This window comes from Drosophila erecta, unplaced genomic scaffold (assembly GCF_003286155.1).
Source record: "Drosophila erecta strain 14021-0224.00,06,07 unplaced genomic scaffold, DereRS2 tig00000000-arrow-pilon, whole genome shotgun sequence".
Lineage (NCBI taxonomy): Eukaryota > Metazoa > Arthropoda > Insecta > Diptera > Drosophilidae > Drosophila > Drosophila erecta.
Genome location: NW_020825194.1, coordinates 19,216,906 through 19,498,992, shown reverse-complemented (window position 1 = coordinate 19,498,992; position 282,087 = coordinate 19,216,906). Strand labels below are relative to the sequence as shown.

General features: G+C 44.1%; 25 protein-coding genes across 46 annotated transcripts; 14 read left to right on the top strand and 11 right to left on the bottom strand.

The window, feature by feature from the left end:
* Positions 1-18,304: 18,304 nt before the first annotated feature.
* LOC6552474 (dynein light chain roadblock-type 1) lies at positions 18,305-19,013 on the top strand. Its single transcript, XM_001979796.3, has one exon. The coding sequence runs from the start codon at positions 18,450-18,452 to the stop codon at positions 18,753-18,755; it is 306 nt and encodes a 101-aa protein (XP_001979832.1). The 5' UTR covers positions 18,305-18,449; the 3' UTR covers positions 18,756-19,013.
* A 16,991-nt stretch (positions 19,014-36,004) lies between these two features.
* On the top strand, positions 36,005-112,974 carry LOC6552475 (homeotic protein ultrabithorax). Of its 3 annotated transcripts, none has more exons than XM_001979797.3 (4): positions 36,005-37,761; positions 45,129-45,179; positions 59,874-59,924; positions 111,946-112,974. In XM_001979797.3, the coding sequence occupies exons 1-4, from the start codon at positions 37,020-37,022 to the stop codon at positions 112,245-112,247; spliced, it is 1,146 nt and encodes a 381-aa protein (XP_001979833.1). In that variant the 5' UTR covers positions 36,005-37,019; the 3' UTR covers positions 112,248-112,974. The 3 variants fall into 3 exon arrangements, with proteins under 3 accessions (XP_001979833.1, XP_015009759.1, XP_015009758.1); XM_015154273.2 differs by having other exon boundaries at positions 36,005-37,788; XM_015154272.2 differs by lacking the exon at positions 45,129-45,179 and having other exon boundaries at positions 36,006-37,761.
* A 2,412-nt stretch (positions 112,975-115,386) lies between these two features.
* Positions 115,387-118,800, top strand: LOC6552486 (modular serine protease). Of its 3 annotated transcripts, XM_001979799.3 has the most exons (6): positions 115,387-115,629; positions 116,296-116,599; positions 116,710-117,194; positions 117,262-117,565; positions 117,618-117,839; positions 117,907-118,800. In XM_001979799.3, the coding sequence occupies exons 1-6, from the start codon at positions 115,563-115,565 to the stop codon at positions 118,412-118,414; spliced, it is 1,890 nt and encodes a 629-aa protein (XP_001979835.1). In that variant the 5' UTR covers positions 115,387-115,562; the 3' UTR covers positions 118,415-118,800. The 3 variants fall into 3 exon arrangements, with proteins under 3 accessions (XP_001979835.1, XP_026833290.1, XP_026833286.1); XM_026977489.1 differs by lacking the exons at positions 117,618-117,839; positions 117,907-118,800 and having other exon boundaries at positions 116,710-117,190; positions 117,262-117,418; XM_026977485.1 differs by lacking the exons at positions 115,387-115,629; positions 116,296-116,599 and having other exon boundaries at positions 116,931-117,190.
* Positions 118,801-118,836: 36 nt separating this feature from the next.
* On the top strand, positions 118,837-119,945 carry LOC6552487. Its single transcript, XM_001979800.3, has one exon. The coding sequence runs from the start codon at positions 118,889-118,891 to the stop codon at positions 119,789-119,791; it is 903 nt and encodes a 300-aa protein (XP_001979836.1). The 5' UTR covers positions 118,837-118,888; the 3' UTR covers positions 119,792-119,945.
* A 63-nt stretch (positions 119,946-120,008) lies between these two features.
* LOC6552488 (methyltransferase-like protein 4) lies at positions 120,009-121,240 on the top strand. Its single transcript, XM_001979801.3, has one exon. The coding sequence runs from the start codon at positions 120,080-120,082 to the stop codon at positions 121,157-121,159; it is 1,080 nt and encodes a 359-aa protein (XP_001979837.1). The 5' UTR covers positions 120,009-120,079; the 3' UTR covers positions 121,160-121,240.
* LOC6552489 (T-complex protein 1 subunit gamma) lies at positions 121,238-123,669 on the bottom strand. The gene is made up of 5 exons (XM_001979802.3): positions 123,516-123,669; positions 123,328-123,421; positions 123,208-123,269; positions 122,623-123,122; positions 121,238-122,522 (listed from the first exon to the last, which is right to left on the bottom strand). Exons 2-5 carry the CDS (start codon positions 123,359-123,361, stop codon positions 121,484-121,486), a joined length of 1,635 nt encoding a protein of 544 aa, XP_001979838.1. The 5' UTR covers positions 123,362-123,421; positions 123,516-123,669; the 3' UTR covers positions 121,238-121,483.
* A 3,455-nt stretch (positions 123,670-127,124) lies between these two features.
* Positions 127,125-129,074, top strand: LOC6552490 (G-patch domain and KOW motifs-containing protein). Its single transcript, XM_001979803.3, has 3 exons — positions 127,125-127,371; positions 127,421-128,142; positions 128,204-129,074. Exons 1-3 carry the CDS (start codon positions 127,235-127,237, stop codon positions 128,977-128,979), a joined length of 1,635 nt encoding a protein of 544 aa, XP_001979839.1. The 5' UTR covers positions 127,125-127,234; the 3' UTR covers positions 128,980-129,074.
* LOC6552491 (ARL-6-interacting protein 1 homolog) lies at positions 128,980-130,607 on the bottom strand. The gene is made up of 3 exons (XM_001979804.3): positions 130,300-130,607; positions 129,827-130,192; positions 128,980-129,627 (listed from the first exon to the last, which is right to left on the bottom strand). The coding sequence occupies exons 1-3, from the start codon at positions 130,321-130,323 to the stop codon at positions 129,424-129,426; spliced, it is 594 nt and encodes a 197-aa protein (XP_001979840.1). The 5' UTR covers positions 130,324-130,607; the 3' UTR covers positions 128,980-129,423.
* A 1,011-nt stretch (positions 130,608-131,618) lies between these two features.
* Positions 131,619-134,215, bottom strand: LOC6552492 (protein no-on-transient A). The gene has a single exon (XM_001979805.3). It carries the CDS (start codon positions 134,093-134,095, stop codon positions 132,068-132,070), a length of 2,028 nt encoding a protein of 675 aa, XP_001979841.1. The 5' UTR covers positions 134,096-134,215; the 3' UTR covers positions 131,619-132,067.
* Positions 134,216-134,795: 580 nt separating this feature from the next.
* On the bottom strand, positions 134,796-149,331 carry LOC6552493 (fasciclin-1). 10 transcript variants are annotated; one of them, XM_026976301.1, is made up of 17 exons: positions 149,191-149,331; positions 148,307-148,548; positions 142,763-142,895; positions 142,515-142,681; positions 142,214-142,444; positions 141,976-142,144; positions 141,750-141,910; positions 140,211-140,219; positions 139,456-139,464; positions 138,867-139,021; positions 138,711-138,801; positions 138,426-138,646; positions 138,204-138,366; positions 137,999-138,146; positions 137,765-137,800; positions 137,463-137,588; positions 134,796-135,929 (listed from the first exon to the last, which is right to left on the bottom strand). In XM_026976301.1, the coding sequence occupies exons 2-17, from the start codon at positions 148,409-148,411 to the stop codon at positions 135,925-135,927; spliced, it is 1,929 nt and encodes a 642-aa protein (XP_026832102.1). In that variant the 5' UTR covers positions 148,412-148,548; positions 149,191-149,331; the 3' UTR covers positions 134,796-135,924. The 10 variants fall into 10 exon arrangements, with proteins under 10 accessions (XP_026832102.1, XP_026832098.1, XP_015010237.1 ...); XM_026976297.1 differs by having other exon boundaries at positions 134,796-137,588; XM_015154751.2 differs by lacking the exon at positions 137,765-137,800 and having other exon boundaries at positions 134,796-137,588.
* Positions 149,332-149,586: 255 nt separating this feature from the next.
* LOC6552494 (coiled-coil domain-containing protein 63) lies at positions 149,587-152,280 on the top strand. The gene is made up of 5 exons (XM_001979807.3): positions 149,587-149,941; positions 149,999-150,294; positions 151,033-151,541; positions 151,605-151,779; positions 151,842-152,280. The coding sequence occupies exons 1-5, from the start codon at positions 149,717-149,719 to the stop codon at positions 152,056-152,058; spliced, it is 1,422 nt and encodes a 473-aa protein (XP_001979843.1). The 5' UTR covers positions 149,587-149,716; the 3' UTR covers positions 152,059-152,280.
* On the bottom strand, positions 152,227-154,142 carry LOC6552530 (fatty acyl-CoA reductase wat). The gene is made up of 5 exons (XM_001979808.2): positions 153,992-154,142; positions 153,821-153,933; positions 153,251-153,761; positions 152,470-153,181; positions 152,227-152,406 (listed from the first exon to the last, which is right to left on the bottom strand). Exons 1-5 carry the CDS (start codon positions 154,065-154,067, stop codon positions 152,319-152,321), a joined length of 1,500 nt encoding a protein of 499 aa, XP_001979844.1. The 5' UTR covers positions 154,068-154,142; the 3' UTR covers positions 152,227-152,318.
* A 3,241-nt stretch (positions 154,143-157,383) lies between these two features.
* On the bottom strand, positions 157,384-159,573 carry LOC6552532 (fatty acyl-CoA reductase wat). Its single transcript, XM_001979810.3, has 5 exons — positions 159,457-159,573; positions 159,286-159,398; positions 158,718-159,228; positions 157,951-158,662; positions 157,384-157,893 (listed from the first exon to the last, which is right to left on the bottom strand). The coding sequence occupies exons 1-5, from the start codon at positions 159,530-159,532 to the stop codon at positions 157,806-157,808; spliced, it is 1,500 nt and encodes a 499-aa protein (XP_001979846.1). The 5' UTR covers positions 159,533-159,573; the 3' UTR covers positions 157,384-157,805.
* A 653-nt stretch (positions 159,574-160,226) lies between these two features.
* LOC6552533 (fatty acyl-CoA reductase wat) lies at positions 160,227-162,077 on the bottom strand. The gene is made up of 4 exons (XM_001979811.3): positions 161,784-162,077; positions 161,218-161,728; positions 160,441-161,152; positions 160,227-160,382 (listed from the first exon to the last, which is right to left on the bottom strand). The coding sequence occupies exons 1-4, from the start codon at positions 161,970-161,972 to the stop codon at positions 160,295-160,297; spliced, it is 1,500 nt and encodes a 499-aa protein (XP_001979847.1). The 5' UTR covers positions 161,973-162,077; the 3' UTR covers positions 160,227-160,294.
* A 1,091-nt stretch (positions 162,078-163,168) lies between these two features.
* Positions 163,169-164,177, top strand: LOC6552534 (ATP synthase mitochondrial F1 complex assembly factor 1). Its single transcript, XM_001979812.3, has 2 exons — positions 163,169-163,473; positions 163,530-164,177. Exons 1-2 carry the CDS (start codon positions 163,214-163,216, stop codon positions 164,119-164,121), a joined length of 852 nt encoding a protein of 283 aa, XP_001979848.2. The 5' UTR covers positions 163,169-163,213; the 3' UTR covers positions 164,122-164,177.
* Positions 164,178-164,224: 47 nt separating this feature from the next.
* LOC6552535 (synaptic vesicle glycoprotein 2A) lies at positions 164,225-166,167 on the top strand. Its single transcript, XM_001979813.3, has 6 exons — positions 164,225-164,262; positions 164,317-164,641; positions 164,704-165,240; positions 165,299-165,443; positions 165,517-165,922; positions 165,988-166,167. Exons 1-6 carry the CDS (start codon positions 164,229-164,231, stop codon positions 166,020-166,022), a joined length of 1,482 nt encoding a protein of 493 aa, XP_001979849.2. The 5' UTR covers positions 164,225-164,228; the 3' UTR covers positions 166,023-166,167.
* Positions 166,168-166,268: 101 nt separating this feature from the next.
* Positions 166,269-168,128, bottom strand: LOC6552536 (neuropeptide F). Its single transcript, XM_001979814.3, has 3 exons — positions 167,698-168,128; positions 166,536-166,815; positions 166,269-166,483 (listed from the first exon to the last, which is right to left on the bottom strand). Exons 2-3 carry the CDS (start codon positions 166,809-166,811, stop codon positions 166,451-166,453), a joined length of 309 nt encoding a protein of 102 aa, XP_001979850.1. The 5' UTR covers positions 166,812-166,815; positions 167,698-168,128; the 3' UTR covers positions 166,269-166,450.
* A 4,423-nt stretch (positions 168,129-172,551) lies between these two features.
* Positions 172,552-180,348, top strand: LOC6552537 (lysosome membrane protein 2). The gene is made up of 7 exons (XM_001979815.3): positions 172,552-173,121; positions 177,683-177,774; positions 178,328-178,840; positions 178,896-179,056; positions 179,123-179,403; positions 179,468-179,586; positions 179,646-180,348. Exons 1-7 carry the CDS (start codon positions 173,085-173,087, stop codon positions 180,108-180,110), a joined length of 1,668 nt encoding a protein of 555 aa, XP_001979851.1. The 5' UTR covers positions 172,552-173,084; the 3' UTR covers positions 180,111-180,348.
* On the bottom strand, positions 180,281-182,996 carry LOC6552654 (transmembrane protease serine 9). Its single transcript, XM_001979817.3, has 4 exons — positions 182,115-182,996; positions 181,436-181,622; positions 180,682-181,374; positions 180,281-180,616 (listed from the first exon to the last, which is right to left on the bottom strand). The coding sequence occupies exons 1-4, from the start codon at positions 182,275-182,277 to the stop codon at positions 180,361-180,363; spliced, it is 1,299 nt and encodes a 432-aa protein (XP_001979853.1). The 5' UTR covers positions 182,278-182,996; the 3' UTR covers positions 180,281-180,360.
* Positions 182,997-193,523: 10,527 nt separating this feature from the next.
* LOC6552656 (calexcitin-2) lies at positions 193,524-202,847 on the top strand. Its single transcript, XM_001979819.3, has 5 exons — positions 193,524-193,621; positions 198,136-198,288; positions 199,958-200,010; positions 200,286-200,405; positions 201,980-202,847. Exons 2-5 carry the CDS (start codon positions 198,231-198,233, stop codon positions 202,301-202,303), a joined length of 555 nt encoding a protein of 184 aa, XP_001979855.1. The 5' UTR covers positions 193,524-193,621; positions 198,136-198,230; the 3' UTR covers positions 202,304-202,847.
* Positions 202,848-203,582: 735 nt separating this feature from the next.
* Positions 203,583-204,219, top strand: LOC6552657 (putative peptidyl-tRNA hydrolase PTRHD1). Its single transcript, XM_001979820.3, has 2 exons — positions 203,583-203,844; positions 203,909-204,219. Exons 1-2 carry the CDS (start codon positions 203,659-203,661, stop codon positions 204,080-204,082), a joined length of 360 nt encoding a protein of 119 aa, XP_001979856.1. The 5' UTR covers positions 203,583-203,658; the 3' UTR covers positions 204,083-204,219.
* Positions 204,220-204,352: 133 nt separating this feature from the next.
* LOC6552658 lies at positions 204,353-205,989 on the bottom strand. Its single transcript, XM_001979821.3, has one exon. The coding sequence runs from the start codon at positions 205,872-205,874 to the stop codon at positions 204,366-204,368; it is 1,509 nt and encodes a 502-aa protein (XP_001979857.1). The 5' UTR covers positions 205,875-205,989; the 3' UTR covers positions 204,353-204,365.
* Positions 205,983-276,253, bottom strand: LOC6552660 (collagen alpha chain CG42342). Of its 9 annotated transcripts, none has more exons than XM_015154735.2 (18): positions 276,052-276,253; positions 263,943-265,240; positions 227,492-227,571; positions 226,826-226,933; positions 226,637-226,705; positions 225,870-225,923; positions 225,572-225,742; positions 225,074-225,179; positions 221,128-221,225; positions 212,070-212,432; positions 211,908-211,976; positions 211,745-211,840; positions 211,633-211,677; positions 211,510-211,572; positions 208,401-208,427; positions 208,259-208,312; positions 207,758-207,955; positions 205,983-207,213 (listed from the first exon to the last, which is right to left on the bottom strand). In XM_015154735.2, exons 2-18 carry the CDS (start codon positions 264,730-264,732, stop codon positions 207,046-207,048), a joined length of 2,559 nt encoding a protein of 852 aa, XP_015010221.1. In that variant the 5' UTR covers positions 264,733-265,240; positions 276,052-276,253; the 3' UTR covers positions 205,983-207,045. The 9 variants fall into 9 exon arrangements, with proteins under 9 accessions (XP_015010221.1, XP_026831851.1, XP_026831853.1 ...); XM_026976050.1 differs by having other exon boundaries at positions 205,983-206,454; positions 276,063-276,253; XM_026976052.1 differs by lacking the exon at positions 207,758-207,955 and having other exon boundaries at positions 205,983-206,454; positions 276,063-276,253.
* Positions 276,254-278,019: 1,766 nt separating this feature from the next.
* On the top strand, positions 278,020-279,706 carry LOC6552618 (caspase-3). The gene is made up of 3 exons (XM_001979828.3): positions 278,020-278,394; positions 278,906-279,238; positions 279,312-279,706. Exons 1-3 carry the CDS (start codon positions 278,064-278,066, stop codon positions 279,572-279,574), a joined length of 927 nt encoding a protein of 308 aa, XP_001979864.1. The 5' UTR covers positions 278,020-278,063; the 3' UTR covers positions 279,575-279,706.
* A 103-nt stretch (positions 279,707-279,809) lies between these two features.
* Positions 279,810-280,949, top strand: LOC6552619 (putative gustatory receptor 89a). The gene is made up of 2 exons (XM_001979829.1): positions 279,810-280,718; positions 280,773-280,949. Exons 1-2 carry the CDS (start codon positions 279,810-279,812, stop codon positions 280,947-280,949), a joined length of 1,086 nt encoding a protein of 361 aa, XP_001979865.1.
* The last annotated feature ends 1,138 nt before the right edge of the window (positions 280,950-282,087 follow it).

The following is a 282,087-nucleotide window of genomic DNA, read 5'->3' as shown; positions in this document are numbered from 1 at the left end:
ACCATTCGCAGAACGTGTTGCAAATATTTGATCGTTTGATGCTCAAGATGAAGTGCAGGGATCTCATGGATAAATCGCTGGCTAAGTATCAGCCGCACTTTTCCCAATCAAAAACTTGATCTACTTTAACATATATTTCTTATTGATGAATCGTAATGATAGGATATCATTCGGCTTAGAACTCACCCTTAAGAAAACTAATGAATATTACTCGTACATAAGGTCAGTTTTACTACTCATAGAGCCGTTGGAAAATGGTCACAACGGATTTCGCTTTTCTTCAACTTAAAACAAGTTGAGGCGTATACTTTGGTGAATGGAAATAAATAAATGCATGAGTTAATCGATATTTGCTTTTGTTTCTGGCCAAAGTATTTCCTTATGTAAACGGATTTCATTTATTGGGAACGTTTGTGTTGCCCCGAGGAGCGGAGAAACTTTTGTTGCCAATGTTGTGGCGGGCCTGTTAGTGGCGACATTGTTGTTGTTGGCGGTATTGTTGGAGCTGTTCCTTAGCCACCACCACCCCCCTGGGGTTTATTCATGACGCATAAATCTTGGCGGCAACACTTTATGCGAACTCACAACCACACCAGCGGAAAAGTCGGCAACCACACGCCATGTACTCCTCGTAAATTTCGTGAGTAACTTTTTTACGAAATTAAATCTTGTAACAACAACAGCCTACAACAGCATGTATACATATATTTTTATTTATATGTAGGTATATTTTTTTCGTATTCATGTAATGGAGTTGGTTGCGCCGCTTGGCCATCACACGGAGAAAAAATGCGAAGTAAATTAATGACGTAAACGTCAAATAGTTCTGATGTTCATAGTTTTGCGGGAAAATTTTACACACCGATCTCTTGTGAAGGCCGCTACTATCCATGCTTTCGCAAGGAGGCTCCATTTCGATTTTAGAATCTTTGGAGTGGCTCAGCAATTTTTCCCTGTGGATCTAAGGCCAGAGATTTTGGCCAAAACTGAAGCTGGCCAAACGGGGCTTCAAGGTGGGCGTAGTGGCTGTTGTGGTTGCTGGTGGTGCTCCGGGTGCTCTGGGTGCTGTCTGTGGTGCGTCCGTCGGTGGGTGGGGCGCTGTCGTGGGCCAATGCGTGTTTATTGCCCTGCAGCCGGGGGCCAGAGATTTACAGGCCAGGCAGCCGGGCCGCATAAATCTGTCCACTCAGTTGTCCTGCTGCCGGCCAGAATGGAAATGGAAAGGAGTGGAACTTGGAGCTGTGGAATTGTGGGCGGACTGCCGGGGATACGAGGCTGCCTAGGAGGATCATGTTACCGGGGATGGATGGGGTGCGGGATTCGGGATTGGGGATTTGAGATGGGAGGTCACGCTGCAGAGGAGCCCAATGGATGCGGTCAGCTAATTGTTAATGCACTCGCCATTACGGCCGACCACTGGGCGAAAAGCAGCACGTGAATGTAAAATGCATTTTAATTACCCGCCATATATTTCACTTTGAGCATTTCAATGCAAATTGCCCGACAATGCAGCGCAGAGCGGGGAGGAGTCGTATTAAATGTAATTATTTGGCACAAATTGCGTGTTTAGGATTAATTATGATACGAATAGGCTAATAACGCGGCCCGAAGTGCAAAAAACACATTTTCAAATTATGCGCCGTCGCTTTAAATGAGCTTTGATTGGCGGCCATCGGATAGGATATCGCATTAAAGTTAATACCACGCACCTAAATAATGCAGTCACCATATGTGAAAATGGGTGTGCGTGTTGGGAATTTAATGCAAGCCGCCTTGTTTTATTAGATTTAAAGTGCTGCCGACATGAAATGGTTTTGTGCTCTTTAAAGTTGCGTTTATTAACCAATTTAGGAAAAATGTATTATATTTTCCGGCAGCCCTGTGTGCTAACTACAAATAACTATTCACAAGCTCTATTCCTTTATTCAATCTGTATCTAGATAGAACCAAAGACTTAATTAACTTCACTGAAGTTAAGGTCCTAATTCTCTTAGCCAGTTCTGCCGAATTTGTAGTCAATGAATTTGCCGTAGTCAAAAGCTAGCCGTTCTCCCCTTTCCATTAAACATGACACTACATAAAACAAATTTAATTACGCAAATGTTTTCATGTCCGTGTAAATACTCGTGTTCGTGCAACGCCTGTTCGGAATGGCAGACATCCCGAATTTCGCAGGACGACATGGGGGAGGTTACTGAAATCTGTGGAGGGTCTAAATGCAGCTGAGTTTGAGCCAAGTTAAGGGGGGTCTAAATGAATTGAATAAAAAACCTTGGCGAGTGCTCAAGGTGAGTTAGGATATTTCCCTTAAAAGCAAATTAGCAGGTTGCCTCTGTAAGCAGAGGTCTAACAAAATATGAAACAATCATAATTTCTGACATGGCTAATAAAAAACTGCGGCCAAGGCCAGGTCAGGTTCCTCATTGAAAACACACAAGTGCAGCTGCTAATGAGCGATGTTTTACCGCACTATCTATTCCTGTCTCTTTTAGCCCTCATAAAGGTGAGCGAAGGCACCTTTTTTAATGGCCGACGGCTGTTATGACCTTGGTGCTAATTTTTAAGCGGAAAAGCAAAAAAGGCAGCACACATTTTTTATGGCGCATTCCCGTTGCGTGGCGAACCGTTTCGGATTTGGTTTTTTACCAACAGCCTTTGGAAATTTATGATTTATGACGCTGGCCGTGTCCAAATCCGTCCAAATGCCCGCATCCGTGACCCTTTTGCATGCGGTCCAGGATCCGTGCATGTTTTAGGATCTTCAGGGATCGGCGGCTGGTGTTTTGTAAACACTCAGTATGAGTTCCAGTTCCCGGGTGCTTGGACGTTGCGGATCGGCTTAAAAAACGCATCGGAAGCGAGAATATTCTGTTGGCAATTCGAAATGAGTTAAAATGTGTGCAAAATATGATACAAAATATATGCCATAAATGGCACATGGGCTGCTGTCCGTGGAAAAGTGTTAAGTGTAGTGTGTCCTACGGATCGATAGGTCCATGTGTTGAAGATGTGCTCGCCATCTATGAGAAACCGAAAAATAGAGGGGTTAATGATAATCCTCAAGCTGAATTGAATAACAGATTGTAGGGTAAGATTTCTACACATGTTTTATAACAACATGCTACTATGGTCTCTCGTTATATTCTTTGCCTTAAAAATAAGTATAGTATAGCACTTATTCTTTAATATATTTTCTAAAGCATATATTTATGTATCTTCTAATTTTATTTTAAACCGTTAAATTAACCCAGAAACGCCATTTTACTATTTAAAAACCATTTAAACTACATTTCGTGGCATCCATCTTCCAATTAATTGAATTCGAAGGAAGCTGACAAGCCTCCTTAACACAAAAACAAAGGGGGAATTCAAGAGGGACTAAGACACGGCGGAGATAAATCACAGACGAAAACCGCAGACATGCCTGGGCATCAGGCATCCCATCAGGGTAACATTTCTCGCGTCCCTATCTCTCCCCAGATTTTTCTCAGCGTTTTGAGTAATTCCGCGGAATAGGCGACGAAGCATCCGCACGGCCCCAACTCAAGAAAAACAAAAACACTGAAGAATAAACCCGCTCCAGGTACAAAAACAACGAGATCGGGCTGCGACAAATCTTGAGAGAGCAATAAACAACATGGTTGACAATCTTAAATCTTGCGACTTGCAGGCCATCCCACACAGATACAGATGCAGATACAGACAGATACGGACACAACCGCACAGATACGAATGCGAATGAATGTCGCAGCCATTATGAAACCTCTTGTTTTTGTGTTGCCTCCTTTGTGTTGTTTTTCTTGGCTCGCTTCTTTTCCAAACGACCAACACTATCGCAATCCCAATGCCAGTTTTCAGATTCAGACCCAGTAAATGTTGCGGTCATTGCTATGCCGGAATGCAACAACAGCAGCACCGCCAACGGAGCAGGGTTCAGGCCGATCCAAAGGCTTGGCCTGTTCTGGCCCGATACGGCCATGGCTAGGTAGAAAACGACGAGGCACTCCTGCTCCCAATTCAACATACCATGGGTCACATAAGAAGAGTCTTGAATCCATGTCCAATGAAAATATTGGGTTAAGCTTTCGATTGCTTCTTAGCTATTACATTGATGAGAATGTCACTGCACAATTTCCCACTAGCTGGTAATGGGAATCTGATAGTCGGGAAACTCGACAATATTTATAATTGAATTTCCATTTATTTTAGTTCAGTACCGTTTTTAACCACTTATCGCTTGTTAACTTCCACTGTGAAAGCATTGACTTGGACCAAGTCAGCAGTTGGCCTTTTGGCTTCGCGTTGAGTCTTTCTGGCCGCTTGGCCTGTTTGTTGTTTGTCTCCTTTATGGCTTCTTCTCGTACCCTTTATCGCTATCTCCGATTGCAGTCGGATTTTTCCATGCTTTTTATATAATTTTTACTTTGGGGTCACATTTTCATGCTTTGCAGGTAAGAGGAGCAGGCGAAAAGCCTTTTCTTTGGTGTTGGTCGTTGTCGTAGCAGATTCCTTTGCGGATATCAAGTGTCTACCAAACAACCAACTTGAAGCTAAAGCGCTCAACGAGACTTTGACTTGTAAAATAACCACTTAATATTTGAGCCCGTAAATCATTGAAGAACTGGTTAACGACATTTTAAACACCCGGAAAGTCAGGGCCCGACATAAAGATTCAATGAACAGCCAAGACATAAAAACCACAGACAACAAGCTCGAACAGAAGCGTTTGGCATTTGATGTTTATTTAATTTGCCGCAATTCATAACAATTTCGTTTACGACATTTTTACTACTCGACAAATGCCGTAAACAAAACAAAGCGTCGATTTGCTCGAAGCCCTCCTCTCCATTTGGCCCCTGGCAAACGCTCAGGTTTTATGGCTTAGTGTCCGTGGACTTGAATCAGCTCTTCGGCAATTAAACGCCATCATCATGGAGTTGATTCGAAGGCGAAAGTGCAGTCAGCACCCCAGCGATTTACGGCCGTTTTATAGATCGTAAAAGCCGCTCTAACAGCCGGCCAGATGATTTTACGACGTGTTGAAATGCCACCAGGACGAGATGTTCTACGACACCGCTTTTTGGGCCGGACTGGATCGCATCGGATGTGGTTCAAGTGCAGCGTCGTAAAAACTTCCTCCGTACTCCCGTGACTACTTGAAAGAGCCGTAAAAGGGCTATAAACAAAAGTGGCGCCGCAGGAGACACCGCAGGTTGGCCAGACTTACGTGTCGTTATCCGGGCGGATTGTGTGAGCGATTCGATTCTGATTTGATAAGGATAATTATGTCTGATGGCTATAAAAAGAGGAGCACGCCAAGAAGGCGGAAGGAGCATATGCCCAGTAATTGGTCTATTAAAGACACGAGGTCCATAGAAGATTAACGAAGAGTGATTTAAGTTCATAAATCGGATTAATTTAATGTAAAGGCGAAGCCAAACTCATTCCTTCTGATAGTAAGCTAACTTTATGTCTGTCAGCTTAAGTTAATGAATAAATGATTTACTTATTTATTATGTTTATTATTACAGAAAAGAGAACAGAAAACAGGCATTAAAAATAAACATATAAACATATTTCATATTGCTTTTCTGCTGCTGGTCTTTCAACAGAAGCATGAGCACTCATATGGTCGCGGATCCTTATCAGGAAACCGAAAAAATAACGAGTGCACTTGCGGCTAATTGAAGTCGGCTAAAGACAACAAAGGGCCACATTGCCCGCACTGTATAGCTTATCCATATCGTGCGTGGTATCCATTATTAAGCCAGCTGAAGACGTGTTGATGCACTGGGCCAGGAACCAGACACTCCAGCCATTTCAGACGGTTCGGACAATGCAAAGCCAAAGACAGAGGCCCACGGACAATGAACAGCGAACAATTGAGCTAATGACGTGACTATGGACACTCGATGCTCTGGTCGGTCATTTGGCAACCGAAAAAGAGCAGCCCCATTCCGATTTGGATGACCATTCCCAACCTGCCCGTCCCACAAAAGTGCCCGTCTGGCCGTGGTTCATTGTTATCATTCGAATGGCAACGAATGGCAACGGCCAAACTTATGCGTCGAAAGTGTTGTTAAATTACGCCAAATTGCTTAATTTCAATAATGAAACGAACCGATGGGTCGGTAACCACTCAATGAAATTATAAATTTTCGGCCCAAATGATATGCAAAGAGCACAGAAAGGGCGGAATGATCCGTGATCGTGATGTCTCCTCCTTGAGCTTCTTATTCCGAATACGATTTCAAGTGTATTTGCCCGCTTCCAGCACAGAGAGCAAAATATATTTATATTTCGAGACTATTCATGTGCAGTTTCGAGTTTATAAGATAAAAGCCATTTCTAAGCTGTTGAATTATCTTCTATACAACTCGCTTATCATAACTTTTTGCACTTCTGTTAATAATTAAATTTTTTTCTGTGCATATTTACTGGATCCCGTCCAGACGGCGGCTCGACTCTTCCAATTTAATGGGCCCATTGAATCGGTCGTTAATGTTGCTTTTTATTTGGCCTTTTATTCGGTCCACTGTGTTTGTGGCTTTATTTCCCTCTGTTTTAGTATCTTTTTGTTCGCTTATTGTTGCTGCAGACTTACTCAATTGTGTTATTGTTTATTTATGCAAGCTTAAGTAATGCGCTGCAATTCCAATTTCAAAAGATAATTTCAAATTTACTGTCAAATAATTTATTAGACGAATGCCTCTCCACTGGGGAGCTACTTTGACTGGAGCTTTATTGGCTTCTTTGTTTGTTTTTTCGGCTGTTTGTGTTCCTCGCCAACAAAAACACTTCCACATTTTTGTGTGTTTTGGAAAAGATAAAAGCAAAGCCGCAACGAAAAGTTTTTATAAAGTTTTTCGTATTATTTATGGGTTGGCTGTCGTGGGCGTATACGTAATATTTTATAATTCCCGAGTTGGAGGGCAGAAACTAGTTGAACCGAATGACTTGTGATTTGACACGACAGACAGTTTAGATGGCCCATTGATACCACTTTAATGCGTCGATTGTCCACTTAATCAGTCGCAATCTATTAAAGCTTGAATAGTAAATACAAGAATGGGCGGTGTTTAATTGCACTTACTTTAGATTGCTGAGATTTTAGTGAATAAAACTGATTAAGCTGATTAATATATGACAGACTCTTTTTAACTATTGCATAAAAAAAAACCTTAGCCATTCGTTAGGCTAGAGCTTTCATCACCATTCCAATACCTATAAATCGAATCAATCAACTCACCGAGTTTCCCTATTTCCCACTTCTTTTCAGCCAATATAAGTCCCTAGTTTATCATTACAAATTATGGCCACTTTCGGCCGACGCCATCATAGTCGTTTTACTAAGTGCAGAATCGGCGGCTCACGTCCTCCCGCGTACTGGTGTCTACTGTGTCCAGTATAGATATAGTAGTTCCTGCCAGAGATCGAGAGACATTGCCCCGACGGAGGCGTTCAACCCAGAGCGCTCCATGGCATGGAAATTGCGAGTGGACTGGTGACGTTTGTTGGCACTTTATCATGGCCGTGCATCATAATTTAGGCAGCCGTTCCACCCACACTGCCTCCGCCAACAAAGAGGCATACATACTGACAGAGGTTGCGAATAATAAAATTCGTTGACATTCGGTGTGCGCTGACTAAGCAGCCAAAAGGCCGAGAACGTGTGCAAACCTGGCCAAGATGGGCAAGAGCGATAGCCACAAAACGCTGACCACGCCCACCCATTGGACCTGGCCCTCCAGCTCAGGGCCATTTCCTGCGACAACTTTTTGTGCTTAAACACTCATATTAAGTATTAAGTACGAGCATATAATGGTTCTGTTTTCATTTTGCGACCCAAAAAATGTGAGCACAGTGCTCTGGCCCCATTGATTAAGTGGATCGATTGGCCAGCCAACCTGGCTATCAGCTCTTGGCCCAAAACACTGAAATTAGTTGGCATTTTAACACGAACACCTGACACTCCAGTCCGGCCAAAAGCAGCAGCTTCCTCTCGTGATGTGGTGGGGCTCTAGTTTCTCTTTAGTCAAATGGATTATATTACAATCGGAGGGGTGCGGAGGTCGGGGCGGCAGTACGTGGTCCACCATTATCGATGGGGCCTGACGCAGCAGCAGCCGAACAAAATCACACTTTTAGAAAAATTTAATGTGGCTTGTGACTTTTATTTAATTTTATTCTATGTTAATTCAATGTCTTGATATATTTTAAAAATAATTTGTATCGTGTATTCGTTGTGTTGCATTGGGTTGTGTTTCAGTGGCATGCTTTGTAGAAAAACCTGTACAGCTTAGTTTTCCCCAAGTGTACCAATGGGTTATTGATCGATAATTCCATTTAAGCAAATGTTCGCGCTGAGCACCAGAATCTGCCAAATTATATGTGTGTGGCCACTGCACCGAGTATGAATTAAAAAAATGCCCAAGTTTCTTCAAAATCAACTCATTTTACCGAAACACTGCTAATAACAGAGTCACCCGAGGGATCGGGATCTGGGAATCCGGGAATCCCGGAGTCAAGGGGGTCCCTCACTGCCGAGTGCGTTTGTCGCTGGTGGATGTCGGTGCCGCCAACTCATCAGAACCCAGCCCATCTTCATCTACATCCCATCCGCTTCCCATGCGGATCCCCAGCATCATCCGCATGCACATGCACATCCAGAAGATGTATTTTCACTTAAACGTTTTACTCGACGAATAATGGCTTTAATGACTTTAATGGCGTTCGGATAATTTGGCCGCCGGGCAGCTGCCCGGACTTCATCTCCATCTCCATTTGGGTCCGAACTGCTCCTTCGTAATTGACGAAAGTAGATGGCCGCCGGTGAGAGCCACATGCACATCCTGGATGCCAATGCGAAATGTATATAATTTGTAATTGTTGTTCCTCTTTAAAATGCACTCGACGGTGGACCAAATAATTGCAATGAGCAGTTGCAAAGTGATCCAAAATGAAATGAATGCAATTAAATCGAGGTTTCTCCATGCGTTTATAAAAATTATAAGTAATGCTGATGTGTGCGGACTTTCTCGAGAAATATAAAGGTGTACATTTTAAGTCAAGAAAGCGACTTGATAGCACTTTTTTGTCTATATAAATAATGTAATAAATTTAATAAATATTTCTTGTCAAAATACGTAAACTCTGGAGTCCCGCTAGTCAGAATCTTTTCTTTGTTGTGGCCATTTTCACAACTTGTGCATCGTAATATAACAAATTCGTTATGTTTCATCTATGTAATTAAATGAAAGTCTTTTTTTGCAACACAGTGTCGTTCTAACAAAGTTAAAAAGGAATTGTCGAAACTGAAGCTTTTCTCATCTTCTCTATTATACCAACGACGTTCGATTTTTCCAATAGATAGCATCGGTACACGTCATTCACCCGCCGCGATTGACCTTGAGCGAACAAAAAAAATCCATTGAAGCGGACAGACGCTCTTCAGCGTAAATGGCAATTCGTAAAAAAGACATAAAGAATACAGGTATGGCCAAAAAATACAAGCAATGTCGTCACACGGCTATACAAATCAAAAGGTGCAGCATAAAAAGTGGCATTGGAAAAACAGATAATTAAGGAAAGGAGAAAGAGGGGCAAGTGGAAAACGGGATGTCTGACCTGAGAAAAGGAGGGGGTGGAAATGCTGCTGCCGAATGACAAGTCGCACATTTTCAAAGAAATTACCAACGAAAAAATGGGAATAGACAAGAAAGAAAGCATTGGAAAAGTCACATAAATTTACCGGGACACATCCATAAGCGGACCAGAATGGAGGAGTATCTGGAGAAGCGAACAGCTGCCGGGGTAAAATGGGATTGCGATTGGAGAAGCGTTGATGGAGGGCCGGGAAATGAAAGGAAAAATATACAAAATTAGTCAAACCGGGCGAGTCAATTAAATCAAATGGGATGCCAGGCAAACGGAATATATTGGATCGCTTCTAGCGGAGCTGCTACTTAAAAACGCATTTGCCCGAGGGAAAATATTTTCTTAATATTTGTTTACAAAAAGATTCTGAAATGTCGCCTTGCAGAATTTACAGGCGGCATTCCCCATGCGACTTTTAAATTAAAATTCCGAATGCATCCAGCGTCCAAAAATGCTTTTATTATTTTAATTACCCATTTCGGACTTCGAGGGTCCCGCAGCACTCAATATTAATTTCATAAAAATAGCTTTGCCGCCATTCCTTCTGCTGCTTCTGTTCATTATTGTCTCTGTGCCAGAACGTGTCTTTTGTTTGTTTTCCCCGCCAGCTGGGTCCCAACACCCATACCACAAAAAACCTTAGTACTTTTTTCACAAAAAGAACACCAAAGCAAAATAAAGCGCCAAACATTCAGAGGATAGATACGCATTTGTTCGACGTTCGATAAACATTTATTGGGCAATCCAATCACGGAACTCACGTCCCCAAACCGTGACTGTTTCGTTAAAATGATTTTTCTTTATCTGACTTATTTCTCTCGTTTCGGTGTTATGCTGCCCGCTTGTCGAACTCCACAAGAATTATGTTTGCCTTATGAAAACGTAATAAATATACCATTTTTGTATGCGAAAGGTATAGCCATACCCTCGCAATGAAATCGAAACTGAATCGCATAATTTATAGTGTTTTCAATATGCCGATATGTTTTTATAAGCAATTTGTGGCAGTTATTTTCGTGAATAACATGATTGAAGTTTGAAATCAAAATTATTAATAAGCTGATAAGAGTTACTTGAATTTTGCTTTTAAAACATGCGTATCTGGACAACTCGGGCCTGCTTATCAGAAAGTCCCAAATTAAATAAAGAAAAAAATTTAAATTTTAAACAAGTTTTGTATATAGTACAAAAGACGTACAATTTATTTTTAATACTACAATATACAGTAATGTACACATTTTTAGATTAGATATAATTTAAAACTAAAATTTACATAAATATACAACTGAAATATATTATTCAAATAAAATGTGATTCATAAGTATATTCGAATTTAAATTAATAAATAGATTAAAATAAATTATATAATTAATAGATTAAATAGAATGCGGTTAACAGAACTGGCTTTAAAAGCATATGCCTCCTAGATAAACCAGACTTTTTATTTTTAACAAAGAATGTTGAATAAAAAAAACAAGCCTTGATTTGAAAATTGTCCCTAAATTAATATTTAAAACTAGACGTAAATGACCATCTCCTAATCAATTTTATGAGTGGGTTGTGGGTTCACAGTTAGCTCAACAGAACAACAATATACAGACGGTGATAAGGACCATAATCTTCTGTTCCCGGGGCAATTTGTCACCGCAAGGCACTGGGCCACTAAAAATCACTTAAGGCGAAATAAAAATATTTTTTACGGCCCTTTTATAGTTGTTGCAACAATCTAATAACAATCCAAATAATTATCCAAACAAGCGACGGCAAATGTCAAAGCAGGAACCCTAGGAAATACAAAACACGAATACAAGCCCGAAAAAGAAGAAGATGCGGCGGAAGAACGCACTCAAAATCCGAAAATGAGCCATAAAACCCCAGTGCGAAATGCTACTGCTCTCTAGGCCACGCCCCCTTCACACGGAAGCCATAACGGCAGAACCAAAGTGCCGATAACTCAAAAAGAGAGAGGGCTATTCGAAGTCTTAAGCGCGTAAGAGCGAGATACAGATAGGACTGCGCGCACCATAATGGCTGCGCCGTAAAGCGAGAGCGGTCAGAGCGAGATGGCTATCCGGTTCTCTCCCTCTCTCCGCGGTCGCGGCGCAGTCGCTGCCTCTGCTGCTTCGTCGCCATAACTGTCGTTCGTAATGGCCGTTTTAAGTGCGACTGAGATGGCCTCATAATCGGCTCAATTGTTTGACGCTCTCGTTTGCCTTGCTCTGTGTTCTCTCTGGCTGTTTGTGTTTGTCCATGTTTGCTTATTAATTAGTATTGATTTAATTGCCCAGTGAACATTTGGCAGCCTGCAAAACCCTCTAGGAAAAGGAAAAGCTCTCACTGGGGACTCTCTCTAACTCGAATTTTTTTGCAAGAGCGAGAGAACAGCGAAAAAAGAGCGCGCGCATCTTTCCATACCGCACGGCTGTTAGAAGGGGACATAAAATGTGCCAGGCAGTTAAAATGTAGATTTAAGTAAGTGGAAACGAGATCGTTACGTTGGCGCATAAAAATAAAAATCATTGTGCTCGGGCACTGATTGAAAAAAAAAACACGAGAGAAGAAGCGGAAAACGAAAGAGAGCGCCAAGGCAAAGGCAACAGGCGAACTCCACTCAAAGGGAAAGCCAACGGAAAAGCGAGTGGGAAAACGAGAGCAGCAAACATGTTGCGAGTGCTTTTCCATATCAATCAGGCATCACCTTAAACTTGTTTTCTTCAGCTCCTCTCCCTCATTCTCTCTCTCAAAATTCATCGCTTCTTGTTGCTCGCTGCTTTTTAAGATTCTTTTCATTTTCGTTTTATGGTTTTTATGGTTTTTATGCGGGTCTTTATGACTTTTATGGGGTTTAGTGCGTGCCAAAAACAAGGAAAAAATACCGAGCCCCCACAACAGCAACAACTTTTAATTGAATAATGCCGGCATCGGTCGTTTGTTGTTTCTGTGGCTTAAAGGCGTCGGTAATTAGCCAGAGATAAACATTTAATTGGCAAATTCAAAATTGAAATTGCCGACTTGCCCATTTTTAAATTTCCATCGGCCATATGCATTCTAATTGGGTCAAAGAACTCGAATTATGATTGGATTCCTTCTTTGCGCCTCGATACGGGGCTGGCACCTTTTAGGGCTTACTTGCCGATGCTGTTTAAAATGTATAATTCAAAATAATTATTCTCCTTTAGTTATGTTTAATTTTTCAATAAAAAAAGTGTGCTATAAGTAGTGTTTTTACGTTATATTTTCGTTGCATTACATTTCCTTTAAACTAAGCTAAGTCAAACTAAGCTAAAATAAATACATCGAACGAAGGAACCTCGATGAAAAAGCCGCTTACATATTACCCCAATTATTGTTTTGAAGAGCCCGATTTAAATTATGCACTTGCTAGTTTTGCCGTCGCGGAAAGGGAAAATTATTAATTATAAAAAAGAAACTTAATAATATAAATAAGAGGGACCGCAACCTGTCGCATAGACTCACAACTCTGGCGGTAATTGGCAAACTGGAGGCACTGGCCGTACTTAATTGCAGTTTTTAATATCCTGACCCTCTTTGCTGGATTTTTTCAAGGGGCATGGGAGGGAGCGGTTGGGAAGTGAGTGTAAACACGACATGAAATGTTGCACGGCCACTTGGCCACCTCGGATTGGCTCGAATGGAGGCACGGACCCCCCGTAGCAAGCTACTCCTTTTGCTTTACCCTGCAAAGGACTGAATTTATGACTCTGGGAGAGGGCTTGTGTAATTGCCACGCAATACTGCATCCGCATCCGCACACAATTTTCAATTTACAAAAATTAAAAATAAAAAAGAAAATATGAGACGTACGGCGGAGCGAAAACAAACAAGGTGCCGAGGTGTCCCTTTGGCACGACACGTCCTTTCGACCGGACACATGTGGATCGCCGGCGTGGAATGTCCTTTTAATGGACTCTGCACTCTCACACTGCCTTGCATCCTTTCGCCGCGTGTGCCGCGCTGTTTGATTGCCGTGAATAGCTAGCTGCAGGATCCGATCCTTTCCTTTCTCTTCCTCGCCGTCCTTTGTTCCATCAACGCAGATGCCATATTTTTCGCGTAGTCCTGCGGGGCAATTATGGCATCGTAAAAGCACTCGCACAACGGTTGACCAGCTGGAGGACCTCTTACGGTCCAACTGAAAGAAATTTGAGCGTAGTTTTTTCTGAGAATCAATCCTAGGATCAAACTATGTTTCCATTTTATTTCGATTTGTAATATCCTGTAATGGGTACACTTATATACACTTCAGTTGCCTTACTCACATCAATATTTCTTTTTTTAATTGTTGTTTACAGAATTCATTTAAAACCGTTATATATTACCACATTAACTACGATCTACGATATTGCCCTAAAAGTAAGCATCCTAACATGCCACATAAAAGTCGCAAGAAGTTTTCTTGAAAAGAAGGAGAAGGGCTTAATGCTGCCTGCAAAGTGACACGGATGATGCATGGTACAGTTAGGCCAAGAGGTCGAGAGTGGTTCTGTAGGACCAAGTGTCACTGGTGTCACTGGTGCCCCCGGAAACCCCCGGAAGCCCCAAGTGGCGTCCATTGGTCCACAGATGCGAGGCGCGGCGTCAAATGTGACGCTGAATTTATTACGGGGGGCTATATTTATGCGCTTATCGCGTTGCCAGTGCTGGCCTTAGCACGTTGTCAAGTGTTTATCTTGGCCTCGGACCCGAGGGCCGAGAGCCGAGACCCAGCCCCAATCCCCAATCCCCAGTGTGGACCCGTATCCCCAAAGTCGGAGCCCCAAACCAGATTCCCGACCAGACCGAAATGAAATACCAAAAAGCTTAAAATTGAATTTATGACTGCACCTAAATCATGCGTCGAAAAAACAACACAAGTTACGAATATATGCGAGTGTTTTGGGCGCGAGAGTTGCTTGTTTTTGAATGAGCCTGTCGCATGATTTAGGGCCACCGACTCGCTGTCGAAAAATTTAAATAATAAATATTCCATAGTTACACACGCGCACAAAGCCAGCAAATGGTGGCTCAAACCCAATTTCGATTCGGATACAGATTCAGAAGAAGCGACCAATTCGTAAAATATTCAAAGCGGGCGCGACTAAATCAAAACGTTGTCGAAATAAAACGTTTGAAAATTGAATTTGGTTCGGGCGAAATTGAAAAGCATTTGTAACGGAAATGAAAATCGTTTGAGGGTGGAAACGAACAAAACTCAATTCACTCTGACTCTGAATTTAAATTAAGAAATTTATCTTTTCAATGGACTTTGTCTGTGTGTGTGTGTGTGCGCCTTTGTTGGTGGCACAAAGTAATTTTTTCCAGCATCTCCCACCTTTTTGGGATCATAAAATTAAATGAATTCAATTCCTTTGTTTTGGCAAGCGTTTTCGCCTCGACTTCTAAGATTGCTGAAACTTGATATTCAATACGCTGTTCGTTTTTTATTAAATTCTAAATTTATTTGCGCTGAAAACGAGTCTCATGAAGTTATTAAAATTAGTCGGGCAGATATATTAAATCGCGCCGTTTTGCACCTCTTCTAACAATTTGTACTCGAGTGGAGGACAACAATTTCGAGCGGTTTGAAATGGCTTTTATGGCCGACTTCATGGCTAATAAAAATTTGCATTGTTCGGCCAGGGAGTATTTTTTCGATTCTGTTGGTCGAAACCAGATCGGTTGTGGCCATGTCTGCCGCTTTCATAAATTAGCGAGCCAACTGCCGCGGGAATCAGCATACGAAATTGCGCTTCTTAAAGATAAATACCTTAAATTGGTTGTTATTTAGAAGTCCATAACATAAATTCGAAAAGCAAATAATGCCATTTATCAGTGGGATTACGAATTTGGGGCTGCAATAAGTTCACAGTTTTATTGTTCTCTGCACATCTCAAATGAATCGATTCGACCATTTGTCGTCAAACATTTCGCAATCATGTGTTAATGGGTAATCCCTTGTTTAATATTAACTTTGTGAGTGGTTTGCTGTTTTTATAATACATAAATATAAATGAATCTTGAATAGCAGTAGTTTCTGTTAAAACATAATGAATGTTTTCTGAACCACACATAAATATACTTATGGAATGTGACTTTGGTTCACTTAGATTAAGTTCATTAAGCTACTCCCGAGCCCATTTAACACTTTCCATTTTATTTTCAATTACAGAGCACTCACACAGCAAGTTAATTGTCCTGCCGCCCAATTACCACTCCAGGATACCAACTAATACACAACTCAGAGGACAGTTCTCCATTTTGGGCTGGTTTAAAATTCAGAACGCGTTGAGGTGAGTCCACATGTACCATGTATTATATGTGTGTTGTACATTATTTATGGGGGCTTCGGAGTCCGTAATCAAAACTGGGCTTCAGATGCTGGTGATATGCGAGCCGAGGAATTGTGTCAGTGGGCCTGTGAAGGAAAGGGTGGCCGAAGGATACATTTGGGCCAGTCGGACACAAGGCAAGCCCTCGGCCAATTTGTGCCATGTGTGTGCGACGTGTCCCTTTCGCCGCTCGAGTGGCACAAATGAAAGGGGCCAAAGCAGAGGGCAAAAAACCAGATACCCAGATACACCAGATACACCGTTCCAGAACTGACCGAACTGACCGAACTGACCGCCGGCCAATGACCGGACTCTAAAAAGGCCTGAGTTCCAGCTCGAGCAGCTCATTTGCATTTTCGGGAGCGAGGGCAGAGAAAGTGCTTTCAAATTGTCCCCGTATGTCCTGTATTTGGGTCCTTGTGAGTTTTTTGTTGATTTCGGCTTGGCAGTTGGTTTGCTGGTTTTTCTAATTAACGAAGGAATTTTCCATTTCGTAAGTTTCATTCTCTTTGGGTGTTATTTATCGTTTTTGGTACCGCCCGACCTTTTGACCTCATCGCGATTCGCGGCTGTTGGGAGAGTATCGTCCATTGGTGGATGAATTATGCCCAAACAGCGATAGTCATCTAATGAAATGACTTATGGCGCCGGCATTGCGCCAGTATCTGGCTTTCGGATAGGCGTTTGCCGCCTAATCCCGCCCAGGGGCCAAAACCCACAGCCCAAATCGGCCCCACAGATAGTGAAATAGTCCGACTTGGGCTCAGGGGATTTATGAGCATGCATTTTGCATGGTTTGAAATGGCACCAGGCCCAACTTGGACACAATTCATTTTCCGGGCCACAAATCTCTCGTTTTGCATTTGGCGGCCATTAATCATGACTAAGGGGGAGTGGATTTGGGGAAAAACTGTTTTCAATATTTAATTCTTTGCAAGCATATGGGGAAAAGCTCACAGCTTAGACAATTATGATAAATGCATCGTATATGGCCAATGCTTGTGACAATAGTCTATGTACTGTAACCATACATTTTTTAAAGCATCAACTTCACTGCTGAAATAATTGAGATATGTCAGAACAAGTCACAATCGCGAGTTGTAAGCCTGGCGAATAAATAAGACAGCCCACTGTACTTTGAGGTTGACCCGTTAAATGCAAAGGCTTCTCCTGGACGGCGAGAAACGGCCAGATTCGGTTTGCGTTGAACGGCATCCGGATTTATGCACATTTTATTGACCAGCTCAGAGGGAAAAGAGCGGACCAGAGTTGAGAGTTGTTTGCTGGGCCAACAGCATGTCCAAAAGTGTTTTATGGCCGTTGTGGGCGCTCGAGTGGCCATTTTGGGTCGATCCGGGGATGTGGGGATATGGAGATGTACCCGGCCACCCACATGCACTCTCTGGACTTGTCCGACAAGCACTTCTTCCCGAGGAGATGGGCAGACTGGGGCCCTGAATGCAGATGAGCGTGGCCCTGATGAGTGTTGTAGTAACTACTAAACACCCGCCAGAACTCAGTATTGCAGCACTGTTAGCACTGATTTATGGCCGTCGAATAGGGCTTTAAGTGGGCTTTAGGCTAAGCCAGCAATTGGAATTAGTTTAAGTAGTCGGCGGCGAGTCAACGACCTGCGACAGAGCGGTTCAAAGTCAAAAAGTCAATTATACGGATACCTAAAAATACAACGGCGGGTGGAGAGGAAATCTCGTTAAAAGCCAATAACAGACGCCATTAAATGTGCATGAAAATTAAATGAAAACGGCTCGATGATGAGGTTGCCTGCGGGAGGAGGAACTCGTGGAAGCCACGCGACCACTTGAACTTGGGCGGGTATACGAGTATCAGTATTTGTGTGCAGTAATTCGAACTGACCTCGTCGAGTGTTCCGATCCAATTGGAGGGCAAGTTCAATGGCATTGGGGATTCCAGGAGTGGGGATCGAGGGCGGCAGCGAGATAAGAGAACTCCGATAAGTTTAATTTATTCGACCCCACTGCCATCTGTTGCGATACAGCCAACACTTATTTAATCAACGCGATAGGAATAGGCTCGTTCTGTAATTATAAATCCGATCTAAAGTCATCGAACATGGAGGCTTAATTCAAAAGGAGGTAAATAAAAATTGGCGGGTTATTTTCTCTTTTATACGGGACCTAATTGATGTGCTCATAAACTGTAATGGAAATGAAAATTAGGAAGCCAGCATGAATTCTGTATTATTCAAAATGCAAGTATACGTATCAAAAGCTCAGTGAGTGCTGGAAAGTCAAGAGCCCATTTGTTACAAAATGTAGAACGATGATAGTTTAAAAGAGTGCTGAGCCTTGAAAGTCAAGCCAAACGTCTGGATTTGAACCTATCGCCTCAAAAACATTCATTACTGTCCTACAAATTCAACAGAGAAGTCAGCCCACTCCCAGTCGCAAAGCACGGAACACTTATTAGTTTACTTTTGAAATAATGAATCGGATTCTGGAGAAGGTGATTCACCAGAATGGAACGATCGTGGATCGCATTCTATCGGAACATACTATAGGGTATGTGGTGTCCGATAACATGGCCAATGCGGTGGCCGAAACGTCCTTCGATAACACAAGTGCCCAGGCGATCCTGAAGCACTTAAATGGACTCCTGGTGAGCACCTGCCAAAGTGTCGTCCGGGACATTGACCCGTCCAACAAACTCTGCTTCATGCGCCTGGCCACTCGCAAGTTCGAGTATCTGGTGGCCCCCGAGGAGTACTTCACCATTACAGTGGTACAATAGGCCAAACTCTAGTCCTACTGAAGATTCATTTGATTCGAACGGTTCCGCAAGAAATGCAAAGCTATTGCTGCAAAACTTAAAATTAAACTAAAACTTTTGGGAACAATTTCCTACAAGTGGGTCAAGTTTTAGGAAATTGTTTCCTTAAATCTGAAGGTATTTCCAAACAAACTCGATTCTTCCAGTAATATAATGTTATGAGGACAGCATAAAAATATCAGCCAAAACAAAAATATAAGAGCTTAGCAAATAAACATATACCTGGAGCTTTTTTAATTCAATAGAAGGAAATTTCCTTGAAATGAATATTAATATATTGAAAATTCACTTTTAGTTTGAAAACGGGGTGGCCAAGATCTGGAACCCTTTCAAATGCAAAGCAAACACAGGAAGAATGCTTAAATCAACAGGGCTGCCCGAAAATCCTTTATAATGCCCCAGCGACGTTCCGATCCTGATTATTTATGATATGGCTTCATCGGGCCGGGAATCTATCTGTGAGAATGCGGCATCTAATGCGATAATTCAAGAGATTTACTTCTGTCAACATGACCATTTTGTCCGCTGGATTGGGTTTGCAGGGTGGAATTCAATGGCCTTTGACCTTTTTCCTTTGCGACCATCCTCGACCATCTTGCATGCACAATGGAGGCTGCCTGCTATTTTAATTTAAAATGGCAGGACTCGTAACTCATTTTTACGACGCACCCTCCGGGCAGATGAATGTGTGTGCGAGTGTATATATATCTTGTCCTATTTTTACGGATCCCTTGCAGGGGTTGCAACAATAACTTATCTGCCCTTTTTTACCCGGCTTTCAACCCGAGTCCATAATCACCACGAGACGCTCCTGGGGTGCTTTGTGCCCCGCCAGCTATCTTTAAGCAGTTTCCATTGTCTGGCGTCGTTTTGTGGTGCTGGGTAAATATATATAATATGAAATTGTACAAATTTGTACTGGAACCTGATTCAACTATGGCTCGGGGCACAATGGACCAACTTCGATGGTGGCAAGGTTGAGCCATGCTTTCCCCCAGAATTGCGCACTTCATTTGAGGCTGCGTGAAATGAAATTACTCCACGGTCCATTCCCGGTGACGACTTTATTCGTGCGAAATTATCAATGCCCGGGCCAATTTGAAACACTTTGAATTAAATTCGAATAAAACGTTTTCCTAGCCAACGTGAAGAGGATGTCCATGGCCAACTCCTCATACATCACATTTTATGAACTCGTCAAGCGGCTACCGTTCCCATATCCCGGTGTTCACCGTACGGGTGTGCCAACACGCTCTATGAATTCAATTAAGTTGTGCCGCAAACCTGAAAGTGAAGTTGCAACACGACGAAGGCAACGAGTGTGATGGATACTCGAGCGCAACATCTGCCAAATACTATTGAATAATTTGAATTGACGGCATTTATTTGTTTTATTGATCACATAACTACCAAGTTGATATCACCGTAAGGTCGTGAGTTAGTTAGATTGAATATTAAACGACAATATTAAAAAGTAAAAAAATATTAAATCACCTTTATTTCTTTGCATTTGTAAAACATTCCAATATGTAATGTTCTCTTTGATAAATTGGTTCAAAATTGAACGTTAGCTGTCATGACAAACTTAATTCATTAAAAATCATGTCAGCTTATTTGTTGTTAATGTGCTGCACTATTTACAATTACCATTCAAAGAAAATACATTATAACAAATTTAACAGCTTTCATTAACGTAGAAATTAAAAAATATCTTTTATGAAAATTTGAAAGCCAAAACTCTTTTATGTTAAGTAAAGAAATATTTAGTAAAAATTAATTGAAAATTTGGTGGCATTTCTTACATTTTGCGCCGACGGGATATAAAAAAAATGGTGAGAGGAACCTGAAGAATCGTGGAGAATGAGTGCCTCGAAATACTCACTCAAACGAAGAGGCCAAGCCCATTTTCTTGCTGGTGGTGGTGATGAAATGCTGAATTTTTTCTGGCTCGTTCAACCACCGCGCCACATTTCCAGTTTCGACTTGCTCCGGCGCAGACGTCGCTTGAAGGGCGGATGAGCGATTTCTGACAAAAAGACCAAGAACCAAACTAAAGCAGAGGCTAGCAGACAGAAAAAAATTAAAATATTTCCAAATTATATCAGTGAAAAGATTTAAAATCAGAAAGAATCGGAGGAATATTTAGCTACACAGCTACAAGAAATAACTTCGTTTGAATGCTAACGGAAAATAGGTCGGAGATGCAGGTTTCTTACGTCAGATGGCGGCACTGAGTCGCATGCGCCATCTATGCATTCGGTTTCCATAGTTTGAGAGTCAGCTTACCCGTCCAGTTTTAGAGCCACTGTTACTCCTTTGAAGTTGTTCTATGTTACGTAACATAAATATGTTATATAAAATGTTAAGATTTAAAAAGTTGATAAGAAAATTGCCTTGTTAGATTGTTTTTGTCCTTTTTTGATCACGAAAAAACAAAACTTTTCCGCCGGATGATTTGGTGGAAATTGCCTCAACATAATCTAGAAAATAATAATCGATACAAAACGAGTGCCCATTTGTATAAGTTGGCTTAGTCTATTCTTATTAAACTAATATAAATTTGAATTCAATTGTTTTTAAATTACACCGTAGGACATCTTTTACAGCAGGTCAATATTACTTTCGTAATAATTCTTCACCCTTTAAACAAGTCCATAAATAATGTTTTCCATTATTTATTTTATAATAATATATTTTGCAGCCAATTTACCTTGAATTTCCTAAAGAATACAAGCCCAAGCACTTTCCTTCCAACAAACAATATTTAATTTTAAAAGCAAATTGTTCACTTTCAAATTAGACATTCCAGTGTTTTCTTGAAATTGCCTCTTTGACCATTTTCCGCTCCGGCTTACGATCGACGGGCAACTTGTTTAGGGGTCAACGGAGCATATTGCCAATCAAAGACTTCAATTCAATTTCCCCGACTTGCCAGAGACGATAATGGCAATGGGGCATAAAGCCAAGTGCGGGTGTTGCAGTGCAAACGATTCCATTCAAAATCGGGGCAATCAAAGCATCAAGATGTCAGTAAATGCGGTTAAGACAACAAAATCACTTTGAGCATCGTTAGGGCCACGATTCCAGCTCAAAACTGGTGGAGCACTGGACACGCCGAGGGGGGAAAACATGAAAATCATCTTTCAACGCGATGCGCTTTCGACATTCGCAGCACCCAGCCATTGCCATCCGCTAAAACGGCTAAAGCAGAACACCAATCGCAATCAGGGGAGGTGGGCGGAGGGGTCTGCAAACTGGAGTTGTTGGCTTCGAGTTGCACATGTGATGGCCAGAAAAATAAGGAAAAATAAAGAAAGATCCAAGCCATAACAGAGACAGCCAGCAAGTGCAGAGAAAGGAACACAAGGAGGCAGCGGCTGCTTTTCATTTGGCTGCCGGCAATGTCCATCCAGCCGGGCACCAACTGGTTTCCTTGGAGCATATCTTCCCATCTCCTGCACCCATCATTTGAAACTCGACCCATCATCAGGGCTCCCAGAATCGGCAAAGTGAAGTGAAAATCCAATAAAAACTGATTTTTTAAAGAATTTGACCCTAATGCCAATTAAACTAAACTATTTAATCTTTGCCACTCAAGTTCCAACTGTAAGGTAAACTTAAACATTTTCTAAGCCTCACGTATGTTCTTTTTATTAATAAATTACCCCTTTATAAACGCAAGAATGGAGGGGTAGAGTATAAGATTCATTAGGTTTTTCCTTTGAAAGATTACTATAATAATCCTTAAACTATTTTAAAATATATCACGCTATATCATTAACTTCAGTTTTTGAAACCAACTTAAACAGTAAGCACCGAATATCGAAAGAAGAAGCAAAAACAATATAAGTAAATGTTTAAAATGTATCTGCCACATTCCCTATTCAGGAAAAATCTACGAAGCGCCTTTGTTTTGCGCCTCTCACTCCCCATCATGCCACCGAGCACCACCCACTCCACCCTGACCCCTTCACCACCTTCGCTCACCCGAAATCATGCTCCCTATATCCGTGGACTCGACTTCATCTAAGCTGATGCAACACCGATACTGGAACGGTTCCATCGCTCCTCGGTCGACAGTTGCCGTCTCTTTCTCTGCTCTGTGCTCGTGTTGCTGTCCCTGTCTCCGTCTCATTGTTCGTCCCGGTTCAGTTTGGTTTGGTTCCGTAAATTACACTTTTGATTTTTAGTGGCCGTAAAATAATCGTAAATGTCGTGGTTATTGCGACCGAAAGTGCCCATTTTGAGTGCTCCCCTTCCAGCGCCGCCCCTCTAACTGATATTTTCGCTCAGTGCAGCTTGTCGATGTCGGCTGGGACGTGCTGCCACTGCACAAACAGCACGAATGCCCCTCAGTGCAGCCAAGTCTTTAGAGCCGGCTGAAGCCAGATCGGAATCGTTTTCAACTCATCTAAATCTGTTTTATATTTGTGAAAGTTTTGATCAAAGTGCAAATAAAAATATGTAATTTAAAGAAGTTCCAATTAAGTAAAAACGACAGTTTTTTCACTCGACTACTTCTGAATTTCTACAATCTTAGCAATGCTAAATATAATACTATAGGGGAATAAAAAGCTAAGAAAATACATTACATTAGTATTTATGACACGTTTTAATTTATTTTTCTATTTTAGCTCTGATATAATAATAACATTTCTTAAATGCCTATGTACAAAGTTCGACATTTCGCCGACACACCTTTTAGTTCCTTAAACAATCCAGATCTGGCGAGGTAGCCAACTTGGCAGCACAGATACCCTCCGTGTCTCTCCCCTCCTCCCCCTTCGCCGACGTTCTGACCAACTCGCTAAGCAAGCTGCACTTGTTGTTTTTAATAAGTTTCTGGTTGTTGGCTAGTTGTTGTTGTGGCTCTGGCTGGCTTTCTTCCTTTGATGTTTCGATTAAGTTCGGAGTTCGCGTTGCCGAACTGGTTGGTTAGGTCCCCGCCCGTCCTCCCACCCCCTCCTGGGATAAAACCCCCCACCCCACCCCCTCAGAGGGAGCATTTTGGCTTAAGTTTATGGCCATTTCGTTCGTTTCACTGTCTCTGCTTTTTGGCGCTGCCGCTCGTTGGCTTCATTTTCTTGAGCATTTCACCCATTTGCCATTTACCTTTGCTTATTTGGGCTTGTGCTGGAAATTTTCTCACATCGCCGCTCTGACGCAACTGGTTGCCGATTGGCCCGCTCCACTTCCCTCCGCTCCCTCCCTTCCGACCAACTCCCTATCACCTATCCACCCACCGCTCGCAAATTTCGAATTTGATTTTATGGTTATGATTTCAATTGTTTTCGCAACGTAAACACTAGAGATTTCCAAAGCAGACCATGTCGAGTTGTTGGTTAAATAATTTTCAATTTTTATTGCCCTCCACTATAGAGGTTTTGCATTTAGCGCAAACTGTTCGAGTGACTCAGACCAAGGGGCTCTGAAATAAGAAACCGCATTTGGGATACCTGCACTCAAAGGAACAATCTAAATCAATCTAACATGCCGAACATTTTATGTAGCTAAAATGCTGTTCATTAATAGATGGTAGAAACAAGCAATATCTAATCAAAGATACCCTTTTCGTTACATATTAATCATTACCTCAATTGATGAGCATAAGTTAATAAAACTGCATGGAATTCAATTATTGCCTCTCACAGTTATTAGCCAGCTTATTAGCATTCACAGACAGTTTGCCACAAACAAGTCACATTAGAACGCCCAATTTCGCGCGAACAATTATGGCCTGGCACCGGCGAAGGTGATCCTAATAATGGTTCCAATATGCTTCGGTAATCGTTTTGAGGCCAGACTCTCCCAGGACTCGAAGGCCTTCCCGAAACTAAAAACAAGCTATGGAATGAGGAAGAAACCCAAAGTCGAAACCAAATCAATTCATAAATCATAAAAATGTGTCATAAAAAATATTGCTGCCATAAATGGGAATGGAAATGGTAATGGTAATGCTGCCTTTCAACATGTCCTCGACAGCGTAAAAAATGCACGGCGAACGATACTTTTTGACTGACCTTAGGAGATTTGTTTTGACTCGCTGCTATCGCATCGCCGCCGAGCCTAAAAAGGACACCCAGGTATTGTCTATTCGATTATAGCCGGCTAGCAATAAATCATAAAAATATGCCTCAGTCGCCCAGATCGGGAATGAGGCAAGGGCCTCGTTACACGGTGGATTCGTAAATCCCCTGTAAAATTGGTGGTGCCCCTCAGTAGGTACTACGTGTATATGTACCGTGTTCGGCCGATCGCGCCCTCGAGCATCTGATAACAAAACCACCGGCATGGCCAAATGCCCAGGCGAACAAAAGGGCCAACAACTTTCTCTTTTGCGCCAGCCGATTCGGGCCGCATTCATCCTTGCCAAATATGAGAATTTTGATTTATTTCCCAAAAACATATTCCAGCAGTGGCCGTGTTTGTTTTGCTGTCAGTAGAGGCGCCTGGAACTATTTCCCTGTATCTGCATTGCCTTCCTCGAGTGTCTTATTGTGTTGTGATTCTGCAATTCTTTGTATTTAAATGTAAGAAATTAACTTCACTTGCTTAATCCATTTTCTTTTACATTGAAGCGCATTATCACCTCCCATTGGACCGAGATGACTTCATTTTCGTGCCGTACTCCATATGCCATGTGCCCATGCCGGTGCTGTACTCGTGGTTCCAGCCGCTCCTCTTAAGTTGCTGCCATGATTTACTACAAGCAGATGATTTAATATAACCGCATATCTGGATATAGAAACACGCACACACCCGGCCAGAGTGCACTTCAGATGCATTCGACTGTGCTCGACTGCATTCGACTGCATTCGACTGCACTGGAAACAGGAACCCGTTGAACTGGCCACAAACGGAGGCGACACCCCACACGTGTTGCCAGTGAAGCGTCCCTTTTGGAGGAAAAGCGGGACGACTGTTGAAGGTCCTCCATCTTGAAAACCGACGCCTCTAAGCAGCGGCTCCGCAAGACGCTAATTCAATTGGATATTTAAACAAAACGGCATTTGTAAATAACTTAATATTCTAAGCTATTGTAGCTGAAGGGGAATTAGATGGTGGATGGGTGATGAGTTTTAAATATTCCCATTATTTATTCCAATTTAATTGTGATGTAAAAAAATATTCCTAAGACTTATAAAAATTTTACCCTAGTTTCCATTTTCGAAGCATGCATAATAAAGTTTTAAATACAAATTGATCAAAATATTACTACTACAACCAATGAACTTCTGGCAGTGCGTAAATCAAGGCCGAGGGCTCATCAAGATGCTGGCCAAATCCGACGTCAAAACAAATCGTTAAAAGGCCATAAAAGCCGTAGCCATATGCAATCACTGAGCCCCGGCGAAGGCAAATGCATTCGAATAAAATTTTAGCGCCATTTCCTCGGGCATCATCAGCGTGATGAGGAGCAGCTCATCACATCACATCAAACTAACGGCGGCAGCTTCCGAGGCACCTCGTAAAAGTAATGATGTCTATGGGCCATCAGCATTTGTATCTAGACGAAGGGGATATCACAATAATTATGGCATACGTCACGGAACTTGGGTTTTATGGCTTTTATATTGATTGTCATCGTGTCACACAAACAGATCGTAAAAAGGTCGTAAAGTCCGCAGACTCAAACTCGAAACTCACTCACGCCGAAACTCGAATGAAGGCACTCAGGATCACAAAGGACAATCGAACCAACTGGGATTCTGGGCCGAGGATGAGAATGAGGATGTTCGGATCGCTTTGAGTGAGTTCCAGGAGACTATTTATACCATCGGATTTCAGCCACTCAAGTGGCGGTGGCGTCAAGTCGTAAAAAGAACATAAAACTTCGGCCTGTGTTTTGGTATTAACCGCAATTTGTTTATATAGTTGTTAAAATGCCATTCTATCTTGTTCCGCTCTGTTCTGCTTAGCATTTAATTGCCGACTGCCGGTTTTTCTTTTTACGAGCCAATAAAATCTATTTTACGACAATTTAAATGGTTTCATTCTCAATTTGGTGGTACAGCACAGGTACGAGGGCCAAAAGCAGCAACAGGTTCTATTGCTTTTTTATTAGCCAGCCCTAAGAGTCACTAATCCTAGACATATGTCAGTCACAAGCGATTGCTTGTGGGTGCTTCCAAATAGTTCAGATAGTCTAGTCTACTTCAAAGATCTACATGCTCAGCAAAGATTAACACGCTAATCCGATTAATATCTGTCTATATAATTAAAATGGTAAATATGAAAGATAAATATAGATAGCATTCGTACAATGCTCAAACTCGCAATTCACCGATATCTATGAAACAAATGCCCAATTCATTCCGTTTATATTTTCCATTCAAATACATTTTAGACACGATGTCCGATCCATCCCCAGCACGATTCCGGCCATAATTCTTCCGGGTTGATGACCGTATTCCCACCTCCAAAACAAGCGGCTCAGGCGCCGCGGGAAAAATTTGTTTGCGACTTGATGACTTAATCCACCGCAAAGTGGCTCAGTGGTGCCTGGTATGGGCTCATTACGGGTCAGAAATCAATTGTGGTCCGAAATCGCTGTGAAGCAACTGCTTATGCAAAGCATGCCATCCAAACAGAGCAAAACAATGGAGAGCAAGAGACCAGGCCAACGAAACTCCTCGGACACAATGAAGACATTCGGTGCGGCGCAATACTACCTACTAATCCTGGCAATGAACCCTTGACTTCTGGCCGCAATTCATCAAACAATTGGCCGACCATTTGCATGCGGCTGTTGGCAGCTCTTCATTTTCGAACTCCCTTTCCCGTATCTGCATCCTAATCCGGAGGACTGAGGATTGCGGATTGAGGGCGACTAATTGAGCACTTTTGTTTGAGTACGGTGCCGCGCGGTTTTCGCCTACTTGTTAGCTGCTGGCCAACATTTTCCGCTCGTTCTCTCTGCACTGCGGAAAGGAAATTGTTTTTAAATTAATTAGTTTTATCCTAAAAATATACGAATTGATTTCATACTACAAACATTTGACGTAACATTTGTGCAGCACAAAGAGTTTGAACTCCAAAGGTTCCATGGAAAGTAGTGAAACGTAAACATAGGGTTTGACCAGCTATTTTGTTCACGCTGATATAACTGCTAGCTTAGAAGCTTGTTCGAGGTAAGTAAACTATTTTCTTCAGTGCACCATTATTAACTGGGGCGGTGTAAGCCCGAGCAAAATCCTTTTTCACTTTCCACGGCCTGCGAAAACGTGCAAAGTGGGTGTAAACGGATCGAAATGATGATTGTTTATTGTAATTTTTATGACTGCTTTGCACACAAACACGCCAAGGCGCCGATGATTGCACTCCAGGGGTAGGAAGGCCAAAAGCCGGCAGCCTTTGGCCGGAACTAGTGGGCCACATCCAGCGACTGGCCAACTTTAAGGGTGTGGGTGGAGCGGGGGCACCAGACCCAGCCTTGTCCTGTGGATAGACCAGCGAACGGAGTCTTCAGCGACGACAACTTGAACACTTGGAAACTTTCTAATTAAGCCATTTGCCAGATAGTTATTGATGGTGGAAAGTAATGTGAGTGGGCGGACCAATGGCAGTAATATGAGCATCAAAATTACAATTGCAATTCCGGCCACTTCCAATATTGTGTTTCAATACGAACCAATTTGGGTTTTAGGTTATATTCTAACATAATTATTTATAGCTGCAGGTAGATAAATGTAAGGTTAATCTGGGAAAATTAAATTATATACTTGTATGAACCGATACTTTGCTACATTTTTCAAACATAAAATAGTTGTGAGTGGCATAAAGTTACCAAAAGCCAATAAAGTGCATGGTCTGATCCCATATATTCTTCATCCATACACATTATATTTATTTGAACGACCGGAGCTAATGGCCCTTAATATCACGTCTTCGAGATCTGATTAAATATTTTGCATGCTCAAAGTTGGCGAATCAATGGCTGCTTATCAATTTCAATCAATTTCGCCAGAGATAATTTACTTCTTAGACACACATTACGAATCCATCAGGCCGATCTGCCAATCAAGACCATGTGCTACGAGTTTCTATCGTGAGTGTGGCCATAACATGTACTCGGATGGCCAGATAGGTGGTACTCCACCTGGCCGCAGCATCGGATGGTAATGGATATCGGGTTCCGGCTGCGGGGTGCCATACAACTAATACGCAACTATTACCTGGGACTGGTTTGCTTAATGGCCAGAATCGCTGCGGCCGTTTTTCCCGGCCCACCGATGGGGGAATAAATTAAGCCAGCGTTTATGGAATGGCGCTGGGGGCGGTTATGATGCATTTTTAATTGACGTTCATTTGAAGAAACGCGAAGAGCGCTTCGATTCAATTATGCGCTGCTGCCTCGCCGCTCAACGAGCGGTTGCAAGTCGTCAGTTGGCAGTTGGCTGTTGCCGGTTGCAGCTCCGTCTCCAGCTATGTATGTACGTCTCTGATTGTATAGACCATAAAAGGCGCTCGCAACGGTTTTGGGCCCAATTGCCACTTTGTGTGCAAATTTGAATTGTGGAAATGCTGCGCATAAAAATGGAAAATCGCGCGCCTCGCAATTGCTGAGCCATCCCAGATACACGCAGAAAAATACGTTCTTCGTTCTTGCAAACAAAACGCGATTTATACTTTCAATTTAGTAACCATTCCTTGCCAGCCATCTACCGATATTGTTTTTATTTTTAAGCTAAGGAATTATAGAAAATGGTTGTACTCAAACCGATGTTATTAAATGTTTAGCACTTATCTGAAGTGAATCCTTGTGTTGCAAATACATTTATTTTAGTTTCAGTCTCTTAAACCCCTTTTTTTTGGTGTTTGTCCTGGCATTCGTATCTCGCGAATGCAATCTGCAAACATTTTAAGCGTTGCAGCTCGTCAAGCAATGGCAATGGCAGCCACTCCCCCACCCACACACGCCTCAATTACCACCGCCACCGCCGACGTTGGTGGCACTTACTAACGAATATGCACGCCCAATTGTTGCACATTGTGGCTGAGGCTGCCCCTGCAACTGCAACTGCCCCTTGGGTGGGTGTGCACTGGGTCGCGATTGACAGCCGGCGGTGGATCGTCAGTCGGTGGCACGTCAACTTATTCATTAATTCATCAAATCGAAGGAGCCCGCTTTGGAATCCCCTCACGATTTATTCGTACTAACGCAATCGCTTTGGCAGTCGTCGATAGTCTTAATTGGCTTCGTTTCGATTCGATTCGATTGTATAAAATAATCGTTAGGAAACGTGTTCTGCTTAATTGGAAAATTTGTATGTCTTGTCCGTAGGCCGGGCTTTTTGCGTTTATTGATTTTCCAGGGGACTCAAGCTGGAAAATTCATCGAGTTGGCTGTCCAGGTCGCTAGTCGTCCTATAAATTCAACTAACGGTGGAACGACATTCAAATGAGCCTTAATGTTGCCTAAATGACATTAGCTGCAAGGATATCTTAGTATTACAGTATTTCAGCTGAAAATATGTAGGGCAAAACAGATTCTCCTGGAGGGAAACATTTGCTATCACTATAATTAACAGAAAATCCCTTCAAAAAATATAAATATATATAAAAAAATGCAAAATTGAGTCACTATATATCATAATATAACATTTTACATAAATTAAAATTGAACGCTTCTTTCTGATTATTCGGTGTAAGTTCACGCTGTTAGCCGAAATTCAAATTCCTATTGATTTCGCTAACTTAAATTTAGTTTTGTGTTCGATTTTCGCCTTGCACTGTTTAATTTTAAGCGGGCTTAAATAGAATGAATGCTTGTGCCCACAATGAATGGGTACTAAATATTCAACTTTGTGCACCGCACTACTCCCTCCAATCGATTCACCTGAATTTGACGACACTCGCACACAAATAGGCCTTAAGTTTAAATCCGCAAATATTTATAATTCCGTATTAAATTCATAATGCAGAATGTTTAATGCATAAATACATAATAAAATTTTACGACTTTTACCTTATCTTGTCAGGCAAAAACAGTAATAAACTTTCATTTTAAAATGAAAGAGGAAAATTTTTCCGTTGCTTCTGCAGCGGCCGGCTCAATTTTACGAGTATTTTATTTGTGCACGTTGCATTTGCCGTTGCAATTTCTGCTGCTGGTGCAGTAGCAGTAGCAGTTGCAGCTTGCAACTGGCAACTGGCAACTGGCAACACACGTGCAAAAGGGCAGGCGCCACATGCAAGCGCCAAACAATTTGTCATTTTTTGCCATTCGAGTGGGAGTCGGAGGCGATGATCAATGCTTTGAATTATGATGAGGATTTATGCTTGACACTGTCGCAATGTGGCAGATAGTGCCGGACAGTCGGACAGCCGGACAGCAGATGGATGAATGGATGAATGGGTGGATGGATGGACAAGCATTTACGGCCCTTTCCCGGTTTGGTTCGCTTTGGTTCGCTTCGGTTCGGTCCGCCGGCGCTAGTTTTATGGCCACCATTTCCCCTCCAAAGGCCGACGAGGCGTCGTCTATGGAATGAAACGAGCTCCTGGGGCAGGGGCAGGGGCAGGGGGAACCAGCGTGCAACACCCGCCGCCCTCCTATGATTTATTAAGTGTTAATAAAGAACTTAAATCCGTTGGATTGCATTTCGCATTCGGAGCTCTGTTTGTGCTCTTATTCGCATCTCTGTTTGCCATGGCCCTTGCTTTCGGGTCAACTACCACTCCCCAATCCAAACCGAAAACGCGCCCAAAAAACCCGCTGCATGGCCCTCAGGATTTCCTTATCAATGCGTTCCATATTCGCGGCGCGCCGATTTCATTTTGCGCTCCCGCCAATTTCGCAATAAAATTTCGCCAGCCTGCAAATTAAAATTGCAATGTAATTGGTTAATCCATGCGTACATTATGACCATTGTAGCCGGGGCCATTCAAATTTGCAGAGGAAGTGCGCCCGGTAGTTTCATTTCAGTTCGCTCCTTGGTCCGTTTCGTCCACTCATTGTTTCTGGCTCATTTTTTTGTGGATTACATTTTTCATTAAATTTCTGGGAAAAGCGTCGGTGTGGGGGTCGCTCTGCACGGGTGGTTCTTATTGTTATGGGGGCGGGGCTTTATTTCAATTGGCTTTAGTTTGGCTTATTTTAAAAATAAGACTTGGCATAGAGATTTACACAACATTTTAGGACCCAAATAAATATTTTTATTTTTTATATATTTTTAGAGAATTGCACTAGTAACATTTAGAGGCATGCCATTTCAATATCCTATTAAGTTAAGTTGAGTTATGGAGCTTAGCACTTCAGCCTTCGGACATTTCTTAATTTTTTTTATTTCTACAACATCATACATCAGAATAATTACAAAAAAATTTAAAAAAAAATATATTTCTAAATTTGAATGCAGATTATAAGAGAATTTCGCCAGAAACATTTAGAGGTATGCCACTTCAAAATCCGATTAAGATAAGTTGAGTTATGGAGTTTAGAATTTCAGCCCTGGGACATTTCTTAATTTTTTTGAATTTCTAACATCATAACATAAAAGAAAAATGTATCTCTAAATTTAGTAGATTTTTAGTATCTAGTCTAGTATCTATCTTTTACTCTAGGAGTAACTGGTATACATTTTTGAATATATGCCGATACATATTGTATTGATTTTACTTTAAATACTTAGTGTATTTTACGAAAACTTTTTAAAATATATGTATAAGAAAACATACCACTTAAGTGAAACCTTGGATTCCGATTTCTAATTAGTGGCACCAGTCAGTAGCAACATACGAAATTTGAATACCAAATGCATCAAACTCTGCCATTTGTTGGCCCATTAACTTGTCTACACCATCGTGGTTCGCGATCATTTGGCTGCGGTCTCATCAAAGACTGAAATTCGACAGCGAAGCGTATTGACTTTGAAAATTCGGAACGATTGGGGTGATAAATTTGGAGGGCGTTGAGATAGGCCCCTTCAAAGTACCACCCAAATTCACACAGAGAAAAGTAGAAACAATTAGGTTATTAAAACAATATATGTGACATTTACATTTCAGGCAGCTGGAAGCTGTTTTTTGCGAGTTTGTCCAATAACTGCTTTAGTACTACGTAGTCTACCAAAAACTAATCTTAGTCTAGGTCAAACCTTCATGTAGCGACGACCTTTTCCAAGTATTTTTCCCAGTGCACCATCTAACAGGTGCCGAGCCCCATCGAACAGAAAAACACCGAAAGACAGAGCCGAAATCCTTATAGAAAATACGTAAACAAATCGGAGAGTGCAGGCAGTATTTTGTTGAACATTTCTGTGTAAATAAACCTCGGGCCACGAAAACTTTGATCTCGCATGGAGGAGGGCAACTAGTATACTCTGGTACTGGCCGTTTGATGTTTCTGGACTGGCGTCAGCGCCGGCGCTTCCAGCTGCCAAATTGCTGCTTTATTAGCTGCGTAAGTGGCGCCCCCCGAGCCAGCTTTCCTGCTTGCCACCTGGGGCAAACGTATCTGTTTTGGACTATGATTAGATTGGGTGCGCCCATCCCACGAATACGGATGGCATCGCTCGATTTGAGCGATTGCGGCCAATAAAACAGCGGGTGAGGAGGCAAACGAGGTGCCAAGGTGGCAATTAAACTGCTTGTCTAATTGCCCTGCACCAGTTCTCAACAGCGAATGGCGAAGGAGATGGAGGCCATCAATCAAGGCGTTGGTGTGAAGGAGGAGCCAGGTTTTGACCACGGATTCGGCCGCCTCGGGGCTAATTGGCCACATTTAGCGTTGTCCATATCCACTGGGCAACTAGGCAACTGGGCAACCTCAGGCTACTTGGACAGGTGGGTGTGAGCTTTGCATTTAATCCCCCTCTTCGCGAAACGGAAGCTCTCGTAAATTGCTGCAACAAGCTACCGATGACAGTGAAGCGGGGGCGCTGGTAGTGGCCATATGAAAATGAGATCGCTTTGTATGCAAATGCCTGGGAATCGAATTGCGAATCGGGAATCGCACAATCTCATTGCGACTTTATGCCAAGACAATCGAGGCCTCCCTTTTTGGTCTTAGTGGAGAGTGGGCGTGGTGGGGGATTCCATTGTTAAATGATGTTTACACATCCAGAAGAGTGAAATAAAGAATGTTACTACATTCTAACTAAAAGGTTCCTTTAACTTTGTACAAAAATAAAATGGTTTTTAAGTGCATTCAATGCTCTTAGTCTTCTATTTGTCTCGTAAAACACTAATTTTCTATCTGTATTCAGAATTAGAATTCATTAATCAATAATCGACCAGCAACTGCAAACACTCCTCTTATTTCAGCCAACTTGGGAATGCAGAACGGAGAGCAAAACAATCATCGATGTCGAACAAAAACAAAACTGCGGGCTCCAACTTTCTGCACGCGGAGGAGCTCCTGCAGGAGGCAAGTAGAAGGAAAGGAGCAGGAGCCACAGAGGGGAGCTGTCGCTGCCCCATTGCATACCCCATAACGTAGCAAGTTTGAATATACTCGTACCCGTAAGATTCCCGAGTATATTAGGTAGCAAAATTTTTACGAGCTCATTATGGCTCATTTCGGCGATTGTTGTGATCCTTTTATGCGCCTTCGAATGGCTTCAAATGGTTATGAGGCTATTTCTCTGTCATCCCCGCGAGTCCTTTGCACTCGTGTCCTTCCCCTGGGTCCCAAGTGCGGATAGCGAGTTTCTGGGTCCTGGATTCCCGACTCACGATATTTAGTTTGCAGTTGCGACTGCGATTTTTACTTTACTTTTGCTTTGCTGTGGCTCTTCTCGCCTTTTGGCTTCGTTTTCCTTGGGTTTTCGGTCGCATATTTGGAAAATGTCGCCGCGTCTCCGAATGCTGTTCAAGTGTTTGTTGGTGTGTGTGGATGTGGTGGTGTGTATCTGTGTTCTGTGCAAGTTTTTGTATCTTTCGCTTGTTGTTGATTTTTAAGACTTGGCACCGAAAATTCGGGCGGCGGAAAATGGCGCGGACGGGGGTTGGAAAAGTAGAAAAGTAAATTTCTTCTTATAATAAGTTTATTTTGCAAACACTTGTGGCAAGCAACTTTGTTTGTTCGCCGTCGGTTTCTGGCTTAATCTACGAGCCGTTTGTGCGAATGTGGAAACTTTGACAAATATTTGCGAAACTTTCGCGAATGGCGCGGCGTTCTCGGTCTGCAAGACCCCGATCTATTTGCATTATGCATATGAATTTATTAGCATCAATTCCCACCATATTTACATTGACATTAATATCCCATTGAAAGTATTGGCGAGCGGATTGAACATTTGGATTCGAATGCGAATTTGAATTTGAATAGGAAAAGGAAAACCGCAGCACACAAATTTTCCGGACCCCTGCCTTGAATTACCGTACAATACCGAGTGGGGTTGACTTATCATCAATAATCTTTTAATAAATAGAAGAAATAATATCTTCATTCATATGGAGTTGAATCAGGAATTAAAGGCCTCCTAAAGCCTTAAAGCACCAAGTCCGTGTTTATATAATTTAGTTCTTTAAATTTATCTCTTTTTATTTGTACGGAAGTGCATGGCTTAAATATTTACTGTGAGAAAAGTAAAGTGTTCGCTTAAAGAGTGTTATTATCAATTACCTATTTTTGCCTTCCAGCGGAGAAGCAACTATTACCAGTGGTATTTTTAGTCTATTCTTATACCTTTTTTCTGTTACAAATAATTTGTATAAAAAATCTATACCAAATAAAAAATGTTTAGAGCTTGTCTTTTTGCGCTACACTCAAAAATAAACATTGGTGAGGTGTGCATAACTACCACCAAAAAAGTGAACAATTACAAAATGCCTTCTTCAAACTGAAAGGAAACAGATAAAAATAATTTTCGAGAGCCATATCTGTACTGTAGTCATAAGTGCGCTGAAAGCGACCAAAACAAACAGGATGCGCATCGTTTGGCGTGCAACTGCCAACTGGCAACTGGCAACTGGCGGGCAGGCCGTCAAGTTGGCCCGTAGGAAAATCAGCCCTCCTCCATGATGAATTTCCCTTTCCCGCCCCGCAGCGAGCGCATTTTCCTTGCTCGCGAATGATGAACGAGAGGCGCCCACCCCGGGAAAATCCAAAAGCGAGAGAGAGAGAGAGTGAGAGCGAGCGAGCGCAATGAATGTGCTCAAACAAGTTCGAAGACTGAAAATGAACTCGACCGAAATGAGCGCTTCGCTGGCTCTCATTTTCAGTCTTCGAACTTGTTTGAGTGCGTTCATTTCCACTCGTAGACTTTGTGAATCGAATCGGCGGCAGAGCAAAGTCAAAACACTGGCAACTGCGATTTGGTGGCACATTCGTTCGATGGCAACGGTTTGGATAACAGGCGCGCGCTTTGTTTTATTATCCACATTATCAGCGGCATTATTGTTATTATTGGCCCACAGCGCTTTACCGCTCGCCCACGCGTCCGCCCGTGAATGCCGCGCGGAAAAGTCGCTTTCCACAAGATTGGCGTCCAGATTCGAGGAAATCCAAATCCGTCAGCAGACGCATTCGCGCCCGTTCGGTCAGCACTAAGCACCAAGGCTAATAATCGTTCAAATCGTTAAAACCATAAAAATAATAATAATAATTGCAATAACAATAAACATAGTAATAATCGTAACGCTTAGGAGCCTTTGATAGTGCCAAGGCAAGCGCAAACCAAGTATTCAAATTCGAATTCAATTAACAGCAAAGTGCAATTGGCTAAAACCGAAACCAAAACGCAACAACGTATACGAAAACACTTGTGAAATCGTACAAACAATTGTGGAAAAATATTTAAGATTGTTAAGATAATAAACATTAGTGCTTAAATAAAGCTAAAACGCCACGTGGAGAGTGCAATAAACAGATAAACTTTTAAAATAAATATTTACCAAACAGAAAAATATTTTATAAATATTAAATAATTGAAAACAAATTGGTTACTTCAAAATAACAAAATTCAAATTGGTGCTAAAACAAAGGAGAAAAATTTTCATGAATATTATACAATTAAAAAGACATATTTAATTCTTAAAACCAAAACCTAATCAACAAAGACTTGGAGTGAAAATATAAAAAAAAATCTTTAAAAATTTGTTGAAATCCAAAGAAGGTGAAGGAGCATCGCAGAAAGCTGAGCAAGCAAATCCGCCAACGAAATCCGCCAATAGTCGCAGATCCCTGGAAACCAACTCGTGTGAAATCGGTCAAGCCCCCAACGACTTTTAGCCCGTCTCAGACGGAGCTCCGCCAAGATTCTCACCGCCAGCAGCGCAATGAACTCCTACTTTGAGCAGGCCTCCGGCTTTTATGGCCATCCGCACCAGGCCACCGGAATGGCGATGGGCAGCGGTGGCCACCACGATCAGACGGCCAGTGCAGCGGCGGCAGCGTACCGCGGATTCCCCCTCTCGCTGGGCATGAGTCCCTATGCCAACCACCATCTGCAGCGCACCACCCAGGACTCGCCCTACGATGCCAGCATCACGGCCGCCTGCAACAAGATATACGGCGATGGAGCCGGAGCCTACAAGCAGGACTGCCTGAACATCAAGGCGGATGCGGTGAATGGCTACAAGGACATTTGGAACACGGGCGGCTCGAATGGCGGCGGTGGTGGCGGCGGAGGCGGTGGTGGTGGCGGAGCGGGCGGAACAGGTGGAGCCGGCAACGCCAATGGCGGCAATGCGGCCAATGCAAATGGACAGAACAATCCCGCGGGCGGCATGCCCGTCAGACCCTCCGCCTGCACCCCAGATTCCCGAGTGGGCGGCTATTTGGACACGTCGGGCGGCAGTCCCGTTAGCCATCGCGGCGGCAGTGCCGGCGGTAATGTGAGTGTCAGCGGCGGCAACGGCAACGCCGGGGGCGTACAAAGCGGCGTAGGCGTGGCCGGCGCGGGCACAGCCTGGAATGCCAACTGCACCATCTCGGGCGCCGCTGCCGCCCAAACGGCGGCCGCCAGCAGTTTACACCAGGCCAGCAATCACACATTCTACCCCTGGATGGCTATCGCAGGTGAGTGTCCTGAAGATCCGACCAAAAGTGAGTGTCCACTGCAGCACAAGTCCACTGAAAGTCCCCCGAAATCCCATCCCTTCCACACTCATCCAAATCATCCGTAGTGCCAAAGCTCTGTTGTTTTCCCAGTTGTTATCAGGCTCAACAGATTGCAGCTATGGCAACAAAAGTCATCCTGTGACTAATTGCCGTCTCTGCTCCGATTAACAGACAAGTCAACATGTAAGGCAAAACAATGAGGAGCTCGAATCGATTATAGGAAAAACAGATAACAACTTGTGATGTAAGTCATGTGAAAGCAGCCAGAACAGACCTTTTTATGGGAGGTACTTGGGAAAACTGAACTGCCTATTGATACGTTAAAAACGCTTAAACTAAGTATATTCAAATTGGGTAAAGGGAGTAGAGAACTTGATAAAACATCATGTTCTTGGGAAAAAAAAAAAGAAATAGGACATGCACATTAGATTTATTATGTGTTAACAAGGTTTTAGCAGCGAACAACACAAATTAAAATTTATTTGGCAGGAACTCTTAATAAATTTTATTCCTCATTATTGATTGCTGCTACCTTTTTAATAAACCAAAATGAGCTCTTCAAAATTCCTTCTGGCTGCTTCAAAATTATTTTCCATTCATTCTATTTAAAGCCACCCATTTGGGTAGCCAATCCGACCATAGTTTATACGCTGGCCGCCAATTTCAGCCAGTTAATCACTCCAAGATCACAGCCATAAACAAGAGCCATGGGTAGCTATAAAAAAAAAGAAGAAACCAGCTCAGACCCTCCGATTTCACCTGCTCCGCTCCGCGACACCTTGCAGCGCTACGTCTGCCTCATAATTTCCAACACTTTGTTTACTAATTTTTGTCACCTTTGCTTTTAATGATGCTCGGCGGTAATTGTTGCAGCGCTGGCAGCCCAAGTGAGCTGCAATTTGTGCAACAAGAGAGCGGCAACGAGCAGCGTGAGTTATGGCATGCGGCTGAAAGAGCTGCAAAATAGCAACGGAGAAGGCAAGAAATAGCAAAAGGCAGCAAAGGCAGCCACAGGAGTCGAGGAGGCGAGAAAGGGCAAGAATCCTTTCAGGACACACACTGCGCGCAGAAGTCGCGCTTATTACGGTTAACTACGCCATTATGTAATTACGTTCAGCGCCTCGCCGCCCGACTTTTCCACGGGTTTAAGCCACCAGCCGAGCGAGGCGAACGGCTTGCGTCTGGGCCGAGATTGCCGTTTGGGCCAAGAACAAAGCCAAGAGTAGGTCAGCCGAAGGAGGTCTAGGTGCTCGAAGATCGAGCACAAACTGCGCTCCAGTTGGCACTGAAAAATAGGGAAAATATTTATTTTCATTTTCAAATTAAGTACATTTTTAACTTAATCGCCTCTTTCTCAAGACTTCTTTGGCAGTGATTAAATATTCAATTTTTGCACTCTTTTAAATAAATTTGATTATTTAAAAAAAATTATTTAAAAGAGTGCAAAAATTGATTATTTAATCACTTAGTTTTTTTTTTTTGCTGTGTAGAACGGGGAGCTTGTAAAAGTGCCCTTCAAAAATCAATCAAATTTCACTTATAGCCAACGCGCAGAGCTGGTTAAAAAACAATTAAAGTTGAACTAAATTCGAGAGCCTTGCGACAGGTTTTCCCCTCCGATCGATCCGTTCTGCAAGATGATCAGGGTAATGAAATTTATGCGCAGTGCTGCCCAGTCCGAAGTGTCGGTGATGAATTGGCCAGGCCAAGACCAAAAAAACCATTGCCGAAAACCCTTCATACAGGGTGTCCCGTATAACACTTCCCGTTTGTCAGACAACTTCTGTGAGATACAACATCTTAAGTGGAATGAATATTCCCTCTAAGAAATTCAAATGCATTCTTACCTGAAGAAGGTCGAACGAGTTTACCTGAACCTTCCATCTTAATTTGTTTCTTATAAGAAAACGAGACGAGCTAGCAGTTACGATATTCGACTGAATGAATTCAATATGTATATATTTTGCATTACCTCTAATTCGCCGCAACTAAATCCGCTTGATTGCCATTTGTCAACTGTTATCGCCGATTTGATTTACTCCAAACATATAATGCGAATATAATTTAATTTTAAGCGACTAGCTCTGAGCGAACTGATTAAATCTGACGATCGCAACGGAAAATCAAGTCATAAATAAATCGGCGCACACTTCCAGCGATCATCGATCATTTGCCGCTGATCCGAGGCCCAAATGCAAACCAAATTCAATTTTATCGTATCTAAACATGGCTTCACATTTGAAAAACCCACATCACAGTTTTCTGGCCTTTGGAGTCGCAGTTGGCGTTGCTATGTTGTTCTTGGGCCGCTGTTTGTTGTATGTGCGAACACGGCGAGCGGCGGGCGGAGGGCATTAAATCATTGTCCTGAAGGCTTTTAAGTCATTATCGATAAATTTCAACATAAATTCGTAAATTTGCTTTATTTGCCCGGCCCGGTGTGTGAGGTTCACGTCGGCGAAGTGGTTTATGGCCGAGTTCTGCGGCAGTCCGAAATTTGTCGGTCGCCTAATTTCGACCGTGGCCAAAATGGAAGAAATTATAAATCAAACTACGATGTTTTGCAGGAAAAATCAGCCGTATTAAACAGCTGTACATAACAAATGTACCTGCTATTTTACTGTGCTATTTTGAGCTTAAACAGAGGACACACAAAGTTTAAGATTGTAGATTGCAGAAAATGAATGGCTTAATTCTGCATTTATGTTTCTGAAGAAATAAATCAATATCCGGAAATATCAATATCTCTTCGGCATAATTTGCTTATAATATAATATGATGCTAATTTATTAAACCTTAAATATGGAGAATTCAATACTGGTCCCACTTTTTCCCAGTGTAAAAGCAGTTCAAACTGAGAGATGGATTTTGTTGCGGCGTGTTACTTTTTTTTGTCCCACAATGACCTTGAGAATGGCTGGGCAGTTGGGCAATTGACACGTTTCGGGGCAATCATAATTCATATTTGCCGCAGTTACCGAGGAAAGAACTCTCACGCTGTGACGTAATTATCAGGATGCCTTGCATCCGGGCATATGCACTTGCATATGTCTCTACCTGCAATTGTAGGGAACACGTAGAGCCGAGGAGGGCACGTCACATCCCTCCAAGGCTAATGGGCTGTGGGCTGCGGGCTGTGGGAGACACCGAAATTGTGCAGTTCAAATGTCGGGCAACAGTTGCCGTTGCAACGTGCAATTAATTGCCAGGGAAGTGCGTCGATGATGCCGCTGATTATGTAAATGGCGAAGTGCAAGCGAACGCACACAGGAAAACCTTTCAACGCGCGCTTTTAATCATTTTTTTCGCGGGGCGCAGAATGCAAAATTCAGCAAGATCAGAAACAAATCAAAGCGCCTGTGAGCATCGCAATTTCTGTGGCGGATGCTAGGGATGCAGATGCATGCCCCTTGCCAGTCTCCCTCCTCCTTCTCGGGCATCGCGCGATTCTCCTTTTTTCGGGGATTGGTTTTCGGGTTCTGGGGCAGCTTCTTGCATTTTTTAATGTATTTTTAAATAAGGAATTTAATAAGCACCTTGGCGGTCCTCGGTCCTCAAGTCGTTGGACTCGCACTGCGACTGGCGGTCGAGGAGACCAAAGTTGCAAGACGTCGACGTCGCCGTCGCCAACGACGACAACACAAAGTGGCCCAGACACATGGCCCAACAACAGCAGCAGCAACAACAACAGCAACATTGTGGAGCTGCAGGGCGAGGAGCAATTTTGGCCTTTTCTCGTATTTTTCGAGCTGCAATGGGCCAATGCTAAGATTTTTGATTCAAAAAATTTAAATCATAGGCATAAACAAAAACCCTACACGAATATATATTATTAAATTATATATGTTATTTTCTAAAACATTTAATTAATTGGAATGAACATGTTGACAGCAAAAACAAGTAATGTACATTTTAGCAGCACAATTTACGGCGCTAAGTTGTTACAATTATTACAATCCAAAGTATCAATTCAAAATCATTCGCCCTCCCCCAAATGACCCCATTAAAATGATTAGGTGCTGTATTTTTCAAATAATTTCGTGATCGCGATCAATAACTATTATACATGTAGAACCGATGGCAGATAAGCCATAATTGTTAGCATATATGTACAGTGGGTTTCTTCCCTATTGTGACATTGGCGGTTTTTCGCTATCGATCATCATCTTTGACACACAAATGCCATGTGTACAAGCCGTTATTATTATTATTATTATTATTATTCATATTCGTGGGCCCACTGTGCGGCCGTCTTCCCGTGGCAGTTGCAAAATCATGTTTTAAGGTGTTTTTGATACCTAATAAAAACAACAACACGGCCCGGCCGAAAGCACATGCAAAGGGGTGAAAGAGAGACGGACTGAGCGCAGCCATGCCAGGAGGGACAAGGGTCGTGAATATGGGGATATGTGTACATACGTACGGGGGAGTATGGGAACGAGTAGCAGACGTTAGTGACCGAGGCAGAAGACCCCCTCCATTAACCCTTTGGTGGCTACGTCACAGCCATATCGCCACTTGGAAGACGCCAACATTGCTGCTCGCTGCTCGCCGCTCGACGCTCGGCGTGTTTATTATAAAACAACAAATCATTCATTATAACCACTTGTGTGTCTGTATGGGAAAGTGGCGTAAACATGAAAAGAAACAAATACACACGGGCACAAAACGCTCCATGTTGTTTCTGATAATATGCATATTTGCGTATTATTTTGATTTTAATAATGATTTATTTATTATTAATAATTCATTGGTGGTGGCCTCTTGCCGGGATTTCGTATATTGGGATCGCACGCCTGATTGCGATCTGATCCCCACGATCCAACGACTCCAAGCCCAAGCTCTCCGAGTGCAAAAGTCGACTGCCCACCAGTCGCCCAGTCTCCCAGACTCCCAATCTCCATCTCGTTTGAATATCGCCTGTCTTCGAGTTGTGTAACAGAAGTTGGGCTACCAGCAAACAAACACGCCGCATCGTAGGAAACGCATATTATAATGAGCTTCAATTAAGATAGAAATCTCCAAGACTAAAAAGACAAAGATTAATGGGTTCACAATTGTCCAGTCGAGTGGCTTCAGGTGGCTCGGCCAATAGAACCGCACCGAAAATACGAGTATGTAACTTTATAAATTAAGAATCAAAATTCTACTCATAAGAAAGCCTTATTTCGGTTCTCTATTATATTATAAAAACATTATTTAAGCCCTTAAAGCTATTGGTAAAACGAACTTTATTTTCCGGTGTAGGCACATGTTCCAAAGCCACATGTTCACAAGCTTGCAGATCATTCAACATATATACGAATATTTTATATGAATAAAGAAGTTAATCAGAGGCATACAACGCTTGAACAAGAAAACGCCCGTGTTTTCCAAACTAGATTCCACTACCCACTTTCTGGTTGAAAATGAGGGCATCTCGGATTCGTTGATACCTTTTCTCAAGAGCCTGTTTGGCCCGCTCTTCATGATTTACGAGATTTGCCTTGGCCAAAAATGTGGGTAACTGTTATAGCAGCATGGAATATATTTTTTCGTTGTTGGGTCATCGATTGGTCCGAAGCATTCTCCAAACATTTGCCCTTACACTATAATTTATAGAATTTTATTTTGATTTATCTGAACTAGAGCTTTGGTCAGAACTTTCGGCTCCTCCTGCTGAGTCCTTCGCCTCCTCGTTTGGAACCACATTAATGTCAATTTAATGCTTCCTTAATGACTTCTTCTGGCTGCAACTTCTCGAACTTGTTGTTCCCGGCCAGTTGTTATCAGTTTGCTGGTCAAACTGGGAAAGTGTTTATGCTAAATAGCTAACGAGTTTTCCACTCGAAAGTGAATCGCTCGGATGTTCAAGTTGCATTCGGTTGAGTTTGATGGTCTGCTCAAAGTTCTCCATGCCACATGCTCTTGGCGTCTATTTATTTGGGTCGGCAATTAAGATTTATATCAGCCCATTTGATGGGCAATAAAAGGCCAAAGACGCCGCAAGCTGCAGCCTGAAAATGAGAGCATTTTCCCGGAGATCTCTCTCTCTCTCATTTATGCGACTGGCGACTAATCCTCCACAAATACGAAGCGTGCGCCGCCTTAAAGAGTCATAAAAATAAAAAAGGTGTGAAAATTTTCAAGGGGGCAAGAGCTGAGTTTTTAGGGGGCAAGACCGCAAACTAAATGTTTAATTTTTACAAGTCGCGTCGCATGTAAACAGCACTCAGCATCCCCCCTTTTGCCAGCCATTTGTTTGAATTTGTCTAAAGTGGCTGGCCTTTTCCTCTTTTTCTCCTGCACAATTCTCATTTTCATTTACAGAAAGAGTGGAAAAAATAAAAAAAGACAGAGAGGAAAACGAGGCGTTTGTCAAATTTAAAACCCTTTGCCCCTCATAGTTTTTGGCCGTTTCTTGTTCTTTTTTAATTTAATATTTTCTTTGTTGTTTCTTTGCGTCTGGATGGCCACATAGTAGCAGTATCTGTGTGCGGCACTCGGCTGTCTCTGTGTCTGTTAGCTGGAAATTACGTTTACTCAGGCGCCAGGCGCGCATATTTAAATACACACGTGTTTTATCGCTGCCATTAAATCATATTTTTATACTTTTACCTTTTCCACGGCAAGCTGCCGCCGCCCCCTCACCGCCCCCGTACGCCCTCTTTTCGAGGCGTTGGCATTTCGGATTGTTTACATTTTGCACTTTCATGGCATAAACAAAGCTGAGGCGACGCTAAATATCGTGAAAAAGGCGAGACATCCAGCAAACTACGATAGAAACAGGCGATAATGCCGCGATTGATAGCCTAGTTCAAACTTTGAAAGACTCTCGTAGTGCCAGACGAGGTATCATCATGAGCATATGAAGTGCACTTTGAGTGGCTTAGACACAACACCCTTCTTGAATGGGATTATCTATTGCTCTGAACTGATTATTAAATGGGTTATTCTAGGAAATGCAGTTCTAGTTTATACCTAGGGGAATGACTTGTTGATTGTTTTTAATACAAGTAATTGAATTCTTATGCATTATATATGGTTATTTAATACAACTTTGTGTGCCTCCAGTTGAATCCAGTTATCAGTTATCTTTCTGTACCTTTTCATATTTCTCTAGTCAGTAGCCATTATTCCACCGAGAACAACAAAGCTTTGGTTGGCAAACCTTAACCGGCTCCGCAACACGTGCGGCTGCTTAACCCTACAATACCCCAGATCCCCACGTACCCCCATATAGTCCAAACACCATCCATCTGCATCTCGAGATCTCTTGAGAGCAAACAATTTTGATTCCACATTTTTTAAACGTTTTCTTCTCTCCGCTTTGCTTGCATTTTCAGGTAAGATAAGATCTGATTTAACACAATACGGCGGCATATCAACAGACATGGGTAAGAAAATTTCCACTTTTATTTCGTTACATTATTCGCTCTTAAGTTTTCCGAAATCTAGAGTATAGAGTATGGAGTATGGAGTGTAGAGTATCGAGCAGGTCCACTAACAAACCGTAGAAAACTAATCCCATTATGGTGTTGGTGGCTAAAATACTGTAGTATTCGTCTTTAAGGTGGGCAACATTCATGAATCAAAGGGGCGGGGCTGTGGGTGGACCTGGAAAACCTGGGGGCCGCGTGTGGAAATGATTGATTCACTGTCCCATGATTAGGCTCCAGCCGAGGCAACTCGCCATGTTCGAGCTGCTTGCTCCGCTGGCAATTAATATTAAACATGGCAATTCAATTGGCCAACAAACGCGGCCAACACGCACGCCGGATGGGCAGGGGGAGAAGCAATCCAGATCTTGGCCCGGTTGAACGCCTTGTTCGAGCGGCTCCCTTTTCCCTATCGTACCTCGTGCTATCAGCTCTCGTTCCCGCAGACGATCGAGTAGTCGAATTGCGTGTTTTCCCTGCATACCCTGCACTTTGAGTGTTAACTTCGTTAATTAACAGCTTTCTAGATAAAATTTGTATGTACTTAAAATATTTTTTCGGTTTAATTAGGCATTGTGTGAGATTGCTGGACCATTCAAATGATTATATCAATTTTGAATAACTTATTTTAAATAAACTTAACTCCTAATTAAACCTTCTTAAACAGAACAGAAGGTAATTAAATAAGGCCGGACGACTGCGGTATAATTAATTGCAAATAATGTATACAGCCATTAAAGTTATTTGCATAGCTTTCCAGCGTGACTGAAAAGTATTGCAAATTGAATGTTTCGGAATATTTGCACCCCTTTTATTTCAGTGTATCGCAAATTCGTCTATATCTGATCCTCTTAAGATATTCGCTGCCGAACGCGAACATCAAAGCCCCAGAGCCACTGAAGGCGTTTATTTCAGCCTGTTGTTTGGGACCTTTTGATGCGAGGTTATCAATCAGTCTTGTCTCGCGCAGCTACTTCTTAAAATCCAATTACACACGTGAACAAGGGAAAAGCAGGGGACTTGGGGATGGATGACTCCCTCTGATCAGAGGCTCTTGCGTTTTTGGTTTTTTTGCGGGCAGGCCGCTCAAATTACATACATTGTGGCCGGGGCATTGGGGCGAAAAATTGCCGGGCCATCAGTAAAGCTGAGCCACCCAGATTGCTGCTCAGCCAGCTACTTCGCTCCCACTTATTATTTATATTCAATTGATAATCTCGTGCAAATCGGTAGCTAAATGTTGGCACAGGCGCAACAAGTGGGCAGCTACTTGGGCATCTGCGATCAACTATCCCAGATTCGAGAGCCACCAACAGTGCACGGCGAGAAAAGTGTAATGTTAAGCATGGTGTTTGGTCCAAGTCATTAGTATAAATATAAAATGGATTGCTTATAGCAAGATAACTCTGTTGTATATTTTCCATACTAAAAGATATTATTTGATTTGCAATTACGATCAGCTAAAGCAGCCGAATTCGATTTCCACTTTTCTCCGTGTGGCATCACTTTTGACACTCGCGGATAAGCACCGATAAGCCCCACAGCTTCTGGCCGTGGATTATGGCCAGCACTTAAGAGGCACCTTTTGGTGGAGGGGTCTTTGGACCCAACAGGGGAACCACTCTCTTCCGGCTTCTCTGACATTGAAAGCCGCGATTTGGGTCCGCGCGGGACCGCAAGAGATAATTAAATAGCGGCCTTAATAGAATTAAATGCCGTGTTTGCATTTCAAAATCCGCAACGTGCCAAAATGCAATGGCCAACGGGCTGACGCCCCCAACTCTAAAATGCATGTGCGTCCACCTGGCTGGCCGGGAAAAAATGTCAATTTGGACAAGTTTTGATAATTGCAGGTCCCCCTAGTTACTCCACATGTTTGTGTGTGTGTTGCTACTGTGCGGCGCGTTGCAGGTTGCATGTGGCCATGTGGCCATGTTGCATGTAGCATGTTGCAGTTAATAATTATTGAAATGTGCGGCCCGCCAGGAGTCGTGCCATGCTCCTTGCGCTTCCTGCGCGGCTTCCTCCATCTGAATGTCCGTATAGCTGTCCGTTTGTCCATTTGTCCGTCAGTGGCTGCATGCTTCGTTACCTTTTAGCCTGGCCAAAAGGCTAACAATGCTTGCATTTTCCCACCTTTTTCACATAACTTTTTGTTCGCCTCCCCGGCTTTGTTTTGTTTTCTGCGTGGTTGTTTTTTGTTTTTTGTCTGTTTTTCGCCTTGTGTGTTTGCTGGTGGCAGGGTAAACAAGTCGGCCACTTGGCCAACTCGTTACTTCCCGCTAAAACCCTCCCCTCACATGTCGATTGGCGATGTCGAAGTTGTTACCACTTTGGACGCGCGGTTCGGCCTCCGTCGGCCGGCACCCCTGTAATAAATTCATATTCAAATTGTTAATTGAATATTATTTGTTAAATTTGCAAGCATTAAATGTAAATGTCAGTGGCGGATGTCCGACGCAGAGGGCGTGGCACGTTGGGGGCGAACGAGAGCTCCTTCATTTTTTATTCGTTTGTATAATATGGGAATCACCAGAGCCGGTGATCGCTTTTAATTGAAAATTTCGACTTGTGGAAATTAAGCTCAAACCAAATCGATCTGGCGTATAGGTAGGTTAATGATAGGTGCAGAGTTATTTTAAGGTTGAGTCAAACACTCCTTTAAAATAGATAGAACCCATAGAAGAACCAAACTCGGTCACTGTACCAATGACCTCAAAAAATCGGCTGCAAACATGCGGAAACGCCGCCCCCAAAAATCAACAAAAAAAACCCTCCCGGGAGAGTTTTAAAATTCGCAAACGAATGACAAAAAAATGGCCAACAAAAAGTTGTGCCAAATGCGACTGTGAGTATTTTGAATACCCAGGCTGCTGTTCGCTGGTCGTTGTCCTTGTCGTTGTGGCTCTGCAATTTCCATAATTCATATTCATAGACATTACACAATAACAGCCAGCAGAGAAAGGAGAAATGGAAAAGGAAAAGGAGAAAGGGAAAGAGAAGTAGACCCAGTCCAGACAAACAAACGACAGCACCTGCAATACGGACAAATGTCCGTCCAAGCACACCCAACAAAAAATAGACAATAAAAGAATGTGCAGAGTGCGAAAGTGCCACATATGCTGGTAACGAAAAAGAAAGTCCAAAAACTGTCGCACCACACTCATGCATAAATTATTCAAGAAGCAAAACTCAAAGAAGAATTCTGCCATTAATTTGATGGGCTTCAAATCACTGGCAAATTAGCCCAGCACACACCCATGTTATCCAACAGATACTCCGCTCTCACATCCGCATTCGCAACGTGCTGGCAATTTGATTTTACACACTTCGAAATTATTAACTGGGGAGCACTTTGTGTGTGGCAAGTGTAAGTGTTGTACTCTTTCCAACGGAGCAGAAACAGTTCATAAAATGGCAACAGGGCACTTTCGTTTTTACCGTTGGCATGTGCAGCATCTGCAGGACGGGCAGGACGGGCAGGACGAAGGACGAAGGGGGTGGCCCTGGCAAGGACATCCTGGCGTGTGTCGCCAACGAGCCAATGGACATCTGGCCTGGCCTGGTCAGCACCGGACTGAGGCAGGTTTCAATTAATGAATTAGTAATTTCGGCTTCATTGCCGTAATGAACACTTTGGGGAGATCTAAATGAACTGACGAAGCTTGTGCTAATCATTGGTACTGAAGCTTAGATGAAAAACAAAAAGTATTATCTAAAATGATTTGAAAAATATTTTGAAAGCTGTTCATCACAATGATAAAATTCGAATAAAAAAGGAAATACAATAAATAGCTAGTTTTATAGAAATATCCCGTTTAAATATATTCCTTTTTTCCTAGAGCAAGTTTGTTTGCTTCACGATTTCCGAAACTCCGTGTATTTACTATAAAGTAAATAAGTACTCATACTTTAAACTCCTTTTATCACCCGTGATTGCAGACCACAGCTAAAAGCATTTGCAGTGGCGTAATTTACCATATCATTGTGTCATTAAAACGTGCATTTGAATCTTTGATCCAAAGTGAACACACGTTGCAATTGCAGTTTGTTTGCTAAGCCACACTTAATGAACGGTTGCAGCTCGAAAAACTGATACATCGTAGATGGAACCACCTCTTTGGGGAGTAGACACCATATTTGCTCGCGATGAGCCACTGACTTCAAATATCCGGGAACCCGTCTTATCGCGGAATTTACATCCGTATCTTTTCGGCTGCTTTTTCGACTCACTTTTATTGCGATTCTGTTTGCTTCGCTGTAGGTATGCAATTAGTCAATTAATTTGAAAATTTATTAACCGCCAAAAACCAATTTGCCCCAGATCAGCAAAAACACACGAGCAACGAAACGAACAGGGGGAAAACAAAAACAAAGAAGCGCGCTGCGAAGATCGCGAAATGCCGGCGGTAAACTGGCCTCGATCTTGGTCAAGATCACGGCTACGAAAGCTGTAAGATCCGTTCCAGGCGTTGGTCAGCGTACAAATGAAGGGTCTATAGGTTGCGGGACTTTCAGCGAGTTAGGGATTTGAAACCGGAGCCCCGAAAGGAGTTTCGTCCCCCCGTGTTCCCGCTTCAAATTTGTGGAAAAGTAGTGCAGATAATTTATGGGTTCGGCGGCAGCGGAAGTGCGTGTGTATCTGGGAGATACGAATCGGAATCGCAGCGGCTACCGATGATTTTCTAGGTCAAAAAGCAGAGCCCGCGAAATAAATGACTTTTGTGCATGTCGCGGACTGCTTGCCGTCGGCTTGGCTTCCAGCCATAAATTGTGTGGTATTTGAAAAGCGTTAGTTGTCGTTCCCACTCACTCTGTTGGAGGTGCCCTCTCTTTCCTTTTTCGGCTTATGATTAATAACGCTCGGTTGAGCTGAAAACCTGCTTTTGGCGGCCATCATGATCAGCTGATCGCGCGGACCCAAAAAAAGAGCAGCCGTCATGACAGCACAATGTCCGTGTTCGTGTCCGTTGGGCAAATGAAATGAACCTGGTAGTGATCCCTCATAGAAAGCAGTGACTGATCGCCGATAGGAACAAGTGTGCTGGTGTGCGTGCGTGAACCCATTTTGGAAATGTCAGACGGCTGGAAATGTTCAGTGATCTTCACCTGATGCTCAGAATTCGTTGCTTGCTCACCGCACAGGTATGCGCTCGCTCTCTCTCTCGTTCTCTCGATTTATTCATCTGCTCTTTGTGCGCGTTTATCTCGCTGCTCTCTTTCGCTCACCTGGTGATCGATCATCTTTTCGCTCAGCCGGTTTTAGTGGTTGCTTTGGGAATACATTTATCTGCTCTCGGCGGAATGAATCTCTATCTCACCTTTATTCGAATTGGAACAATACAGGTGACCGTAGATCGTTTACGATATTCGCAGCTGTCAATGGGAGTCCGCAGAGGTGAGATAATTCTTCTGATTAGACCAAGGTTAGTGAGGCAAAGAAGTTTGTTATACCAGGTAAGATCACCTGGTGTCGTTAGAGGATCTCAGATAAGAGATTTGGTTGGACTTAGCTATATATGTGTTAAATCTTATAGACGTTAGCTTTTGTAAGATATTAAAAGTGATGAAAAATTATGATGATGTCGCTTTAATATTAACTTTTTTTTCCTAATTTTGGTTAGGGACTTTATTGAAATTCAGAATACATTTTTAATTAATATAAAAATTTTGTATAATGTTTTATAGCGAAAACTTTAATTGGTCTTGCTGCTGTCTTGTATTACAGAAAATAAACCGACTCCCGCCCTTTTACCAACCCCCACCGAATTGACAACAAAATCACGTACTCCTGATTTCACGAGAATTTTGTAGGGACACAGAGACCCACCGCAGTAGGAGCGAACCAGAATCGAGCGTTTCCCTGTAATCTCAATTGATGATCTATTAACGAGTGTCCATAAAAATTATGCAACTTTCCGCTGCAGCAACAAAATGGATGCGCACAACAACAGCAACGACAATTGAGCCAGAATGCCATTTCCTTTGTCAGCTGGGGCCATAAATCTTGAGCATATTAACATGGACGTGCGATGAAAGTGCCAGCCAAATATGTCATTGTCAGTTGGGTTTCGGTCAGGAAGAAGGGGGATTGGATTGGATTGGATGAGAAGGGATGGGATGGGACGGTATCGGATAGGTTTGGATTCGATTGGAGTAGGGCACCAAGACGCCTCTGCGGCTGCCGAAGCCGAGTGTATTGACACCTGAGCTGCCCAAACATTCGAGCCAGAGGATGGAAAAGAAAGTTAGGGACTGGCCCACAGATCAATAGAACAGGTAGTTTTCTGTTTTGGGAATACTTTCGGCAGTAAATCAACGAGCCAAACTGAAACTGATAACTGGCCAAAAGTCGTATGCCAAGTATTTTGGGCCCTGTTTATCGCACTCGATGCATTTGGAATTGGTCAGAGTATTTTTACGTATTTATGCGCAAGTTTGTTGTGTTGTGTCTGTGCCACAAACACAGAACATGACCAAATTTTTGGGCGTGAGCTGGATTGAAGAGCGAAAGAGATGGATAGACAGAGAGCAGCAGAGAGAGACGGCATACTGACAGCGCCCATAAATCTTTGTAACATGACACTTTTGGCAATGGAAATAAAATATGGCATTCGGCGCACCAAAATGTCGCACCAGGCTGCCTCGATTTTGGTTCTGTTCCTTCTATATTTTTGGCACTGCCCCCGTCATTTTGGCCCACTGTGCCATGCGACACTCAGCAGATCGCTCGCGTACAGCATTCAGCTAATTACAAATGAAATTACAATGGTCAGATTGAGCCCCTGCCCACCGCCATGGCGATCCTCTGAGCTGCTGTTCCTGCTGCCGGCCAAGTGTCACTTGCCGCTGTCATTTTCGTTTCGTTTTCATGTGTCACTTGGCAGGCCTTCGCTCCGAGCCCCTTTTTAGCCCCATTGCCTCTTTTACCTCTTTTACCCCTTTTGGCCCAGTCCTTGTCCTTGTAATAAAGCAAAACGGCTGCGCATGCGCGCAAGTCACTCAGCAACGATGCACTGCGAGAAAGTCAACCGTGTCACTTAACAACTCCTTTTTTGACAATACATTTTGCTCAAGTGTATAAAATTAGATATAAATTATTCCAAACTTCACCACACGATCTAATTTCGCTTTTAAAATGAAGATGAAAAATTGTAAATCATCAGTTTCTAAGCCATTTTTTCCAAGTGCACCAAAAGCAACATCAACTCGGTAAAGCCGCTGCCTCTGTCAGATTTTGTGAGTGTCACTTGGGCTGCTTTGTTGCTGGAACCTGGGTTTCGGTCGTGGTCTTGGTAACTCGGATCCCGAGCCAGACTCTTGGGTGTTATCTGTCCCGTCGACCGTCTTCAGTTTCGCTGCGGTTGCATCTCGACGACCGTCCGGTGACCGGCTTCGAATCTGTATCTGTATCTGAATTCCTGCGGAAACACGCGAAATGCGCGCCTCGGCGTATAAAACTGTTAACTAACTCAATTTTGTAGCTGTCAGTTGGCCAAGGGGGCTGCAGAGTTCAGCATGGGTTAATGAGTTGTTGTTGGTCGTTGCCGGCGTGCCGCTTACACATGTCACAACAAATTGCCAGCCGTTGAGGTTCGGCTTGCCCATAAACAAATCACTTGACCTGTGGGGCGAAATTTCGCCAGGCTTTTTTTACATTTTGATGAATCCAGATCTGGCTAATATATAGGATTACCGTGGATGTGGAGCAGGTTTGCCGGCGGCTCAGAGCACGTGTGTCACGGAGCAAACTCACGGATGCACGCCGCGCACATGTCTGTCACACAAATGTCACTTAGAGTTGCAAACGCCGCGGACGCTTTGCAATTTCATAATTTGGTGGAGAAACAAGGGGCTCTCTGGAACAGTTGACATTGGCCCAGGAGAATCGGGAATGCGAAAAGCGAGTCCGGATACTTAGTATTCACCGCGCATGTGAGCAGCCAAGTGACCAACAAGAAGCAAAGATTTGTGCACGAAAAGAAAGTTTACATAATTGGGTTTACACAAATATTTATTATTTTGATTAAATAAATGTTTTCTATACTTTTATTAAGCATCTTTAGGATACAATTTATATTAATTAATGATAGAACACTAGCTTCGAACTTTTAATCATCGTTTCCGAAAGATTATTATTTAGAACAAGTTTATTATTCGTTAATGAAATGTTTTTGTGCAATGTAAGCCCCTTTCGTACCTCCTTATCCCCAAAAGGAAGCAAAGTTGACAATTCAATCATTGTGGGGCTTGGCCGCCGGGGGGCGCCACTGCAGCTGGAAGTGGCGGGCGCCTAATATGTAGAAAATAGTTAGTTGTATGCACTACAACTGCCGGGGTTTCCCACTCCTTACAATTCTTTTGTTTGTTTGTGTCACTTGGCAGCTTCTGGGTTGGGGAAATGAAAGGAAAATGGGGATGGTGACGGGAGAGGGGAATGGGGAATGCAGAGAGGGGGCACGTTGACAACGGCAACAATTGCAGCCACAACAGTAAAAGGGGGACAAAAGGCGCACCACGCGGTAATTCTGCCCAGAAAGAGTTGGCCCATGGTCTAGTGTGCTGGTGTGTGTGAGCCAACAAAACTTGGGGCCATAAATTTGCAACGGATCACATAAATCACATTCAAGTGAAGCTTAACACACGCGCCCAAGTAGAAGACACACACACTAGCTCGTTCTTGCAAGTCCCTGTTTCGTAAGTGTGAGTGTGAGTGTGAGCAGAAAAAGCACTTTTTCCAGCTCTGGAAGAAGAAAAACCGTTGTAATGGGAACTCGCAGGGTGCAAAGTGTCCCCAAGGGTCAACAAAGGTCAACGCGAATGCACATTGCAAAAGGTGTGTAGCTTATCTTGCCTTGAAATTTATTAGCTCTGATAAATTAAGAAATATAAAATGGTAGACACAAGAGCGATATCTTAAAACCAAAATAAATTAAAGTACTCTAAGCTCAGTTCACACTGGTCAATTAAATATATTTTTTATGTTGATGATGTTCCCCAACAACTAAGACAAGTAAAAAGGCGTCGGCAAAACCCTAAAATGATAGGAACTCCGAATAGCTTCAGTAAAATGCCAAATTCCGAACATATTGTAGTGGCCAACTCTCCATTAGGCAACATTTCCGAAATTACCCCCAGGATGGTAAAACTTTGAAGCCAAATTAACTAAACGGTTAAAGCAACAATTGCAAATTGGCAACAAATTCACAGATCATAAAGTGCAGCCGAGGTGGGACAACAATTCCAGTTGCACTTCCGTCTGCAAACTCCGGTTTCCAGTTCCCAGTTCCCGGCACCCAGCATCATTTCATTTGAAGAACTTTGCCATTTGAACTTGACATTTAGCACACGGTTCGAGGGGACTTCTTTGCAAAACAATTGCAGGCCAACGGCGAGAGAGGGAGAGGGTAGTTGCGGCGGGAAAGAGAAGGGAAGTGCACTTTTGGCATTCCTCGACTGCCAGGGAATGCCATCACACAAGCACACAAGCACACGAGCTCACTCACACACACACACATGTGCTGGCTGCCAGGACGAAAGGAAACAGTTGCAAGGGTGCGAAGGGGATGGGCCAAGCCACCCCCTGCCGGCGGAAAGAGAGGGTAGTTGGCGGGCGAAAGAGAGGGGCGAGTCCGCAACAGACGGGCGGCCATTGCAGCACCTGTCGGCCATGCGGCTGAGTCGCGTGCTCGGCTCTTTATTTGCTTCCCGGATTTTGCGCCATTAACAATATGGTTCGGACCTTCCCCTTTTGGCACAGCTAAGCAGGTCCATCGGAATTAGGACTTTAAATAGCTATAATGACAAGTTATAGAAATAAACAATTTTTAAAATTATATAGCTTATATTTCCACAAATTGAAAATCAGAAGTGCTGGTGTCTTCTTTATGTTTATTTTAAATTACTAATTGTATTGGTGCTTTTATTTGTAACAAGTTACATTTGTATCTTTGCCTTATTTAACTTATAGATTATCTATCTAGCTAGAAAACCACCAGCTGCGCACCTCAGCCAGCCCCTCGGAAAACTGGTAAAATAGGGAGACGCCGTGGAGTTGCTTATAAATTAACCCATTGGCGAAATGAAAATATTGTCTGTTAATTGATCAATGTGTATGCAACGGGAGTGCAGTTGTGCCATTTGGCATGTACTCAGATGTTTGGGGCGTGCGTAGTGCAGCTAAAATCTAATTAGATTCCGTATTGGCTGCTGCGCCAAATGTTATGGCCCTGCAGGCATTATCAGCTGCACACAATTGCAAAGAGCCCAACTCACACACACCAGCGCACTTTATGTGGTACGTGCAGATTTATTGTTATTGAAATACAATTGCGAAATTAACTGTCAAAGTGTGCGACCCATCGTCAATGTACTCGCAAAATGCCATATGTTTTCCTATTCAGCTTGTGTGGGACTCGGAGGCAGTGGGGCAAATACCACCCACCTATTCAAAGTCAGCTAATGGGTTAAAAAACAGGTATAACAACATTAATTGAAATTAAAAATGGGAGGAATAACTACCAGTATGCAAGTTTGATAAGCCGATCAGACATTTATTCATATTTGATTAAACATTCCAAATTCAATCCATTTATTTAGGGTCGTCAAATTAAATATTATATTTTGGAAATTACCATTTTAATACGCTCAGTGTACTTTTGCCATGGTCATGATTAATGATACGCTTATGCACTCGTAGGGGCTTTATTTTGAATCCATTTCTTTGGCCAGCACCAAAAGTTGCCAGTACTCTAAATCAGTGGCTAAAACTCGCCCAGGAACCCCCCTAGAACCTCCCCCATACCTCCCCCCATAAGCCCCCAACTGTTTGCGCTAAACGAGCTTTGCATATTTACTGTACTAGCAGCAGACATTTTACGATATATTGAGAGTTATTTGCAATATATTTTGCAACGGGCAACAGCAGCAGCAACAAGGACGACAAATGTTCCACCGACGGCGGCGGCAACAACAAGTGCACTGTGTTCGGTGTTCAGTGGAAATGCAGGCAGAGAAAGCTTCTAATTCCGGCACTGAAACCATAAGTCTTTGTCGCATTGTACACACACACACACACTCAGATACCCACTCGCAAATACACTCGCAAAGGCGAAAGGACGAGGGGTTGTATTTGTATGGGTGGTCCTGGCATTTCAGGAGGTCCTGCGAGGTCCTAGGCCTGAAGTTGCGTCCATTACTTAGGTTCGATACACAAGTTTCGCCCATAAATTCGAAACTTATTTTTCTGTTTTCGAAGATTTTGTTTAATTTAGGTAAATTTACATAAGATACAATTGCGCACACCCCATTCACCGTTTGTAGGATCGGCGGAGTCCTTTTTGCCTTTTGCAGTCTCTAAATTTGTGCGAAAATTGAGCCTCTGAAAGAGGAGCAACAATCGATTCTTTCCATTTCTCTTTTTTTGCACATTTTATTGCCCCGGCCTGGTCTAAATTTGAATTCAGCTCAAATTGAAAGTTCACAACGCACATATACACTTGTACCCAGATCTGGCGGGGATTCAAACGTACAAACATATATACATCTGTCTGTATGTGTGTATATATGTGCACTGGGGGAGACACACCGATATTTATGCGTTTTCGAATGCAGCTCAACTCAGCTTTAATTTAAATGGATTTCTCTGCTGGCAACCCTGGCAACCCTGGCAGACATATGGCAGCATTTGCAATTTGCAATTTGCAGCCGAAAGGGGGTTAAAAGGGGCTAAACGGGGGTCCAAATGGATGGGAGGTCGCACTCCCTGGACGGCCGACTCCACTGACTGCCGAGGATTGATTGTGCTTGTTGATATTTTGTCAAATAACGCAAATAAATACACAATTACACACTCAAGTGAATCCGTTGCGGGAATGGGTTGTTTTTCAGAGGGGGACGGGAAGGGGGGTTCCTGGAGTCATGGGGTTAACCCGAGCATGGACGTGCTCTCTGTGTGTTATCCTCGTTTAAAGGATTTTCATTTGTTTAAATGTGCTTTATCGAAAATGGCCAAAAGGCCGCTGGCCATGGCTGCCGTTGTTGTTGCCTCAACTCCTGTCCCTTGTTGGCACGTGAAATTTATTCTCAGCGGACAGTGGTTAAAAAATCAGTGGGTCAGCTTAGGATTTTTAGAAAAAAAAAATAAACATGCAGTCTTGTAATTAAACAAAATACCATAAATTATCCTAATTTCCTGAAATTATTATTGTTTTATTTACAATAGTTGGAAATCGTTCATTAGTACTACTATAGTTTCAAAAAATGTTAACCACAAATATGCCCACTGTTCCGCAACTTTTGACTTTGCCACTGTTTGTTTTTGCCTTTGGCATTGTTTTTGTTGGGGCTTTTTTCGGCGCACGCCCGTAAATTTCAATGTAAAATGTTGCATTTATCTTGTAAAAATAATAAATCCGGGCAAAGGGACTTTACTCTCTCACGCTTGGCGGCACATCCAGTAACAGATTGCGCCGCCCATCTGAGGGATGCAATCGGAAGGGTTCGAGATGGGATGAGATTGGGTTGCGGCCACTGGGCTCCGGGCTTTGGGCTTTCGGTTTTGGGGATGGTCATTGTTAATGGCCGAATGGGTAAAGAGACGTAAATTTGGCTAATTTTATTAACCGTCAATAGAGCAGAGCAGAGCAACGACAAAGGATGTGCACAACAACGGGGAAGTGGCGACAAAAAATTAGTCAACACTCGGCCATTAATTTAACTTATTTATTGGCTGCTGCGCATTTATACCAATTCGGAAAATCCCGAACTGCTGGCGCGATAAATTTAGTCGAATGTGAAAATTGTGCTGCTGCATTTCCACTGCATTCCATTCCATTCACCATGCACATGTCGCGGATTTTCATTATAAAATATAGCGGAGGGCGCGGGCAACGGGCACAGGCGACTGTCGCAAAAGAGTTTGCAATTTATTTTAAAATAAAAGTATCTAAAAGCATGACAAATAGTGTGAGATATGTTTTTGCGCACTGCAGCAGGCCGATCCCCCTTCCTGCCCTTCGATCCAGAGACATATGATGGGGCGCCGCTGATTTATTTGCATACAACAGCGCGGCAGACAGAGCGAAAATACAAAATTCCCTCGGCCTGATTCCTCCCCTCGCTGATTTTATTTCTCATTTTTTCTGAGCTACGCCCATTTTTGACGCCAACAGAGACGCGGCGATTGAGTTGGCCGCAGTTGCCAACTTTCGAGGGGTGTGCAGAAGGGAGGGGGGTGGACTGTTGGGGGCTTGTGGGATGCCGACGGAGTTCATGAAAAATCCATTGAAAGTCAAAAATCAAAATGCCAGCCAGCTACAAGGAAGGTGGATTGTCACCGTGGCAGAGAACATATTTTTAAATGGGTGCCATTGCAACCAAACTGATGCTTTGTTGAGCTCCACTGAATGTGGCACATTCAGCAAATCACTTTTACAAGCAACTACTGCCTACTAATAAAATTAAGAGACTTGATCGTATCACGAAATATATCTTAGCATCAGCTATGTTCTCTAGTTTAGATCTCTTTCACTGCATTATAATAGGTTTCAGGCATAAAAAACATTCTACTAAATGTTTATAATGCTGGCAGCAGCGTCATTTAATTTTATTCCCCAGCTTTATGACTCATCGTAAAAAGTTTAAGAACAACCTGGTTATTAAGAGATTTTAGCATTTCCCGTATCTTTGGCTGGCTTAAAATTACCCTCCTGGTTCGCCTTCTCCGTCTACTGCTCAATTCATCATTTGGCAACATTTTGCCCAGCGCCAAGTTGCATTTAGTTGTTATTTATGCAAATTTTACATGCCTCAACTTTTCGCCAAGTGCGTCTTGTCGTTTTCGATTATTTAAAACTTTGTACGGAATTTACTAGGCAGCCGGGGCTGGAGGAGGTCTCCTTTTTAATGCGCACACCTGACGCGCTCCAACGTCTTCCGCCGGGAACACGGATACCTCCGGCCGGAGGATTAGGGTCTGCCCTCCGTGCATAATTTTGTGCGCTGCTGTTGAGGCAAATAAATTCTTGAGACGGCTAAAGTTATTAGATTAGCATTAGAGAGCGCTGCGAGATGGGACAGCAGTCCCCGGGCTGAGCTTAGAATTATGATTTACCTGGGGTTATTTACATGCGCATAAACGAAATTCCTCCGGCAGCCTCTAATTTATGAAAAACTCTCTGTTTGGCGAGTCATGTGGCTTTTATAGTTTCCCAAACGGCGCGGCAATTTAAACATTATGATTTTTTACATTTTACAACCAAAGTGGAAGTTTTCAACCGTAACATGCAAGCCCATCTGTTTGCCATGTCGTTGTTTTCCTATCTATGTGCACTAATTATTATATAATTGCTTTATAACATTATATTCCAATGCAAATGATTTCCTTTTTATACCAATATTTCTCTTTATTATTAAGCCCTACTAATGTAAATACATAATTTGATTATAATTTACTTTGCAAATTTCATTTAAGATTTAATGTGTTCAATGTACATTAATATTTATTTAAGTAAGCCTTGTTTAATATTTGTATATTCCTTATGTCTACTTATTATTTGTAATCTATTAACCCTGCTTAAATTAATTTACTAACTTGTGAGGCATAATGACGTTCCTTCGCCTTTATAAACCTTTTCTCTCTATTTTTTCCAGGTAAGAGATACTCAGAATCTCTTGCGGGCTCACTTCTACCAGACTGGCTAGGTAAGTCAAAGTTTTGTTATATTTTTTGTAACCCCTTAGCCTATAGTTTTGCCTATGATTTAATTTAAATTTTTTGTGAGGAATCCCATTTTGAATTTTCACATTTTTTATTCACTCATTCGATATGCGTTGCAAAGCCATTTTTCTGTTTTGTGGAACATCTCTCTTTTGATTTTGAGATTGCCAATTCCCGAGATCCAAGACAAAAACATGTTTTTCGAAAGCAACATATATACATATATACACAAAACAAAACATACAATACAAACCAAACCGAACCGAAACCCGTCCACTCCAAAATGTCCAGCATTTTTCCAAAATTCTCCAAAACTCCGGATCCATTGAAACGAGCTTCTTTGAATTTTGCGTTGATTTTTTGCGTTTGGTTGTTGTTGCTGTTGTTGGTGTTGCAACATCATCACATCACCATCATCCTGATCATCCCGTTTGTCTTCATTTCGTGTCAGTCAAAAGGAAGCGTCTCCTGCCAGAGTTCGAGAGGTAAAGCGATACTTTCAAATTCCAATAAATCTAGTAAGTTCTGTGTTGTGTGCCTATCCTCCAACTATACCCCTAGAATCCCAATGTACATACATATGTTACCTATCTGTATCTCAGTGTCTGTCATAGTTCAGCATGTGCATGCCTCCAAAAATACATACACACATAGGTGTTGGCCCAATAAGTTATGCAACTCTGTACGTATAATATGTGAAATTATCAGCTCGTAAAATTTGCCCAAAATAATTGCCAATTATTCAGTTTGTCAACTCGGGCCAAAGCACAAGCACACATACTGAAAGCCTACACTACCTACCAGTGTAACTACCAAAAACACTCCACACACAGAGACACATTTTCCTTGCTCTTGGTGTGCAATTAAAGCCACCCACCGCCCAATGAGGAAAATCGGGCGAAAGTATCACTTGGCACGCAAAGAAAATCAGCGAGAAAAATGGTGATGCCTGACTGCGAATTTTACAAAGCGTATCATTTTGTTAGCAGTTTTTCAGCAGGCTGCACTTGACAAGAATCGCCCCGGGGCACGAAAGACCAAGTGGCACTGTAGTGCAGTAGTCACACAGTGCAGTACAGTGTAGTACAGCTTTGTACAGTGGCACCTCCCCCGCACAGCCAATTAAACACACATTTAATTTACTTTGCCCGTTTAGGCACTCGAAAGGCAGTTAATTCCTGTTTTTAGTTATGTTAACCAAACACTTGACAGACAGCCAACCAGCAAACTCTGCAGTTTCCTATATGTTTATGGGCAATTTATACAATAGCATAAATTACCAGCACAAACATAAACAAAACGTCCTTCCACCGAGTGCCATTTGCCAATCGTAATCAATTCCTGTCCATAAAAAAACAGGGACACAGGGACACGGAGAGTCCTGTCGCCGACAGTGACAACAACAAGTACGGTTCCAAGTACGTATCTATATCCGCATAGCTACCCAACCTACCGACATACCAACCTACCAACCTCCCAGCCAACCCAACCCCACGCATAAATATTTATCTGAAATGTTGAAATCTTCAACTGCAGAAAACGTAAAATCCATTAGAAAATTAATAAAGTCTATGGCGGGAAATGTATTCCTACGAATGCGGTTTTCCACTCTCCCCGCCCTCTACACATTTTGCCAGCTTATTTTTTGTCATATAGGGAAAATTTGTGGCTGTTTTTTGAGCGGCCAAATGTATATTATGCCGACGCTAATAGAATAAAGTCCAATCGATTACAATAATGCTTCTTTGTCTGGATAATGTTTCTGTCTGAGTTTCGGAGGGAGGAGTTTCTGGAACGGTTGTTGTCAGCCTTTTAAGGATATAATCCATTAGACCAGTTCAAGGCAGATGTTGCAGGGGATGGGCGATAAGATGTTTACGTTTATAAAGCGAGGTAACGTTGTTGGATATATTTTAGTAGTTTATTGCATTGGATAAATTATTATTCTTACAAGCCTGCTACTTTATATTAAGAGACTTGTATAATATTGTATAGATTTTCTTTCTCATAATTTTATGTTTTATAATCAATTACAATTTAAAATAAATTATCTTCATATAATAACCAGTCATTTTTGTAGATCCCCCAACTACTTTCATTAAGATTGCCATACAAGCTCCCAGATTATATCAATTATATTGTAGATTGTTATAAAGATAGAAAAAATACATTTTCATTCCCAGTAACTAAGCACATATACAAGATATGTACACGAGATATGTAAATTGCCCGATGTGTGCGGCTTTGATCGTTTTGTTGGCCAGATGTTTGCACACACTTTGGAGTAGGCTTCATTATCAATCGGGAGGGGTCTATTTATAACCGGGGGAACATGAATGGAGCAAATGTCTTAATGTCTCGACAAGATCGACGCGTCGGCGCCCTCTTTACCTCCCCCTCCACAAACCGAAACGAAGCCAAATGGCACGCAATTCAGAATAATAACATAATAATGTGCAATAAAGTATCTTAATTTGTTGAATTGTTGATAAACTTTGGCGCCACTTCGCGGATAAACATGAAACGAAGCAATTGGAAAATTCTGGCCCCCAAGCCGCCTACGAACTGTTCCATTTGGTGAACGTAATTCGGCAGGTTGGAAATACTTTGCTTATCCCACTATGCAACTATCCCACACCAACTACGAGTACTTGCCTCATGACAATCTGAAAGTTCTCCCTTTGTCATTTCCGGTATTTCGATCCACTTCGTTCTATTGCAATTATCAGTTCGCCTGACTTCTGACATTGCCAGGTGAGCGGGGCGAGTAAACTCTGAGATGGGGACAAATTCCAACTGCAACAAGTTGAATTATCTGCAAGTGCCTCACGTGGGTATATATACTTACGTTCATGTACATGTACACGTTTGGTGGGCCAGTGTGAGTGCACTTCCCTATCTGGTCGTTGGTCGTGTCCTCTTAATTGCCCCTCAGAGAGAGACTTGGCAAATTAGTTAATTGGCGGGCAGCTCACTTTGAACTGCTCCACGGCCACCGGCCATCAACGTATCTCGGAGATGGAGATACTGTGAAGTCGCCAGATATATTCCTACTTCTACCGGGATTAACCTGTGTCGTTCGATCATTTTCGTACATTAGCCAAATAGGTACAAATGGTAGACGATTTTCTGTTGACAGCTCCCTGAAAAAGTATTTTCAAAGGCATTTTTTTAAAACTTGTTTAACACCTACCTCGTTGAACAGAATCCATCTCTGAGGGTCAAATGCCGCAACTCGACATACAAACACAAATAAATAATCAGCTTTCCTTTTCCCTCTCTTCAATCGTCCTTTGAAAATGCCGCATTCTAAACGTATTATTATTAACACTTATTATACTTGTGTATATATCTTTGTATACCTACATGTACATTTTATCTGGCACCGGTTATTTTAACTTTGTTTACCTTGCTCTTTCCTTGACTTTTAAGTAGTGTATTTTTTTCGACAGTAATTACTGGTTATAGTCAAGATGTATTCCTATATGAGAGGTTTCAGATACTCTACAGTGACATTTCAAAATATACAAAAAAATAAAACAAGATTTGAAAGTAAATGTCAATAAAAATGATACCCAATAGAAAATCAATTTTAAGTATTTATACTGTTATTTATTTGTAAGCAATACAATTAAAATATGAATGCGGCTAAGTCTATAGTAGCGAACTCGCATTTTGTTGCTGGCTAATAAAGCCCGCCTACAAATGCTAATTTAATCTCTTTAGATTAATGATTAATCGCCAAATTTGAATACAAATTTCTGCCATTAACAACGGAATTAATATTTGAATGCCATTCGTTTGCCACTCGATTCGCGCGCAATTAAAACACTCGTTCGTCAGGTGAACAGAAATAAAACCAAGTGGCTGTTCTCCTTTTATCGATTTTTGGTGGCCATTAGCTTTCGCACAGTTACCCATATTTTCCGCCATTCGGAAAACTCCCCCAAAAATGGGAAATGCGAGCATTCTCAGCTCCACCCTCGCCGCAGGCAATGTGGCAGATATTTTTCTCGTTCTTTTGCCAGCTCAGCAGATGAATGCGTATAATTTTCGGTTTGATTTATGGCCATTGACCCCGCTTTGGGCCACCTTTAGTCGCACACATGGCCAACATCCGACAACCAACCTCAGATTTTCTATGGCTCTGATGCTGCTCCTTCGGTTTTATCGCAGCGAATGCTAAACGCAGGCCATCCATTTGTGGGGCAATCCAGGGATCCAGCTTTTGGGAGGCGGGCTTTATTACATTAGGCGTTCGTAAAGTAAAAATTGTGCCACTTTCTCAAAAACACGCACAGCACAATAAGTGGGTGTGTGCGTATTGCCACTGGCGTTCAACCTGCTGTGGCAAACAACCAAAAAAAAGGCCGGAAAATACCAGGAGATACAGGACCCAAATGTGCTTGCCTGTACGCTTTTGTTTGGGCTCACTGCGTTTCCTTTTGCTTACATAATCAGTCATGTTATCCTTGTTTCGCCGCCCGCCGCCCGACACCCAAACACATTAGGATACACAAAGCGACAGAAACAGGCAAAAAAATAAGAAATATTATTTATTTATGTCGCTGGCCTCAGCCAGATATTTTTTTATTTCCATTGCGTGCGGCTAGGGTGGTTTCAAAATCGGTCAACCTTTGCGTCGAATTCGTACGACTCGTATAGGAATGCTGATTTTATTACTTTGAAGAGATGCCTTAACTTGTGATGGAATTTAAAAGTTGCCCTAGAATTTGGTATAGAAATCACCCCTTAAGCTCGTCTTTTAGCGACGTATATAAACATTTTTTTATCACCCATTATAAAGTTAACTCAAAAATAGATTTTCTTTCTTTGTTTAAAATTCGTTTTAAATATTTAAAAAAGGCCAATAAATGTTGTGCTCAGAAAGCAGCGTAGACTCAAGAAATTGGATGTTGATCACTATCCCATATCGTCTTTTGATTAATAAGACATTATAGCTCAATGTACCAAAAGCCTAAGTCTGAAAAGTCCATTTAATTTCACTCGCATCTTGACCGTGTGTTTTCCCGCATTTCCATTTCCACGGCTTTTTCCAGGACAAAAACTGGGTTTTCGGCCTTCCGCACCGAATTCCTTTTGCAGTTGATAAATGGCTTTTTGCTCGGAGCTTGTTGGTTTTATTGCTCTCCGGGTTTCTGGGCCTTCTATGCTCTGCTCTCGCGCTTTTGGCCATTTGTCCTTTTCGCATTCGCCGACGGCGAAAATTTTGTTTGTTTCCACTTGCCTTGCGCCGGCTTTCTCCTCGAGTTCCTTTTTTTCTGCTTGCTCAACGGAATCTGTGCTATTTATTCACCCAATTTCTATTTTTTCTTTCCCTTTTGCTTTGCACATTTATCACTGTGCCTTCAAATGCACACACACATTCGCAGGGTTACACCCACCAACTTGTACACTTGCGAAAATTGCCGAGTTAATAGTTAATAGTCGGTTACCTTCTTCTCTCTGCATCCATTTCGGGCGCTTGACATTTCCCAATGAGTCTCAAGTCTATAATCTACCATATTTTATTAATCATAATTGTCATACCGCTTTTTGTGCCTTAAGGTGACTTCGAATCGAAGCCAAATAGGTGAAACCCCAAGATAGGTGCGGCCTATGCTTATTTTTGTAGTATTTCCCACCAAGAGCAGATCTTTTTAGGAACTAGTGAGTTCCCTATCTCATAAATATGGTATATAATTAATATTAGAATTTTACATATAATAAAATTTTTTAGCATTTACTTATAAAGAAATAATAGTATAAACACATTTTATGCGAGAAATGAATGTACTTTGTAAAACATAAAACATACACTTTTAAAGATTTTTATTAATTGTCTGCGATTTGTGACAGTTCCTAAATCTTTAAAAACAATAAGCTAACTCATTGCCAATGCTATATGTGTTTCCACCTCAGCGAACTCATAAATAAACTCCCAGCGTCGGCGGATATATGCGATTTTTCTTATTGGATTGGTGGTACGCATGTTGAGCCCCGCTTTCCCCGCAACCCCCCCTCATTTCGAGCTGCTGATGATGACGCTCTTGTGCGTGCTGGAAACCCAAAAAAACCAAAATGAGCTTCTAAGGCTTGGCCGTCGCAACAAACATACATACACACTTATACAATTTTTGGGTTTCTGGGAAGATAAGGCGGTGAACGAATTAACCCTTTATTATTAAAAAACTCGGTTCGTTATTTGCAAGACATTTATTATTTAAAAACTTTCACTTTTTCGGGCATAACCATTTTGGATATTTGCTGTGCTACAAGATCTGTTTGAAGGTTTTTATTTAATGAGTGTAGAGAAGGCGCGATTTTTTTCTAAGTGCCTTGGCAAAGGTATTTAGAGGGTTAAGAACGGCGAGCCATCTGTCGGACATCCGGGGTACCTGAAAAGGGCAAAAGGCAAAGCTTTTGGCTCAAAAGACAAGCTTACGGGATCGCTGCCTTAACACTGGGCTACAAAAATCGAGTTCAGCGGCTCATCCTCTGGATTTCGAATTAAAATGCATTGCATGCGGCAACGCGTGGGTGGAAAAACACTCGTTTTGATGAGGTGTCGGCTGTAATTTAAACAACAACACAGGCCAGAAACGGAATTTCAATTGCCGATTATATAATTGACTCTTGTGCTCTCTCTAGCTCTTTCTCCTTGGCACTCCTTCTCTTCGCAGCCTATTCCCAGTGGAATGACCCATATACGAATTTGAATTCCACAACCCGATAATGATGGAATGTGAGTTCGAGTGCTTTATGGCCACTCTCTTTCTCTTTTCGCTGCTCGAGTCGTTTTCCCGCACTTAAATAAATCGATGAGCACTCGAGTTTTTTTTGGCGAATTCTTCATTTTATTGATTGGTTGCCCATTTGTTTGTTTACCTCCTAATGAGTGTTTTCATTGTAATTTCAGTTAGTTAATAAAGTATAGTTTACTTTTATTGTATGAAAGTCTCTTTCAAACTCTCTCTCTTTGGCAATTTGATGACCATAAATTGTGCAGCCCTCGTAAAACATGCGACTATTGCAGCTGAGTAATTTCCATCGTTTTATTTTGCGGAACATGCGCAAAAGCATAGGAAAAGATGAAGATAACGAAGAAGAAGAATTAGCCGCCGCGTCGCGTGTGTAGAAAATAAAATTAATTTATTATATTTAAAACGAAGGAGGTTGACTACTCAAAAAAAAGTGAGAACAAACGGCCAAGAAATACGATTCGCACATAAATCGCGCAGCTAAAGACGTGCTTAATACTTTTTATGTGTATTTCTAGACACTTGGCAAACAAAGGAAATGGTTTATGACCCGAAAGTATTGAGTTATTGCTACACCGTTGAAAAAGCCAAGTGAATTCAAAAACTTGGATAAAAAACCGCATTACTTTACCTTTACCGCGCTAATTTACTTGTGAATTGTTGTTCAAAAATAATATTTATTAATTCCTCAAGCGACAAAGAGCGAGAAACGAGAGAGAGAGAGTACTTCCCCTCCACAAACACGCACACAAGCCCGCAAACACATACATGGCACCTACTCAACGGCTGCTGATTTATTTCCCATAAGTCAAAACAGGCGAGCATATAAACGCGCCGCGCCAGAGCGAGACAGCAGCTGCAAGCGAGAGAGAACGGGGCTGGGTTATTTGTCTTGCGGCAACCGCCATTATTCATTCGGCTCTTTCGCTCTCGCGTTCATTCCGATTTTCACTGCACGCGCTCTCCCTCTCTGTGAGCGATTGCGCTCTCGCTCTCTCACTGTGATTTTAATGGCCGCTCTGAAGTGTTTATCGTTGGCACACAATATTCGCAAAGTGGCATTTCTTATGGCCGTCTCTTTGCGCTCCTCTCTCACACCCTTAAGTCGACCGCCCCTTTTTCGCCAGCTCGCTTGCTTGCTCTCTCTCTATCGTTTTTGTTGCTGTTTTCCATGGCTTTTCCTGTTGCGCTGCACTTGGCGTTTTCCAGAGGCAAAACTCTTGGCTTTTCTTCTTGGCAGCAGCTGAAAAACCGCGCAAGGTTCCGCTGCCTTCTCTCTTTCTTGGCAAAAAGAGTTGTTTTAAAAATTATTTACGACCTCTTCGCTGACGCTGTTCATTTTCCCCCATGCACTAAAAAAAATTGTATATTCTGATTTAATAAGCTAAAAATTTTATAGAATTATTAAATTGCCACTCGATTAAAATTTGTTTAAGGTAATATAATTATTTAAGCTGTGGTAATTGAACGGAAATAAGATTTCTTCTCACAATAGCATCAAAAAAGGGCGTAACTACTAGGTGATTATTTTGTTACTGTGTGGAAAAACTCAGACTCACTTCCATCCTTATTCGCTCTTCCTCTTCGTGCTGGCCCTGATTAATAGTTTTATTTATTTATTTTTAGCGCTCATCTTGCAAGTCCAAAGTCGTTTTGTCGCTTTTGTTGTCGTCGCCAGTGGAATTTATGAGTCTTTATTAAAACGCTGTATTTCTTCGCTTTCCGACTTTATTTATTTATCCCCTCGTTGCTTTTTGTTTTACCCTCTCCGGCATTATCAGTTAAACCAAAATTTTTGTTTTTATCAAATTTCTGTCACATTTCACTGATTTATTAGGCCCCCTAATTTATTGTTCGATGTTTTCCCAAAGACTTTAATTAAGTGGCCGGCGGGAAAATAAATAACCAATACTATTCATGGCTCTGCCAGAAGTGATAATTGGTTCAGGAGAATATATTTATGGATTCAAGGCTTGATAAATGGTGTGAGTTCATAAGGTATGAAAGTAGTATTACTTCTATATCGTTGGAATGAAATAGGGGATTATCCTTATAAGCTCTAATTTGAACGGGAGAATATAATTAATTTTTACTTTGTATAGCGTGGAATTTATTAGTTTAAAACGCTGGTTATGGAATGTAACTGTTATTACAAGTTTATATTTAATATTTTTGTTCATGGTTAATTTGTAAATGACCCGTAACTTATATTTCCTTTGATTTCGGGAAATATTCATATTTCTCCGATGCGTCGAACCACTTCTTTAACGTTGACACTGCATTTGGTCTTAAAAAATCCGAAAAAAGAAGACACGACCACGACTGCGACTGCCAACTTCCAGCTGACCTGGCTGACCCTTTGGGCCAACATGTGAGAACTCTGCGGCTCCAGCTGGGCATCCGATCGTGTGGCTCCGTGTCCTCGAAGAGATCATGACAAGATTTTCGTGCCGGCGCAGGAGGATGAGAAATGTGGCGCGGGACACGATATTTCTCGGCGGATTTCGGTGGGAAATCGTTGTAAATTCTCAGGCGGCACGAATTCGAACTCGGCGGAATCGCAAATAACAATCGTTAGAGTTATCCTTGACTTATGCATTGTCTTCTGGTCGTTTGGTCTTTTTAGGGAACCGTTTTTTATGTGAGCGTCTGAGCAACACATGAGAAACATTAAAAAGTCGTTCCAGAGGCGATGGTGATCATTAACTTTTTGCCGCCGCCTTCAAGGTCGGTGCTGTTCTCCGAAAATTATTCCACCCAACCTTCAAATCGGCGAGAAATGTGTGCAATTTTTTTACGAGGCCATAAAAAGTGCAATGTTAAGTGCCGGGCCTCGTAAACAAAACGCGCGCCTTGCAGAGGAGGCAGCGCTGCTAATTTGGCCTTCCGTTGAAAATTCAGGATGCAGGATGCTGCGAGACAGGCCAGCGGACATGGCCAGGACACACGCTGTCCTGCGACCTCTGCCCTCACAATCCGGAGCCCAATCCTCTGCCATTTAGGTAGATGGGCCAGTGCATTTGGCAGTTTTTTATGGGCCCACCGGCAGTTGGCAGCCGTCGCAGTGGCGGAAAAAAAAGAATAACAAGAAGCCGAAAAGTCAAAAAGTAGATATCAGCAGGTAAATGCGGCAAATTGCATCCAGAGTCGCAGGAGGTTCGCCTGATGAGTGGCGAGAGTTTCGGAAATTTAAACAAAGTCGCAGGAGGTTCAGCCCCTGACGGTATTGGACAATGTCTTTAAATATGCCTTTAAAAATTGAAATTAAAGTAACTATAAGAGTGAATTCCTATAAAATGAACACCAAAAAATGAACACAACCATACTTTAAAATGTAAGTTGCTGTCAAGTGAATCATAAAACATACGATTTTTAAAAGATTGAAATTAAAGAGAAATAATATACATTTAGAACTGTACATCGTAAGACCTTCAGTTAATAATTTCTCAAATTAAATACTAAAGTTACTGGCTATAAACAAATTTGCAAAGTGGGTTTATTCTTTTGCAAGCCCAAACATTAAATTAAAATACAAAAACTTAACAAATTATACGAAATACTTTTTACATGTTAGCAACCGGAAAAAAAACTGGAAAAATGGTCCCATGGCCAAGAACAAATCGAGGCTTAGCGAAAAAAAGCAAATTAACTAAGGCGCAATTCGAGTGGAAGTCTTATCAGATTTCTAATTAATTTAATTCTGCCTCGTCGGCCCAGCCACTCCCTGCCGCCCCCTAAAACCTTAGTCGACAAAAACGGCGCACAGGTTAGTTGGTGGAAAGGGAAAAATCGGGGAAGAACAGGGAAAAATGTTGGGGAAAAGCGGGATGAGGGACGACGGACGATGGACGGTTGACTTCCTGACTCTTGTCAAAGTTTGCTGATTAAATCAGTCATAGAAATGTCGAAAGGAGAACGGAGAACCGAGGACGGCGAGATACACGGCGACAAATGAAAAACTTTTAGACCAAATCAAATATTTGCCTTGGCCAGGACGGCCGTCCGGCCATTTAACCGTTAGTTTTGTGGTCGTATTATGCAAAAAAAGAAACGAAATAGTGGATAAAAACTATACAAAGACCACCAGCAGTTGGAAGCCACGACACGGAGGGGGAAAAAGCTGGCTAAAACCAAACACGAAACAGTTAAGAGGGAGGCAGGAAAAAGCCATCGTCATCGGCAATTCAAACATATGCACGCCTCTGCTTGTGCCGCAGTCGACGGCGCTGCCGACTGCTTAGTTAGCCTCATTTAGAAAACGTTTGTTATGCAATGCCAACATTTGTATTCGAAAATGTTTTTTATTCAGTTGTTGACTTTTTTCCCGTTCGCCGTTGAGTTGGCGCGGCCTAAATGGCCGACTTGGGGTCTTTTGGGCCTGAGAACGTCGAGGAGATGGCCGAAACGATGGCGACATGGCTTTGTGCCGACTTCAGCTGTTTGTTTTTTCCTCCTTGGTCTCGCTTTTTCCTTATGTTTTTTTTTTTTGGTTTTTGTTTTTTGTTTTTTTTTTTTGCTTTCAACCCGCGCTCGAGTTTGAATTTTAAATGCAATCATTTCCTTTGCCGCAGTTGGCAACCCGTGGAGTAAGGACTTCGTGATTTTCGCTATGATTGTTTAAAATGTTAAACGGGTTAACTAACGAACAGAGAACCAGCAGAGAAACGGCACCCAACAGACAACAACAAAAGTAAACCCTGAAAAACATGCAAATTCGCTCAGTGTACCAGCGGTGATTTCAATCGCTGCACGCCCGCAGAATTTCCACAAAAATTCGAAAACAAAAGTTCGTTTGATTTATGCGTCGAGCGATTTATAAAGATGTCGACTGCTAGTTTTTTTTTATATATATTTTTATTTCTGTTTTGATACATCTCCGTATGCTTTCGAATACAAGTATATAGGTATTTTGTCGGGGTCCACGTTTTTGGGTACTACCTGAAACCCTCCATCAGCTGAATAAGATAAAAATTTCGAGTTTTTTTCGTGTCCGTCGGTCGCTGTCAACCCAATTCAAATTGTGTACAAAATCGTGAGTCGCATAATTAAAATTTATTCGTTATAATCATGGCAGGAATCCGGCAATTGAGTTGTTCGCGGTAATGTCTGAGTATCGATAAGCTGTTTAAACGAGAAATTATAAAACAGTCAGCCCCAAACTCCTTTATTTTCAAATAAAGTATTAATGTGTGATAAATTAAGTACTTTAAATTTGAATTAAATACGTAACAAAGCGAGTTACATATTTCATTGTTAATATTGTGATATTTATTTGAAATATTGCATTTTTGGTACATCTCTGTTCTTCTAAAAGGTCATAAAAGACGCATTTTCCGAGAAATGTGATACGTATATGTAATGCCAAGGTATCTGGTTAAATTAATTATTGTTTATTCAGTGCAGGCCAAGTGTGATTAGTAATTTCGCCAGTCATGGCGCAACACTTAACCTAACGATCGCTCTGAAGGCAAGTGGAGCAGTTTGAGCCTATTTATAGACAACCAATCGATCATCAGGCACTGCGAAAATCATGGCGCCAGTGAGGCAATGCTGAAAAGCGGGGAAAATCGCGACGAAAAGCCGCCAATCTGTCGCAGAGACTTGAGTCAAGTGGTCAGGGCCGCTGCCATTTTCGGTTGCGATGCGAAAAACTTTACAATGGCAATTAAAAGCAATTACCCAGGCCATTAACGCAGCAGCCACTGCAGCGCAGATACCAAAAATGGAAAAACGCCGGCTAAAAGCCAAGAAAAGAGCCGGCCAAGCCACTAAAATTGAGAAAAAAGGAAAAGAGTGCACGTAATTTATTTGTCATCAATCGGCTGGCAATAAGTCAGACAATCACAAAAATGCTGTCAACATTAAGACATGTGAATACGAATACATTTTGCTGCAGCAACAGCGGCAACATTGTGGTTGCATTTTGCCGAGACGACGGAGACGATGGAGACGACGTCGCCAGCATTTCAAGATTTATGGGCGTGTAACCTGTTTCTTTAATTGCACATTTGCAGCCCCAAACGACGTCAATAGCAGCAGCAAATGCAGCAAGAGCAGCAAGAAACGTGAAAAATGAATTAAATAAAACTGCATACAAAGCAAGCGAAACGATTTGAAAATGAACTGAAAAACAGTAGCAAAAACGCTCCGCAAAAGCAAGCAAACAAGAGCCGCGACCACAAAAAGCACTCATTTAATTCGCCTCTTTTTGCAGTCAGTTCCTCTTGTGTTTTTTAAAGTTTTCTTTTTATTGCCTTTGCTTGGCTGAACTGCATCAAATCTGGCATCGAAGCTGGCAATGCAAAGAGAAAAGGTTGCCATTCGTCAGCGAGTCACATTCGCCATTTTTGGTCTACAGATTTTCCTTTTAGCGACGTTGCAGCTGCAACATCGTTAGCGATTCGCCAAATATGTGAATGCAATCCATCATTAAATTCTATTACCAGCAGCCGCTTAGGCGATTTCGACTTAAAAGTCTACTGAACGACACACTGGCGGGATTAAAATCGATTCAATTTGAATTTAAGTGAAGCATAAAACGCTTATCTTGATTTTTAGAGAAAACGCTTCTTAGTCCCCAAGTACAGCAAATTTGTATTTTTGTATTTGTATTTGTATAATTAATTGGGCCCCTTTTTGTACTGATCATTCATGTTCTAAGGAGCAGCCGCTTTATAAATTAAAACAAAGTTTGGGCAACCCAATTAATACAAGCATGCGTCAGCTAATTTCATAATTCCTTTCAAAAATAAGGAGCCCGCAACATGAGCCGCATCCTTGGGCATTGGCAAATACAAACACACAGCCGAAACTCAATGAAAACTTGCAGGCAAACAACATCCCAATAACGGTTTTGAGTTTCATGTTTTTGTCGAATTAAAATTTGCTACAAGGCACGTCTCGACGAGAGCGCCAAACTTTGCCGCTGCCGCTGATCCTGGGGAGCACACGGAATAAGGACGAGAGCGAGGACGAGGACGAGCACAAGGACCCTGCCCCTGGTGGCAGTGCAATCCTTTTGCCGGCTTGCTTAGTTATTCATGTACATTTGTATCCTGCGCATAAAATTGCGGCTGCGGCTGCTGTGCGGAAAGGCAGCAGACAAATAGTAATGAAAACTCTTCTCGACTGCCAGGACACTATTTCTTCCGCTCGTATCGCCATGGTATCGTATCGCCCCATTGTTGCAACAACGGACGGCAGCGGCAGCGGCAGCATTTCGACATAATGTAAACTAATTAAAATTCAAAAGCCATAAACAGATTTTGCCAATAAAACTTTGCCAGCTAAATATTTTTTGCACACACACACACCGAGCAGTTGAAGGGGCTTTCTTTTCCTCCCTCCGCAGGGAAAACAAAGAAAACTTCAGACAGGATTTTTGGCTTCAAGTTGTTGGCCTGTTATTCGCATTTTCTTGTCTTGCTGTTTGAGGCCAGAGATCTCGGGTTAAAGGCAGCTTTAAAGTTTTCAGCTCGCATCTCCAAGATACATTCCCACTTGTTTTTGTTGCCATTGTGCATTGTTGTATCTGCGGAGATGTATAGATACGGCTGCAGATAGATGTGCACATACTGCATAGATGGTATGGAGATTGTGTGTGTGTGTGTGTGTGTGTGCCGGGGGAGGATGCAGCTCAGCTCGAGTCGAGTGCAGGAAGTGAAACGTAGGAAGTGTGGCCAACAACATTTTATACTCGAGCGCATAATATTCATATGCAGGCCATAAAAAACTTTGGCAGCTCAACGAGAGATCTTCTTCCGACGTACCGACAACCCCCTCCAGGTTTCCCCTCCCCCGGAGACACGAACAGTGGGCTTTGAAATCCGGGAACGTGGTACTTGAATGGTTTAAAAGGGCCAAAGGGTTTAAGATCTAGAGAGTAAATTAGTGAAAACTTAGGGTCGGCAAATTGAGAAATCGAAGAAAACATTCTTTTAGTTTCTATGACACTCGGAAATTTCTCAACCATTGAGAAAAACCATACATGGCACTAAAAAAACATTGGAAAATTCGTAATATTTTTATAGGAAATGGACATAAACCTGCGACAAAGTATATAAAAAATATAAGTATTCACATTATTCATAATGATACATCGGTTTTGATTTCTTTTAATCGACTGGAATAGTTTCGGTGAACTTTTTAGCAATGACTTCCCACAGTCGCTCATAATGCAACGCTCGATAGTTGGGCAGACATTTGTGCAATATACGATAGTCGAGTCGAGTTGAGAGCCAAGCCGCCCCCTCGGCCCGCCCCCTTGACCCCTCGTGTCACGATTGTTTGTGTTGGCTGCTGAACAATTGAAGTTCGCCGGCGCAAATATAAAAAGTGAGCAAGAGCCAGAGATATATGCACATTTATATCCACGTATATATCCAGCGGGACAGAAAGAGAGAGCGAGCTGAGACTCAGCTGATGGTTGTTTTTGTTGGCGGTGGCGGTGGTGCAACGCCTCCATTTGCAAGCTGTGGGCCAAAGTTGGAAAACGGGAGCGGCAGGAGCTTAACTTAACTTTGCTTTTACTGCGATAAAATGAAAATTGCACACGCGCCATAAATAAGGATTCTCACAAGGATAATTTATAAAACTTTGCTCACAAGCGTTTTACTTATGAGAAGCGAGCGACGCCAGACAACGTACTCCACACCTAAAAGGACGGAAACGGGGGAAAAGCCCCTGCACTGGGGGAAAAGTGGACTGGATTCTATCAAATGAATGCAAAAATGCAAAACAAAATGAACCCAAAGTATGATTTTCTTATAATATCCTTTAAGACGCTTAGAAGAGACAGTTGACAATGGCAAATCCTAATTAAAGTCGAAATTGGATTTATTTATCTGTACTGGTCAAAGTTTTCCCCGTGCACTTGGTTTGCATTTTCCCCAACCATTCGAACTGCCGCAAGTGAAGTTTGTAAATTCCACGCGAGTTGGGACCGTGACGTATGCACCACTACCTGACCCGCCGGTGGCCCAACCCGCAGCCCGCCCCCGCCAATGGTGACCCCGCCACCTCTGCAAATGGCCGAAATATCCGTAATGGCCAAAACCCCGGAATCTGTCGGCCTGGGACGCACTCCGGCATTGTAATCGATGTGCGAAATAAACAAAAGCGGACATAATTATCGAGTTATCGCGCGGCGCCTTGCTGCGGGTGTGCCTACCCCCACCGATCCCCTCGTGACCCCATCGTGTGACCCCGCCGTAGCCCCGCCCACCCCCTCTGTAGCCCTCGGGGCCACTCGGAATGAATGGAACTAAGCCCGCACCGAAAATGTTCGTTACGACGGCAACGCATCGATATTTATGATGTCATGGATTTTATTGTTGCCTGCTGCAAAATATTCATATGCACACTGTGCCGGCCAAGAGTCCTTCCCGGCCCAAACCCCGCCGCCCCTCTCCGCGCCACCGCCTCACACGGAAACAGTAAAATGACCATCAGCAGTACAGGATGTAAATTTTGCAGTAAAACGAGACAACGCACAAGGATATGAACGGGCTGAAAGAGTGGCGAGTGTGGGGATGGATAGTGGGTGGTTTTTGGGGGCACTTCAGTGGGTGGTTATTGACGTCGGCGATAAGGCGGAAAACGGAGGAGGAGCAGAGATTGCGATAGTCCGGCAGGATGTTCGGAGTCAAATTTGAGCAGGTCGTGGCCCCCTGACCACCCCCTCTAGGTCAGAGGGCAATAAAATGTTGCCGATATTATTTCGCTGTTGCTGCCGTTCTATTTTTTCATCCGATTTTTCCCTCTTTTTTCTTTTGGCCTTCCTTTGTTTGCCGAGGCGTGTGGAAGCGTGTGTAAGTGTGTGCATGCCTATTGCCAAGTTTGATGGGGTCCAGCATCAGTTAAGCGCCCAGCAGCAGCGGCAACATCGGAAGTTGCACATATGCCTCTCGGACCCGGTCCAATGATGCGGGCTCGTTGGTGTTGGTGTTGGTGTTGGTATTGGTTTTGGTGTTGCTGCACTTGAGTTATGCGCATAGATTGAAAATCGTCGATAACCGAAAAAGAATCGCACGAAATGCAGCAACAAACACGCGCTTTGCAATTGTTTGCCGGGCGGGGAGGGGGTGTGCCCCAACCCATCGTACCCAGAAGGGGCGTGTCCACACGAAGCTTGCAGCGCGTGATGCAACACGCCATTATAAAGTTATTAAAAGGGAATACAGCCGGCTAGGAGATACGAAAACAAGCCGTGAAACAGGTAGGAAAATGAGCAGGTTGGCCCAAAAGTTGTGCGAATATTTGTGGGACAATGGTAGATAGTTAGACCATCCTAATTAGACAAAAAGTTGACAGCAAAATCAAACTATTATTCAATAGCGTTGGAAACAAATGGGGAAAAACATATCCATGAATTATTGTCTGTCTAAAATTGTACCTTTACTTCTCTGCACAATGTATTTTCTCAAACAATTTCCATTTAAGCAACGCTTTTATTCGGTTACAAAATATTCTGCCTACCGTCTGCTGACAATCAACAATGGCAAAAAATTCGAGGAAGGAGAGCGAATTTGCAACAATGCAGAAATTGTTTATGAGATTAAGCCCATAAACTGCGAAAATGCATTTTAATTGAAGTGCAGCTTTGGGACTTAATAATATTTCGATTTTTGCCCTTTTTGCAGCCACAGTGGCCGATAGTAAATTTTCCAATATCGGCACGCGAAAGGAGTCCGTATAAAATGAAGCCAGAGGTCCGTACAATGGCGTTGATTGTTTGAACTCTGGCCGGCGCTTCGATGCATGTTTTTCCCATCACTTTTTTCATCTCGCAATAAATTGGCAATAAGCATAAATTGTGGGGATTTATGCGCGGCGCTCATATGTGAAAAATAAATTGTTTTTTTTTAAGACCGTCAAATAGAGAAACGAGATTAATTAACAGTGGCGATGAAGCAGAGATAGTTGGCAATTTGCACTTCCCAAACGGATGCGGATACAGCACTCGAGATGGAAAGGAAACGCTCGGCAGACAAGGCGCTAATTGTCCTGCGTCCTTGAAGGGGACCTCATAAATAGCCAATGTTTTGCATGAATTCGAAATGAAATGTTGTCTGAGCCGAAAATGTGGCAGAACAGGGCATTTAATTTGTATGGAATCCATCAGCGAACCTTTGTCTTGTTTAGCACCACCTAAAACCGAAAAAAGCACGAAATAAAATAGGGGAAGCCAGACAACAAGAGGAAACCTGCAGCTAGCCAACTCCTTTGCCGCTTTCATGGCTTTGTTCAAAATTACCATCAAGTTGACAGTTCTATGGCGCGATGACAGTTCACACAGATACACGGACACACAGATGCACATATGCACATATGTAAATGTCGCCAACTCGTTGGCTCATTCTTGTGGAAAATGTTTTTCTGCACCGCAAAACGGAAGGAAAGGAAGGAACTACTGGGCAAACGAAACCAAACCAAACCAAACCAAACGAAACGAAATGAAGAATGTGAGTGTGGAAAAAAAAGGAAAAGGGTGGAAAATGCGATAGCCATGCTTTCCCTCGACTTGAAAATGCAAATAAATGTAGGGTTTTGTCATTTTTTAGTCCTTCCACGTCACGAATTCGTCACCGTCCACGTGAAGTATACCCCATCTCCGCCTCCATCCAAGTTTTTTCACATCGGTCTCGTATCCACCGCAGTCTGGCACTATTTTTGTCGCTGGCATTTTAAGTGTCACATTTAAATGGGATTTTTATTCGGTCCTAGCCACGCAAATGTGTGAATTTTTGTCGCGCCTCGGTTGGAATTTTAAAATGGGCTCCCACCTTCCCGCTTTTAACGCGTCTTTCATATGCAGTGGCCGCGGATAAAAGTCACTCAGGTGCTGAAGTACACGGCACTCACCGAAGGGTTATTTATAGGGCTCCACTCTGAATCACATGTTCGGATTTACAAATTTTAACAACTCCAAATATGCCAAGTTACATATTTCAGCTAATCTTCTTGTAAAATTATGTGGGCATATACTCGGTAAGCCTATTTTAAACGAACATTTGAAGTTTCCGGTGAAGTACATTCATAGGGGAACCAAAATCTTATGTTGCAAACCAACAACGTGGCTCCCCTAGATTTAAAATACATATCCCCCCGCGAAGAGCAGATCGGTCGCCGACAATGGGAAACTGATAAACCTCAAGAGACGCGGAAAAGACCATGTCTTATCTCGCTGGAGATAATTGTCAGGCCATAAGAGTCATTCGAACTCCAATTACAAGCAGGGCTATCTGCCTCCGTTGCTTTTCGTTAAAAAAGGAAAATGGAAACATCCTTGATCCCTGTCTTTTGGGAAACATGGCAGCCATTACTCAAGGGCCGCACACAAATGTCGCTATTTTCGGTCGATTTCGATGTTCGAGTACTTCCCACCACTTCTCCGCTTTCTCCGCCTTTCTCCTGCTCTCTCTCCCGCTGCAACTGGATGTCTCACTAACTAGCGCATATGCGCACATTTCCCACACACACACATGCCCAGACTAAGTACCCTTGAGCCAGCTACAACATGTTCCAATCATAAATCATAATTCAATATGGAGTACTCCCCCAACTCCGGAATATCCATATATACTTGTACTCAGAGCGCCCGAACACGCATTACACCCATTCAAATGAAATATGCATTAAAATTGCCTACCAATTGGTGAAATAAAACCCGATCGGTTCTTGGGTTACGCCGGAAAATGAACGGAACAGTTGGGAGCTATATTTTTCCTAGAAATTCAACGGACACTGCATACTGCATACCGCATTGTTTTATTCCATTTAAAATGGGAACCCAGACGTGGTAATGTGCTAATTGCCTTAAATCACATGGGGATTTCGGTTGTCTGGCAAGTACACGTTGTGTGGTTACTTAAACTTTAGAGTTCTAAGCAAATCCCACAGTATCTTTGGCAGTGTTCGAGGTATTAGCTAAACATCGGCCAACTAAAAACCCAAAAGCTCCCATAAATTGGCATTGTGATCCTGGTTTTGGCATACGAGTCGAGCCAAAAGATTGTCCAGACATCAGGGGGAGATTAGGTCGAGGATTAAGAGACTGCTCGCATGGTTATGCAATATGCACTGCAGTGCTCTTCGATCAATTCCCAGGTGCCATAAAGAAACTTGTCTATGGTTCGATGACACGCGGCAAGCTGCAGGCTGCAAGCTGCAAGCTGCAAGTTTGCGGCACAAGGAGAAGGAGCTGCTGGCCAAAGATTTAAAAGTAAAAATAGCTTCTTATTCATTTTCGATAAACGGGCAGCTGGAAAGGAAGTGAAACTGGGGTCTGCCAGTTCCCAATTCCAGCTCCATTCCACAGCCATTTCCATTCCTATTCCCGGAACGTGCAATGGCAACTCGCATGTTGCATGTTGCACGTTGCATGTTGCGCCGCGTGTTGCTTTATTTGCATACGAGGACGCAGACAGATGGTGGAGATTGTTTTTGGGGGTAGGTAAATACCAGCAGAATGCAAATCAGAAGACGGCCAGAAGCTGCGAATTCAAGTTTCATTAAGGAGTTGGATGGGAATATTGAGAAATCTAAGTTGTATAAAATTTATACAATATCTAATACTGCAGTCATGAACACTAATAGCGCTTAATCACTGAAAATAATAACAATAATATCAAGATAGAAACCATAAACCAACTTTCCCCTGTCAAACTTTGAATCTTAACTTAAAAGCAAGAAGTAAATATATTTAAAATACTGTCTTACTCTTTGCAACCAACTTGGTTAAATAGGCGAACTATATTAATGTTTCAGTTTCAAGTGCAATAGCGTTAAAGATGTAGGCCATGGTTTCGACCTTTTGTATCCCCATATATACGTACAAAAGATACACACACATGTGAGCTCCATCTTCAATCGGTTCTCCCTCGATTCCAGAGTTCGAATCGCTGTCGGACTTGGCAAAAGATTGGCTTTTGAGATATGCCCACAATAAAACACACAAATAAAGCTTGCAGACCTGCAGCAACTGCGACTCACCTTTGCCTGCCCCATGCCCCTTGCCCCTTGCCCCGTACCTCTCCTCTCCCCTGGGTCGCCCTGGCCCCCCAAAACCCCTTTAGCCCCTTTTGCTCATTTTTTGCCTGAGTGTTTTGGCTTCTTGGCTGCGTTTTCTTCTTCTGCTCCTCTGTTGGCGGCAAACCTTTTGTTTATTTTATTATCTTTGGCTATTTGGCTGCTCCATGTGCTGCCGCCCCCTCAGCCCCTCCGCCCCTTCTACGGATCCCCCTGCAGCTGCTCTTCTTTTGTATATGGAGTGTGGCGAAAACGCTTAAAACAAAATTTATTTAGTCGGCCCAAACGGAGGTCGCGCGAGATTCGCAATGCGACAAAAATGCGACTAAAAATAAAGCAAATAACGACACAAAGTGAGCAGAAAATGCCAGAGGGAAACTAAAAATAAAAATAGGAATAGAACGGCGTTTCTGAAAATTAATTCTATTTTCACTTATGTATTTGCGTGTATTTCAAGTAAGCAATTTTTCGCATGGGATCTAAAATAGCCCCCAAATCGGATTTGGATTCGGAATCAGAATCTCAATCCGAACCAGAATCGGAATCAGAATCAGCTGCCAAATCCAATTTTATGATGGCGCGCAGGCATTTGCATAAATGTTTGCGGCGGCGCGAAAGAGATGGCATCTGTGCGGCGCGAAAGAGATGGGCATATGGCCTACAACAACGCAGCATGTGGCAGCCTTGTTGATGTTGTTCATTCGCGAGGGGGTTTTTGGGTGGCGGATGGCGGATAGTTGTAGGTCCCTTGCATAGGGAGCTGGACATTGGACATCGGACATCGGACATGACACCGCATTGCATTGCATGTTCGCCGTGTTTCGCAATTCTCGCATGCAACAGCAAACAGCACGCGAAGACAGATTAGAAGCGGGCTAGCACCGAACCGCGGGGGGTAAGGGGCGCCCAGGGGGGTGGTGGTGGGGTGCCCCAAGTGGGGACTATGGGAGCCGTCTGTTATCATTGCAAAAACACAGCGGGCAGCTGCAGGCGCGAAACCGAGAGGCATCAACTGCAGCCGAGCTTCGAATTGAATGCTGTGGCACAGAACCCAAGGATCGAATCCGATCCCATTCGATCTGATCTGACTAAGTGCAAAGTGAATGCTGAACGCTATGCGAAGAGCAATCTGAAGTTTAGAAATTGTGTGCAAAACAGTCATATAAATATTAAAATCAATATGTTGAGACAAAAAAAATCTCAAGTCTAATAAGATCTACAAAATGTTTTCAAATACACCAATGCAACATCGCCGTAAATATGCAAGTAGGTGAATAATTTACAGATATTTGTGGCACTTAGCCAATTTAAGTTTCGCCATAAACAAAGAAAACTTTTCTGTAGCGCAACATTAAATCACGACTCAGTAAATGTTGGCTATTCAAAACGAGGGGCTAGTGCCGAAATATTTGCTGAACTAAAGGCAATGAACAGCGGAGCATATTCTTTAAGGAGTATCTTCATTACCCCATCCCGCATTTACACCGCCAACCTTTTTGCTGGCCCGCTCGCCAGTTTAGCTGCATTCTGGTAAAAATTTGCATATGCCGCCTGTCGACGCCGAGGCAAAAACTTCTTAGCATTTCAGCTCCTTTTGTTTGGTGTTCAGTTTACAGTTTTCAGCTTTCAGTTTTCCGCATTTCAGCGTTGTTTTGTTTTGCTCCACTTGCTCAATGGAAATACGAGCCAGCAATTTCTTTAATTTTCTAAACGATTTTAAATTTATTGCCACGTCTTGCGAGGCTCCTTCAATTATATTCGAGATCGGCGGCAGGTTGCAGTCCCTCTTCCTCGTTTTTCGTGTATTCCCTTGGCTTGTTAGTTAAAGCTGCAGAAATTGCAATAATGTTAATTTCTTGCAGCCAGCCGCCATGTTGCCATGTTGCTGCAACAGCGGCAGCAGCAGCAGCAGCAGCAGCCGCCGAAAAGGGTTTAATTTCATTTCGAGTTTTCAGACTGGGGCCCTCCCCACCTCCACCTCCTCGGGGGTTCCCCTTAACCCCTAAGTGTGTGCTTATGCAGGAGCAGACCCCGTTCGCTGTGGCTCTCTTATCTGCGAAACTCCATTAGAAAGGCAAAGGAAGCAAATGGCAGCTAACGAAGGCGAACACAAAGGAGTCTGGTGGGGGGAAAACTGGCAGCAGGACGGCAGACGGCAGACGGATCGAAAAATACAAAAAAAAAGGGAAAAAACCATCCACGAACGAGCGACGTCGCTTAACGACTTTAAAGAAAAATTAAAAACATCCCAAAAGGAATACATCTTCGCGCTGCCGCATACATCGCAGATACATGGCCACTTTGGAATGGGTAACTGAGAACTGAGAACTGGGAACAGGGAATCGGGGACCCCGATGCTGCCCCGACTGCTCTGTTGCATGTTGTCCATCGAGCATCCAGCATCCAGCATCCCATCCGATGGTCCGTCCTGCCATCCGTCCGCTCAACATTGTTAGTGGCTCTCGAATTTATTTTAACGAACTAGTTTGGTCACTTCATACAACATTTTTTGCTCGCGCGGATTCCGCCGCAGTGCTGGCTGCATTTGCTCCGGGTTATAAAATATATTCGCCTTATATAAATAAATAAATTGGTAAATGGCGTTTCATTTGGAGCTCCATCCTACATCCTACATCCTCGGCCGTTGCTGATGCGATGATAAATGCGACAAAAACCTGTCGCAGTCCCCTCTGACCAGCAGCAAATTGAATTTATTTGCTCGCAAATGTCGCAAGATGGAGTTAAGGCCAAAACGGGAACAACGGAAAAGGTAACAAAAAACTACGCTAAAAGGCGAAATGCAGACAACAGCAGGGAAGACATCTAAAGAGAGGTTGCCTTTTATGGCTTACAGCGGTTTAGTTTGGTTTGCTTTGGCTTTGGGCTTTGGGCTTGTCTGATTGCCAGCAATGTCGAGTATTTGGCGGATGCTGGCAGCTCGATGGGAAAAACTGTAGGAACTGGGGGAATCGAATCGAATCCGAGATCATTGTCTGCTCTGCCGCCTGGGGAATTGTCAATCATCGTGCATCGGGCATGCGGGCATGCTCCCATTGGGGACAAATCTTGGGTCACTCGGCAGACCACAGACAAACAAGCATGATATGATTTGAAACTACCCATCTTAACAGAGGAAGAAATTTTAATTTTATCGAATTTATAACTACCCGTCAACAGTATGCAGTATTATTTTAATAAATATTTCATTTTAATAGCTACTTAACACACTGAATATGTACTAAAAGTGCCCATCCCACTTTATCAATCCCTTACTCACTCCTCGAGAATTCAAAAGCATCCCCGCATAAAGTGTTTCATATAATGCACCCAAAACATGAGATAAACGAAACGGAACCACTTTTCATTCTTTTCTTTCACTTTATCCCCTCTTTTTTGGGGAGCTGCATGATGAGCAACATCAGCAGCAAATAAAAAGCAACAAACTCGCACCCAAAATGCTTAACGAGCAGAGCAGGCACTTGCAAAATGCTCAAAAGCAAAAGCGAACAGCTAAGAATTATTTACTTCAAATTCCAAGTGCAACATAGAATTCGTGCTGCGGCAGCAACATGCAATGCACGGCAGCAACATGTTACCAAAAGGAGCAGAATGCAGTGGAGGGGTTGCGAGGAGAGGTTTCCAAGGGGTTCTGTTTTTTTTTTTGGGGCAGCAACAGCAGCAGCAGCTAAAACGCCGATAAAAGCAACGATGGCAGTTCAGCTTCGTTTGCTGCTCAGGCGGCCATGTTGCTGATTGCCATTGCCGTTGCTGTTGCGGGTTGCTGTGCTGCTGCTGCTGCTGTTGTTGTGGCGGGTTGCTGTTGCAGCGGCAACTCATTGCAAATGCAGCCCAACTGCGCGCCTTTCTCAAGACTTCGTTTCGGCGACGTTCGGCCAGCATCATTACTTCCATTCAAGCTGTTTGGCTTGGCATGTACATAAAAAAATGCAAAAAAAAAAAGGCAACGTATACGGAAAATAAAAAAGGCCAGCGAAAAAGAACGCTGCATGCCCCAACCTCGAGCATTTTGGACAATGCGACTGGGCAGCAGGAATTGTTGCCATTGCATGTTGCTGCTGCTGCTGCTGCTGCTGCTGCTGCTGCTGCTGCTGCTGCTGCTGCTGCGGCTGCTGCAACTCCCAAATAAAGCAAACGCATTGCGAATTCCTCGTGGCTGGCTTTTTTCGCCGCTGTCTGCTGCCTTTTAATGATTTAAAATTCCATTTTAAGAATTTTATACTTAATGATGTGTTTTGCGTTGTATAGCATCGTTGTCCGCGGCAGATGCCCCCACCACCACCACCACCACCGCCCCCCTCGTCCTGCGCCCCTGGCAAATGGCGATTGTCCTCGTCGTCGTCGTCGACTTTGCTTTTGATCTAAACGCTGCGTGCTTTTCGTAAATTGCTTTTCGTTGTCGTCGTTTGGGTCTCTTGGGCTCTTACCTTTTGTGGAAGCCGCATGAAATGTGTGCGAGTTTCGTCTTCTTTTCTTTTCTTTTCACTTTTTTTGTTGCCCTCAAAGAAAAAACAAAATCGTCGGCAGAATTAAATGCAATTGCAATTTACAGGCATGAAATCGCAGCGACCAAAATATTTGAGGCGAGATTTATGGTCCATGCGGCAGTTGTAAATCAAATTTCGATTTTTTGGCAACTGTTGCGAAATTTCCCAAATTCTATTGACGCATGCAAATTTCACGGCGCACCGCCCGCTGGCTTTGTTTTTGTCATTCTGTAGCAGCAGGTACGGCAAATTTCCCGGCCAAGTGCGTGCGGAAATATGAATTTTCATAATTTTCGCACAGTCTGCGGTTGGCAAAAAAAAAAGGTCGACTTCTGGACGGTCATAAAACAGCTGCAGCGAATTTTTCATATTCATATCGTTTTTGTGTGTCCCGCCGAACTGATAAAAACCGGCAGACAATGGAAAAGGTAAAAGGTTTTCCTCCGACTTCTTTTGAGATGTTTAGAAAGTGCGTTACATGCTTTGCCAGGAAATTGGCACATGACCCTGTGATTTATGGCTGGAGAAATTGATTCCGGAGACTGTAGGTCACAGTTCAGAGTTCGCAGTTCGCAGTTCGCAGTACCAACGACACTTGGAGCTCCGATTGCGAAGCCCTCGAGTTGGGGACAGAAAAATTCAATTATCACTTAATAACAAGGCAAAATGAAAATTGCGTGCGGCGCTGCACAGTTGCAGCTGCAGTTGCACATTGTTATTGCCGCCGTGGGGCAGTTGCAGGTGGCCAGCAGCAACATTTGCACTTTGCGTTATTAACAGAAAGGTCGTTAAGGTATTTTAACTTACTTTACACCTTTACGCGGGCGTATTTTCATTTTAATTATTTCATTTTGTGCAATTACACAAAAGTTGCGAATGAAAACTTGCAATATTTATGTTTGAAATCTTCTTTGCTGAAAAATGGCTTTGCAACTAATTGAAACGGTAAAACTTAAGATTTTCTTATGTACATTTGCATGCCTCTTAAATATATTAATATTATTGCTATTTACTGCTTGCCCTAAACTAATCAAACCACTTTCTTCTCTTTTTTAGGTAAGTGTCAAATATTTAATACACCCTTAAACCAAAAAAAAAAAACATTGACAAAGTGAGTAAATAAGTATAATAATAAAAAGAACGCTTCAACCAGTTAAAGAAGCGAGTGGAGAAAAACAATTTTCCGGATTAGCAGAAGATGTGAAACAAAAATTGGAAAAATTACTCATGCGTGCTGGGCAAAGCCCAAGAGCAGAAAAACTTGCAAATTCCAACAACCCCTCGAAATCCTCGGGCTAACTCAACGCCCCCATTTAAATTTATTTGCCCAAGTTTACTTTCCCATAGCCCGAAATCAAATCCAATCAATAAGTATCTTAAATAAATTCATGGCGCCCACACACCCCAGCCATCCACATCCATGCGGCATCCCTTCTGGTTACCAGCCACTTAGCTACCTCATTTTTTGCAATGCTAAATAAATTTATTTGCTAATGTAGTTTCTCAGCTTTTTGCGCTGGAGAAGTGCAGCGGAGCAGAGAGGGCGGGATAAAAAGGGGCGAGGGCAGGCCAAACGGAATGAAAAAGAAACGCTGGTACTTGTTAGTTTTATCTGCATATCATTGAGATAAATTTGGTGCCGATCAACTGTCTGTCTCCGTCCCTTTTCCGCTTTTCCGCCCTATGCCCTCTCTTTCACTCCAACGGCGACTGTCGACTGCCGTGTGGCAGTGGCACAGAAAAAAGTCCGCAGAAAAGCCGCTGATTTGCATACGAAAGTAATTTGATGTCTTGCGAGCAAAACACACTCACACACTCACACACACACACACACACACGCCGCATCCGGAAAAACAGGGCGGTGGGTGGAAAATAAGCCGTAGGACACGTCATGAGTTACATTTCCTAGTCATCGATAAGCGGGAAAAATCGGCGGTTGGCAGCTGAAAAGCGGTTTTCCAAATTAAAATAAGCCGATTTGGACATTTATTCCGATACCCATGCTTTACATTTAAATTGAAACGAATCAAGTTGGTGACATAACTAAATTTTTACTTTGCTCCTTAAATTATGTGCATTTTTTCCAAATTTTATAAATGTCTAAGAAAAGTCTTACTTCGAATCTTATTAAGCTGAAAGGAAAATACTTGTGTCATGACTAACATTGCTATCATACAGAACAATGTTCAGGAAAATTCAACAGCATCTTGTTTACTTAATCGCCAATAAGATCAAACAAAGACCGACCAATAAATCAGGCCGAATTCAATTTCCACGCCATATTCCAATTACTCATTGGCCAAACTGAGGCAGAATCATCATGGCAAGATTGATGAGTGTGCGCCGGGTGAATTTATTCCTCGGACGTATGTTTCTAGTAGCGGCGGGATAGTTTTCCGGCGTTCCCTAATTTGATTTCTGGAGAATTTTCAATTAACCGTTTGTCAGCTTAGCCAACCCCCGGCCGGGCCGATTCATATGGATTTTCCGTTTGGGGGTGGTAACCATTTTGCGAGGCCATAATGGTCGCGGCCATTGCAAAATGGCCGCCACAGAGGGGAAATTTAAATTGAAAATTTTCCCGAAAACTCGCACTCGCATAGTTTTATAGTTGTTTGGTCAGTAGACAGTAGTCGCTGCATATGTAGATTTTCAGCTGACCTGACAAAAGGCAATGCCAACCCATCTGGCCCACGCCCCATTTTGGCCTACTGAACCCACCGCACAATTTATGGTCCTGCAAAATTCCTGACACTTAATTGTCTGCGTTTAATGAATGAATAAATGCCGAGCCCCATTGTCACCCACTTGGATCCCCCGAATCTCTGGTACGTACAGAGCATATTTATCACCCGGTCCTGGCGGTGCCATTAACTCTCGATTATTATTAGTTTTGATTCGATTTTTGCACTTTTGATTCGCAGTTTTTAATTGAATTTTAATGAATTTAATGTGCCGTGCGCCGCATGCACCTCGTATTTATGCTGGCCATTGAAATACTCATAATGGCCCGGTCGGAGTTAATCAAAGTGCGCTTGATTATTTTCGCTAAATTAAATTTTAATAATAATTCGTTGGGAATTTATATTGCACACTAGTTTAATTAGTTTACACAGCTCTACAAATTTTCGGAAGCTCGTTTCCCCAAACTGCCGCCTCCCCAAAAAAAGGAAAAAGAACGACGAGGACGACAAACGTTTTATTTTCGTTATCTTTTTGCCGCAGGCAGCTGCAAATGCCACGCAAATTAAACAAGCTACCTTTTCGCTTTTTATTTGGTCCTTGGTCGGTCCTTTTTTTATGTTGTTGCCTTGCCTACTGATTTTTTACCTTTTGCCGGGTGACAAAGTGGGCTCTCTCATTTTTACAACCTTCTTTTTTCGGTGGGCTTGCCGTGGGGAAGCAGAAGAGGGCGGGCGGAGAAGGAGGCATCCGGTTATTAAACACCCACTTATTACCTCTTTTTATTTACATATTCATGCCGAGCACTCCGCGCGCTCCCAACCTTAATTGGCAGCCTTCTTATTTGGCCACGTAAATTTGCCGGTTCCGCAACTCCTTGCAACCTGAGCTGCTGCCCCTGACTCTTGCTAATCGCATCATAAATATTCAGTGTGCCTCGGTTTGGTTTTTGATTCCAGTTTTCACACCCCCGGGCTTTCGGGGCGTTTAACGTGTTTTATGTCTGGCCAAACAGAAATTGTTGCATACTGCGCGGCGCACGCATGTGAAAAAGGGTTTTTCGCCCGATGCTGTGTCGCGGTACTACTACTGGTGGACCCAGAACATAAATAATTTCACTAAATTACGCCACATGAAGCTGCAAACGGTGGCAAGGCTCTGCTGCCTGTAAATAATTTTTCAAGCCCAAAGTTTGTTGAACTTGCCCGCGGCGGCTGCGGGTCCCGCTGCTCGGAAATTAATTGCTTAATTAGTTACGGCCAAACACTTTGAAATATGGCCGACTTCGGTCGACTGTTCACGACTCTCAACTGCTCATAATTGCTCTATTAAATGGGCTCAGTGTTATTATTTTTTGTATTTTTTATTCCGCACATTTTTCGGGGGCTGGCCAGCCTGCACTAATGGCCTTAAAGCGAAAGCCCGTTTCCCTTCGGCCCGTCCAGAGTTATTCGATGGCTTTGCCATTAGCCGGGCCATATATTCTATATGGTTCCATAGTCCATGGCCGCTGCAACAAAAACATGTTTTATGTCGCCCCTAATGACCCCGGAGTCTCCAGATCCGAGATGCGAGTTGCTAGTTGCTAGTTGCGAGTGCGAGTTGCGAGACTGGAGACACTTAATCGCTTTGAATTGCAAAAGCAAATAATGTGCAAAAAAGCATAAGGATAAAGGATAAACCAAAGCGTCGCCAGCCGAGTGTGTGTGTGAGTGTCCTGGCGGATCCTTGTGGCGTCTTTGTCGGCTCACCGCCCCCGAAATGCCAATACCCCATTTTGGGCTCCAATCCGAAAGCCAAGCAGCAATCCACTGCGGCGACCACTGCAGAATGACGCCATTATTTTGACAAATTTTTTGGCAATCCCGATGTTGTTGCTGGTTGGCTTTTAGCTGCGACTGCTGTCAGCTTTTGTTGGTTTTTAAATTGCATGCAATAATTCAATTTTATATTTCCGCAAAAAACTTTATCATTTTTATTGGCGAGCGAAGTTTTCCTCCTCATCGCATGGATTAGCGTCGGGGGAGGTCAAGAAATCGTTGGCAAGGATTTTGCATAGCTGGGGGGGCAAATAAATTTATTAATAAATAAATATTTGCACAGGCCATAAGAGCTGCAAAGTTATAGCGGGATAAGGGGCATCAAAATGCATAAGCTTTTAGAAAATGGATAGAATAGGAAATATAACATATGATTTGCTAAATAAGAAATGCAATATGTGAGATATGGTAAAGTTGAGACCACAGAACTAGTGGCACATTAATCTGTATCTTTATTAAAAACTTACAAGCAATTAAGGAAATAAAGATGGACATTTGCGATTTTGAAATAGATTAAATGTTAAAGTTGAGCACACAACACAAATGCTTATTTCGAATTTTTCTGGTCACAAAAATTGTTTTGCCATTCGAGTTGCGAACAAATGAAAACAATTTCAACTATTCGGAGTTTATGGCAAACTTTGCTCAATGGAGCAAAAATATTCCGAGTTGCCGGTGGCGCCACAAAACTGTCCCCCTTTGTTGGGGAAGCTGCCTGTTTGGCTTTCAGCTTTCAGCTTTCGGCTTGTGGCAGGCAGATAACAAATATTTGCAGGAAACCCCGAGACCCTTAATTAGTGTAAAGAAGCCCCGCACCTCTGAACCACATAAAATGCGAGCAAGGAAGCAATTTATCAAAGTTTTGTTGCTTAATTGTCGTTTGTGCGGGTGTTTTCGTGTTCGGTGTTCGGTGTTTGGTGTTTGGTGTTTGGCCAGTGAAAGTTTAGAGGGTGTTGGGCGGAAAGGCTGGAAAACTCCTCGGCGTTCGCTTGCTCGTTCCGTGGGCGTGCTCTGTTCATTTGGCCACGCCACGTCAAGGCCCAAGGACGAGTGTAATTATCCTGATAAATGCGCCGCAGATCCCCATCATCATTATCGATTTCACTCGCCTTCCCCGGCCTGGCCGTGCAGTTCTCGAGATATTTTCCACATCATAAATATATAAGTACGCAAAGTACGGCACAGAACGACGCAGGCGGTTGGCTGAGTAAACACACGGGACCGGGCCGTCGCCCATCACATTTATAACAATTTAAAATTGCTCGAAAAAATGGCAATAAAATCCCACAGACAAACGAAATTACGTGACCAATGTGTTTTATTACGATTTTATTGCGAAAATGCCAAGAAGAAGTCAGGTTCGTGCGGTGATTCGGCGGGGATTCGGCGGGGATTCGGCGGGGATGCGGCGGGGAGCAACCGCAAATATGAGACTGCGTCTGGGTGGAGCGGCAGCAGATTATTTATCTTTCGGCTGAAATCGGCACAGAAGCGTAAGGAGGCAAAAACAGGAGCAGCACGGAGGATGAAGGAGCTCAGTGCGGTAGAGGAGGGTGGCACGTGAGTGGCCGCCGAGGGTGGCTCGCAAAGTTTCCCGCGATTTATGGCCATTCTTCACGGCGCTACGCCGCATCAGGTTAATGCACAATTTATGAGGAAAAACACGGTTCGGGCACACGAAAAAAAAATAAACAGCAAAAAAAACTAGACTTTAATTGGATCCGTGGTGGAAAATGTGTTTCAGCTGCCTCAGCAGGTCCATCATATCCAAAGTCCATCCCTTCCCATACGGGGTGGACAATCGAAGGGGTTGTATGCGCTGTCCAAACCATAAATGGCCAAATACTAACGCCCCTGGCCTCGCATTGGTCTATTGAAAATGTATTTTGTTGTCGACAACATTTTATTAAGTAATTTGCATAAATTTCCATGGCCATATGCTGCACAAGCGCCTGAAAGGGGGTAATTAATGTTGGACAATAAAAAACGAACCTGGAGCATGCATTTACAATGATAAGTAATGGTATTCGTAGGTCCCAGGAGATCAACAGACCAACAGCGACTTCAAATCCAAACCTTGAACTATCAACCAACAATTACAGGTCCGACTTTCGACTCTTGATGGCCAATCTTGATGGCTTGATCTAATGGCTTTCAATATTTTTGATTGGTGCGCTCCAATTCCGGACTTTCGGACCGTCCATCTGCCATGGCACCCCCTGTACTTTCGTAGCCCTTCACAGCAATCCATCTTGGGTAATAGTTAGTGCTGCCATACTGTCCGTACTCCCAGTTGCTCAGTTGTTCAGTTGCCCAGTTGGCCAGTCGCATATTGATTAAAGGTAGGGGAAATAAATTGCGGCTCCGGCGAGCGGGAGGCGGCTATGTATAAAATGTAATTTTCAACAAATTATAGCAATTTTTATGCTTATAGAAAAGCGCATTCAGCTCGCAATTTGCTGCACTCGCTAACCCTAAAGGGTAAAGAGCGATTACTTTTATTATTCCAACGGAGCATGGACGTCGCTGCACTTTTCAGCCGGAGGGGCTTGGTTCGGACAGAGGTCAATTCCTTTAAAATCGCCCAATGATTGATGGGTGATGGTCTGTCTAGGCATAGTATATCTATATGTTTCGCAAATTGCACACAGATATTATTATAATGCAAACTGTATGATTACGAGCGAGGAATGTCCTCCCGCTCACTCTTCGTGCTGCTCCTTGTGGCTGGCTCGGCGGTATCCGAGCGTTTCTGGTTTTTCTCCTCTTTCTGGACTGGTCGTAAATCGGCCGAAACTGTCCACAGTTCTTAACTCATTTGGCCCGGCCAGGCGATGAAAGAGCCAGGGCATAACGCGCGACGTTTATTGGCTGCGTCTGGCCATTTATTTCACTCCTATGATCGCTGGCGGAAGCCATTAAAGCCGCCACCGAGCCGGCTTGGCTTCTTATTTTACCTGCCCTGTGGAAGGAAACCGGTTAGTGGCTTGTGTGCCCTGGCAACCATTTAGCCATTTCGCTCGCAATCCATCAGCTGCATCTTTTGGCGACCCATTAGAGCGTCGCCTTCCAATCCACGTGGTCTTCTTAGCCCCGGCAAATGATTCTTAATCATATGCGCGCAAGTGCCAAAAGCCGATCTCAGCCGGTTTGGCCAGTTGCTTGCAGACCAGTCTGTGTGTGGTCTCGGCCATGTCTATGAGGCATCCCGAACCGCTGAAGATCGGGCCTAAGCACAGTCATTAGTTTAATTGCACTGTTTATGGAGGAGCAATGTCGAGCAGGTTGAGTTCCTCGGTCGCTTATTACCACTTCGCATGTTGCGCGTCCATTGCGATGATGTTGTTTGGGCTGTGTTGTTTTAAATTAAATTAAATTTAACATCGGTTAATAGAAAACGTATGCGAATCGGTGGTGGGCAAGGCCAGGAATAAGTGGTGCTTTAATTCAAATGGACGGCTGCACTGAATGAGAAAATTTAAGAAATTGCATTAGTATGGAATGCAGTTGGGAAAATGTGCAGCATGTGTTATTATGTTTAATTCAATCATAAAATAAAACGGGAAACCCATGGCTCAAGATTAGAATCATTATAAAATGAAGTCATGAATGGCTTCAACTTCGGCTAACTAATCCGCGATAGAGCCGCTTCACATTTTCGTAATCTCCGGTGAAAATCAAAAGAAATCCAACAAATTGCACTTAATGTTAACAATCAATTTGGCCGTCTTATCGCGACAAAATCGACAAGTGCAGCTGCGACGAATGCGGCAGCAAAACATTTAGAAGCAAATAATTTCCAAACGTACTTAAAATCAATTTACTTAATAACCGGGCAATTTGAAGGGATGGCCAGGGGGATAGGGGGTAGCTACAACTACAACTGAAACGCATGTGTAAGGGGCAACTAAACATGTTGCATGCACCGCACAAACTTCTGCTGCGTCCGGCGGCTGCTCAATTCATTTTGGCATGCGAATAATAATTTCCAGCCAAAGCAGAACAATGGCCGCAAAGCGTTGCACTTGTAAAAAAGCACAGCAACAACAACGACAACAGCAGGAACAACCACATTGCACCGGCCAAGTTAATAATAGTTGTTCCAACACATACCAAAAAGCGAGCCTCCTAGCCGGCGGGTAATCGTTTTACTCACCCGGCAAACTGGCAACGAGCAATTTGAAAGCGCACAACGGCAACAGCAACACGGCGAAAGAGCGGCCACAACCGGCCAAAACAAATCAACAGCACCAGCAACCTGCTGGCCAGTCCCAGTCCCAGTCGCCCTCTTTTCCGAAATGCACTGGGAAAAATAACCAGAAACAGGTGCTGCATTTCGGCACGGAGCCACATTCATGCAATTGTCATACATACAAGTATGATAGAGTTTTAAAGCATTCCAATCCAGCAGTTCTCCTATTTGAAAGCCGAACTTAGAGATCCATCCTAAGAGATCCGAAAATCTCAATCTCATTTAAGATGGTAAATTAAAATATTGATGCGAAGGGACGTAATGATTTTGCGCCGTGTATCCGTCAGCATTGCGATGGTCATCGGGTTTCGTTCCCTTTTTCACGCGCCCAGGAGCGTGTCCCTGTGCCGCCTGTCCATGTCCACGTCCATGTCCATGTCCACGTCCACGTCCACTTCCACGTCCATGGCCATGGTCCGTGTTCGCATGCGAAGGAAGCGGGAGTATGCAATGTCGGGGTAAATTGTCCGAGGTACCGCCAATGCCAAGCCCAATCCCAATCCCAATCCCTATTGCCCGTCCGGTTCCCCCGGCCAAGTCCAATCAACTTGGGCTGCCTCTCGGCGTGCATAATTCGCTTTTGCTGGTGTTTGTTGCTTAAATTGCAAATTTATAATAAATAGAAGTCTGCCCCTCCGCGTTGCTCCTGCCCGGCTGCGTTCAATCATCTGGGCGGTGGATTAGCCATTTGGGTGGGTGAATAACAAGCATTTCATTTCAGTTAAAGACTTTGCCATCGGAATTCGTTCTGCTTTTTAAGCACTCAATCTGGTTATTTATTTAATCGCCAAGCGCATAAAAGGTGGGTTTTTCGTTTAGAAGTATTGCAATTAAATGCTCGCCGACCATTAAATCAAAAGGAGCGATACAATTCCATTAAATATTGATATCCAAAACTGTATTAAGATCTTTTTAAAAGTTATGATTTATTCAGAATTGGCTTTCATTGAAGGATTGCAAGTTATGTTGCTGCTTCCACATACTTGTATACTTGTAGCATTTTCCAGCAGGTATCTTTAAGCATCTGACAGATTATCAGCTTGGGCCATAAGTTTCATGCAGACTGTTTGCCGTTTATTATCACACACGCCCGATCTGAAAAGAACATTACATTTAAAATCGAATAAATTGCTCTGTTTTGCTCCGTCCTCAACCATTGAAATAATGGCTTTGGCCCGCAGCCTCGAACGCTCAACTAATTAAAACTAAGCTCAAATGGCCGCCTGTGCGTGCGAATTATTTCTGCCAACTTATTTGTCAAATCCACTTGGCCATGGTCAAGTTTTTGCCGCTGGTTTTTGCTGCCAGATAGTGGTATCTACACACAAGTGTGTGTTTGTGCTCTCCAGATAGTTTTTCTGCCGAAGCATGCGGCATTTTGGGGCAGGGTTTGTTTTGTGACCATTATATTGCATATATTTTGTATAATACGAGGCCAACAACAACAGCAGCATAAATGCCAAAAAATATATACGTTTATATGTTGTATGTTGTATGTTGTATGCTGTATGTGCTGCTAGCTGACTGCAGAAATTTGTGTGTGCAGAGATAAAAGTGCCAGGGCAACTTGTCATAATAAATTTTGCAGCTAGAGCTGGCTTTTGCCTTTTTTATTTATGCGCTTTTCATAAAACACAATAGCTTTTGTTTAATAACGCTGCGATTTATTTTTTTTTAATAACGCCGGGTGCAACAACATCAACATCGACAGCAACCAACCAACCTTAATGAAGCCCGAACAGACAATTTCATGGGCTTCGATTTTCGAGTATTTTTTTCGACCGATTTTTGCAATTAATAATTTGCATAAATTTATGTGCGCTTTAATAATCTGTTAACTACGAAAACAAAGCCGGTGCGCTCGCATGCAGCCAGGGAAAATGGAAAATGTGGAAAGTCGGAGCAAAAAGTTTATCAATGACTGCACAGGCCCACAAACAACCATCGTCCATGATGCAAATAAACTGCAACACTGTTTAGAGACTGCACTGCAGTGCCCCTTTCCCCTCCACGGCTGAAAACAATGTGCAGCATTCAAATGATTAAAACAGCTTCGAAATGCTGCAGCCACAGCCCAGTTTAGCTCGGTTTGGTTCTGGCCAGGCCGAAACCATGCACAATCCAGTATCCAGAATACGGCATACACCATCCAGCGGCCACAACAACTGGCTCCCTACATGTGTGTGTGCGCCACGTTAATCTTTGAAAATCCGAGTGCTGTATGCGGTATTATGCGAAAATTTATCTGATTTAACACCTAATATACAATAACTTAATATGCAGTGTGCTCCGGCACTTGCACGAGCGGCGGCCCAGGCCTGCAGTCATCCACTAAAGCCAAAGCCGGCATCCAGACTCCTACTCCTGCTCCGATTTCGACTCCAACTGCGACTCCTCTGGCCCAGCGCCATCCCATCTGCCAGGCTTTGATCTCGGTCAGGCACTGTGGGATGCTCATCCGATTGGGAAGCCATCAATTTGCAGCTTCAAAGGCCACAATAGATATGTCACTATCTATTTCCCAAAACGAACTATCTATATTAACCAATTTCGGGGCCGTTTTATTAAACCAGTTTCTTACCAATACTGGAAACACTTTATAAGCAAAAGGAAATACCAATTTTCAACCCTTTGCATATCTTATTAGGGGCTTATCTTTAATCAATAGAGAGCCAAGATTTATTTAATTTTGTCTTAACTCAATTAAAAAATGTATCTTGGTCCTTTTCAAATTCCTAAATTCGCCCAAAAATATACATTTAAATATAATAAGTCGACCTTTATATCAAAAGGATTTGTGAAGGGCTCCCGAAGTTTTCACATCCAATCGCGTGTATCTGTGGAATATTTATATTTTTATCCAGTAAATTGTTTCACACCCACTGTACCTTACAGCAACAAAGACTGCAAACTGCAGTGCTCAGCGCCCATTTTGCGCCCAAAAAAGCTCCAACAATTGCGGCTGGACTTACTCTCCCCACTAAACGCACACACACACACACACACACATGTAGGCTGGCCTGGCGAACACATATGCACATTGCAGTGTCCGTGTCCGTGTCGCTGCCCCTGCCCCAAAACACCTCCCGCCCCTGCTCCCCGCCCTGCATCCGTGTGCGTTTCGAATGCTGGGTCTCTGGTATGCGGCGTTTGGGAAATGTGAATATGAACTGCATAAATCTTCCAGGGCGGCACTCTTTGCCACTGCGCCTAAACCCCACCGTGCCCAGCCCCTCGGAAAAGCCCCCCACCGAAGCTCTCCAGCAAAGGCTTTACGGCTTTTCGGCTTCGTACTCGGCGTTGACTCGCTCAAAATGCAAACGGACAAAAAATATCAGGCGGCCCGCTGGCGCTGAAGCGAGTCGGTGCTACATAGTCCTAGTCCTTGTGGTGCACTCGGAAAAATTGGCCAGGCCGTAAGCTCCATAAAGATTCACTTAATTACAGGAATTCTTCAGCTTATAGTTGTTCAAGCATATCGAGCATTTTGGTATTAATCTTTTTGTTAAATTAGCCAGTCACATTTATTTGAAATATTATTTGGAAGGCTCTTTCAAACATTTCTCCCAGTGCACAGCACACATATTCCTGGCCGGCCGACTAAGATATATGGCTATAGGTAGTTGGAGCGCAAATGCGAATAGAATGTGGCGGCATCAAAGTTCAGCACACTTACTCACCCGGCGATGATGGCCGGGAATGGGGGGTTTGGGGGTGCTGAAGGACTTTAGTTTGCTGCAGTTTTATGCGCCGAGTTAGCAGGCGGACTGCGGACTGGACGGCGCGGTCTAGCCGGGTCATAACTCTCGTATTATTATGCATTCATATCGCCATTTTAATCACACTCACACACGCAGCGGAGGATGGGAAAGCTGTGAGCGATATGGGATTACGGGTATTGCCTTTCGATTGACCAGTGGAGACACAAGACCAACAACATGAGGTTAAAAGTCCTCGTCAAACGAAGAAAAAACAAATGTTTAAAAGTTTGCATAGAACACTTGCTGTAACTTTAAAAGAAATCAAATCAATTATTTGGGCTTTAATTAACTACCGTCGATTGAAGCGCACTTTCCGCCAAGTCAATTCTCCCTGGTTACAATAAGGCCAATCAGTTTTCCACGCCATTTCCACCAACGGCATATGTCGCAGTGTGTTGCAAAATCTATATAATTTGTAGCTAAACAAATTCCAACTGTGTACATGGTGGAAGTAACACTTTGAGGCCCCCCAATGATTTATTGCCCAATTTTACTGCCATGTTTTCTTAATTTCGCATTCGACATTTCCCTTGCACCTCCGTTCGGTGGCGGCCATGCGCACAGCGCCACCCCGCCCACCACCACCACCCAACCGCCCACACACCCCCGCCCACTGAACCACCGAGCAGCAGCACCCTTGGAGGGGGCGGGCGGAAGGGAAAGCGTGTACCGTTAGATGGTGGATTGTAACTCAACGAAATAAAATAAAACACGCACCAAAGCACATTCATCCCTCGAGAAATATCGCTTATTTGGTCGGTAATAATTCTTGGCCTGTGTGCCAGGCCCGAAAAACCCACCCACTGCCTTCCGGGTAAAACAAAAGGCAGCATCTTTGGCTGCTGCTCTCTTCGTCCTCTTCTTGCCACGTGCGTGAGGCGGGGCGGGCGGCAGGAGGCGGGAGGCGTGGCAGGACGAACTGAAGGAAAGGAGAAAGTTTTGTGCCAGCAACTTGAGCAAGACGCATGGCCCAGGGAAATTCTGGTAGGAAGCTCTGGCCAAAAAAGGTGAAGTCGCCGTAGGAAAAATGGGGCTGGGAAAGTCTTTGTCGGGGGAGGTGGTAGGTGGGAGAAAGAGAGCAAATTTTTCTCTCGTAGACACTTTTTACGAAATATTTCATCGAAATGTGTCCCTGGTGTAACATTTAATATTAAAGGTGGGCGGATGCGGTGGCCAGACGGGCGGAATAACTCGGAGAGGCGGACTCCTTATAAATTAGCCTTATTCTCCAAGACATTTTGTTGCGAATAAAGCAGCAGCAGGCAGGAGAAAGTTTACAAAATGAACCACCGAACCGGGGGACAAGTGCAGGATGAAGTGGCAAAAGGAAAATTCCTGGCAAAGAATAAAACCAATGCTCTGAATAGAAAAGTAAAGAAAGGAAAACGAGAGAAAAGTGAAGTAAATGAAGCGGACCCGCGGACGCGGCAGAGACCGCTAAAAACTTGAACCAATAAATCACAAGTTAATTACAGGCGCGTATTAACTCAAGGCAATGCAACCGCAGTGCCACCACCCACAAAAGCGCCCACTCAACCCACTCAATCCACTCAGCCTCCGCCATCGCCGCCCTTGAAGTCCAAAAATCTCCCACCACTGAGAGCTACAAATTCCATAATTATATTTTATGCGATTTATTTGTTCCTCGTTGTCATGTCTGTTTGCCGAAAGATAATGCCAAGCTGCCACTGGCTTCTTCCCTCCTCGTCCATCGGCCACCGGGTTTCCCCCTCCAAGCCAATTGGCGTCATGTGTTGGACCACTTTAATTGCCGAACTTTTCTTGGGGGAGCGGGCACTCCCAATGCGGGCTCTTCAGGAGCCAGTGAACCCACCCTCTCCACCACTAATGCTCTGCAAATAATATTGCGCCCCTCGCGACGGCAAACAAATCATATTAATTGTGATTATTAATTATGATTGCTCATTTTATTGGCTACCCATCTGCAAGTGAGTAGGGTGCTCCTTCGGCTTCCACTCTTCTGAGATAACTTTAATCCCGAGTTCTTAAAAGACCTTAAAAAGATACTCATTCGTTGTAGCAATATATTAATGTGAATTATTGTATACAGTCTTCTTGACTGGCATATGAATACTAATTTCACTCGTTTAAAGAACTGCCCAGGATAACAGCGGATTATAAAATATTCACCAGCAAATCCGGCACAATTTTCTCTGGTTGTTAAATGAGTATGGAAACCATTTCCACCCCAACTTCGGCGCAATCACCCCCCCAATTATAAATGTATATATTTAATTTGATGGTCTATTTACCATATTCATGATGTCACTTCTATGGCATCACTCTCATAACTTGAAAACTTTTCGTAAGTTTTTTCGGAAAAGTTTCGCTTTTGCCCAATGCCTCTGGGTGAGCGAGCATTGGCAGCTGCTCAAGACGAATCGGGGCGGAATTTTCACTTTGTAAGCTAAAGTTTTCATTGCCCTCTCAAGATTGCGTGTGGAAATGTTACTTTTCCTCTGTCTTCTTCGTTTCGTTTGGATTCGATTCGCCTCTGCTATGTTAGTGTTTTATTTACCTTGGTGGGTTTTTGCAAACTCATTTACATATTCCCAGCCCACTCCATCCATCTAGGGCCCCAGCCATTTATTCATTAATTCCAAGTCCTGCGACATAAATTAGTTAACTTGGACTCGCCGTTTGCAATTGGCGGGTGTTTCGCCCAAGAATTTTAATGTGGATTCCCGCGGGGAACTGACATTTTATTTTCCTATTTTTTGGTAAGACGAGGGGTAGCATAAGCTGCGGTTTCTTCTGCCAGTTGTGCCGAAGTGCATGTTTTCCTGGGGAAAACCAAAAGGAAAAGCGCTGGCAGAGGAAAGCGTACAACAATTGAAACTCCAACGAGGGCGTCGGTGCCAAGTCAAGTAGAAAAATACTCGTACAATGCAATAATACAACAAGAAACAGACAGCAAAAACACTGAAAAGCAAGCCAGCCATCTGAAAAACCTAGTTGCAAGTGTTGCAACTTAAATGCCCTTGAACTTCATACATTTCTCCAATAAATTTGATTGTAAAGTGTTGTCTTCCTCAATTATCAATTGCTGAAAACACAGATTAAAATATGTTAGATGTACAAAAATATGAGGAATATATAGCTCTAAAATAGTACCCTTTCTGTCTAGATACCAAACTCAATACACCCTTTGTAAGGGTATAAAAAGGCAACATGGTAAAATGAAACAACGGGCGTGAGCATGGAAAAGCGAACGGCATGGGTTGGTTGGGCAAAGTTTTCCTTTGCCACGTTTTTTTCCGCTCTCCGTTTTGTTTGGGCCTGCAACAATCTTGAACATTTTGGCGCTGTCTTTTGCCGGCCCAACTGGAGAATGGGCTTGGGCTTGGGATTGGGATTGGGAATGGGTAGCTGGATCTGGAGCTGGAGCTGGAGCTGGAAACTGGGGACTGAACCTGAGACTGGGGACTGGAGACTGGAGACTGGGGACTGAGCAGTGGGAATGGAGAATGTGGGCCGCAGGCGGAAACACCCAATACAAGTCACAGCTGGATTTATGTCATGCCTTTAATTGGCTGCTGTGCCGATGTCGAACTCTCGAGCGCGGAGTACCGACCGGCCCAGTCTTTATCCTCATTCCCATTCTCGGTTTGCAGTATCAGTTGGAGTACCAGTCCTGGCCTGGTCCTGCTCTTCCGAAAGCAACAATTCTGCCTCCATCCATTAGCTGGAAAATCGAGTTTTTTTTGCAGGTCTTTTTGGTCTTCCTCGAGCTTGGGCTAAAAAACACAAGTGGCAATATTTCTGCTCGAGTCTCGGTCTCAGCGATACGGCGATCCGGCGGGATTCCGGGGCAGCAATTAAAACGAAATTTTTCTACCCGCCGCCATCTTTGGGATTTTGCGATGGCAATTAAAAACGAATTTTGCGCGGCTTCATTAGGCGAATTCGAATGGCGGCTGGTGAATTTTGAAGGCGGTGGCTGCCTGCCAGCTTAAATATTCATATGATCCAGGCTTTCGGCTCTAAGGCGGAATGAGAAACGATGTGCGGATGTGCAGATGCAGATTCAGATACGGATACGGATGGAGTAGCATCTATACATTTAGATACAGATACAGATACTGGTGCTGATGCTGATGCTGATGCTGATACTGAGTCCCCATCAAGTGGCAGCTGTTGCGGGGGCCATTGGGCGCATTCAAATTAAATTCAATAAATTGTTCACCCATATTTTTTATCCGCATTTTTTGCCGCCTCGCACTTGCAGAAGTCAAACGACCATCGAACGAAATATCAACACTTTGCCTGGTTCTGGTTCTGGTCCTGGTCCATCTGGAGGAGATGGGTGGGGGGTTTGGGGGCGTGGCAAAGGGTTAGGGCGGCTCTTGAGGCCCAGAAGCCGTCTGCGCCCCACTTGGAATTTATGCGCTCCGGCGACAACATATGGTCACGTAAATTCATGCGACAATATACGATATGATGTCACACACACATGACTCGGTGCTTTATTTTTTATGCAAAACGTTGTTGGGATTTTTTCTCTGTTTTGGTTTTGCTCTGCTTATTTTTAATATGTGAGAAGAGACTTGAAGCGCCCGGGAAAATGTCGCCGTTTGGCTGGGATGGGGTATAAATCCAGGGGCAGGCGCATTGGGGGGGCCAGGGGGTCTGATTTACGACAGACAGCCGGCCGCCATTCGCTTAAGTTAATAAGCGTGCCCGGCGGAAGGAGCTCCATTCATTCTGAAAGGAAAGCTTATCTGGCAGTTATTATCGGCGATAAAATGGAGGCATAGTCGGGGAAAATGGGTTTTTTAAAATACCAATTTCACACAAACACTGCTTGAACAAAACATAAACAATCCAACTACTCGTATTCTTCATAAACATATGCCAATTCTCTGGAGAGTGCATCTTTCACCTCAGCAACTCACCTCGACCGCTTTGTACAAACTGCAAGAAATGTCACAATATTTTCCCCAAATTCGGACCCTCGGCACACCTCTCATTCCTAAGCAGGCTATTGGCCGAAAGTTATGGCCCGCCCTGCAGCGTTTGGCAGAGTGTGAAATTGGCAAAGGGCGAAATGAAAAACTTTCGGCCTGGCTGGGGGATGGGTGGGGAAAGTTTGCAGTTGTGGCCAGCAGCCAGCAGCCTGCCAAGTTCATAATTTCCCAAGAAGATTTCGCAAAATATTAGTTAAACAAAACATAAACCAAAACCCTGCAGACGTTTGTGCATACAAACGTGGGCTAAATCACCTAAAAGCATGCAACATAATTCACCCGATGCCAGCTCCTTGGAACCCAGCACTCTCCCCCACCCACACACAGCCACACACACACACTCACGCAATTGAGGGGGAATCCTAAGAAGCGACGAAGCTCAACGTTTCCGTTTCCTCCAGCAGCACTCCGAACATCCTCCCACACACGGCCCACTTTTAATGGCCCTGAGTTCAGTTTTCGGCAGTTTGGGGATCGTCTTTTGCATGTGCAAGCTAAGAGCATCGGGTGGGCAGTGGGGAAAAGGACAGGGACAAGGACCTTCCTCCGAGGAGCACGCATGCGAGGACGACAGGACAGGATGGGCGGCTGGGACGGAAACAACAAGCCGGGTTGACATTAGCGGGCACGGCGCACAACGAAACCCAATTAGAACCGAGATATACGACTCCAGAGCGAGGCGACGAAACAACACGGCAAATGGAGACCCTCGCTGCCAGCGGAGGCATCTTCCACTTTCAGGGGCGTAGAAGGTGGTGGGCATCATTTTAAATTGTACCTATTTAATATACTCCATTTATACTCCACATTACCCTATGGCTGATTTCTGATCATTTTTTAAGTTTGAAATGGAACAATTTAATCGGGAATCCAGGGAATCGCTATCGCTTAACATAAATTTATCAATTTTTTGAGAAACCTGCATTGTACAATACTAATTTCCTGCGCCCCCTGAAAAATAATCCGCTCCACGCCCATGGCCATCTTGGCAGCTCCTTTCTGAACCTGCGCCCTTTCAACAATGAAGCGTGTAATTACAAGCGTAAACGCTGTGTGGGTGGTGGACCAAAAATCACACGACAGGAGACATTTTTTGAAAAGGGTTGCGCTGACTTATGGCGGTGGTGGTGAAAGTGGAACTGGAAGTGCCAGAGGAAGTGCTGGCTCTCCAGTTTCCGGTTGCTCCGGTGGGGCAAGGTGGCACACACACACACGTACGAATGCGTCGCAGCGCATAATTACTTTACAAGTTCATTATAAACCATCATAAATCCATGAAGGAGCATAGAGCCAGGCGACGACTTACAATGGAAATGAAAATTCTCAACCTTAGCACTTGCTTTCTTTCTGTGCGCCTCCCCATTTCCCGCTTTTCCGCTTTCCCGCTCCCGGTTGAGCCGTAAATTCTTTGTCTGAGGGATGGGCAAAACAATGGCGAGTAATTCACTTGCGAAAATGTTATTGATTACGAAACAGGACGGCAACAACTGCGGCACCCGGCATCGACCAACTGCATCCCCAGTGCGGGGTACAATGGGATGAAATGATAATTGGGTGGTAGAAAATAATCAGGGATTTTAATACTACCCTAGACTTTTGGGACAACGCCTCAAATGAAACTAGATTGCAATAAAATCAACACAACTCTGAAATCTGCAATAGATTCCAAGAGTTTTCACCATATTTACTTAACCCACTGTATTCACTAGCCCTCTGCACCTTTGCTTGTTTTTGTTGATTTTGCGCAAAAGCAATTTGAGCATAAATCTTCCCAACGACAAACTCGCCGCCTCACACACACTCCCCCCGCCCCACACACACACACATGCACACACAACAGAGTGCAACTTTCGCAGTGGACGCGGCAGGAATCGAAATCGGAATCGGAATAGGAATAGGTGCGGCGGGGTACGGATTCAGGACCCCAGGATATGGAATGTTGGATGTGGGCAACTGCAACTTTGAAATTAACTGCTAGTTTCACACGTTCTAGCAGCGAGGACTTGTAAAACAGCAATACGAGGGGCAAGCAGAAAGAAATTGTTGCTCTTAACTTTCACTTTTTTCTGTCAGACGGTGGAAAAGAAAGAAAAAGCAGCCGGGGAGCAGCTGGTGTGACCCCAAAAGGCCGAACCCAAAACCCGAATTCGACACCACGCCGAGGGGCAACTACCATGTTCATCTCCGTCTCCCTTCCCCCAGTGCAGCCATCTCACTTGCACAGTTTTGGGACCATAAGTTTGTCGTTTAGTTGAGGGCAAATAAAAATAAAAACTTCAAGTGCCAATTATGTGTGAAATTCCGACACTTTTCGCTTGTTTACTTTTATGCGCCCTTAATGAAGTTTCTTCTGCTCCACGTGACCTTTCTCTCCTTTCACAGATACGTACATACATGTGTGTAAGCTAGTGTGCGTGAGTGGGTGGATGGGCGGGATTTTGGGCGTCTAATGCGAATCGGAAAGGTGTTGGGCGAAACCGGAATCTGCGCTAATTAATTAGGCAAAGGAAAGCTGCCGAAATTTGACTAGGGGAAGACGAACCTAATGGTATCCTTAATGTTAAGAGGGTACATATGATGGTAATTAAGGAAGTAAACGGTACCACTGAACTCCTTATAGAGGGATTCAACAAAAGGATGAACAGGAGTTGTTCAATAATTTTCTCTTTTTATAGGCAGTGCTACACATAATATTCTGTTTCCTTGATACTTTTTGTATCCCCCCAACAAGACATTTATTATGAGGCATAAAATACACCCCTAACTGATTTTGAAAAAATGCAATTAAAAACGCATTCGAGGCGATTTCTCCACCGATATCGAAGAAGAAAGAGGCCGCCCCAAAGCAGAGTCGCAAACGAGAGGGCGTGTCGGATCAGAATGGCGCACTCTCGCGCAATTAAAAGATACTCAGATACATAAATGGCGCTGCAAACGTCGTCCGATTTGTATCTTGAAGAACCATCCGCCTGCCCCACCACCCCAAAAAACGATGCATAAACAACCCGAGTCTTGTCTTATCGGAGTGGCAGCCATTTTCCCTATTTGGGAATCATTATTTAGATTTGACACTTGGCGCTGATTTTTATTGGCCCGTTTTTCGGGTGAGCAGCGGAAATGTTGCACATTTCCGTTCCAGAAGCAGCGCCATAACTCCCATCGATAATTATCGGGGACTCGAGGTGACGTCAGATGAGCCCCACTGGAGTGGCTCTATGCGAATTTTGTGAGTTGCGCGTTTTTAGTTGCCGTCTAATGAGCTCTGAAATCGGGAATATATTGCCCGACAGAACGATGTTCTCGGCAGATATGAAACAGCTTGACATCGTGCCACTTATTTATTTATTCGACGTCCAAGACTGTTGTTTGCCGGCTGGCTGTCTTGGGATTTTGCCGGACTGAAACTGAATCGAAATCCCCCATTGAACAGCTTCATCTTCGTAGTCACGCTTTGCTCGCATCTTCCACAAATGCCCGTGCTTGTGCTTCGCATTTGAACTGTTAAAATTCGGTCTGAGTATCCGTGTCTCTATCCCTCAATCCCCATCGATGCGTTCCGCCAGCTGTCGCTGCTTTGTATCTGTATCTGTATCTGCATCTGTATCTGTATCTGTGGCCGTATCCGTATCGGACTGTCTATGAAGATGAAACTGGAAATGGAAATAGAACTTGAAACGGAGCCAAAATAGAGTCGTTGATTATTTTAATGATGACGCCGAGGTTAAAGCACGATGGGAAGGCGTTCCGCACTCACACACTTGGCTGGGGTCTATACATACATATGTACATATGTATGTATATCTAGCAGGCCCTAGATGGTTCGGGTCTATGTAAATATGGAAATGGCGTGTCGCGTTCACATATATTTTTCCACTTTTTTGGAGGGGCATCGGGCGAAAGGGGTGCCGCGGCGTTCACATCGCTCATTAATTGAGCTATTAAGATAAACCCACATCAAATTCCGCGTTCAGCTTCGACGCGCCATGGGTTTTGAGCTCCAGACGCCGAGCTTGGGGCACTGGGTCACTCAGCCATTTTTTGGTTTGATTCGGTGTGCCAATGATGATGGCATTATTATACAACAGACATACTGAGTAGAGACAATGAACAGACAAATGTATTCATTCATACACAAATTGGCCTTTAATTGCCATGACATGCCGGCCCAAAAGTAACGCCTAGCCTAAACGTGAAAGGGAAAGCCCCAATTAGGGAGAATTGAAAAGTTTCAGACCTATTCAAAATATACACTAGTTTTGTAAATAATTCGAGTAAGATATTAAATGTAGTGAAAACTACTCCTTAGTATGGAATTGTGTAATGTATTTAGCCCAATACGTTATTCAGTAACTTTTAAAAATGAGTTACACCAGCTTTCGTCACCAAGCGAAGCACCCTCTTTGGCATGCGAATTCCCCCAAAACAAAGGCTATCCCCGCTAAATTGCAAGCTCAACAGGCCCAGTCGTAACTCAAAACCGGGAAGATGCCAGAAACCGGCAGTCGGGGAATATGGATTGCTGGTCAGTGGCCCTGAGTTGCCTGAGTCGAGGCGAGGCGACCTGCTACCTGTTGCACCAACAGCTACCGCGAGCAACTTGCAATGAATTACTTTAATGACGAGAGAGCAGCCCCTTTCGGTCGATCCTGGGCATGCGTAAGAAGATACGCCGCCATGCCCAGATCCCGTCCGAGCGGAACCAGTTTCCCAGTCCGTTCCACTTCTCAGATCATCAGGCGGCCATCGAGAGTTGCGCTTGCAAGCCAAAATTACCGAGATAAAGGGAGACACATGAAACAGAAATTGAAAAAATAAAACCAAAAGCAAAACGGTGCGTGAGGCTTAAGCCCTTGTGTTAAGCGGATTTCATCGGCGATTCGCCAAAAATTTCACCAGAGGTGCCCTTTTCTTTATTTTCTTTTCGGCCACAATTACGGCACGGCATCGCAATTTTGTAGGCTGTACGCGCCACAAATTCCGCGATCCGTATCGCGGCGATCCCAACTGCACTTGGCACATCATTTTTGGGCAAGAGCCCAGGGAAAATCTCAATTACCAGCTCCTAGTTGCAGATGCAGATTCAGTCTTGGCCCAATCCCATCCTTACCCACCGAAAAGCAATTAAAAACTCTGATTGCCTTGTGAGTTTGGATTTGGGTTTTTGGGAAAAATTGAAAATTCGTTTCCTGGCTGCGACAGCCATAAGATACTGGGCCAAGTTGGGGGTGCACACACCCTAAACGTGTATCTCAAAATTTGATAACCGCACCGGCAGCTGCAGTTGCAAGTATCTGCAACCTGCAACGAGCAACTTGCTACTTGCTACTTGCTGCTTGCAACTTGGATTGCGTTCGTGTTTGTGATGGCAATTGCAACTCAATTGCGCATTTGCCACCGCAAGCATCAATATGTGGCATAGGCATAGTCGTTCGATGGGGGCCATAATCACGTCTGAACACCGAGCGATCCCAGGCAACCACGCCCCCGTCCCCATTCCCGTCCCCATCCCCTTCCCAAGAGCCTCGTACTCCCTGCGGCCAATTTAATTGACAGATTTAGTGGTGCTCGATTGGCAGTGCGGAAAATTAGTTTTCCGTCTCGCAGTCAACCTCAGCCGGAGCTGAGACGCATTTAATTGTTTTATAGACACTCGAATTCGAATCCGGGCGGAATCTATGTACTGACCGCCCCACCCCTCCCACCTTCCCACCTATATATCTCCCTATATATCTGGCAGCTGTCGGTGGGTGGGTGTGTGTGGGTTCGTACATCATATAAGCAAGGTGGAACACGCCCCTGACAAACACGCACGAAAATAGATTTAATTAAATTGCGAATAAAATGCGTGCCATAGAATGGAACGGAGTGGGTGGCTGGAAATGGTGGGTGGGGGCACACATGTGTGCCAAGCCATCCAATTAATCGATGGCCAATCGATGATGGCTTTTCCAGCCTTTCGGCAGTTTTTCCCTCCAAAAAGGGTTTCCGCCGCGTGTCCCTTCGGTTTGTTGCTGGGAAAAAGTAGAGGCAATTAATTTCCGGTTGGCCCTGAGACGTTATAAATGGCAGCAGTGAGTCCCAGTTCTTCAACAATTCCCCGTAATCTAAGTATTGTATCGAGGAGATACCAGGAATGTCCCCATCCGAGTTCCAGCTTATCAGACCCGAGGACTGCTCCCCAATTTCTGGTAAAATCTCATCTCAGATAGCACGTGACGATGACAAAAACAAAACATAAATTAGAAAGAGTAAGATAAGGCCGAGAAACAAAATCGAATTAAGTATAAGTAGAGTGTGGTGTATGTAGTAGTGTGGCATGTATCCGCATCTGTGTATATAAATAGTTATAATAGAAGCATAGATCACACGATGTGCCGCATGCAACATGGAGTCGCCGTCACCTGGAGATTTATGGCCGCTGCCAACGCTCCGACTCCGGGGTGAGTCACTCCCCCTTGGGCGAAAAGAGACGGATATACGCCGCCAGAAAGGGACGGGCATAGATATCGCTCCGTTTCGGTTCAAAGTTCGCTGCAAATGGGAAACACGTAAACTGTCAAAACTTTAAATCCCTGAGGAATTTAAGTTAAAAAATATAACACGTACTGGGGACCCAGGCGCAGCTGTGCTGCCTCCAAAAAAAAAAGAAGCAAAAAACACACGAAGACGGAGTCGACAAAACCTTGAAAATGTATCTTCAGGGCGGCCGAGGAAAAGCGATGGAAAGGCCCCAGGAAAACCGACTGGAACCGAATAAATATTCTGAAAAAAAGATTTCCTAGACTCTCACCCCGCGTTTGGCCCTCGTTTAAATTATCTACAAGAAATTTCGCGCCTTGCCATACAAAGTTTTATTGTGCCACCACCCCCCGCCCGCACATAGCAGCATTTAAATTATGTACTTAGAAATACACAAAAATTTTCCAAAAGTCTACCGAAGAAAATGGCACAGCACAGCACAGCAGGACGCAGATGAAGAAGAAGCAAAGAAGCGAGCCAGCAAAATGAATTTCGCACTTTTTCGCATAATAAATTTCGAAACTTGGCCAGTACTGGAAAAAATCTAAAACGGGCGAGGAAAACTCGGAGGGGTAGTCGAAAAAATCGCGGCAAAGCAAAGTTTTGTAAAAAGTTTATTTTTGCATATACATACGAGTATGTACATATGTATGCAGGGCTTCCTTTTTGTGGGGCGGGAAGTTGCGATAAAATAGTCGGTCGCCGAGTGACAAATTCCATTTAAAATTGCCGAGCAAAGCTCACGTACTCCTCAAGCAAAGTCTCCTACTTCCCCGGCAACTCCTAAATAAAATGAAACTTTTGCTAAACCTCAGCGTGATGTATTTTGCCAAGAATCCAAGAATCCAAGAAGCCAAGAAGCTGGCACGACTGCCGGGGATTTAAGTTAATCAGCAAACAGGTTTAGAGCCAAATAAATTTATTTACGAGTATGCCTTTTACGCTGCTTGTTTGGCCGCGAATCGTGGGGAGTGCACTTGAGATTACTTGCGAATTCTTCGGCGAGCCAGCTTCTTTGTTTAATTGAATAATTCCCGCAGCACTTTAAACAAATAATCTGTGCGGATTTACCAAAACAGGGAGGGAGCTGCATTTCTGATACCATTGCGTTAAGACCTCCTGAGAGATATGGCCGACAAATTGCCATAAACTGACGCATCGCAAATCTTGTGACCTGTCACTGGCCAATTTTCTGGCACATTAAATGGGTCTTTATAATTCTCGCAAGGCAGTTTAAAAATAAAGCCACATTAAGAGAATTTATCAGCATACATGAGCGGCCCATATAGATGATAATTTCTTTGTTTGCATCCTGGCCATTTTATTTCCATATCATTTTTATTGTCTATAAAATTTTTTCGCCATTTATTTTCCCCACCCACACAACTGCACTCGCTACGTACGCTGCACATGTGTGTAGAGGTGTGTACGTGTGTGTGTGAGTGAAAGATAAATGCGTTTTCACTTTATGACTTTCGTGTCGGCATAAATTTGTTAATACCTTTAGGCCAAATTTATAACATAATAAATGCTCATAATATTTAACTTAACATTGTGCTCGGGCCCAGGAGAAAGACCTGGTCTCCAAAATGGCAAGTTAACCTGGTCGGATGGGTGGGTTGGTTGGCTGCTTGCTTGGTTGGTTGGCTGGTTGGTTTGGATTGGGATGGTGTGGTATGGGATGATTTCGATAATATCAGGCATTGTCTGGGCCTCTACTTCGATGGGAGATGGGCCAGAGACAGCTGCAGTGCATTTGCACACACACGGAATTGAGTTATTGCACTTGAAGGCAAATTAAACTTCATAAATATTTAAAATCAGAGATTAAACACGGCATTGTGCTGCCCTGTTGATGCGACTTTTGGCTGCTCCCACCTGCCCCGGCTCCTCCTGCCCCATCTCGACTCTCAGGTTGCCAATTAAACGGGCATTATCTGGCATAACTGCAATTTAAGTAGCCACATTCGGCATCTCGCTGGTGCAATGCCACAACCGACTGCTCGCACGTTTCTCCTTTTCATTTTAATGTGGCTGCATCTGTGTATCTGTGTATCTGTGCATCTGAGGAACTGCAGCTCTGGATGCAATGACAGCACGGCAGCAACATCGGCGGTGCAGCGGCAAACGATCAATTTAAAGTAACGATCCCGCCGCAGAAACAAAAACCGCAACTGCAAACTGGCAAATACTCGGCGATACTCGTAAAGATGAAATGTATTTTTTCCTTTCGTTTTGGCCCCTTTGCAGGCAATTGCGGCCTACGTTCGAGCTGCTTGATGATCGCTGGCAAAAAGCAGAATTTATATTTACGAGTTGGCCAAACAACAACGGCGAACAGCAAACAAATGTTGAGCTGCTTGTTGCAATTTTTCAATTTAATTTGCCCGCTGAAAGGCCAAATATAAATCGCGAACACTCTGTCACTGCTGCTGAATATGACTCAAATGTTGATGCCATAAGCCATTTAACATAATAATATGAAGCATGTACTCTTAAGCGTTCACCCAATAAATTGAAGCGCTCTTGATGCGACTTATACAAATACTTAGGCTAATAAATAGATTTACCTAATCACTTTGTCAATGTTTCCCCACCACATTTCTGCGTTCGTTTCGCAGCTGAATGAATAATATTAGCAATATAGAATCGTGGTCACTTACCAAAGCCTTTCCCCTCCGATCTGCAGGTACAAATGGTCTGCGAAGACGCGGCCGACAGACATACACCCGCTACCAGACGCTCGAGCTGGAGAAGGAGTTCCACACGAATCACTATCTGACCCGCAGACGGAGAATCGAGATGGCGCACGCGCTGTGCCTGACGGAGCGGCAGATCAAGATCTGGTTCCAGAACCGGCGGATGAAGCTGAAGAAGGAGATCCAGGCGATCAAGGAGCTGAACGAGCAGGAGAAGCAGGCGCAGGCCCAGAAGGCGGCGGCGGCAGCGGCTGCGGCGGCGGCGGTCCAGGGAGGACACTTAGATCAGTAGATCCTTGGATCAACTGATGGGGTGTATGTGGGATTGGGCGGAAGGACGCGGAGACGGAGACAGATACAAAGCAACTATATTGTAACAAATGAACTATTTACTTAAATGAATAATATTTAAATATTTTGATGGTACTTGTGCGAATACGAATACGAAACCTAACCTAAATCGAACCTAATGGAATTATTTCAAGCGTTTGAGCAGCAACCGAAAATACGTAAATGAAACAAAACTACAAACTAATTAACTAGGCTAAGTAAATAAAAGTAGTGCAAAGAGCGCAGATTATAAACCTACTTAGAATTAAATGTGCAAAACAAACAATTTTAATTTAGTTCCAAACGAAATATTTCAAGAGGTGGAATCGCTCGAAATGAAAACCTCTGTCCTGCCCCTTTGTTGCTTACTGCTATGTTTAAATTAATTTTCGCAAAAAAATACTCAAAAATTGAAAAACAAAACAAAAATGAAAGTATACCATTACAATGTTGAATGCGAGCAAAATTCTGTTGATATGAATTTTTGGTAAAAACATGTTCTAAACCAATTTAAGATACGTAACAAAGGATACAAAAACAAAATGAAAACTATTAAACTTTAACTTAAATATAAATAGAATTTGTTAGCCAAGTAAACATATTACGACACGAAAAACAAACGTTTTTGGGAGTATCGAATATTTGAATGTGTATAGTTTGTGCTTATTAAATAAAATAATGCAATTTTAGTTAACTCTGTTTATTTGTAAACGAATTTGTTTAGTTCTCGCCCAAACGACTAGAGTGAAGCTGTTTCTTTAAGTAATGTGTAGTGTGTTTACCTTTTAAATTAAATTAATGCCTAATTTTATTATTATTATGTTTAGTTTAATGACAAGCGTTTATGAGATTATCCGACAGAAGCGGCGAGTAGAGGAGTACGACAAACCGTTTGCCCCGGCAAACGCAAATAAATTATTGGTTTTGAAAAAATCTAAAGAAAAAAACAATGAGAAATCGAATCCGATTGTTGTGTTATTATTTTAGTTCTGCCATTGCCATTTTCTGTTCTCCCAGTGTAATTAGAGCCTCAGTTGTTTGAGAGAGTGCATGCGAAATTGCTTTTGATCTCGTTCCGTTAATTGATCGTGAGTTGTACGCTCTATAGAGATACCCATACCGATTAGCTATACGATACGATACGATACCGATACCATATATAGTTTAGTGGATCCAGCGAGCTGTGCTCGACTCAAGCCACAAGGCGCGGTGTGTGTCCCGAAAATGGATCCTTCCGTTGAGGTTCCACTGTGGTCCCAGAAGGGGCCAAGCGAAACGAGGTCCTGCAGAAGATGTATACGTACTACCGCCTAAGATTCGATTATAGATATATTATATTTATAAATCTTGATATATATTTATGTACTTATATATGTGGGGATCGAGTTGAAATGGACAAACAATAAGAGAGTATTGCTGCGGAACGAAACGGAACGGAGGCAACTGCAAATACGTAAATAAGAATAAGTTAAATGTTATAGATTTTAAACGCAAATGCGTGGATCGAATGGGGTGGACACCCCACCGCCACCGCAAACCAAGAATAGACGCTAAAATACAATACATAAATATTTAAACGTGGATTATAGTAGCAACAGATATACGTAAAAGAAGGCCGATTCGGTGGAGTCTTGCAAATAGTACTGCATCCTACCACTTACCTACTACTTACTTACCAGTGCATTCGTAGTAAAATAATCGCTACTTACTTGTACATTGCTAGTGGCTTTTACTTTAAACTCTCTGACCCTCGGCCGAGCAGCCTATCCATAAGAGACTACTACTTTTCCTATATACGTACTTCATCCGATCAGATCAGACCTACAGATACTTTGCGGTTACATTTTCTACTTGTAATTTCCCCTCCCCACGATCGACGATTGGACCCGCAGGTTCCGTTCATACTTAATCGATGTAACTCTAATTTAATGCCATTCTATGTTAGCTCCGTAAGTTGTAAATTATCAATATAAACTACACGTAAAAAGAACAAACACAAAACGAGCAGCAACCAGTGAGAATGTGGAAAAAGAAACAAATAAATTAAACAAAACGATTTAAATAATTTACAAATTGTCTTTGAATTTTTTCTGTGAAACAGTTGGTATGGGAAATATATATAAATCGGAGTAATCTACGATGCAGCCCTAATAACAGTATTATTTAAGTTTATTAAGTATCTTGTTCCGACGCTTTGCTCCAACAAAGCCAATAAAACATTTCAATTTTTTGCACCGTGCTATCCAGAAATACAATTTTTAGTGGAGATTTAAACCATACAAATGTTTACTTACATGTATATTACCCATGTACTGTAGATTTTGCCATTTCTACATCCTACACCTTAGTGTAAAATAGGTCGAAGAGTATTGCAGTAAAGCCAATCCTTATTTAGACGATCTGGCACCAGTATGCAAATTTTAGAATTTGCAGAATAAAATAGGCACTTTAATAAAACTGTTTTTCATATACGAACACAGATAATGGCAAGTTTATTTTTCGTGATGGAAGTGGTGGTACATTGAAAAGAATTCAAAGTTGTTTTGCTGTAATGAAGAAGCTGGTAGGACTTGAATACCCGTAAAAGAAAAGAACAAGTCCCACGTAATTTAAAGGTGTTTTATTGGGTGCGCCAAATTTAATTTTAAACTTTAAACTTTAATTTTTAAATGGCCAGGGGACAAAAATTATTTCAGTACATTTACTAAATCATGCCCTTATAAAGTAAGGAAACTGACTTTTTCTAGTTAACCTCTTTAAAATCTTGTAAAAGATTTATGCGAAACGCCTGGAGCTAGCACGGACTCGAACCAATGGCGCGAAAAGTCTCCAGCTTGAATATTTTACAAGTGTGAGTCTTAAATCATTATTTTTAATCTGTGCTTATAACTATAAATAAATTAAATTAATTTATGTGATATGATTTCTTCATAACAGAACAGGAAAGTGCGCTCTGTTAAAAATGCTACTGGTAAAGCTACTATGCTTTACTAATGCGTACTCGAGCGCTATTGAAAATTGAAGCAATTGAAGCGTAACGATCGACTCTTAGCACTCAAATCGATGTCGAGGAGGTGCTCTTAAAACGAGTTTCCAGATTGGTATAGGCTTCAGCTTGAACACATTCGAGCTCAGTTCCCTTTGTAAGCTCGGTCCGACTTGTTCTCAGCTCGGCGGCAAGTGCTTTCCAGACGACTTTTATCAGCACGCACTTCATTTGGGCATATTTATGTGATTGCCTGATCGAGTGCATCATAGAACATCAGAAATTAAGACTATGCAACTAAAATCGATTTTGACAAATCCATTGTTCTTCTGCGCGGTCTTATTGAGATTCAAAACAAGTGAGTAAAGTTCAAAATGATAATACAAATGGGACGAAAATAAACATTTTCTGTACATATGTAGTACGTTGTTCTCAAAGAGAGATTCTCACAACGAGATTTGAGCCGGTTCATCTTGAAATCGCGCTTTGTGTGGCCATCAGTCATCTCTGTTTATCTCTGGTGATTTTCAGTTTGTCGGTACACTCTAGGTAACTCGCTAAGTGTGATGTGAGTGAGAATGTTTACGGAAATGAATACTAAAGACGCGATGTTTAGCTCACCTGCCGGCAGTTTTTACAGCCAACTGAATCCACTGGCAGTTACCAGCCAATATTCAAATACTAGGGAAAATAACTCTACAGCATTACACAATCGCAGTAATCAAATGGTAAAAAATGAAAATAAAGAAAATTATTAGGAATTAATAGGCATTACCCTCTAAGCCCATTTGCATAATTTGTAAAAGTAAGAAAATCACTCATTTATACCAGACGAAAGTGTTCACTACACTTTAAATTAAGGAATATAACTTTTCAACACGCGGCAGTTTTAAAAATCGGAGTCCGGAAGTAAAAATGCTCTAAGTGAATAAAGCTTGATTCAAATATGTGTGGTTTGGCAATCAGAGTTTTCGAGTATAGGGTCACACCATAATATACTACACTAATAAGGATCCCTTTGAAGTATCCACGGCATGTGACAGCTCCCAGTTCGAGTGCGACAACGGCAGCTGCATTTCGCAGTACGACGTCTGCAACGGCGAGAGGAACTGCCCGGATGGATCCGACGAGACGGCGTTGACTTGTGTCTCCCAGCGGCAGCACTGCACCAAGCCCTATTTCCAGTGCACCTATGGAGCATGTGTGATTGGGACAGCTGGATGCAATGGTGTCAGTGAGTGCGCAGATGGCTCCGATGAGACCAGGCTGAGATGCGGTAACGAGGACGATATACGGCAGCACGATCGACGGCTTCAAGGCAATTGCCAGTGAGTACGGAAATGTAGAATGTAGACAACAGGATGGGGACTGGGTGCTATTACCAACGCCTCTTCCCCTGGGAGTTTGTGTCCCTCTTATGTATTACCCTTCCATTCAGGGACAATGAGTTCAAGTGCCCATCCGGAATTTGCCTGGACAAGAGTAAATTCCTGTGCGACGGCAAGGACGACTGTGCGGATGGTACGGGCTTCGACGAGTCGGTGGAGCTGTGCGGCCACATGGAGTGTCCGGCGTACTCCTTCAAGTGCGGAACAGGTGGCTGCATCTCGGGGTCATTGTCGTGCAACGGGGAGAACGACTGCTACGACGGATCCGACGAGGCACCACTGCTATGTAACACCACCAGGAAGGTGGTGAGCACGACCGTGGCGATTGAGACTGCGCTGGAGCTGCTCGGATGCCCCCTGCCACTTGGCGACGAAAGGCCCATCCTGACGGGCGACGGCAATCGCGTCCTCACTGGACCCATTACCCGGGGAACTGTCCGTTTCTCCTGCAAGCAGGGCCATGTGCTGGAGGGCGAGGAGAGCAGCTACTGCGCCAAGAAGAAGTGGAGTACTTCCACAATCCCGAAATGCGTGAGTGAGTGACTGTGTTTTGGCCGTACCCGTGTAGTAATTTCTCACATGTACTCCTTGCTTTGCCGTAGAATACTGCAGCACAGCCGGGGAATTCGATGGCTACTCCACCAAGGCCTTGTGCACCCACAATGGACAGCAAGTGGACTGCCGCAAACCATTCCATCCGCCCGGCACCGAAGTGAAATTCGTCTGCGCCACCGGATTCAAGTCCCTGAGCACACTGCCGGAAATGAGGTGCATGAAGGGAGGATACTGGAACCGAGGACGCCAGCGATGCGAGCAGGACTGCGGCCAGCTAGCCACTCCCATAAAAAGCTTCTCATTCGGCGGGTATACGATCAACAACACGGTTGTGCCCTGGCATGTGGGACTGTAAGTCTGTTAACTATCCGTCCCGATGATCTCATTGATAATCGCTGTGCAGATATGTGTGGCACAACGAGAAGGACTACCACTTCCAGTGCGGAGGATCCCTACTCACCCCGGACCTCGTCATAACCGCCGCACATTGCGTATACGACGAGGGTACGCGACTGCCCTACAGCTACGACACCTTCCGGGTGATTGCGGCCAAGTTCTACCGCAATTACGACGAAATCACTCCGGATGAAAAGCGACGGGATGTACGGCTCATCGAAATAGCGCCGTAAGTAGAAGGGCACCGAATCTTTCATGTCTCGGTCCACTGAATCTTTCCACTTTATTCGTCGCAGCGGCTACAAAGGCAGGACGGAAAACTATTACCAGGACCTGGCCCTTATGACCCTCGACGAGCCCTTCGAGCTGAGCCACGTGATCCGGCCCATTTGCGTAACCTTCGCCAGCTTTGCGGAGAAGGAGAGCGTCACGGATGAGGTGCAGGGCAAGTTCGCAGGCTGGAGCATCGAGAACAAGCACGAGCTCCAGTTTGTGCCAGCCGTGTCCAAGTCCAATTCCGTGTGCCGTGCGAATCTGCGGGACATCCAGGCGGACAAGTTCTGCATCTTCACACAGGGCAAGTCGCTGGCCTGCCAGGGTGACAGTGGCGGTGGATTCACCTCCGAGCTGCAGACCAAAGCCTTCTCCGCCTGGAACACCGCCCGCCACTTCCTCTTCGGGGTGATCAGCAACGCACCCAACGCAGATCAGTGCGCTCACAGCCTGACGGTGATGACCAACATCCAGCACTTCGAGGATATGATCCTGAATGCGATGAACAGGAGCGTGGAAACCAGGTCCTGAGTCCGCGGGTCCTTATTATGTCCCCTCAGAATCGATTTAGCTCCAGAAATTCAGTGGCCATGCTGTTTTGTTCCCAGCCAACACTTACCTAGTCTGAGATAAGTGAAACTAAAATATTAAACTCGTCCGAGGAATGACAGACTTTCCATTGTCTTAGCCATACCAATCTGCTTTCAACCAGAACATTGCGATGACAGAGCAAGCTCAAATTAATGTTTATTGTTTCTACATAAATTTTGAAAAACACGAAGTGTTTGAAAAGTACCTGTTAAGTGAAAATTGCTTTATATTAAAAAAACAAATTGAGATTTTAAATTTTGAGCGGCTAGAAAATAATCTAATTTATTTCCTATCGATAAGTCCGCAAGTAAAGCCCACCACTCGTATTTAATCAAATATTATGACTAACCTGCTGATGATGATGAGTCAACCGACCGGCAATTTCACTTGGAAGGGCCACTGAATGGAGTCAACATGTCCCAACATTATTGCGGCTACAACCCGCCGCCACCGAACTTCAAAACCTTTTTCCCGGAAAAATATAAGGACCGACTGCAGCGACTTCCCAATTTTGGAAAATTGCGATCTTCGTGGGAGATCCACAAGCGACCCACCCTCATAGTTCTCCATGTGTTTGCGGATGATATCGGAGCGCTGGAGAAGTGGATAGATATGGTATACCAACTAGCTTCGCCTGCGTTTCTCGGCGGCGAGATGGACTTCTACGTGGACGACCTGTGGCAGTCTTTCATCTTTAATGAGGATGACTTCAGCTTCCTTCGGAGTGACGGAGGTTGTACCGTGGACTCATATCCCCTGATATACGCCGCAAGTTCCACTGGAGCTGTATTCTTCTTTGGGGATTTCACTGGGCCCCATTTGCCCGACCCGGAGAACCTCAGGGATTTCTGCGATCAGGTGATAAAGGGGATAGCAAAGGAGCCCACTTCTAGGGATCCCAAGGTGGAGAACATCAGCCTAGACCGCTGGAACGATCTTATATACGCCAGCGATAATGATATAGCCCTCTGCTTCTACAACTCCCTGCAAAATGGCGCGGAAGTCAACAGCAGTCTCATGGCAAATCTAGATCGTCTGGGCGAAAAACTGAAGCAGGAGTCAGTGCTTCTGTACAAGATGGATATACATGGAACCAGTGTCCCCAAGAAGTTTCTCGTAGAGTCCCCGCCCGCCTTCTTCTTTCTCCCCGGAACCCAAAAGCATAATCCCCAGCGATGCAAATATCAGCTCAACACGTGGTCAATGCTGCGATTTGTAGCCGAAAATTCCAGCGAGGAGCTTAGTTACTACAACCGTCTGGGGAATGTAAGGCTCCACGCGGATTTATTAAAACATATAAAGGATTATTTCAGCTAAAGCAGGAATAAGTCACGTTATTAGTAGTTCGTAGTAGTTCTAAAATCAGGCTTTTAGAGGTATACTATATACATTGGAATTCTAAGTGACTGTCTAAACTGTCGTTGGTATACATACCTCTAAAACTCTATAATATTTAAACTGCATTTCTGAATGACTTTTGATCAGAGAGCAAGGAAGTATGAAATTATGTTTATTTGGTATTCAAGGTGCACAATTTTTGCGCCCTACAAAAACTATCGATAGACGCAGGGATGACTTTTAGATAACGACTGTTCGATTTCGGGAATGTTGAAATTGCAAAAGAAACCTGAAGATTCGAAGGTGGCTGTGTTCTTGGAGCACAGGAAACTGATCAACGAAGCGTATGGCGAGTTCTACCTGAAGTCCGAACTGTTCCAGTTCCATGCCAAGAAAACGGACCAAGGAAATGAGGTAGCCAGGGCCAGGAAGCGCAAAAGGAAAGCCGGCGCAAAAGATCCGTCATCCTTGGAGGATTTCCACTCAGTGAATGGATATCTAGAGCTTCTGAGCAAGCCCCCAGAACTGGGGGATACTCCACCGATAGAGAGGCACTGGGAGGATGGCTACAACCTGCCCCAATTGCATGGAGCCAACGAAAGCGGACGGATGCAGCGGTTCCTGGGACATGCTGGATCCCGTGGCGTGTACTTGATTCCCAATCAATCCCGATTCTTCAACCACAATGTGGACAATCTGCCTGCACTGCTGCACCAACTTCTGCCCGCCTACGATCTCATCGTGCTGGATCCTCCGTGGCGGAATAAGTACATCCGCAGACTAAAGCGGGCCAAGCCGGAGCTGGGATACTCGATGCTGAGTAATGAGCAACTATCCCACATACCGCTCTCGAAGCTCACGCACCCACGATCACTGGTGGCCATCTGGTGCACCAATTCGACGCTGCATCAGTTGGCTCTGGAGCAGCAGCTACTGCCCAGTTGGAATCTTAGATTGCTTCACAAGCTTCGATGGTACAAACTCAGCACAGACCACGCACTGATTGCTCCTCCGCAGTCGGATCTCACCCAGAAACAGCCATACGAGATGCTCTACGTGGCCTGTCGCTCTGATGCTTCTGATACTTACGGAAAAGATATCCAGCAGACCGAATTGCTCTTCAGCGTACCCAGCATTGTGCATTCCCACAAGCCACCACTGCTGTCTTGGCTGAGGGAGTACCTCCTGTTGGATAAGGACCAGCAGGAACCAAACTGCTTGGAGTTGTTTGCCCGATATCTGCATCCCCATTTCACTTCTATTGGCTTAGAAGTGCTCAAACTGATGGACGAAAGGCTATACGAAGTGCATCAAGGTGAACATCGCAACCAGGAGGAGGTAAATTAACTACACCTAATAATTGTATTTAATTTGCATAAGTAGCTCATGTAGGCGAAGTAAATGAACTTAAAACAAATGAAAGCATTTATGAGTTTTAACAATTTTATTTGTGTACTGTTAATGAGAGCAAATGCAACTGAATTTGTGTGTAGGCGGCCGGCAGATGCGTTTCCTCCTTGCCAAGTAGGAGTAGCCAACATTGCCTGGCTGAAGCTAAATGTTAAACATTTGGGGTGGTGTGAGGGATTTTGTTTTTTTTTTCTTTTGAGTGTTAAATTAAGTATTAAAGGATAGTAAGCATTATTAATACACGTGGTTGATCGCAGGCTACTACTCCATACCCTGGGCCATGGCCGCCGGGTTGGTGGGCTCGTTGCCGCCGCGTTTCTTTGATCCAGAGACGATATCGTCGATGCGCAGCAGCAGGATTGCCGTCTCCACGGCGGTCTTGTAGGTCTGAAGCTTAACGGCCAGCGGCTCCCAGATGTTCTTCACGTTCATATCCACGATTTCGCCGGACTCGCCGTCGATGCCCCAGGCGCAGACGCCATCGCCGGTGTGGGAGGCGTGCTTGGCGCGGAGGGCAGTCAAGGCACGGATCGTGTTGGCGCCGCAATTCTGAGCCAGTGTGCGCGGTATGATCTCCAGGGCGTGGGCCACCGCCGTGTATGGTCCCTTAACCTGCTTGCGCGTGAGCAGCTGAGAGGCAGCCATTTCAACGGCTCCGCCGCCAGCCACTAGGCGGGGCTCCAGCACCAAGTTGCGGGCCACGTGCAGGGCGTCCTGCAGGTTGCGCTCCGTCTCGTTCAGGATGTCCTTGCTGGCACCGCGCAGCAGGATGGTGCAGGCCTTGGGCTCCTTGCACTCCGTCACGAAAGTAAAGTACTCATCGCCGATCTTTTTGACCTCGAACAGTCCAGCTCCTGTGCCCACATCCTTCTCGGTCAGCTCCTCAGTGCGGTTCACGATGGTGGCACCGCAGGCGCGAGCGATGCGCAGATTGTCAGTCTTACGCAGCCGACGGATGGCCGTGATGCCAGCCTTCAGCAAGTAGTGCTGGGCGAGATCGGAGACACCCTTCTCAGTGAATACCAGATCCGGTTTTACGGCAATGATGTCGGCGCAGATGCGCTGCACAAACTCCTCCTCGATCTGCAGCATGCGGGTGAAGTCTTGCTCCCCGATGATCTCCACGTTGGTTTGGCTCTCGCCCTTCTTGTACTCCAGCGAGCAGTCAAGCAGCACGATACGGGGATTCTCGATGAGGCGTCGCATCTTGGGATGCGTCACGTCCTTGTTGATCATCACGCCCTTAAGGACACACGACTCTTCTATGGCGCCACCGGGAATCTTCTCCACCTTGGCATAGCTGTTAAGGTTAACAAAAATTGCGAGTTTTAGAAATTTGCATAACAAATCTTAATCTCTAAAACGCGTAACAAATAAAATCGCTATGGTTTCGTTCTTACCGTTTAATGTCTACCTCCAGACGGCCGTTCTCGCTCAGCGTCACCGTCTCGACGGCGTCCAGGGCAATCTTGACGGCAAGGTCGGACCACTTGCCAATGAACTTGGTGCCCACACACGCCTTGACCACATCGGCCATCTTGGCCTTATCCTTAACGTCCAACTGGATGCTCAGCTGAGACTGCAGGTGGCCGACAATATCCTCGAGGGCCTCGCGGTAGGCGCGGATGATAACAGTGGGATGGATCTGTTGCTGGAGGAAGGGCTCGGCAGCGGCCAGCATCTCGCCGGCCAGGACGATGACCGATGTGGTTCCATCGCCAACCTCCTCGTCCTGTGTGCGGGCAATTTCAATCATGCTCTTGGCCGCCGGGTGCTGCACGGTGATCTCCCGCAGGATGGCGTTGCCATCGTTGGTCATCACGATTCCGCCCATGGGGTCCATCAGCATTTTCAGCATGGCCTGGGGCCCCAGGCATGTGCGTATCACATCGGCGATGGCCTGGAAAAAGCCGTTTAAATCAGCAGATGGTCGGAAAAGGCGAGAACACAAAAACCCAAGACCCAGACATGTGAGTCACGCATACCTTTCCGGCTTGAATGTTCTCCAACTGCACTTTGCGGCCCGATTCTCTCTTTGTGTTTTGACCTGCCGGCGGATAATTCGATTGCAATTGGGCTCAACGAGGTGCAAATTTTATACTCACTCAACACGAGTATTGGCTGCTGTCCACCGAACATCTTTCTGGCTGTTTAATTTATTTCTGCGTGAAAACAATTGAACTCGTGCTGGCGCTGCCGCTGTTTGAAAGAGAATGAGTGAGGTTAGACCCGCCGATGACACATTATTCGAGAAGGTTCGATAGAAAATTGGGGCGACCGGCTTGATAGTTACTTCTGTCACGTCTTTTTAATTATTCGTTTTCTTTTCTTAGTTATTGCTTATTATCTTTTCAGATTGTTTTAGAGTTTAATTCAAATTCTTTGCAATTCGGAGCAGCAGCTCTCTTAAGAATCGATATCGAGAAACACTATGCTTACCAGTGATGCCAATATATTTTTGTAAAAAAAGGACAGATTGAGAAAAAAAAAAACGGAAAAAATACGCTGAAAATTTCTAAAAAAGGATGAAAAAACAGGACCTATTTTTTTATGATGATTATTTATTTAGTTAACTTTTAATTTAATATTTTAAATGTTTCGTCCACGACGCATTCGTCCTCAACGTTTGATTCATACGTTGCCATTGTGCCAATGCGTTTCAAATACTTTTCGGGAATTTTATAGGTGTTTCCTGTTTTTCTAACCACACACTTCTAACATTGTCTAAAAAGGACAGATTTCCGTATAGAAAAACTACAAAAAAGACAGATTTCCGGGTTGGGGCTGTTTGACATTTTTTCCGGATGAAGCAGTAGTCAGGACAGATCTGTCCGGAAAAAGGCTGAATTGGCATCACTGATGCTTACACTATGCAGCTTTTGTTATCGATGTCGCAAATTCCCAATTGGAAGCATTCGCCATAACTGTGATTTCTTAATAGGCGCCCAATGAGGTTTCAAATTTTTTAGGTGAATTTAAAACTTCTAAATTTCTTGAGTTCCAATACTTGATTTATTTGACAATAAATAATATTATGATTATATGGGCCATAATCATCGGTGAGGAAAATTCGGAGCCAGCCGCACCTTTCCTAATCAACTTAGAACAAGCGATAAACAACGTAATGCAAATTTCACTCCTTTGGAAAGAAAATTGCTGAAGAGGAACATCGATTAAATGACAAGTGACAATGTCTGTAAATAACATCAGTGCTTAACTGGATTTATATATGCTGATTAAGTGAAGCTTTGTCATAGCATTTTTTATGAATAAATATTTACACTTTGTGGGCAAAATTGAACGATTTTTTGGTTTGAATTACCAGGCGAACAGGAATTCCAAAAGGTGACAAACGATCGTTTGGTTTTCGGTAGCAACCTGCTGCTGATCATGATCGCCTGGCAATTCAATCCGAAAAATCTATAATTTACCATAAATATTTACATTTTGTGCGCAAAATTGTAAGATTTTTCGGTTTAAATTATTAGGCGATCATAATTTCAAACACTTGTATAAATAACACTTACCTGGTTATTTGTTCAAGAGGGATGCCAATGTGATCTTGCAAGTAATCAAGAACGCATACACAACTACACACACTACACATACACTACATTCACTGCTCGACCGGTAAGAAAGATTACTTGGAATATTTTGTGACTCTAAATTAGAAGACATGCCTTACAGCCCTCACGAGAACCAGTTGGGAATTATAGGGCTATGGAAACGAAAAATCTACAATTTGCAAAAAAAATATTTACACTTTGTGGGCAAAATTGAAAGATTTTTCGGTTTGAATTACCAGGCGAACTGGAATTCCAGAAGGTGACCAACGATCGTTTGTTTTTGGGTATGTATGTATGTAATTATGTAATTATGTATGTATGTGTGTATGTATGTATGTATGTATGTATTTGTGAGATTTTTCGGTTTGAATTACCAGGCGAACAGGAATTCCAGAAGGTGACCAACGATCGTTTTGGTTTTCGGTAGCAACCTGTTGCTAATTATGATCGCCTGGTAATTCAATCCGAAAAATGTACATTTTAACATAAATATTTACATTTTGTGGGCATGTATGTATGTATGTATGTATGTAAGCATGTATGTATGTATGTATGTATGTATGTATGTACATATGTATGTACATATGTATGTTGTGTAATCTCACAATTTTGCCTGCAAAATGTTAATTTTTTTGGCAAATTGAAAGATCTTTCGGTTTGAATTACCAGGCGAACAAGAATTCCAGAAGGTGACCAAAGATCGTTTGGTTTTCGGTAGCAACTTGCTGCTGATTATGATCGCCTGGTAATTCAATCTGAAAAATCTACAATTTACCATAAATATTTACATTTTGTGGACATGCATGTATGTATGTATGTATGTATGTATATATGTATGTATGTATGTATATTTGTATGTTTGTATATATGTATGTATGATTGTATGAATGTATGTATGTATGTATGTATGTATGTATGTATGTATGTATGTATGTATGTATGTATGTATGTATGTATGTATGTATGTATGTATGTATGTATGTATGTATGTATGTATGTATGTATGTATGTATGTATGTATGTATGTATGTATGTATGTATGTATGTACGTATGCATGTACATATGTATGTTGTGTAATCTCACAATTTTGCCTGCAAAATGTTAATTTTTTTGGCAAATTGAAAGATTTTTCGGTTTAAATTACCAGGCGAACAGGAATTCCAGAAGGTGACCAAAGATCGTTTGGTTTTCGGTAGCAACTTGCTGCTGATTATGATCGCCTGGTAATTCAATCCGAAAAATGTACATTTTAACATAAATATTTACATTTTGTGGGCATGTATGTACGTATGTATGTATTTATGTATTTATGTATGTATGTATTTATGTATGTATGTATGTATGTATTTATGTATGTATGTATTTACGTATGTATTTACGTATGTATGTATGTATGTATGTACATATGTATGTTTGGTCATAATCAGCAGCAAGTTGCTACCGAAAACCAAACGATCTTTGGTCACCTTCTGGAATTCCTGTTCGCCTGGTAATTTAAACCGAAAAATCTCACAAATACATACATACATACATACATACATACATACATACACACATACATACATAATTACATAATTACATAATTACATACATACATACATACATACCCAAAAACAAACGATCGTTGGTCACCTTCTGGAATTCCTGTTCGCCTGGTAATTCAAACCGAAAAATCTTTCAATTTTGCCCACAAAGTGTAAATATTTTTTTTGCAAATTGTAGATTTTTCGTGTCCATAGCCCTATAATTCCCAACTGGTTCTCGTGAGGGCTGTAAGGCATGTCTTCTAATTTAGGGTCACAAAATATTCCAAGTCATCTTTCTTACCGGTCGAGCAGTGAATGTAGTGTATGTGTAGTAGTGTATGCGTTCTTGATTACTTGCAAGATCACATTGGCATCCCTCTTAAACAAATAACCAGGTAAGTGTTATTTATACAAGTGTTTGAAATTATGATCGTCTAATAATTTAAACCGAAAAATCTTACAATTTTGCGCACAAAATGTAAATATTTATGGTAAATTATAGATTTTTCGGATTGAATTGCCAGGCGATCATGATCAGCAGCAGGTTGCTACCGAAAACCAAACGATCGTTTGTCACCTTTTGGAATTCCTGTTCGCCTGGTAATTCAAACCGAAAAATCTTTCAAATTGTAGATTTTTCGGATTGGATTACCATCAGCTGCAGGTTGCTACCGAAAACCAAATGATCGTTGGTCACCTTCTGGAATTCCTGTTCGCTCATCGTATCATCGATACGATATTTTTTAATATCACGACATCCCTAGTTAAAAGTGTAGTGTATGCGCTTCATAAGTAAAATAAATTATCGATATCGATAACAATTCGCGAATCAGCTGGCGCCTGTTTGTTTACGCTCAATTTTGGCGTCAATTTGTTTTTAATAGTTATTAGTTTATTAACTATATAACAATACTAAGCCATGGAGGCCAAAAAGATATCTTTTGGCTTTAGTAAGTTGTCCAAGAAACCAAATATTCTCCCCAGCAAGCAGCAAAAAGAGGAAAGCAAGGTGGAGTTGATAAAATGTTTGGAAGGAAACGAAATTATGCCAGTCGCGTAAGTTAAAATATCTCAAAACAGTTCTATATTTATATGTAACTTTTAGCGAGAAAGTGACAGCTGCTCCTCTTACAATCAAAATGATCGGGATGCAGAAAACGTCATCCGCCTTGGCGAGCCTAATGAGGAGGCGGGCAGTTCTGCTGGGCGAGGAGGAACCGGATCCAGAGGAGGTGACTCCGGCGGCCCAGTCTATAGCTGAGGTTACCGCAGGCGGTCCAACGGAAAGTCTGGAACAGAGAGCAGCACGAGAATTAATATCTGCCAGTCAAAGCAACGGGGCCGAAAGCCTAGATGGCCAGAAACTTGTCCTGCCCGCCCTAAAAGCAGACGAACTACCTCTCGATGGTGCGAAGGAGGCCACCCTAGATGACTATGACAACATACCTATTCAACAATTTGGATTGGCTATGCTGCGGGGCATGGGCTGGGTTGACCCACCGCCAAAAAAGAAGGGTTCAGGACCCATTGATGATGCCCCCTTTCTGCGACCCAAAGGCATGGGCCTGGGAGCAGATAAGGCACTCAAACCTAAAGCTCTAATGGTCCAGCCGGAAAAGAACGAGGTACTGGAGATCAAGAAGCAGGCATACGTGCGCATCTTGGGCGGAAAGCAGAAAGATCAGTATGGCCAAATCCAAGGCTTCGATGACCATGCAGGGCGAGTTATTGTCAAAATGGCTATTGGAGGAGTCAAAGAGGCCTTCAACGAGTTCCTTTGTCAACCCGTATCCCGCAAAGAGTACTCTCAGTATGGCAAGTGCATAAGTAAGTGGAGCTGGGAAAATCAAATGTTTCAAATGTCTGATATTTTTACACTTACTTTCAGACACTGCCAAATATGAAGAGTTCAAAAAATGTGAAAACGAACATGGCCAGATTATTGTAAAGCAGGAAAATCCGTCAGCAAGAAGGGACCACCGGGAAGACATTAGATCACATCGAGACGAAGCTCAAGATCACAAGAGCCTGAAGTCGGAGGACCAGAGGTCCAGCAAAGATGACTATCGCAAGAGATACAAGGAAGATGATAAACGGTGCTACAAAGATGAAGATAAAAATCCGTACAAAGAGGAGCATCGCAGGCCGTACAAAGACGAGGGAAAATCATACAAAGAAGCCAAATCTTACAAAGAGGAGGGGGATCGAGAAAAGAAGTATATGCAAGACCCACGGAGTAGTAGCTCCTCCATATCTAAGCGCGACGATCGTGACCGTCGTCGTTCACCGAGCCCCAGAGGCAGAAGCCCACCGAAATCTAATCGGGAGGACCGTGACCGTAGGCGTTCGCAAAGTCCCCGGAGCCTCAGAAGAGCAAAGAGTAGTTCAGACGAGGCGGACGATACGGGAGAGTCCACCGAGAGCGACTCAGACTCTGCATATGAACGCAGGAAGCACAAGAAGAAATCATCCAGCCGAATGTCAAGAAAACACTCAAAGAAGTCTAAAAACAAATTGAGGAAGGCGGACAACGACTCTAGTTTGGAGAGCAATGATAGCCTTGATGGAAAACATCGTCGGCACCCCAGCAAGCACAAAAAGAAAACCAAGAGGAGCAAGCACGTCAGATCCCGCACGCGGTCAAGGTCAAGAGACCGGCAGTGATTGATCTATTCAGTTGAAATCTTTATTTAAATATAGTTCATTAGACGCTTAAGTTGATTTGTATTTTACTTGGGATTATCATAAATTTCAATTAACTCACAAAATAATCACAAAAATGCCTTGTCTTTTGTTGCGCGTTCTTTTTCTCTCCCCGTACGCCTCGTTTCGAGATTCCTTCTGTCTTACATGTTACAAACTTATAGTAGGAGATGTGATGGGGTCAGAACCATGACGGGATTTGCTAGTTTTCCGATGATAATACCCTTTATACGCTTCTGTTATCTTTTAAGATATCATATCATATCATAGTTTCAAATTCAATGCTTTTAATGTGTGATTTAGTGATGCGATGCGTGCACAATGGCAAGTAGATGACTTAGGCTTGTTTTATATTTTTGGTCAAATGGTGATGAGTTTATCTGCTTGTTTGAGATAGGGTTTCCTTTACTGCAGCTTCCTCTTGCCGCACTGGATCTTCTCGTTGATGATCTTCGAGGCCGTTTGAGTGACGGCCTTGAAAACGTCCTTGTTCTGTAGCCCTGGCCACATGACGATGAGTAGGGTGGCTAGGTACATTAGCAGTAGGTTGTTGATGATGGCCCCAATCCAGGCAATAGCCAGAAGACCCAAGCTTATAACGATTACAAACTGGAATTAAAACGCAAATGTGTGAGATAAAATAATATGGAACTGTGGCTGCTTTGGAACCAACAAGTTAGTTAGTCTTACAGATTTGATAATAAATCATAGTTTAGATTTGCAGAAGAGGATCTGCTGCATCTACTAGGCTCTAAAACTGCTCTGCTGTTTTCAAGTATATGTACACATCTGTACCGCGCTTACTCACCACAGTGGACTTTCGCTCCTTGAAAAGGTACTCGTACCAAACGACCAGGCTGCCCTTGACGGCGCACACCTGGCCGCAAACATCCTCGAACTTGGCCTCCTGGTCGCCATCCCAGTTAACTCCGCCAAAGAGCAGGCGCGACACCGTGGGAAATACGTAGTTCAGTAAAATGCTAATGAGTCCGAGGAGCGACAGCAGCGTAATCAGCGAGAGGTCCAGGTACCACAGTACCAGGTACAGGACGCTGATGGCGCCGAACACCACTCCGGCGTAGTACTGCTTCTCCCAGGTGAGCACGCCGTACGCTCCCACGATGGCTGTCCGGAAGGGCTCCAAGTCGTGCTTCAACTTGTTGAGGGCTCGTTTCTGCCGGAAAATTTTAAATTATTGTGATATTAGTTCACGGGGCTTCTGCACAATGGCGACGACGTTTTCCGGCCGGAAAGCTTTTGGCAATTCCGCCCGTCGCTCACCTGGTCGACCTGTGATGCTGCCATGCTGGCTTTACTTTGTTACTAGGCGATCGGAGTTCTATTCCGAGAAATGTAGATGATGCCCAAAGGTGTTGCTTTCCGTTTGAGCGAAAAATCAATTTTCTTGGGTGTTTTTTTTTGAAGTCGCCAAATTCGCAGTGTGACCGTTGTTCAACACTTCGAAAAGACCGTTCTAGGGGTTGCTTTATTTAAACGGCGATTGTACTCTTCCACTGAATTTATCGATTTTTTCCTTTTTATAACTCTGTTTTCAAAAATGTAAAGTTTTAAAAATCTTGTATTGTTTTGGCTAAAATCCGTTGCCAGCTTATATTAAAATGACATTTGGGCCTACGTTTTTCTTTAGTCTTGACAGAACCCTACATAAAAATCTCGACATAACATATCAGGACTTTTCATAAACATAAAGGCGTAATGGGATATAATTAAAATAGCAGAAGAATAAGTAGACAAATGCATATAGTTTAGTCAGTTGAATAATATAGTGTTGAACCCGTATTATTTAATTTGAAACTAGAAAAATGGGAGGCATAGCATCATTTTGGCTTTTGTTAGTTAATCAAGTAAATCAGCAGCGTCCACTGGGCTTACTTAGACTACGAACCCAAAACCAGCACCTCTTATATATTTATAAAATCTTGAAAAAAGAAAAGGTTATGTGCAGATAAATTGTTATAACTATACATCTTAATAGATAAAAAATTAAAACCCTAATCTGAACAGTTTTCGATTGTGACTAAAATTTACTGTAAAAGAATTTTGTATTTAACTGTCTTGAGCTTAAACAATGGTAAGCTGCAAAAATGTGTTAATGGAGGCACATAATACGTCTGGGCAAAATAAAGAGTGAAAATTAAAATTTATTGTCTTTGCCCGGGTTATTCGACTGAAATCTTTGATTGCTTGCGGTCAATACAATTGTATAATTGCAGTGTGGATGGGAGGAGGTTCATACAATAGATAATTCTGTTTACCAAATAAATTCTTTTGCTTGAACAAGAGATTGCATTTTGACACAAAATAAGGACAGCGCCTTGGGAGTGAAGACACCAGCAGAAATGTGGCTTCTAAACTTGGAGCTGCTGGGATATTCCGACTTTTCAGCTTGAACGCATATACATTTACTAATTTAAATTCCCGTGGAGGCTTAAGTGCTTTTATTTAAAAGATGCGCTGCAAAACGCAAGTCCGCTATTCGATTAGATACTCATAACTCAAAGTATATACATACCTTATATACATATATATACCTTAAAAAGTAGACCCCTTATCTAAATTCGCCTCCGAATAATCAGTAATTTTAGTCGTATCTTCATATATTTAATGTGAATGATAGACACAAATTAATCATGTTACTGGAGATAGTCACTACATATATCTAAAATTATCGTAATGAATAAATAGATGCACGTAATGATTAAAAGATGAATGGTAATCAGGTGATTTTCTTCGAAATACTGCACATCTTGTAAGCATGCCGTTTGGGTTTGGATTGTATGTTTCTTAAGGTTTTTTTTGTCATTTTCTTTTATTACTTCGTGGTGGATTTTTTGTTGAGACCGATGATATCATTATATTTTTTAAAATTATTTAAATTCAATTGTTATTATAATGAGAATGCATGTTTGCTTACACGATCCCTTTGTTATTCTCTGTTGTTCACTCATAGCCGAGCAAAATGTCAAATATTAAGCGTAATCAATGAGATTACGGCTTTTCTGATCGCTATCTATATTGATTTCCATGTTTAAAAGCGTCGGCGTCCCCATGGAGCACTGTTTCCAACGCCACTGTTTCCGCGTTGGTTAACGCCAGCTCCAAACTCAAAATTCGAATCTGGTCCTGGTCCTCCAGGTCCAGAATTTATTCCAACCATTGCGGAATTGTTACTGTTATTAGTAAAAACCTCAAAAGGGGATTCGACGAAGTTTTCGAATCCAGAGTTGCTACCTCCGAATCCTTCCTGCTGGTCGAGAATCATGTTGAGCTGCTGGGCTTGTATAAGCAATTCACTCTCCTGCTGACGGGCTCGCATGTCCTCCTCTTGGCGAAGCATTTGGCTCTGGTGACGACGCATGTGTTCCTCCTCGCGCTTTCGCATCTCTTCAGCTTGCTTCTCACGTATCTCCCACTCCAGTTTCTTGCGCTCATTGTCCACCTCGCGCTTCCTCAGCTCCTGGCGCAGGCGTTCGGTCTCCTGTTCGTAGCGGGCGTACTCCATCTGGGCTTCCAGCTTGTCCTCCTCCATTTTCAGCTCACGCTTGAGTGCGTCCTGTTTGCTCTTGAACAGATCATGCAATTGCTTCCAGCGAGATCCATACTCGTGCTCAAACGAATTCACATCGGCGAAACGCGGTCCGATACTCCGCTCCTGGCAGAAGTCGGGCATCTTCTTGTTTATCGCCTTCTCCGGCAGGCCGTCATTATCGTCGTTCACCTCCATCGGCTCCACCAGACAAGGACGCAACGAAGCAGTCAGGAAGAAGCACTTTTCGTTGCACATGCGCAAACAGGCGCTGGCCGAGGACTTTTTGGCGAACTCAACTATTCCTTCGCCGGTATGCTTACCACGATCGTCCACGCTGATGATGGCGCGCTCGATGGGTCCGAAGATCTCGAAGGACTGGTACAGCAGCTCGTTGGTCACGAACTGGTTGAGATTGCTCACACGCAGAATGGTAGCGTTGGGCGCAAAACGGACGCGCAGCTGACGTCCCTTGCGCATGGAGCCATCCAAAGCGCGCTTGGCCTTTTCAGCATTTGGGTGGTAGTCTACCTTCAGGAATGTAAAGTTCTTGTCCGGGTTCGAGAAGATCTCGCCGATCTCGCCGTATGGCTTGAACATCTCACGCAGTTCGTCATCAGTTATGTCGTTGGTCAGGTTGCCAACATACAAGCGGTTGCGTCCGGAGAACTTGGCCTCGGAGGGTAATTCAATAGGCGGCAACTCATGTGTGGGTCCACCCATGTTGCGTAGTCGTTGGGTAATGAAAAAGTCCTCGCCGCGCTGGCCACCGCCTCCCAATAACGAGTTGTTCATGCCTCCTGGTCCCCCAGACCGCATGCCGCGGTTTCCACGCTGCTGGCCTCCGCGCTGCTGTTTTCCACATCCAGCTCCGCGGAAGCCCTGTCCTCCCTGATTACCTCCTTGGTTACCCTGGCTGGCATTCTGATTCTGATTCGGCTGGTTTTGGCCACCACCACGACCTCTGGAGCCCGGTCCTCCTTTATCTCCATGATCTCCTTGATTTCCCTGACTAGCATTCTGATTCTGCTGGTTCGGGCCATTGGCACGACCACGGAAGCCCGGTCCTCCTTGGTTACCCTGGCCTGCTTGGTTGCCCTGACCCTGGCTGGTATTCTGGCTGGACGGGCTTGGGTTGGCAGCTGCGGGTTCATTGTTCTTTGCGGGCACATTGCCCGCAGCCGACTTCGGTGATTCGATGATTTGCTTCTGAGGTGCATTATTTGCAGCTTGGAAACCCTGACGGTTTTGATTCTGGTTGCCGCCTCGATTGCGATTTCCGGCGAATCCACCGCGTCCGCCACCACCGCCAGCACCAGCACCACCACCACCGCCACCACCAGCTACTCCGCCACCGTTCTGGTTGTTTGCTCCAAATCTTGGCTTTTTCTCAGCAGGATTACCGTCGCTGGCGGCATTTTGCTTGGGGCCTGTGTGCTTGCCCAGATTCATGTTGGTCGGATTGCCCCTTTGCTGGCGTTGTGGCAACGGCGAGGCGTTCGAATTGTTAAGCTTAACAGCGCCTTCCATTGCAAACAAAAAGTTACTTTTTCGCAGATTTAACGCTCTATGTCAAAAAACACCGATTGGAAGTATTGCCAGGTATGAAAAAGAATGTTACCAGGTACTGCAATGTGTTCATCGCCAACTGCTATTATTCCCTAAAAAACCCCGAATTAAAATAAAAAATTGTAAATAGTTAATTAAATTATTTGTATTATGATGTTGTAACTCTTTTTAGAATGGCAAAACTGAGCGGTATTTACTAAGATTGTATTGGTCTTTTCCATTTTGTGGAGAATCGATATTTTTTACAACTATCGATAATGGTTGCGGTATTGGGTATTGGTATTGGGTTGCGGTATTGAACTAGACGAAATGTCAAATTTTTTAACGGTCCTTCAGAATAAAAAAAATTAATTAACCTGGAAACATTGTGCTACCAGCGGAACAAAGTCGATAATCGATCAGGGTAGTTATGCATAAAATAGCTGAGAAATAACATTCCAGGTTGTTGCAAAAAAACTGCACTGATATATTTTAATATTAAAATTGTACGTTGATCCAAAATTTTGCATGAATGTTGCAATGTAATTGAGAAACTCTTAAAGTAAAACTATTCCACGTTCCATTGCCATAATATGCGATTTCGTAGTTCCGCGCCCATTTAGGAAATCCTAGAAATCGGTCTTTCAGAACATAAAGTAAGTGCAAGAAAGACAGTCGGGAGTATAGTTAGATTTAAAGTTTTATTATTCGCTCAAGCTTGCTGAAAATTCTCGGTTGACATTCGGTTTTCTAGTACATGTAATAATTAGTTTAACTAATGCTAAATATAATCTGTCTGTTCTTTTACGAGTAATTTAAATGGATTCGGTTTATTTGTAAAAAGCGTTTGTCGTAAAATAAAGTGGAATAATATTCTTTTGCACTCCAGTTTTCCTTAGTTTGCTTGGTTTCGCATATTGTATATATTTGAATCATATATTTCAGTGTCTAACGCTTGCTTAGAAACTCAATAGCTAATATACATCAATAGTATGTGATTCAAATTCCACTTTTAGATTCTCGAGTTTTACAGTAAATAAACTACATATTACATATTACGTTATATTATTCTGACAATTAAATATATGAAAAATATGCATTTCTCGATTTGTTTGGTGTATTTTGGTGTAAATAGCGTGTGGCGCAATATCATTTGTAGTTATACTTGTATTGTTGGGGTGTAACTCCGTATATATATCTGGGTATCTTTCGAAGCGGAACGTATGTTTGGGGTACGGGGCACAAGTATGTTTTGAGTAAATTTGTATAAAGGTTAAGGTAATGCGTTTATCTTTAGTAAGGCACTAGTTACACGTTAAGACGCCGCTTAACGTGTAACTACTGACTACGACACAAATTGCGATTGCAATGCGGTTCTCCCTCCTCTAAGTTCTCCGATCCGCGCTCCTCCAGCGATTCTTTAAAGCTTACTTGTACAATTCATTAGCGTATTCATTCTGATCATTCCATGTGATTTCGATCTCATGTTCATTTTTATCTCATAAATTTTTACTTAGCGGCTACGGCACTGCACTGCTCCAAATGAAACTAAACCACCTACTAAAGATAAGACTTCCGGAAAGGTTCGATCGGATCGGATCGGGAATTAGCAACTACGTGAAGCGACTGCCACAACTGGGTTTTTGATTTCGACTGAGTTCCTAAGTGGGTAGTGGGTAGTGGTGGTGAATGTTGAGACAGTGTACTGGTAGGCTGATAGTTACTCATTTGAGGATAGTACATTTCTGTGTTACTGTTCGACTTAACACTCGGGTTCTTACGCATTGGGTTGATTACAATAGTTACAATGTCTAACCTATAAGTACATAGCATTAGCGGGAGAGACAGAGAGAAATAGAAAGAAAGTTGGTATATAGTTAGCGATTGGGTTGTTCTAAGTCGGACTAAAACTAGTTTTAAACTACGTACAAAGTTTGAAATGCAACTGCTCGGGCGAGGGAGAATTTATTTCAATTTCTCTTCACGTTTTTCTTGTTCTAGTTCTTGTTTTTGGTTGTACGAGTATGCAAGTTAAAATCGGTATCAAAATCCATTCAATGATGACATGTAGTTGTGTACCGTGAGTGATTTAGATTACAGGGAGTTGAATGTATGCTGTAGAGATTTTGCTGTCAATTTTTGTCGACAGTTTCGAAACTCGTACATTGGACTAACCTAGTTGCAGTGGCTACTCTCGCTCCAAGTGGCTGGTGTGTGTGGGCGAATGTGTTTTCTGGGGGGTTCACATGCATAGCGGGGCTAGTAACTAAGTGCAGGATGGCATATCATATAATTGGGTTTCTTGGTTGCTTGCTCGCGCCCATTTCTTGTCCGACATTGATATAGTTCTGAGCCTACAGGGGTCATTCGATTTGGTTCGAGACAAGATTGGTGCCGCTCTTAATAGTTAGGTAGGTTCAAATGAAAAACTTGTAGTTTATTATCAAATTTCACACTTTCAAATCTTACAATGACTCTGTTTCGTTACATGTTTGTATGTATTTATGCATAGGAATAAGGGGAATGTGTGGGCGCTCGAGTATGAGAGTGTGTGATGCGCTTATTGCTTATGCTTCGCTTCTTCTTCGACATGTACAATGAGATTCGCATTCTACTTAAGATAACTCATTTGATAAATCATAAAATAAACCATATACTAAAACAAGCAATTCACAAAAAATGTACACTTAAAATCATAAACACAATCAGTTGTTCCATGGTACGATACCAATATCAGTGTGGGTCTAAACTTAAAACATAGCGAGCTGATGAACGTAAGCTACCAGTATAGGTCGAACATAAAATTAAAATGTTTTACAGAAAGTTTCATATTTAATATTATACATAAGGCCGTTGAGGGAAAAATCGAGTTTAATACTTAAACATAAGGGGTTCATCGACTTTATCCTAGTCTTTCTTGCCAGCTATTTAGGGAGAAGCTGTCGATGCAAAAGCAAATTCCACAGGCAGTTTTCTGCATGCGTTTTTTTCTGAGTGTGTGTGTGTATGAAGATGGTGTAGACGTGGGCATTTTGGGTTGGAATGATGATCGTTCCTTGTGACGCATATATTACAGATACTGTTTTGGTTGCTTGTGGTTTTCGATCGGTACGAGTATCAACAAACTGGTGCTGATTATTTACATCCATGTGGATGTCAAGTTAGTCTGATACTGAGTGTTGTTGGTTCTTGTTCTGTAGACGACTGTTGTTGTTGTGTTTGATTTGCATTTGCTTTGGATTGGATTGGTTTTTACATATCGGATGCATTTAGTTCAAGAACTTTGCTACTGTTATCATTATGAGGTTGGCCAAGATGATGCAAATGCTTGATTCTGGCAAATAGCTACCTCCGGCCACGACCACATCCTTCTCCTCTAGGAGTGGGTAGTCGATGACGTGGATGATTCCGTTGGTGCACTCCACATCGGGCCGGTATACGTTGATCTTCTTGTAGTTCCAGATGATCACATAGCCTGCAAGTGGAAGTAGTCGTTGTTAAAGGTGGTAGGTTGAAAGGACAATTTGTATGCAATCAATGGGAGGTTAATGCTAGTGGGTTGCCCAATGAGCGAGCTATGGGTGGACATGGCCAGGTCGAGGTTTTTGTTGTGGGCGGTGCGATGTGGGTTTGAAAAAGGACAGCACTCACCAGTCCATTCGTGACTAGCATACTCATCATGGAGATCTTTCGATTGGACAACGATTAGATTTAGTTAAGCAGAAAGCGAGAAATTTATTTCGAGAGTTGTAGAAAAACAGGTTCGGTTAGTAATGCAGCACGGTAGGGGAGGACCAATAGAATCAATCAAATTAGGTGAATCGAATCGACTTGAATTGAAAGGAGAAGCAACTGAGCCCTTGGCATCCAACATGGTATACTTACGTCCAGCTTCCTCCTCCACGCGGATACTCAGGGAGTCACGGAACGTGGGCAGGATAACGCTTCCCGATTCTTGCGAAAACTTGACCAGATCCTTCATGGTGTACTCCTTATCCGAAATAGCCAAATGACGCTCCAGAATGGACTTGGACTGCGGTTACAAAACATTTTGAGCATAAAAGAACACAGGCTTAGGGTAAAAACCTACATGATAGGAAAAGTCGGCCATAAAGAGCTTCTTGTGAGCCGATGGATAATCCAGCTCGGTCTTCTGCCAGCCCTTGTCCCTGGGCACAAAGTAGGTGAAGCGACGTTGTGTGTTGTTCAGCTGGTCGTTAAAGTGCGAGAATTTTCCCATCTTATAGGTGTCACTTGAGGAATACGGTAAAATGTAAACAGCGTATTTTGAAAGCTTTTAAATCAAACATACCTCATCATGGGATCGGACTCAAGTTTGCCGAGAACTGTAGTGTAAGGCACGCCCAGCACGTGGTCGATAATGTGAACATAGCCATTAGTCTGGGCCACATCAGCCTGGATAACGGTGGCATTAACGCCGCCACCCTCAACTGTAATTACGGTATCCGATCCCTCACCACGAACGTTGAAGTACAGGAAGGTGTTGTTGTTGACAGTGGGCACCTGGGCAATCTTTTGACAAGAATGGCAGATTGTAAAAAATGTTTATTGAAGTAAAACGTCATGTACGCCTCACCAAATTTGCATTTTTCTGCCGGATCTTGTCCACATTTAAGCGGTCCTTGATGATATGCATGTTCAGGATCTGCCTCATCTTATTCCGGTCTCTGAAAGATGTATTTTATTATTGTTATACTGTATAATAAGTTCTTCCCGAATTGAGCAACATTACCGCAAAACATTGTTGATGTTCGAGGAGTTCCAAGCCTCATTGCTGGGAGCCAAAATGGTCACTTCCGTCAGGCTATTGATGTCGTCCAGAACTGCTCCTCCATTGTCCATTATAACTTCGTAGAATTTGCGCAGAGCTCCGTTCTCAGCATTCTCCTTCAAGATAGATTGTAAAATTAATAAAATAAAGTTATTTGTTCGTAAATCAAAAATGTAACCAAATAATAGGGTGAATGAAAGAGGGGTACGCATAAGCTTATAGAGATTTTCAAGTTTTTTTTTTTTGGGAGAATACAAACAAGTACGAAAATAATACAACAACTAGAAATATATCCGATTATAATGTAAGCCAGTTATACACATATTGGGTGGGGGAATGGATGGCTGGTCAATTAAGTCGTGAATCAATGCGAATGCTCCTTAATGACTCACTAAACACAGCTGAGTTTATGCGATTTAATGGCAAAAATGTACCGAATCATTGAATTGTTTGCGCGGTGGTTGGGTTGGATGGCAATTTGATAGCAAAGCGTTGCACTGATGACTGTTGTGGTTTTTGTTCTTGTTCTGCTGGTGTGATGTTTACTTACGTTCATAAACTAAATCAGTTTTGAAAACGGAGTGGTAGCAGAAATATTTCAATATTCATTCGAAGTGATTTGGTGAAGACAAGGTTCGAATAAAATTGAATTTCAACATTTAAATATTGTTTAATATGGGATTTGGGTTCCACGCAGATTGCCCGAGTTGTTCCGCCACAAAAGAACGTTTGAAATGAAGCACAAGGAATTATATTTAATTTTTCATTGTTCTAGACATTTTTCAAAGAGCAGGCAAACGGTATGGCTCCATTATGTACAATGTTACTGAATTACGTGCACTTTTAAACAATTTACAGCGATTTATAATATTTTCCATTACTAATACGTTAAATATTTATAAGAGTTTCAGCTGTATTTTTACTGATTTAAAAAAAAAAACAAGGTAATAAAAGTTAAAAAGAAAATAAATAAATAGAAAGTAATCTTAAGTCAGTTAATCGCACAAATCGCCTAAACTAAAAATTGAGTAAATTCACCATACGATAAATGCTCTTTATATTTTAAAGTACTATGTGCACTTGCTTCTTTTGCTAATTTAAACTTGTGCTGTACATCATATACAAACTATAGTATAGACCGTTAGGCTTACGCGACTTCAAGAACCAATACACTAATTTAACAAATAAGGTCTACGCATCTTTTGAAAAATATCATGCATAGCAAAAATAGCAGGGGATGCAAACAAAATGCAAATCAAAAGAAACCGAACAACTTAACGTTAAGATCGGATTTTGAATCTTTACCTTGAACGACTGAACGTTTTGGTTTCAATTTTTCGGTGCACCGATTCAATTTAGAGCGATATGTGGTTGGGTTGGATTGTGTTTTGTAGTTTAAAATACAATTATTCGGCATGTGACGAGAAACAAAGGATAGAGGTATGGATCAGTAAATAGCAAAAGGAGAGTATCACAAGTAATCACAACAAAACTAGTTTGAAAATTTCGAAAACGATAGCACGAGATGAAGGCGCTTACGATTCGAGCGGTCGAATGATATAGCCGTTTTACAGTCCGTTTCACAGCAATATGATTAAATGCTGCACACGAAACGCACTGTTTCTAATGTATATGCCTATGAAAGAGGACGCCTTATCGGGCGGGTGGTGTTGTCAGTTAATGCTCAGAATATACACATACAGCTACGGTTACGATGATGGTCAAAGCATGCCGGCTGATTGCGAGCGATCGATGACTGATCATTGGATAGTGGCGGTTGAGGGGCGAGGAGAGTTAGCCAATCAATGATGGGGATAGTTTTATACACTTGCTTAGTTCATGACGCCATTAAAATACCAATACATTCAATATAGAACAACGGAAGTTTTTGTGAATGAAGTTTTGGGCGATTTCGGTCAGATCGAGCAAAGCGCCTCTCAAGCAACTTTTTTCAGTGTTTGCCAATTGGTGACTAAAGCACGTTTTGAATTTCGAGGGCCAATTCTGAGCGCGTTGCCCAACTGAGTCAGTTTATTGCACTTTCAATGCAAATAACTGCTGGTGAAATGCATATTGATACGAAAATCTGATTCATAGAAAAATTTACATGAAATACATTGCTTTAAGATTTTTGGTTTTTGGCTTTTCAGCTTTTGGCAATACTTACATTACACCCAAAATTTTTTTAAAATAAAATTTATATTTTAAAAATTATTTTAAAATAAAATTTTGCTTTTGATTTTGCATAGAACCGAATTGGAATACAGACTTTTGAGCAAATTCCATTGTTGGGGGAATTTTGCATCAAGATTGGCAAAAATTCAGTTCCATATAAAATCAGTCTTTTGGGTTTTCATTTGTATTAGTTAGGTAGTATATCTAGGGGATACTGAAAACTAGTGTCTGCATTGATCTTATTCATACTGTATGTGTTTAGGCAGTGGTTTCTGGGTGCAAGATCTTTTGGTTTTGGCTTTGCCCTCAGTGGAGCACCGAGGAAACTTCAACCCTGAGAGTTTTCTCCCTGTGGCGTCTTTTTTTTTTTGGGAGCTGCTCACTTAGGGCAAAGAAAAGCCGAGTGTCCGCGTGTATGTTTGAATGTGTTTAGCTCATGTGTTTGTAGCATTCGCTGGGCAGCAGGCAAGCGATTTAATTGGTTTCCCAGTCTCTTAGGATCTGCCGCCAGCGATATCTTTCAGTGCGTGCCGAGCCAATCAAAATGCCAAGCCTTATCACAAGCCGCAGGCACTATCATTGTTTCTATGTATCTGTGTCTTGGACTGTCTGTGTCGTGTCTGTGTGGCTACAATTGCAGTGGATGCGAGTCTCCAACACCCTACATACCTGCAGGAATTGGGTGACCGTCGTATCGATGATCATCAGTGGGCGGTGGATCAGATGGACTACTCCGTTGCTCACTGGGATGTTCGCCTTCACGATCTCGGCCAGAACCACACCTTCGCGGTGCTTGGCATCGCCCACAATTGTGTTTGACTTGACGTACACTGCAAGCACGATTATATTAATAGTAAATTCGTTCTTTAACCTTTCGTAGGATAGTATGACTTACTTTTGCCGTTCTTCTGCTTGAAGAAGCTGACGGTGACCTTGAGCAAATCCTCAAAGGCGGCGGAAGTCTTGGGATCGTCATGCTGGGCAGCGGCAGTGAAGATGACAGTGTTGGGTATCACATGGCCATCGATGACCTTGGCGTCCACGAGGCTGCTGCGAGCCGAGAGCTGGAGACACAAAGCAACATTGAGATTACAATGCGAAACAAATAATGCGAAATTCAAGTAGAAAAGCACCTTAAAGCCTTCATCGACGGGAACCAGGAAAGTGTGCTGTCCGGCGGCATCATAGACCGACTCCTTCTTGGCCATCGTCACCTGGCTGCGGTACGTGCGCACGCCGATGTTGTCCACGTTGAACTCCTCGGCGTTCTTCAGGAACTTGAGGGCATTCGGATTGTTGGGGGTATCCGAATGGCCAGCCTTGACGGTGAGCGGCTCCAGTACCTCGTCGATGATGTGCATGATCTGTCGGTGAGTAAAGCAGGGAGTTTAAACGACTCTATGGAATGCAGCGTATGCATATGGGGCCACTGACCTGCCGCTTGCCATCGCTGTTCGTCTCCACACTGAGCGAGGGTATGATCCGGGCATTGTTCACAAAGATGTCGCCATTCGAGTTCTTTGTGATGTACAGCGGTGGATTGCCGGCCATGTCCGATGACACGGTATTCGGCAGTCGTTTCTGGGTGTACGCCTCAGTGGCTGCAAAGAGTAATCAGTGGGTAGAGTCATGTTATTTTGATTTTTATTATTTTTAATCAGCCTGATTGAAACTGAACTCACTAATGTGATAGAGCACATGGGCGGTTTTGCTCTTGTAGCGCTGGAAGGCTTCATTGGTGGGCACAAAGATCGTGCAGCTGCGCAGCGAAAGCGTTGAGTTGGCAATTTGATTGCTCTCCAGCAGGCTGTAGAACTGCAAAGATAAACGGGTTCGTTACACTCATTCGCGTCGCTCTATTGCCAATATCTTATCGAACCGAGTGGGGAGTAGTGGGTGGTGGATCTAGGTAGTCGGGTGGAGTGGGTGCCTTAAGGGGTGGTTCGCAGACGGTTGCTGGGCGGTTTTGGCAAAACGGCAACCGGCCAGCACCATGGCAACGTCTAACAAACTAATAAAATGAGGAACAACTTTATGCATGTCCTGGTGGGGATGGCAGGGCGGCGTACTAGAAAAAAAGGTTTATTGAACCAATTACGTAAGCCTCGGGGTGGGTTACGCCGCCGCCCAAGTGGATTGTGTGTCATTCAATTGAGAGCGGGATGTGAAAATGCATTTCCCAGCCACCCCAAAAAGCCAGCCACTGACCCTAAACCAGGCCCAGAGTCAGTTGCTCGGACGGGCCACCTGCCCCTGCCGCATGAGGCCACATGCAACCGCACACTCTGCGGCTTCCCGGCGGAGAACCACTGGCCGCCACGCCCCGCTGCACATTCCCAGTCGGCTTTATGAGGTCCTGCGGACATATCTGTGTCTTGGTTTGCCTGTGTGGGTGCGTGTCCTGCCGAGGACAACACCTTTTTCCGTGCCCTCCTTTAAAACGGTCGTGTGACTCTCGTGTTTTCGTTGCTGCCCAGCATGAGTCATGGCAATTTGGCTTTAAAAGTCCGTCCTTTTCCTTTCCCTTTTCCATTTCCCCTTCCCCTGCCTGCTGCACATATCTATGCTCTGGCATCGCCAATACACACGCATGTACACCGGAAAAAAGGGGCTAAGCCGAGGAATAGATGCTTCATGTCAATCCAGTGGCTTCATAATTGGAAACATATATTTTAATTTAAGTTAGCTGATAGTGCGATCCTCGCTTGTACTTTTATTTAGATTAAATAATCCTGACTACCAACTTTGTATGCCTTGGAATTCACTCACAAGCCCAAAGGACATAACAGCTTAAAACTGAAATACTCTTTGTTTAAGGACTTTTTGTCCCTTTTCCCGAGTGTAAATACACTTTATCCCCGCTCTGCATTCATTTTATTTTTGGTAATTTGAGACCGTCAGTTGTCGGGGCCGTTAGCGCTGTTGTTGTCCTGGTCGTGGACATTCGAGTCGCCAGCGGGCTTTGTTCTTGCACCGTCTTCAGCTTGGCCATAACTGCTTGCCGGTGTCTATATCGCTCTCGAAATGTTTTCGCTTATCTGGCCAAGAGAGTGCCCTGCTGTTAAGTGGGGTCCTAGGGACTGGCTGTGGCATATGTCACAGTGTCACAGGTTGATATAGGATACGTTCAGGTATAATGGGCAACAAAGTCGAGAGTAGTTTCATTGAATAGAGTTGGTTTTGTTTGCCCAGAAACTGCGACACTTTCTCCTGTCCGCCATTTTCCAAAGGCCATCTGTCAGCATCCTTACCAAATTCAACCCCCTTGGGTTTTGGATAGAAGCCTTTGACAATTAGATGCAATTACTTTCATAAATTTCCGTTATCGAATGCTTTGCATTTGATGAAAGGCGGCCAGGCCGGAAGGCAGCACGGCTTAATGAGTTTCCGGCTCTTTTGGCACATCATCGCGATAAGGCCAGCTCTTCCCCGGGGAGTCCTCTTCGGAAGCCCGAAAATTTGCTACAATTGTTAGAGTATTATGCTGTCATCGATAAACAGTTTCCCTTTCGGTCTGGGGCGTCTCATTTACTATGCAAACACCACTCGCCGCCCAACCGCCAAAAGTGCTCCCAGGGGGGAGCGTTTGGGTTTATTCAAAAGCGCATTTTGATTTTCCCGAGTGCCAAGCCAATGACCCTGGGGCCACAGACGGACCACGAACATCAAGGGTGAGAGTCAGACGGCGGGGCAAACAATAATTTGGCCAATGGCCCGATGAGAACTGCTACTGGTTAACTAAAGTAAGCCGAAAACATGTGAGTTGAACGTTTACAATGTCTTTTGAGTTTGGTCCAAATTTACAATAGCTTAATTGTGTTCGTGTGTTTGGTTTCTGTTTGGTTTTTGGAATTGCAGCTTACCCTAACTGGCATAAGGCGCCTCAAGGATTTGGCAGTGCTCTGAAAGAGATAGAGAGAGAGAAAGAAAGAAAGAGAAAGAGAGAGAACCGCTGGCAGTTCAAATTTGTTCTGTTTTCTTTCGATTTGTAGCCAAAAATTGTACTAATTCCTATACCAAAAACAACTACATTCATGAGAGGGTAAGCCTGTTCAGAGGAAATTCAATTTCCATCATCTAATGGAGCCATTAAAACTAATTAGCCAAGAGAGCGAGCCAAGCTTCGTATTTTGGACTAGGGACTGAAATCGGAGCAGGAGGGATGCTTGTGCTTGTTTCCTTCTGGGCGGGGCGAGTGCATGTTGTATAAATAAATTTAATTGGTACAAATTATGTATGCATATGTCGGTTGTACCGTATATGTATTTTCTTTTCGATAATTGCAGCGGCAGCAGAAACAGAAGCCAAAGCCAAAGCGAAAGCGATCTCAACCCCCGACTTTGGATTCTGGTTCGGAATCGAGATTCGGGCAGAGCATTTCTCTTTTAATTGGCAGGGCGGCAGTGGGAAGGGGATCGAAATGGGGGGGTTCTACTGTGGCATCACTCCGAGGCCATTCTGCCCCACGCCACGGATCGTCAAAATGTGCACACATCCAGTGCTCCGGCGGACGGAGATCCGTCTATGAGCATCTGGATCCATTAAGGTCAGTCGTGGCTCATTCATCGCCTCGCCTGTAATGGAGCTCGTCGCATATCAAATAACGCGCCTTGGCATCGCATTGAATTCTTAAATTAAATTTAATTGAATTCGATGATGCTGCGAGTACGAGTGCGAGTACGGACTGTTCTGTGCCGTGAGGCGCGAGTGTTCCTAGACAGAGTTCAGCCAGCCCCGCAGTTGTCAAGCCAAGCTGTCCACTCCCCCACTCGGCCAACTGCAATTGCATCAGTCAAAGGTTAAAAATTAAAATTAATAAAACGCGCAAGACGTTGGCTGACGCACGACAGGAAGTGGGGGTCAATCGCAGGAGGTCAGCTCGTTCCTCGGACCCGCACATGGACACTGTTTTCTCTGATGAGTGAACTTTCATTTTGGCTGTCAAGAGGTTGGAAATAAAACTCAGTTCTGCGTGGCTCAATTGAGACATTTATAGCGCCAGTGAATTACTGGGACTAGCAGGGACTACAATATCAGCTAATTTCGAAACTCTCTCCTAAACTCGGTGGTTTGCCAAGCAAAACCACACGCCGTAAGCCGCAAACCAAAACAGGCAACCTATATTTATCTAACCCACCAGCATGTAATGAGAAGAGCAGGCACAAGGGAAAAGAAGCCCGACTTCCACTTTGGAAGATTGAGATACCCTTCTGAACCAGTTTTGTCCACACCTTAATCGGATTAGAATAATATGAGGAAAATATTTAATCGGGTTTGTGTAGGGGGATTCGTTTTCAAAAGCATTTCATAGTTACTTGCAACCCGACATATTTTAAAACAAAAATATTCCAGTTGATAGACTTAGGACGAACTTTGAAATGGATTTCCCAAGCCTGACTTTTTAATCCTTTAGTTTTGCGGCACTTAATTTACATAATACTTTCCGCCCTTCATTTTATGGCCACCAAATGGACCCACCCTCATGTACAGCATACATACCCCATATATGAGGCCGGAAACGCTTTCCTCCGAAAGTGGCAAACTCCTGGGCAAAGTTACAATACCCTAAGCAAGGGTGCAAGTGAGCAAGCCGAGTTCCCCTTCTCGAGTTATTTTCTGTACGCTCTGTTTCGCCTATTGTAACTCGAAAAGGTTGTGTTTTCTGTGTGGATGCAACTACTTCCCTGAGACACTTGCTGCAACAATTACAGTCTGCTGCCCAACTCTTGTCACACGCTTTCTTTTTACTTGCAAGTCTTACTCCTCACCCAGCGTGTATTTCGGGTGTTAAGTGCTAGGCAGGCTAGAAAATTACTACTAAATTACTAAAACTACTACTTCACCTAGTGTATATGCCGAAAGCAATGAAAGTATACGAACTATGCTGCAATTTCCACGCAAATCAGTTCGATATAATCAACCCAAACGTATTTTAATGCATAAATAAAGGGTTTTTCTGCTAGTGTAATGTTATTACCCCTTCTGCCGACTGAACCCCCGCCGTTGAATTCATTACACATGTTGTTCTTGTTATTTCAGCCGCGCACCTTTGTTGGCTTCTGACTTTTTTACACAACGTGTTTAATGTGTTTCTCTATGTACATACTTTGTGTGTGAGTTGGCCTGTGAAGGTGTAAAAAGGCAAAACTAAATATAAAACTGTTATGCTCAGTGGACGTCAACGGCCGGCGATGTTTCTCCCATTTGCTGTTTGCTGAAGTAGCCCATTCTGCAGACCGGTGCTTAATTTATGTGGCTTTTCATTTTTACATAACCAACTCCGCCATGCATACGAAATGTGGCCAAGTGGAGCTTAGCGGGCGGCTGGACCTGCCCTGCCGCCAGGGATTTCAGGCAGCATCATCGATTTTCCGCAGGCCAACAACAAGTGAGGTGGCTAAAGGTCAAGGACGATGCTGCCGGAACAAAGGCTACCTGTGCCCAAATGCGGGTGCCTTGGCCATCTGTGCGTCCCTCTTGCGCAGGCTCCTTTTTCCCGCCCGTCGCCTCCCTCCCCTCGCACACTCCGCCAAGGCTTTTCCTTTCAAGGCCAACGAAATGGGGCAGCCCTTGTGGCTGGTGGCGCAATTACAGCCGACCTTTGATAAGTTGCCACGGCAAATTTATTGACGTCGTCAAACCCAAGCCAGGCATAATAAAAATGGATTTTATCATTGTAATAAGGTTTTTCGATCATGAGAAGCATCACAAGTCATCACAAGAAAGTATCTTTTTTGGAGCGACAAAAATGTACGCTGGCCTTAGAGGAAAAGCGAGTGATTACTGTTAAAGCTTAGGCAGTTTTTCAACAATATGATGTAAATATTAGACAACAAAAAAATCAGCTTAGTGGTTTCAAAGACTACATTTTGTGTACAGGAATACCTAAAATAGTTTTTGTTTGCAGCCTGACAAGAATTTCAAGCTTACCTCTTCACAGTAATTAAATTTATTGCTAAGATAAAACAAGACGATCAAACGGACTACCACTGGTTCGTCGTAGGCAATGCCGACTGTAGGATAAGCCAAGGTGAGCGGGGGGCGCGGCGTTTGGTGGGCGGGTGGCGGTTGGTGGGTGGAGCTGGGAGCTTAATCGACTACGGACAAGTGTTTCGGTTGTTTGCATCAACTGTTTCTGCTGCTACTGCTTCTTCATACTCTACCACTTCCCTTCTCCTCCTCCTCCACGTTTTCGTCGTTCCCCGCTTCTTCTTCTTCTGACTCACCTGAGAGAGTTCCGAATCATCGCGCAGTTTGTCCGCCAAATCGGCGGCGGCGGCTGCGTTCGCGGCGCAGAGTAGCGCCAAAAGCAGCGCTGCAGCGTTCAGCATTTTAGCGGACGAGCAGCAGCAACAACAACCACAACAGCACTTGTTTATGCGCTGGCAGTGTACGTCGAGTGTGTGTGTATGTGTGTGCTGTTCTGGGGGGGCGTGTGCTAGTGTGAGTGCTGCTCTACGATTAAGATCTGCAATTCAAAGGCAAACAACAGTTAGCCGACAACAAACAGCATTTCCTCGGAAAAGAAAATATTAATTCACTGATATATGCTTGGTATGCTTTTTTTTTCTTTGTTTTTGCAAGGTTATCGCTTCGCTTCCTGTTCTTTTTTGCCCGTTTTTCTTTGGCAGGCCAGACTAAGTTCCGTTATGTCACATAGAACAACAAGCGAAAAACGGACCACCGAGGAATCGCAAGCACAACACAAGCGCAATTTAACTAGAAACAAAGCTGCGCTTATTGTGTATTATTTTTTCTTCGTTCCGCTGCTTATTGTGTGTGTTTAATTATTATGCGCCTTCCCATTTCGCTGCTGCGGCACTTTGCTCTGTTTTCGATTTTATAGTTTCCTCTCTGGTCGTTCTGGTTATTCTGCGTAATTCTTGGAAAGTCGCGCTGCAGGAGCTAACGGCCGCCACAGAAATTATGCAATGTTCACGGACCAAACTCGGAAAAAACACAAATTCTTTAAGTAGCACACACAAACGAACGCAGCGCGGTGGTAAATCAATAGCAAGAGCAGCGAAATGACCCGTGCAGCTATTTTAGAGTTATGCCCTATGCACAGTATAGATTTTCCACAGAGTTTCAATGTAAGGGGAGCAAGTACCAGTCGGAGGAATCGCAACGTGCGCCACGCTCGAACGTTTTTTTCGAATTAAAACGAAAAGCGGAGAACAGGTTTAAGCCGAGCGTTTGAACTGGAGGTGGCACTATCTCGCCGAATCATCGATGACTTATCGATGTGTACTTACCCGCTAAGTTGGCCCTCTCATTGTCAACCGGTTCAACCGGCAAAGGCTGGCAACGACAGAGGGCGGTGGATAACTCCGCTAATCAGAGTTAACGCTGGCAACGCTGCTAGTCCGTTTTCATTGCCAAATGAAACGGTTATAATATAAAAAGAATCGCTGATACATCTATTCTTTTTTAAAGATCAAACCTACAATTTGAAGAAGCTATGTACCGCTTTGGTTCTATTCCGATTAAGCTTACTGGCTATTTTGATGGTAAAAGTCCTCGATTCACCACGCCGTTACTAAGCAACTTGCCACCAGCAAAACTTGTTTACCATTGAAATCAAACATAGTTTTGAGATTACAACTACATAGGCCAAATTCAGCAAGCCAATCACGATGGCTGACCAAAGCGAGCTGGATCAATTGGCCACTGCCGAGCTGCAAAGGCTGCAGCGCCAACATCGAGGTCTCCAGCTGGACCTTCGGGGTCTCCTCGAGGAGAAGGCCAAGCGTCTGAAGAAGCAGAATCACATGATCAATGTGCTGCAAGTGGAGCACCAGAAGCTGAAGGAGGAAATCAAAACTCTAGAAGGAGGAACTCATGCGCGAAAGAACACCAATGTAAGTACATATTTCATGGACTAGGCAGCCACCTATAAGGATTTACAACGATTTCAGAGAGAGAAGCACCTGGGCACTTTGCAGGAACAGCAGGCGGATCTGCAGAGGGTGCTCCAGAATGAGCGGACCAATCTCTGGGAGCTGGAGGGCCACATCCGGAAAATGGAAAAGGAGATTGATGCCCTGCGGCGCAACGAAGTGCCCGACAACTGCTACAAAGACACCATCTGCAAGGTCCAGAAGAGCGTGGTCAAGTTGGAGAACCGCCTGGATGTCGTCAACAAGAAGTGCAGCGATGTGCTCACGGAGAACAGCAAGATGAGGGACGCCATAAACCACATGTTGCAGGATCGGTGAGCGTTTCTCACTAAGATAAAAATATACGCAATTTAATAGGATTATTGAAGGACAACTAGGTGTTCGCCATATTAATAAGCTTTGTTACCTAATGGACCCGTTACTCGTAGAGTAAAAGTATACTAGATACTAGTATACTAGATTAGTTGAAAAGTATGTAACAGGCAGAAGAAAGCGTTTCCGACCATAAAAAGAAATGGCTTAACTCTAAATGTTTCTGGCGCAATTCTCCAAAAATCTGCATTTAAATTTAGGAATTCATTTTTTTTAAATTTTTTTGTAATTTTTTTGATGTGGTTGTAGAAATTAAAAAAAATTATGAAATGTCCCAAGGCTAAAGCTCTTAACTCCATAACTCAACTTATCTTAATCGGATTATGTGGCATATCTCAACATGTCTGTGGCGCAATACTCCAAAAAAATTTGTATTCAATGTATTTTTGTATTTTTTTTGTAATTATACCCGTTTGGAACTACAAAAGCTAGAATGTGCAGATTAAGCATGCAGCTTCCAGAGACATAGACGCAGCGCAAGTTTGTTTCCATATGTTGCCACGCCCACAAAACTCTCACGCCCACACTTTTAAAATATTTGTAAGTTTTTTATTTTGAAATTTCTCGTTTGCACTTCGACTAACTGAGTAACGGGTATCTGATAGTCGGTGAACTCGACTATAGCATTCTATCTTGTTATATTTGCCGAATTGAGCTAATAGTTCCGACTCCACCAACAGGGCAAACTTCAATGACATGTGGCAGTCCATGGTGACCCAGTTCAACGAGGGCAAGAAGTTCATCATGGACCTCATAGACCAGTCGACCCTGGCCTTCGACCAGCGAGAGGAGCTGTGCAATAAGCTGACCGTCCTGAAGGATCGCAACGAGAACGACAAGGTGATGCACATCCAGGAGATGCGCGAGATGCAGCGGCGCCTGGAGCACGACGCCAAATTGCAAAAGTTCTTCGACATCAAGGGACAAAAGCGACTGAATCCGGAGCTGGAGCAGCGCGAAATGGACAAAAAGCAGAACCAGAAGGAGACCTACGAGAGGCAGCTTCTGGAGTACAAGGAGATCATCGAGAAGATCAAGTTGCTCTACGGCGAGGAGGACGCGGACCGCCTGGTGGCCCAGTTCAAGCGGCAGGAGGACGAGAACTTTGCCCTCTTCAACTATGTGAACGAGCTGAGCCACGAGGTGGAAGTACTCAACGATTCCACTCAGGAGCTTCAGGATGAAATAGGTGTGTTGATGCTTTCTGGCCATATGACTTCCATATAATACATATTTTATCATATCCCAACAGAACGGCAGAAGTCGGAGCAGACCGAGAAGGAGCTGAAGCTCAAGACCGAGGCACTCGACTATCTGAATGCCGAAAAGGAGCGGATCGAGCAGCTGGCGGAGGAGACCAGAGAAAAGAAGCGAACCCTGAGCATCAGATTAGAACAGCTCCTCAAGGGCATCGAGGATATATTCAGGTGCAATCCGAGGGAATATTTCTTTGCTATTGAATAACTAGCAAACTGCATTTTCCCCATAGACAATTGGCCTGCGACGATGCTCCCATCCTGAATGTGCTCAGTACCAAAACCTTTCTGACAGTCCACAATGTGAAGCTTTTCATTGGCGTTATTGAACGCCGGGTCAACCTGATCATCAGCGCCATCAACATCGAGGATAACTCGAACAAAATACTGGCCCGAAAGGACCGTGTTCCCAAATTCAACATACGGGAATCGGCGAAGACTAAAAATTAACAATACGTAGGTATTCATTATTCTGCAAAATACTTAGCCGCCAATATTAAATTCTAACCAAACTATCTGCACATACCTATGCAACTGATATCCTAAGCTTAAAATATATGAAAATTTGATGCCGAGTGTGGATCCTCCGATTGGAGGATTCAAATTCGATCTATTTGCTTAATTTCAATTGTTATTTTATTGCTTGAAACTATAAACTACAGTCTATTCAATGAACACCCAGAGTTTTTCTTAGTTCTAATGTTCCGGTTCTAAATGAACAACCTGACAAGGGTCCACACCAAGAAGGCAGCTAAGGCGCACAGTAGGGTCACAAAGCTGTAGTGCAGGAACTTCAATCTAATAATCAATAAAATGAAATTTATGCGAATGTACGACATATGTATATCCACAAGAACCTACCGGTGCAAGAGTCGCCGACCCTGTTCGACAGATTCCTTTGTTGGAGGTTCATTGGCCAGGTAAAGTCGCATGCCGAAGAGGGCCTTCCGAAAGTAATTTTTCCAGTCCAAAGCCTCCATATCGAAGTTGTATATTCGCCGATCCTCCGCAGACATCAACACTTTCAGCCGATCTATGCTCTTCGTCTCAAAGTGCCAACTGTTATGCAAAAAGTACTCTAGCATCGCAATGTTCACATGTATACTTCTGTACAGCTTCACCAGACGGGGCTTTCTTCCCGTGAGTCTCAGGGCTAGATCAAAGAAATAGCCAGGTAAAGTATGATAGAAGAAGGCGACTAGACGGAAAAGTCGCGGGTTGGAAATGCTGTGTACGAACGGGTACCATATCATCTTGGTCAATGGAAAATCTTCGCGGACGCTGAGTATGTGGTCGATGAAGTCCGGGTTGGCTAGTAGATTGTTTTCACTGGGTACTAAGGTGTAGATGGCGGGCTGGGATGTGGTATCTCGTTGTGATTTCTCTTTGGATGTCTGCCATATACTGGCCAAAGCCGCATTCGCACAGTAGTCCACGGGCACCAAGGAGGAATAACCATCTGGTTTGTAAGTGGTCAGGCGGAGGACGCCATGGCTCGCGCCGTAAACGAAAGCGATGGGTCCGTAGAGATTGTCCATCCAACCGGAAACAGGCTCTTCATAGGTGGCGATTACTTGGATTGTGAAAGCATGTATAAATGTATATGAGGACACCTAGCCTTTTCACCACTTTCAATACTCACTGATTGATGGTCGGAAGACACTCAGGGGAAGGTCGCCGGACTCCCGGAGGATCACATCCTCTGCCAGGGCTTTGGTGTAGGCGTAGGTGTTGGGAAAGTCTCCAACTAGCGTGGGTGCCAGCTTGTCCATCATTTGCTCACTCAGTAGCTCACTCATGGCCAGAACTGCGTCCGAGCCGCAGGTCAGGTGTTCGGGATAGAATTGCTCCTTGATGCGGAAAATAACGCAGTTGGAGAACGCCGTTGAGATGTGCAAATAGGCCTCCAGGTGCTTCATCTGCTTGGCCAACTGGAGCATCAGTCTCGTGGCACGTGTATTGATGGCCAGGGCCACATGAAGTGGCTCATTGAAGCGCACCGTGGCTGCTCCATGGATGACAATCTGCACCTCAGAAACCAGAAGTTTGCGATCTGACCCACTAATGCCCAGGTCAGGGTCCGCGCAGTCGCCCGCGATGACGGAGATTCGCTTCAGTGCATCCGGCTTTAGCTTCAGCAGGACTTCAAAAAGCTTGAAGAGTGAAAGTAAATCCTAAGAAGGGCTCCCCCTTGCTGGCACTTGTGACTTACTGGGTCCTTCTTCCAAGTGGCGAGACGTTCCTGCATGTCCTTACCATTTTTGGACCTGATCATAGAGTAAATGCGTTTCACTTCCGTCGTTCGCAAGAGCTTCTCAATTATTACTGTGAGAATGGAGATGAAATGTAACCAGATTTCCTGGGTCCCTCCCTCGGATTATACCTTTTCCCAGAAACCCGGTGGCGCCTGTGAGGAACACCACCTTGTCCTTATAAAATCCTTGAATGCCGTCGTCCATTTCCGTTCTGGGTACGATAATGTTCGGCGCTATTCTGACGAATTCTACCGATGCGATGCTTGCGAGTTGAAATTCACAATTTACTAGGAAATCAATTGGGAATGGTCGCGCTTTTTATATATGTATGGTGGGCCGGTAGACGAAGTGCCTCTTGTACTGTGACCCGGCCAATCGTATGCTTAATTATGCCAAGCTGACCTAAAACACCTAATGAATAGTCACAGCTGCGGTCGGATTGCATTCCTCGGTTCTTAACAGGCGCCGAAACATTTGATATCTGCACCGTCATCAATATTTGCTGGTTTATTTTAGGCACTATTGCAGAACAATTGGAAACTTTAGAAAGTATTTTGAGTTCTTGTTCTTGTTACTAAACTCAAACGTTAACAATAAAGTTTAATAAAATAAAAGAGGGGACAGCTTTTTGTTATACAAATATCCAATAAATTACAGAATCGGGTTGGTATTAATCTAGATGCGTTTGCTCTAATATATTATTATATATATTATTATTAGATTTATGCACTTACAGAAATCGTTGTATATCCTACGAGAACAAATGCTTTAGCTTTATACAATGTATGTATATTCCAATATTAAAAAAATATATATTTGTTTACGTCTACGGCCTGCGTAATATCTGTATATTGTATTATTTATTTGTTGCAATCTTTTTCCGTTTTAACAAATAATTTACACCTTAAAAAACTGCTACGGAGAGTAAAAAAAACTTAATTCGGACATTTTTGCGCATGGAACCTGGAGCGTGCACTATATAATTGTATCGGATAAGAAAACAAGATTTTTTTAAAAGTGTGGGGGTGACAGTTTTGTTCTGTTTGTGGGCGTTAGAGTGGGCGTGGCAACATTTGGAAATAAACTTGTATTGCGTCTATGTCTCTGGAAGTTGCATGCCTAATCTCAAAATTCTAGCATTTGTAGTTCCTGAGATCGAGGCGTTCATACGGACGTGGCCAACTGTAGTTTATACTATTTAAAGTGCAAAAACGAGGTGAAGATGGATAAGCTGACGATTTAATATAATAATGAAAAGCTTCATATTTTTATAAGGGCTTAATTGGGCTGTTGAAAAAAATAAGTTCGTGTTCTTTGTGGGATTCGAGAACCCACACCCTATGGCCTATTACACTTTCTAATTAAGCTACACTTTACACAGCTGATTCACAACAAGGGACGCTCGATCTGTGTAAAGTTGCCTACTTAAGCCGGATGCAAGTATGCGTCTGCATACTACGATCAGACTACAAACTGGAAATGACTATAATTCTCAAGTGCTTGTTCGGGGGCTGGACGCTTAAATAGGCGCTTTTTTTTAATGCGGAGGGGGGCCCGCGGGTGGAGAACGAGACCGTACCCGGGCCCGGGCCCGGGTTGCGACTGGCCCGGCCGGCCGGTCTTGGGTGTTTTGTGGTGGTTGGTGGAACTCGCAGACCCCTAGATTGTTTTTATATTAACTATATATAAGAGTACAACGAAAGATTGAACGCGAATTCGTTGAGCGCAAATCCGAATTCCCAGACATTTTGATTCTTACAAAAACTGTAAATATAGTACAACTAAAGTTTGCAATTCGCAAACGCAAATTCGTTGAGCGCAAATCCAAGTCCAGACATTTGGATTCATACAAAAACTGTAAATATAGTACAACTAAGGTTTGAACGCAAATTCGTTGAGCGCAAATCCAGACATTTGGATTCTTATAAAAACTAAACTGTATATATAGTACTAGAAAGAAATATTGAAAGCAAAATATGATGATGATGAATGCGAAAACTCGCCTGCGAAAAAGCTCAACAAAGCTCGCAAGCTTACTGTCAACGAAACGACTTAATAAGCGATCTTCTAGAAAAGTCAAACTTGTTTTAGAACCCATTGTTGTCGATGACGCCTTTGATCAAATGGTGTTTGAGCCCATGAATGTAGATGACGGTTGTGATCTACAAATCGAGCCCGAGCCCATGAATGTAGATGTCGATTTTGATCTACAAATCGAGCCCGAGCCCATGAATGTAGATGACGGTTGTGATCTACAAATCGAGCCCGAGCCCATGAATGTAGATGTCGATTTTGATCTACAAATCGAGCCCGAGCCCATGAATGTAGATGACGGTTGTGATCTACAAATCGAGCCCGAGCCCATGAATGTAGATGACGGTTGTGATCTACAAATCGAGCCCGAGCCCATGAATGTAGATGTCGATTTTGATCTACAAATCGAGCCCGAGCCCATGAATGTAGATGACGGTTGTGATCTACAAATCGAGCCCGAGCCCATGAATGTAGATGACGGTTGTGATCTACAAATCGAGCCCGAGCCCATGAATGTAGATGACGGTTGTGACCTACAAATCGAGCCCGAGCCCAAGAATGTAGATGACGGTTGTGATCTACAAATCGAGCCCGAGCCCATGAATGTAGATGTCGATTTTGATCTACAAATCTACGAGCCCATGAATGTAGATGTCGAGTTTGTTGATCTACAAATCGAGTCCGAGCCCATGAACATAGATGACGATTGTGATTCACAAGCCGAGCCCGAGCCCATGAACGTAGATGTCGATTATGAACTACAAATTGAGCCCGAGCCCATGGATATTGAAAATGAATCACAACTACTGCAAAGTACTGAAATCCAATTTAATGCCACAGCCCATTATCATGTCGAAATTGCTGTTTCTGTAGTAGCGATTGTGCCGCAATATTACTAACATGTGTCAAATACATTTCGCGCTTTGTAATTTTATATTTTATTTATTTTTTAACTTTTTTAGAAGCTTTTTACACAATATAGCTTTTTACAAAGCTTTTTACACAAAAAGTTAGCATTACTCTTCGAGATGGCGACCGATTTCACTGCTGTAAAGTGATTTATTCTCAGTTTGGTTTGACAATTCATCTTAATTGGACTCACCTCTGAACAACGCTTGCAAAGAGTGCAATTTTATTTTGAAAATAATGATTATATTTTATCGTTTAGCGCACTTCTGGTTGAATGGCGACGTCAACAGCAAAACTGCCGCATTTAGAGTGAAGCTAGTACTTCCTTCAAAAACGTATAAAAAGGGGGTCAAAGGAATTTCAAAAGTGTGGGTGTGGCAGTTTTGCGCGGTTTGTGGGCGTTAGAGTGGGCGTGGCAACATTTGGAAATAAATTTGTGCTACTCTACGAGTAACGGGTATAACTAGACTAAAGACTGGTTTAAATAGATGCTTATAAAAAGATGTCTGTGATGCATAAATTAGTTTCGACCAAACCAAACCTTATAAAATACCAGGAAAGATTACAAATTGCGAAATTCGTTTAAGGTTACTGCATTTTAAAGTATGTTTTAGGCATTTAATTAAAATGTAAGCTGTAGAACTTGGAAAATATTCTTTTGTCCTAAACCAAATGTTTTATCAAGGTATCTTACATTAGGTATCTTACTTAAAGGTAATATTTACGAAGTTTTACAAATAAGCTGTGATCGTTTTCTCATATCGAGTGATGATGAATAGGTGACGAATAAGTCGATAGCATCTCAGCCCTACACTTTTATTGCAAGTATTGCAATAAATAAATTTAAAATGTAAAAAATTTTGCTGTTGGGCGAAATTGGAAAGTTAGACATAGTCGATTGCAACGCATTGTTGATCACAAAAGTTGATCCCTAAAGTTCTGCCTGTTGAAGGTGCTAAAGTCAATGGGTTTTAAATTTTGAATAGCCCCTCTTCGGAATTAAACCACAAGTTTCGCCAGCGACCACAGGGCGTAAGCAGCAGCGGAAACCAGCGAGGATGCGAATGCATAGTGAAGGACCTTAAGGCTGCGAAAATTAAACTTGTGAATTAAGGCGAACTAAAGGTATCATTATGAAACTCACCGCATCCTGAGCTTCAGGCCCTTGGCAATGGACTCCGCAGTGAGTTTCTCATTTCCAATATAGAGGCGCATTCCGTACATGGCGGACTTGAAGTAGTCAGCCCAATCCAACTGGGCCATGTCGAAGTCGTACAGGTTGCGGTCCTGCTTGGACATCGATTCCCTTAGCTCCTGTGTGTTGGTCATGTCAAAGTTCCAGGTGGTGCTGGAGAACGGACCCAGGACGGCGATGTTCTTGTGAATCTTCCGATACAGATCCACGAGAATGGGCTTCCGGCCCTTGAGACGCAGCAACATATCGAAGAAGTAGCCGGGGAGAGTGTGTAAGAAGAAGGCGGCTATTTGAAATAGGGATGTGCTGGAGATGCAGAGGACAAAGGGATACCATAGCATCTTGGTCAGTGGTATGATGTCCCGATACATAAGAGATGATTTGATAAACCTTCCGTAGGTCAGCAGGTTGTTCTCGCTGGGCGCAAACGCGTAAATGGGAGGCTCCTTGACCTTTCCATTCAGTACGGATTTCTCCGCCGTTTTCCAGGCACTAGCCAATGCCACATTTACGCAGAAGTCAGCGGGAACCAGGCTGATCTTGGCATTGGGATCCACCGTGGTGATCCGCATTATACCGCGCGCTGCGCCGAAGCAGAGGGCCATTGGTCCGAATAGGTTGTCTATCCAGCCAACCAGGGGCTCCTTGTAAGTGGACATTACTGGGAATATTGAAGTTGTAGCTTTTGACGGTTACTCCCAATCTGTTGCACTTACTGATCGCCGGGCGGAAGATGCACAGGGGCAGGTTGCCCGCCTCCCGCAGGATCACATCCTCAGCCAGGGCTTTGGTGTAGGTGTACGTGTTGGGGAAGGAGCCAACAAGGCTCGGTTCCATCGCGTCCAGTAATTGATTGCTCACCAGTTCACCCACGGCCAGGATCTTATCCGAACTGCAATTCAAGTGCTCTGGATAGAAGCGCTCTGCGATGTCATGTACCACGCAGTTCGAGTAGGCGGTGGAGACATGGACGTAGGACACCAGCTGGGTCATCTGCTTGGCCAGCTGAAGCATCAGACGAGTGGCCCGCACATTGATAACCAGGGACAGGTGTAAAGCCTCGTTGAATCGCACGGTGGCGGCTCCATGGATCACAACCTGCACCTCGGCGGTCAGGATCCTCCGATCCGATTGGCTAATACCCAGATCCGGATCCAGGCAGTCCCCCGCGATGGGACAAATCCGCTGCATGGCATCTGGCTTTGCCCTCAGGAGCACCTCAAACACCTTCGAAACACAAGTGGTCAGGACACATCTGCCGCTCTAGCACTGAAGATCACTTACCGGATCCTTCGCCCAGGCCGTGATTCGGTCTTGGATGGGCACTTCCCGCTTAGCTCTAATTAAGGTGTAAATCCGAGTGACTTCCGTGGTCCTCAGCAGTTTCTCAGTGATCACTGAAAAGCATACTCCATAAGCTACTCCATACTCCATAATATTCCATGAGTGGGGTACCTTTTCCCAGAAATCCGGTGCCACCCGTAAGGAAAACGGTCTTGTTTTTAAAGAATCCTTGTATCTCACTATCCATTTTGCTCCGAGTAAGGTAGTTGAGCGCTTTGCGAGCCAGTGAACTGAAAAGTGATTCCAAACTAGCACTTCTATTTATTTGGGAATCTATAAGTTACACCCAACAAAGGTCGAGTTCAGTATATTCAAGATACCCGATGGACTCCCGTTTAGGGAGGAGCTCGTGCTTCAACTGCTGCGACAGTTTATTTTATTGGTCTAAGTAATTATTTGTGTAGCAAAAAAAGTCACTTCGCTATGAGGCCCAGTTGAATATATGAAGAAAAAAATTGAATTTATAATTCTCAAGATGATTTGAAATTAAGTATCGACTGTCATCTCTTACGCGAAATTCAAATGAGTATATGAATGGAAAATGAATAGTGAAATATAAAGTGCATGCGATGACTTTCAATTTACGGATGTATAAATATTTTATGTGCATGCGTAAGAAGTCCCCGATCAGTCGTTCCACAATTGCATAAATTTACTGGTATATACTATATAGATAGGAACCACACGTATTGTTATATCATTTCGAGTATCCATTTATAGCCGATTTATTTCGAGAAGGTTTAATAGAACACTTTTGAGTTGCAATGGAAAAACAAGCGACCTTAATTATTCTTTATATATACGATATACCTTTTTGGAATGACTTTCAAGGGGAAATCGCCAAAGCAGCCATTGACGTAATCAAAGTAAAAGACATGGCATACGCTACTTTCTATGGGTTGAATATATTTATTCCATGAAGTAATTACGCGAGTCGTCGTATTCTGAATTACACTAGGATCCTTAACACCAACCAAGCTGCTAGTAGGGCCACAAGACAGAGGACACCAAGCAGGATGTGATGAAGCAGCTTCAAGCTAAATTGAAATACATGTAGTGTGCTTTGTGGGAAACAGGACAGACAATGGAAATTACCGCTTAATGACCTTCCTGCCTTGTGCAATGGACTCTGGAGTGGGTGCCTCTTTTCCCAAATACTGCCTAATGCCCCCAAGAGCATCGAGGAAGTATTCCTTCCAGTTGAGACCGACCATATCGAAGTAGTATATCCTTCGATCCTCCTCCGACATGAGCTGCCGCAAGCGATCCGTATTCCGCATGTCAAAGTGCCAGCTCTTGCAGGAAAAAGGGGCCAAGACGTGCAGATTCTCGTGGATCTGCTGGTAAGTCTTCACCAATCTGGGTTTCCGGCCACTCAGCCAGAGCCCCAGATCGAAAAAGTAGGCTGGCAGTGTGTGATAGAAGAAAGCTGCCAGGGGGAAGAGCCACGGCACTGTGATGCAGTGAATGAAAGGATACCATACCATTTTGGTCAGCGGGCAGTTGGTGCGTCCTTTGTAGGCGTGTTGAATGAACTCCCCGTGGGTGATGGGGTTCTCATCGGTGGGCGCCAGTTGGTAGATAGCAGGAGTCTCCTGCGATTCCATGCTGCTGCCTTCTTCGATAGTTTTCCAGGCGCAGGCCATGGTCAAATTGGCACAGTAGTCCACGGGCACCAGACTTGACTTAGCATGGTAATCGAAGGTGGCAATGCGCAGTATCCCACGCGCCACCCCGTACAGAATGGCCATAGGTCCGTACATGTTGTCAATCCAGCCGGAAATGGGTTCCTTGTGCGCCGCGATAACTGGGTTGGGAAAATATCTCAACGCGGATTAGTTGGAGACTGGGTGTGTAAGAAAGATCACTTACTGACTGCCGGTCGAAAGATGCAGAGTGGCAAGCCACCCGCTTCCTTCAGGATCACATCCTCGGCCAGGGCTTTGGTGTAGGTGTACGTGTTGGGAAACGAGCCAAGGAGCTCTTGCTCCATGTTGTCCAGGAGCTCGTCGCCCATCAGCTCTGCCATGGACAGCACCTTGTCGGAGCTGTACTTGAGGTGCTCGGGGTAGAAATTTTCCTTGACGTTGTAAATAACGCAGTTGGAAAAGGCGGTGGAGATGTGCACAAAGGCCTGCAGCTGGCTCATTTCCTTGGCCAGTTGAATCATCAGTTTTGTGGCCCTTGTGTTGATGGCGAGGGCAACGTGAAGCGGCTTGTTGAATCGCACGGTGGCTGCTCCATGGATGACAATCTGCACCTCGGCGGCCAGAAGCCTTCGATCATCATCGCTGATTCCCAAATCGAACTCGAGGCAATCCCCTGCGATGGCACACACTCTTTGAAGGGCCTCCGGCTTGGACTTGAGCAGCAGTTCAAATACCTTTTCAAAACCTTTTGAGTGAGTGCTTCTTTTGGGTTTTCCCTCTCCTACTTACCGCGTCTTTTGACCAAGTGGTAATCCGATCCTTAATAGCAATTCCGCGCTTCGGTCTGATCAACGCATAGATGCGTTTCACCTCAGTGGTCCGAAGAAGTTTTTCAATAACGACTTTTCCCAAAAAGCCAGTGGCTCCAGTTAGGAACACCGTTTTGCTACGGAAGCATCTCTGAATATCCGTATCCATTTCGCTTAGTAAAGTCCAGAACTATGGTTTACGCTTAAACTGGCGCAAAGATTCTGTCTGATAGAGCTAAACGTTGCTTTCGTTTCTAACAAAGCTATAATGTAAATCACCTTGAATTCGCTGCGGATATTTATACAAAATTTTCAGCCGATCGATGAACTGAAGACTCAGGGCTTGTAGTTACGAATAATATTATAGAACTTAATTACGCATTTGGTTTTAAATTTTAGTTTATGGTTGGGTGGGTAATGGCTCCCAAAAGAAGGTAAAGTGGTTACCTATTTCAAAAAATGTTTTAAGTATATTCCATTCCATTCCAGTGCAATTATTAGTGTCGTTTCGCATTGAAAATAAAAGAAAAACAAGAGAGAATGCTATAGTCGACTATTAGATACCCGTTACTCAGCTAGTGAAAGTGCAAACGAGAAATTTTCACATTATCTGGAATATAGGTACAAATTGAAGAAAAAAAATTAAATTAAAAATAACTTACAAATTTGTTGGCGTGACAGATTTGGGCAGCTTGTGGGCGTAGGAGTGCGTTGTGTCTATATCTCTGGAATCTCTATATCTCTAGCTTTTATAGTTTCTGAGATCTCGACGTTCATACGGACGGACAGACGAACTGACCATCAGTTCGACTAGCCTTTTGATTCTGATCAAGAATATATATGCTTTATATGGTCGGAAACGCCTGTTACATACATAACGAGTATAAATATAGATTAAATAGAGAGTATTTTGATAAATAAATAAAAATGTTTGTAATACATATTGCTATACCCAGAAGGTCCAATAACTAGTAGATAACTAGTTAGCCTTTAGTTAAAAAAGATTAATAAAAGATTTATACTAATACTGAGATTCATACTAGACGATTCATACTTGCGCTTTGCTTTTGTTTGTTTTGAAACAAGGAATGTTTAAAATTTCTCTACTATTGGGGGTTTTCCCGCCAGAATTGTAATAACTCTACAGTGATTGTGTTTGCACTGGCTTAAATTTGAAATAAACAACTGGATTTATTTTAAAAAACCATGGCAACCTAGACGAAATATGGCCAGTAGCTCAACATATTATTGTCACCGAAATTAATAAAGAAATAAAAGTAAGATATTCATTTTGAGCTTCGCTTAATGTCATGTAGAAAACGAAAGAAAGGCCATCACTAGAGCGAACTATCGATAGACATCGATTTCCTGTTGACAATCAGAATCAGCTGTCTAGTTGTATAATTTTGGATGCGAGGTGAGGAAATGGCATGCGCCAAGAAGTTGCTTTTTCGCGTTTTCCTGAATAATTCTTTGACGGCGAACCGCACATTCACCATGTCCGCCGCCCGACGCGCCGAGGAGGCCATCGAGAAGCTGAAGGAGGACAATCCCTACTACTCCAAGTACGCGAGTAAGATTGCCAAGATGCAGCAGACGTCGGCTGAGGAGTTCCTGGATCGCGTGGAGCGTGTGGTGAATCCCATCAAGGATGGCCAGAGCCAGGCCAGGTAAGTACAGATTTCGGGGAAGAAGCACTCCAAGGCTAATCCCCTGCCAATTCCAGGTCGTACTCCGAGCTGCTTAATCCCAAGCAAAAGCTGCAGGCTGAGCAGAAGGCTGAACTGCCCCACAAGAAGCTCACTGATATCATGAAACTGGAACTGATTGAAGACAAGACCGCCGAGGAGGTCTCCCAGATCTGGCTGGAGTACCATAAGACTAAGGAGGTCCTGGCCGCCACTCTAACCACTTCTCAGTACGAGAGTCTCATGGCGCGCGCCAAGGAGCACCCTGTCTTTTTGCTGCCGCTGCCCCGCAGTGAGGGATTCGAGTTTGTCATGCTGCAATTCGCCGCCAACACCGTGCATTTCACACCGCTTCTGGCGTACCAGGTGCACCACGAGAACGCTCCCGAGTGTCTCACTCTGGTCCACTACACCGAGGTCCAAGACAAGGGAGTGATTCTCATGCGCGGCGAATACGACACCAAGGTTCTCACAGCCCAGGAGGCTCAATGTCTGGCCAATGAGTTGCAGATGTTCTACTTGAAGCCCGACGAGGGAAAGCTGCGCTTGCTGAACACTTTTACCCGCAAGCCGGACGAGTTCAAGCACATGGATCTGATTACGGAGGTTGAGAACATACAGCTGGTCTAGGCCCTGCGATTTTAGTCAAAATAAACAACAAACACAACACGAATATATTACACACGAAACAGTATTCAATTCGCAAATTGTAAGTCCTCACACCCAATGCACCCAAAATGGAGCACTTTGATTCGGTAATGGAAGATATTGGTAAATATTCAAAAGCCCAGAAGCGTCTTGCACAAGCATAGCTCACCCACACAGGTTTCGGAAGGGTCCATCTGTTTGCCACTCTGACACTCGGTCTCCTGCAGATGCTCACCATCCAAGAAACAATGGGTATGGGCGTCATCGGTCCAGCGGCCGTCTGCGATCTCCGCATGAATGAGGCGCAGTTGGCCTCGCTAACAGCGGCCGGCTTTATGGGCATTATATGCTCCTCCTACTTCTGGGGCTACATCACTGACAAGAAAGGTCGGCGCTGGACCCTCTTGCGCACCATTACCATAAGCAACTTGTGTTCACTGGCCTCCATGTTCACGGTAACATTCACCGGCTTCTTTGTCATGCGCTTCATCACGTGTATTTTGTGAGTACCATGCGGAGACCGAAGACCACAGCGTGCACTTAAAAATTTACGCTTTCCTTCAGTGTGGCCGGACCAAGCTTCGTGGCAGCCACCTACCTAAGTGAGTTCTGTTCGCATCGGATTATGGTCCGTTCCATAACGCACTTGTACATGTTTACTGGCTTTGCCATGATCTCGTGCCCGGCGTGGGCTACGCTGTTCCTCAGCTCGGGCCTAATAGAGTTTGAGGAAGAGTTGGTGGGCTCCTTGACACTTAGACCTTGGCGCACTTTGGGCTGTGTGTACATTCTGCCGGGCGTGTTCGCCTTTTTGCTATTGCTCCTCTTGCCGGAAAGCCCCAAGTTTTTGCTCATGATTGGCGAGACCAAAAGAGGCTTGGCTACTATGGAGTGGATATCTCGGAAGAACACGGGACGCACTCTTAGCGAAGATCAAATCAAACGTTTGCTTGCCTACCAGGAGCTCGTTCAGGTGAAGAGGCGGAAGGAACACCAGAACTTCTTGCGCTCCATGCTCGATGATGCGATGCCTCTTGTTCGGAAGCCCTATGTCGGCTATTTCACGTGCGTTTGCCTGGTTATGTTCGTCCTAGGGCTGCTGTAAGTATGGATTTGAGCCTAGGGAGGATTATCATTTGTAGATTCACCAAATTTACAGGACACATGGCCTGGGAATTTGGTTTACTGCCATGCGAAACCGTTGCAACATGAGGCTGGGAAACACGCAGGGCATGACCCTCTGCCGGATACTCTTTGTTCCCGAAACTGGTCCGTTTATAGAAACTGAATCCGACTTGGACGTGGTAAGTTAAGGAACCTCCGATACCAAGTCAGTCGACGTATGTATGTTAATTGAATTTTCTCATAATTCGATAGGTCTGCAGTGACTCCTTTAAAGGCTTCAATGACTCCTTCATTCTGGGATCCGTCTATGTAGTGCTGTACAACTTATGCTGGGCATCGCTCTTCTGCGTGCACAAGAAGGTGATGTTCGTCTTCTCCCTGGTGGCCTCCTCGACATTTGGATTTTTGCTTATCTTCGTCACCAACTACACGATGCAACTCTTCTCGCTCGTGTTCCTGATCGCCTTTCCCGGCATCATAATTGGACTGCTCGGTGGTTCCCTCTTGGTGTTCGTGCCCACCTATCTGCGCGGCAAGGCCCTCTGCATCAGCCTGATGTGGTGTCGCTGTGGAGCCGCCGTTGGAGCCATGTTGGTCGGCTCCAAAATCCAGTACAACTGCGAACTCTTCCTGCTGGCGATCTCCATACTACCCTTGAGTAAGTAGTAATGGCACTGCTCCTTGTAAAGAATAGTTTCCCATTTCTAATTGCTGTATCCGCAGTTGCCGCTTGCATGGAGGGTTACTTACCATTGTAACTTCAGGGATTAAAATATGTACTAACTGAGGTAATTTCGCTTAAACCAGGCTATCCAAATAAGACATAGGCCCAAAAGTAGGCAAGGGTATCGTATCTTCGGTTTTTCGGTTGAGCGACTTTGTAGTATACTTGAGTTGCATATGTGGGCTTGGTCTTAGAATCTCTTTCATTATATTGGTAAATAAAAAACCACCATTTAATCTTTGCACCCTTTATTTAAGTGTTGACATCGCGTAGACGATTATTGGGTAATTCATTTATTCAACCAACATCAAGACTAGAGTAAATACTTAATTCTGTAGCTGCAACTACTTTTTGTTTTTCAGCACATTAAACTATTGCCCCGTAAAACAGTTAAATAAAAGTGCGTATGCTAATAACTATAATCATGAGTTAGTGACGTTGCCATGGTCGCCTAGGGTGGATTTAGAATATATCCTCCTCATTAAACGGGCGGACCTGTAGAATAAATCTATAATTTTGCGCCGAAAGCGAGTTATTGTATGGTTACCAGTTCTCCTCCGTTGTTAGCGCCTTTTCCCAGATTTAAGTTGTCCATCTCGTGATTCCTCAGGATTTCCATCAGCGATCCCCGCTTTCCGAACCGAACCCGGGCTCTGTCCCCGTAGTAGCTGTCCAGATCCTGCAGGAACTTGTAGGCATCGGCCATGGTGTTGACATCGTTCTTTCGTGGAGGCCTGGAGTTGGACGCCTCTACCCGGCAGCCGGCGGCAAGGAGAGCGAGGGCCACACAGGCAACCAGGATGCAACGCATTATTTGGCACATAGTTCTGGGAAAGGTCAATGTGGGTTTATGCAGGATACTTTGTGAATCGAGCGCTGAATCTGAATAATATCTTAGCTTACGATACATTAAGATACATTTACTTATCTCACTTCTCTTAGTACTTTTGTTAATGAAGAAACCAAAAGGCAAGCTAACATTGCAGTACCTCCCAAAGTTAGGGAAAATTAGAAATTAACTTATTAGCTTATTGAAGCGAATGTGCTTCCCACACTTTGGATATTTTCTGTGTGCTTTTAGATTTCTAATTTTATGTAGCTGAACAAAATACCTGCGCACACAGTTATTTAAAGTTTTTACAGAATCCATAAAAATGAATAGTTTAGTGAAACACGTGAGCGTTACAATGTTTGTATATATAATTAGATGGTGTTTTTCCATTTACAATAATCGATGACGGGGTAGAATAACCTTAGAACTAACTACCAATATTAAGTAATTAAATTAAATTCTTAAGTGCTTGGGCACCTATTTAGGGGTCTGGATCTCTGAAGGGCCTCAGATAATAACGGGCAATCTGGTATGCTAATTGGCTAAAACTCGGCTTTAACTCGGTTAAGTGATCAAGCTCAATGATTTTTGGGCGGGACTGACGCAAGCTGCTGATACATGGGTCCGGAAGAAGGTAAAGCCGATAATTACGAGAATTATAAGGCACTTAGCTTCTAGTTAGGGCCGACCTGCGCCGACCCAAAGGATGCAGCTATGAATCACGTTTTACGACCTAGTGGCACTAAAGAGCCCATAAAATAGTTCTAAGAAAGCGCTTTGTTTGCCATACCTGCTCCAAATGACAGCTCATTGTTCGTCTAAACTATCTAAGTGTCTAAGTGATTTACGGGGTGTTGTTCCGTTTCAAAACCCTTACCTGGTACAACTGCGAGCTTGAGTATTGGAAAGCGCAAGCGGTGTCACAATGCAATTGTTCGGCGGACTGTGTGACTGTGTAATCAGCGGACGCGACCGTGAATAAATGTTGGCCAAAAGCCATTGGCAACAGGTATTTATAGGAGTCCCCGGCCGGAGGATGTGCCCGGCTTATCATCCACGAACTGCCCACTCCACCCTCATCCAGATCCCGAGCAGAAGCGAACGGAAGTTGGCAAAACGATTCGAAACGAACACGGCTCGAAACCTCTAAAATGTTTTCATATGCAGGCTAATTATGTGGCTGCTGTCGCGTTGGAACTTTCGCAGCAGCTGGAACGGAAGAGCCACCGGGAGTGGGCAACGAAGTGGGTGGGCGGTATGGAGCATTGGATGGGGAATCGAGAATGGAAAATGGAGAAGCTAGAACAGAGAACGGAGAACGGAGATTGGCGGGCGCTAACAAATAGTGACAGTTGGCTAACGAGATATCTGGAACGGGGCTGGCTATCAGGAGCAGAATTACGCATAACTGAATAAATGACAAATTTTCGATAAGCAGGATTATAGTGCCTGCCACTACCCCACCTGAATTCGTATCGTTTCGCTTTGGTTCTCTGATTTATGTGCTCGCTAGCTGCAATCCCCCTTCCGCCTTCGCTGGCGTCAGTGAGCTGCGGCTCTGTATCATTAATTATAGTATTTTGATTATTGTTTAATAACTGTTGGCTTAGACGGCGACGCCGATTGCGATACGCGACCCGGCCCGATGAGGTATTAAGTGCGCTACTCGACTTCCCATTGCTATTTAATTTGGGGTCAGGCGTTTAAGTCACTCGATAGCGATTCAATCGGACAATCAGTGCCGTAATCAGCTTGCCAGTGGCTGCGGTGCGTATACGTAATGTGCTTTCCCTTGTGGTATCACAACAACGTGACATCATGGAGCGGTTCTCTGGCTCTTCTGGATGGTTATTAAGTTAATATTTGTTATAAGCGTTCTGACTAATTAACGCTCTAGACATCACTTACTCGTGTTTTGTCTTGTCTCCGTTCTCTCCCTGCTACTGTCGATGTGATTAACGCTCCAATTAAACTCGTTAGATATTCATTTGCGACGGGCGGTAGCGTTTTATATTTAAATCTAATTTAAATCTAATTGCCATCCAACACTGTTGGTTCCTCATTGTTCGGCTGAGAGTTTAGCTCCACTTCCAGTTCCATTAGCGGCCGCCAATATAGAGCACTTGCCTTTGGCTAATAATTGGAGCCAAGATAGGCGGTTACTTGCTGTGGCTACTGGAAAATCTCTCCGTATGTTTACCTTGCGATCGACATTCATCACAGCATCCGCGAAGCGGACAATGTCTGGGCGAAGTCCGCTGAACTTTCCTGCACTTTTTACTGTATTACGATTACACGTTATCTTTACTCCACGTGGAAAACCCGTGTAATAAATATATTTAATAATGTATCTTTCCTTTCTAGCTATACATAATGTATTAGGCTGCTTTTCGTAACAGTCGTTTACAAGTAGTTCGAATTACGAGTATATTACCATATAAATGCTTAACATTTATAGTCCTTCGCAGAACACCTGTCGTAAAAGTTAAATGCATTTTTCAGGTAATTATCTGACACACAATGATCCGTTTCTTAAAACAAAATAATGTTTCGATAACATCTCACATAAGTTAATCTCGTTTTCCTGGCCTCGCGACGCCAATAAACATCATATTTGATCAAAATCTAAAAGGTCGACATTTACACAACTGCTAATTAGTTTTTATAACGTTTTGAAAATTCAATTTTGGGTACAATTCTATTTGTTTTGTGACTCAGCCTAGTATAGAGCTTAAACGCTGAATGATAGCTACATGATTTTTATATAAGATCTGTGAAAATAGCACGCTAACTTTTGAAAGGACCAACACCATTACCGGTATCAACCAATATTTCCTATGACAACATTGTTGCATCTGTTCGCTTGCCTTACTTTTAGACAGCTTATATATGCACCTCTAGGTGTTCCTGTTTACAAACACTTAGCAAGAAGTCAGCGTATCGCTACTACAGGTTAGACTAGCAAGTAGCTCCAACAGTTTCCTGCTGTGCAAGTTAGTGGTTCGCCGGGATTCCCCAGCACAGGTTCAAGGACATCTGCAGTCGAATGTTGCGCGTTGAAAGCCGCTTGGGTTTTCCCAGCACCGCCCGCGAGTATATGCACTCCATTGTTCTGCTGGCTGCGACTTTGCAGGGCTTTTGTCACCTTCCATGTGCTAAGTCGCCAGCATCACTGGGCTAGTAAGTGGCTCAGACAATACTTGTGCCTGATGCGGCGCTGCAATTACGACCAACTGCCTTGTTTTATACAGCTATAATTTTTGGGTTGCGGCCTGCGTTTTTCGCATCGCAGACGAAGGGGCTTTCCCCACTTTCCGACTTTCCCAGGCCCATTTCGTGTCAGCTTTGTAGTGGACACACGGCACATATGGCACGCCAGTCCCCAATTTCGGAGGAACAGTTCCGAGAGCCCTGACGTAGATGCTAATGATTCCGATCCGATGATCCGACCCGCCCCTTCCAGCTCGTTAGAAGCTACTGCGGGTAATTGAGCGCCTAATGTTTGCAAATCGGTGTTTTAGTGGGTAAAGGTGGGTAGAAGGGTTAGGAGCAAATGAATCGCTTCACATCTGTTCGGGAGCGGAGTTTTGGGGTCTTCCGCGCCTTGAGGATGGTCGCCAATGGGGAGATTGCCATTTGCCGGTCGCCAAACAATGTCTCATTGGCAGCCGACTGATAATTGTGCCTAAAATTTCGCAGCTTAATAACAAAGTTTGCATCTATTTGCATCTATTTGTGTGTGTTTTGTTTGGTTTTCTAATCTGGCAAATATTGATCTACATCCAAAGGGTTAGTCAGATCCGTGGTATTCCACGTGAATTCTCCACTGTGGCAGAGGAGCGTGGAGAAGAGTTAAAAGGGTCAGTTGTCGAGCGTCACAGTCAGTTCGAAGAAATTGAAATAGATATGGATTTCACCGTTTTTAATTTGCTTTGATCAGGTATGGGAATTTATTATTGAGACATTACATATAATTGGTTCGCTTGCAATGCACGATATTCCAATAATTTAGTAAAATTATTTATTTTATATGCCTTGCTTTTAGTTTGAAGTCTTAAAACAGTATGCTTGCGCTTTTGTAAATTGTAAAGCAAACTAGCATCAAATTTTCAATAAAATAATTAATCCCCTACGCACAGAAAACGTGTGTGCGATAAAATCTTTATAGCTCTTAGAAACATTTATTGCAGCTCTTAAAAGCATTGCTGGCTAAAAAAAGGTTTCTTAACACCTATTTTGTGGTGTTACTGTGTTTATGAGATTGAATAATAAACTTGTTTGCTTTAATTACATATTTAAGAGCTGGGTTTTAGATTCATGACAGGGAGGTGCTTAGGGGGCAAAGCCTAAAATAGGTTATAGGCCAATAGAACTATTTAATAAGGCGATTGTGCAATCCTTCTAACGAGCATTGGTATTATCCATTCGCCGTTTGCGGGCCAACAGGTTTATTAAGTAACTGATTATGCAATCCTGCGAGCGAGAACTGGCCCTATCTATCCAGGACTCGAAAGTTTCCCCTGAGAAGCTTTTATTGCGAACACAACCTAGAGTTTTTGGAACTTTCGGGGAAAGCATAAAAAGCGCCATTGCAAAAGGGGACTTTGGGATGCCCCAAATGCCATAATCGTGCCCCGCTCTGCCATAAACACAAACAACAATTAGCCGGGTAACAGCAGCCGTCCGGCGGCAAATGACGGCACACATGCCATGTGGTAGTTAGGAGGGAGCTCATTGTTCATTCGGGATCAGATCACCTAAGCCGTTGGCGGTCGGCGGTCGGCGGTCGGTGGCAATAGTCCGAAGAACACCAAGCAATGACGGGCAATAAAGCTGGCAAAATGGCAATTCTCAGACAAATGTATGAGGCTTGGATGTTTTCCAAGGGGGTCAGAAAGAGAGATCACTGTGGAGCAGCGGAATAGGTCACGTTATCATATGGAAATCGGAAAACTCGATTGTCCGGCTAACAGTTCTTAGTCAGCGCAATCGGATGAGAATCGCATGGGCATGCCACAGATCTGTCATAAATATCGAACTAAATAGCGAACGGACGGATAATTATCTGAATTATCCGAACAGCCATTTAATAGCTAATCGTTATTGGCTGCTAAGAATCAGAACTGGATGTAATTGCGTCAAGAAATGACTTTTAATTGCGGCTAAACTTCATGCATATTTATGGCCGGCAGCAAAAAAGGGCACCGGCACGTGTGCGTGTCTGGTGTGCCCAAGATAGAGACCACACCGCTGGATAAAATAGAGTCATTTGAGCCATTAAATTTATGAGACGGCAATTGCGGCTCAGCGTTCACCGTAGATAATGGCTAACCCTTCTCAACCTGCGCCGATCCCCCGATCCCCCCATGACTGTTCTAACCCCCGGGGGTTTGCAAGGGTTGGGTGTTGGATGTTGGATCTTCGCATTCGCCCAGGGGGTTCATAGCCCCGAAGCAAAAAGAGACTTAATGCTGCTCGGGCTTTTCGTTTTGGCCAACGAGTGTGTGCGAATGTGCTACGTTTTAGCCGAGCGCGCAGCCCGAGCAGAGGCTTGAATGTGGACCGGTTGTAGAAAGGTTGAGATGCTAGTGTTAGCCAACTGCTAGCCAACTGCTAGCCAACTGCTAGCCAACTGCTAGCTGCTAACTGCTAACTGCCAGCCGATCCGATCTCCGCCAGACACTCGGAACTCGATCGGTTGAGAGATCGGGGAACGGCCCAAGAGTCCATATAAAGGTCCCCGCTGCAGTCGAGATCGCCGCATTAAGTTGTCAAAATTTGTGAGAATAGGAAGTGCGTGACAGTTCAGTACGATTCGAGACAAAGCAGCGAGACTCCAGCCCAGGCATCAGATCCAGCTCAGAGATATAGCCAGAATCGAAATCGGAATCAGGCAATAGGATAAGCTAATCAACTAATCAGCTAACGCCCAGATCGGATCACATCGGAGCGGGACTCGGGTGGACAATCGACAGGAATCAAGCACTCGGCCTATTAATAATTCCTATGGAAATCCATATCAAAACAAATTAAACTGCTGCAGTTACCATGCAAATTGATCCGATCGTAATCGGAATTTCAATCGCTATCACAATCTGTAACGCCACCGACCTGCTAATAGTTTAATTCGCGGCCATAAATAACAAGACAGGAATTAATTGATTTTCGTCATAAATCAATAAATAACTAACCAACTAGCCAGCCGCTCAATCAAGTGCAACCCGTTGAAAGGAGGGGATACAAAATCAAAATCAGATCGCTGAAATGAAACTATTTGCCAACAAAAACCAGCGCAATGCAAGTGAGTATGAATGCCCAGTACGCCCAGTCCGAAATGGCCAAAAGCGACCAGTACGCTTAATTAAGCCATGTGGAGCCCATTGTCCGCATTGGTCAAAGCCAAAGGCCCATAAAAGTTAATTCGAACCGCCGTTTGCCGCCAAGGGAGCTGCTGCCCCCACGCGATCGTAAAAATGTCAACAAAGATCTCTTGCACAAACCGAACCGCTGAGGTGGACCAAAAGTCCACTAAAGTCACTGAAATGTAGTAGGAATGGTGCAATGGATTTTAAAACGCTCGTGCATGCTAATCAAAGCGATAAAAAATGGTGTCGAAACTTCCCATTCGCGTTCCTGGCGAAAATTAGAATGCCAATTACCGAGTTACCGAATCACCAAATTACCGAAATACTGACAACTAGCGGCACGCGTAAATAATTGGTTTTCATTTATTGCAAGTATCTGGATAGGATACCTGTTCTAAAGTCCGCAGATACTTGGCGCCCCGATAGCCGTTAGCTCAAATTAGCTGTCAAATGAAAACGATATGGGCTGGGAAGAGAGATTAACTCAAAATTGTATTAATTAGTGCTTTCCTGGGTTATCCGCTTTGCTTATTTATTTTTTCCACCACACGGCTCTCGGCCAAAGCAGTTAACATATATTCAAAGACGAACTAAAAATTAAACAAGAAATTGATCGAGCGATTTGCATAACAACAAATTAGCCACCAAGGGCGTAGGGTTCTATACATTGTAGGTCAGTTGGGATTAATTGTAGCCCGGTGTAAATACTTGTAGTACAAAGTGGAGCTCCACATCTTGGACCTCCGGTTTTGGCAAAGTCATACGCTAGCTAAATCTTCGGAAGCGTACATACGCGTGTTTGTGTATTAACGGATCTGAGCGGCAGTGCAATTAAGTTTGCATACATTAAGATTTGAAATGAAATCGGTTGTGACTGAAAATGTCACGTCTTGCCTTACCATGAAGTTCGATGATTTCAATCAGCATATACATATGCGCTGGGAAAACTGAAGGTGAACGCGATGATTGCCCTGCCCGGGTCAGATGTGGCCCCACGATAAGTGGCCGATATCACTTGACCAGATGCTGACAGATCCCCCAGCTCCGAATCTGAAGCCGAATCGGAGTCGCAGGCATGACTTGCAGAGATCGCCGAGAACACCGAGCTCCAAGCCAACTAATTTGCCGCAGTGCGCCGTAAATCAATACGATATACAGCTCAATGCCCGCTGAACAATGCAAATAGCAGGCATTGTCCGGGCATTAGCAATAGCAATATCATCGCCCGTGTGAAGTATCCGTTTGCAAGCCAAACAAATCGGATCAGCATCGTTATGAGAGTGAGCATCGCCAGCACCATCACACACTCGTAGGCATCGTAGGCATCATAGGCATCGGAGGCATCGGAGGCATCGGAGGCATCGGAGGCATCGGAGGCATCGGAGGCATCATAGGAGCTGAGCATCACTGCATCGCCGAGAAACGGGGAAGTTGTAAACTTGGCGAGCTACATATTTACTTTTCCTTATTGGCGGGCATCTAATTGCCGCGAGACTTTGACTGCGACTATTTAAGGGTTTTGGGTTTTTTGGTTTTGGCGATGATTAAAAGCAAATAGCGACAGATCTGGGATTAATCACTAGCCAAACACAGGCAAACACAAACATTGTCATAACAGCTATTCGACTATTAGTCGATCGCCACATGCTGGCGAGTATCTGTATCTGTATCTCTATCTGTATCTTGTGGATAAGCGAGTGCGAATCTCGGCGTCGCGATACAGCGCTTTAGCAATAGCGTTGGCTATAGTTTACGGCTATAGCATACGGCTATTTGCCTAATTTATTGTCGTTTGACGGAAGTCGCACACACACACACCTGCCGACCGGCGAAGGTGTTCCGTCAGAAACAAAACAAATTCATTCTTGACTTCAGTGGGTCAGCACTGCTGCTCGGATGCGACGCTTTTGCTGGTCAAAAAATGATGTGTATTTTTATTTCATTTTTCCAGCACCGCAGCGTGCACTGCGAGTCGAGTTGGGCTCAAATTCAGGTTTTTAATGCTGCCCGGCGAATTGCACCGAACTTGAACTTCAGACCGCTGCAGAGGCAGCAGTCGTCGCCAGCCGTCAAGCGCATACTTAGTAACTGATATATCCGATCCCGCCAGATACTGATATTGAGCCGACTGCTGCTGCTGCTGCTGCTGTTTCGCTGTTTTGCTGTCGCAAACAAGTTCACAGCTCACTGAATCAGCTGCTGCCATCGAGACAAGCGTCTTTCATTCATGATGCCGTCCGTGTCTTGTGTGTTTTGGCCGCCCATCTTTCTATCGTCATCGACGATTTGGCGGCGGACTTTGCCTTTTGCCTCGCCGGTGCAATTGTTGCGCAATGCAAGCTCCACTTTATTATAATCATTCCTATTTTTTTTTGCCAGCCAGCCAGCCCAGCTTGTGGAGATTTTCGTGTTGTTTGGCCACTTTGCGTGTCGATTTTGGCATTGGTCATTCCATTGCAGCAGAATAATTTTGGAGCGCTTTGTGTGCGGCCTAATTTATGGGTGGGCCCTCAGCTCGGGAATTTCAGCTGTCACACTCAAGGCAAGGATATGCATGAGTATCTAGGCGCACACCGCGAGAAAACGTGTATCATTCAGCTGGACATAATTTACTATTCAATTTATACATTTAGTTTGAGCCGGAACGGAAAGTTTGCCAGACCCAGCTTTGACCAAATATATACGTACTAAAAGCATGCATTATCTTTATTTTCTAATCGTTATATTTAACAACACGAAACGTTCTCACTTTTAAAGAACATATACTGCAGGTGAATGTTTATACACACAATATTAGACGAGTTCTGGGAATTAGCACTAAAAAGTAAATAATTTGATAATATACATTTCTTCTTACTGTCCCATAAACACTAGGTATTACACCTTGATGTTTCTCCGAACTTTTTCCATGAAGAACACGTCATTTGGTTTCCCCCAAAATATTTTCTAACAAAAATATCATTTCTTCCCGTGCACCAGCGTATTTCCGATGAATGGGAAATATGTTTGGATTTCTGGTTTCATCGCAGCCATGCATAATTTGTCATGTATCATTGCGGTTTGTTTTGATTGTGAAGTCTTGAACCTATTTATGACACCAAAAGTTGACACCAAAGCGAAATTGTTAATGAGTTTATGCTGTTTGCTTTCCGATCTCAGCCGCATATCGCAGCCGCTGTGGGATCGTGCCATTTTGGAGCGAGTTAGGGGCGTGCTAGCCAGTTCATTGATCTTGGCAGCAGGTGCGCCTATCCATGTATCTATGTATCTACGTACAAGTATATTTCTATCGGTCGCCGCTTTCGGTTTCTACTACCTCCGCTTCCATAGAAACAATTGGGGATTTTTCTACTTTTGTTTTTCTTGCGAGAACTCGCTAAACGATTTGTACCGATGAATGGGCTACGATTTGGGTGCGTTTGATTTATGACCGCCCACAATAGCAAATGTGATTCTTCATGGAGCGGCCATGATCGCTGGAAATCGGTCACAGGAGAACTGGGTGCGCCCACGCACTGGATTAGCCGACTTCCTTCCAGTTTCCGGCCATTTTTCGAGTGCGGAAGTGAATTTTACCGGCGCAAAGACAATAATCTTGGCACAAGGTGAGAACAAACGTGTTTCGGTCGTAAAATGAGTGATTTCACTTCAAGTGAGTATGGGGGAATTGCAGCCTAGATTAATGTGCTTCGATTGCCTTGCCCATCTTCCGTACTTTTAATCAATATTCTTAACAAGGTCAGTAAAACTGGATTTCATCGACTTTTCTAGGAGCGGCCTTCTTATTCAATTGCTGTAAGCAAAACACAAAATCAGTCGCAATTCACTTCTCAGCCTGCTAAATTCCCTTGCCAAGCCTTGAGTGACAGTGGAAAATCAGCTATTCCTATACCTAAGGTGTAACCATAAATTAAACAATATTTTTTGTTTACCTTTATGCCAAAAAGTCGGCGGTTTTGCAAAAAACCTGTTGGCAGCTGTTGGTGTTTGCTAATGCCGTTTATAAACGAATAATATGACCATTAAATTTAGACAATATATTTAAATTGCCGGAAAAAATGTCTCACAGCAAGGGCACTTAACTAGAATTATGGGCATTTTTGGTGTGTCATAATTTGTTTTCTTTCTCTGAGTGCACGTACCAGTATCACCTTCCTTCCCATCTCTGATTATAAAATCGAAGAACGTTCATTGAACCGCCACAGAATTCGGGCATCGTCATCGTCATCGGCGGCCGGCTGTCGTCTGTCGTCTGTCGTCTGCCGGTTGTCATCGTTTTGTTTATTAATTTGTGGCCTGGAGCCGCCGTTCCTGCTCCTGCCATTGAGGCAGGTCGCGGATCTCGTCCGACCCCATCCACTTCGATCCGCCGCCAAGGTCAATGGCATGATGGACATGATGGGGGGCGCACGCTATCGACAAACTGGAACCGCACAAAAACCAGTTTAGCTTCGGCTGACATGACCGTAACTCACCCGCTGATCTATTTTATTGCAGAGCTGCTGCGCAGCGCCGCCCTCGGGATGACCCTGCTGTTCTTCGGCTCCCTGGTGATAATCTCCGATCCTCTGCAGAGCATCCTGGACACGGTAAGGAAGTGTAGCTCTTAAAGCTGTTGAAATAGCACAGTGCCGCTGAGGTATGTGAGTAAAATCGGTTTGTTATTGTCGTGATTAACTTTAATAACTTATTTGTACGCGGTATGCCAATAAAATAGAACTTGTATTCTGCCTACCAATCTGAATACTAGTAGATGTCATTTGAATAAAACTACGATCTACAAACATCTATAAATACATTTGAGCTATCCGGTCTTTTGATTCATAAGGAAAATATCTTAGTCTTTTCATTTGGATTTCTTTATTGTAGTATTTTTCCATTTTCCATTATAAACTACCCATAAATGCCAGAGTGACATATGGCTTTGTGTTTTATGAATAGAAAACGGTGTTCATTGACGAATCCAATTTATTGTCTGAATTCAAGTTCGGAAACGTAACAAAAGGGGTTTCTGTAGGCCAAACAGAACGTTGGCGTTCAATGGAAATCCCACACAAACCTGGTTCCTTAAGAGTAGTAATACTTGTATTAAACGACAATTTAAAAAATCTAAAACAAATACTTGTAATCTTTGCATTGCAGCAATTGAGCTTGAAACCCGGCACCCTGCTCCATCGACTTTGGCTACTGCCTCCGTTGGACGTGTACATCAATGTGTACATGTTCAACTACACCAATGTGGATGAGTTCACGTCGGGCAGAGCATCCAAGCTGACGATCCAGGAGGTGGGTCCCTATGTCTACAAGGAGGTCTTGAGCAACCACAATGTCACCTACAATGAGTCCAACAATACCATCACCTATACGCCGAAACGCGAGTATATCTTTGCACCGGAAAGATCCGTGGGTGATCCCAAGATCGATCGCATCCGGGCGCCCAACATCCCACTGATGGGGGTGACCACTCTGGCCTCCAGTCTATCCATGTTCGCCGCCCTGGGACTGAGTGCCATTGCCAGGCAGCTGAACTCGCAGCCCATGCTGGAGATGAGTGTCCACGAATACATGTGGGGCTACGAGGATCACCTGGTGGAACTGGCCTCTCGGTTCGTGCCCAGTTGGATTGACTTCTCCAGCTTTGGCATTATGGAGAAGGTAAGCTCTTTGAATTGATATTCCTGAAAGTTTTTAACTGATTTTATATTTGCAGCTCTTCCGCGAGGGAAATGAGAGCAATGTGTTCAACATGAACTTGCCGGAACGCAAGGACAAATACGGAATTAGGTTGACGGATGCTCCTCGTGGCTACACCGTGGACAGCATCAATGGAGAGCGCGGTTTCAAGGGTTGGCAGTACAATGAGGAGACCAAGTAATTACTGCACACCCAACTCTTCTGTGTGACCTATCTAAAATTGTACCTTTTCGTAATCCCCAGTGGCACCATGTGCAATCGCATCTGGGGCAGTCACGATGCCACGCTCTTTCCGCTGGACATGGATGAGAATGACGAGTTCTTTCTCTACCGGCGAACCTTCTGCCGCCGGCTGCCGGTGAAGTTCAATCGCACCAGCACCTATAATGGCATCGATGGCTTTGAGTTCGTGATGGAGCCGGACTCCTTCGACAGCGAACTAGACAACGCCAACTCCTCGTGCTATTGCAAGAACAACCGCTGCCTCAAGAGGGGTGTTGGCAGCGTGTCACCCTGTTACTACAGTGAGCACCGCTGACCTCCATCTGTATCGGCATTTTTATTGACTGAATCCCTTCTCAATTCCAGACATTCCCTTAGCCATAACGTATCCGCACTTCATGCACGCCGATCCCAGTCTGCTGGAGCCATTCGACGGCCTGCAGCCGAATGAGTCGCGCTTCACCTCCACCTTCGTGGTGCAACCGGTGAGTGGAATCGAAAGTTGTCCAGGCTGGTCAATGCAATAATACTGTACGGGTTTCAGCAATTGGGAGCTCCGATGCAGGGCACCCACCTGCGCTTGCAGGCCAACCAGGTGGTGGGCAAGGTGAACTTCAACCGGATGATGACGCCCTTCGAGAACATGGTCCTGCCGCTGCTGTGGGTGGACCTGAACATCGATGTCCTTTGCCTGAGCCTGCGGCTGCTCGTCCATGGCATCAAGTGGGGCTTCCCGCTGCTGCAGTGGAGCGCTGCTCTGGGAATGCTGCTGGCCGGCGTTTACCATCTGTGCAGCGCCCTGTTGCTCAGCTTTTGGCCAACAGCCAACCAGTTCCAGAAGGTGGATCAAGTGGAACGCGGCACGGCACGCGGCACGGTTCAGGTGATTGGAGTTGGACTCAGTTTGGCCACGGGACTGCGAAAAACCTCGGTTCACTTGGACGCGGAGGAGCAGCACCATCTGCTCTTCGGCGGCGGCAGCTTCATTCCCAAGACGGCCAAGACGTAACCCAGTGGAGGATCGGAATGCTTACCTCACTTAAGAGGGGGCAACACTGTGATATTTAGGCTTAAGATTCGGTGTAAATTATTGTGCTCATCGGAAACAACTTAGGGAACGTCCTTGCCTACGTACTAGTTAACGATAACTACAAGTTTAAGCTAGGGCTACAGTTGGAGTGGCAACAGTAAGCAATATACAGCTGAGCTTGCACTCGATAAATACAGGTCGATAGCTATGTAGACTACGTATCCTTGATTCAGTGGGTGGCGATCGTGTCCTCGATCCACTTCATGTAGTACGAGGCGCGGGTGTAGACGTCCGGAAAGCCCTCCAGGGCACAGCCCGATCCGAAGGAGGTGACTCCCACCAGAATCCAGGGTCCGTCGCGGTTCAAGCGGCACTGCAGCGGTCCGCCGGAGTCGCCCACGCAGGTGCCGCCCTCTCCGTTCAGCTTGCCGGCGCACAGGTGGCCACCGTGGATGTTGACGAAGCTGCCGTAGGCATCCCTGCACCTGCAGAGCGGTAATAGGAAAATGTTATCCCATTTAAGGAGTACACAGACTGAGACGTCACTCACCTGCCATTCTGGTGCAGCGGCACCTGTGTCTTCAGCAGCTGATTGGAGAGATCCCCACTGATGTTGGCCTTACCCCAGCCCGTGGCCACGCAGTCCACAAAGGCCATCTCCTTGGGCTCATCGCTGACTTTAAGGCGCTTCTGCTCGGCAGAATCGTCCGACTCCCGGCGAGGGCCCAGCTTCATCAGCTTATCGTTGCGTCTTCGCGAGCGTTTGTGGCTGCGCGGGGAGCGTTGTGCCAGCGCCTGACGCATCCTGCTGAGGATTTTCATGTTCATCAGCTCCTTCATGCTGGGGGCCGTGACATTGCGATAGCGCCGGCGGCTCTGGACGCTGCGCAGGAAGTTGTCGATCTTTTCGGGCACATCCTCCAGCTCCAGCTGCTGGATGAGCACATCCTCATCGGCCGACGAAGCCGGAGACACCGCCTCCGACTGCGACTGCGACTGGGACTGATCCGGCGATTCGGCTAGCAGAAAGGGCAGGCAGATACGCCGGATATTGGAGGCCCTGGTGAGATCCGCTGGCTTTGAAAGCTTCATCAGCACCACGTCGTGCCTGAAGTTGTGGTAGCGGTGGTGCATCACGATCTTCTCGACGGGAATGCGCTGCTCGTTGCCCGACTCCACATCGCGGTCGTGCTCGCCCAAAACCACCGTCCACAGCGGTGGAATGGGCAGGTTGAAGAGATCGCTGGGTAAGGCATTTCACATATTAGGCCACGGTGCAAGGGGTTTCTGCTGATTCGACTTACTTGTGAACACAGTGGGCGGCGGAGAGTATCCAATACTGGTGGATCAGCACCGCCCCGCACCAGTGGCCCAGGAATCCGAGCGAGGGGTGCAGCAGCTCCAGGGAGGCCTGCCACGGGAACTGGCCCTCACTCGTGGCAGCTCCAGAAATAATCCGTGGACCTCTACGCGCCGGACGACAGCCGCAGTCTGCGATGAAATCGGAATCATTACAAGTGTTGCCAGTACGATTCGAACAACTCATTAAACATTTAATATCAAAAGGTATCGTTCAAATGAATTTACAGCTTTATTTGGCTCGTAGTACTTAAAAACTTGATTGATAGTTTCATCACCTTTCAAGTAATAACTTAGTTACGAGGTGTTGAAATACTATCAATCTAGTTTACGCTTTTAACTGCGCTTATTAGCATACTTTTTTCGATTAAAAACTCATTTGTATAAAATCATGGAAAAATATGCGTAGTGTAAGGTTATCGACATTAGTTATGGGAATACTATTATTTTTAACCTTCGTGTTGCACATAATTCGGTGAAAACTGATAAGCACATCTTTAATTTGATTATAGAATGCATTTCGCTGAATGAAAAGTTGGTCCTAAGACCGCAAAGCACTTGTCTTTGGTAATTTAGATCGATCAGCAGACTAATCCATTGACATGATTCCATTTTTGTACCCACCCGTTTCGAACTGCCTGGAGGAGGGCAGCAGCAGGAGGAGGCACAGCCAGCTCAAGGTCGTGGTGTTTGTCACCGGGATCTGCCAGTGGCACTGCCAGTGTGGCCGCGACTGTGACTGCAACTGCGACTGCGACTGGGTTTGTGATGGTGATGGCTTCATCATCTTGGTGGCCGCTCCTCGGGCAGCTGGCGCAGCTCAGCTGCTCATCGCGCGCATGACTGACCCACAGAGGCCGTTTACGGATCGTATCTGTATATAGTATCTGTAAATCTATCTGTATCTGCAGCTTTGTCCTGCTGCTGACAACCAGATGCTTTTCACTTTCACGCTGCCATTCAAATGGGCGGCCGAGGGTTTTTCTCTTTCCGGGACCACTGCCTCGGGGATCGGGAACTGGGATCGGATGCGGATAACGTCTCGCGGCTCGCGGGCCAAGCACTTTTTCCGGCCTTAAGTATTATAATTTACTCCCAGGTCTCCCAGCGCCGCTTGGAATTTTTTACTTTTCTTTCCACGACCGCACATTAATTAGTCCGCTGGCTGGGCGGCGACGACATGGCGAATTGTGCGCAGAAGCTGGTCTTTCGGTCTTTCGGTCTTTTTGGTTTGGCCAGAAACTGCGGCTCCCAGCTTCCACTCTCGATTATATAACGACTTTAGATGCTGACTGCGCCTGCGGCTCGACGATAATAACGGTCACTTTGACTGCTTTTCGTTTTCGATTTCGTTTAGCGCGTGCGCATGCGCGACAGCCAGCAAGTTTTGGTGTTTTGACGGCTTTTGATTTGGCTTTTTGTGCTTTGGCGCCAGATGTGCGAGTGCGAATCGCTGGGGACGAGCGCCAAAATGCAACTGTGCTGTGCTCGGGTTTGCCAGCAAACATTTACCGTTTCGCCGCCGAGCGGCGCAGACGTCGCCGTCGACTGCGATGTGGCATGCCCCCGCTCCAGCAGCAGCAGCAGCAGCAGCAACACCACCACCACCACCACCACCAACAACAACAACAGCAGAAGCGCAGCCAACGAAAGTGAAAAGACAGCGGGGCGGTGGGGGGCAATCAAAAGCCACATAGATGATGATGGCCAGCTGAGATGGCGTTGGGAGAAAAAAGGGTAAGTTGGCCCGGCTCAACCCACGGAAATCATTTACCGTGGAAAGTGGCAATACAAGGGAATAAATTAGGCAGCAAATAGTGATTATTGCGCTTTATTTGGGCACTGAATGCAGCATAATGAATACCCCTGAAGATTTCATAATTTCAAGTTTATTTCCATATTCATCCATGGCTGTGTATAATAATGATGAACGCCGAGGAACTACGTAGTTTTGATATTTATTTCCTGATAAAGCTCTAACTTTTTACTTGTTCAATGACTTAACATTGGTTTTATACTTAAAATATTCTACTTTTTTATTTGATTAATGTTTGTATGTTTGAGGAAATTATTATTAGTACTAAATAGAAACACAAGAGGTGGTTCATAAAAGTGCCTAATCAATCACTTTAGACAAACAATTCGGTCAATATCATATTTATTTATGCGATAATAGTACAGAACACAAGGCACGGCGCTAAAATCTAAATGAACAAATGCTAGTTCGCCTTTTAGCGATATAATAATATTTAACATAGTTGTTTTGCAGTTTTGCTGATCACACTGCCCTGAACAGATAACAAATGAACCCAATATCAAAAACAGGTCGCCAGTTTAAAGTGCTGATTGCATTCGAGCAGGGCATTGTAACTGCCAAGTAGATGTATAACTGTGGTAATTGCTAAATTAAGTCACACAAGTGGGTCATTACCATAACTATTTATTTATTTCTATTTCATTGTAGCATGCTTATAAGGCGATTCTGCTGTGCGAAAAGTATTGATGACTATGAAGCTGCATATAGTACGTTAGATAAGACAGCGCAACATTTGATCTCACATTCGTGACGCCGCCCGACCGATTGCACCAATTATCTAATCTATTTTAAATGCGATCGACTGCACCGTAGGTCGTGCAACATTGGATTGTCTCCGATATAGGGGTACATGGGTTACGTATAGGATCCGCCCGGTCTGATCGATCTGCTTTGCTACCCATTAATTGCCGCCCGAATGCCACTTTGTGTCATTGCGGCATTCGGAGTGCATTTTTTCCCTACTCCCGGCTGGTTATGTGTGCCATTTAAGTGAGTAATTAGCGGTCAGCTATTCAACGCCTGTTTCAATGTAAGATGTCAAGTGACTAGTTTAATTGCGATTAGTATAAAATATGCGCATAATTCCGGTCTGCCCCAGCCGAGAGTGAATGATGTGGCGTGTGGCTGCCCGATCTGGTGGGCAAGTGAGTGCGATTTACTTTCGTTTTCATTACGCGACGAAGGCAGCAACAGCAGCAGCAGCAGCAAAAGCCGCAGCAGCAGCAGCAACAGCAGCAACTACTACGACTCGAATTCCGTGTTGATGCACAAACTCATAAGTCATGCTGCTTGTTGCTGCACCACGGCAACATACACAAAGCCAATGGGGAAGTTGTTAATGCAACACCAGCAACACTGACAGCAACAGCAACTGCAACAGCAACAGCAACAACCAAGTGCAACAGCAGCGGCTTGGGAACTTTTGTTTGTGCGGCCGATTGATCATTTAAGCCAAGGCGCTGCCTGTCAATTTGTTGTGGTGGGCGTTGGCATTTGTTCGGCATTTCGGCATTTCGGCATTTTCGGTTGTTGTTCAATTAAGAGGCGCCTTTTGACGACGCTGACTTGTCTTCCGAAGTTAGATCCGCCGGATAATCAAAATCTGAAACTTGAGATCCCAAAAGCGCTTGCCCAATCGAAGACAATTTGAAGAAAAGTTCAGCTCGACTGTCTGGTGGGAACTTTCCCGCCGTGTTGCGAAAATAATAACAATAATGGCTGTGTGCTTTGGCATTTAATTGAAATCGCAAAGCAGTCGGCCGGCGGAGAAATAAGTTTTTACGCATGCCTCTGAGCCCCGATGCGATGACAATCGACGGAAGCCTTGCGGGTCAAGACGGCAACTTGCAACGCTCACTACCAATTGGTCAGGCCAGACAAACTGGGCACGTAGATCAGCTGGAAACGGAGTGGGATTCGCAGTCGTCGGCGTCGGAGAAATCGAAGATCGGGACCTTGAATGTGGCTGATGCGGAGGATGCAATTTCTCTCTCTCTCTCTGCTGCAGTTGCCGCTTGTTATTCAATTTGCCGTTGCATCATCACTGCGGCAACACACACTCGCACATGCGTGTGTGCCCCTCGAACGGCGGATGCTCTGCGAGGGTTCGAGAAACTCGACCATTAGACAAATGGTGGGCCGGACAACTCAACTGATCAATATCGGGCCGCATTTGCATGCCAGCAGCAGCAGCAGCAGCAACAACTACAATGGCTGAGAGATGCGCGCATCACCTTACCAACAAACAACAAACAACAACCAACAAGCAACAACCAACGGGCGCTTTCCACCCGACCGGCGATCAGATGAAAACGAAAGTGCTTCAAGTGGTTGGCCAGCTGTTGCCGCTGCTGATGTTGCGGCTGCTGATGTTGCGCCTACCAATGTTGCTGTTGCTGCTGCTCAAATTTATCTACTGCCTCGGCTTGGTGGCTGTGTGTTTCCTGTATCTCCAAGTTTATGTTTGCTGCCCTCGTGTAGCTGCTGCTGTAGTTGCATTGGGTTTTATACCGCTGTTGCCACTGAAATTGCAGCCTCAATGGCAATGGCATGCCACACGCTTGCCACATGCATTTGCAAACTGTTTTGCATGGCTTTAGTGAAACAAAGAGAAGCTGCAGACAGGCAATTTGACTTTGTCGATGCCCATATAATTAATTGTTTTATTGTTATTTCCTCTCCAGTTGAGTAACTGCCATGGGTTACAGCCATCGACGTCTATATCAGCCATTTTCGCCTGCGTTTGCGTAACAAACTCGTGACAGCACAGCAGCTGAAGCAAAAGCAAGAGCAGAAGCTCAAGGGTAATTAGTTTGACAAACTTTGAAAGCAAATGTGGCTGTTTCGGAGTCTGTCTAGGGTTAATGTACTTGTCATGCGGGTCTCACTTTGGCCAGCCAACTGGAACCGAAAGTTCTCAACTGATTTTTGCCGAATTTCGAGCCAAGCTAGTGGAATTTTCACTTAAAAATACATGTTGGCACCTACAGTAATATTTGTTTTTACTTTTCATATATATCAAGTGTATACTTTTCGGCTAATTACCATGCTTATAGAGTAATTATAGGATACAGCACACATGATTATAAATGTTGCTTCAGCTATGAAACTATAAAATAACTATACATAAATAAACAGTAAAGAAAATACAAGTTACTACATTAAACATGAAATCTCAGTGTATTATTAAGCAAATCTACATTTAACATGAAATCTCAGTGTATTATTAAGCAAATCTAGGAAGCAAATGAAAGTTCATTAAAGAGTCGCTTTTAAGAGTTAATGTGGGCATTGTAATTAAGTGCATTTTTGGACTTAATAGCAATTTAATTTTACACAAGTGTAATCAAGCAAGTTAATTTTGGCTGTTGAAAAAATGCCTCTTGCCAACGTACCATTTAAAAAGTCAACCTGTGTACTCTGTGCCAGAGTATTTGCCTTTCGTCAAACAGAGACGCGGCTTTAAGAGTTTGTGTTGGCCGTGTTTGATTGCAGGCAACTTGAGCAATTAGTGGGCTGTTAGTGCAATAAATTTGAATTAACGTGCATCTGTATACGGTTTAGCAGTCGAGCCAAATCGTGCGGAGCTTGCACCGCGAAATTCCGAACACCGAACACCAAATGCCGTCCGATCAACAGGTGTGGGAAGCCCCATAAAAACATAATCACAGATGAGCTCCCAGCTCCCAGCTCCCATTTGGCTAACCAGCTTTCCTCTCTTGCTCGCCAGACAATGGGACTGCGACTGGATCGGACCGAGCTGACTTTCCACATCTGGGCTAACAAGATTGCAGCAGTGGCTAAGGGCCCATTGTACGAGTATACGGGCTTTGGCGCGGGCTTTTGGCCATTCCGATCGGCCGGAGTGCTTTCCATCCAACGGGCCACACAAGATGCCAAGATGCCAAGTTGCCGAGATGTGGAGATGCCGCCTAATAGCGTCTCACCAGTCGCACTGGAAGCTGTTTCTTTTTATTAATAGCAATTAGTTGGATGACGAAAAAAGGCAACAAATATATGTGCAACCACGCTGCCTGGAAGTTGCGGCCTCATGTTTGTTTTCGGTTTTGCTGCTGCATTTTTGTTGTACCTTTTGATTCGGTTTATCCGCGTTTTTCCTCGCTTTTCTTCTAGCGGCTGTTTTATGTGGCGCAAAATTTGCAAAATTTGCGGTTTCCATGTGGCGCTGATGCGAAATCGCTGTAAGTGAACCACCGACTCGCCTGTGTGGAGCATAGCGGAGATATATGCTTGTCAAGTCGAAAATTATTCGTACCGGCACTCGGACGGCTTGAACTCGATTGAACTCGAAGCGAATTGCGAGTACGAATCGGCGACTCCCCCGGGAGATTGTCAAATATCAAGGTGAGTTGAAATTAAATACGAAAATTATGTCATGCTGCTCCGAGACTATGGCGCACTGCAGATGGCACAGTCAGATAGAGCCAATTATCCATCGCACAAACAAGTAAGACGGGCAAAGAAAAGCAATAACAGTGGGGCTGCACAATTACTAATTGCATTTTAGATTGAGGCCTGTCAAAAGCCAAGGCAATTGCAGCAAATTTGATTTTCAAATGAGCCTGCAATCAGTGGATCAGCCGCCGCTCGATGACAGCCACTTACGCGGGGGTCCGATAAGGAAAACCCCTCTTACTTATCAGTCCAGTCAGCGAAGAAGCCCCTACGGCCCACAATTGCTCTTATCTGGCAAACATTTGGTTGGAAAGTGACGCAGTCTCAGATACAAATGCGGCAATTGCCCTGCTGTATCAAAAAAAAAAAAAGAACCAAAACCAGGGAAAGACGGCCGCAGTTTTTGTTTACCCAAAACTCTTTGGCAATGCTTGGCCAGGCCATGTCATAACCTTCGCCTAGACCTCACACATCACCCAGTCATCCAGTCACCCAGTCACCCAATCCCCTAATCACCACTCAGCCACATATCCCTGCCCCCGAGAAAGGACACCCACTCAGTGGCAGGCGAGGTCGTCGGAGATATAAATTACCATAGTCAAGTGGAGCGGTCTGGTTTGGCCTGCCGCTTCCAACATTTTTGGCCCAGAAGTCGAGACCCACTGCTGACTGCTGGCTTTTTCATGGCTTCCGTCGCCACAGTCGTTGCCAAAATCAATGAAATTTTCAGCTTCCGCTGTCATTGCGCCCTTCCCGCCTGACATTCGAGCCAAGTGGGGATTGTAAAATTGGACCGGCGAGGCAATAATTGTTATTATACCATCCGTTTGTCTGGTATTTATTTTGCATATGTGCTTGCATACGGGTATTGGCCAAGTTTTAGGCAAACTCGCTGGGCAGAAGGGCTTGTCATTACTCTGGACTGTTTGCTGCAATGTTTACATAGGCCAAATAATGCTCCAAATTCTTTTGGTATACAAATTTTATAGAGGCCTCTCAATTTCACAAGCAGCATTGTGAGAGATGTACCTTAATTGCACAATTTGTATTCATATTTTCCAAAAACGTTCAAACCTGACAAACCAAGGCAAAGAAACATCCAGTTGATATTATTTACTAGAGAATTAAAATAAATTTCCGGCATAAATGTTTATGCAGTTAGTCAATAAGAAATTCCACTTCAATAAATGTAAGCTCTTCATATATTTCGGCATTGGTTTATTTACGAATGATTACCTATAGCTTTGTTTCTATGGCAGAGATCTGTTATTTAAATAGCTTCTCAAACGTAAGATATCTGATATCTTTTGCACTATCTCAGCGAATTGTCAAGAACATGTCTCATCAGGTGACTAAGAGATAGTAGGTATTGTTTAATGTTTGCATAGGCCTACGATAACCCCAAATTCGTTCTTTTTATAGAGCATTGCCGTTGCACTGAGCCGCAATTTCTAATTCCTCATGTATTTAGTATTTTGTTTGCACTGCTTCCTGGGTTGGGTGTAAGCAAAAAGAATTCCGAATTCCTTTGGAGGTCAGCTGGGCCAAAAAAATAGGCCTAGAGGCGGTGGACGGCTTTTGGCGAGTCAAATTAAAATTCAGTTTATGTGGTCGGAAGAGTGAAAGAGCTGAGGGCGTTATGCAAGCCTTTGTTTTGTGGGTGGGAAATGTAATAATTCCGAAATGACCCTCAAAGCAGGTGGAAATAATTGCGCAAGCGTTTCCACCGGGTCGGCGGTAAATTGAATTTGGCCCGCCTGAAAGGAAATCTGCAACTGCAGCGAAAATCTCGGGTCATCAATTCGCTGTTCGGCATGCTGCAAGGATGCGAAGGATCTGGGTCTGGGCATTCCAGTGCTGCGACTAAACTACACGAGACACATTCCGTTTGGCAAAACATAAATCTGGCAGCCAGCACACACAAGTGATCCCTCCCAAAAAAACCCCCTTGTTTTCCCCCCAAAAAAACAAACACACAAACAGCAAAATGAGAGAACAAACAAATAGTCAGAGATGCGATTGCGACTACAGATGCAGATACAGACACAGATACTGCTGCAGATGCGGATACAGATACAGCTACAGATACGGATCCAGATACTCCTGCTGCAATCGCATGCAGAATGGCTGAAAACATTGGAGGACATGTGTAATTTCTCACGTGCAACTGCGGGGTCTCTCTCTTTGTTGATTCCCATCCCGCCACTTTACCTCTTTTTCACACAATGCGGGGGGGAAACGGCGGAAGGACGCCCAGCTGAAGACAAACAAAATGCCAAATGAAACAAACAATAAAAATGTGTGTATGTACGTAGCAGCAGCAGCAGCAGCAGCGGCAGCAGCGGCAGCGGTGAGCATAAAAGCAAAGTGCTTAAAAAATAATAGTAAATTACACAGACAAGCACCGGCTGCCCGGCCACGACACGCCCCCTTTTTGCCACACAGCCATGCATGACAAGCTGGCGTTATTTTTGGGGCAAGCTGATTTAATCCCGGGCTGCAGGAGCAGCACAAGCAGCAAGGACGCGGGCGGTGGCGCCTCGGGCCCAGACGGCCCTTGGCCGGGGGCGTTGAAGGGTTAACGCTTTGCTCACCTGCCCTGGCCCAAAACGCCGCAATTTGCAACGCCCCACCTGTCGAAATCGGTGGGCGGAGATCCTCTGGCTGGGAGATGGAAATTAGGAGGGGTCACCGGAATGCCCTAACGTGTTTTCGGCTGCTCGCCTTTCGCGCCACATTTAAATTCAAAGGGAATTCCACGTTCGGCGGATTATAGAAGTATGCAATTTCCTGCGCCGAAACACTCAAATTGTTTTACTCGCCATTTGCTATATGAGAATTCATGGCACAAGGACCAAGTGTTCCGCTTCTGATTATGCCAAATGAGATGATTCCACCGAAATGGCTGTGAGTGCCGCTGCAGCAGAGGTAAATGCAATTTGGTTTAAGTTGCCCATGATGGCGCACGAGATTTGCATTCGGCTGCAGCCGCTCTATTATTTTGAAAATACTGCTGAGCGTGTGCTTGATTTTTTACCGAGCTTATCTCAGTGGCATCCACTGGGTGCAAATGGAATTTCATATATGATTCATAAACTTTTCGCTGCCGCAAGATAAATGATGTATCTTCTTCTATCCCTCTATTTTCTTTCCACAGACTCCACAACAGGAGACTCATCCTCGGCTGGGATACAAATGTTTCCATTAAATTCGGTTTGTTTGGTGGTTTCTTTTGTGACCCGCTTTGTTCTCGGCCGCCATTGTGGGTCCATTGCTGTTGCTCGCTGCCGGCGGAAGGCCACCCACCCACTTTTGTTGCCAAGCTGGAACACTAAACAATACAGCAAAATTACTTAATTTCATGTTGGTCTAATCAAGTTGCCATTGCCGAGCAGGTAAGCGACGAGTGTGTGGCTGGCACGGAACGTCCTCCGCACAAAGGTGGCCAGCGGAGGCGGGAGAAAGAGAAGGAGCAGGAGCAGGAGCAGCAGCCCCATCTGCCGGAGGGAGGGGGGATGGATCCTGGGGCAGCCCTGCTGTACTCAAATAATTTGCCGTTACCGTGCACCTTTAATGTGCGTACACTACCAGGATTTTCCTAATTACAAATGTTATTGCTTAAATTTTTAACTGCCTCTAGTAGAAGTACTACTACTAAAGGGAACGAAGGATTTGGAAGCGAATTTATACGGGCATTGGCTTTATAGATTCATAAGCCATATGGCACATACACCGTTTGTGCATTTTACTTCCGTGCAGTTTGAGCCACCGCAATAAATGCACACTTCTCTCAGTGTACTTTGTCCGCTCGTGTGTGAGCCACAACGGAACGTTTAGTGGTCCCACTTATGCGGCGGAGCAAAATGAAGGGAAGAGGCGATGCAGACGTGGAATGAAAGTCCAAAAACAAGAAATACAACATGAAATAGGTGGACAGCTAAACGCTGTGAAATGGGGCCAAACGCTAGAAGGCATTCAAGATTTTAGTGGGTCTTTGGCCAGGCTCATGTTAATTTCAAACTGTGTCAATGTCGGCTTCCGTTTCCTGCACACACACAAACACACACTCGCACACACGCACACACAGGCGTAGCCCTTGGCCACTTGAGATGCAAACAGGTAAAAAGGCCACAAATTTAAACATTTGCCTACTCCAACACGCACCGTCGCTCCCACACACTCACACACACACATTTACGAAAGGAAAGCAAGGTGGCCGGAACGAAACATTGGTAAAACGGTCATCTGCAATAAGCATCTGCTGCTGCTGCTGCTGCTGCTGCTGCTTCTGCTGCTGGAACAGCGTGAAAGTGGAACAGGCAGAGGCTGCAGGACACCCGCTGGGCGAGGAGCGCAGGATGTGGGCCAAAAAGGCACGGGGAGCCTGCTCCTGAGGCGCTTGATAAATTGGCAGCGACATTTCAGCCGAAACTTGACAATTAACAGCTGAAATACATGAGCTGTATATGTCTGCTTTGTGTAATTAAAAGCCAAGCGGACAGCCTGGAAATTGCTTGGCCAAAATGCTGCCATTTTTTTCTGCTCTAGCCACTTTTGTCGGCTGGTGGTCCACTCTTGGCCAAGATTGAATGCGCCACCAGAAATTATGCCGCCAAGTGAGCCTCTTATTGCTGCTGCTGCTGCTGCTGCTGCTACTGCTGCTCTTGCAGCAGCTGTTTTGACTGCCTTCTTCTTTGGGCCAAATTAACTTTAGCCGAGTTGAGCCCACAGCCAGCCTATGTGTGTGTGTGTCCGTGTTGCCTTCCTTAAAGGGAGTGCATGCCTGTGTGAGTGCTTCAGTTTATTGTGTGTGTGTCAAGGCTATGCTAAAAATTTGTCCAGAACATTTGCACATTTTGATTTGTTATGTTGCGGTGCACTGCAAACAAAGCCCATGCATTTGGTGCATGTTTTACTGAGTCACTTTGGTTTTACTTGCCAAGCTTAAATTAACTCATTGGAATTAAAATGCATGTCTGAAGCGTATTAAATTATGTGTACCCGTAAAGAATTAATTTTGTTGTTTTAAGTTAGAGTGCACTTGACTACAAACTGCAAAAATGTAGTTAGTAAATTGGTTAAATGGGTTTACCATTCAGCTTACCAATGTGTTGCCTACTTTTCGGTTAATATGAAAGTTAAAATACAATTTCGTAGTCCTTGAATAGTCCTTGTTGTCGTGCAGCTTAGACATTAATTCTTCGATGGAACCAAGTTTTGCGATAAAGGAGAAGCAGTTCTAATTTTTGACAGTAAGCCAGTATGGCTTACACATCCCTCAGTTCAGTATCTTTTTGGCCACCCGGTGGATCGTAAGCCCTGAGCGCAACATTGTATGCGAATGCCGCCCCGATAAGACGTGCCATTTAATTACCAAAATTTAAAGTGCATTCCGGCTAACAGAGCGCCCAGCATGGAGTTTTCTGCGAGTGTCAAATCCCAAAACAAACCCACGAGCAAATATGCCGCATGCTGATGACGACGGCGACAACGACGGCGACGGCGATGCCGATGTTCGGCTCGTAACAGTGCACGTGGTGGCCAAAAAGCACGCTACATGCACAAACTCGCACACGCACGCACACTCGCGTCGGGTGCAGCACTCACTCACACCACGACGAGTGCAGAGGCGTCGGCAGAGTCGGCAGAGTCGACAGAGTCGACCGAGACGGCAACTGCGATAAGATAAAGCCCCTGCGATGACATAGAGCACCCAGAGCGCCCGAGTTCTGCCGACGCGGGCAGAGGTGCCGGCGCAGACGGGTGGCGCATATAAAAGCCGCTGGCTCGATGGCAACGAGCATCACAAGACGGCCAACCGCGCTGCCGAGCAGACGAGTCCAGTTCGAGAGGGTTCCAAATTCCAGTCGGAAAGTGTAGAGTCAGTTCAGAAGCAACGGTAAAGTTTACGTGTATCTCTACATTCCTGCATTCTGCATCTCAGTACCTGAGTGTGTGTGTGTGTGTGTGCGGGTGCAGCTGTATTTGTGCTGAGAGTTTCCGCTACAAGAATAATAATGCCGCAACATTTTTCGAAAAAGCCCATTTCCAAAACCGACAAAAGAACAAGCCAAAGTAACGAGCCCAAGTGGGCGGCTCAAAGAGCTGCGAGGCTCAACAGGAACCAGAGCCCCAGTTTTCCTTGAGTGGGCAGATAGTTTGTGAAAGAAAGGTGGGGTTGGGGTTGGGGGTGGGGTGCTGTTGGTACTTTAACAAAAACACAACCAACCTCTCGACAATTTAACAACTGGAAGAATATTCTTACTTACTTCGCCCCACCTTGGTCGGGGGCCATAATGAATTCATTGAAAGCGTGGCCAAAGTTTTACCCTGGCCAAGCCAAGGAGCAGCGAGCGCTGCCTCTCCAAGGATCCTCGTCCTGTCAGTCGGCTGTGTCTGGTTTTCGGTCCTGTTGTTTGGCCAGGCATGCGTCGGTGGCCTTAGGCCGCGCATTGTGAGCTCCTTGGCACCGCTGCTCCTCGGCGGCTGCAAATTAAATGTAAATTAATGCAAATTACACGAAATTACTGCGAGCCGGACAATGCAACAAAAGGCAAATAGTGGACGTGGACTGCGGCGGACAGTGGACAGCGGACAACGGACAATTCCCGGAGCTGCATCAGCAGATAAAGAGCAAACGACGACGCCACTTGCATTGTCTATTATTTTAAATTGGCTGCGCAAATTTACGGCAGCGCAAAAGTAATTAGCGACGGTTGAAAACTGTGCCATCGTCCAACTCGAATTGAGAATGAAGATGGGTGAGAATTGGAAAAGCGATTGGGTCTGCCCATCTGGTCATCTGGTCGTCGGGGGGATTAGGCTGCTGCTGGGATCAGCAATCCGAGTTGTAGATTCACTGCTAATGGCAGGCCAAACAAGTATTCCAATGTCCAATTTGCATGCTGATGCAATCAAAACCATTACAATTTGTCCACAAAATCGATCAATCGCATGACTCTCGGAGCGTAGTATACTTTTCAGTACTGTGTCACATTGGTTAGCAATCCATGAAAGACTGTCTTTTTTCGACTGTATCCCATGCCACATTTTATTCTCTAATAATTTATGAGTATCCTGCCTACCCCTGCCCCGCGGGGAATTCAGATTTTGCATAATAAACACATTGCAGGACAAACCAAAAAAAAAAAAAACAAGAACCAGTTTATGCAAATCAAATTGTGTTGATAAACGAGCGGTAGGGTGTTCTCTAATTTGATTGCCCAATAAATTGCCGTATCGAATCAGAGCATTTCGCTTCTCGGGCGCCGGCACTAAATATGAAAATGCAATTAAAGCATTGATGTCTTCATATTGAAATTTATAACTTCACAGATGGCTATTTATTGCCAGAGTGGAGATATAAAGCTCGGAAATTCCGCCATATTTCCATTATTAGAAACTCGTTGCGCTGCGTGGCCCGAAATTGAAAGCGAAACTCAAACAGAACCCAATTAACGAGCCTTCGGCGGTGATGTTGGTTAATGTGGTCGCCTCGTACCACCAAAAGCCGACGCAGTTTTGTGGCAAGCAGCGCGTGGCTTTTATGCATTGGCGCATGAGTATTGGTAATTAATGGGAGGGCGGCGGCACAAATGACCGTGCCACAACGACAAACAAACTGCCGCGCCACACGGCGTATGCGTAATGTGCTCGCCGCCCTGCAAAGCGAACGCAGCGGAAAACTGGAAACAAATGGCATCGATGAATTCAATTTGCACGCATATTTAATTATTAAATGCGAGGACACATAATCCGCACAGCAGGCTATTAAAAGGCTTTAAATTTCCACGGCCATTTCCCGTTGCCATTTCGAGAGTGCTATTGAAATGAGATTTCGCTGCATTGGCCAGCAGGTTCGTAGATTATCCGGTTTCAACTTGGCCTAAAACAAGCAGACCGTTTTTATACAAATTTGTATATTTATTTATATACATTTATGTGTATATATTTATTTCCAATGACAAACTTTACCTCTATATAAGTATATACTATATATTCTATTCTATATTCTATATAGTATATTCCTCTATTCTATAGTATAAATTTATAATCTCAAAAACATATAAGCTAGGGGAGAATACATCAGAATATAACTCAAATGAATATTCTGCTTATTTTGGGATTAATATTAATGGCTTCCAAATGTTGAATGAAAATGAGTTTCATTTGTCTTAAACGACGAACAAATTTCACAAGTGGTCTCATATTGATTTATATTTTCCCGTATAAAAACATTAATTTCCTTATGCCCCTGGCACGTGATTGTATTTCAGTTGAAAAGCACTTTCCATTCCCTTCTGGAAAGCAACTCACGCAATTGCAATTGCCAATGGAGATGGAAAGGGCGCCAAATTGAATTTTACACTTTTTGTGTACTTTTAGCCAGTTGAGATGTGGATTATTTTTTCAGCATTCATTTTGTATTTCAACCAACTCTCTACCACTCCAATTTCACCTGATGTTAATTGAGGCGCACGTGGGGAATTAATGAACTGTGACAGTCTGATTTTTACGCGTAAATTTGTGTGCATTAAATGCTAAATGAAGTTGACATCGGCTGCCACCTTGTTTGCGGCCATCGTTAATTTATTAATTAAGCAAGCGATTAACGCTATTGCAACAATTGTCAAAATTTGCCTTTATGACAGCGAAATTTGTGAATTTAATTAACATTGCCGAAGTCAGCTTTGCACAAGATTAATCGTCCTAAGGGAAAAAGGGAAGAAGGCTTATTAGCTTTGGCTTATTGCAAAATACGGCATTATGCATTCTGGACCAGATGACTTTTTTAATTATTTTGACTCTGGCCTTTTGCTTGCAGCATATTACAGCATATTAATGTAGATAATATTGTGGGTGTTATTCCGTTTTCCATAATTGCCAATTGAACAGTGTGTTGCTTTAATCCACTTTTAAGCCAGCACTCAACTGCACTTCAGATGCCCGAACCAATAAAACCAATATTGATAATTCGTCTAGTGGAATAACAATTTCTGCTCCACCGTTTCCTTGCATGTTTCAACCCTGACTGCTTACAAACGCCAACCTTTTCGCCATAACAACATGATAATATTATCCTTAGTAAGAGTCAAATTTACGCGCACTTGGCCGAAAGCCTTTACGTCCTTCTGGATCGGATGTCTTATTTGAATTTGCCGCTCAGCAGCTTATCCAATTGGCGACTCGGAGATATTCCATTTAATTCCATTTCCGAGACAAACTGCATTTTGCCAAACGGAAGTGGTCCGCTTTTAGCCATCAGCCATCAGGCATCAGGCATCAGCCGTTGGCCATCGACGCTGTCTTGGCCATCCCGGCATCCTCGTCGCGTTGTCATGTTCATTGCATTCCACTTTCCACTTGACATCCTCGCTGCAATTTCCCTCTGTTGTGGAATTATGCTTTGGCTACCTTAGCGGCTCCGAGCTGAGGGGAACAACGCCCGTTTCTGGGGTGAGGGGTGTTCGTGGTCGAGGTCCCCGAAATGAACTTAGCCAAATATTTACTGGCTTGTGCAATGATAATGGTAGTGAACATAGGCGAAAAGGCTTGTTTTGTCTATGAATTCTGTTTAAGCGATGCATTTTCTAAATTTACGGAAAGATTCCTTCCATTAAGGGATTTTCTTCAAACCAATGAAGCCCTAAGCTAAACTTAAAGTCCCTTGAGACGCGCGACTCGCCAGCCATAAGCGCTGCGAATATGACGTTCTCGTTTATAGGCAGTTAATGCAAACACGAAGGCTTTCACAGGCTTTCAGCTTTGAGCGCTGGCAATGGCCCGGTCTGGTCTTTTGATGTTTGGGGGCCTGTTTAGTGCGTCTGCACTGCCAAGATACATTCCACAATGCATGCATGCATATATAGTTCTGTCTAATTTAGCACATGGCCCTGCCTTGCAACTGGCTTCTGATTGAAGGTTAAATGAGCCATGAGCCCCACAAACACACACGTAAGCGCACATAAACACACACTCAAACGCTTGCAAAGGGGGCGGGGCTGGGGGCAGTCTGAGGCAAAGCCAGTGCATTTGTGTCGCTTTTAGCTCGGCACTCGACCCGCCCCTTTTCCCCCAGGATGCATTTGCATTGCGCGCAGCAGCGTTTTCGCTCTTTTCGCATCCTTAGACAGTCCTGTTTTATTTCCTTTGCCCGAATTAGCTGGCATAAACCAAGGCAGTCAACTAGAGCAAACCCAATCCGTTTTCCTGCTGCCTCTGGTTCTATTCTGCTGGTTTTAGTTTTGGTTCTAGTTTTTTCTCCTGCTAGACGGTTATTTTTACGAGGCAGCACCACCCCTAATTGAGATAGAACTTTAAACTTAAACGCAGCCTTGTTTCCGAACACTCTTCATTTGCCATTTTGTGCCATCGACGAGGTCCGTTTAATTGTGTTTCTCGTTTTCATTGCAGTTCCCCATTTCCGGTTGCAACTGCGGAGAGCCAATAAAAGCTCAATAAAGAAAACAACCAGCGGTAAATCAAAGAGAAATAAAACCAACACAATAATGTCGATCTCCGATTTCCGCAAAAAGAAGCTGCTTTTTCTGTTCAATGTGTTTTTTGGTGAGTATTTATCAGAATTTAAAGTGACCGATGTGAAAAAGGAGTTACAAATCACAAGCCGCACGTGATGACCATTTTAAGAGGAACATCCCACTCCTGGGATGGGGATGGGGATGGGAAAACTTTGATTAGATTAGAGCTGATGTGGCGGAATCGGCTTTAATAGGGTTATAAAACACGGCCAAGATATTATGCGAATTCCTATAATAAAATCGCAAAGTGAATGACAGTCATGATCATGAGTTTCGCTTTCGGTTTAAGCACCGCCATATCGTATGTGCTGTGAAAACAGCGCGTATACGTAATGTGATGGTTCTCCTGCATCGCGTATACGTAAGTGCTCGAAATCCACTTAAATACGTCGAGTGTATTCCGCTCCATGCTTAATGCACAGAAGTGTTCGCCTGTCAGGGAAGTTAAACAGAACTTGCCAATTTAAAATTGCATTAAACGCAATGCAAATGTAGAAGGAACAACTTTCGAGGGGAGCGCACGAAAGTAGGCAACACTGTGTGTGATAGAGCTTAAGTGCATTTCAATTATGACTAATTCACCGGTGCGGTTCGCTCATCCCTTGATACCCATCCACTAACTTGGCTCATTGCCCGCTTTCAGCGGCAGCTGGTCAGGATATAACAAAAGAGCAGCGCCGAAAAAAAGGTCATAAAACGCAAACGCCAAACACTTGACACTGGCACTGAAGTGGCCGTTTGCACACCGTTGCAAATGATAATGGTACGCCCGCATGGCCAAAAGCCAAACGTGGGCCTCGTGAAAATGGCACTCAAAGAAATGGTCCCTAAAATAAACAAAAAATTAATCTAGCGTGGCTGAAGGGGTTCGTTTTAACGTTTTTAGGAACAATTACGGCGATTAAAAAGGCAGTAGTTTCTTAGGTGATGAAATCTATAATCTGAATCTATAAGAGAAATCATTTGTAGCTGAACTGCATGGCCTAAACGAAATGAAGCTATCCTAAATTTAATTAGGGAAATTCCAGAATATTTAGTTGTATCGAAATGCATTAGCAAATATGAGAATTGAAAGACATGCATTATTAGAATTTCAATGCTGAAATTAGCATAGTGTGAACAAAAGAGATTAACGAGTATTTATATTCTCATTAGTGAATTATGGGTAAAAGCAATTTGTATCTGGCCGCATGCTTTTTGGGCTTAGCCGTTATGTGGCGTTCTAAATTTAATTAGAAATCTATAAACACACTGAGATTTAGATATAATTTTGAAAGTACAGGGAAAAGAAGCAATACAATCAAAATGCAGCGAAACAGGTATTTTAAAAAGGATTTGTAATGTTATAAAAGTAGAATTACAACTTTTTTTGTGGGATTCCTTAATACCAGGACTCCTTTTCTCTGAGTGTCGCCAGGACTTCCGCGTGGCGGCTGGGTGACAGTTGGGCTGTGCAATTTTGCCGATGTTCGCACCACCGCCGACCGGAACTATGTCGCTGGCAGCCAAAAAATCCGTACATTGTTCCCTCCTCATTCTCATTCTTTTCGGCTCTTTTTGGCTCTTTTCGCCTGCGCCGTTTGGATCTGGGTTTTGGGCCGCACTGACCAATGCAAACAATGCGGGACCAACAACATGCGATTCACGCTGACTGCCCCCAAAATAACAACAATGCCGCATAATGCGTGCCGCAACAGATGTGAACCAAAGCGGCGAAATCGACGTTAAGGACTTCGAGCTGGCCATCGAGGTAAGTGGAGCGGAAATGGTGCTAGCAAAAAAGAAAGCAAGCGAAAAATGTGAATATATTTTGAAGAGTGCATGCGAGAAATGCTGGTGCTTGCATATGAACTACTCGTTCATACATCAACAATAGAGCTGCCCAAATGTTTTCCAGTTTTTGTTCCAGTTTAGTCTTTCGCTGTTATTTTTTGGCCGTTTGCATGCACTGTTTTTTGCCAATATCAACTGATAACTCAATTTGGAGGGTGCCATGCTGACTGTTATTGTTTCTGCCAATTGCAGCGCGTTTGCCAACTGCGCGGCTGGCAGAAGGACACGCCGAAGAACAAGGAGACCTACGACCTGATGATGGAAATCTGGACTGGCCTGCGCTCCAAGGCCGACAAGGACAACGATGGACAGGTGAGTTCCATTCCTACCCACCACCCCGCCGAGTTGCAAAGGCAATGCAACTAACTACATGTCAAGTGATTCGGGTTTTTGTGCGGCTCCATTGTCAGTGCCAAAGTGCTGAAATCCATGGACTGCACTCGATGCCATTGTGGCAGCAGCTGACAAGTGTGCAGGTCAACCCAGAAGCACACACACACACATACATACCTCGAGGTATGTAGGTCCTTTGCACAGACAAACGCAAAAAACGGAAGAGAAATTCCGTTCATAAATTTGCCTTTTTATTGGTGCGGAATGCGAGGGGTAAACAAATTCCCTGCCAGCGGGCGGAAATTGAATTGTGAATTATTTGAGCAACGCATTCCGAATTCCAGCCGGGGACTTGCCAACTAGCCGACTTGCCACCAACTTTCTTCTCATTACCAGGACCAACTTTCTGTCTCCTAGACTGCGGGATGCAGGTTTCCCGCACTTTGCAACACAATGGCACTGGCATAATCGCACCATCGCCAGTGCAGCAAATTAAATTATAATCCGGCCCGGCAGAGCGTAGTTCAATATCAACACAAGCGACGACCAAAACCCGCAACAATGCGATACAAAGCGAACAGAAATTGAAATGTCAGACCGACAAAACCTCGGCTTAATTCTATTGGCGCATTCCAAGGGTTACGGGTTTGCTGGTTTACTGGTTTACTGGTTTACGGGCACTTTGTGCGCAACTGAACGCAATGTAGTCGACCGAAGGTAGTGGAACTTGGACTGCCATGAAGCCACAAAAGTTCTGGCCAACGGCCAGGGAACTTGATGGAGTTTTCTGCCAAAATATGCCAAATCCCCAGCTATTGTAGCTCCGCCTTTGTGGCAGTCAGCTTAAGATTTATTGTTCACTTTCCGCAGCAATCCAAGTCGGAGCACGTGCCGTGACACGGACCCAAATTAGCCGGAAAAGGAGCTGCAGTCGAGGCCAGAGCAGAGAGGACGCATCTCTTTTATTTTTGGCGACACAGCAGAGGGTCAAGGATCCAAGCCACATTCAGCCGGCGGCCATAAACATTGAAATATGCACTCGGTTCGAATTGCTGTTTAGAGCTCATTTCTGGAGGGGGTGAAGTGCCAATTGGCATAACAAGTGGTCTTGGTCAGACACTACCCTCGCGTTTATTTATGGCCGTATTAAAACATGCCAAAACGTAACGGCTGGCCACAATTAATGGAATGGGGTGCTGGCCCTAGGAACTGGTACCCCCCCTGGTACTGCCTTCGGTTTCGGTTTCGGTTACGGTTTAGGTTTCGGTTTGGGCAATGCCGTGGCAGGCGGTCAGCCAAGTTGGTCAAGGCGATGTTGCGGTAATTGCCTGGCTCGTTCGCTATTGGCAGGCTGAAAATGTTAATATCGCATCACTAGATGGCATAAATTACGCCCCCAGAGCAACCATAACGTGTTTTATGGGGCATCTCCGCCCGAGGCGATACCCACTAATGGTCTTTTCAGCACGGGGCGGGATGCATGCATAAATCTGGGGGGTTCGGCAGTGGCTAATCCGCAATCTCGACGCTTCATCCCATTATGGCTCTTCCAGGTCAGCGTGGACGAGTGGTGCAACATGTGGGACGCCTATGCCAAGGATCCCAGCAGCGTGATGGACTGGCAGAATGCCTACATGAACTTCATGTTCGACCTGGAGGACGCTTCGCACGATGGAGGCATCGATGTGACCGAGTTCACGCTGGTCTGCTCCAGCTATGGCCTGGAGAAGACCGAGTGCGAGGAGGCCTTCGGGAAGATGGCTCAGGGACAGAGCGAGGTCACTCGGGAGCAGTTCGCCGCCTTGTGGAAGGAGTACTTCGCCGCCGAGGACGTGAATGCGCCCGGCAACTACATTTTTGGAAAGACCAGTTTCTAAGACCCAGCCAAAGAATAGGAGCTCCGATACTGGACATACTGAACAAATGCAACAAGTGAAATTATTATTAAAATTAATTAATATATCTATTGTCGACAGGGGAGGCAGATAGATCTCAACCCTCCCGACTTGATGATCCGTCGTTGTTAGTTGAGTGTTGTTTTCTCTCTAAGAATCTCAAGTTTTGCCCAATTCAATGTTCTAATTTAGTAGCGTAATCTGTCTGCAAACTATTTATATTTTATATACCAAGGCTTCGAGTAATGTGCAAGCTGCAGTATCTCTACACATACACATATGCAAAAGTGTACCTTTACGAACTACGACTATATCTAGCGATGATATCAATTACGAGGTAGGATCTCCTACAGATCCGTATCAATGTGGTGCGTAAATTAAATCAATTAAACTGTCAAATTGTTATGTGTGTGTAGTCGTCGTTTATCGTCTCGCATCTATGGCGTATAAATTTAAATGTAAATGTAAAGTGTTCCAAGAAATTACAATAATAAAATCAAAGTATCTATACAAAGCTCTGCTCTCACTTGTTGCTGTCCTTGCATTTTCGACTTCAAGTTGCTTTTAGTGGGTGTGGCTGGTGGGTAAATTTGCCTCGCAGTTCAGCATAGTGCGCATCAAGTGCGATACAATCAACGTATGCATGCCCGGCAATTTATGAAAATTATGGGTAAAGTGCTTTTAGCTGGACAGCGTCATGTGTGGATAAATTAAACGCTCTACCGATAATACTGATGAAAATGAGTAAATCAGATGTGACAATGGGTCATTAAAGCATAGCCTAACATAGGAAATTTTGCTTTTGATTAATACGGTTCCATTCGTATGTATTTAACCTTGGAAATATCATTATGAATTTTATTATTCGCATTGTGAAGCACGGCTTCGCACGGAAAACAAACCTTTTCTCGAAGAGCAACACAAAATAAATATAAGGAGTTTATGTTATACATTTTACATCTATGACAATTTTTCTACTTAGGTTTAGCGCGCAGTGGCGACACCTGGTGCAGAAGCTGCGAGTAGTACTTGGCTTCCTACATTCTACATAAGGGGTGTTCACACTGACGACTATTTTCCAAACTACTACACAAATTTCTTATATATTTTAGGCATCGTCTTTCCGACATGTTTGTTTTTTAAATATTTAAACGTACAAATATTATTTTGATCAGGGAATAGTTTTCTTACTCTACATAGTGTTGGTATACATTGGTAAAATACATCCCCGTAGAAATACCTGTGGAAAAATATCGATGTATTGATATTTTTATGCTTTCAGCACATCCCTAGCTCCAAAAATGTAAACATTTCGGAATTCGTATATTTGATAAAACATGAGTAACATTGTGCAGTATATCGTAGTCCGGAGCGACTTGCGTTCCGCCCTCAGTTGGCCCTTGGGGGCGGTGATCGCCCAGAGTTGTCATGCCACAGCAGCCGTTATTCACCTGAATGCCGAGGACGCCGACACTGTGGCCTACCTGAAGGATCTGGATAATATGCACAAAGTGGTGCTGGAGGTAATGAAATAGTTTATCTTTTAGCCAGTCTATATTATAAGATTTATGCCATTCACGTTTTCAGGCCAAAGATGAGACTGCGCTGGTCAAGCTCAGCGAAAAGTTGAAGGAGCACGAGATTAAACACAAGTTGTGGATCGAACAACCCGAAAATATCCCAACCTGCATCGCCTTGAAGCCTTATGTTAAGGACACGGTTCATAAATATGTCAAGCACTTTAAGCTTTTGAAAGAGTAACACGTTTTAAAGGAGGCTTTTGACTATAGCTAGTTTTGCTCCATATGGGGAAGCATATACTTATCATAGTTAAGCGCCATAGGCCTAGCAATATTAAAAATGTGTATCACATCTCAGAATGGACTAAGCTACAGGGCCTGAGCAATTATTCACAAATATCCAACGGGTTCGCAAGTGTCGAGAACAAGTAAAGTATTTCGATTTTTTGGCAATCACAAATATATATTTTAAAAAATAGGCAGAAAATACATAAAAAACATTGGTGTTGAGCAGCAGCTAGAACCTAAGCGTCTATTTGAAGCTTGGGATTCCCTTTGAGGATCTCGGCTAATCGTCGTGAGATAAGAGGACATCGCTCGACTTTCAAACGGCGTAGTCTTCCAAGAGTCTTAGCCAACTCCGCAGCGATTTCATCGGTTAGATGGTATGAGCCACTCAAGTCCAGAAACTCCAAGGCATTAAGTTTTCGCAGCTCCATTAGTTCGTCCCTGCCAAAGTCCTGATTCTGTAATACAAGGGTCCGCAGTTCTTTAAGCTGGGAAATAATCCTCAGACCGAAGGAAGTTACGAAGCCACGGTGACCATGATGGATCTCTAAATGGCGCAGCAAATCCAAGTCCGCGAGCGACATAAGCAGCGAGTTGTTCACTTGGCACCATTCCGGATCCAAGGAAGGGAAGAGGACCAAGGTGCGAAGACGAGACAGACCGCCCAGCTGCATCACATGTGATCTATCCATATATGAACTGATGGTCATCTCGAGAACCTCGAGCATTGGACAGCTGTGCACCAGCAGCCGGAACAGCTCATCGTTTTCCATATATTGGCTGATTTCAGAGCAGCGCAGTTCGCGGAGAAGCGGCAGAGCCCCAAGATCGACAAGACGCGTGTCCAACAGAGATGTGCATCTTGAAACATTTAAAATCTCCAAGGAAACTGGCAGAGTTCCTAATGTGTCGCCTTGAATACAAGGGTTGTCTCTGATGTCCAGACCCTTTAGTGCAGTTAGCGAATGCAAGCAGGAAAGATGACTATCTGTCAGGTCACAATGTCTCATCGAGATGCTGGTCATCTTACTGCAGCCATTGGCACTCTGGAACAGGTTAGTCATGTGGAATAGACTGAGAGGAATCCGGACGAAGTTTAGCTCTGCTAGATTTGGACAGCTTACGCCCAACAGCTGCACAAACTGCTTCATATGCGGCCAGAAAGGATGAAGCGGGCCCCCTTTTATACAGCGAATGTGGTTTCCTGATAGCAGCATCAATCTTTTAATGCCCCAGTGGGTCAGTGTGCAGACATCCCCCATCTCAAGAATGTGATTGAGCCGATGCGAATCCAATTCGTAGACCGTCTGGAATCTTTCACAACTGTCGGCAAAGTCGAGACGAGAATTCAGCGGAAGGTACGTGATCACTTCTCGCCAAAAGTCATCAACAATGGGTATATCGTAGGCACTCCGAGCTCCGGCTTCCTCCTGCTCCGGCGGTTGGTGCCAGGAGCTGCTGGCCTGCAAAACAAGAGAGTGGCCATCCACGTTGTGCTTGGTGCAATACAAAGCCTTGGCCGCTTGCGTAGCCTCTTGAAAAAAAACCGATCCCGCACACGTGTCCTTATTCCATTGGAGATCCTCTACTTTTCCAAAACTCGAGAAATGCTTCAGCAGCGAGTGCTTCAAAAAGGGCCACTTCGCAGATATTGTCACCCGTCGCACAATCTTGCGATCTTCGGTGTACGCCACTCCATTCTGTACGTAAAAATTTTTAGTAGCTGGCTTACGTATGCGGAACATTGCTTTTGTTTAGAATAATTCGCATAGTTTTGAGAATGTTTGAGATGTTGGTTTCACCGACTGCTTTGAGGTATTTGAGTCAATTTGAGGTATAAAGAAACCCATTGCTTTAATTTTATCGATTTTTATTCTTTAAGTTTCGTTTTAAATAGTGTTTTTTGTAAAAAATAGCTGGTTTCATTTATCGCTTAAGGTATTCGAAATAGCTGTAGTGGATACAATTTATATAGTAGTAGGTAAGGTAGAACTACAATTAAAGGTTGCGACGTCGAGGGGCCGGGAACGCCGAACTGGAGGCAACCTGGAGCAATTTGGCACAGATGCAGATACAGATTATACGATTATACAGTGCTTATGCTAGGATGTTTCTATGCGATGGATGTAGTAGCTATAGCTCTGTTCGATGTCTACATTTAACAATAACAAGTTACTAAAATTATAACCAAAGCGCCTAGATGGATCTGGATATGGCGGGAGCTCGCCTTTGCTGCAGCCGCCGAGGGGGCGGTGGCAATTAGTTTTTTGAGCGCGGATGCTGCAGCGCATTGAGCTCGTCCTTGAGCCAGGCCTGCCAGTTCTCCTGCAAGGGGCGAGACAGAAGTTCAGCCGGAAACGGCCGGAGTTGGATGAGCGAATTCGAGCGAGAGTGGTAGAGATGGTGGAGTTGGTGGAGATGGTAGAGAGAGCCAGGACCCGTCACCAAGCTAAGCCAAAGCCAGCGTGTGTGTTAGCCAAACCAAAGGATAATTGTGTGCGTGTGCGTAGGCGTGTGCGTGAGGCAGAGCGAGTGAGTGAGGAATAGGGTTAAGGACAGAGATAGAGTATGCTAATAGCTTCTACTTTGCAGAGCCGTTAGAAGCAGCAGCCACTTGGCATTTGTTAGCGCTAATTGCAAATGTCAACAGAGCGAAACAGAGCCAGGACTCGCAGCGGAAATCGGAAATGCTTAACTAGTCGTCTGTGTCGGTGTGTCGGTATGGGTGGGCCTGTGTCTGTGCCTGTGCCCGTGCCTGCACCAATGCCAGTGTCTGTGTGTTGGTGTCTCTGCTGTGGGTGGTGGTGGAGGTGGTGCGAGGTGGGAAGGACGTTGGTTCTTAGGGTCTGTTCGCCTTTATGCGCCTTCATGCGCCTGTGTTTGCCATTTGCTGGGCTGGCTGACTGCTTCCTTTTCTCACTCATTGTTATGCAAATTATCCTGATATTCATCATATTCGTTTTCATTATCCTCCGCCTGCTCGTCCTCCTCCTCCTCCTCCTGCTCGTAATCGCTGGCGTTGCTTTCCGGCTGCGTTACATCGGGCAAATAATCCTTGTGCACGGGCGTCGAGATGATTGGCTCCTGTGTTAGGTATTCGTGTGTTTTTGTGTGTGTGTCGTGGGTGTGCGAGTGTGTGTCCCAGTGTGTTAGTGTTAGTGAGAGTGTGGGTGTGAGTGTTTGTGCGAAAGCAAAAGTTAGTTAACCAACTTGGACAACATCAAGATACTCTACCAAGTAGATGGAGGCCACGAGTGGCGCATGCAAAAGTCCCAACGATCAACTTTCCGACAGCCAATTGGGATTGCACAGAAAAAAATGATGTATTGCTTTAAAGTCATTTCTAATCCTTCAAGGGACATTTTTATCTTTGGTTATTTCAGTTGGCAAATCAATAGTTTTCTCAGGGAAATACTAATGCAAGAATATTATAGATATGCTAAGAACTTTTAATCTGGCACAAAAGAAAATTCTATTCTTAAATAAAACTATATAAAGAAAACACTTGTAAATAGTACAATTTAAAACACGAGACTATGGCAAATATATCCCCGACTTATCTTTTTTTTCTGTGCAAGCTAGGAGTTAGGGAATGGGGATTAGCCGATAACGAGTAACGCATGCTAACCTTTGGCGGCCGCCATCCGCAGCCGGGCAGCGGCAGCCCATCGGCGCCGAGGGGGCAGGGGGCGTCCAGTCCGGGCACGCCCTGCTCGCCCTTGTCGCCGCGATCTCCTTTCCGTCCCCGCTTGCCGGGCGGGCCGGCATCCCCTCTGGAGCCCTGCTCCCCGCGTGGCCCCTCCTGCCCGGGAATGCCATCCGTGCCCTTTTGTTTCGATTTCGATTATCCGGAGGTGTGTTCGAGTGTTTTGCGGGGTGAATGGGGGGTGGGGTGGGTGGAGTTGTCAGGGGGTCAGAGGTCAAAGGTGGTGGAGGGTGGTGTTCGGGGGTTGTGCATATAGGTAGAGAACGACGCCAAGAAAGAGAGATACGCATGCAAACAGAGGTAAAAACAATATAAAATGGAGAAAGAGAATACACGTATTATTTGAAATTAGCGACCACACGGAGTAGAAGAGCACTTTCTACGGAAGTATCCTAGGAGCAGGTGTATCCTGCAGTTGCTTACCGGCAGTCCCGGATCCCCGCGCTCCCCCTTGTGTCCCGTCTCGCCCTGGGCGCCCTGCGAACACAGAAAACAGAGAGCAGAACACAGATCGGTTATTACCATATGTTTGTTTTCACATAAGCGGCTGTTTCGGGGAAAATACCTTCATGCCATCCAAGCCCGGAGGACCCTGCAGCAAATGGAAGAAAAACAAGAGAAGGGGAAAAGCGTGTGGTTAGCTCGGCGGCGTGAAGTGGAAACTCTGCCTCGAAGAGTAAGCATTAGATGTCCTGCGGACATTGTTTTAGTAAAAAACCATCACTTTATTGGAAATGCATAATTAATTCGAAAATTATGTTAGTTTCGTTTAGCCATTTTACAATTCGGTCATTCTAGGCATTCTAGGCATTCCATCGAATGCTTGCCGTTTCAGTTCGCACATGCCACGACAAATAATTACCAGAATTCACATTCGTTTTAATTTCATTCGAATCATACATTTGAAATGCAGCAGCACGGATAAAAATAATTCATTTTGTGTTTGTAGTGGGATAATGCACTCGAACATCGACATTTGGTATATGCATGTGTATATAGACATAAATACACGTAAATATATATATTTATTTGTATATTTTTTGTTCGTTTGCAAACTCCTCGTGTTTATTGGGTAATTAACAAATTTACACTTAAAATTAGCGGCTTATTAGGGGTTTAACCTTTCTTATGACTTCTCATATATAGTTATCCGTTGAGTTAATGTTAGATTTTAATCGCAAAAACACAATTCATTATTCTAGCCTATTGATCGAAGTTGAAGTGGAGTTCGTAGTTAGTACATAAGTGAGAGAATCTAGAGATAGTACAGATGGCAAGTATCTATATAAAGAGAGCTAGTTGCAAGAAAACACGTTGAGAGGTCAAAAGGGATAGAAAAAATGAATAATTAATTACGATTAAGTTACGTTCTTTACCGTTAGCGCTTATGTACACATTTGGGATTGTTTGACATTTAGTGGATTAAATGAAAATTGACATGCAATTTGCCTGTGTATTTTGTTTTCCATTGGGGATTATTACAACAACGAGACACATCTAATTGAAAACAAATTGACATATTCTTTCTGATTTTCGATGCCGTTTGCCGTTTGCCGTTTGAGTAAACATTAAAGCTGCAAACATTTCCATTTGCCATTTGCCATTTGCCATTTGCATATTCGATAATTCCCATCCAACATTTATGCGAAAGTATGCAGGGCTGAGGCCGTCAAATGGCAGTATACACACATATATATACTTTTATTATCATATTTCCATGGCATTATTTCATTTGCATTGATTATGTTTGATTTTCAGGCCGCTTTATTCGTCCTTTGCCTAGTTGGAGCGTTGAAATTGAAAATGCTGCAGTTACTCGAAAATTGTAATTTTCGCATTCGTTTTTGTTGTTGTATAAATAGAATTGTTTTGCGTTACTTTGTTTGAGATGTCCATGAAACCAATAGGATACATACTTGTGGTAAGATTATGTATTTATTGTTTATTATTTCGCATTTCAGGAGAGAATACTCCAGTTTCGCAGCGTTTTCAAGCCCGGATGCTCAGCTGAAAAGCATCGGCTATCGACTATAGAATTCATCTTTCGCCTAACTAGTTTCAAGCGAATGTGCGCTTGTTTTTTGAAGTTGTATTCATTAACACTGAAAAATATGCCCATTTGTTTTGGATAGCTCTTCTTGTTTGTTATCTCGATATTAGAGTACATTGCCGTGTATGTATAAACCTCTTTCATGTGGATTGTGTGTTCTTGTGTGTAGGTAACTAAACTGTATTCATTAATTGTAGACATCAAGAGAGTTCTGGATGAAAATATCTTACAATTCTTTTGTTTCGACGCCTTTAATAAGCCCAATTCCTTATTTAAACACACACTTACGGGATTGCTGCTCTAAGCCTTGTGTTTCACATTGAAGCTTTGGCAATAATGCTTTGTATGAACGAGTTCTATTCGAATACTCAGACATAGCCCATGGACGGCACCTAAGACAATGCAGAATGCAGCAGGAGCAGATGCAGATGCAGCACAAGTGGCAAGGACTCATTCGGTTCAATTGTTACGAATAATCTGATTAAGCAAGTAATTAAGTCACGTATGGCTAATTGGCGATGATTGCTACTTGGCCTCGTCATAATCCAGAAATTATTTCTTCGCACTCGTCGAAGCACTTGAAATCCCATCGCATGCTGTTTTCACGTACCACGGTGCGTATGATTTATGCATTTTCAAGGGGCTTTCCTGCTCCTGCTGCAATTGCTTCGCACAGAACGGCGGCGAATGAAATGCAATTAAAATATTTGCATTGCATATTTGTTAGTTGGTTTGTTGTACATCTGTTTGATGTGTGTGTTTGTGGGTGTGGGTGTGTAAGTGGGAGTGAATGTGCTCGCTAGTGTGGGTGTGGGTTCAAAGTGAGTGTTAGTTGATTCGATTGATTGATGTTTGTAAATACGCTTCTGTAGACACACGTTTGTTTGCGCTATTTGATTGTATACATAAATACTTATTTGACTCTTGGGGCATTTTAAATGATATGAATATTAATTTTTTCTCATGCGGGTTGAGTGGAGGGGGTTCGTTCGGTTTCGGTTCTTTGCCTTGTGCAGCTAATTGATTTGCTTACTCGGCACTGACATGCTGCTATTTCGAATTTGCTTTTCTGTACATGGGTGCGTTTTGTACAAATTGATATACATATAGTACGCCTGTCATATACAAATTTATATATCTATACATATATAGACGTTAACTGAGCACATTTGACAAGCTTTGCGCGGCTTCTTAACTTTGAACATTGTTTTGCTTTGATTAAATTGAGTTTTTCATCTTAAGGACTTTCTGTTCGGCTGTGTGTGTGTGTGTGTGAGTGTGTTTTGGTGTGGGTGTGCGTGAATGGTCTTATTTGAATGGCTTTATTTCAAGTCGCATATCATTTGGACTTTGGCGCAATGAGTGCTGGTTATATTGTTTAATAGAGACTGCCTTTTAACTAGTATTAGTAGTCGCCCCACACCTGTTTCAAGTAGAAAAAGAAAGAGAGATGAGAACACATAATTTGGTTAGTCAAAACGTTTAGTAACGAGATCCACGAGTACGAAAGCAACAAAAGCCAGGAGGGTTACGACTAGCTAAGCGGGATAATAGCCCCAATTTTGGCGAGCTAACAAAATAAAAGCCAAACAACACGGGCTGCCAGTGTTCAATTGAAATTTACCGGTATGCCAGCCTTTCCAGAGGGTCCAGAAGGTCCTGACTCGCCTCTCATGCCCATCGGACCCTGCAATTATATCATTTCGCTATAATTACGGGATAAACTTTGGGCTACTTTGCCACTTACCGGCAGTCCCATAGGTCCCTGATCTCCCTTGTGGCCCTTTTCACCCTGCACACGAGATTTGAAACAGATTTAGAGATGCATATCTGGAGATATCTGACCTATTGACTCTTACCGCATCTCCCTTGCGACCGTCCAAGCCGCGTTCTCCCTGACTGCCGGTGTGTCCCGGCGGACCCATTGGTCCAGGAGGTCCCGGGGGGCCATATAACTGCGAAGGAAATTACATGGGTTTGGATTAGTCCACAGGGCGGTGCTGGTGAAATACTGTGGCTTACATATTCGATGGTGGGCATGTGGGGCGCGTCGGACATCCCGTCATCCTGGCGACGTCGCATTTTGCGGTACTGTAACGAAATTGAAGTTATTCATGCTCCAAATAGGATTCCGATAGCTAGATAGGAGACATCCTTCAAGAACTGAACTCAGACCATACTCACCGAGTCACCACGATCGCCCTTGTCCCCCTTGACGCCAGGGTAGCCTGGAGGTCCTGGCAGGCCCGGCGGACCCATCAATCCAGGTGGGCCAATATCGCCGCGATCGCCCTTTTCTCCTGGTGGACCCTGGTATCCCGGCAGCCCCGGCGGTCCTTCGATGCCCGGCTCACCGGGCAGTCCGTCCAATCCTCGCGGACCCAAAGATCCGGGCTCTCCTGGCTCGCCAGGTTCTCCCTTGCTGCCGTCCCGTCCATCGCGGCCATCCTTTCCAGCGATTCCTGGCGGTCCTGGCGGACCGCGCAACAGTGTCACCGGCGGATCGTCGTAGTCCTCGTCTATTTTGGTGCCTCCGGGTCCGAATATCTACAAGTGTGTGTGTGAGTGCAATGGTTGGAGAAGAGAAGTTGGCAAATTTAGTGGGAAGATTAATTTATGCCACGTGGCGCCGCCCGAGGCGTTGCACGCGCTCGTTCCACACGCTTTGATGGGGGAAACAAAAGCGCCGCGTAATTCGCAGGTAACGAAAAAAAAAGTGCGCCCACAGGAGAGGATTGGGATTGGGATTGCGATGCGAATGGGGATGGGGATGGTGTGGTTTTCGTGGTGGTGCGGCGTGTGCTGGTGGCTGTGCCGCAGCGAAAGTCTTTTGTGTGCCACGAAATTGTGTTAAGTGCAAGTTGGAGCATCCGTGCCATCGCACCACCACCGCCACCACCACCACCACCACCACCACCACCACCTCCCCGTCGCCCACTCCGCATCCCGTCGAGACAATGGCTGCATAGAAAATCTTTAAGCCCGTGGAGCTCCAGTGGGTGTGCGGCTGGTACGGGACTCTACGAGAGTCGAAAATAAAGTCAAGTCAGCGACAGCGACTTCTCTACGTGCTTCGAGTGCCTGTGTGTGAGTGCCCCCGTTCGAGTGTGTGGGTGCTCTTTGGCCCTTGCCATTGTGTGCGCGCATGTGTGTGTGAGTGAGTGAGTGCATTGCGAAAGACAATTAATTCTTTTTTTAGCCGTGTTTTTTGGTGGGTTAATGTGCACGCTTCGAGGCAAATTTCCCAGGCACAGACAACCAGGCAAGCCCCAAAAAATACATAAAGTCCAAAGTTTCGATGGGGCTTAAACGTGCACTGCTCGGGGAAAAGCCATTCGAATTTAATGTTTCAAATCGGGACTTAGCTTGAATAGTCAGAAGATAGAGGTTGCGTAAGCATAAAGTTTGCCGAGGGACACCATAAATAGTCAGAGGATTTTATTGGAACTTTTTATTCCTAAGGAAGACTAACAAAGCACCCAAGAAAGCAGTGACTTATTAAAGGCATTCATTGTAAAGGCTTTCTTCGTTGCGCAGAAGGTGCTTGTGCTTTACTTCAGTGTATTGCGGCTGAATGGAAATTACCAAAAGTTGTTAAAGGCGGGTGCTTTCAGACCGCATTGCACCCAAACAAAAACCCCTATTAGGCGAATGCTAAGCGACATAAAAGGCAAACTCCGGCTAAAACAACGAGCGCAGCGGAATATGTTAAGGAGCCCTGGAAAATGGCTCGAATAAAGGCAAATAGGGAAAACCATTTACACATGTGGCTCAAGTAAATAGAGACACTTGTCGGTTCCTGAAATATTCAATCGCTTTCGGGCCAAATCCAGTGGGGAATAAAATGGGCCGCAGCTCGGCATTAAAGCTGAGTTCGTCGTGGAATTAAGGAAAATTGCTCCCCGAGTAATACTACATTAAATCAGATTGAATGTATCCGTTTAGTCCTTTGATTGTGCATATGCATTACGTTCAGTTGTTCACCTCTATGCCGGCATACGCAATTGATCCAGTATCTGTATCTGTATCTGCAACTGCACTTGCATATGTATCTGCGCTGCTGTATGTGTGCCTATATCTGTGTGCCTGTGGAAGTGTAATTTCCTTGCGGCATGCCCGGGCATGTGCAACAATTACATTTTCTTCTGTCACAGGAAGTGGCGTACTTACAGTTATTAAAACCCGGCAACAACAGCAAAACAGCATAAGGACAACGGCATCAGCGAGAAGGCATAACAATGTAAGCGCTTAACGCACACTTATACGGACAGGATGTGGCTTGGCATATGCACAAGTTGTTCGTCCTGCGAAATGCGACAGACAAAAGGACGAGGCGGCAAAGATAACTGTGGTCTAAGGATGGTGCGGCTGGAGTCCTTCCTTCTCGCCGCAAATGCACTTCCCAATTTCAACTTTTTCCCTCTTGCCATTTTCTTTTTGCCCCAGGAGCTCTGATCTGCATGTGGCTCCTGAGCAGGTGTGTGCCTCCTGCGTGTGTGTGTGCAAGGATACCAGCTTCTGCGTCAGTTGGCGCTTTGTTAGCAACTTTGGCACATTGTTCCTAATGCGGAACAAGGGGAATCCGCCAGGGTTTCCTTCTCCTCTCTGGCCATTTGTAGAGCAATTAAAGCGATTTGAATTAAAGCCGAGTGCTTAACGTTTGCCTTCTGCTGTAATTAAGGGACACTTTGAGGGCTTACGTGCCCACATTTCGCCGCCGGCCAGTCAATCGATGATCGCAAAACCCAGTAACGCCAGTTGCCAAAGGGAAGCGGTAGTCCGGGCTTAAAGGCTTTTAAAGCCAACTGCCGGCAGATAAGGCAGATAAATAACATAAATAAGAGATACGCATACAGATGCGGAAAGTGGCAAGTGAATTGGGCAGATGTTTGTGGGGCTCGGCGCGCAAGGACGAATGTTGGCACAGCTGCCTAACTACGATATCCGATGGTAAAAAATACCAGAGTGAAAACGCACTGTGTTTCAGCTATTTCAGCTCTGCCTTTTCGAGAGCCCAAAAACCAATCGGCTTGCGGGGGCGTAAGTATGTGTGTGTAAGGAAATCCATTAGAATGTATCAATATTTGTGCGGGCGAGCGCCTCGGGTAGAATTTAATTTTCAAAGCACCCAAACACAGTCGCATATACATATGTATGTAGATACATCTGTTTGAGTGGGAAGGTCCTCTTAAATTATGCGTAAATATCGAAAATATTTGCACAAACGCCTTCCAATTTAACGCACAAATGACAAGGCAAATGAATTTTTCATGCCGTAGTCATGGCGTTTTTTAACTGCATACTTTCGGGCGCTCCACCTTTTTTTTGCGTACATTTTAGTTGTCAATGTGAATTGTAATTGTAAATTAATTGCCCCATCTGATGGTATGTCGTTACGTCTCGATTTCGCGCAGTATGCATCCGGCGAAGTTTTTACATTTAAAGCTGGCAGGAAAACGGGGAAGGAAAACAGACAAATGGCCGCACGTAAACGCGTTAAATTGAAAATCATTTTGATCTCGACGCGACCTTTTGCGGATGTCGCTGAATGCGAACCAGATAGAATGGCGACCAGAAGGACCAAGGAGTGGCATCAGGGCCAGAAGGACGAGGCCACCTCCGGATCGGGATACTCGCCTTCAAGTACAACATGTGCCGTTGGTGCGCTGCGTGCGCGCATATTTCTCACAATTTTTCATTTTCCCCGGCAGTTGTTGCCTCTTTTGAAATTTCATATTTTTCCCGAGCCATAACAACAGCCAGTGGGAGTGGGAAATGGCGGAAAAAAGCGCACTGAACGACCGACCTTCCCATTCCACCCATTCCGCCCATCCACCCACCACCTGAGGTGAAAGTTTTGCAGCCCGTTTCCGGCTCACATACACCCACATATTCCGTATACTCCGCATACTCCGTGAACTCCGGCCAAAATCCCGGCACTTCATGGCGTGTAATGCGTTGCGCGTTTGCCGCAAAAGTTTACAAAATATTCGTCGGTGGCCGAGGGGAAGTTCTTTGGAAGTACGCGAGCGCATTAAATTCGTAATACGTTCCGCCTCGCATTGATACCGATTACAATGGGCGATTTGAGCGATAAAGGGCGGAACCATAAACAATCTGAGATTGCTTTCGTTATGCAACACAGTCTTTATAGAGGAGAAAATCTATGAAAATATAAAATTACAAATACGGAAGCGATTACAGTTTTCGATCTGCCAACTCTGTCAGCCCCATTAAAATAAAGTTTTTGGATTCCTAAATTATGAAATAAGTTCTGTTCTACTCTTTTTATAGCTCTTTATTTATTCAGCACAATAAAAACCAACTGGACACTGATCATTTGATCAACTCTATCAACACGCAAAGTAAAGTACTTTCCACCTTTGTGATTCATAAGGAAATACTTTTCAGCTTACAAGTGGCATATCTTAGTTCAAGGATGAACTGAACATCATAACGCACACTTAATTACCCAATTAACTTGAATTCATTTTCAGTTTATACGCGACATCTCTCAAATTTTGCTTGTCCCCAAATATTTTCTCGTCTTCTTGGAAGATATTCTATTTATGGAAAATTCAGTGGGGCGTAAACTTCCATTCGCAACACCCACTGTGCCGAGCTCAAGAGGAGGAAGTCAAGTCCTGTTGTAAAAATTTCGCGTGATTTCGTTTCGCCCCTAACAATGTAGCTGCGGTTTCTCCGGTTGCCGTGATATTGTAATATGTATGAAATTCGGAAGTATTTAGGGAAATCGTTGTTAAAGATTTCGCCGTTTTGCCTCCGCTGCCGCTGCCGCTGCTGCTGCTGCTGCTGCTTTTTGCCATCGTTTTCGACGACAACAGTTCCACATCAATGCCAAGATGGCAGCAGTTGGCATTTGTGTGGTTGGCTGTTTGGTTTGGTTTTCGTATAATTTTGCTACTTTTGCATGCACAGCCCCCCTTCCATTCCCCCTCTCATTCCGTATTCCTCACTCCCTGACCCAAGAGCCACCCAAACCCCCATTCTCGGATTTCCAGCGCTGGCTGGCGACCCCAAACCCACGTCAATGTAACACGCGTGCCTATAAATTTCTATGAGGCTGACTAACTTGGATGAAATTGGAGGGGGGGCTGCAAAAGAAAGGAAGTTCAGTGGGTAGGTGGCATTGGGGGTCAGAGGGCATTGTCGTCGCGTTTCTGATGCCGTGGGTGAGCCCGGATTTCTTTATTCAATCGCTTTTGCGACTCCCGCAACGCTCTCATCATCAGCGGCCATAAAATAAAAGTTACGCACACCCTTGGGGCCAGGACATTACCCGCACACCCACATGCATGCGTGCACATGTACATGTGTGTGTGTACCCACCCACGCGTGTCCTGCGGCGTGTCCCACGCTTGACCGGGTTTTTTTGGCCCGGTCACAAGCGGGCTTTCTCTCGCATTCAATATAAGATATATGGACGCTGACCGCAAATAATTGCCGCAGACAAGGAAAATTGGAAAATTGCGCACAAAGAAGGCGAAATTTGCATGCGGCGCATATTTCAATGAACAATGACGTAAGCACACATCCACATTGCTGGCCATTTGGGTTGGATGGCGCTTATCAAATCGGAAAATCGGAAAATCGGGTAGAATCGACTCAGGAAAGGAGGACGAGGAAGGAAGAGGAAGAGAAAGTCGTCTCCACTCAAGCTGAAGCAATGAAAATCCAGGCAATGAGCCCAGGATCCGGAGTTCGGTGGTGAAAGTGCTAAGCTTATTGCGTCGTTTAGGCAACACCCGACAACCAACGAATTGGCCAAGTGGCAGCCACAGCGATGAACCCTTTGAGTGGCAGACATGAAGATATATGTATGGCTGTACATACGTGCAGCATACAACACACACTTGCATGAAAAGGTCCTGGCCCATTTGGATTTCCGTGTAAGCAACCTTAAGTCTTTGATTTGCCGAGGAAAGTGTGCCAAGCTCTCCTTCTGCACAGTTCCTGGGATCGCATTTCCATCGGGGCGGAGACCGTGTGACGTGTAGCGAATTGACAAGTTTTCCTTTTGTTTTTTTTTGTTTTTTTGCGACTTTCGCAATTTTTATGACTCCATTTACTTAGACCGAAGCGGCAGCCGGCACGGGAAAACTTTTTGGTTGATAAGCAAAGTGGAGAAAAGTCGGTGCGGGTGGGGTGTTAAATTTATGCTGATGTGAAGGGCCCAAAAGACAACAAACTTGACATGGGCCTTGGCTGAGCTGAGCAACGATTGTAAAATACATTAGCATAAATTTGACATAAACGCTTCACAAACAGTTTCTTCTGGCCGAGATTGCTGTCAGCTAACCCACACTCCCACCCCATCCAGCCTCCCCAACTGACTTATCGTTTCAACTTTATTAAACCAGGATATATGGATGCGAAAAGTGCAAATGTGCAACTGCTAAATCGAGCCATGACATGGTCGCTTTAAAATGAATTTAAATTTTTAATACGATGCCCGCTCGTAAAATGCAGGTTTGTGCTGCGGGCAGAAATCATTTTGATACCCTGTAGCCACGGGTAGTCTGTAGTCTAGCGTTTGCTGCTGCCCAGATTATTCATGGATTTTTCCGACAGCTGACTTACTTTGCATTTGTCACTGGGCTTAGTTTGGCCATTGGTTTTCGCTCTGAATATAGGGCACAGAACCATCGGCTTCTTGTAAAACTCTGCCTCACGCCTCACTACACACATCGAATTCATTTTATATGCCAACCCGTCATCAGAATCCCCCTCGTCTTGCCCCCACCACGCCCCTGGCATGTGGCAATCTATATGAGCATTTTATTCTGACGAGGCGACGAAAATAACATGTCAAATTTATAATGCCAGCAATTGCGTTATGCTTTTTTTATGACGCCGACGGCTAGGCAATAACCCCAAAAACAAAAAAAAAAAATATAAATATTAACAGGAGGAAAATTGGGAAAATGGTTTTAGCCAAGCCAGATGCTGTTGGCGATGAATGGATATATGTTTTCCCAAAATAGGCCAGACACTTTTTACGATTTGCCGAACTAATTATGGTAAAGTTTTTCACCTCCCAGTAGGCAAATTTGGAAAATGCAGGCAAACAATTCCCACCAATGCAGCTCCTCACATAATTATCATTATTTTCGTAGGCAGGCTTTTCTTTCCGCAGGGAAATCGATCGAGGAAAAATCAACCAGCTGCCTCGAAGGCGTCACGTTTCCACCGAAGATGACGGCAATTGTTGCAAATCATTTTTTATGCCTTGCACTGCCTGCGGTGCGGCGCATGAGTGCGAATATATACAAGTAGTTATGTATATCTGCTGTTGCCCAAACTTTTGTTTGTTTGCCAAAGAAGTCCACAGGCAGAAGCCGTTTGCTTATGACTTTCATTTGTTTTGACATCACGTTGCTGCAGTTCGCTGGATTGGGGAACTTTCGACTGTGCAGGGGGCTCAATATAATCGGCTCATTGAAACTCGCTAGCCTGGCAGCAGGGAAAGATCGAAAAGTTTTGTGAAACGCTTAATAACTTATCTTATGTGGCAAACTTTTTTCATTTGGACAAAATGCAAAAATGTGTATCTTTCGCAACTCGGCTTGAATTTAACTATTCTTACGAAAGCCTGTGCTCAACTATTTAATTGGATTTATTGCCAAGCCAACGTGCTTCTCAAATATTTCGTATATATTCATTTGAAAGCTTCAAATTTTTGGCTTCTCTTGTGTGGCGAACATTTGCCTCTTAATTGGATGGAATTATGGAATAGATTTAGTTCTTTAAAGCGCTGAGAAAACTGAAATTCGGTTTAGTCGGCTTATCCGCAGGCTATACATTTAATATCTAAAGTCTAAGGAGTTTATTAATAAAATGTACTTAATTTTCCATACACAGGTATTTCAGTAGATAACGCTTAAGCTTTTATTTCCGGCTCAATTCTTTAAAAGACACTCGTTTCTTTGGTATCTATAATCTGGTAAACTTTTCTTCGCCATTAAGTGCTGTATCTACCCTCGCTGGCTTTGAACCCATAAAAGAAGTTCAGCACGTTGCCGCCGCGTTTTTCGTTTGTTGTTTCGCTGTTGGGCGTATTGGAAGTCGGTTTGTATTGGCCAAATGCCTGCCGTTCCTTTTCGACATTACGCGTTATTAGAAAAGCAGCAACCACGGAGGCAACAGCGGCTGCCGTGACTTTGACTTTGCTGCACCATAATCAGAACGCTTTCCTTGAAAACCCCCCTCTACCAGTTGGCTACGTGAAAATGGGCAAAATGCGCAAGTGTTTGCGCAGCATAATACATAAACACGGAACGGAACGGAGCGGAGCAGAACGGATCCCCCAGCTGGAGCCGAGGAAACTCATCCGTGGCGTAGCAGCTTTGCCGGCGGCGCTTATGCATTTTTCATGGAGCACACAAACACGTGCTGGCCACACATATTCATATATGCGCAAAAAAGAAAGGCAGCGAAATGAAATGAAAATTCCATCCGCCGCCATCGCCCCCCGAAGAATCGCGCATCCATCAACGCGTCAAAAGGGCGGCAACAGCTGCCGCCACTTGGAGTGCCAATAAAAATGTTAAGTATCTTAGGAACTGTTGACATTTTCTGGGGGGCAGAGCCATAACGACGAGATAGTACTAGATAAATGCCTGCGATATGGCACAAGTATTTCGTATTTCGTATTTCCAGAGAGGCGCCGCCAAATTTTCGGGCACCAGATTACCAGGCGAAATACATAGTTTCTTGGGGGCGTGTTGCCAGAAGTATCTGCCACATACTTTTATTCTTCCTATCTCCCTTTGGCAGCTTGTCAAAGTTTGGCTCCACACCAAACTGGCAACTGGTAACTGTATCTCAGGACTCGCACTTGCTGTAATGAGTTAAGTAACACGTTCTCCGCAGCCGTGTAAACATGCTCATTACACCGACTGCCAACATGCAGGTGAAACCATGCGGAAGGACAAGTTTCGGGTTTACCCTTCTATGTACGAGTATATTATGTTGGCATATATATGGATATTTACACCAGCGGCGTCACTAGTATTTACAGATTAGCATAAAATTAACGCACACGCCCACGCATTTGTACAAAAGTAATTTACATGATAATACACTTCTTGTTTTCGAACTCAATTTACGGCCTGCGCCGTTGAGTTTCTAATTAAAAATCGAGTGGAATCAGGTTTGTTATCTTTTTTTCTCTTTTTTTTTCCTGTTTGGTTCAGCTTTTTGTGCCGTGTTGATTACTCACCCGCTTGCCCCGCTTGCCGCGCGGTCCTTTCTCGCCGGGGGGTCCTGCAGGTCCAATGGGTCCCGGTTCTCCTCGAGCTCCCGGTTCTCCAGGCGGACCTGTGCACAAAATGTTAATTTCAGCGAATCGCTTCTAGTGACAGATTTCAAAATGCGAGCAAACAATGCCATGAATATATTCGGTTACACAGATACACACATCCCACATACATATATATATATATATATACAATACAGACAGCGGTACAGATACAGATACAGAATCGGGTCCGCCCGCAAGTGTTGTGCAAACAGTGGGCGTGGCCTCTGTAATTATAGAGCACCGAGAGCTCAATAAAGCCGCCCTCCACCACACCCCTTATGCCTGATTTTGTTGGTTTTGGTCAGCAATTTGTTCAACTGGTTGATGATAAGGGACGGACAGGCTCTTGATGGTTTAACGATGGTCGGGGCTTAGTTGGCAATGCAAATTGTTTATCGCCAGCGAATGAAATGCCCCCACTTCACAGTGGTCGCAAATCAATGGTAAATGCTGAGTGCTGAATGCTAAATGGTAAATGGATGATGGCAAATAGTTCAAGGCCCCAGCTTCATTCTATGCTAATGACGGCAACGACTTGACCCACTTAATGGTATTCTCCGTACATATAGCAATGCACTCGTATATATGTATATCATTGCCATACCTTTCCCTTCGACGTCACTCCAATGCAATTGAAATCGGAATGCAAACAGATGCAGAATAACAATTTAATATGCATAAGCTGCACTTTTGCTGGCAGCTGCAGCAGCAGACATTTTTTATTCCACCGCCAAGGACTCGCATTCTCCGTTGAAGTAGGGCAGGAATTGGATCTGTGTATCTGGAGCAAATACCCCAGCTCCGGCTGGCAACAAATCCAATTTGCGCTCATCAAAGACCCCGTCCTGAGAATTTAACGCTCCGATGGCGATATTGTGAACTTTGGCCCAGTGTGCGGTCGACGACCAACCTGTTTAGTTAGAATAATGAGAAATTGCCTTTTTTTTGGTTTGTTTGGCATGGCCATTAAACCAGACCATTTGCACAGCGAACGGGGAAGGGAAGAGGGCTCATATCGTAGATAAATCCAATTGTGCGGCTTGTCAAAATGGGCGAGGGCATGAAAGATATAGTGAATTTATTAAGTTCGCAAAATTGCGTTCAACGCAAGAGGACCTCGTCCTGCGAAGAGCATAAATTTACCGGTCCTGCCAGCCACAGAGAGATCCTCCGATGTCGCCTCCCATTTGTTTATAAAGCATTTGTCCGCAAGCCCCATTGTCTGGCCTGAAGTTTTCTATTTATGCATGCATAATTCAACGTTAAGCATTTTAGTCGACAATTGCAACAAACATTATAAAAACTATATACACAGGCCATAGCCAGCCAGGAGCAGTCAGGATCCTAGCTGAAGTTTGGATTTATAGTGTCCAGGATATTGGATTGCCGGTCGGACGGCTTAGTGTTTATTTTGTTTGCTGGCAGATGAAATGCCCGAGATAGGTTTTAATTTCATAGAACGGAAGCTGCCCGAAGACGCAATGCAATCAAGCAAAAAACCAAATGAAATGAAATTCAAATAAATCATGAAATAAATTGAATTTTTTGATATTACAGCTGGGGCTATTGCTTTTGTTTTCTGCCATCCAGCCAGCCAGCCAGCCAGCAATCTTTGCTGCTCGCACTGAGATTTTCCGAGACGAGATGGACCGGCATTTTCCGCCTGAAAGCGACACATCCAATTGCTCTGGGCTGCCAAGTCCACACACAAAGAAAGCTTAACTAATTACGGACCCGATAAGATAAGCCCAGCAGTCAAGCCAACCCAAGTCAAGCCGTCGAGACCAGACGCTGGGAATCCCGGAAACAAATGACGTTCCATTTATTCAAATCAAGCCGAAGTAGTGTCCCCTGGGTAGCCATCCCGGCCCTTGTCGCCGAATTTGGGGAAAAATAAATTGCAATTTCGTGTCCATCAACGCACCAGGGAAAAGTGGACGGAGTTCGAGCCTACAGCTCGGCGGAAGTAATCGAATGCAGCTGAAGCTGCATCTGCCTCTGCATCTGCATCTGCTACTGCCGACAGATATCGCTGCATCAGATCTTCCAGCAAGAACTCCAGAAACAATGGGCCTGCAACACGAGCATCGTCATTGCAATCACATCGAATGCCACTGCGACATCGAAGCACTTTGATGCCAGCCACTGATAAGTTCGAGGGACTGAGGGACGGAGGGGCAGCTGAGGGCGGATGGGCGGTTGGGCGGTTGGGGGGATGGGCGTGGGCACTCGTAATGATGCGGGCTGCTCAAACCGCAGCAAAGCGCTTAATTGATGGCGTTGCTTGCTGGCCTACGAACGCTCTAAGTCTCACTAGGGGTACTCAATCACGGGAACCGTCAATATCTTCAAAAATAATAGCTTCCATAATAATAATAATAAACCTTTTCTATTTTATTGCAATATATTTAAAAATTACTAATTTAACAACGTGCTTAAAGGCATTTTAAACCCATTTGGTATGAATAATTAATTTAAAGTTCTTGTATATCGGGGTAACTAAACCATTATCCCCAATAGATATAGCTCCACGGATAATCCACAGAGCAGTGCGAGACATAAAATAGTTGTATGTAATTTAAAATAAATTAAATAAAGACTTTATTACTGGATTCTAAAGGCAATCTGGTTAATGGACATTCAATGTTGTGTTAAGCGTAATTTGAAGTGGGCGTAATTTCGTGTCATAAAAGAGAGAATACCAGAACCAAAATTGAATTAAAATTATACTCGCCCAATAAAACCTCAGCGACGGATCATCAACACCATCAATCCGCAATCCATCAATTGGTTAAAGAAATTTCCAGTGTCATCCGGACAGCAATTTTATGGGCCATCAATCCACCTACCATATCCATCAGTCTGAGTTCGTACGATTGCTTATTTATTGGGTCCACTGAGTGCCCCTAGTAAAACAATAGTACAAGCTGTCCCACTGAGGTCGGGAACTAACCAGCCCAGTCCCAGCCCAATCCAGACCACTCCATAGCATCCAATCCCATATTGTTGAACTCCAACTCGATGGTAGTCATGCTAATGAGCCGCTAAAAGCAACATAAATGACATAAAGTTGCATCTTTACGACTGCGGCCAGTGCCACAAGTTCTCGGGGGCTACAAATTTTTACGAGAATCACTAGATTTGTATTTGATTCCCGCTCGTTTCAACTATTTGGAACGTCATGTTTTTGGGGCTATTTTCGTGAATTAAATTCGATAAAGTGCAGAAATGTGTTGGGGCCGGATCATAAAACCGAGCCGAATGGAAATTCCATTGTTGTGGTGGGCGGAATGCCCAACTCCCAACATTTCTATGCGCATTTAATTGACGTTGAAGTCCGAACTGGGCGAACAACAAAGGTCGTAAAAGTTATAGCGAAATGCAGCAGTGGAAAATGAAATTTGAAAATTTCCAAATATGGCAGAGGCATTGAATAAAATATTTAAAATATGTGTGAGGTCATAAAAAGCCGGGGAAAATGTGTGAAAAGCGAGCGATGCTGCGCTGATTTCCATTTAAGCGAGCCGACCAAAACTAAAGGCACAACTAATGGGACACCCCGCCACTCAATGACTCAATTAATCGAGGATGGGGGCATTGGGACAATACTCGTATCATCCATGTTCCATGTGACCATGCCGTGAGCTGTGAGCTGTGAGAGCATTTCCCAGTTGCGGATGACAATAAATTAGGCGACCCGCAGCCGCGTGGCCACACTTGAAAAACAAAGTCATCGAACGATCCATCGATCGATGCGCAAGCTGTGCAAGTATCTTTGTATCTAAATCTGTGTATCCGAATGCGTTAAGTGGCTGTTGGATGATGCAAGCACAAACAAACACACGAGCCATCAGCTGGCACTTACCAGGTGGTCCCGCTGGTCCCGGCGGACCCTCGATGATGCCAGTGGGGAACTCGTCACCCTTGATGGTTGTGGTTAGTCCACGATCGCCTCGATCGCCCTTGTCGCCCTGGAAAGAAGTCAGCCAGAGGGTGAGTGAGTCATTGTGGAAATTAAGTGGAAAGCCGAGAGTCAGACAGCCTTAATGCATAAATAAACGATAAATACTGCGGAAAAACCGAGACCCGCACCCAACATAACGACATCAAGAAAATGGGAAAGTCGAGAGAACAAAAGAGGACGACCCGACCCGGCAGGATGACAGCGAATCACTGGCCGTCACTTAAGCCGTCGCCGTGTTTATCCAACAGATACAAATAATGCATTAATCCTGGTGACATCTTCCTCCCCGGTATCTCGTTATTGTTATGGGTGTGTGAGTCCTTATCTGCGCCTTTTGTTTCGGTTTTCCTCTTTTCTCTCCTCTGCGTCATTTTCGGTGAATCACCGGCAAAAACTCACCTTCGTGCCAGGTGCACCGGCCACGCCGGGCGGTCCTGCGACTCCTGGCTGTCCAGCTTCGCCTTGCGGTCCTTGCGCTCCGGTTTCGCCCGGTGGTCCTCGCTCGCCCGGCACACCCGGCTGGCCAGCTTCGCCCGGAGGTCCTGGCGGACCCGGCTCGCCGGGCTCTCCCTGTGAGGACGAGGAAACATGTTTATTAGCTCAGGATCTCCCGTCGAGGTGACCGAGTGTGGGGCACGTGCAGGATATAAACTAAACATAGGACATGCTGGAACAAAGGAGGTGCGAGACAACTTACCTTCAGCTGTATGACTGTGGAAGCGGATACATTGACGCCTGCTTCTTGCAAGTCCTTACAGCGTCAACCATACCAACCAAAACAACAAGTTTTAATGTAAACATAAAAATATATTAAAAAACCAAATGGGTTGTTTAAAAACAATGGTTAATAAATCATCAAATAAGGTTAGTTTCAGCTGCTGCAAAAGCTAGATTAGCCAAATTAAAAGCAAATAATCCAAATGTAATGTTCTTAAAGGGTAACTCAAAGCTACGAAACAAATAGGATGGAAATTCCATTAAAAACTACCAAGGGATCTGTCCGAAAAGTTGCCGCTACCAAAAGAAATGAAAAGGGAAGGGAGGGAAGGGAGGGAAGGGAGAGTCTACCAAACTACGATGTTGCAACGAATTTATGGCGCAGTTTAAACAAAAGAGCCAAGGCAGCAGCACAACAGGACAACAGACAGGAGACAACTTAAAAGCATTACAAACGAGAATGAAGCGAGACAATAAACACAACTACACAACTAAGTAAAAGGACGAAAGGACGAAAGGACTACGATGACTGGACCAGAAGGACAAATCCAGAGACCGAGCGACTCAGCCAAGGACAACAAGTTGCAAATAATTTGTTGTGTGCTACGGGCTGCCATCTCTTGGCCATCTGCATTTGGCCCCTGAAAAATGGTCTTGACCATGCCAACGTCTAGAGTATAACGAAGAAAGGGGCGCCCAAGTGGCAAAGAGTTTTGCTTGATGAGTGAATATGGGTGGTGGCAATACCTTAACAGCAACTATTTCCGCATAGCCCAGCGTGCCGCCATGCAGCGTTGTCACCGATCTCTTCAGACCCTAGGAATGCAAAGCAATTTAGATCCGGTTAGACTCTATTTAATTTGTAGCCAGGAATTGCAGCAGCCTTAGCGGATTTCGAGATCTGGCAGTGGAAGTGGAGCTGCGACTCCTACTTACCTTCACGGTTTGGAAGACATCCATGCCGGGGTGGCCGACATCGCCCTTCTGACCCTTGTCCCCGGGCTTGCCCGCCGCGCCCTTTTCCCCGCTGATGCCATTCAGGCCCTGGATAACGAGAAATAGGCCATGTTAGCTTAACTTATAGTTCCATCTCCAGGCTCTACTGATACACACTTGAATGTAAGGGATTGCAACTTAATTCTCTTCATTAGAGGAGGTTCAGTGTTTTTAGTTCAGGCTTTTTGGAGGCAGATACAAATTATTTCCTAAGACTTTTAAGTGTTTCGATTATTGTGCTCTTAGGTCCGATGTTATGATGTTCAAAAAATGATGATATAAAGTATATATATTTTTGATTAGGATCAATAGCCGAGTCGAACTGGCTTTAAAATTAAGCAGTGCACAGAACAAGTCTACGAAAAATAGAAACTTTGCGTTTCCACGGTTTCGGATTTCTGTACGCGAACTTGTATTTAAACAAACTTGTATATGACGAACAAATTGGCGCGAAGGAGTTTCAGCATGAAGAACGAATATCCAAAGATCGGAATCCATTTTTAGTCGTGCACAATTTGTTTGACAGGTTGGGAATCGAGTATAAACTTGCAATTGGAAGTTCCGTGAGCACATGGACTCCACTTCCTGTTTTCAACTGCTACTTACCGGATCGCCCTTTTCGCCACTATCTCCCTTCTTGCCGCGCTTCCCTCGTTTTCCTGGTGGACCGGGCGGACCTGGAGGACCTGCAATGGAAAGTTTGGGAAGTTAGTAGTGAAAAGCAATCTTAAGGTCGCCTCATTAGTTGCCCATTGAACTTGCCGCTGACCCGCCGACCCACAGGAAACTGGATGGCGACGACCAGGACAACTAGGAGGACCAGTGGCAATCCATTGCCTTGGGTCTCTTTGCCCCTCGGAAGCCCCCATTTGCAGTTAAGCGCCACTTTTTTGGGCGTTCTTTTTTGCGCAGTTGGCGCAAATTCATTTAGCTGAAAAATGACTTTTCGCAGCATTTTGTCACGCTGCGGGCTGAGAATCTGCTGGCGTATAGCTAGTGGCGAATGGGGGGCACAAAATATTTACAACCACTTTTGGTGCTATTATTTCGGTGCTGCGAGGAAACTTTATCTACCCAAAGGACCCAAGGAGCAGCAAGGAGCAGGACAAGGCTGCAGTCGATGCTTTTCAATTATTTCGCATGCAATTTTCCATGGCATAAAACTCCGAGCCGAGGTCCTTCGTGTCTTGTAATTTTCCACTGCTGCTGCTGCTGCTGCTGCTGCTGCTGCTGCCAGTCTGTCCATGGCAATTATTTTTATTAGAGCCGACTCGCTGCACTTGTTGTTTTTTGCATCCACGGAACAGGAAATTAACACCTAAAATTCCAAGACAAAGGCACCAAATGGCTTTTATATGGTCCAATGTATCAGTCGGAAGGTGTGAAAATGTTTAATTAAATTAACAGACAACAGCGGCAGCAACAGCAGGTCGCCCACAGGAAACCCCATCCCCCCACTTTGAAGTTTTTAGAGCCGTTCCATATAATAATTGTTGTAATTAAGTAATTTCGTTTTTCTACTTCTACGCCGAAAGAGAAGAAAAGGGCCAAGAGCAGCAGGGTCTTCGAAAGGAAGCTGCCCTTAATGCAGGAAACGCCGGCAAACAATTTAAATTCATTTCGCGCTAAAATGGCGCCGCAAACTACCAAAGGCACGCGCGCCCCCTGTCGGTGGGTGGTAAAATGGGTGGGGGGGCGCTTGGGGGCGTGGCCATGCTGCAGACTATGTGAAGGTGCGAAGTGAGGCAGCCAGCATGACTCCGATACCGCTGCCGGTGCCGGTGCCTCTGATGCCCCCTCCACCAACTACCTAATCCACGGATGCTTATTTAATTAAAAAAAGATTTCTCTGTACAGGCAGCCGAGCACAGAAAGTATGGAGGCAAATAAAAAGCAAAAGAGCCCAGACTAATAGAGAATATCTACAAGAAATGTTAAGTAAATGTTTGTAGATTACCTGGTGGAAGCATTTCCAGAAATATGCATGATATTAAAACCATTACCTTTATGTAAGTTAGGAATTTTATTGCAATGAAATTAATTTCCCTATATGAAATATTTCAAAAGTTTTAATCAACTCAGTGCACTTCAGTGCACAATTTCCGCGTAAATAAATAAGATAAATAGACCATTACTTTCTGTCGAGCGTCTGGCGTAGCGTCTTATCCCAATTAATAGATCTGCCGAGAAACCCAAGAACTGCTTCGTTAAGCCATCCATGAAATTTGCCTAATCTTCGAGTTGGCCCACTGTTCTGCGTCGTCGCAAATTATGCGCTTGCAGCACTTGCCAAGTAATAAAAGCCAACCAATTAAGCGTGGCTAAGACCCGGGCCAGAAACAATGAAGGAGTAACTCTGTCCGGCGGGGAGTGCCAAAGTTGGAAGTTACACGGCTGGGGGAGGGGTGGCGATTAAAGGAGGGACTTGGGCCTCAAGTGTCGTAAGCCAAAGCCAAACGGAAAGCGTTGACGCACGAAAAAAGAATGTAAGGATCGGAAAATGGGGCGCGGCTGCGGGGGAAAATGAGTGCTGGAAAAGGGCGAGCGGAAGGCCTTTGTGAGCGAGCGGAAAAAGTTAAAATTGCTCTTAATCTAATAGCAACATAATAATCATAATCATAACATCGTTTGCCTTCACATGGGTGCCCTCTGTCTCATTCTTAACTGGGTTTCCCGGGTTTTCCGACTCTCCGCCCCGCCCTTCAATCATCGTTGCCATTAACGCCGCATTTTCCGTATTATTTTCGCGTTGGTGGCGCCATTTTGGCTTACAGTTTGTTGGCTGCTAATGGCATTTATTTGTTGTTTTTCCCCGCTCCCGTTGATACTGCCGCTTAATGCGCTAAGAAATCGTATTGTGAGCACATACAAAGATATATACTCGCTTATATATAGGCTGTCAGCCAAACTAAGTGCGCCGCCAGCTGATGAAGTTGTTAAGTCCCAACTTGTTCTTTTCCGCCCAACTTGGTGGCAGTCCTGTCGACTCCAATGTACTTTCCCGCCTCTCCTGATCCTGATGATGATGAAAATGATGATAATGGTGATACGGATGATAATGATGATACTGTTGATGGTGCAGGCAATTGAACGAACTCGCGCACACACGTGACAACGGGGTTATAAATCTATATCGATGGCATTAGTTCAAGTGCTGCATCAGCTCAGTCAGAATCAGTCAGCCACCCACTTCCGCAGTCCCCCAAAGAAAAAGGGAATTATGTCAAGTTGTGAGCGTAATAAATACTCGACTTGGCATCGTTTACGTGCGTACAACACCACGACAACACGTACAACAAACAACGGCTAAACAAGTTGGCAAACACCCCAGAGAGAAGAGAGATGGGCCAACTCAAGGATCCGGACCCCAACCTCATCCCCATGTCCCAGGACAACCAAAATGGGTCCGCACCTGATCGGGGAATTGAAGTTTCGCTGGCTGCAACATCAACTAACTTTGCCGCCACACTTGGGGCTTGTTCATTCTCCCAGAGATTCATCTAATTTGCCAACTTGCCGGAGTTTTGAAGTTCGGGACTAGAAAAACGGCAAACAGCAGGGCAAGCTGGCATTTCGGGGTTCAAAGACTTTACTCGGTTCAGTTTGTGGTCAAAGCTCAATTGATTTTTTACTGAAAGGCCAAATCTGTTGGGCTCGATTTGAATGAATGACTGATTGGGTTGGGTGGGCGTTGGAAAGGATTGAGCTAAACTGATTCACTTGGAATTTGGCCAAACGATTTTATTGAGCTGGTAGGCTGGAAACCAAACCAAAAAGTTCATTTCGTTTTCTTTTAATTTGAACTATTAATAATGCAGCAAGTTTACCTATAATAGATCTAACCCAATTTTATACGAGTATGATAAACTTTTATTTAGACTTGGATCACGCCCACTTTATTATTAATATTGCGCTGCAAAGCAGACTTTGCCTATAATCTTGAGAAACTTTTATTTATAAGCGCACCTGCTGCTCGTCTTTGAGCTGTGCGAAAAGTTTTGCGGGCTCAAATCATTTTCCTGGGCTTTAAGACAGCCACTCGGCATTTTCATTAGCTGTGCTTAAAGCGAACGCATAGGAGGGAAATTAAATTTTCATTTAAAGTAGTGCACAAAAGTGCGGAAGCAGCCAGTGCAGCTGGGCCGCAATCCAGGATCCCTGTCATCCTGTCAAGGACGTCTGTGCGCAGCGCAAAATGAACTGCCAGCCAGGAGTGAAACTTGAAATGCAAACATTGATGGCAAACTTTTAACTTTTGCCGTGACGTGTGTCGTCCTTGTGCTCGGCTGCTCGGCTGCTCGCTGGCTTGGCTCCCCGGTGTCCTTCGTACGTGCGTCAGCGACAGGCAAATGCAGGATTCAGGATTCAGGATGCAGTTTGCCGTTTGCAGTTGCAGTTTGCTGAATGCAGAATGCAGCCAAATACAAAATGGTAAGCATACTTAAAGCATTTGCTCGATGTGCTCCTTCCTGTTGCGGACATAACTGCAAAAGTTTTCCCAACCTGCCAGCCTGGCAGCCTGCCCCTATTTTCCCACCTCTTCACCCCATGCAAATGAAATTGCGTAGCCAGCAGCGATGGGTGGCAAGCAATGAAACAAAGGAAATATCGCCTGAAATATGCGAGCTGCTCAAATGCCAAAAGGCGCACCGAATGTTGTGTTCCTGGTTGTTTGTCTGCGAGTTGCCACTGGTAAATCTTTAATAAATGCGTCTTGCAGCACAGGGACAATGGCGATATGCGCATGGGAAGCCCAGGAAAATGCGGCGCTCGGGCGGCGACTTTCGTCCTGGCTCGCTATCCTCGTCCTTGTCGTCTGCTGATGCTGATATGCGATACTTTCCATGCAAAATAACTCTTCTTCCTTCGCCCTGCTCGGTTGTTGCTTTTCTGCAGCTTGTCTTCTTTGCCAGCGGTGTTGTGTTCGCAAAAGTGTCTCATGTTGTCTCAGGGACTCGGGAGCAAACACGCTCTCCTTTCTGGGCGATTCGGTTACTTCCTGGAAACCTACTGTATCCCCCAGACAACGAGAACAGCAACAAAGCAGCAAACAAAAAAAAGACGATAAGAATCCCTTGCCTGAATATGATTTGGTGATTATCAGATGGGCGAACCCGTTTGGGTTTCTCTGATTTATGCCTGCTCATTAGGAGAAAAACCTGTTCTGCATACTCGTATATACACATGTATATATATATGGTACATCAGTAAATCAACACACCGAGACAAGTTGTCCCTATCAACAGGTCAAATTGAATTTAGGTGGCCAAATTAATTGGCAATCTTCGCTGCGCACTAGAATTCAATTGCAGTGCTAACTATGAACATAACTAATTATTTCGCCCGAGTGAACACGAATGCCCCTTAATTGACTTATGTACGTCTTATGTGCAACATGCGTAACCATAACTCCGCAAATGGTCAGATCATTACAGCTGGCACATAATCAACAATGGCCAGGACCAAATTAGTGGCCCTCGGGCGCTGTCTGAAGTTCGACAAATGCATTATGACAAACTTTTATTGGCACTGCGTGTCTGCATGTCTGTGTGTGTGGGTGTGTCTGCATGTCTGTGTGTGTGTGTGAGGGGAAACGGAAACGGAGAGACGCAGGAAGAAGTTACTTGGGTCCTGGGATCCGCCCGGTTTTATTTACAGGCAAACACATTTGCACGAGGTAAATGCCTGGCGGTTTGGCAAAGAGAGAAAACCAGACAGCACACACACACTCAAACACACACGCACACGCACACAGATGACAAGTGCAAATGTTTGGCAGCTGGCTGTTTGCGGGTGTGTGTTGCCATGGCCAGAAGGCAAATGTCTGACAAATCTGTTGCATTATGGAATAGCAGCAATATGCTGCCAATCCTGTGCGATCCTGCTCTCGCATATCGATTTGTCAACGCTGTGTCCTTGCCATTATTTCCTCTCTAATTAAACGCCCTAAATTCTGATTAGTGGCAAATCCTTCGATTCCTCTGCGTGGGCTTTTCTGACGACCGCCAACACGACGTATACGTAATTAGAGTGTGTGCACGGCAACAGGTGGCTCTTATGGCGCAATTAATTAGCGCAGCCACGCCCACGAACTTACTCGCACAGCCAACCCGCCCAGCAATTACACATGTAAATGCAACGCTCGACAAATGTTTTGCGGTTTGGCCATAAATATTATAGGTAATTGCCTCCGTAGGGGCTGGCAAAAAACCCATTCTTTGGTTAATTGTAATTTGCATTCACTATCCGCGCACGGTTTTCAATTCGCTTTTGCTATCTGATTGAGTGACGGCTTCATGGCTTTGTGGTCTCGTTCGCATCTGGCTGACCCAATCCCAATTCCAATCCGAATCCGAACCTGAATCGCAATCCCAATGCCAACCCAGTCCATGGAATTCAGCAAGCTGACAAATTAGCTTCACAAATGTTTGTCATTTCACTTGCCACTGGTTTGTTGTTGCCACCAGAATATTGTTTTTTGCGGCTTATTGCTTATTGCTACTTTTTGCTGTTCAATGTTTGTTGTTTATACTTTGGTTTTTAATGCAAATTGCATAATTTATTGCAGTTCCTGCTTTGATTTATCAGCACATCGCTTTTTATTTGCTGAAAAATTAATGTTTTATTGTTATATGAATTTATGTAGAATTTTTATGATTTAAATGGCATTTTACGATGCGTAATGTGATTTTAATAGAGCAGCGGGGAATTGAATTCACTTTGATATTTATGAGCACGCAGTGTTTTTCCGAACTGCTTTTGTTAAGCGTTAATAAAATAATTCATTTTCTCTGCCGTTCGCGCTTTCATTTCCCAACCAGAGATTTGCATTTCGCTTTTCTTTGCGCCACTTGGCTTCTCCCCGCTTTGCAATTTTAATGCAATTTGATTAAACCACATTTTGAGTGGGTGTCGGGCTATAATTTGCACTGGGACAACTAGGACATCCGCCTGTCAACTTGTTTTGAATCATAGCTTTGAAATGCGAATATCTGATTAAATTTAACAGATACCAGGGACTTATCATATCTGAAGTCCTATCTCTGCCGAATCACTCGATTTGGACCGTTTCTAACATTGTGTCGCAAACTTTAAGCCATTTGATTTGATGGTAATGTTGTCACTTGTTTTCCGAGGTCCTTAAAGTCCAGTTTATTAAAACGCCTGTCTGTTGATGCGGACAGCAAGCAAAAAGAGGGAAAACCCAAAGGAAAGGCAAACAGAAATACAAGAACGGTGAAAAACACTTGTAAATCCCCCGGGGCTTTACCTTATGTTTAAGTAATTGGTAAACGGTATTTCGGTTAAGGCAAACTTGTATATGCCAACCCTTTTTTCCGGCATTTGCCATCGGTGGCCTCGAGATTTTAATGCTTTGGCTTTTTTCTGTGTGTGTGTGTATGCTTTATTTTCGCATACAAATAAATAGAAAACAAATACGGGACTAATATTAAATCCCAAGGATAATCCCTGGGAAGTTGTTGTTTTGTTATTTCTGGTCCAAAATAAGCAATGGAGTATCTGCAAAACGCAATCCAATGAAGAGAGGAAAAATCTAAAACAATTTAAAGCAAAAACCCGCCGGAAAAACGAACAGAAAAGGAGGAACGATAATCCCCTAGAAAAATACGTTGGCGGTGTGGGGCGGGCAAAGCCTTCTCAACAATAGAAAGTGTTTGGCGCTTATAAGTGAACAGTGGAAAAATGAAAATAAGAATTTCATTTCACTTTCCGCGCGTCTGACACGCTGTTGACTGATGGCTCCCCCTGGCTCCCCCCACTACGCTCCCCCACTACGCTCCTCCCACTCCGCCATCGTCCCGCCGATCGAACGGCATTAGCATATTTTCCCAGTGGCTCTTGGCTCAATGCTCCGCCACGCGGTACTTTCAATACGCTTCCAAGCAATTGCACAGTTGGATATAAAACGGCAAGACCGCGGAGGGAAATTGGAGCCGTCTTGGTGGAGCAACGCATATCTAGCTGCCAGGGACAACGGCTGAAGAACAAAGAAACAGAAGTATCTGCATGTAAATATATTCCGCGGGTAAATCAAGAAATTAATCCCTTCGGCAGCTGCGAGTATGAAAGATATTTTCTCCTCCTCGAAGGCCTCATAAACACAACAATGAATGGGCGAATCAAGCTGATGAAGAATGATATAACAACAATAATAATAATAATAATAATAATAGCGGATCTGAGTCGCTGTCCCTTCTCCAGATGAGCCATAAAAAATCACAGCACCCACGGCGACGGGCAATGACAATAAAAAATGTGACAAGTGATACAAAGTAAATACATGCGAATATGAAACAGGCAGAGGAGCAATGAATGGCAATATGTATCCGTATCTGTATGCATGGGCAGCCGTATCTGTATCGGAATCTGAATTTGTATCTGTATCCGTGCATTTTTTGTCAACCGCCTTCGAATGGTTTATTTGGTCTGGTCTGCTGCCGCCTTTTCCTGCTGCAGTTCGTGTGTGGCATTTGTACAGATTTCTGCACTGTTCTCCGCTCTGTATTTATTATTATTCAGTTTTTTTTTTTTTTTTTGGCCACCGTCGGTGGGGTAAGCCGCTTTTTATGGCCGTAATGGAATGTAACCGAGCCACTGGCACCATACAAAATGCAGCTCACATATTGCCATTGCCCGATGAGTTATGGCTTAATTGTGATGTCAGCGTCGGCGGATGAGGTGGCTGACCATCCAGCCATACAACTTGTTTGACAGTCCTGCAAATTGCAGTTCCTTTGCCCACCACCGATGCCGGTATACCCTTTATTTCAGTGCGCAAAGTGTGATGCCTCAGCAGGGACAAGCAATTTTCCCTGTATACTCGTATTCCCAAATGCATTTACATCGCAGATAAACTACCAACTGGTATTTATTACTCAGCGAAATGCTATCGTAAAACATTGTTGCTCCATATCTATTAAATATTCAAATATAGATGAAATGATATTCGAGGAATGGCAACAGCAAAACAATATTTCCGAATTATTATTAGAAGGTACCAGCACATTATTTCCACGTATATAATAAACATCTAGGGATTCAGAAGCTTTTTTCTCACTAATTCATTAAGTGCCTGCATTTCTCTCAGTGCATTAGCAAACTAGCACGTCTCGCTTCAGTAGTTACTTCTTTTGACGAGCAATACCCGACGAGTGTGCCATATTCCCAATAAATAAAAAAAGGGGGAACTCAGTCCCTCTTGCTGACACCTCAGCGCTCCACTTGGGGATACGATGGGATGAGATGAAGTGACATTTACACAATGGTTATGTTGCCGATATGCGCGATATGTTGGAGCCATCACTCATGTGACGATGTCGCCTCCGTTACGCGAGCACTGATGATATGAATGAATTATGTGGGTGGTGTAGAGTTGCAGGGATGAGCTGGGCTGCGTTGGATGTGTGGCTTGTGGGGTGCACAGGGATGGGTCTGTGTCGACATGCGTTTAACTTGCGGCAATTTTGTAACATGGAATCTGTAGACGAGCAGCTGACGATGGGCGACAATGTTGGAAACATTGTTGCAGTGGCAGTAGCAGCATTGGCCACCACAACAACAAGAGCATCAGCAGAACAGGAAGACGGGCAACCTGCAGCTGACGCTTTTGGTGGCATATGTGCCCGGCTTGCAGCCGGCTCTTGTGGCATTGTTCGTGTGGCATAATTTAAATAATTGAAAGTTTTACGCTTATGCGCATAATGCAATGCACTGGCACTGGCAACAGCTGAATATCCGGATGCCCTGATGGCTGAAGCATCCACATGCAGGTCCATCCATCCTGCATTCTGCATCCTGCATCCTGCATCCAGTATCCTGCTGCATCCGTTTGGCAGCTGTCCTGGCGCTTTAATGAGCAAATTACAGGCGAGCCACCGCCGCCCGGTTCTGCGGCATCTACATGGGAATGAAATTAACCAATTTCACTGCAAATGCAAATGAGCAGGGGCTAAAATATATCACGACTACATATATGTATATTTAAATTGTCCTTTCGCATCTGTATGCGCATCCTGCGTTGTTTAACTTTTTTGCCGTCGGCCATGTCAGACGCGAATTCAAATTAAATGATCACACTGCGCCCAGCTCAAGTTCAAATAGACAAATGCGCCGCTGCCCGGGGCACAGATACAGATACGCAGATACCCAGATACCCAGATACAGATACAGATGCGGATACCGGCAACCCTTTGTGCCACCACATCCTGCTCCCCTTTTGGCGCGTCTCTCTGTATGTGTGCGTGAATGACTGCCCCCTTTGGTACGTGAGTGCAAACTGCTTACGTTCGTATCATACAAATCATGCAGCTGCCATAAATTCTAAATTGCCAGCCATTTTAGCAGACACACAGCCCCACCAGACAAGGGAGTAGATGGATTCTCGGGCGGCGGTACAATGGCTTGGACATTGCCGCAGGTTGACTGATAAAAACGATGGCCAGGCCGCCGATGGAGCGAAACTGGGGAATGCCACAGTGGTCCTACGGCTGTTTAAACGCCAATTTATAATAATGCCCTCACATTCGCTGATAAGCATGCAAATAATTGCCACAACGAGGCAGTAAACTCGTTTTGCAATGGTCTTTATACTCTTGGAAATGGAGTTATTACGTTTCCCTCTGTCCATATTTTTAGTCAGGAGTCAGTTTGGTAAAATGTATTCTTCAGACCAAGTGCCTAATATCTTTGCCCTTTTTTAGGCACCTTACTGAACACAAAACAGTCAGCTCTGCAGTAAATTTTTAACAATAACAAAAGAAATCTAAAAGCCATTGAAGGCAAGTTTAATTTTATTGTAAGAGTAATATTTAGATTTTCTCAGCTAAACACTCTCGTCCGAACCAATGTTCCAATGAAAGTGGTTACTCGAATTGCGAAACATAATGAGACTTGACATGTTATTTGCCCATTGAACGGTCAGTGAGTGTGTGATCGAGTGTGAATGGATTGGTTGTCGATGGTTTGATGTTTTCAGTGCTGAATTCCGCAGAGCAGCAGTGATTGTGATTGCTTAAATACAGAACTCAGCCGGCCAAAATGCGGGGATATTTCGTCCTGATGGAGCCACGCCCTTGACTTGACTGCTCGTAATTTCATATGTTTCGCTACAACTGCCACAGAGCGAGTCTGTGACGGAGGAAGCCGTTTTGTAAATAAATTGAGAATGGGCCACATGCATATACATACACGTAAGCAGACACATAAACGCATTCCCAGTCTCGTATGCAAAAGTCTATTTATTCTGGAGTCAAAATATGCAGCAAAATATGCACACACAAAGTAGTAGCAGCAGCCGCAGCAGCAGCAGCTTTCTATTATTTTAACTTTTTATATTTTTCATGCGCTGCTCAGCTCCTTTTTTATGGCACACTCCGAACCCGTCGACGCCTTTGTTCCTGCTGTTGTTGCTGGACTGTCTCTGGCTTCATTATTTTTATTGGATTTTCCTCGGGCCCTCAGAAACGTGGAATATGATAATGTGGCCACTTCAAACGGGTTCAATAGAACCGTTCCGCTCCGCTCCGCTCCGTTCCGTTCCGTTCCCGGTTCCTTGGAGCATCTCGTGGCTAATCCGGGCTTTCTTGCACCCACACGAGCTCTCCACAGATTGCTAGTCATGTTGTACACACAACCAGTGCACACACACACTCTCTGGGGCTGTCATGTTGGATTGGAATGCATCTAATGGCATAGCATGGCATATTACACATACGCCCCGTGGCGCATTGTCTAATAAATACAAATTTAGACAGCATGATTTGCCAGCAGGGCTGGGCATCTCGAGTGCAATGCACTTGGCTGCGACTTGGAAACAGGGAAACATGAACCTGGGCCGCACTGGGCGACTGCACACACATACATAATGCATACCTATATTATTTATTGGCGCTCTGTGCGCGTGTGTGTGTGTGTGTGTGTGTGCGGGGGCTGACCTTTCGGCCTGCATCCTGCCAGATGGCAAGGCCCATCCGAGTGGCCCTAATGTGATGTGGCCGTGTCTAACAGGGTCATTAGGCACAAGTGCCAGTGCGCTAATTATGCGGCTCCAAGTGGCCGGTGGTAGTAGTAGTAGTAGGAGCAGGATCTGGTGCAGAAACAGGAGCAGCAGCTGCATAAATCTCCGACTGGGCCAATTATGCACTTTATGGTAGGACCGGAGCGCCATAACTGCCCGGAACACTTGCCCCACAAAGCGGGTCACATAAATCCCGACTGTGGCCACGACATGACCTCAAGCCACTGCTAGTCGCATTATGACAAGGCCTGCCAAGTCGCATAAAAAGTGCCCACAGGCCACAATGGGTTGCAGCTGAAAGATAACCGATCGCATTTGGGCCACTCCACAGACCACCAATTTGGCCAGAAAGAATAATGCTCAGCCAGCGACCGGATGACTGCAGTTGTGCAGCCTGGGAAAAGCTTGACTTGGCTGCTTTTGAATAAATTGAATTCGCCGTATGTTTTCTCAAATAAATTAGTAAAGCAATGCCAATGTTTGCATTAATTAAGTATTCATAACCTTAGTGTTTTATTATTTATGTCAAATAAATGTCACACCCAAGTGTTGGATCTTAATTGAACATCTTCTGTGTCTTTTGTACATATTTTGTATATGAATGTGTTAGTTTAATTGTTGTCTGAAAATAAAATGCATTTACCCACTGACTCAACAGTTGGAAACATATTTTCCTAACCAACGGAATTCAAGTCCTTTGACTTAAATATTTTTTTTTGGCAAATATTTCTTTGCCTTGCCTCAACAAATATTTGAAGTGTGGAATTTACTTAGCGGCTTAAGACATAAACCAAATAGTTTGTATCTCTTATTCGTTCGGAGTAAGTAAAAAGGTGAGTACCGAAATTGACTGAATCAAAAGTGAGTTAAAGAAGAAAACTGACTTGACAATTGAAGGAATTTCGTATGACACCATCCGAATTTAAACGCTGCCTGTTCCTAGGCCTCGGGTAATAATTTCTATTATTTTTGGGCCCGAGTTGCTCAGCATTTTATGTACCGCATCAACACGTTGTAAGATAAATGTGGTGCGCTGGTACTCTGACGACTGGGCCACCGTTGAGTGGCCAAATTCCAAATTAAAATTAACATTATGCAAATTTCGCCAATTGCCATTATACTCGACATTGTCGCGGGTCGCTGCCGCAGTCAAACAATCCCGACGCCCACAAAGGATCGCCGGTCCAAAGACCCAAGATGTCCTGAGGTCCTGGGGCTTCCTGCTCCCAAGTCCCCGTGGCTAGGATACGAGCTCGGCAAACTTTTTATGCAAATGAAATGTCTGCGACTGACGCGCGTGCGTTTTGTTTGCTCTAAGGCGACTGGGCGAAAAACAGCGACCCCCAAAGCAATTCGGAGCGTTTTCCGCGCTGTTTTAGTCGCCAGCAAGTGGGGGAGAACTTTGTTTTAATGAATTTTTTAGCCGCAACGCTGAGCACGCTCAATGTTTGCTTAATTAAAGCGAATGTGTGTGTGCGCGCGTGTGTGAGGAAACAGCTGCAGCTCAACCGCTGTTTATTTGCCTTTCAACATGCTGCGCTTCATCATCATTAACCAAATACTAGCGCCGCCAACAAAAGGAGCCTGCTAAATCAAAATAAATACAACTCAGACCCGCGAAGACAGCGGAAACTACGCGAAGCAGTCGGTTGATGTGGCAAACGATAAGTTCAAGATCCCCTATCATATTACGGTGGATAGCACCTTTTGATCTAAAAGATAAACATGCTTAAAGTACGGATCAAGTGCACATGTACTTGTTATTTAAAGCATGTTTACCGTAAATATACAAATTTAATAACCGTTTTGCAATGTTTTTATTCGTTTCAATAACAAGCATTTCATTTGCATTTCACCCAGCGCAATTTTCTATATTTTCATTTTCAGCAATAACTTCTGACACAACAATAAGAAAACTTTGATTAAATAGTTTTACATTATCCTCTTGGCAAATGGTTTTAAACATTTCGTTGGCACTCCAATCGGTATACAACGATAGTTTGGCTGCCAGAGAACTTCAAACTTTTACCAAGTCAGCGGGACAGTGAATATAATTTCTTTAGTCTAGGCTTCTGTATTTTTTCAGCTTTTGTTTGTTGTTGCTGCGGTGGAAGCTGGTGAAATTTATGCGCCTTGTTGTTATTATTTTTCCTGCTTCCGCTGCGCCTACCAGACAAAAAAAGAAACACAAAGTCTAGAGTAGAGTAACTACAACAATGTTGCACCACGCTGTGGCAAGGAGGAGCAGCAACAGGCCGAAAGGGTTGGGGGTGGTGTTGGTGTTGGTGGATTATGGTGGTGGTATGGTGAAGCTGGTCGGGAGGGACTTGGACCCGGAGAAGTGGTCTTCACTTGGACTCAACTAGCGCCAGAGCTCGCCAATCCCCATACTTCTGGCCCTGTTCTCGAGTGCACTCGCAGTTGTTGCCGCTGCGCTGCCGCTGAAGTTGCTGCCACTTCAGCTGGTTGTTGCTAGTGGCGCTGTGTGTTTGGGCTGCATTTAATTTGATTGCATTTTATTTACTTTTTCCATATCTAAAATAAAAGACGCTGAAAGAGGCGCCTCGACTGCCACTGCGAGTGCGAGTGCGACTGCGACTGCGACTGCGGCTGCGACTGCGGTCCATGAGTTAAATTAATTCCACTTGATACACAATTTTTATCTCGATCCCTAGTGCAGTTCGCAACATTCTGTGTGGCAGCTGGTGCATGTGGCCAGTGTTTGTTTGGTTCTGTTTTGCTCTTCGCTTGGCCCAGAAGTTGATTAAGCGCCAATTTATTAGTTATTCCATAGCAGGACTAGGCCAGCCTTTGCTTTCATCGCTGCCATGAAATATTTTTCATTTCTCGCTGGCTCTCTATTTTCATCGAGCTCCAAAAAAAGAGGCGAACGAATCTGGAGGGGAAAAACAAACAGAATTTGGCACACTCATGAATCGCTCCGCTCGAATTGTGAGTTATTCACCAGTAGTCCGCAATATATAGACAGGAATCGGGGGCGGTGAAGTCATTTGCAATGGCGCGGAAAGTTATGGGACCGCTTTGTGGGCATATATATGGCTCATATAATTCCTTGTTTCGGTTCCAATTGATTTACGACAGCAATTTGTTATTGCAGATTTTGTTGTGCCTTGGTGGGGAAAATGCCAGAAACTAATTAGTGGGAAATGCTCGCATACAGCATTTTATGATTAAAGCTGCTATTCAAGATGTAAGCATAATTAATAAGTAGCATAGGATGATGAATATAGCATGTATACTAGAAATCGGAATAGTTTTCACTCGGATGTAAGCTGATTTCTTTTAGAACTTCTCCCTTTTTGCATTTTCCAGCTTGGTTATCCAACTAAGATATTTTCCCAACGTACAGAAGATGGATGTTGTAATGCAAATTCAGTGGCAGAAGCAAATCTATTTGAGCACGTAACTTTATCTGTTTGAGCTGAAATATTTTATGGCCAACTCACACATCCACATCCACATCCACACACACACACAAACTCCTTTTTCGCTTGCGCAACGTGGTATCCGTATTTTAAACTCATTTGACTTCGACAGCCAAACAAATCTTACGGAACCAGCAAAAAATGAATACCAAACAGATTGCTTCGTATAAAAAAAGTTTCGCAAATAATTACTGCAATGGGATGGACGGAAAATCAAAGCCGGATAAATGAAAAAAAAGGGGTGAGAGTAAGCAGTTAGCAGTAGTTAATCACTGGGCAAACAAAGTAACCAGGAAGGAAGTACGGAAAGTAAGCAGAGCAGAGGAAGCCAAAGAAAAATGAGAGTTGCTTTGGGCCCTAAGATTTCCCACTGACCCTGGAGGTCACTTTTCCCGGAATGAAAGCAAAATAGAGAAGGGCTTGCAAATGTTTACTTAGCACATATCGAAAACGCAGCAGCTCAGTGCACTAATTGCATCCGAGTGGGAGAGGGACAGCGAGAGAGCGAGCGAGAGAGGGAGGCAGAGAGGGCGGTGCTGAGCCATCAATGTTTTTCGACGACCGGCGTCAAAATCAATTAAATGGTCAACAGGCGAACGGTAATTGCAGCTTACAAACTCCCATCGGTGCTGACCAACGAGATACTTTTTAGCCAGATACTATTATAAACTTATCGGAAATATAGGACGTCAAAATAGTACTCGACTTCTTCAATAATTCCCATCATTTGATTTTTAAGTAATTTATATACCATTTTACAACTATTTGAAATCAAGTCTGGTCGTTCTATCTGTGGATTATACTCGTACGTTTTAGATATAACACCAATTTGTTTGTAGATTTTCTATGCTTCCTTGAAATGGTGAAATGCTTTTTTATAAACTTGATATTACTTATTTATCGATTGGGCATCACTGGCACCCGTGCCCATTTTCTCCTGCTTACACCCACGTCATCGAAGTACAGTGAAGAACTTTGCGTTAATTGCACGCAGACCTCTTCATCCGCATTCGATGCCCGCTGCTCGCTGCCGAGTGGCCCCGTCGAATGGCAAATAAAAACAGAAATTAAACAAAGTAAATAGAAATTCATCAACGTCATCGACGACGCTTGGCCTTCGTCTCGGTCTCGGTCTCGGTCTCATTCTCAGGGCTTTACTTTCGGATGCAGCCTCAGCAGCCCCAGCAGCCGACTCATCTGACTTATCCCGCCATCCGCATCCCGCCACAATAAAATCCACAAACATTTGCCGTACTTTAAGTACGCCGACGTCGTCGCTGGTTTGTGTTATTCTTGCGCTACAATTCCCTCACGCGAAAGATGGGTGTGTGTGTTTTTTTGCGGGGCAGACATGAAAGCAAACAAAACAATTGCAGTCGGGTCAGCAGACGAGATGGATGGCTGGACAAATGGATGGCTGGATGGATGGAGAGCCGGTTGGATGGTCAGATGGATGGACTGCAGTGGGACGCCAGAGCATTCAATCCAATGCCGTTGTGGATCATTTTTAGTGTGCAATAAAAAGCAACCGCAAGTCGGTTTATGGGCACGCACAGTTACGTCCAGCGTTGATAAACTTTTTCATTTTATTTATTTAAGTAATTCCTGGACCACAGCATTCTCGACATATTTTACAAGAACGCAGCAAATAAGTGTATTATTCAAATACCTGCTATATTTAACTGATAAGAAGTGTCTTGTTTGGAAAACAAAATAGGTAATGTATATTGAAGTATGATTACTAAAAAAAAACATGAAATTATAGATTTCTCATAAACTGCATATTAGTTCAATGTTCTTCATATTTTAAAACCATTCCGTTGCAATCCGAAATCATATTAGCTACCCCACTTTTTTGCCCGCGTTTGTCTGAAGCTGATTGCAAGGCCCATTCAATTGGTTGGCAACCAAATTCATGTTCTTCTTGGCTTGTATTTTTTGGGGTCACCACCTCCACGGGCCACATGGCGCGTGGCATGCACCTCAACTTTGATGTTGCCACAGATCGGATCGCTTCGCCCCCACCTCCCACAAACTAGCTTTGATTCCGTTGTTCTTGTGTTTGTCGTTTTTCAATCGTTTGCATCCATTAATCAATTTTTGTTTTCCCCCAACCATCTGTCGATATTCCTATACTCGTGTTTCTTGCCTTTTTGCCTGCCAGCGTCTTGAGTCGCTTGAGGTCCTCTTCTCCATTATCTCGGGCCACTTTTGTATCTTTTTCAGCTTTGTGTATCTTAAGTGGACGCCAAGTAGCTCCAATCTATTCGGATCGTATCCAAGTGGTCAATGCAACGCAGCTTATCTAGTGCCGAACAGTTGCCACTTTGTTGTTTGTTGCCTCGGATGTTCTGTTTCCTCAGTCTCGAATTTTGTTGGCTGTCTATTAGCCGAATGGTATCTCAACCCCCATCATTCGCTTCCTTTGGCGCTGCGGACTTTATGCTGGGCCAGTTCCCCCGAGGGCAACAAGGACCCTTTGTCCATTCCCCCTACCTTTCCACCTCATTCCACTCCCCTCCTGCACTGAGCGAAAAATTTGTCTGAGTGCCGTTGCTGGCCATTTCGTTGTAGCCATTTAATGCGGCTAGAAGTTTTACATAGTTCATTGTTTTGTTGTTCATCAACTTTTTGTGTTGTTTCGTTATTTCCATCCAATATAGCCCGCTGGGATCAGAAAGCCAACACCACTGGCCCACATGAACGTAACTTGGCCAAAAAATTGGGAGGATTGGAATTTTATTCCAATGTTGCGTTGCCAGAAGGGAAACTACTCTATGCATACTTGTTGTATCAATGAGAGGAGTTAAATGTTGACCTACCCAAACTTTTGTTTCAACAAAAACTTACTCATTTTAGTGAGGCGTTTTAGAAGATATCACCAAGAGCAAATAACATACCTGCAAATAAAAAGGAATTATATTTTATTAGACATTGTTATGTATGTTAATTACGTTAATATACAATGGCTTCTACTTCTTAAGCTGTAGCATTTAATACAATTCATTTCAAAAAATATTTCAATTGTAAATTATTTTTTATGTATTTAAATTAAATCCTAAGTTATGTTGGCTTAAATGAAATATCATATCGACTCATAATTCGTTTTACATGTTGACCCATTGCTGGTAAGGCACAGAAAAGCCATATCTCGCCAAACTTTTGCTAATGCCTCTGCTGTTGTACATAAACCTACTTATTAATCCAAACACACTGATTACTGCGACTGCTAATTAAACTTTTGAACTCTCCACGGAGCTGTCATTGACGTGTCACCCGGGACCCCGCCTGTAGTCCGTAGTCGGTAGTCCCGGGTCCAGAATCCGGAATCCAAGCCCAGCCATCCGCATAATCAGATAAGCAATAACAAAAACAGCAGCGGGTATGAAACGAAGCGGCCACGCCCACGACCGCCTACGCCCCGGAATGAGATTCATGACAGGCATAGACAAAGTTGAAGAAGGGCAGACATCTACGGGGTTCCGGACCCCTTGGCCATAAGCAGTGGCCACTTAATTGTATAAGAAATGAGCCAAATGGTCCCACAAAACCCTGAACCGGAGGGAGGGAAACACGCCAAAGAAAACACCAATGCGGCCCTGCCCCACTTACACTTTGTCTATGGCCTGGGCGTTAATTACATTTTTATTATTTTCATTCGGTATTTGGCGCAAAGGCACGGCATTCTGCCATCTTCCATCTCCATCTCCCATCTCGAGTCTCCCCTAACCCCAAGTCGATTTCAATTCGAATTTCCCAAAATTCAGCTGAAGTGAATTAATGATGCACAGCAGCCCAAAAGTCAATTCGGGTCGTGATTGAGCTGGAGGTTGTGGCTTGTGCATTGAAGGTTAGAGAAGGTTGCTGGCTCGCCAGCCAGTGGGTGGGGGAATATCAGGATGCGGCCCCTGCAGAGACTGCTTCGACTTCATTTTTCATGCCACTGAGTGCTCCGCCTTGGGTTGCAGGTCACGTGATGCTGTTAATTGCACGCCCAAAGCCGCAGAAACCCAATGCGCTGTCTCTGCAGTTGCCAGTTTCATGGTTTCCCAGTTTCCCCGCTGCCCAGTAATTCCCGACCGTTGTCTAAGTAACTTTGCCCTAACCAGCGGCGGCTAATTGAAAAATATCTTGCATTTGCTACTAATTGAAGCTACTTCAGGTAGATCCAACTTGAGCGATTGCTTTGGGCGGAAAAAACTAAAAACTGCTCAACTGATAGGCGAAGTACACCTAATGGTAATAGAAAACTTTCACACCCAAGCCGCCTTGGAGAGCACTTGACGATCCTCACACATCTTCCATCATCATCAGCATTCATTCTCGGCACTTTCCATCATCATTATACCACAGTAGCCATATATCTTCAAGGTTACTTTTCTACAACAAAACTGGCATTCGACATTCGAAACTGGGTATAACCGGCCTATGAAAACCCAGTCGGCTCATGATTATAATTATTATTGTTGTTTGCACGTTTGCACAGGCACAAAAAAGGAGAACATAAAACCATTAGCAATTCATCTTCACAACTGCCTGCAATTAGAGGAGGCGCAACGTACTCGTATTGGGGCGGAGTTGCTGGGCTCGAGACTCGAGTTCATTGCGGTCCCTTTTGGCCCCGCACCGAGTCAAGTTGCTTAACACTTTGACAGCAATTTGCGAAATATGTTGCCGGCAATCAGCAGGGAAGTGAGAAAAGAACAACAACAGCACAGGCAGCACGAACAGGGCCAGCATGGAAGACCAAGTTTACAAGTCGCATAAACAGAGGCGCGCACAGAAGTATGCTACAAAATGGCAACGCCTTTCGTTGTGTGTGTGTGTGTGTGTGTGTGTGTGTGTGTGTGTGCTTAGTGTGGCCTGCGTATGAGTGTGTGTCTGTGTGCGCGCTTGGGCCTTTTGTGCCCAATCTTACTGACTTCCTTCCGGTCGAACAGACCCCGGCCGGGGTTTTGTTGCTTGGGCCACAAGTGTTTTTCGGTTTTTTGTCCGACTCACTTTTTGGCAATTAATTAAAGAGGCCAAAACAAAAAGGGACCTGCGGGCTGTTTTTACTCAAATGTAAAGCATGCCACTTTTGTAGCATTTTCCCCAATTCGTGTTATATCGTCGGTCTGCAGTCCGTCTGTAGTCTGTGTAAGTCTGTATGTCTGTATGTCTGGTTGTCTGGATGTCAGTCCAATTTCTGTGCTGGTTTTTCGGCCAGCTAAAAGTTATTTTTCCTCTGTCGCTTTCTTGCCCAAATAAAACCTGCAGGCGCAGCAGTTTGTTGTTTAAATACAGCAACAACAATGGCCAACAAGGCCCAAAAACGAGCAGCGGCACAACAATGACAACAGCAACAGCTACAACAACAAAGGCCACAACAATGGGCTGGCAAGTTGATATTCGTGGGGTTTTCCGGCGAACGTTTCCCCTTTCCAGCTAGGTTTCGTTTTTTATTTTACTTTTCTGCTCGCTTGCGACTTACAATTTCGTTATTTATGACCGTGTCTTGTGAATGTTGCTATTGCTGTTGACTGTCTTCATTTCTAGGTTACACTTGCAATAACAACAATAACTATGTGCAAACAAATTGCAGAGAGCAAATCAATAAGGACTACGATTTTTGCCCGCCTTTCGCCCTCGATAAGTTAACTTTGGGTTGCCGTTGGGCGATATTTAACTAGTTTTCCGAATTTCCCATGCCACGTGATTGTTGAAAAGCCGAGAAAAGTACGTTAAATATTTATCTACTTGTTTTTCTACCGAAAAATACAACAAAATAAAATGTAACAGTCAACAAATTTTGTTGGCCAAACTTTTTTGTCAACTTTTGTGTGTGATTTTGTGCGGTTTTCTGGGTTTTAGCGCTGGGAAGAGCGCCCTTATCCGCCAGGTAATTGCTCTATTATAGTTATTAACTTAATTTGCCAGCTAGTCAGGGAAAGTTTAAGTGGGGCCTGCTTTAAAACAATACTTTAGCCCTTTTTGAATGGATCAATTCGCAATCGTTGCCACTCGTTCGTGCTTTTCCACTTCAATTATTCAGACGTTTTCCAATCAAACCAACAGCCAGCCCCCAGCAAACAAACAATATTGAAATATAGTTTCACCTTGATGTCGGCGAAATTTATTTTCGTTAATTGGTAGCAAAAAGTTTTTCGGTGGAAAAAGTTTTCAAAGCAAACCGAACACAGAACCGCTGCCACACCCACAAATAACACACTGAATAACACGGTATAAAAATGGATTGATTTTTTTGCGTAATTTATTGTGGTGCTCCATATGCCAATCGTACGAGTTTAATTAAATTAATTACATTTTTAATTCACAACATGTCAAATTTAATGGAAATTCAATCTATTTATTGAAGTTCATTCATTAGAAATTCAACAAATTTAAATATTTACCGCCAATAGACAGGCCGCTTTTAGATACGAGCTTAAACAAGCTTTTTGAATATTTTGGCACTAGGAAATCCTGTCAAATTGCTATGCACATCTATAATGCAGTGATTGTAACTAATGCATGACGGGTATATTTTTTGCAGTGCCTACACATGCACAGGTTGCAAGTTCAAAGGTGCCACAGGTTCGGGCCGTGGAGTTATAGAGGAGTTTATTTTGCCGTGAACTCCGCCTTAATTAGGTTGCACCAATCAGTGGCGTGGAGCCTCAAAGTTTCGGCAGCTCGTGGCGGTGCCGCAATCAATAATTAGCTGTGCAACTCTGCCTCTCTGGCATTTGCGTTTAGCAGATGGCAGACCAAGGACATTTGCATACTCCCGTGCTCGAAACCGTACGCTCGCACATATGGCATGTCTAATGGGCCTTCAGTGCGTGCGGATTGATATGTTGGCTCGGTTGAGTGCATGACTCATTGAAGGAGCCGCCGACAGCGCGGCGCACAACACGCCTAATTACGCTCAACGGGTTTTATGACAGCCTCCGGCAGCCAAAACTGCTCTTTTCCTGCTTCTGTTTTCTTGGTAAGCCGACACCTTCGGTGCCGTCACATTCGAGCTGTTGCTGCCGCACATGCAGATGCATTTTCCAGCCCCCCAAGATACTTGCAGCGCGCAGCATTCGACTGATCGCACTAATGGACCACAGGTCCAAAGGCTGCCATGCCAAACGCTCCTTCAAATGACAACAAAACACCCGAGGCCGTTAGTCAAACAAAAAGGCTGATAACAATGGAGCACCAAGGGAACCGGGGAGAAAACATTTACAATGGACCCAGAGTACCAAACTGGAAAATGTGCTGCAACAATGACTGCACCCATTATGCAATTTCACGCTATTAGCCAAGCTTAATTCCGAATAATACGAGTATCTTAAATTAAAGCAGCCAGCGCTCAAAATATTTGTTAATTTGTAAACCGTTCGTATTCACAAATCCGTTTAGGCTTAAATCAATACGTGTATATTTACCTCTTCTCATCTTATAGACACAAGCTAGCTGGCTAATTAGGCATGAAATCGAGTTTGGAAATTTAATCAGCTTTTATCAGATTTCAAGCAATTAGTTGCGATTTGATATAACTTTGATTAATATATATAAAGGAAAAGCGCTGCACATACTGCAATTGAAAATTATGAAATTTTATCTATAATAAATATAGTTCGAATTCTGGTTTCCCTCGATAAGATTTTTATTTAAACATATACGAAAGCAATATTCAGAAAAATATACATTAGACTAAAACCCTCTCAGCTGGCACACACACATGCAATAAAATCGGCTTTACATTTTCTATCCTCTTTATATTGCCAAATTTGATAGCCTTGAAATTGGTTCTTTGATAAAGGCAAACTTTCATTATGTTTGAACAGAAAAAATCGGGATATTCATTCTGGAATTGTAATTCACCTACTTTGCTCTCCCCTTCTCGCTGTACTGGCAAAAGATTGACAAAAATATTCACTGAGTGAGTAGCTACTACATTCCCAATCGATATTTTCCTCGATTCTGGATTACACCCTGCAGCCAGACATGTGGAATTCGAAAAACCAAAACTGACACATGGCAATGACGATGGCGATGGGATGTGAGATGTGAGAAGTGAGAAGGCGGAGATCACAAATGGCAAATGTTGGCTGCTAGGCAGCCCGGCTTAGAGCTCATAACAATGCAGCTTAATAATACAATAAATGCAATCAAAATAACAATAAACATGCAGCATTGCCCGCAAATGGCAACAAAATAAAAGGGAATAACTGAACTGAACCCGGAGCTCAGCCGCCTAAACGGATGAGTATGACAATGTGTGTGTTTCAGTGTGTGTGTGCCTTTTTTAGTGTGTGAGTGTGAGTGTGCCTGGGCAGAAATTATGACAATATGCAAACGAGTTTCCACAAAGGCGGCGGTTCCACAACGGAGCACAGACAGGAGGCGCTGGAGGAACACAAATCGCAGACAAAAGGCGAAAGGCGAAGCCATGTTAAATGTGGTGGGCTGGCCGGAAAGGAGCTATGAGGCGCTACCAGCGAAAGGGAGAAACTAGTAGTGCACAGAAAAAACCACACTCGAAATCTAGATCTTGTTCTCGAAACTGAAGACCCAGGGGATTAAAAAAGGTATCTCCAGGTAACAGCAAAAAACAAAGCGCACTTTCGTTCGCGCAGTTGGAGAAAGTAACAAATGGAAAAACAATTGAAATACAATAAGTTGTTATGAAATGATTTCCTCCAGGTCAAGTATCTGTATATTCCTTATCAGAAATTGGGAGTTCAATTCAAACAGCTACGAAACACATTTCATTGGAAATTTCTTCGAGTGCAAAGAATGCAGACGTGGACTGGAGATGCAGGGCGGTCGTCTGCTCACAGCTTAGACCCGCTGACATGTAAAGAGCATCGACAAAGACTGGCGAAAAAGCAGGGACAGGTAAGCCGGAGGGTTTGGGCGACTGAGGAAAATATGGAGAGCCGGCTTAGCAGGAAAGGCAAACAGAGTTAATGCCGCACCAAACCGATTCCGATAGAGATCGAACAAGGTTCTAATAACCATCCGAGACGGGGAATAGAGACGAGACCAGAGGAGACGAGATGAGGAGAGCTGGGCAGGAGGAGCTTGTTACTCGGAACAAGGGGCAATTAGGAGCAGAGCCATGCAGGGCAGTTCCAGTGCGAAAACGTGTTTACACGTGGGATTAGTCATGTGATGAGGGTTGCAGCCAGGGAAATATTTTCCGGTCAGTTGCTCAACTGTCAGCGGGTCGATTAACTAAACTCCTTCTCAAACTGGATTAAGTTGAACGTGGAATTAAAGTAAGTAGACCGTGCAGTTAGTCTTTAAATGACAGCCTTTAATGAATATCTATCTGGCTCCCAAAAGATTATTTGTCAAACAGCAAATACGGAGCGAAAGGCTTAATTATTTGTACTCCAGTTTGCAATTGGATTACTGCCAGTGCACGAATGTCAAAAGAGTGACTAATATATTTTAACCTAAATTTCATGTAAAATATACTTTGATGACAATTTACATAGATTTACTCTCCAGAACAGAAATCCCAGGCTTAAGTTAATTACAAATATTCGTTATCCCCACTCGAAATCTTCTAGCTCCCTTATAACTGTATACACCATCCAGTAGGGTCAACACACCGAAAGATTCAATCAAGTGATATCGATTCCGCCGGAGCACTCCTGATTTATCTGCTAATCACGATCGGCCCACGCATAAACATTGTGTTTACTCAATCCCAGAGCTTAGTGGCAACTTGCCAGCTTGCGCAACTCGTTTGCCCCCGGCTAAATACAAATTATCTGAATTTTGAGTGGGTTTGATGCCTGCAAAGCAGCAATAGAGATGCAGACGCCGATGCAGATGCAGTTGCAGTTCCCCACCAATGACGATGCTGAGCCGCATCGCAGAGTCTTAAGTCTTGGGTCTAAAGAAAAAGGTGCGAGGTTTATGTTGAAAACGTTTTGTTAACAACAACCCGCCACAAAAGGCCAACTGAACGGAAAGGTGGAGTGAGCAAAATTACAATAAATTATATAAAGTGTTAAATGTGTCTAGCAGCTGGCGGGAGATCAGTGAACTGAACCGGGCACAAAACGTTTTTGAAGAGATCGCCCATTTTTCGGGACAAACCCAAACCCTTTAGATTTATGGCGTTTAATCAAGCCGGGTGTGTGAATAGAACCCCGAATCTTAATCCTAACAGACTGAAACATTTGCCACATATGTATATATAGCCCCAACCAATTTGTAGTGACAACTTTAAGCTGCATTTCGTAGCGCCATAAAAACGTATCTTTGTATCTCGGTAACTGAATCTGGAAACCCGACATTCACGGGTTGAAGGTGTTGGAGCATTGACGCCATCGGGGGTCTGTTAAACATAATAAATGTGATTCTCAGTGTTTGTTTTTAGGTTCTCGCCTGTCTTTCTTTCCCATTTTCCCCCCTTTTTCCCCTCGTTTTCCCCTCTCCCAGAGATGAGCGCACTCTGTGTTCCTGATAAGGCGGGAATCGATGTCGTCGTTGTTATGGCTCCATAATCGCCGCTGTTGCAGCTCCGTTCTAGTGTTGACTTTAATTGACAACTCTTGGCGTTGTTGGCACAGTGGAGCGGAGTCAGCCGCACAGTGGGCCGTGGATGAAGATCGGCTATGTGTGCTCACCCGCTCTTTGTTGTTCTAACTGTTTGCATAAACATTTCACTTGCACGAAATGCATTTGCTGATGCTTAATGTGTTTAACTATGTAAATGCTGCCCTGTTTATGCCCAAAGTGTGCTCAGCTCTTCAGAGAGATGCTAAAACGCTTCTCACAAAGGCCGCGAGGTGAAAAGGCCAAAAATAAATAAATATGAGAGCGCCATGCATGAGTGCTCTGGGCGGAGGTGTTAAGTGAGCAGGCGGCCATCCCATTGACTTGAGCACATTCAAATGGGCCCCACTGTGCCGGAGCACCACTACCATCGCTACCACCACTACCACTGTGCAGCTCCGAGATGCTCCAGAATGCAGCGCTCGTCTTGCATACGAAATGAGTGAATAACTGGAATCCGAAAGCGATGCGTGTGTAGTTATGAATGGTCCGCTGCCAGCAACGTCACAATGTCTCCGTCAAGTGGAGCATAGAAATGCAGCACTCGGAGAAAAAATGGTAGTTTTATTATTTGTATTGTAAAACAGTTTTCTTCAGAACGAACTACAATTACGAACAAAACATTGTGGATTTCAGTATCAATCATACTCGCTTCACTACAATAATTTTCATTACTTTGGCCCAAAAATAAAATAATATTTTATTGTGTTCCCCATTTTATGCGCTCAGTGCTTTCCATTTTCATATCTTAACAAAGCACCATTAAATGTGATCATTGATTCAATATCATTGATATTGTTACAATATCATTCATATTGTTAATTCGGTTGAAAGAGAGCTGAATGCGATTTGTCTTTGGCTGTGCAAGTCCCAAGTATTCAGACCCGCCGCTTAAAGCTGATTAAATTTGTAAGCTGCTCCGGCGACTGGTTGACAAACTGGTCGTGGCATCGACGGGTGCAACAGGAGTGGACAAGGGATTCCGGGGACCCCAGACCGACAGCTCCACCTAAGCCGAACCACCTCCCAAAAGCGTTGCGCATGCGTTCTGCGTCGGCCGCCGTCCAAAATGCAATTCCAATGAAATTGACGTGACAACGTCCGACGAAGATGAGTGTGACAAAAGGCCCAGACAGGCGGACGCGAAACCGCAAAGCCCCACCAAAAGACAACGACTCTGCCTCTGGAGAGCCACCAAACCAGACGGCCCGAAAAACCAACCAGGGAACCAATAGCAGTTTTGGCTGCAGTCACCGCTAGGCAAATGCAATGGAAACGAGAATGATTGGATGCATTTCCGCAAGTCGAGGCAATGAGTACTCTAAGTGAGTGAAGTTTATCGAAGGAAGTACCTAAATTGCTAAATGCAAAGCTAACCAGCTCTATCTGAGGTCACTTTAGTTGCAGGTCATTATCTACAACAAATTTCGAAATAACAGGTCCCGACTTTTATTAGTTTGAGTTCAGATCCACTCTTTCCCAAGGAAGAGTATCACTGTACAGTGGTCTGTACGACACGCGGATGACAGAGACTCCAGCGACAAGCGGCAGCAACGAGCATGTCAAAAGGTGTTGTCTGCCATGCACTTGAAAAACGTGTTGCAGCAGTTGTTTCTGCTGTTGCCGTCGGTAATTTGAATGGCGAAACGGCGACCGATCGGCCTACGTAGCCACCTATATACATATATATATAGATGGTATATAGCTGCGACCGAGGTGTGAGTCCGTGGAAAAGAGCTGAAACGAGTGGGCACCGCGGGGAAGGGGCGTGGACCTGGTGCGAAAGAAAGGCGTCAGTGATTGGTAAACAGGCGACAAGAGACAACAGCAACTGCGACGACAAGCCAGGCGCACTTTGATTAGATTTAGGAACGCTTTGGAAGCGCTCCAATTGTGCGGCAGAGGCCGCGGATGCGGTGGTCTAACCACGTTGCATGCCAGCCAGAAACGCGTTTCGGGCCAAAATGCAAATGCAAATGCGAATGCGAATGGAGACCAGACAGGGCGCGGCACGGCGGGGCTAGACAGTCAAAAAGGAAAAACCCACAGAGCCAAGCTCGACTTAATTGCACAAGACCGGCGAAAAGGGCGCGGCAGAAGTGGGAAAAAAGGGAAATGGATGGGCCAACAACACTTTGACAAACGACGACACTTTTGATTGAGTTTCGCCACGAATCCTTCGGCCGGGAAGCGATGACAAAAGAACACCCCAAAGGTAATTGTTGCCACTCCATTAGAAAATCCGAAAAGGGTTCACACTGCGATTGGAAAACGCTCCACTCTTTGATGCGGCTCACTCAGCCGAAACAGGAGGCATCGGATAATTGAGTTTCCCATCGAATCGCTTCCCCCAGCAGAAGCATAGTTTTATTTCTCCGCTTTCACTTCAGAAATTAGATCCCAACGGAGGAGTCTTATCTGCCCGAGATTGCCCGGATCGAATTTCAATAGAAGCCAAAGCAACCATGAAAATTTGAGATAAAGACCGGGACACCTTGGGAGTTATGTTCCCAGCATACGAGTATGTATGCAAAAAAAAAAGAAACCAAAACCTCGTCCCTCACTATTTATAGACCATAATTTATCAACATCAACTGCAAGAAACCAGTTCGCCTTGTCCACTTCGCTGCAGTCCAGTCAACTCCTTCTGGTTGTCACCCTACTCCAGAGCCCCATTCCCACTGCCAACCCCATCCCTTTGCCAATGGCCAATTACTCATGCCCCAGCCATCACGCACAGTAGCATTGAAATGGTTATTGACTCTGAGGCACCACACTCCAAATCCCGACCAGGGACCAGGGAATCGATGCTCAGTCAATTTTATTGAATTTTCTGGGAAAAGATGTAAAAAATCAAGAACAGAGGAAAATTTAATTATAGCCAACAAGCATTCGACCATGCACAAGCAGAGTGAACCCAAAACCGAGCGACTGAGTTTCTTTTCTCCAAAGATTAATATATATAAGGTTCTGTTGTTACATTTGGACATTCGACAATGATCGATTGTGATTTGTAAGAATGTCGACGCCGCCAAATCGGTCTGAGCAATTAATTTCTAAGCAGGCGAATCACCAAAGAAGAAAATCCAAGCCAACGGGAATGAAAACCAGTGTCCAGAAAAGATGAAGCCGAGGGAAACGCTTGAAATGGATACGATTGACCGCCTCTCGGTCAAGATTGATTTTGGCTTTCCCATACAGATGAAGAAGGAGGGGGGAAATCATTACAAGCAGATTGTGTTACCAGATTGTAAAACACTCGAAATGGGCCAGCAGAGGCAAACGACTTGCCAGCGACCCCATGACATTGATGGGGGTTTCGATTTTCCTTTTCATTTCTCATCTGATTGAAACATTAAAAATATCAAAAATAAAGCCAAAACGAACGACAGCAGAGATAACGAGCCGGGCCAATGCGGCGTGGAAATCTCTTGCGGCCTAATGAGCCGTACTCGGGCCTCGCCATGGGGCGTATGAGTGATATTTTGCGCTTCAACGAGCATAAAAAAAGAAAATGATGACATTTTCGGCTTTTATGCATACAGATCTCTTTTGGTTCGTTTGCATAAATAGTCGAAAATTGAAAATGAATAACTCGGTTGCTGGTTGTCTGCGAAAAATGCTAATGAATGCCGCATAAAAGCAACCAAATTATTTAGCTATAAAATCCACAGGGACAACACACACACACACACACATACACACAATAAATTCAGGGAGTGCCTATCATTATTTGGGTGGCATATTCAAATTTCAAATGATGCAATAAACTTTTGCGTTTAACATTATTGCCAGCGGATTTTCAGTTGATTTCAGCAGAAGAAAGAGGCAAAAAATGCATGATAAATCGAGGGATATTCTATTTATAAGCGTAATTGCTAATCCCATACTGAAAACATAATCCACCCACTTGGCCACGCGAACTTGAAGACTGTAGATTGCCAGCGCCCAAAACCGTCATATATCATCTTTATCGCCCGTCGGCCCCGCCCCCTTTCTCCCACCTCATTTTCCGACTCCACCTCGGGCGGAAGCCGGGGCTTCATCAACAGCGACAGCATCACGGAAAGGAAAAGCAGAAAAACGTAAACAAAAACAAAAACAAAAGCAAAGGCAAATACAAAGACAAAGCCAAAGCCAGCGGAGACACAATGGCAGTGGGAAAAACAAATGAAGGCAGACTATTTGTCAACGCGAATGAAGCCATTTATTATCCATCATAAAACTTGTATTTATCGCTAAATGTGAGGACTGTGAGGACATGTCGTGCCATGGAATGTCCCAACAAATCCTGGGCGACTGAGAATAGTGCCAGTTTCCCCCATCCAGTCTCTGTTTGTATTGCGGATAGTCAGTCGGACAAACAAAGAGATGGCTTAAATAAACGGTGGCCGGCGGTGGAGGAGGCCTCTCTGGAAACACAGAGGCACCATCACGCAGGCAGTGTCAAGGCAATAAATCATAAAGCAGCCACAGCCACAGCTCCCCGATCCCCAATCCCCAGACTCCAGGGTGGAGTTCTTGCTGCGTACGTGAGTTTCGGCTGAAATTGGAGCATGTGCGTCGTCATTGCTGTTGTCGTTGTCGTTGTCGCCGTACTCGCTGAATCGTCGTTGAAAATCACGTAAATGTATAAAAATGAAATCTGTCCGCCGGCCCAAGTGCTCTGTACTGCACTGTATCGCTGGCCGGCCAAGAGTCGAATAAATTTCAGATTGCCGCTGAAATATTTACGCAGCAGCTCTCAATTGGGTTTTGCAGGAATAGCTTTTCAGCGAATCAGCAAGGAAAATCGTAGCATATGCGGCTGGCTAATAAACCAAACGCAGTCAAACCGAATGGAGTCGAGCCAAAAAAGCAATGCAGACACTTGCCGATCCGGTCGCAGCAGCAAAGCCATACAAATACAACCTATATTTCGGCAGCATCTGTATCCCTATTTGAATCTGTATCTGTATCTCTACCTGAACCCTTGGCATTTTGGATGCTTGATTGAACTCCATCGCACACCACTGATGTGCAGGAACAGGAAGACAGACAGGACATGGACTGTCAGATTGGACGGCGCTGGGATTCCACTTGATTGATGACATGTCCCAGCAGCGGCAGCTCCACCCATCGAATCGCTCTTTTGCCAAGTTTTGTTACCTAATTAGCAAGTTATTTTTTGGCCAACAGCTAGCTGTGTTTCAGCCAACGAAAAAAAGAAAAAGCAGTAAAATCGTCAAATGAATGCCAGTGGCAGCTTTACTCGAAGACTAATTTGCGATGCTGAAAGTGGCTTGCTAATGGGAAATTACAGTGTGGATATAGACAATTAGTGAGGAAATTTAAGCTAAGTGGTTGAATAATGAAAACCAAGCTTACTTGTGTGTGTGCTCTTGCCGAATTACACGATAATTGATCCTAATTTTTCGTCCAACCACACTTTCCCATTTAATAGATTAATTTATCGCCCCCCTAATTAAGTTATCACCAATTTGAAAACAAGCAAATAAAGTCTCAAAGAAATTAATTCGTTTTCAATTTTATAATTTCCACTGACAGATGTGGAGCGAGTGTTCGGCTTTAAAAGCCATAAAATTTATATGGGGATAAGTCAGAACTGAAGTGAATTTTTACTTTGATAAATTGTGTCAGCTTGGAAAGCTGCTTGGGCATTTAATTTATTGGATTTGAAAATGAGGAATGACAGCTTCTTTTAGGTGCATAAAAGCATTGCGAAATACTTCTTAATAACTTGAAAACCACAGCGCTTAATTGCTTACTATAAATTCACTGTTCAGTAAATTTTAAATAGAATACGTTTATCGAATTTGGTTTAAATATGCTCCATAAAATCGAATAAAAATCGATGGCTTTTCATAATTTAACACCCATTTCCACACTCTTTTACATACGACTGGACACCGATTTCCAGCGAGTCGCGTTCGCCATAAAAATGTAGCTTTCGAGCGCTCTTGAATTTAAATGAACTCACCCAGCTAACAGGCTTAAAAGATTCCAGGCAGACAAATTACATTTTGGGCTCATTAAAATGATCTCAGTGCTATGGAAAAAATAGCGTTACGTGCCAAAAATAAAAGTCAGACACACCACATCCACATCCTCGTAAATCTGCAGCGCAATCAGATGAAATTTATGAAATTCCTTTTTTCCTGGGTAATTCATTCCTCTGCTTTCATTTTTTCCTTTGCCTCTTAGTGTGTGTGCGTGTGCGCGTTTGTGTGTGTGTGTGTGTGTGTGTGTGTGGTTTTGCCAATGAATTTACTTTGCCTTATTTTATTTCTCTTTTAGTTTGTCCGCCTGGGCTCTTGTGATATTTTTAATAGCATTTTTCCCCACCAAGGAATGCCGAGCAACGCACATCGATGAGATGGCTGGGACCACAAATAAAACAAAAGTGGAGGGGCAATCTGCGGACGGGGGCGTGTCAGCGTGGCACACGACAAATAAATTTGTCAACAAATGTGGCATCCGCTGGCCAACCATGTTGGTGTTATTGTTGTTGCTGCTGTGCGTGTGTGTGGGTGGATGGGTGGGTGGGGGCGTTTTTATTGGGGGGTGCGGAAAACACACACAACAAACCATATCCGCCGCCAATGTCCACAGATCCTGTGGATGGGGCAGGAGTAATGATGACAGTTGCGCATTAATTTTTTCTCACTAATTAATAAATGTTGCTGTTGTTGGCGCTGGTTTCGGTTGCCGCTGTGTTGCTGATATCTTTTGTGCAGCGAAATGGTTTATTGGCCTATTAGCGCAGCATTTAAATGGCAATCAAGGCGTGGTGGGCAAGGCAGGTAAGCCAAAAGTCACGCAAAGTCACAAATTACCAGCCAGCCAGCCAGCCAGCCAGCCAGTCAGCCGGCCAAAACAGGCGGCAACCGAAACAAATACGAAGACACACAAAAATACAATAACAAACCCAAACCGAAACCGAAACCCAAACCCAAGGAGCACAAGCAGAAATGTCCCTGCAAATTGAAAACGAAAACGAAGGAAATCAATTGAGGTGCAGGGACTGACAATCGATACTGGACTTCCATGGAGGTGTGGTGCGAGTGCGATGGCTCGGTGGTTCAGTGGCTCGATGGTTCGGTGGTTCGGTGGTTCGGTGACTCGGTGGGTCTGGGCCTGAAAACCACACAATCCTTTGTGGGCACGCTCGAAGGACCAGGCAATGGGTGGTTTTGTCACTCGGCCACATCGACACGCCCCAAAGAACCACAGGCAGATGTGCACAGAAAGAAGCACTTGCTCGTATCAAATGTGCACACCTTGACGCAGAAGGGGGTTGGTTTGAAAAGTTACGATAAATATGGGCTTATCCTTCAGCAAATAATATGCGGTCCACAAATAAAAATAAACAATTGGGATTCTATATAGCAGCCAACTTCAATAGTTACAGTAAACATTTAAAATGTGCAACATTTAGTGGGACTTTAGTTTGTCTTCACCTTTGGAAATATGTCAGAGTTCTAACACAAGTGTCACGTCACGTTACACGCATAAGCATGATTTATCATTTAATATCTTTTTTCTCTGTGCACTGACAGCCAGGGAAAAAATGAAAGACGATGAGGGGTGGTGGCAGGTGCTACCAAACAGCATATGCAGAGAAAGGCCGGGAATCAGGATCAGGAGAGCATAGCTGATATATGGAGTATATCCACTCGGTGTTATGCCCGGCAACGTGATTGAAATTTATGACTGGCAAATAAACGCAACAGACACACACGGGGGATGTTGCTGGTTGGAAGTAGCTAGCCAGAATCTGATTCGTGAGCTGAATTCCGGGAGTAGGAAACCCATCCACATTCCCAGCCACAGCCACAGCCACACCCACAGCCACATTGCCATCCTCATCCTTCGGCTTGTGGCAGTCTGGGGGCCCAGTGAGAAATTGCAGTGAATAAAAAGCACTTGTACGCATTAAAACCTAATTGGGAATTTCCATAGTTCATATGCCATTTTCCTAACTGCTGCTTTGAGCAACTGACTGAGTAGCTACGTGTGAGCGACTGTTTCTGGCTGGATTTGTGAGTCCTCGACGGACTATCTGGCTATCTGGATGTGTCTCTGTGGCATGTTCTACATATTTTGGCTTTGCAAAATGTCACACGCAGCCAACGATGTCGCTGGCCCAGCTGCTAAAGTGGATTTTGCGCTCGGCTATGATAAATTGAGGGTTTTCAGCTGGACAACGAGAGTGGCAGCAGACCGAACCCGACCGGACCGGACCGGACCGTAGACCCGTGTATCGTTACCTAAACTCGGATGCTTCAACCCTTAACCTCGCCACCAGCAGCAGCAACAGCAGCAGCAGCATCAGCAGGAACCCGGAACCTGGAACTCGATACCCATCCCCTTGAAAGCGGATGTGCAACAGCAGTTTCGGGAATGGGATGGCAGCTAAGGATGCGAGTGGATGAGAAGTGGCCAAATGTCATTTGCAGTTTGACAAGCCCAGCCAGCCAGCCATGTCCCTGTGTGTTTGTGGTGGCACCATGGGACCCTCATAAATTTCGAATGCTAAAATTTAGAATTCTCATAAAAAATGAGATGTCCAAAGCGCCCAACTTTGAGCTGTTTTCGCTGCAGTTTCCGCAGTAAAATCACATTCCGCTGGGAAATGAATTTAAATTATTTTTATGCTGTCCGCTAATCAATTAAATTAGCTTTTTAAAGCGCGATGTGACGGAAAATTAGCTTTAAGCTGGCTTTGTTACAAATGCAGCTATTTACATTTACGTTTTTTGATGCTAAAGTAAATCCTACTAATTTATGCAAGCTCTTAATTTCCATAACAATGCACGTATAGCTGATACCAATTAGCCTGACATTCTTTAAACACTTAATAAATTTAAACAATTTTTTGGATTTTTTCAAACTCGAATTACGCCAGTCAGCGAATAGTTATGCATTTTCAAGCAACTAGATAATCGGCTTTAGTCCTGCAGAGTAAGAAACAAGTCCTTGAAGCTTTTGAGTGCCGTGTGCCACTGTTCAATTACTTCCGTTTCGCTTACCAAAATGTGGGATTGCTTTTCATGCCATGGCACTCGACTGCCAACTGCTGTCGCACTAATTTTATCAATTTTCCTGCAAACGGAGGGGGAAAACGTGGATAAAACGCAAAGTAATCGACTTAATCGGAATGCGGCAGTCTCTCTGGCTTATCCTTTTTTTTTTTTTTGACAGCAACTGCAATGTCCTTGACGTGAACTTCGCCGGCAATCGAGAGATCCTGAATGGGAGATTGGATATCCCTGCATATATGCAGGGATACAACTTGGCTTAAGCGATGATGACTTTGCCGCATCGTCTACGCCTCAGATAACCAAGTGACAAGTCCTTCAGCCTTTGGCAGCCGCCCCCGCAGCTGCTTTGATTTATTGTGCGGGGATTAAAGTTGTGAAAAGGCTGTGTCCTGGCGCCTGGCACGCGCTTATCGAGGATCCTTCTTCTGGCAAGAAACACTCTCTTTGTCTTTCCCTCTCGCTTTGAGTGGGTGAAATTTATTTATATGCAGTGACTTTGAAAAGAAACTTCGACCGTTGCCAGGCGGGCGAAACTTTCGACCTGCCAGCGCATCGATTATAAAACTTTTGGTCCTATCTCGTCTGCAGCTTCCTTCGCTGGAATTGGCGAAGTTGTTAAATAATTGCGTCGAGCGTTTACTGCCCTGTTGGCCCTGGCCCTGGCCCTGGTTCTGGTGTTGGTCCTGGCCCACGTTGCGTATGCGTCATATGCTCAATGCATGGCAGCGGGTATCTTAATCAGCGGGATTAGCCACAAAGTTTGTCCAGCAGCTTAGCGGCTGAGTTAATTGTGCGAATGTCAAGACAAATTGCGTTAATACAACGCAAGACTTCTGGCACAGAGCAGCTTCAGAACGGAATGGAATGGGAACAGGGAGCTGCAGCTGCCCCACACAATCGAGAGAAGGTCAGGGAGCTTATCCCGCCGCGTGAGTGCCGCAAAAGTTTTCAAAAAGTATTTTAAGCAAAATTTATGCAAACCACAAGGCAAACTGGCACTCTCCGAGTGCTTATTTATGCATGTGAGTGTGCGTGTGCGTGTGTGCCTAAGAGAGTGTGTCTGTGTGCGCGTGTGTGTGTGTGTGTGTGTGCCGGGGAGTGCTCTGCTAATCCCCGAGTAATCAAAGTTTCGGTAATGTCACCAGAGACAGGCAGCAGGCAAAGAAAAAAGCTGGAGAAAAACGTAGCCGGGAAAATTGGGAAAAACTGAAGGAAGGCACGGTGGCTACTCCACCTCCATCGCCGCTCCCCAATTTTCCCCATAAGATTGTGTGTTGGGAAAACACTTTTCCAATTAATGAAATCTCTAAACTGCCATAAATTTGGCCCGGACGCAAATAATTAAATTTCGTGGACCACACGAACACGCACAATAGGCTCACACAGACTGGCCCAACGACTTGTTGACTTCTGGCTGTATGTGTGTAGCTGCAGAAGTGTGCGTGTGTCTGACATTTCTGACCAATTGCGCGCTGACCGCAAATGTGGGCGGTTCATGTTCATGGCCAACATTGTGGCGACCAAATTGACAAGTCTTGCCAATGTGAAGGGAAAGCTTCTTTGTTAAAGAGGTCGAGGCGTTTAAAGGAATCACTCGTTTGTTAGCCAAAATGTGGAACTTAAAAACTAAGATTCGCATCGTTTCTCAGTAAAGTGCCAGCCCAATTATGACGTACTGAAAAGTATTATCAGCTAGCAAATTTGCGGTAATCAATATCTTCTAACTTCTAACTTCTTTTAGTAATGCACATTTTGTTCAATCCTGATATTTTTGTAATTTTCAAAAAGGTTTTATATATTTCAAAAAAGAGTATGTTTGCCAAACTTGAGCGTTTGAAAGAAACAAAAGATACTTCAAGAAGAATGAACACCACGTTGAACTAAGGATTTAGTTGTAGATTATATCGTTTGGGTATACCATCAAAGCGTAATGTTATGCTTAGATCATAAATCATAGATACTTTATGTCTTTAGCTCACCTGGCTGACACTGGCACTGTCCACCTCCACCTCCTCCTCCAGATCCTGCCTCTCCGCTGGCCGCTGCTGCCGCCGCCTCCGCTGCCTGGCGTCGCTGCTGGCGCCTCGTGAGCTGCAGATGCGAAACATCCCGTCGCAGGCGGTGCAGCTCCCGTCGCACGTGCAACTCGAGGTGCTTACTGCCGTTGCTGCTGTTGCTGTTGCCACTGTCTCTGTCGCCGGGATGAGTGGCCAAGACCTGGGTCTGTTCGGCGGGCCAGTGGAGCAGCTGCTGCTGCTCCAGTCGCAGCTCCAGCTCCACGATGCGGGCGTCCAGCTGTTGAAGGCGCTGCATCCGCTGCTCCAGCCGCGTCTGCCGCACATTGCCGTAAAGGGCGAAGCTGAAGGCGCACAGGCACAGCACGTAGCTGGCCACGTGCAGCAGGGATATGAAGCGGACTGTGGGGCGAGGTCGCTCCTTGCTGCTGCTGCTGCTGCTGCTGCAGCTGTTGTTGCTGTTGTTGCTGTTGTTGCTGTTGTTGCTGCTGTTGTTGTTGCTGCTGCTGCTGTTGTTAATGGGATGCTTACAGGGGGGCGGGGCCAGGCGACTAGCTACTGCTGCTGCGGAGGCATCCGCCGCATTGTGGCCCAGTAGCAGGCTCTGCTGTGGGGCTTCCACGGATGCTGTTGTTGATGTTGCTGCTGTTGCTGCTGCGGGGGATTCCCCGTTGCCACCCAATGGCTCCGACTGCGAGATGTCCTGGGCCATTGTCCTTGGACTGCCGCTGGGCGGCGCTTTGTGTTTGCGCATACTGCTGCGTCTTAGTTGGAAGGCTCTCCACGAACGAAAAACTCGCGTATGTTGCTGTCAGTTGAAGTGTCCTTGTGTCCTTGTGGCATCACAGAAAAAAAGCACAGCGATTGCACATATGCTGCACCGCAGTGGTTGCGCTTTTATTTTTTGTTTTCGTCTCTACTATTTCTTTTTCAACGTTTTTTTTTTTTTTTTGTTTGGGCAAGGCCTTCGAGTGATTTTCTATTCTTCGACTGCGGTAGTTGGCCAGCACATTGCGCCCCGTTGCTGCTGCAGTTTTCCGGGGGCCATGGAACGGAAAAACAACGCTAAACTTTTGCTGCTCGTGCCACTCGAGCGGGAAGTCCTCTCAGCTAGCAGGGCTTTGTTTTTGTCCTGTCAATCGCTGCTGTGGCAGCTGGTCCTCCCAGTCGTCGACAAGTCCTCGGTCCTGTTCCTCGGTTCGCACTTGTCCTTTCGGGGCTCTTCACATTGCAACTTATTTAGCTCTGCGTTCACTTTTCAACTGCAACGACATGGAATGAGAAGAAAAGTGAAAAATAAAGTTGGGCGAAACTTTTCTTAAGGGTGCGATACGATGCTACTATATATATACATTTTTTTTACCCCATGAATTATGTGCAAACTGGACCGTCAACGGTGTCGCCACATTTTCAATAATCAGCCAGGCTCGGCGGCCGGATGATGCCCCACCGTCGACTTGGCTTCACCGAAGTTCAACCACGCGAACCCGCCACGCAGCCAAGGCAACTGAGTTCAGTTCCAAGCACCTCGCAAGAATCGGGCAACCGAAACTTTTCGCACAAAACTTTTTTCTAGCTCAAGTAGCAGTAACAGCCACTGACAAAAAATACGACAAAAAAAAAAACGACGAGCATTAAAAAAGAAATACGCAAAGAACATGAAACAAATAAAAAACATCCGAAGCAGCAGCGACGGAGACGTGAAGAGGCATTTGACCCATGGACTTGTCGTGTCAAAAACATTTGTTGCCTTCAACTCTGCCCCACATGCCACCGCCAAAAGAAGGGGAAATTAGCGGGGCACGGGGGGCGTTTGGCAATACAAAAGTCATAAAGTGGAAATTATTGCGATGGGGCTTGCCGGAGGGGAAGACAACGAAACTGTAATGCTCTTTAGAGAAATGAAATGAGCTTGAGAACTTTTTAACAAGTTTTCCATATAAAGGAACAAAAAAAGCAACAGCTTTAAAAGTATGCCAAAGTTGACCAATATGGTAGCCCCTGGCAGAAGTTTTCGAAAAAGTTGAAAACTATAACTCAAGAATAATTAAAAGGAATTCTTAATGATACATAAGTGCTATTGCAGGGGCGGCATAATGAAGATCAGAAAGTCTATTTTAAACTCCATTTCTATCAATCGTATTTTCTCAGTACATATATGATCGATATACATAAGTATATGTAGTTATTGCGCAAATTCAAAATGACCGATTATAAAAACATATTTGAAGGAATTAAAGTTTCAAATATTTTTGCGGCCTAAATTGCTGATTTAACATTGCCACACCCACACAGTAGAGTCTTTCGCACATGCATACATATTTAATCATCTAATATTACGTATTTTCTGTGCGTTGGCATTGCGCAATCATGCGCTTAACAACCAAAACAACAATAAGAGGAGCCCAATAAAACTCAAAAAACAATCGTGCCATTGAAAAGGCCCCTCACCATCAACACCAAAAGGCAGGAGCCGCCGCAACCGCAAAAAGCGAAAATTGCGCCAAACCCGAAAAAAGCATAAAAGTCAAAAGGCCAATATCAAACAGAAGCACCATCGGCATCGGCATCGGCATCGGCATCGGCATTGGCATCGGGTCGAACACAACAATGGATATCCAAAGCCAGAGCCAGAGCCAACACCAACCACCTCCACCCGCCGAAAAACCCCTTGATTTCGAGTCAATGGAATGTTTGGAACACCCTAATAAAACTAATTGAAAGTCTTGTGCGCTCCGGAGCCAATAATGGCAAATGAAGACGACGATGATGAGAATGAGGATGAGGATGAGAATCATGATGAGGATGATGACGACGCCGCTGGCCGGGAAACAACAATAACGACTGCAAGGCGGTGGAGAAGCTTTTAATTTAACAAATAAGAGCATATATGGTTGTTCGTTGTTCGTTGTTCGTTCAGTGGCTGAGTTGAGCTGACTTTTCTAGCTGACACTGCAATTGGCTGGCTACTGAAATAACCCATTCCCTTGGCGGACGTCGAATACCCAGCATCTCTGCCATATCGATTTCGATTTTACACAATGTAGCTGGCAAAGGTTAATGCTATTCCGGCATTCCCGGACTGGGGACAGCTAACTCAATTTAAAATAAATTGATTTCAAATTTCGAGGAGCTCCATGGAGCGCAGCTTTGTCAATTACATGGGGAGTTTGAAGATTCGAATCGGTCAAGCAGCTCTAAAAAGTATGCTATGAATTTGTGCGTCCTGCCAAACCAAATTGAATTACACTGGTGTGTGTGCGGCCACTTAGCACACATACCGATAGGCGTGTGTGTGGATGAGTGCGTCCAGCTGGCAATTGAAAAATTTGATTTGGAATTGAAATGCAAATCAAGACGGAATTGAAATGGTTTTAGCCGGACTCCTAAAACGTAGTGGAATCCTGCCCAAGAGGCAAAAGCTTTCTAAGCCATCCAACAATGTTGAGTTAAGTGCCACACGTACGTGTGTGTTCGTGTGCCTGCATGTGTGTGGGTGTGGGTGTGTTGGTGTGGGTGTGTGTGATTTGTGTCCCTATCGGTGGGCGGGCAGCTACAGTCAATGGCTGTAAAAAGCTCAATTGCAATGCATTCAAAGGGATTATTGTCCTTATTTATATGGGTAAATTTATTCGTTACGCACAAATGCGCAAACCAAACCCAAATAACCCGAATAAGAACATGGCCACGGGTCCGGTTCGGTCGTGGCAAATAAAAACATGAAATGATGATGGCAAACAGCACACAAAGCAAAGAGCAAAGAGGGCCAAATCAAAGTAAATAAACAATAAAAATAATTGGGCCGTTAGCAACACATGTGCATTTTTCATCATCATCATCACCATCAGCATAGCCAACACCAACCCTAATATACATCGTCATCAACACGGTAGCCAACTTTAGAAGCATTACACTTGAAAAAAATAACATAACTTACTATGAAGCCTTCCACATTGTAATAACATTTCTAACTAATTTACTAAACATACTGCCTTTAACATTATCCTTCCTTTTCAAATTATTTTAGTCTGCATTTTCAGATTAAAAACATACAAATATCAAATAAGAAGTTATCAATTAAAAAGATACATCCCAAAAAGAACTTTTCAATGAAACAAATTCGGTTTTAAGTCCCTCTCATTTATCCGACATACCGCTTGTAGGAAATAGTTTAAGGTGTTCGCTGGAAATTTTATACTTTTCTTAAGGTGTAAGTTGTTCCTGCCGCCGGCAATATCAAAGAACTTTCTTGATGCCACTACAGAAGTAAGCAGCAGCAACAGCAACAACAATGGCGACAAGGAGCCCAACAACAAGAGGGAATCCCTGGCAGCTTCGTCTGGATTTTTGGGCGAGGCAATAAATAGTTGTCGTGCCATAAGGAAAATGCAAGAAGTGTTTAAGTTGCCTCGTTTCCCTTTCCCAGCTTTTCTTCACTTCTTTTTTTTTTTTTTTTGGCAGCCAGGACCCGTAACCCCCAACCCCTTGTTCAGCAGTGTGAAGCGTCATTTCCTCTCCCATCCTGGCTCCCTTTTTTTCCTGCTCCATCATTTAAATTGAAAAATATTGAGGAAGCTGAAGTAGGGAAGTTTCTTGAAGTTAACTGAAATAGGGCCAAGAAAGGACGACAATGTTGCAAGTAAAGTGGGTGGTGGATGGTGGGCGTTGGGCGTTGGGCGGTGATGGAATGAATTGGCAAACTTTCGATTTTGTGAGACAGCAACCATTGAAAGTGTTGAGCCATTTCGATTTTGATTAAGGGTCCGCTGGAAGGAACCTTAGAAAAAAGTTGCAGGCAAGCAAGCTGGCTGTTGGTTGGGAATTTGAATATCTTTAGCCGGGTATTTAAAAAGAATGAGTTGCCGTAAATGAACTTTCAACAACATAAGAAAGCAACCTATTTGCAGAAGACAAGATTACCCTAAACAAGACCATTAAATTCTATTTCCTAGAAATGAAATCCCGGAAAAGTTTGGAGCTGCGTAGATCCTCATAAAACAAGCATACTTTATAACATTTTACGCCCTGCCTATTGGTCCCATTCAACTGGTCCTTTGAGATATTCCTGCACTTTTTTATGTCAGCTCTCTAGTTTAGGATTAAACGATGCGAGTCACTGGATACACTGGGTATCTTGGTGTTAGCTTTAATGTCCGTAAAAAAATACTTATGTGTGCGTCGTTTACTATTTCCCTATAATTTTTACAGCTTGTTCTCATGTAGATGCGGTTGCTGCTACTCCAAACAGTTTGGGGATTTTCTTTTTATGTGCCTGCTTTTACAACAGGCAGCTTTTACACACAAACTATTAGTGCAATTCATTGGCAAGCCTTGTTGTTGCTATTGTTTATTTTACTGTTTGTGTTCTTGCCTCTTTGTGGGCGTTCCTGGCAACACAGATGGGCGTGGCCGCCTCGGAAAGCGAGTATGAGTATGTGTGTCCACATTTGGTAAAGATTTCCAGCTGAAGTCGCCCTTGGGAGAAATTACTTAATTTTGGAATTTCAATTTAGCACTTAGACAGGAAACATGGCACCAAGGAATGGACCCAGACGGAAGGCGAATACCAAGGGTGAGGGGTTTTGAGGACGTTACTCAAGAACTGAGACTGTAGTGGTGCGGTTTGGGAAGTGATTGTGTGTGTGTGTGTGTGTATGTCTGCTTGTAAAAACTCAGCTTACACATGCTGTGACTCTTAAAAATTTCCGGAATTTTGGCACGCAATGTTTACTTTTGTTTTCTTTGCTACCCGACAGCCTTTACTCCTTTTTTTTTGACTGCCCGCTCGCGCTGCAGGATTTTTTCCAACCTTCTATGCTTTCCATTGCACTGGTATTCCCTTCTTATGGCCACCATTCACTTAATTTGATTTCATTTGAGGCAGCAAGGTGCTTAACAACCTTAACAGGAATCGTAATTAACTCTTGGCCCACACATTCCTGTAAATGCTTCGTTTAACCAACTCCAATAAATGTCCCTTCGTGCACTGAAAAACTTCAGTGGTAATTTAAGTTTAAAAATAATTTTCTGTTAACATAAATTGTATAATTTGGACCCATACTTTCATCATATCACTTTACTCAATTAAATGCGTAAAACTCTTAAGTGAATCTTTTTTGTTAGTAAAAGGATTTCTAGATTTTCTTTTAATTATTTCGAGTATATCTGGACTCATTAAAAATTTGTAATTTCACATATCAACGTAATAATGAACCATTTTTGTTCGTGTATCTCTTTATATTTGCAGCTGGCACACAGGAAAAAGTCACACTTAGTCAGTGAGGTAAAAGTCGCCTACTGCCAACCGGTGATCCCACCCATTTCCACTTCGTTTTTAACCCTTTCTGGTTTCCATTCAGAAACTCCTTTGACTCACTGTGCGGTGAGCGAGCGAGTTTGTTAAACAGTGTAAAGTTACACGCAACTAAGCACTTAACTGCATAAAAGCTCGAGCACAGAAGGCGAGTGCAAGGTGGGTTATAATAAAAGGTGGAATGGCGGAGCGTGGAGCGTGGGGTGTGGGGTGTGGCGGGTTTGGGGAGGAGGAGAAACCACAGGCGGGGCAACCTTCAACTTGCAACGCTTGACTTTGCGTGCGTTTTTATGAATGAGTTGGCGCCGAGAGAAGCAACAAATGTAAATCCGCGACCCCGTTGAAAGGTCGTCCAACGGACTGGCCAGGCCCGCAGGGCCACCACCGCCTCCACCCGCTCGTCTGAGGCGCAAATTGAAGCACAAACCCGGACGAGGAGAACATAAAACGATGTCCAGACGGGTTGCTAAAGAGCTGTGGCTATGTAAACAGACACAGCTGGACATTCGCCAGGGGACCAGGGGTTCTTGGTCTCCGTCTCCGTCTCCGTCTGCTCCTACTTCCCCGTCCCCTTCGAGTCCGCTCCTCTGGCTTTGCCCATTTCATTCTCTGTGTGGCATTGTCATGTTGCGGCTAAGGCGGGTTAAAGGCTTTGAGCTGTTGGACATCAATTGCGCTCTGATCTGGCTCTGAAGGCATAGGAAAGCGCTTAACTTCTGCACTGAAGGCGCACGAGTTGCCAATGAAAATGCAACCTGAGCTGGAAAAGGCCCCACATCGTGGGAAATGGCATAGAGGCAGAGAGTACATAGAGGTGAATGAGATGTGATAGTCAGATAGTTAGATGAATGGTCGATAAATCTAGCTGGCTTCTGGGGCACACTGAAATAGATTCAAATTCCCAAAGCTGTGCGTTCTAGCATTCTGTTTAGATCGAAAACAGTTACCTTCTCTGGCAATTATTCTTTTCTTTCAAACAAATTTCTCAAGAATCGTTTAAAATCCGAAATAGCCATTACTCATCAGGCAGCGATAATCTGGCCATAAGTCCCCAGACCCAAAGTATTGACAATCCCGGAATTAAGCTGACCGCTTTGATCTGACAGATTAAGTGTTGAAAGGGACAAATTCAGTTTTGTATAATAAACGCAACACCACCTCGAACAGAGCTATAAATATGTATGTCTTCCACTATTAAAAAATTACTTTACAATTATTAATAAGCGTAAATTAAAGGTGTGCCTGCTGTAAGAACTACCATCACTACATGTTGTAAATTTTAATGGGAACTGAATGAACTGGATGGTCCGTAAAATGTTGTCTCATAGCTCATCCAGCCTCGTCTGTGCCACCAGTTCGTTGCGGCCAAAAGTGCAAGGTAACCGCAAAGGGAAAGAGTTGCCAACGGAGTTTCCGCCCTCGCCCGTCTGCACCCGTCTGCGTCCCTCGCCAATTTAAATTTCCACATAAGCTTTTGCACAGACTTTTCGGCTTGGCATTTAAGTAATTTGTTGCCTGCAACCTGTGGGCTTCCACCAGCCACCCATCGGATCGCACGCCTTTTCCCTCTGTTCTCGTCCTCATCCACGTCCACGTCCACGTCCAAATCCGTCTCCTCTTTCCGTCTGCATACATCTGCCGTCGCCGTCATTGGTTGGTAATTTTTCACTGGCTGACAAGATGTCGCCTTTCCGGCGACGTGGTTGCTGCCGTTGCATAATTGCTTTGTGGTTAAAGGATTATTTACTTTTTTCCAGCAACGCCCATTACCATCAGTCGGCGGGCTTCGTACTGCTCCCGGATGCCTGCTGACTCACTTAAGACACAGTTTGTCGTCGTCACTAAGCCGTCGGCTTGCGCTGATTTGGGCTTAAATGCATTCAGCTCATTTAATTTGCAGTGCACCGCAGAAACCCGCAGAGCCCGCTTATTCGTATACCCTCCACACCAGCAAAAGGTATCTTTACTTTGCAAATGAGTTTTTGTGGCCTTTCTTTATGCGTTTCAAGCCAGGAATATTAGAATAATGGCTAAATTAGTTTTCTCCTTTCATTGAGATTGTGCTCATTTCAAAACCTGATTTTCCAGCTAGTATTTTATATTTCGACACATTAAATGTTTGACTAATTCATAAAGAATGATTTGAGCATCTTATCTTCTGAAGACGATCTTTATCGTTACCCTGGACTACTTTTCAAACCGGTAAAAGCGAATTTGCTGTCGAATGGAAGTACGAAAAATTATGACATACTAAATAAAGAAAACATGTAGCAAGCATTACATCTATCTGAAGTTCTCTAAATAAAATAGTAAGGGTGTTTAAACCACGCAATTCGCTAACACATTTTGAGCAGTATAGTTATATTTTAAAGTCCCTTTCTACCCAATAAATTCAATATTTTTAATTTCGAACCACAAACATATATATTTTTAAGGGCATATCGACTTCAGTGTTTGAATCTAACGAACTTTGTCATGTTTCCTTTTTGCTTGGTCTGCCTGTCTCCCTTTTTTAGCGCTGATGTCTCACAAATTATATAATTAAGTTAAAGTGAGCGGCGGCGGGCAATTTACGAGCAGCTCCATCGGCTCCCAGCCGGCAGCTCCAACTCGCCGCACGATGGATGGATGGATGGATGGATGGGGCATCCGACTGGCTAATGGGCAATGGGTAATGGGTAATGGGTAATGGTTAGAGGGTACTGGATAGTGGATACTGGGTGTACGCTAATTTCTTAATTCTCACCTTCCGCTCGCAGGGCGGACGTGGACCATTCCCGTGTGAAGGCGGCATCGGCATCGGCAGCGGCAGCCCCAAAAATAGCATTTCCGTATTGCCATGTCTATCATGACTTTTATTGTTGAATGAACCCTCCGGACTGGCGGCTGGCACGCCAGCAATAGTCCGAGTGCCCATCCGATTCCCGGTCGGTCCAGGTCCAGAGCCATGCCCACCAGTCCCTTCACCCGCCCCCTTTCACGCTGAAACCCCCATTTCGGCTGATTGCTGTTCATTCGCGCGTTAAATGTGGACCGTTCGAAGCGGAGTGGATGCTGCGCTGATGCTTTTGAAAGCAAATGCCCCATCTCGCTTCCATTCCATTCCAGTCCAGCCCAACCCAGTCCAGTCCAACCCCTTCTCGCCCCCAACTACTGATATACTGATATATTTTCCTGGACTATTCTTTGACTCTACTACACGAGTATATCTCTCGCCCCGGCTCACTGGGCGTTTAGTGTTCAATTTAGCGTCATAATTTCGTTTATTGCACGGCCTGCTCCCCAGTTCCAAAATCTTCGGCTCTGCTGTCAAGTGTTTTTGTTGAGTTCATCAAAATTGTCGCTGGCCAACGATGACATCCACTTAACGCAATTTTCAGCGCTGAAAGAGCCGAGAGCATCACTGCCACCGGCAGCTCCACTCGAGAGTCATTCATTCATTCGTTCAAGCCGCTCCTAAGCATCCATTCATGCCGTCATTCAGCCATTCACTCACACTCATTTCACACCATTTACAGCTAGAGTTACAATTAATGTTTGTGTTTGCCTGTCTCCCGCATTTTTTGCCACCCTCCCCCAACCGAAGATAGAAAGTAAGAACATCAAAGGGCGCCCCGAAAATGAGGAGAAGTCAACCGTCAAGTGCCAGCGCCACCCAATCTTATCTTAAAGCTGCAAAAGCTTGAATATTTAATAATTGCTCAGCTGAAGTTCATAAAACCGGGCAAGAAGCCCCCGAGGAATATGGCCAAAACGTGCCCCAGGGGAATACCCTGAATGGAAAGGGGTCGAGGGATAGCAGCCAAAAGCGCAGCCTTAGCCCGCTCATAAATGAATGTTGCTAGCACAGAATTTGCACCTCCAGCATCCTGTGGCATGACGGCATGACTGGCGTGCCTCTGGCCCAGCTGCGGCATGCCCATGCCCATAAAGTATCTTGAATATTTCAGGTGTGCTAGCAATTTAAGGGCCTCCGTCGCATTCAGTTGCGGGTTCATTAGATGTCCACTGCAACTTCATTTGCAGGGGCGCAAAAAAGTGGCATCAATCGCGGCGGCCTTTTACCCTGCCAGCTGGTTGGTTGCCAACTTGATGTCGGTATACCTTGGATTTCAGGGCTTAGAAATGGGCAAGGGTACATCGCGGTTTATGGGGAATACCTTTCAAAGGTGTTGAGTCCCATTAAACAACACGTTTTAACACACTTAAGCTAATCCAATTAGACTCTGTATCTTTCTTAGGTCTTAACTCGCTCCACTCCTTGTAAAATAACTACATATATGATTTGAGACCTTCGGATTTAATTGATCCCGAAAAAATAAAAGGAATGATGTTACGACTATATGCAAACAATAATATTTAAGTAATACATCCAACATTTTTCGAGCAAAATAAAGCCAGTCTTAATTAATTAAAGATAATATTGTACACAGGTGCAGAGAAATGCAACGTAAAGTTTGATTTCGTATACACCCTGAAAGGTATTCAATGTTTTTAAGGCATAGGAACCCACTTAAAAAATTTAATTGAATATTATGGTACCCAAATATGATGTTACGATGCTGTTATTATGCAAATAATAATATTCAAGTAGAACATCCAACATTTTTCGAGAGAAATAAAGCCAGTCTTAATTAATTAAAGATAATATTGTACACAGGTGCAAAGAAATGCAAAAAAAAAGTTTACACCCTGAACGATATTCAATGTTTTTAAGGCATAGGAACCCACTTACAAAATTTAATTGAAGATTATGGTACCCAAATATGATGTTACGACTATATGCAAACAATAATATTTAAGTAATACAACCAACATTTTTCGAGAGAAATAAAGCCAGTCTTAATTAATTAAAGATAATATTGTACACAGGTGCAGAGAAATGCAACGTAAAGTTTGATTTCATATACACCCTGAAAGGTATTCAATGTTTTTAAGGCATAGGAACCCACTTAAAAAATTTAATTGAATATTATGGTACCCAAATATGATGTTACGATGCTATTATAATGCAAATAATAATATTCAAGTAATACATCCAACATTTTTCGAGAGAAATAAAGCCAGTCTTAATTAATTAAAGATAATATTGTACACAGGTACAGAGAAATGCAACGTAAAGTTTGATTTCGTATACACCCTGAAAGGTATTCAATGTTTTTAAGGCATAGGAACCCACTTAAAAAATTTAATTGAATATTATAGTACCCAAATGCCCCGTGTTCTTGACAAAGGGCCTAATGAAATCCAAGTACCCGGCAACCCAACTTTTGGCATCCCAACTTGTTGTTATGGTTTTTTATGCTGCTCTTATTTTTTGGCTGCAGAGGCTTAGCCTGCGACGACGTCAGAATTTCAATGTTTTTTTAGTTCTTTTTGTTTGTGCCAAGCCTGTTAATCTATTTTTTATGCGCTTTGTGAGGGCATTCGCCTAAAAGCTAGCTGAGCATTTTTTTCTGTGTTTTTGTGCTTCCTTTCGGCGGCCTGTTGGTTTTCTGCTTTTGATTTGATTTCGTTTTCGTTTCGCATTGTACATGTACACATGTACTATGTGCATGTGTGTGGTTTGCCGTTGGAAGCAGCCCCGAAAAAAAGAAGGTTTTTGTTTTCTTTTGTGCCCTGGGCCAGCGGCCAGCCACCCTAATTTGTTGTTGTTTTTTGTTTGTCAACCTTTTTGCATACAAAGCGCACACACGCACACATTCTAAATGAGATTTAATGCACCCCGCTTATTATAAGCAAACAGTTTGTTTGGCTCACCTCCTACGTACTTTTTTGCACTTTTTGCTCCGTTATAACTTGCTATGTTCTCCTCTTCCACGTTCGCCGCTTGTGCCGCTTCCTTTTCACTGCACCTTCTTACTGATTTGGGGCACTTAACATAATTTAATTTCGGCAACTATAAATTACAACTCCTTGCACTTGGCACACATTCAACACTGAAGTTGTTGTTGCTGCTCAAAACATTCTCCTTCTGCTTTCTATCTTCCGCTTTATCTCATCCCGCTCATCCCGCTTCTGCAAAGGACAACAGAGAGGGGCGGGGAAAAACACACGCCCGGAGGATAGGATCCCGCGACCCTTTGAAATGCGAATTTTCCCGATTTCCCGAATTTTTCTCCGACACGCAAACACGTCCGCACTGGGCAACACATACAACGCTTTTGGCGTCGCTGTTTTGGTTTTGAATTTGGGTTCCCGTTCGAGCAGGTCCGTGTTCGAATCGCGCCGGTTCGAGTTCGAATCGAACTTAAGAGAGCAGGCTGGAAGTAAGAGTTTTGAGGTTCCGTTTTTAGGTATGTTATATGACTAATTGGAAATCGAATTGCACCAATTGATTAAAGCAATTAGAGAAAGAAATTTGTCAATCATTGAAAAAACAATAACTGCTGAATTGTTCACACATAATAATTGTTGTCACGAATGGCGGAGAAAGCAGCAACAAAAACACGATCAACCGGTGGGAGGAAGTACACTGCACTCACAGAAATGCTCCCAGAACAATGTAATTGTGGTTTTTATCGCTATATATTCTATATTCTATATCCACAGGCAAATATTTAAGAAATAAATGCTTGGTTTCTTATTCGAATTAACTTAAATACCATAATTCCGTAACTTAAGTTATTCAAGGTACCTTAACTTTTCCGTTATTAAAAGATTAAATTTAAAATAATTGAGGAATTTAAAACTGTTCGGTGTCCACATGCTCGGAAACCTACACTTTAAAAAGATACGAATCAGGGCGTACATAAATTTCAGGTGAAACTTTGCATTGTTATTCCAAAAAAAGTGCGTCTGATAAATCATTTCATTCAGTATTCAGCAAGTGCAGCTCGGAATCCCGACTCAATAAATCTCCCCCTTTCCCCGCACCTCTGGAGCTGCGAGATAAGAGCAGATTTCAGGTCACTGGAGGGGCAGCAGCTGCTTTCGGTGGCCAAGGCCCCTCGAGAATCAAAGGCGATTGTTCTGGTTCTGAAAAGCCGGCTAAACAACTTTCCTGCGCCCCGCCCACTGCGTTCTTAGCTCTTCAGAGTCAGCCGACAGAAATATGGATGTCGCTAATTGTAATTACATATCAATTATAATTGGCATCCAATCAGGAATCAGGGGTCGTGGGAGCCGCTTTGTTAATTAGCCGCAATTGTTGTTATGTGCCACATGTTTCCAGCTCTCTCTTATAAATCATTATGGAGCATAATCTCTTATATAAGGCATTAAATCGCACAGCACTTTCTCTCAGTACGGTACAGTGCGGTACATGTTATAAGGGACTGCTGAGACTTCAGGACGCCATACTCATTTCCGGTTTCCGTTGCTTTGTGTGCGTGAAAATTTGAATTGCGTGGCAAAGTTGAGTTATTGCGCATCTGAGTTTTATTGAAAACACATTAAGAAATCCCCAGTAGAAGCGACACTTTCGCCGGATGTTGCCAATTTCCCTGGCGAGCGCCCCCTTTTGTGGGCGTGACCCGTCGCGGAAATCAAATTGTCTGGTGCAATGGCAAAGGGAATTGTATTTCGCTGCCAATAAACGTAACATCCCCTCGAGCTGGCTAATCAACGTTGGGCAAGAGCCCGAAAAATACCGCGGAGAGCGAGTGAAGAATCCACCACAGCAAGCTGGAGCTGATAAGACGGCTGCATTGATTAGATAAGATGGTAGGCGAATACCAGCGGCAGCGGCAGCGGGAGCTTTTTTCGTTCGATAGCTGAATTCTTCTAATCGCAATTAGTCACAGGTTGCCAAGGCGCGCGGTCGGTCAGAAATGGACGACACCGACTTCTCGCTGTTCGGGCAGAAGAACAAGCACAAGAAGGACAAGGCGGATGCCACGCTGGTGGCCAAGACGCCCACCTCGGAGCTGGACCTCAAGAGGATCATAATCTCGCGCCCCACCAACGAGGACACATACGAGAACTGCCCCCGGGCGGGCGTTGCGCTCATCCTGAACCACAAGGACGTCAAGGGGCAGAAGCAGCGGGTGGGCACGGAGCGGGATCGCGATGACATGGAGGCGACGCTCCAGAGGTTCGGATTCGATGTGCGCACCTTCGACGATCTGACCTTCTCCGAGATCAACGACAAGCTAAAAGAGGGTGAGTCTGCACGGTGGCACAGAGTCACCGGGGTAACCATAAGTACTCGAAGTACTGTATCTACCAACGGAATCTAGCTTACTTCCGTACTCCACGGTTGAATTGGGATTCATTTATTTCCTTATGCCATATATAAGCACATATTTACTGCCTCACAACTGAAACAATCGCTGTGATAGTTATTAAAATCTAGCTCTACTGACAAGGTTCAAGGTTCCTCGAAGCTGGTGACATATTGCAAGCATATGACATATATAACATATATCTTATCATTATCAAAACAAAGTCACTATTTTTACGAGTGCAATAATTAATCAGTAATCGGATTTTGACCAATCTAAAGGCAGCAAAAACTACTCTTTTGTTTGAGCGAATAACAAACGTTTCAGAAAGATGTATCGTGCATTATTGCACCACATAGTTTTCTTTGAAGATAGTGAGAAATGAGTTTATAAGTCAGTTCATGGTGTCGCTTTTTAATGCTCTACTAAAGATACTCCACTAATTTCAGTTGCTCGCGAGGATCACAGTGAAAACGACTGCTTTGTGCTGGCGGTGATGTCGCACGGCACTGAGGGAAAGGTCTACGCGAAGGACATGTCATATCCTGTGGAGCGCTTGTGGAACCCCTTCCTCGGCGACAACTGCAAGACGCTCAAGAACAAACCCAAGCTCTTCTTCATCCAAGCCTGTCGCGGAGCCAACCTGGAGAAGGCCGTCGAGTTCTCCAGCTTCGCAGTGATGACCAGGGAACTGGTCCCGGAACCCGCTGCCGCCGTTCAGCCCATCACCTATGCCATTCCCAGCACGGCGGACATGCTCGTCTTCTATTCCACCTTCGACAGTGAGTGTTTATATCCTTTACTTATATCTACTAAGTGCATTATAAATGTCAAGTACTCGCCTGCTGCTTTCAGAATTTTTCTCATTCCGGAACGTTGACGACGGCTCCTGGTTCATCCAGAGCCTGTGCCGCGTCCTCGACCAGGCCGCCGCCAACGAAGCTGCCACGTCGGAGGGCGCCGAGCTGCTCCGCCTGCTGACCGCCGTGAACCGGAAGGTGGCCTACGAGTACCAGTCGAATACGAAGAACGAGGCCCTCAACCAGATGAAGGAAATGCCCAACTTCATGTCGACGCTGACCAAAACGTTCCAGCTGCGTGTTAAGCCCAAGACCTGATATCCGGTCACGGAATCAGCGTCAATCCAATCGGGACTGTGAGTCAGTCGGTGGGTCAAGAACGAGGGACACTCTTTCATTTAATCGTAATGTTTGCAATTCGTTAATAGAAATACATATCGATGGCACTTATCTACAATTGGCTTAGTTCCCTTGGGCCAGCGATAACGAGCTGGTTGACAAGTAAATAGCTTGAAGCCGCGTTCAGTCGGCCGGGAGGTCAGTTGCCCGGAAAATGTCGCGATTGCCGCATGTCTGCGGTCTCTGTTTGCTGCTTAGATTGTGGCAGTTTTTGGCCTTGGCCCCGTTCCGCACTGGGGGGCCAATGGGCGCCAGGTGCCAGCGATGGGTGACCTTGATGGCGGTCCTCAGATGGCTCCTGCTCGCATCAATGGCCCCCTTTGTGCTGTGGAAGAGCGCCGCCATGTATGAGGCCACTAATGTGCGGCACTCGAGGGTCTTTAAGACAATAGCTTTGGCCACCATGACGGGTGATGTCTGCATTTCGCTAGCCCTGCTGGCAAACCACCTTTTGAAGCGCCGGCAGTTGGCCAATTTGGTAAATGACTTGGCCAGATTGCATCGCCGGAGAAGACTGGGCTGGTGGTCCACTTTGTTCCTCTGGCTAAAACTGCTCCTCTCCCTCTACGACCTGCTGTGCAGTGTGCCATTCCTCACAGGAGCAGGTGCTCGTCTGCCCTGGTCTCAGCTCCTGGCCTATGGAGTCCAGCTCTACTTTCAACACGTGGCCAGTGTCTATGGCAACGGAATCTTCGGCGGAACACTTCTAATGCTAGAGTGCTACACCCACTTGGAGCGCGAGGAAACCAACCTGGCCGGACTTTTGCGGAGGGAAGACAGATGGCTGAGACTGGTCCGAAGATTCGTCAGGGTCTTTCAGCTGGGCATATTTCTGCTGGTCCTTGGCAGCTTCGTCAACATTATGGTCAATATCTACGCATTTATGTCCTACTATGTGTCGCTGCACGGAGTTCCCCTGACCATATCCAATAATTGCCTTGTCCTGGCAATCCAACTGTATGCAGTCATTTTGGCTGCTCATCTTTGCCAGGTGAGGTCAGCTGAATTGCGAACAACATGCTTGCAACTGGAATATGTGCCCGAAGGATTGAGCCAGGAGCAGGTGGGTGTATCCAATAAAATGTAATGGGCCTAATTTTCGATGATATTTTCTCAGGCCATGGCTTCGACTCCATTTCCTGTGCTCACGCCCACTGGCAATGCCAAGTTTCGTATTTTGGGCGTCTGCAACTTGGACAACTCGTTTTGGCTCTTCTTGGTCTCGTATGCCATGAACTTCATAGTGGTTATCCTGCAGACCAGCTTCGAGCACATAAATCATGGTGAAATCTAAGAACGAAATTCTGGGAGCAGTTCGCTTTATATACTGAAATGGAACTCCCTATCTACTCATCCACAGTTCCTATAGCATATGTTTCGTAATTTAATACGCTTATATGTCATAATTGCTTGTCGAATACAAACGATTAATTTATTTTTCTCCTTTTAAATAGTTTTTATCTATTTGTTTATTTTTATAAATGATTTTTATTAGATTTCTCAGTGTACTTGAGAGTGGCGCCAGAGAGCAACTATGGAAACTGCGGCGGTTTCTGGAAGTAACTTTTTTCTGCTAGGTGGCGCTGTGTAGTTCCAGAAACAGCCAACGCAATGGAAAAGCAGCACTAGACACGAATTTTCGAGCGGGCAGTTTGAAATGTATCTTTTGTCCATATGGATATTAATATTGAATGAATAAATTATAATATCTTTTGTAGTTTAAGCAATATCATGAATTAAAGACAAAATAAATCAAAGCGTTGATTTTTTTGTAAGTTGCGTGTGGACTATATTTTTGGCATTTTCGCACATTTTAAACTTAATGAATTTAAGTAGAGCAGGTGGACTTGACTAAGCATTCGGTGTAATCTCGATTTTATCAAACGAAGATTGATGGACATAAACTCCATTCAATACATTTTTGTCGCTTTTGCTTGCGCGATCAGTCGCATTTGTGAATTTTGATATGATATTTGTGAAATGCTTTTGTCACTTGAGTAGCCATTGCGTAAACTGGAAATGAAAGTGGGAGCCAGCAAATCCGAAAAACTAGTTGAAATAGATTTGCAGTCGAAAAACATGAAATCGTTTATCTCTGCCACCAAACTGCAGATTATGATGTCTATAATTGATCATTAATTGCCATTGGCTTGGGCCGAAAAACAGAAAGTTACACAACGTGTACGAGCATATTGTAAGGCAGCGGCTTAAAAAGAAAAGAAGGAATGTTAAATGCAAATGTTCAGTTCAATCTGTTATGTTTTGAAATCCCTTTAACCCAGCGATGCATACCCAATTTGCTGCTTGCCTCACTTCGAATCCAATGACTGATGTGTAATCTGATATGGCAAGCTAGTTGAACGATTAGCATATCGACTTACCCACCACCTCGGTCTTCCTGCTTTCACTCGCCGACTTCTCGACCAGCCCTC

Excerpts from the sequence above, each read along its gene's own strand:
- LOC6552474 (XM_001979796.3), top strand. The coding sequence starts at position 18,450 with ATGAATCGGATTCTGGAGAAGGTGATTCACCAGAATGGAACGATCGTG.
- LOC6552475 (XM_015154273.2), top strand. The coding sequence starts at position 37,020 with ATGAACTCCTACTTTGAGCAGGCCTCCGGCTTTTATGGCCATCCGCAC. Across the intron at positions 37,789-45,128 it reads TCCTGAAGATCCGACCAAAA|GTAAGATAAGATCTGATTTA; the intron begins GTGAGTGTCCAC and ends TTGCATTTTCAG. Across the intron at positions 45,180-59,873 it reads CGGCATATCAACAGACATGG|GTAAGAGATACTCAGAATCT; the intron begins GTAAGAAAATTT and ends TATTTTTTCCAG.
- LOC6552486 (XM_001979799.3), top strand. The coding sequence starts at position 115,563 with ATGCAACTAAAATCGATTTTGACAAATCCATTGTTCTTCTGCGCGGTC. Across the intron at positions 115,630-116,295 it reads CTTATTGAGATTCAAAACAA|TATCCACGGCATGTGACAGC; the intron begins GTGAGTAAAGTT and ends ATCCCTTTGAAG. Across the intron at positions 117,195-117,261 it reads CACAATCCCGAAATGCGTGA|AATACTGCAGCACAGCCGGG; the intron begins GTGAGTGACTGT and ends GCTTTGCCGTAG.
- LOC6552487 (XM_001979800.3), top strand. The coding sequence starts at position 118,889 with ATGTCCCAACATTATTGCGGCTACAACCCGCCGCCACCGAACTTCAAA.
- LOC6552488 (XM_001979801.3), top strand. The coding sequence starts at position 120,080 with ATGTTGAAATTGCAAAAGAAACCTGAAGATTCGAAGGTGGCTGTGTTC.
- LOC6552489 (XM_001979802.3), bottom strand. The coding sequence starts at position 123,361 with ATGTTCGGTGGACAGCAGCCAATACTCGTGTTGA. Across the intron at positions 123,270-123,327 it reads GCAGCCAATACTCGTGTTGA|GTCAAAACACAAAGAGAGAA; the intron begins GTGAGTATAAAA and ends ATCCGCCGGCAG. Across the intron at positions 123,123-123,207 it reads AGAACATTCAAGCCGGAAAG|GCCATCGCCGATGTGATACG; the intron begins GTATGCGTGACT and ends GGCTTTTTCCAG.
- LOC6552490 (XM_001979803.3), top strand. The coding sequence starts at position 127,235 with ATGGAGGCCAAAAAGATATCTTTTGGCTTTAGTAAGTTGTCCAAGAAA. Across the intron at positions 127,372-127,420 it reads AACGAAATTATGCCAGTCGC|CGAGAAAGTGACAGCTGCTC; the intron begins GTAAGTTAAAAT and ends TGTAACTTTTAG. Across the intron at positions 128,143-128,203 it reads TCAGTATGGCAAGTGCATAA|ACACTGCCAAATATGAAGAG; the intron begins GTAAGTGGAGCT and ends ACTTACTTTCAG.
- LOC6552491 (XM_001979804.3), bottom strand. The coding sequence starts at position 130,323 with ATGGCAGCATCACAGGTCGACCAG. Across the intron at positions 130,193-130,299 it reads CAGCATCACAGGTCGACCAG|AAACGAGCCCTCAACAAGTT; the intron begins GTGAGCGACGGG and ends ATTTTCCGGCAG. Across the intron at positions 129,628-129,826 it reads AGGAGCGAAAGTCCACTGTG|TTTGTAATCGTTATAAGCTT; the intron begins GTGAGTAAGCGC and ends TTTTAATTCCAG.
- LOC6552492 (XM_001979805.3), bottom strand. The coding sequence starts at position 134,095 with ATGGAAGGCGCTGTTAAGCTTAACAATTCGAACGCCTCGCCGTTGCCA.
- LOC6552493 (XM_026976297.1), bottom strand. The coding sequence starts at position 148,411 with ATGCTGAACGCTGCAGCGCTGCTTTTGGCGCTACTCTGCGCCGCGAAC. Across the intron at positions 142,445-142,514 it reads ACAGCGATGGCAAGCGGCAG|ATCATGCACATCATCGACGA; the intron begins GTCAGTGGCCCC and ends ACTCACCGACAG. Across the intron at positions 138,802-138,866 it reads AACATCAACAATGTTTTGCG|AGACCGGAATAAGATGAGGC; the intron begins GTAATGTTGCTC and ends TACATCTTTCAG.
- LOC6552494 (XM_001979807.3), top strand. The coding sequence starts at position 149,717 with ATGGCTGACCAAAGCGAGCTGGATCAATTGGCCACTGCCGAGCTGCAA. Across the intron at positions 150,295-151,032 it reads AACCACATGTTGCAGGATCG|GGCAAACTTCAATGACATGT; the intron begins GTGAGCGTTTCT and ends CTCCACCAACAG. Across the intron at positions 151,542-151,604 it reads GGAGCTTCAGGATGAAATAG|AACGGCAGAAGTCGGAGCAG; the intron begins GTGTGTTGATGC and ends ATATCCCAACAG.
- LOC6552530 (XM_001979808.2), bottom strand. The coding sequence starts at position 154,067 with ATGGACGACGGCATTCAAGGATTTTATAAGGACAAGGTGGTGTTCCTC. Across the intron at positions 153,934-153,991 it reads CACCGGGTTTCTGGGAAAAG|TAATAATTGAGAAGCTCTTG; the intron begins GTATAATCCGAG and ends CCATTCTCACAG. Across the intron at positions 152,407-152,469 it reads GGTCGGCGACTCTTGCACCG|ATTGAAGTTCCTGCACTACA; the intron begins GTAGGTTCTTGT and ends ATTGATTATTAG.
- LOC6552532 (XM_001979810.3), bottom strand. The coding sequence starts at position 159,532 with ATGGATAGTGAGATACAAGGATTCTTTAAAAACAAGACCGTTTTCCTT. Across the intron at positions 159,229-159,285 it reads CGGCCTGGGCGAAGGATCCG|GTGTTTGAGGTGCTCCTGAG; the intron begins GTAAGTGATCTT and ends TGTGTTTCGAAG. Across the intron at positions 157,894-157,950 it reads GGCCTGAAGCTCAGGATGCG|CCTTAAGGTCCTTCACTATG; the intron begins GTGAGTTTCATA and ends TAATTTTCGCAG.
- LOC6552533 (XM_001979811.3), bottom strand. The coding sequence starts at position 161,972 with ATGGATACGGATATTCAGAGATGCTTCCGTAGCAAAACGGTGTTCCTA. Across the intron at positions 161,729-161,783 it reads CCACTTGGTCAAAAGACGCG|GTATTTGAACTGCTGCTCAA; the intron begins GTAAGTAGGAGA and ends GGTTTTGAAAAG. Across the intron at positions 161,153-161,217 it reads CATCTTTCGACCGGCAGTCA|TTATCGCGGCGCACAAGGAA; the intron begins GTAAGTGATCTT and ends TTCCCAACCCAG.
- LOC6552534 (XM_001979812.3), top strand. The coding sequence starts at position 163,214 with ATGCGAGGTGAGGAAATGGCATGCGCCAAGAAGTTGCTTTTTCGCGTT. Across the intron at positions 163,474-163,529 it reads GATGGCCAGAGCCAGGCCAG|GTCGTACTCCGAGCTGCTTA; the intron begins GTAAGTACAGAT and ends TGCCAATTCCAG.
- LOC6552535 (XM_001979813.3), top strand. The coding sequence starts at position 164,229 with ATGGAGCACTTTGATTCGGTAATGGAAGATATTG. Across the intron at positions 164,263-164,316 it reads TTCGGTAATGGAAGATATTG|GTTTCGGAAGGGTCCATCTG; the intron begins GTAAATATTCAA and ends TCACCCACACAG. Across the intron at positions 165,923-165,987 it reads GATCTCCATACTACCCTTGA|TTGCCGCTTGCATGGAGGGT; the intron begins GTAAGTAGTAAT and ends CTGTATCCGCAG.
- LOC6552536 (XM_001979814.3), bottom strand. The coding sequence starts at position 166,811 with ATGTGCCAAATAATGCGTTGCATCCTGGTTGCCTGTGTGGCCCTCGCT. Across the intron at positions 166,484-166,535 it reads CTAACAACGGAGGAGAACTG|GTCCGCCCGTTTAATGAGGA; the intron begins GTAACCATACAA and ends TTTATTCTACAG.
- LOC6552537 (XM_001979815.3), top strand. The coding sequence starts at position 173,085 with ATGAAACTATTTGCCAACAAAAACCAGCGCAATGCAA. Across the intron at positions 177,775-178,327 it reads TGCAGAGCATCCTGGACACG|CAATTGAGCTTGAAACCCGG; the intron begins GTAAGGAAGTGT and ends TTTGCATTGCAG. Across the intron at positions 179,587-179,645 it reads CCACCTTCGTGGTGCAACCG|CAATTGGGAGCTCCGATGCA; the intron begins GTGAGTGGAATC and ends TACGGGTTTCAG.
- LOC6552654 (XM_001979817.3), bottom strand. The coding sequence starts at position 182,277 with ATGATGAAGCCATCACCATCACAAACCCAGTCGCAGTCGCAGTTGCAG. Across the intron at positions 181,375-181,435 it reads GCCGCCCACTGTGTTCACAA|CGATCTCTTCAACCTGCCCA; the intron begins GTAAGTCGAATC and ends TGCCTTACCCAG. Across the intron at positions 180,617-180,681 it reads CCGCTGCACCAGAATGGCAG|GTGCAGGGATGCCTACGGCA; the intron begins GTGAGTGACGTC and ends ACCGCTCTGCAG.
- LOC6552656 (XM_001979819.3), top strand. The coding sequence starts at position 198,231 with ATGTCGATCTCCGATTTCCGCAAAAAGAAGCTGCTTTTTCTGTTCAAT. Across the intron at positions 198,289-199,957 it reads TCTGTTCAATGTGTTTTTTG|ATGTGAACCAAAGCGGCGAA; the intron begins GTGAGTATTTAT and ends GTGCCGCAACAG. Across the intron at positions 200,011-200,285 it reads ACTTCGAGCTGGCCATCGAG|CGCGTTTGCCAACTGCGCGG; the intron begins GTAAGTGGAGCG and ends TGCCAATTGCAG.
- LOC6552657 (XM_001979820.3), top strand. The coding sequence starts at position 203,659 with ATGAGTAACATTGTGCAGTATATCGTAGTCCGGAGCGACTTGCGTTCC. Across the intron at positions 203,845-203,908 it reads TGCACAAAGTGGTGCTGGAG|GCCAAAGATGAGACTGCGCT; the intron begins GTAATGAAATAG and ends TCACGTTTTCAG.
- LOC6552658 (XM_001979821.3), bottom strand. The coding sequence starts at position 205,874 with ATGTTCCGCATACGTAAGCCAGCTACTAAAAATTTTTACGTACAGAAT.
- LOC6552660 (XM_015154735.2), bottom strand. The coding sequence starts at position 264,732 with ATGCGCAAACACAAAGCGCCGCCCAGCGGCAGTCCAAGGACAATGGCC. Across the intron at positions 225,180-225,571 it reads CCGGTGCACCTGGCACGAAG|GGCGACAAGGGCGATCGAGG; the intron begins GTGAGTTTTTGC and ends ACTTCTTTCCAG. Across the intron at positions 211,841-211,907 it reads ACATGCCCACCATCGAATAT|TTATATGGCCCCCCGGGACC; the intron begins GTAAGCCACAGT and ends TTTCCTTCGCAG.
- LOC6552618 (XM_001979828.3), top strand. The coding sequence starts at position 278,064 with ATGGACGACACCGACTTCTCGCTGTTCGGGCAGAAGAACAAGCACAAG. Across the intron at positions 278,395-278,905 it reads CAACGACAAGCTAAAAGAGG|TTGCTCGCGAGGATCACAGT; the intron begins GTGAGTCTGCAC and ends CACTAATTTCAG. Across the intron at positions 279,239-279,311 it reads CTTCTATTCCACCTTCGACA|AATTTTTCTCATTCCGGAAC; the intron begins GTGAGTGTTTAT and ends TGCTGCTTTCAG.
- LOC6552619 (XM_001979829.1), top strand. The coding sequence starts at position 279,810 with ATGTCGCGATTGCCGCATGTCTGCGGTCTCTGTTTGCTGCTTAGATTG. Across the intron at positions 280,719-280,772 it reads AAGGATTGAGCCAGGAGCAG|GCCATGGCTTCGACTCCATT; the intron begins GTGGGTGTATCC and ends ATATTTTCTCAG.